Genomic DNA, 250,227 nt, shown 5'->3' on the forward strand with positions numbered 1-250,227 from the left:
AAAACACAGCATATTTTCTTTCAGAGCATATTTTTCCTTCATTCCTGGACAAAGTGCAATAATTGTGGTTAAATGAGTAAAATGTGTTAGAATTTAAGGTGTTCATAAAAAACCAATATGGAAACTGTGAAAAAGGAGGTCAAATGTTTTTTTTATTAAAAGCATACTTTTGTTAGCTAAGAATTTAATTCCCAAATGATTTTTTTTAAATCACCCAATTTATTGTAAGAATTATTTGGGACAATATTCAAAAACGCTGTCATAAGCAAATAATAAAAAGCTGGAATTTTGTTAAACTTATTCGATAATATAAATTATGTTTCTTGTTTTGTTTTTATTAAAATGGATGGATTGAAAATTGTGTTTTTTCTTTTTTGTCTTTTTTGTTGTTTGGTTTGTATTATCTTTTATTATTGTTCTTGTCTTAGCCCCTCTTAAAATTGATGTTTTTGAATGTAAACTGTATACCATCTTGTTTTGTAATGTTTTTTTTAAACAAAAAGTTTTTGTAAACTTTAATAAAAAAAATCGCTTTTTATCGCAGACGAAATCGATGCAAGTGAATTGTCACTGCTTTTACATGAAGGTGGTTATGAGGACAATATTTTTCACATAGGTGTGTTTTTTCTGCATATAAATCACAAAAAAATACAAACCAGTTAATGGACTTATTAATGGTACACTTAAGAAAAAAAGATATCAGCTGACATTCTCGCCCAATGAGCATTTAAGCTGTGTCGTCAGCAAGTTGTTTCCCATCGTGCTTTTCATCAACGCAGTCGGGGTAAAGCAACTGCGCTCGTCTGCGGATTTCGGCCAGGCCGCCTCGCCGTCGCGAGAGTTTTTTGGCACACCTCAGCATGACATCAGACCAAGGCGGACGTAACTCGGACACATTTATAACCTGCATGCATCTTGCCCTGATCACCGGTGATCGATTCCGCGCAGAATTTGGCCATCTCGAACAAGCCTATAATAAATACCTAGACGCGGCTTGGCAACTCTGCTCCGCTGCTGCGCGATACGTCAACGGCGTTGCCATATTAGGAAGGGCAAAAGCCCCTCTAAACTCACAGAAGTGAAAGGGATATCTGAGCTTTTCGGGCATTAAAAGCACAATCACGTTTACATTTCTTAACACATTTCAATGGTTTCTCGATATACTGTACTTAGAGTACAAATTTATCATGTCCCCAGGTACTTAATATCTAGTTATACTTTAAAATTGATCGTACTTGTCATAAGGAATTGTGAAATATACACGAATTAAGCATGTTATTCATGAGAATCCACTAGGTGGCACCATATTTGATATGTTGGGGATATATGCAGGTCACGCAACAGAATAAAATAACCACACGTGGAAGTATTGATCGAGAATAAACGTATCATGTTTCTGAGTTTTATTTGAATCATCGAACAAAATTATTTAATTCACATATTTACCAAAAATAAAGATTTTAAACTGGAAATGGCTTTTTCTGTCATCATTTTATACAATTTCAAAAATAAAAGATGTTCTTTTATAAATCCGGTAAAACAATTACACCAGTAAAACATATATGTGAGATAGTAAAACAAATAACACTGTCGTGCATCATGAATAGTATGAAATATGGTAATAAGACCCAATGTATTAATATATAACCGGGTTTAATTTCCCAAGATTTTAAAGTAAACGAGCTGTGTTCTAATCGTGTGCATTTCATCTACCTTAAATTACATCACATTAGCGATATGTACACAATTATTAAGCTAAATGAATACTTGACGAGTGGGTTTTTACTACCGTATGACAAGAAATATTTTTTTTAAGTCTTACCATCTTTAACTGGAGCCCTAACGTTTCTGTTCTCCACGTCTAAATAATTAAGTATTGGAATTAGTTGATAAATGAAACCGTTATTGTGTTTATATCAAGGGGCAATCTTCCGGTCTCTCTCGTGAAACCAACACGGAAGTGACTAAAACTGCAATTCATCTACTGGCCGCTAGAGGCTGGCTCCAAAACAGAGCAGAATCTCATTGAGCCCCATGTTAAAATGGCCAACTTTACAGCACAAAAAAACATGTTTACAGCCTGGTACAAAAATTATTTTGGTCTATATAGGTAATTTTACCCTTCATGACAACTGTGCGGAGGGTGTTTTTTTTTTATAACTCACCCGTTGAACTTATATTAAGCCTTAAAATTCTGCAAAATAGTTGCGTGGTCACTTGAGTGACAAATGGTTTCAGCCAACCGGGCGCCTCAGCTCCAACCACGTCCCGCCTCTTTGCCATTTACGATTATCCGGGAGTGACGCGCGAAGATGCGATGCCAAGATGGCGACGACCGGCTCCGCCTACTTTAGGCTTCATTTTTACTCTTCACAAACCTACGGGTGACGTCACGGACACTACGTCCATATTTTATACAGTCTATGGTTTATATGCAGAAAACAGCAGCTCCATCATTCACTTGTATGTGTTTATAGTCTGTGTTTGCCCTGACCAATATGGCGGCGGCGGCGTTAACATACGATCCAGCGGACTGTGGCGCGTCTAGGTAGTATATGTCTATGCAGCGGACGACCTACGTAGCGCGGCCCATTGAAACACCGGCGGCATCTAGTTATTTATATCTATGCTTTTGCACGTGTTGGTGGTGCGTCGGTGCGCATGCGCTCTGTTTCAGGATCGTGTGTCATGGCGGCGTATGGGGACATACTTAAGAGCGAGTTTCCGCAGATCGACTGTGAAGTCTTCGATTATATCACCGGTACTGTACAATTACACCACACATGCACTAACACTCATTATTCAACCTTATGTGCAGTGTTAATGTAAAGTCGTGCGCGTGTGACAGAGATATTTCACATGAACACTGCTGATGTGATGCGGTAAGCATGCTAACATGAATACAGTTGAATGAGTTTCTGACATTACTATTAATTAACACCAGAGAGAACAACCATATCAGATAATACCAGTATTGCTTGTGAAATAAAGATACAATAAGTTAAAGTTTGACATCGTCTCGTGTTTCCAGTCCAGCAGATGATTTACTGCGACCTCGATGGAACTACACGATGATATCTAACGTTAAACATTACTATATATAGCTGTTATACAGCAGGTCGCGTGCTTGATGAGATCTGTGAGAGATATGACAGTAACGTTATTGATTATTGATGTGACTTTCCGTTAGAAAAAATGACCATGCCCTTTTTGAGGTAAAACTGGAGTAAACCTGCTTTTACAACCTGCATTGTTGATGAATAAAGTACACCCCAGAAATACATGCACCTTTATTACAAGTTGTCTTTAAGATTATGTAATTGTCCTTCCGATTCGACTGACAAGCTCTCGATTGGAGTCAATGGTTATAGATTTAAAATAAATCCTGTAGATATTTCTAAAAAAAGATCTCTAAATATCACATCCCAGATAGCACAGGTACATATGTTAGATGTCTGGAGATCTGGAAAACATCTGCTGTGTAAAAACATGTTAGAAAGAGCTGTTGTACATCCATTCTAAATCCTACACATCTTACAGGCATCTTCTAGAGGTCTTGATCTGACAGCAGACGTCTCAGAGATGTAGGGTGGATGAGCAAACAGCATCTGCCGGATGTCTTGCAGATAGATGTCTGCCAGATGTACGTGTGCTATCAGGGGATACAATGGTGAATTAAATAATGAAACGAGGAGCCACAAACCTGTATATTAAACTTGAAACACACTTGGGTATATTGAAACAGAACAGGTCATTATAAACTAAATTTCACAAAATTGGCTGTAAAGAGGGGCTGCAATCATATGAACCGCTGCCCATTTATGTGAAGGTGATGTTAAATCCCAGGACACACTCCTATCTGCCATGTTAATTAAGCAATGAATGAACAATATGCTCCCTGTTGTAAAAAAGAAAAGTGACATCTAGTGGATAGTAGTAGCAATAACATTCACGTTAATGAATGTTCAGTGCTTGCGGAAATATGAAAGAAAAAAAATCGATTCACAGCTTTTGTGAATCGATATTGAATCGACCGCATTTTATAAAACGATTAATCGATTTGTCGGGGGTTTTTGCCCAGCCCCTAATTGTCCTCATAGATACAAAACAGTTCTACAAATGTTGTGTCTTATTCTGCAGGCGTGTTAGACTGTGGCGGCTCCGATTTTGAGGATGCTGAGGAAGTGTTTGATGCCATCGGTGGCGTTCTTCAAGAGGTCGGTGATAAAAATGAAGATGACATACGGGAGATATGCTTCCAGATGTTCAGCACACTTCATCTGTAAGTCACAATGGTCCAACATGGTGTTTCCCACAGGGTTTTGTGAGACTGTGTCATGCATATTTGTCATCACCTTCGTGCATCCAGACTAGTGTTGCCACATTTTCACACAGAGATCCTGAAAAGTATACAGAAAATGTGTCCACAAATTTGTCCCGGGATTGATCGATTTTGTTCATTCACACTGCCAGGGATTTTCTGGAATCTATGCGTGCGTTCTGTTTCATTCCTCCTGACCTCCAGAGGCAGTGCTGGAGCACTAGTGGATTATCGCAGCGCCAGCTCGATAGGTCGAGACAATATACCAAAAAGGCGACGTAGGCTGAGCTACCAGTATAAAACACACACCTGCTGAGCCCACAGCCTGTTTACGATAGGTCGTTCATCACTCCACACTGTCAGTGCAAGCTGTCACAGCCCGCTCTTGGGAAGTTGGATGGATTGATTTGGTGGTTTTGATATTTTGGTACACTCGTGCTTCTCGGTTCTACCCGGTGGCCAGTGTAACCCAGCATTTACTGTCAGTTTTCCTCGGTTTACCTTTTATTCGTGTTCCATTATACATTTCTGCGGACTGGAGTACATCGTGTTTCTCGGTGCTGTCCGGAGGCTAGTATTTCGCCACGATTGATACATTAGTGGTTCCCCGCTAACCTTATCACATCAGTAGCGATCTTTATTTGTGAACAAATCGTGCTTCTCGGTGCTATCCGAAGGCTATTAACAGTTATTTGGCCACGATTGATACATTAGCGGTTCCCCGCTAACTTTATCGCTTACGTGGGTGCTATCCGGAGGCAACGCTGATACATTGATTGCTTCTTGCTACCAGGCAGTTTGTGCTCCTTGGTGCTATCCGATGGCCTGTTGTGCAGGATACATTTTTTAAGTAAGGGATAATGTCCAGTAGGGCTGGGCGATATGGCAAAAAAATATTTATTTCGATATATATGTAATTAAAAAACTGTATTTAAAATATTTTAAATACAGTTTATTAACAAAAGTTAACCTTTAACCAGTTAAAATTCAATTAAATGAATGCACTGTTGCAACACAGAGGATATTAGGCCATAAACAACATGTACCAGTTCATTCAGTCTCATTTTGACTCAATTGACTCGTTAAGTAAAGGGAGTGTTCATTCAGTACATTCAACCAATGAAAGGGCTCCGTTACTGTGTCCATTCGAACGCTATTGGCTCAGCACCTGCAAACATACATAACGCTGCAGTAATGTCTTGCTCAAGTAGTGGGATTCATTCAATGTATTCAGTGAACCTTAAAGACATCTCACATAAACTGTAGTACATTTCTTTAATCATGCAAGCATCTTACATACAAGGGTCAATATTTTAATGTGCACACAAACTCACTTCATTACATCTCTGATCTGTACAGGGCAGCGCTGGTTTGTTTCATATGCACCAGCTCATGTTAGCAGATATGTTAAGGATGGATATAAAAACGTTTGTGCTTGAGTTTCGAAGTAACTCGCTTGCAATTGCGCCTCAAGTTTGTTTTGTTTAACCGGCGATTGTGGAAAAAAATAAGACACTTGATAAACCGCGTGATGACAACTCGAGGTTAGTTTCACCTTTGTTTCCGCTTCCAGTAATGTTTTCCTCCTCGTGTCGAGTTTTCTTTGCCAAGTGCAGTATGAAATGGACTTTGTACTTTGACGCGCATGATAAAAGCTCCACGCTGACTGACTATTTCTGCATTCTGTTAGACTGTAAATGAATCCATATCGAGTCAAAATGCCAATAGCTTATCATCGTTTTTGATATACATTCTATCGCGATTCGATATGATATTGTTTATCGGCACAGCCCTAATGTCCAGGCAGCCAGCTGTTATCGCAGAAATAAGCCCCGACAGTGTGATCAGGATCAGGTCTTCTATCTCACTGAAGGGGTTTATTTTGCGATAACAGCCGGCTGTTTGTACATTATCCCGCTTATTACACGGCTACTTGCCACATGAGAAACAAACTGGACATAAAATGTGAATTAGACATATTTTATTAGCTCATTTTTACCGAATGCAGACCTTCCGTGAGGAAAAGCCGTTTAGTTTTGGTTTTAAAGTAATAAACGACATTCAAACGTCACGAACAGGCAAATTGGTTGAATCATTTGTAAATATAATGTCATATATGTTATTAAAAGACATATTTATAATTCATTTTTGTGTAATATTAAACTGCCCCTCTCAAAATGATTTGCAGTATCCGGGTTACAGTGTGTTATTAGTTTTGAGCGGTTGTTATTTGAAAAGAACAACCCTTGGAATGTCACGACTGGCCAATCAGAATCAAGCATTCAAATGAGCCGTGTAATAAATCTGGTTATTTTCCTTCGTTCCTGCTTGGTAATGGCTCATAGTTCCATTGCCACTGGTTTTCCCTTAACATGCAATTTACAGTATGTCCCAATAGTCTTTTGCCTGACGACAGACACGAGGTTTGTCCATCCTGTTTGGAAATTCAGCATCTGAGAGATGCTTTCACGGACCCGTGCCTACACTGCAGTCTTTTATCCATGTCAGAGAGACGGCTTCGTCTCGCCGTGTTGGACCCTAAGTCTATAGCGAGACTCGGAGCAGCAGAGTCGCATCAGTCCATAAGACATGGTGCATCTGTGGCTGCCGCTGCCCCCCCCCATCTAAGAAGAAGTCAGCGTCACATAACGTACAGGGTGATGATGCTTATCTTTCTAAAACGGTTGCTACCCTTTCGTCTGAAATGACAAGAGATAAAACACCTTTGCTCCAGCCAGCTGTGCCTTCCTCACCTGTAGATATTACACAGGAGGAGGATGAGGGGGTTCCACTAAGGCAAAGTGTGAATAACCTTTCACAGGGTTTTTCCTGGCTCAAACTGAGGCGGGGTGGTGCAACGTGCATGTAGGCCTACCGTCCCTTTAAGTGGCGTAAAGAAACACTTATATTAAAGTTCTAAAAATTTGATGAAAATGACAACTAAGAAGTCACTAATAAATAACTAATAAAACATAAAATGTATTCACCTGAACAGAAAAGTTGAAAATTTGAATACAAGCTTTTTATCCTTTTCAACCAACTTTTCAGCCCATAATTAACTAAATGAGCAAAGTTCATTCACATCCTACGTTCTCTTGTGGTTCACTGAGCTTTGAATGAATCGCTGACAAACATTCTGTTTAAACGAATCGGTTCAAAGGAGTCATTTATTTGTGAGTCGTTCTGATCGCAATGTGCGTTCATACTGGCGAACTCGCTGTGTACAGAATAACGCTGATTCAACGAGCCAACTTCACAGCTAAACATTATAATGATGTACAGCACGTTAATTTAAGAAACCATTTCAATAAATTGAACATAAAATACATGAACAGCCGTCAAACACAGCTAATACAGCTCCTAAGCTCTTCTACTGAACTCTTCAGCGCCTCACTGTGCTGATAACCAAACAGCGCCTCCGTTGTGGCGTAATGCCGCAACTGCAGTTACAAATTACAGTTTGTTTAATGCTCGCAGTGTTTTTTTGTGAAGACACTCGACATAATTTTGCCAAGGTGGCACGAAATTTGACTGAGACGGCCGCCTCCAATTTCTCTGTGCAGGAAAAACCTTGCTTTCAGTTTCTCTGCCCCTTCAAATCAGGCTGATTTTGATGTTGGGTTGCACGGTGTACCGGTGCTACGGTAGCATTGCGATGCTAAAGCTTCAAAGTACCCGCGATGCCTCTCTATTTTTGAAACGGTAGTATCGTAGTACCGTAGTTAATGTTGCATATGCGCATTCATATTTATTTGAACACTTACATCTGCCTTTTTGCGGTGTTTATCTCCTAAATACCCCTTACCCCTACTTACCCCTTACCCCATAATACCCCTTAATACCTTACCCCTACTTGCTCCCCGGGCGCGGCAGTGATAGCTGCCCACTGCTCCGGGTCTACGTGTGTTCACCACTTGCTGTGCGTATGTTCACTACTCTCTGGATGGGTTAAATGCAGAGGTCACATTTCGGATATGGGTCACCATATCTGACTAATAGGTCACTTCACTTCACTTTCACTTCACTAAATGAATGTGTGTTTTGAATGTCTCGGACGAGTTAATGATTCAAATTGGCGATTTGAACGAGTTGGTTAAATGATTCACTAACTCAGTGGAAAATTGACGCCACCTACTGGCCGTTTTACTTCTGCGTTTAAAGTAAGCCTAATATTTCCCTTTATAAAGACTGCTGTATCAATTAAATTTGTCCAACATTTGAATTAGTTCCTAAGTGAAAAATGATCTTTAAAGTGTACTTTAGTATTTACTACAGTAAACTACTAAAACTCATAGATACTAGTGTTTTTGAGTCTTACCATAGTAAATATTTAAGTATACTACAGTATTTATAGTATTTACAAATGACTAAATGTAAATGTATTTGCTACAATTTATCCAATTACTACAGTTAATACAACAACATATTCTAGTGCAAAGTATAATACAGTTTACTATAGTAAATACAAAATGTTTAATCTAAATCTGTGTTTTTTGTATAGATTTGAATTATATGGCACAGCATCGTGATACTACTTGGTATCGAGATACTTCAGCTGGTATAGTATCGTAAGACATGTTTATGGTACCGTGACAACCCTACTCTCTACAAGTGCATCTGACTCTTTTTTTCCAGATCATCTGGATGTTTTAGCTGCTGCTGCACAATCTTCCCCCCACGAGAATAAGGCTTCTTTGGCAGCAGGGGGTTCTAGTGGGGATTCGGTTCATTCGGGACAAACTCCAATGTCCTCCAATGATGATACATTGGCTGTGCTTCAGATGGCGGTTGCTCGCTTGGGACTCGCCAGTGCAGCCAACTCAGTCCAATGTCTTTTTCAGACAGTCTTCAGCTGGCTCTAACTTTGTCATGCCACCGTGCAAAAATTTTGCTGCAGAATTTTCAAACTCTTTTACAGGGTCATAAATAAACGACAGCCAAAGACTGCCTGTATGTTGGCATCTATGGCAGATACCAATACCATTGGGGCTGGCCGTGCTCCAGAGATAGAGCAACCGGTTGCCGCCCTAGTGGTGTCACCTGATGAGGCCCTGCGAGGCAATGTGCGTTGCCCTAGCACTCAGTGTGGTCGCACAGACTCGTACGAGTCTACTGCATATATCACTCATGCAGAGAACACAATTTTCCCGTCCTGCGCCGCATTGTTTAAATAGCAAATGCCTTTGCGCTCATTTGTGCGCCCATGGGCGTGTTGGTCTAAAAAAGAGGTGTGCTCAGGTGCAGTGTTGGTGCATTGCTATTTTGAGGAACTGAAAATAGACTGAATATTGCGCCATTGACTTTAGACCAGGTTTGAGTTGGTCTATGTCGCAATATTCTTTTAGTTATTTAAAGAGTGCATTAGGAAAATGCGCCTATAGGTGGGTGCACAACGCTCGTACATTCTGCTTATTACACACAGAGGGACGCGCAGCAGCAATAATGCCAAATATTACAAATAAATGGATTACAATGTAAAAAAATTTATTGTGGACATAAAGATAAAAATCCGGCTTGTCCTGTAGACGGTCTGCTTGCGCGCTTTAACTTCTCGCATGAGCAGACGCGTTTCCTTTCTGGAGAAGTGTCTGCTCTTCCGAATTCTGCCGTGTAAATAGTGAATCCGCCACGGCGCGAGTGCAACTGGCTCTTAAAGGGCATGGGAGATGAAACTGATTGGTTTACTGCATGTTTGTTATACACAGTGATTCGCACATTTGAAATAATTGTCATCATTGTCCACACCTGTGTGGCCCAATTGTTTAACACTTATCAATATAATCCGTTAACGACTTAAGTGTCATGAATTTAAATTAGGATCTTCATTAATCACTACACATCACCAACCAATCTCAAACCCAAATTAAAATGGGATGGTGTTCTGCAGTTTCAACGCCGGCCCCCAAAGTTTTCAAGAGTTGTTCCCACAGTGATAATGGATCCGGTTCGTTCAGAGGCTCTCTCTCAGGAAATGTGTTCTCTGTTGGAGAAGAGAGCCATAGAAAAGCCTAACCCCCGGTTTCAAAAGAACAGGTTTTATTTGACTTACTTCCTAGTTTCAAAGAAGGACTGTGGTTGTTCGTCTCAACATGTTTCTGTAAACACTTCCTTTCCGAATATTACGTGCAGCCGATGTTCTTCGGTCCGTCCAGAAGGGAGATTGGTTTACAAGCATTGATTTGAGAGATGCTTACTTTCATGTTCCCATTGCTGTGCACCACAGAAAATACCTTCAATTCAGTTTCAAGGGTCAGGCCTTCCAATTCATGGTACTTCCATTCGGCCTGTATCTGACCCCTCGTGTCCTCACCAGGTGTGTGTGACTGTGCACAAGCACAAAACAACAAGCGGTCCTCAACACCAGACTGCTTTTGAGGCATGTTCGAAGGCTGGGTCTTGCTTTGAGTGGCAAAGAGTGTTCTGAGTCCAGTGCAGGAATTACTTATATTGGAATGACACTGAACTCTCGGGCAATGTTCGCCACCCTCTCACAGGCTCGATCGGATGGTATTCTGCTGATCCTTGCTCGTTTCCGGCTTGGAGCGAGTTTTCCATACAGGACGCTGTTACAACCCTTAGGTATGCTGGCTTCTGCCACTTCGGTGATTCCACTGGGCCTGCTCCACCTCAGGCCTCTTCACCGGTAGAACAACAGTTTGCAGTTGAACCCTGCGAGGCATCTTCATCAGTGGATTGTTGTTTCACAGGGTTGTATAAAGGGATTAGTGCAGTGGAATCGTCGGGTGGTTCTGATGACAGGGTTTCCTCTAGGGATCATTCCTTCTCGTCGCCAGAAGGTCACGACCGACGCTTCTCTCCTCGGGTGGGGGGCATCATGGAATCACAGATGTGTTTGTGGTCGTTGGTCCCCAGCTCAGTCCAGGGACCACATCAATCTCCTGGAGTTGCGTGCAGTTTTCCTGGCCCTGCAGTATTTCTTGCTGGTTCTGGCAGGCCGTCATGTCTTCATTCAGTCCGACAACACCTCCACAGTGTTTCACTGGAACCACTAGGGTGAAATGAGGTCCCTCAAGTCCCTGCATCTCACCCGCAGGATACTCACTTGGTCTCTGCCTCGACTAGCTTCGTTGAGGGCAGTTCACCTCCCGGGACCAAGCAATCAGGTTGCGGACGCTCTTTCGCGGGACCTTTATACACCCAGGGGAATGGAGGCTTCACCCCAATGTGGTGCAGATGATATGGCAGCAGTTTGGTGAAGCAGAGGTGGATCTTTTCGCGACGCCAGTCGAATACTCACTGTCACTTGTGGTTTGCGAGGGCAGAGACATCCAGTCCGTTGGGGCAGGATGCTCTGTCCCATGACTGGGCGGATTGTCTGCTTTATGCGTTCCCTCTCCTTCCGCTTTTGTTGGAAATGTTGCACAGAATCGCACAGGGCAACCGCAGAGTATTTCTTTTGGCACCTCGGTGGCCGGCCAGGCCGTGGTTTCCCACACTTCTGTCACTGTTGGTGGACAGGCCATGGCAGCTTTCGCTTTGGAAGGATCTGTTATCACATATGGACGGTGATGTTTGGCAGCCGGATCCAGCCCGTCTACAGCTTTGGGTTTGGCTGCGGGGTCCGATGGTCTCTTAGCCACCTGTGAACCGGCGGTTGTTTGCACCAGAGCTAGTGTCAGAGGCGCATCCACACACCTACTCTATTCCGCATGTTAGAATGTTTTCTCATCTTGGTGCAGAGAGCCCGTATTGGATCCTGCATGTTGTGATGTTCCAAAAGTTCTTCGTTTTTTGCAGCACAGGCAAATCTGCCTCCACTTTAAAGGTTTAGGTTGCAGCCATTTCGGCAAATCACATACCAGTTAATGGTTCTTACCTTGGTTCTCATTCTCTTGTGTGCAGTTTTTTAAAAGGTGCGAGACTGTTGAGACCAGCTCGTCACCCTCATTTACCTGGTTGGGATTTTCCACTTGTTGTTGATTTTGATTGTCGTCCACCATTTGAGCCTTTGCAGGCGGCTGACTTGAAATTGTTATCTTTGAAGACTGCTTTTTTGTTGGCACTTGCTTCTGCTAAGCATGTTGGGTGAGTTGCATGCTTTATCTGTTAGCAAGTTATGCATCTGTTGGTTGCCAGATGATTCTGATGTTGTGCTCTGGCCAAACCTATCCTTTCTACCTAAAGTCCTGCTCCCACTATTTATAAACCATCTGTTTGGCAGCTTTCCGGTCTGCGCAGCAAGACTTTTCAGAGGATCACCTCTTGTATCCTGTGCGAGCCCTTCGTTGCTATGTGGCTGCTACTGCTCCACTGCGCACGGATCAGCTTTTTGTAAGTTATGGTGGTGCATGGAAGGGGAATGCTCTGTCGAAGCAGAGATTGTCAAACTGGATTGTGGAGGTTATTACTTTGGCGTATAAGCTTCCCAGAAGCCTCTGCCTGAAGGTGTCTCTTGTCATTCCACTAGGGCTGTAACTGCATCTTGGGCTGCTTTTAGAGGAGTCTCTATGGCAGATATCTGTGAGGCGGCTACCTGGGCTTCTCCGTGTACTTTTGCCTTCTTCTACATGAATGTTTCTACCCCTCATGCGGTCAGTTCTGCAGGAGCACCCTTGAGTCTTTTAGGTGAGTTACATTCCTCATGACTATGTTGGTAGGAGTCATCTACTAGGGCTTAAGCACCGCCTCTGGCGGTCAGGAGGAGTGAAACTGAATGCTAGTTACGCATGTAACTGTGGTTCTGTGAGTTCCGGATGACCGCCAGAGATCTTTGTCACTCGGAATGAGTGAGAAAGGCATTCTGAGGCTGTTGGCTGAGCAGGTGTTTGTTTTATACTGGTAGCTCAGCCTACGTCACCAGGTGATCTTTGGTATATTGTCTTGACCTATCGAGCTGGCGCTGCGATAATCCACTAGTGCTTAAGCGTAACTGTAAAGACACGTGACGTAATATACTGCAATGTAATGTTATGTGCATTTTTTTTTTTGTCGTGAAAATAGGGCTGATCATGGTGAAAGATATTTCCTTGCGGTGTTATTAGGTCGCTAAATTCAGAAGAAATCTCATTAAAGCTACAAAACGCATTGGATCCTTCTTTTCTGTTGTTCTTCATTCGTGACAGGAGTTACAGCAGCAGGTTTCAGAATTCTGCCCCTTTAAGAGCTCCTGCACGGCTCGGCGCAGTTCTGACATGTTCCCCAACTCTTTAAGTCTTTTTTTGAATTTTAGAAGTCTTTGCTTACGATGATACTCAACAAATGTGCTTTATGGCATAGTCTTGTGTGTTTTTGTTTTTCAAGCACGTAAGAAAACTTGATACTGGTGTGCTGTCTGACAGAGATTCCCCGCAGAAGAAGCTCAATGTAGAAGGAAGCCGCGCTGCACAGCTAGAACCCGTTTATCGAAGTAGTTTAAAAATCGTTTAAAAGTATCGAAGTATCTTTTAACAAAATCAGTCGAAACTAATACAAGAGAGATTGTGACATTTTTCTTAATTTGCTATACTGACACAATTAAAAAAGTTTCTACTCCAAGGTAGGCTGAAACGATTCCTCGAGTAACTCGAATACAGAAAATCATCGAGGCAATTTTTGTTGCCTTGAAGCTTTGTTCAATCCATTTAACTACAGTACACATGGAGCACTGCGTTTCCCCACGGACCGTTATTACTGACGCACAGCCCGCTAAACTCTACACTGCGTTCCAAATTATTATGCAAATTGGATTTAAGTGTCGTATAGGGATGGGCGATATGGCCCTAAAACTCTATCACGATAATTCTTGGTATTTCTTGCGATAACGATAAAAATGACGATATATCCATAACGCCATCGACCGCTGTTTTTTGCGTCAAGTGATAGTAGCTGCATGTAGTCTAGACCCTCAGAAAAACAAATATTATCAAAAAGTAAAACTTACCCCAAATCAAACAGCTCCTAAAATATACCTACAGTATTTTTGTAAATATAAAATATAATAGTGAGATTCGACTTCAAAAGGTTGTAGTAAAGAAAAGTTGACTATCTGTCTATGAACTAAAGCTCAATAAACACATCATGTCATACCTAAAACTGTATATATTCTATGGTTGGGTGGAAACGATCGATCGCATCACGCTGTCAATCACTCTCTCTTGAACTGTGTGAACCTTCTCTTCTCACAGCAACATACACTGAATCTGTCTATGACTCGCGCTACAGAAAGAGAACAGAAAAATGCGGATAAAAGAAATCTAATTAAATAATCCATGCTTTTATACGCTCATAAATGTATTTAAAATAACGTAATACAAACTCGCATGTGTACTGTATGTAAACAGGCAGCAGTGCTGTGCGCGCTGTGTCGCTATGAAAGCACATGTGGGCGCGAGCTGTGCACGGGACGCTCCGTTCATCCTGTATATAACAGGCAAGAAATCATATTAAACAATTTGCGCACGCGCGCATAACATCTAACGAATGTTTAAATAAATACTTTTAGCCAAACTAAATGTTGTGGTGTAACGCATTATGACTATCAACGAATACTTAACAAACAAATGAAATAAAACGAAAGTGAAACTAAACATTAACTCGGATGCATCTACAGTGCCAAACTAGATTTAGAGCTCGTCTTTTAGTGCAAACTCTTTCTCAGCTTCACTTCCGCCCTCCACTATACCCGTTTTCGCTTCACATATGAGCTGTGAATGGGTCTCACAAAGAAATACGTCATCAACTAGAATTTATCGTTTATATCGCGGGAAGACTAATTCCTATCGTGTGGGGAATTTCTACAGGTATATCGCAAACGATATAATATCGCCCATCCCTAGTCGTAAACATTTAATTTTATATTGTTCAATTAAACTTATGGATGGTATTGTGTCTCAGTGCTCTTTGGATCACTGAAATCAATCTCAGACACCTGTGATAAGTAGTTTGCCAGGTGAGCCCAATTAAAGGAAAACTACTTAAGAAGGACGTTCCACATTATTAAGCAGGCCACAGGTTTCAAGCAATATGGGAAAGAAAAAGGATCTGTCTGCTGCCGAAAAGCGTCAAATAGTGCAATGTCTTGGACAAGGTATGAAAACATTAGATATTTCACGAAAACTTAAGCGAGATCATCGTACTGTGAAGAGATTTGTGGCTGATTCAGAGCACAGAAGGGTTCGTGCAGATAAAGGCAGAATGAGGAAGGTTTCTTCCAGACAAATTCATCGGATTAAGAGAGCAGCTGCAAAAATGCCATTGCAAAGCAGCAAACAGGTATTTGAAGCTGCTGGTGCCTCGGGAGTCCCGAAAACCTCAAGGTGTAGGATCCTCCAGATGCTTGCAGTTGTGCATAAACCTACTATTCGGCCACCCCTAACCAATGCTCACAAGCAGAAACGGTTGCAGTGGGCCCACACATACATGAAGACTAATTTTCAAACAGTCTTGTTTACTGATGAGTGCCGTGCAACCCTGGATGGTCCAGATGGATGGAGTAGTGGATGGTTGGTGGATGGCCACCATGTCCCAACAAGGCTGCGACGTCAGCAAGGAGGTGGCGGAGTCATGTTTTGGGCTGGAATCATGGGGAGACAGCTGGTGGGCCCCTTTAGGGTCCCTGAAGGTGTGAAAATGAACTCTGCAAGGTATGTAGAGTTTCTGACTGAGCACTTTCTTCCATGGTACAAAAAGAAGAACCATGCCTTCCGTAGCAAAATCATCTTCATGCATGACAATGCACCATCTCATGCTGCAAAGAATACCTCTGTGTCATTGGCTGCTATGGGCATAAAAGGAGAGAAACTCATGGTGTGGCCACCATCCTCCCCTGACCTCAACCCTATTGAGAACCTTTGGAGCATCCTCAAGCGAAAGATCTATGATGGTGGGAGGCAGTTAGCATCAAAACAGCAGCTCTGGGAGGCTATTCTGACATCCTGCAAAGAAATTCAATCAGAAACTATCCAAAAACTCACAAGTTCAATGGATGCAAGAATTGTGAAGGTGATATCAAAGAAGGGGTCCTATGTTAACATGTAACTTGCCCTGTTAGGATGTTTTTGATTGAAATAGCTTTTGATTTCAGTAAATATGACCTCCTAATGCTGCAAATTCAACAAATGACCATTTTCAGTTTTTTACAACCTATGAAATGTTTTCAAACTCTGTTGTGCATAATAATTTGGAACAGTGCATTTTGAGTTTTTCATTTTTTAAATAAATACTGTTGTCAGTGGGAGGTTTGTTCAATAAAATTCCAAATGTACCCTAACTGTTGATTACTTGAAAATTATACTGACTGTCATTTGCATCGACAAATTAGGAAAACCAGAGAAAGATATCATTTGCATAATAATTTGGAACGCAGTGTATTCATGTTACAGGGCTCTCAAGTCTCATGCATTCACCGTCAGACACGCATTTGAGTCTGTTCACACGTGTTTCTCATGCTGATACATAATTGAGAGCTTATTGAAATGGTGAACTGCTATTTTACTTGGTTTTAGTCTATTTTGCGAGTGAAACTTGTTTTCCGGCTGCATTGAGTCCATCAAACTAGATGCGGACTAGTGGACGCCGAATCCTGTTATTTACGCATGTCATCTGTCTGTTCTGCGTGTCTGAGTGAATGAACTGCACAGTTTAACGTGCTACACGCGTGATGCTCATGAATTTGTCTGCGTCTGTGCTTTATGAGGACATGAACTTCATCTCCAGAGTTGCTCTGAGGGTTTATTTCAGAACATTTTACTGAGTGAAGCTAACACACTAAAAAATAAGCATCTTCCGACAACCTGCCAAAATAAAAGTCATAGCCTATATATTACTATTTAATAGTAAAAAAAAGAAACTAAAACTACTTTATATAAACTAAATGCATCATGGATAAGCTGAAGTTAGTTGTTTACCTTTGAAATGATTCTTTCTATTTTTATTCATGTTTCTTATTTATACATTTGTATTCATTTGCATTTTGAATGTAATATGGCAGTGGAATGTACTAAATGGGTTTAGTTTTCACAGATATTAATGTATGCAATTTCAGCAATAAAAACTTTAATTGTTCTAAAAAGGAAACAAATTAGTTGTTTTACTCATTTTTAGAGACCTGTCTTATTTTCTCTTGTATATTTAGAGTTGCTCTTTAATAAAGAAAAACTGCTTATTATCCGAATACCCGATTAATCGATGGAAAATCAGTAGATTACTCGATTAGTAAAAGAACTGATAGCTGCAGCCCTACTCAGAGGTTAAACCATATCTGGATTAATGTCAGATTATTTATGGTTGGTCATTATGTTTTTTTCTTCACAGGACAAAATGTAACGCTGGTCAGCAGCAGGTGTTGTTGGAGGCTCCAGTACAGCTATCCCAAGTGTCTGCAGATGCAGGTGAGATGACTTCAAATACATAGATAGACAGACTTGAAATATACTTAAATACACTATTAATCTAGGAATAGATGGCACTAAACGTTCTGGCCACTAGACTTTAGTAATTATCCATTTACATTTGTGGATGGGAACAAAACTGCGAAATCAATGTGAGTGCTTCTCTGTGGTAAAGGAAAAAGAAACAGAGAGGGAAATGCCTGGGGGTTCGCAACAGACTGTAGCTATAGCTTCTATTATTTGATTGATTTGAGTTTATTGCCTCACATCAATCAAAACTTAATCATTTTGTATGCGTTTTCCTAAGCATTAAGTTTTTAATTATTTTTGCAAATTTTTGGTTGATTATTTTGGCTAAACCAGTCTAACTAAATGAGCAAAGATTATCATTTACGGTCCTCTGCTTTTCACTGAGCTTCAAATGGTTCCCTAACCTCTGGCTGGTTTACTTAGTGACAAAGTTATTTAGTTGGAAATTTCTTAAAGCGGCCGTAACACACGCAGTTTCGGCCAATCTCATATTAATCTTGAGTACCTATAGAGTAGTATTGCATACTTTGTATCTTCAAAGAGTATTTAGTTTGATCACATTTATAAAAGATAGATACAGCTGTAGGATTATTTCCGAAAGCATGCGGGGGGGGGGGGGGGGGGGGGGGGTACGCTGAACTAAAGCACATTGCCAACAAAACACAGACATCAGTTTCACTCACCGCATGCGGTTCATGTCCGGCATCTTTTAGCGCTGGGACGGCTCCATATATCAGGTTCAAACCATCTCCAAATCCAGCGTTATATCCAGCGTTTATAGAACATTCATCACCCAAATGCAGTGAACAAACAGACACCTGAACTTCACCAACGTATGCTCTCTCGCTCTCTTCTGTGAACAGCTGGATAAAGGAGGACGAGGTCACTTGACACGTCTCACCACAAAATTTCAAATGCTATTATATTATTAATGATAATCTTAAAACTATAAATTACCTTATTAGTAAGTTTATTTATTTTTATTTAGCCTTGTTGTGCAAGCATAGAACGCAAACATTCGCGCGCTGAAAATGCAAATGTTTGTTTTTTTCAGTGCGACAAATTTTTCATTATTTGCAAAGCGGAGGAACGGTTTGGAATTTCTTGTAGTTGTTATTTCATGTGGAAAGACTAGTAGAGCGCGCCGACCCGCCACCAGTGCAGGCTGTGTGTGATAGTCAACTGCGCTCTGCCAAACTGCATCGCACGTGTGCTACACTATTACATTTATTCGTAGCACAGACTGATTTTTTGCTAGCATGTGCGACATACAGGCACTGTACAGCCCTGGATGAAATTTTGTAGCCTAGTTGCTAGCATGTTTCAACTATAGGTTAAGAATAATTGTGCAAGACTCAAGCAACGCTTCAGACTGAATCCTCCATTTCTCTCTTTTTCTTCATCAGCCGCACCTGCTGAGGATGTTCATGGTATATGGATGATAAAGAGGAACCAGAATTCAGTAAGGCCATTTACACACATCCACACACATCTATACATGACAACAAATGAAATCCACCATGCACACAAATGGATTTCCAACATTTCTCTAATGCCACAAATAAATGCTTTCAATAGCACTTGTGTGTTTTAGCACTGTATGTTCTTCCAAACCTGTATGACATTTTCTCCGGCATAACACCATGGAAGACGATTTCATATCTGGATGGCAGAAGTTTTGATTGACTTTAACGTTAGTATTAATCCTATTGTCTGCTGGTCATTTTAAACATACTTTGATCAGCTGTGGTGAAGAAAAATACATTCGAATCATTTTTTACAATCAAATAAATGTGGTTATCACACAATGCTTCAAGGTTCATTGAAATGAACACATTTCGCGATTACAAAGCAAGTCATTAGAAACACAGACTTAGAAAATGAATTGTAATCAAAGTCAACTCACAGTTTAAAAACAACTGTAGTTGACCGTTGTGCTGTACAAAACCATATGCTAAAGCAATAACAAAGACTGCAAGCAGTGAAAAGAGGAGTATATCAAAACACCAATAGGTAATGGGGTCTTAGAAGTCTAGAAACAGTTACATGCCCTAAAGAAAAGATATGCTGATACTAATCTGAAGAATATTCATGTATAATACAGATGAAGAAAGAAGTGTCCAGGACTGATATTCTCATCCTCAGTAACGTTTTTTAAAGACTGGTTAAACGCACACAAAGATATTTACATTAAGTTTGATTTTATGTGAAGAAACACATCTACTAGTACCTTTTGAAATGGCTAACAAGTTAACACATTACTTTTAATTACAGTTAAAGTTTTGAAATTAATGCCTTTAAACATGTCGTGTCTTGTTTTAAATGAATATAAAGGAAATTTGTTGATACAAGTGTTTTTTAAGAAAATCATGTTTGACATCTTGAAACCAAGATTCCGTGAGAATCACCCAGAAAGGATAAAAGGCTCTTAGCTTTAGACAAAAATATTAGCCCCCTTGGTAAATATGAGCAAAAAATGATGTAAACATAAATCTGAAATGTTTCTACTTTTGATCTTTAATTAAGAAAACTTCACAAAAATCCCATGTTTCATTGAAGTAAACAACTGAAAGTGGGGGAACATCACATGATGAAATCAATGTTTTTCTCTAATGCACACTGGCCACAATTATTAGGCCCCCAGAAATTCTTCAGAGTAAAATAGATCTCAAGTCTATTCCCATTGATACTTACATTGTCTTAGCACACCAAGGTGACTAGAATGATGTTGTCCAGGCATGACTTGTTTTTGCACAGGAGAATAAACCTTTAGTAACACAAAGCCCAAACCCCCTCAATCATTCATCACGACGGGTCAAACCAAAGAACATCGTTCTGATGTGCAGCAAAGGATTATAGAGCTACACAAAATGCAAACGTGGCTTTAAGCAAATAGTTAGAAAAATACAAATTCTCATTTTCAGCATCAGGGCAATGATCGAGAAGTTTTAATGGACGAGATGTTTCAAATCTGCCTGAAAGAGAATGGGTGTCTATATTGTCTTAATGCACAGCGAGGAGAAAGACTCTTCAAGGATCACAGATAAGGAAATGCAGAGATCAGTTGAATTTTGGGGTCAGGAAGGATTTTAAAAAGTAAAGGAAAACTGCACAGGTTGTTTGGGACACTGGTCAAGAAACAAACATTCTGCTCTCATGCAAAAGCAAACTCCACCATAATCTGCCATACTGGAACTTCAACCAGGACTGGGTTCTATGGCCATATCAAAAGAGTTTTTTTGGCAGCAAGAACACAAAATGGGTTTGCTGCACACAGGGATCAAAAAAATGCCCCATGTCCACAGTTTATCATACTGCCAGATCTTTATTGTTGTGGACCTACTCTTACACCAGAGGTTCTGGACATCTTGTTGAGACATTCACCAGGTTTACACGGACAACAATATTCACACGATTAAGACAATACTCCGATTAACAATGGAGCATGTAAACAGAGCTTTTTGATAATCCGTCTAAAGTCATAATCGTAGTAAACACAAATCGGCCTATTTGAGTGGCATTATGGAAGTGCAGTATAGACACGTACACATCTTAATCGCATTATTACCGGCGTGTAGGACTTTTCTCGGCACTTTGTGACAGGACACACAAACGGCGGTGGTCAACCGTTTGACGGCAAACAAAAGAGCATGGCTTCAAAGCTTGTTTTCCGAGCAGGAAACGAGGATAATATTTACAATTCGTAAAGAAATTGATATTATGAAGTGCCTTGATGGCCGTAAGAGCAGGAATGGCGTTCTGGAGGGAACGCTGGATAGTGTCGTGTGGGGACCTGAAATGACGAATGCCGTATAAGGACTTATACCACGGGGCTGTTGAATGCGTCAATCTGATTGGTTGACAAACGTTCTATGGGTATGCATTAACTTTCAGTTAAATGCACACCTATGAAGGTGTTCCAGGTCTGCTGACCGCATTACAGTTCCATATCACTTCGCCAAGTTTAAACCTGCTCTTGATGAGTTTCGTTTCAATAAACAAAGCATTTCAAAAACAAGAAATACATGTACTGAAATCGAATAAACTAAAGAAAAACAAAATGCATTAATAAACACTGATAGCCTACTGGCTGGTTTTCCTCTTCAAGCTGCTTATGACTGATAACAAATATATTTGGATTGACCTACTCTTTCAAAAGTTTGCGTCATTTTTTTACTGCTGTGATACAAACAATACGAGGAATAAATAATATTATTATCACTGGCTTCTATCACTGGCAGTACAATGATGTACTGTCACATTACTGCAAACACACAGGTGTGCGCGCGGTCTCTCTCTCTCTCACACACACCACGTAGCAGCGGCTCAAGCTTCCGAGTCATGGCCGCATTACCACCTGTAGTGTGCATTAACTTTCGAATAATTGAACGGCCTTCGTCAATTATTCCTTACTTACGTCTGACAACAGAACAGATAATATGTGAAAATAGCATTCAGTTGTGTTAAAACGCAATATAATGTGATAGATCAGAGAGTAGAAGCGAAACAGATTTCAAGTGCCAAGACTAGACCAAACGCATGTGATGACGTCACAAATATGCTAATTAGTGTGTGACGTCATTGGCGCCACAGTCTCTCAAAATCCCTCATACATCAGATGGGGTTTTAAAGTTTCACAATGACAAGGTAGAGCCAGTTGCACTAAACATGATGTTAAAAAGTAATTAATTTATTGACTATATGCTGCATTTAATGGGGAACAGCAGTATTTTTGCCGACAGGGCTGAGAGCGCGCTAACATTAGTAGCCTATTAACGTTAGCTTAAGAAGTTATAACACGGTGACAAAAATACACGCAGAAATGTTTACATGTTATTATTGTAACTATGGATAGGCATTTGTGACAATTGTGTGTGTGCGTGCGAGATCCGCCTCCGAAATAGAAATGATGACAGACGATAGAATACAGATGACAGAGACAGCACGAACGGCTAATGTTAACAGGGTTTTTCCTGGCTCAAAATGAGGCGGAGGTGGTGTCATCCTGATCTTGTACACACACACGCAGGCCTACCGTACCTTTAAGTGGCTTAACCAAAGTGACTTTGAGTTTGACATATTAAAAGTTCTAATAAAATTAGATAAAAATGACAATTATTAAGTTATATAAAACATTACTTTTATTCAACCAAACAGAAATGTTTTTTATCAAATAAAGCTTTTTTATCATTTTCAACTAACTTTTCAGCCCATAATAGCCAACTGAATTAACCAGTCTTTCAAAATGAGCAAAGCTCATTCACATCTTGCATTCTCTGTGGTTCACTTTAAATGATTCAAGGATCTCTTATATTCGCTAGTGACTGAAAAGTTCAATAGTTTAAATGAATCGGTTCAAATGAGTCATTCGTGTGCGAGTCGTTCTGAACGCAATGTGCGTTCATACTGGCGAACTCGCTGTGTACAGTATACGCTGATTCAACGATCCAACTGAACAGCTAAAGACATTACAATGATGTACGTCATGTTAATTTAAGACATTTCAAGAAATTAAACGTACTTGGATGCAAAACAAACAACCGTGAAACACAGGCTGGCTCTTGTTCTGCAACTATTTTTAGCGCCTCAGTGTGCTGATAACGAAACAGCGAGTCCACTGTGGTGTAATGTCGCAACTGCAGTTACAAATGACAGTCTGATAAATGCACGCAGCATTTCTTGTGAAGACTCACAACATGATTTTGGCGAGAGCCTGAGGCGGCACGACATTTGACGGAGGCGGCCGCCTCCAATTTCTCTATGCAGGAAAAACCCTGGTTAATGACATTCGTTTTAATGTAAACAAACACGCATGTGAACACGACAGTATATATTGTAAAATATTACAATGGATCCGTCGTTCTGCAAGTTTGGTGCCAAGAATGTTTTAAATAATAAAAATTTTAGAAATTACCTACTTATAATTTTGTTTAAATCATACACTGGAGTTTAATATTTATTAATGTAGTTAATATTTATGTGTTTTATTTAAAAGTACAATACAGTTTAGTGGTTCAAGCAACGTGTTTATTGTTGTAATACACTTCATTGCTAATTTACTTTGTGTGTGTTTTTTTTATTTGAAATAAACCATTAAAAAAACTATCGGTAATTTATTGTTATCGGTAGGTACTGACTACCTTAGTTATCATTATCGGCAAAATCCAATATCGGTCGACCTCTAATGTATTCTTCAACCTCATCAGACATTATAAGAGAAGACTCGGAGCGGTTTTTCTGATTGAAGGGGGGCTAATAATTGTGGCCAGTGTGTATTAGAGAAAAACATGTATTTCATCATGTGATTTCCCCCCAAAATACTTTCAGTTGTTTTACTTCAATGAAACGTTGGATATTTGTGATGTTGTTAAATAAAAGATCAAAAGGAGAAATATTTACCAAGGGGGCTAATATTTTTGTCCCCAACTGTAGCAATCATAATTTGAAAATCTAGATTTAACAACAGAATCTGTCAAAAATGACAGGGGCCAAAATGGGGTCTTGCGGAACTCCAAACTTCAAGGCACAGGTAGAAGAAGAAAAACCGTCAAGGCAAACTGAGAAAGTTCCATCAAAGACATCACTGAGTGCGTTTACATGCACAGAATAAGCTGATATAAATTGGATTATAAAATAAACCTGTTTACATGCGTATCAGCTTTTTTTTATATTTACTGTTACTTCCATTTGAGACTTTTAACATTACATTGTCCGACATGCACACATGAACAAAACTGAGAGAGCGCTAAAGGCTTTTACATGCAACACGAAACAGGCAAAAAACTACCTGTGCTGATCGGTTTTTGCTTAAACTGTTTATGATCTTTTCCCATTTGTGTGGCACACCACTAATGGTTTAACCACCATTACCAGATAATAACATAATGAAAACATTTTTTATATATTGTTTTACCTTTCAGCTCATAAAAATGCATTGTCATTTAGTCTATTCCAATACAACATAATTAAGGCACAAATAAAATGTTAAATAACATAAAACAATTTAAATGGCAATTTCCATTTAAGGTTAACTTTCCCTTTAAATTTTGGGCCAGACCAGACATGGATTTATAATAAGAGAATATTAAAGGAATAAAATAAGTTTCTCTTTTATAATGTATTGTTAAAGGAACATTCGCCCAAAAATGAAAATTCTGTCATCATTTAGAATTAGAATTTTTAAGTTTTACTTGATTAATGTTGCATATAGGAATGTATAGTCCTGTGTTTCTCTCTCCTTTATCTTACATGTGTGCTTTCACTGTGCGTGCGCGTCCGTGTGTCTGCGCAGACATGCTTTATAAATGTCTTTGTTCTGTTTAGGATTTAGGAAAGCAAACAGTTGTGGGGCACTTTTGACTACCATTGTATTTTTGTCTGATCAAAGAATAGAAGCGTCAAAGAACCTTTACCTAAAAGTATGACCCAGAATGCAGCACTGTAAAAAGTGCTATATAAATAATCTAATTTAATTCATCTCTACTTTTATATCCCACAGAAAAAAATCAAACATACATGTTTTGTCGTTTTTTAGTCATCCTATCCCTGTTTTCTTTTAAAATATTCTTCTAGACTGTGGATGCCAAGAAACTGGAGAAAGCAGAAGCCAAACTAAAGGCCAAACATGAGCGCAGAAATGAGAAAGACTCGCAGAAAACCTCCTCTCCGCTGTGAGTACTGATGTCTGCACTGTGATTGGTCTGATTTAACCCCTCTCTTCAGGTCAAAAATAGGGATGCACCGAAATGAAAATTCTTGGCCGAAGCCGAATAAAGACCGAAAATCAAATAGCGGACATGGTTTTTGCATTTCTTCTATTTATTTACACATTTTTCTCACTTTTGCATAAACTGAATGGTCAAAATGTGCTTTTTATATTTTGTCTTGCTTTTCAATATAATACAATATAACTTCGAATAAAATTGAGCAAAACAAGTCAATTAAAACAAAAGAATAGAGACCTCTCCTTTGTTGGGTAGCCCATATTGGGCCTGAAGCTGACTGCTGAAAGAATGTACCGTAAGCTCTGGAAGCCCACAACAAAACACTTCATTAAAATGTGCCGTTCAGCGTCATAAATCCAAAATAGGAATGAACGAAAACTGTTGGATTATAATAGTCCATGCAAGAAATGCTGCCTGACAGTCGTTTCGGTTCACATCTCTCCTCCACAAAAGCTGGCTGTTCTCTCAGAAGGTTCACTCGTGGCAGGGATGCACACAACATACTTTGACAAAATGTAGCGATGCACCGAATGTTCGGCAACAGAATAAGTGAAATCTGGGCGAAGAAACTTCCTGAACATATGACGTCTGATGTGATCAAGCAGTAACTAGTGCGGAGAGAGAGACGAGCACGCTTTGTTGATGCAGCGAACATGTCGGCAGTGTGTGGAAGGACTTCAAGTGTAAATGATCAAATGAAAGCATCTTTAGCAAGGAGCTGTAGGCGTACAGAGTACATTACATTCTGTCAGCAGTCAGTTATATAAAGCCTAATATAAAGTTAGGCCATTGAATAAGGGAGAGGGCTCAATTCAAGACAAAATAAAAGGGCACATTCTGACCATTCCGTTTATGCAATAGTGGAAAAAATTGGCCAATCAGAATCAAGCAGCAGAACACAGAGCGTTTTATAAATATAGTTATAGTTATAGTTACAGTTAACGGTATAGTTATAATGTGAACGGCCCTTAATGTTAGCTGGCGCTGTACTGTGTTTAAGATCTGTGTTTAAGCCTGTTGGTAAAGAGGCTTAAACCGATTATTAGCGGCTGTTTTATCAAATAAAATCCCTTTTGCAATTTCCACTAATTATGATCAACTGATATTAGCCACTGGCTTAATGTCTTGATATTTTCTGTTTCTGTGTATGTTTTTAAGGGTTTTGGAGGAGGCTTCGGCCAGTCAGGCCAGTAGTAAGAAGGAAAGTCGCGCCGACTCCTCTGGGAAGAACCGTAGTTATGACATTCGCATTGAGAATTTTGATGTGTCTTTTGGGGAGAGGTAAGAAACTTTTTGTGATCATCAAGAACATCAAAATTCATCTAACATGCCACAAAAGTAGTAATGTAGACACGTTTCCAAAGCCAGCCAGGCGGAATTGTGAAAAGCGCTATAGAAATCAATGTGATTGATCATGAATATGTGTGTAATACTCCTGTCCACTTATGATAAAACACAGTGAGACTGGTTTGAGACGGAAACACTTTCAGGATATGTGCATAGGGTTGGGTACCAGTACCTCTCGATCTCAAGACTATAGAAACAACTACAGCATTACTACCAGTTTATTCTATTTCCTCATCACATACAGAATCACTCATTCATGCAGTGTGAGAATGGTCTACTTGCACGTAGCCTCGTGACGTACTTCCCACTTGAAATCGTATGGCTCACTGGGTTCAGGTTATATGTATTTACAATGGGCCGTTGCTCCCTGTGAAACCTGAACAGTTCAAAGTAAGATTTTTATCAGCGACATAAGAAGAATCTTCCAAAGATCTGAGAAAGCAGTGGCTGGTGAAGGATAGCGCTTCACTGTTTCTCCTCACACGCAGCTCCCTTACAGACATTTCGCCAGTGAACACACATCACAGAAGGCTGAAGGAGACTAACAGGGAATCATAGCAGCACTGTTTGGATTAAACCACTACAGACTTCAAATACATGCGTGAGAGACCACGGACCTGACCAACACCCTTTTATTCATTGTTTGGGTCACTATGTTGTGTCGTTTTTTATTGACAAATGTAATGCAATAAGTAAATGCAAAATTTAGATTCAAAAAACATTTTTTTTGTCAGTAGCTATAGGCTTATAACATATAACATTTAAGGATGAATGCTCAGTAGCTCCACACTGCAGAATGTGACATCCAGGGGGCAAGGTTGGATCCAGATCCAGTCTCCTCCCATTGCGTTGTGATTGGTTGACAGATTTCTGCCACACTCGTGTTGTTGCTCTACCATTTCTGCATTGAGTCGTAACTACAGTTATTCTTTTGATGGAAAACAAACTTGCTGAAGACAAACGTTATTTAGTAACTGTAGCAAAGTTCAATGTAGGGAAGGAAGGAGGCGGGAACCAGCGAACATTCAAACACTTTAATCAAAAATAAATAAACAATAAACAGCAGTAAAAACAGGCCGGCAGCCCCTCACGGACGACTGCCGGCCACACGAACATAAACAAAACGTAACATTTCCGGGCACGGTCCTCTCTCGTCGGCAGTCCCGTCGATCGTCCTCTTATGCTCCCGAGCTCCCCCGTGAGGCATGCGGGACCGATGCGCGTACAGCTGATACTCATTATCACTCACGCCACCGGCCCCGCCTTCCTGCCCCACGGCTCTCGTCCCGCCTTCCTCGCTACATACCCCCATCGCCCCTCACAGGCCGGGGGGTACCACCGCGCCTGTGCTTACTCCCCCCGGGGGGCCCCCCCTTGAGAGCCCCAGCGCCTGGGGGTACGCACCGACGAGACGAGGGAACGGATCATTAGTTGAAAATGATATAAAAACTTTATTTGATAAAAAAAATTCTGTTTGGTTGAATAAAAGTAATGTTTCATATAACTTAATGTAATACAGTTCAAAGTAGGGAAGGAAGGAGGCGGGAAACGGCGAACATTCAAAAACTTTAATAAAATAAACAAACAATAACACGGAAATAAAAGGCCGGCAGCCACCTCACGGTCGACTGCCGGCCACAAGAACATAAATACAAACTTAACACATGTCCGGGCCCGGTCCTCTCTCGTCGTACACTCCTGTCGCCCGTCCCTTTATGCTTCCGATCTCCTCCGTGAGAGATGCGTGAGAGATGAGAGAGGCCCCGCGTCGTTCCCCCACGGCTCTCGTCCCGCCTCCCTCTTCACACTTAATAATTGTCATTTTCATCTAATTTTATTAGAACTTTTAATGTCAATGTCACTTTGGTTAATCCACTTAAAGGTATGGTAGGCCTACTTGTGTGTGTGTGTGTACAAGATCAGGATGGCACCACCTCAGCCTCATTTTGAGCCAGGAAAAACCCTGTTTATTAACGGTTTTACTTGCGCTTTGCGTGAGGTAAAATGTGCTCTCTCTCGCTAACGTACCTGCTCTCACACAGCACCGATGCGACCTCAGGTAGCGAAATTTGGCACAGATTGATTTAATGGGAATTAGGGCTGGGCGATATATATCACGATTCACACTAATTATACATGTCTAAAGCGGTTCTGTGTTTTCTGCACAGCTCTTCCGTGAACTACGGCTCTTTGATCAGTAGGAAGTACTGCTCGATCTAAACTCACTACGAGATTGAGTCGTTTAGCAACACTCGTCAAACATCATCATTATAAATATATTTTATTATCATGAAAATACCAAAAGAGATTTGAAGAACAGCGATAGAATATCACCATTGGCATTTCCTGGAACTGTGTATGAGTAAATCGTTCTTCTTCTGTGTCACATATTCTGAGTTTCTGCGTGAGGGCGCCCTCTGGCTTTCGGATGTTGCGACATTTAACCGTAATTCATTGAGGAAACTGAGCATAAGAATTGCACAATATATCGCCCAGCCCTAGTGTGAATCGACACTCTGTAGTACTGACGTAATTCGTGCAGGTGTTTACCAGGGTCTCAGCACAGAAGCTCTGTGTGTGTACAGCTTTCTGTCTGTTTATCCCCCAGTGTTTCCATAAGAATTTTGTGGAACTGTGGCACTGGATGACGTCTCCTGCTAAATAACATTGTGACGTCATAGTGTACGTTTTTATACTGCAACTATGGAGGACTAAACCTGCAAAAATTATAAATAAATAAATGTATAAATAAATAAATATATAAACGAATAAATGTAATAATATGAAAATAAATAAAGGAATGAATGGTTTGATAAAACAAAATAATTCGTTTTAGCTATTATTGATCTTAGCTTTAACTTTTCTTTAAATTTTTTAAATTGATTTATTGTTTTTTGTCCCCATTTTTTAATTTATTTTTATTATTATTATTATTTATTTTTAGATTATTTTATTTATCATTTCCTTTTATTTTTACATTTATTTATTTATACGTTTATTTATTTTTATATTTATTTATTATCGCATGTATTTATTTCCACTTTTATTTATTTATTCTTGAATTTATTCTTACTTTTCTGTGTCTTGTATGATAATTAGATGGGTTGGTCTTGCCTACTATTGGTTCAGCGTAGATTGAAGCGTTTGTCTGATCGATTACTCTTGACTTGTTTTGGACTAACGTCACGTCACTCACTGATCGTTTGCTTCGTGTATAACGTTAATTGCGTGCGCACAATTAGCTAGAGAGTTACAGCATTTAGCCAATGAAGTCGATAACCATGCATCAAATGACTATGTGTCATTCAGATTAGATGCACTTATTGATGATTTATTACAGATTGACGGCGAGATAAATGACAAAGTTCTCCCTCGGTTGTTAGCCTCTTTGCAGCACATTCAAAGTCTGTGCGAGTCAGAGGGTGCTATGCTGGTGTTACAGTTCAACTGGTGAAAATCATAAAGCACAAAATGTAATAAGGTTTAACTACACAGATGAGCTTGTAAACCGAAGTCGCAAGCTAACGCTTTGTCAAAGTGATAGTTATAAGCAGCCTTTCGGTTAGAAAAAGCGTAAAGATTTAATGTAACATGATGTAACATAATGTAAATGAATTGAGACATAGTGAACTTAAGTCACAAGTTAACACGGTAGTAATGAGCATCGTTCTTTCACTACAGGGGCCATCAAATGGAAACCATTCCTTCTAAAAAGACGTGGTTACTAAACGGTACTCGTAAACTACATTCCATAAGAGATAAATAACACAGAGGTCACAAGTTAAAACGGGCATATTCCCTTGATTCATCCAGCTGCATATTGTTGTGTGACATCTTGATATTATTGCAAAGATCCGCAGCAGCTAGCATTGCGAAATAGCTTAGTGTGATTGTTACCGTAGTGACACGCTGCCTCGCTTTATTGTATGGGTACGAATCCCGTGTCAAATCGCTTTATTTATTTTTTCACCTCGCTTCAGCCGTTACGGGCGATCATACCAATAATTTGCAATCTTAACAAGAATGTCAAAATCATGTAACAAGAAAGTCTGTGTTTATTAGACATCTTAATATCAAGTCGTCTTGTGCTTTCAGAATCGACGAATCTGCTGAGGTCGTTCATGCACCTCTTTGGCAGAGGACCTGTAACCGGAACTTGGTCACCACCTTAGCACCCCCTGACTCGCACAGATTTTGAAGAACTTTGTCATTTATCTCTCCGTCAATCTGTAATAAATCCTCAATAAATGCATCTAATCTGAATGACACATAGTCATTTGATGCATGGTTATCGACTTCATTGGCTAAATGCTGTAACTCTCTAGCTAATTGTGCGCCCGCCATAAACGTTATACACGAAGCAAACGATCAGTGAGTGACGTGACGTTAGTCCAAAACAAGTCAAGAGTAATCGATCAAACGCTTCAATCTACGCTGAACCAATAGTAGGCAAGACCAACCCATCTAATTATCATACAAGACACAGAAAGGTAAGAATAAATTCAAGAATAAATAAATAAAAGTGGAAATAAATACATGCTATAATAAATAAATATAAAAATAAATAAACATATAAATAAATAAATGTAAAAATAAAAGGAAATGATAAATAAAATAATCTAAAAATAAATAATAATAATAATTAAAAATAATTAAAAATGGACACAAAAAATAATAAATCAATTTAAAAAATGAAAAGAAAAGTTAAAGCTAAGATCAATAATAGCTAAAAACGAATTATTTTGTTTTATCAAACCATTCATTCCTTTATTTATTTTCATATTATTACATTTATTCGTTTATATATTTATTTATTTATACATTTATTTATTTATAATTTTTGCAGGTTTAGTCCTCCATATGCAACTTCCATTCTACTCGCTGTATTTTAATACAGTCCTCTGACAAAATCGGCACACACCTTAAAGGCGGGGTGTCCGATTTCTCTTAGCTGTTGTTGATGTTCAAATCACCAAAACAAACCCACCCCTACCCCCATCTGTCGCATTCGTCAGCGCTCGGCTCGGCTAATGTCCGTCCTGTGCACCTTACTGCTGATTGGCTACAAGGATGTTTTGGTACTCGGCCTGACTCAGTTGTCTAAAGCGTAATTTGGAAATCGGTTACCCCGCCTTTAAAGAGTAGCGATTTTGGCTATATTTGGTTATATATATGTGCTTATTAAGAGACAAACTGTGTTCATGTTTATATATAGGGCCCAATGGTTTCCAAAACCCAAACAATACTTAAGTACAACTACCAAAATGTGTACTTAAGTACAGTACTCAAGTCAATTCACTATGTTACTGTCCACCTTTGCACAGATGTATTTTTAAACAGCATTACTCACGTGTAGATTAGTATGCTGTTTGTTTTTTCCTAAAGCAGCGTGTTCTTGTGTGCAGATGTTTGCTGCAGGGTGCTGAGCTGTCTTTGGCCAGCGGCAGGCGCTACGGTCTCGTGGGCCGTAACGGGCTCGGTAAGACCACTCTGTTGAAGATGTTGGCTAGCCGGAGTCTGCACGTCCCCTCGCATATTTCTATTCTGCATGTGGAGCAGGAAGTGGCTGGCGACGACACCACAGCTCTACAGAGCGTTCTAGAGAGTGACGTGGTCCGAGAGGAGTTGCTTAAGGAAGAGCGCTTACTCAATGCTCACATCGCCAATGGAACGTAAGTCATCATATATATACTGTTTATAAATCATAATTGGATCTGTGGTCAGGCATGGTTAAAGCTGCGTTATGTAAGACTTGTTCATTGTTCAGGAACTACATCTAAAACGTCTGTTCTTATTTGACCCAATTGACTCAATTTCAGTTCGAATTGAAATGTATTTTGGTGCTAGGACCTCACTGGAATTTGCTCTATCGAGTATTTTTCTTCTTGAGAATGAATGTCATTTCTGAAAGCCTGAACGATCTCATAGAACGCTGCACATCTGATAGGTGCCTTGATAGCGCCACCCTACAAAATTTCAATGAAGCGCCCCTTCAAATTTTGTAAGGTTCACGGATCAGCCCAACACCAAAGAAGATTTGGAGCCATGCCCTAAACCAATCTAGAAGTCGTCATTTTGAGTCTCCTCTGCCTCTTTTGCCATGTTTAGGCATCATACTTGTAGGGCTGGACGATCAAATGATCCTGATATTTATCGGTACACTTTTATCAATAACGATAGAAAAATGTTCAATGCAACGCTGGAAAGTTGACATATAGAAATGAATTTAGGTTGCATAAACAACCCATGCGCAGTCACTGCATAAACAGCCTTTCAAAAACAGTGCGAGCATTTTTTACAACTAGTCCACGTTTGCGACCTGCACATGTGGAAGACCTGTCTAAAGCAGATGTATGTAACCAGCCCCAGATCGACATCTTTTTCTGTTAGTCAGTCTCATCTAAAGCCTTGGTGTTTCTAAATTGCACCAGAGCGTTTTAAAAGGCGAGGGGACTCAGAACTAAATCAAGTGTTCAGGACAAAGGGCGAAGACACATGCTGCAGTAATGTCAAATATGTAAAAAATAGAGTGTTTTTTTTTTACAATCAGGGATGAAAACATTTTATAGACTGTTAAAACAGAAACACACGCCTGGCCCGAAGGTAACTTCCGGTCTGTGTTTGGTTATAATATAACAAGGCCTGTGAAACGATTAATCATGATTAATCACATCCAGAATAAGAGTTTGTTTCTGTGTACTGTGCATATTGATTTTGTATTTCTAAACACATACTGTACGTGTGGGTCAAAGATGTTAAGATGTCCCCATCAAAAGAAATTGACAAAAGTGATTTTATGCCCATAGAAAGCACATTAAATGCAAGTAAAATGTCTACTTTATGGTTTCAACTAAGTTTTTGGAGAATAAAATGTCAAAATATGGTTGAAATAATGTTACATTGTCATTCAGTGTAACACAATATTTATGTACAAATTCAAACAACATGCTGATTCTGACTTGAAATATTTCAAAGAATAAGGGAGCATATTACATTTTATTGTGGTTTAAATGAGTAAAAAATCTTCTTGTCAAATGGGCAAAACCTATAGGATAGTGGCAAATAAAATTTAAAAAAATTACAGCTAATTAGCATTTAGGGTGAAAGTAATTTCTTTAATATGTCATAAATAGATTTTCGATGTAAATATGCCTGACAAGATTGTTACAATGAATGACATTTTAGTGGGCGTCTTCTGGAAATCAGGGAAATATGTATGATATTTATTTTTTACTCACAAAAACAAAAATGCAATTGAATTAAACAGAAAACTTTTTAATTATATTTAGACATATATTATGTATGTTAACTTTTATTCTGGATGCGATTAATCGTTTGACAGCCCTACATATAACAGTATGTTTTATATTTAATTTATAATAATATGAATTCATCTTATTGTATATTAATTCTATTAAATTGCGTTAAAACTACTCAAGTTATAGATTCTTTGCGGAGGTCTACCGGAAGTTAAGTTTGGGCCACATGACGTTTGTTTATGTTTTTGTCGCTGAAACAGTCTAAAGTGCACCCAAAATACAGAATTAAGACTTTGTAAAAGGCCAAATATGTAATCTTTAATTGAAGAACCAAATCTTTTGAATTGATTTCCTTATTTGGTCTGCATTTTAGCGCCGATGGTTTAGAAAGTGTTCGTCTCTCTGAGATTTATGCCCGACTTGAAGAAATAGAAGCAGATAAAGCACCAGCCAGGTGAGTCACATGTTATTGAACACATTGTAAATATTTTTCAGACCACCTTGTCTCAAGTCGTCTTGTATTGGTAGTTTCCATCAGCTGTTGTGGACTCGCCAAACTGTAACATTGTTAATATTGTGTTTGAAGTTCGGTCATTTAAGTATAGTCAAATCATCCTAAATTATAAGCAATGTTTTTTACTCTTTCAGGGCATCTGTCATTCTAGCTGGTTTAGGCTTTTCACCCAAAATGCAAAAGCAAACAACCAAGTGAGTATGAAAGGGCTTAAAGTGATAGTTCACCCAAAAATGAAATCATTTACTCTTGTCATTTCGAACCTGCATGACTTTCTTTCTTCCGCACAACACAAAAGAAGATGTTTTGACAATGAATCTCAGTGCTTTGTTGTGTTATTGTTGGTAGGGGTTGACCATGTTCGCGTGGCTCCATCAGATCATTAGCGTATGAGGGTGTGGTCACATTAGAGATAATGAGCCTGTCTTTATTTTCATGCCTATTACAGAATCACAGAATATTTGTTTGAATTGGATCATTTACAACTAGACACTTTGTAAGGATCTATCTTATGTGTCTGCTGAAAGCGCACCCTGTTTATTTTCTTTATTTTACACAAATAAGAGTAGACCTTTCACAGTTTAGAACGATGTATTACTCTTATTTTTATGACCAGAATAACGGGGGTATTTTAAGTCTCTTTCCTCAGTGATAAGAGAAAAAGTAGTGGCATTGACCGCTGAGAGTTAACAATATACAAACGTTTGAACAAAATGATGGACTGTTAAACGCATATCTTTAAGATTGAATTACAGCCGTGAGATTTAAAATAATAATAAAAATACAAATTCAAACCTGAAGTGCTTCTGGACTTCTGGATTACCAACTTCCTGAGAGACAGACAACAGCTAGTGAGGCTGGAGAATTTCACATCCAGCATCTGCACCATCAGCACTGGTGCTCCACAGGGCTGTGTTCTTACCCCCTTACTCTTCTCCCCATACACCAGCGTCTGCATTTGAAGGAGCTCTCTGACAAGCTCCTGAAGTTTGCAGATGTCAGTGGCCTTATCCAGGTTGGGGATGAATATGCATACAGAAGAGAGGTTCAACAGCTGGCTGGCTGAAACAACCTTGATCTCGAAACTGTGGATATGACAGTGGACTTCAAGAGAAACGTCCATCAGTCCCTCCCCTCAGTTTCAGTTTATTTATAAAGCACAATAAGACAACCGTGCTTGACCATTGTGCTGGACAATATCTTTTAAAACAGGAAAAAAATCAAAGTACTGTACATAAAGACAGTAGGACAATACAGACAAATGATCATGATGAGAAAACCCCTTTTGGCTCACACAGCCTTCTGAAAGAGATATGCTTTTCTTTAAAAAGTGATTCAGCCCGGTCCCAGTTTTTCTTCGACCAATAAGAGTTTTTGATTCAATGACCTAAGACATTTAGCTGGGGTGTGTAAAACCTAAAAGGTCCAAAATATATAAAGGTGCCATTCCATTTAAAACCTTTAAAACGTAAATGAGGTGCAGAACTTTAATCGAATAAGATTGATCTGTGGGCAGAGCTGACAGTGATGTCGCAGAAATCTGTCAGGACAAAAACTTGGCTTAACAGGGAAACGCTAATCGCTCTGAACATGTTGGAACACACCTCTCATGAAGGTGTTACTGTATATGTGTAAGGGATAATGTACAGTCAGTCAGTTAGTTGTTATCGCATGAATAAACCCTGATAGTGTGATCAGGAACCGACGCGATGTGTGGAGGCTCTTGTATCACACTGAAGGGGGTATATTCTGCGATAACAGCCAGCTGTCTGGACCATACCTGCAAACTCGCCACTTTTCGGTGAAATTCGCCGTTATGAATCCAAATATGCCATTCTGGTAAATCGTTTAGATCCAAAGAGTTTTTACCCAGAGTGGGGGGGTGATTTATAAAACGTAAGTCCTCCGGTGCCATATTGTGAACATTCAATGAACAGATACAGGCAACATCATAGCATGAGATGCAGATGCGGCAGGAAAAGCGCGTTCTAAATGTCATGTTTGCCCCTGTGAAAAGCATTGCTGAAAGGGGCGAACGCATAGTGTCGTCCTGGATGAAGAGAAAATGGCGTTGATATTTGTTATTCAGCTCTCCCATGTGATGTTATGAGAGACTGTTGCCAATCTCCCTTTGGAATATCCACTTCTAGAGCTCTGCCCTTCTAAGTGAGTAAGGCACTTGGGTGCCATTGTATTCGTCCAAAGTTTAGCAAAAACTGTAGTTTACAGATGATATTTAATATTTATTTTAGAGAACGATCAATTTGCTTCATAATACATTAATATGTCGTCAGGCGTCGCGCGGATTACTTTTGTATTGCTTATATCTGCTTTTTGAATTTTCTTTTTTATGGAAGCTCTTAATAACTCTTTGTTTTCTTTTTGAGGTCTAATAACTTGCATGAATCAGGTCCTGCACTTTATCTCTCTTAATAACTCTTTTAACATCAGTCCGGCACATTATTTTCTCAATCCTAAAACCAAAACCCCATACGCGCAAGCACTTTGCTTCCAATGACGAGTGCAATGTACTTATTATTTATGAAAATCTCAAATTCAACCAAAATCCATATTTTCCACTTCTTTTTCCTGTAGCTCAAATTTAGACCATGCCCATTCCGACTCATTATGCCAGTAACCTTGGTCTTATTTGCGAATAAGCTTCACCTTGGTAATACATCATGTGATTAGCTGCTGCTCCATAGGTGTCTTGTGGTGCACTTGAAAAACAACCCCTCGTATGGCTGTCACCTTTTTCACCTCTTCCGAATTTGCAGGTCTGCTGTACATTATCCCGCTTAGGACATGGCAACTTGCCTCATAAGTAAATTATTGATCAAGAAATATTTATTTGATACACATTAGCTTCTTTTTACCAAATGCAGACCTTCCGCGAGGAAAACTCGTTTACTTTTTGGTTACTTTTAGGGTAAGACACGACGTTCAAATGCCAGGAACAGCCAATTTGGTCATATGTTATTGAAACACATATTTGAATTGAATTTTTATTTATATTAAACTGCCATGATTTGCAGCATTGGGGTTACCATGTGGTGTTAGTTTTGAGCGGTTGTTATCTGGGAATATCGCACCTTGGAATGTCGCAATTGGCCAATCAGAATCAGAAAGTATTCCAGAGTGCCGTGTAATAAATATAAATCATATGTTGAGTTATATGAAGTGACATCCTGCTGCATTGTTTATTAATGTTTGTCTTTTGCTATAGGGAGTTTTCTGGAGGATGGAGGATGAGGGTAGCGCTAGCACAAGCTCTCTTTGCACGGTGCGTTTAACCCTAATGAATAATGATCTTTTAAAATTACTATAATGCTTCTAAACAAGAAATCAATATACTTTAAATTTTTGAAAATAAAATTATGAATTTGTAAAATGTAAAAGTGTAGTTATGACAGTTTTTCAACTCTTATATTCAGTTTTTTGATTCTGTAATTTTAATTGAAATGTCAGATTAATTTGTGGTGGTGCTTTATTTAATATTTTCTGACTTTCTGTTACAGGCCTGATCTTTTGCTGCTTGATGGTGAGTTACAAAAACACAAGCAATATTTGTCCACTGTGTTCTTTAAAAAAATCGTTATTATAATTCACATCTCTGTTTATTTCCATCAGAGCCCACAAACATGCTGGATGTCCGAGCCATTTTGTGGCTGGAAAACTATTTACAAGTGGGTTTCTGCTGTTTGGTAGTGTTAAGTGAGGTTGCAAAAATCAAAGTGCATTTTTTCCCGATTAAAGTCACATTTTAAATGAGAGTATTTTTTGCAGGTTTGTTGTGGTGGTTTGCACAGCATTAAAGAAAGACCAAACATTGATACAATATACATTTTACACCATTTGTTATTTACCTTTACTTTGTTATGCATGTAAATCTTTGCACGCAAATCTAGTTTATGCTGAATCAAAAAAATGCACTGTGAGAAGCAACAAGCATTTATTTTAGATCCAAAATCAGTTTTACAGTATTTTATTTCATAGTAAAAAGAAATAAGTTAATCGTTTGCAGTTGAAAAAATTACATGCGTTTAAAACTTGAATTCAGTTGAGAAATTATTTGTTCAACCCTGTTGTTAAGTATATAGAAATAGTGTTTGCTTTTATGGCTAAAATGATGTTGTGATCCTTTGCCGTAGACGTGGGTCTCCACCATCCTTGTGGTGTCTCATGATCGTAACTTCCTGAACGCCGTTGTGACGGACATCACACACCTGCACTCCCAGCGGTTGGAGAGTTACCGTGGTGATTATGAAAACTTCATCAAAACAAAGGAGGACCGGCTGAAGAACCAGCAAAGAGAATATGAGGCGCAGTTACAGTACAGAGAACACATACAGGTAAAGCAGAAACAGCACAGAGAACACATACAGGTAAAGCAGAAACAGCACAGAGAACACGTACAGGTAAAGCAGAAACAGCACAGAGAACAAATACAGGTAAAGCAGAAACAGCACAGAGAACACGTACAGGTAAAGCAGAAACAGCACAGAGAACACGTACAGGTAGAGCAGAAACAGTACAGAGAACACGTACAGGTAGAGCAGAAACAGCACAGAGAACACATACAGGTAGAGCAGAAACAGCACAGAGAACACATACAGGTGAAAAAGCATCTGCAGAAATTCATAACATGTAAAGTCAGTATTATAAATGTTATTTCAGTGTGCTGAAAAGCAGAAAAGACTCTGGTTAACATAACTATTTCTCTCAGGTTTTTATTGATCGCTTCCGGTATAACGCCAACAGAGCCACTCAGGTGCAGAGTAAACTCAAGCTGTTGGAGAAACTGTAAGTGTTACGTCACTCGCTGATCTCTCATTGGTCAGACACACTCATGCTGGATTCTCACACTCTGTATGTGTTACAGCCCTGAACTGAAGCCCATTGAGAAGGAGACTGAAGTCATATTGCGGTCAGTTTTTCATTTACTTCTACAGTGTTTAGCATGAATGAGTACGCCCCCTTAAAAAATAAGATTTTTATCCAGTTGTAAGTGAATATGAGATTGCATATTGATGCATTGAAAACAGCTTTATTACACATCTATTTTTATTAACATTTTATTTTTAATAACATGATTCAGCCAACTGTTCCATGCTGAACATCTCTTTTCATAAAACGCTCTTGACGAGGTGTGAACTTCCGTGGACGGCCTGGACGTCTCGGCAAGCTTCCCACAAGCGCGACAGCATTTCAACTTCTTACCGATGCTTTAGTAATTTACCTTCCTGGGCAAAGACATTTTCTTCTTCTCAGGTCTTGTGACATTTCTTTTCCATGTGTTTTGCCATTTTGTCAGCATTATATGGGAGTGCATTTTTTCTTAATTGTCAATGGGGTGTATGCACACGGAGCGATGGCGTATTTCTGTGAAGGTATTTTGGTGCGACTGTGAGAGTTTCAATTGTGAGAAAATATTTGACAAGCGTTCAACTCTCACTGCGTGAATTCACATAAACTGGTCTGTGAATGCTTGTTTTTGGTGCAGATGTGTGAATGGGTTTTGCACCATATTTACTGCACGAGCATCTCAGTTTGTGATTTGTAGAACTGGATTTGTGCACTTGCACTGAAGGATTCAAGAAGGCCTAACTGTTGTGTTGTGTTTGTGGGAGAGAAAAAAATCTACAAGTTTGCAACTTCAAATGTACTGACACACACGTGTGGCCGACCTCTACAACTACAAGTTTCACTCTCACAGGCGCTCGGTTGTTTTGCACCAAAAACACCTTCACATATTTCTGTCATACATCGACAACCAAAAAGAAGTGCTTCGGGCTCTCCTTTTCAAGCTACGTTCACAAATATGATTATAGCTAAGTAAACGTTAGCACTTACTCCAGGCGTAATCACAGAGGCACACAGCAATGTTCGCTGGAATTCAAACGTTCTCGCACTAAACACATCATTGTTACTTGGTGAAAAATGACCTCAGCTCTATGAGAGCGGACGAGGCTTAGCTGGCTGAGATTTTAGCGGAAGCACGTCATCGCCCCGTATGCATGCACCCCGTTACTCAGTGGCCACCTGTCTGCTGGTCAGTTCCTGTCAACACATTCACGTAGGGGTGTACTCATTTTGGTCCTGATCAATCTCATTTAAAAGCAGATATTTCATTTTGTGGGATGCCACAGAAAAAACACCATCTGGCTTTAAAATGAATACTTTTGAAGAAATCTGACGGGGTGTACTCGTTTATGCTGAGCACGTTATGTGTTATGTTGAAACGTTAGCAGGCTCTCGCTCACACGTGTGCTTTTCCCACAGGTTTCCGGATAACTTTGAGAAGCTATCTCCGCCTATCTTGCAGCTGGATGAGGTGGAGTTCGGCTACACGGCCGACATGAGGCTCTTCACGCAGCTCAACGTGTCAGTTGATCTAGAGTCTCGCATCTGCATCGTACGTGTCTTTCATAGTACATCACATGTGTACTCTTGTCATCGTAGCGTTCCTTCACTTTATGCTCATAGCTCGTTTTAAATATGAGCAGTTGTTATCCATAGAGCAACATATAACGCAAGGGGGAAATGAATAATGTTGACAATCCAGTGTACAGGCAGACGTCTTGAAAGGAATCTGTCACCTCAGCGGAGGTATGATGCGTAGCACAATACAAGCATATCACCATTTTTAATGACGGTTATTTTCATCAGAATTTGGTAACAATATGATCTGTTTGTTGTACATTGAATAACCAGTGTTAAAACAACTGTGAAAACTGAATAAATAATTGTGTTTTTGATATTCGAAGAACACAACAACATAATCAATGAACTGTTTTGGATTACAAAACTATTGCTTCAGATCATATTTCAGATTTACAGTAAGAAATAGATAAATAAATCTGAATATATGCATAAACATTAGTAAAGGGTTTCAATTCAATACAGTTGAAAAAATGTCCTGGCCTACGGAATCATTTGAAAAGATGTCCAGCTTCACGTATCTCAAGGACGATTCGGGTTGTGAGACCCGTGAGAACCAGTGAGATTCATCCTTGAGATACAGTACGTGAAGCCGGCGTGCCACCATTATGCATGGTTTCTTTTCTATGCACGTTCATATCTAGTTTAAAAACTTTGATTTTATTGGTATTGAAAAGCAATTGTATGTTTATAACGTGGTGAACAGTTTCAGCACAGCGGAACAGAATATCATTTGCTGTCATAGGTCAGACTGAATGAAAGGTTTCCAGCACCAGAGTGGTTAGGATGTCTTGTTTAATGTCTTGTGTAGGTTGGTGAGAATGGAGCTGGTAAATCCACCATACTGAAGCTGCTAATGGGAGAACTGATGCCCATCAACGGTACCAGATACGCCCACAGGTAAGATTCCTTGTGATGCATGGGACGTTATAAATCCAGCCTGCCTTTCTGTCTGACACCTTTTGTCTGTTTACGCAGAAACTTAAAGATCGGCTACTTCAGTCAACATCACGTAGATCAGCTGGACCTCAATGTCTGTTCCATCGAGCTGCTACTTAAGAGATTTCCTGGTACGCCTCAAACAGACACTCAGTCCGACCCAATAGCATCATAGCACAACATTTTACCATCATAATCCTTCCTTTTATCCTGCTTTGAATTTTCTGTTTCATGTCATAAGTAGTCATAACCGAGCATTCATTAGTTGTGTTCCAAATGACATGCTATACGCTATGCACTCCACCATCTAGTGTATGAATGTAAGAAGGGTAGTATCGTCCCAAATGGAATACTAAAGGGTTTAATACTAACCGGAGTATATGCGGTTTCCCAGACGAGGACAAATGATGTCAGTCACACAACACGATGTGTGTCAATAAAATCAATTTGTACATTTAATGTGTTTTGAATCTGTTTTGCCCAGCATGACTTCAGTCACCATCAGATTTAAGCATAATCCCTCCGCAGGAAAACTTTGCTTGAGCAGCGTCTGATAGCCCCGCCTCCCTTCTGTTATGCGAGCGAAAGTGCGAGCGTGTAGTACGAGAAGTTTCACACTTCATATTTTCGGTTGAGTGCATCATCTGGGTACAGAGTTCTTTTTTGACAATTTTCAATGTGAACGCACTACTGACACTTTTTATACTATAAAATGGCGTAGTATAGTGCATAAGTGGGCGATTTGGGATGCACCCGTTTACTTTTGTGTGTATCAGGTCATATAGAGGAAGAGTACCGTCACCAGCTGGGCCGATATGGCATCACAGGAGAGCTGGCCACGCGGCCGGTGGCGAGTCTTTCAGGAGGACAGAAAAGCCGTGTGGCCTTTGCACAGATGACCATGCCGTGGTAATGTGTTCATGCGTTTCTCCTCGTCTCACATGACCCAGCACTTCATTTTCGCCATTTATCTGCCTGACCCTTACGCTGTCAATTTGACCCTGAATTCTCATTGACAGTCCCAACTTCTACATTCTGGATGAACCGACAAATCATCTGGACATGGAGTCGATCGAGGCCCTTTCAAAAGCCCTCAACACGTTCAAAGTAAGAGTGGGATCTGCTTGCTCCTGCAGAGTTTCCACAGATCATGAAATGCTATTCTATGATTAAGTCATAAGGACATGTTGTGCGGTCAGTAAACTTGGAGCTACTTGACAGCTATTATTAGTCATGGAATTAATAGGCGTAAACTGATGTCAGCTAGAACACTCTGTGATAAGACAATGTCTGTGTCTCTGTCAGGGCGGTGTGGTTCTGGTGTCCCATGATGAGCGACTGATCAGGCTGGTCTGCAAAGAGCTTTGGGTATGCGAAGGGGGACGAGTCAATCGTGTGGATGGAGGCTTCGATGAGTACAAGGACATCTTGCAGGAACAGTTTCGACGGGAGGGATACTTGTGATTGATACCTGTCATCTGTTTCATTACAAACACCAAAACTGCCATCTTACCAGAGAGCTTCTGCAGTCGCAAGGGCCAGTAGGCTGTTTGGATGTTCTTACTCGAGGCCATTTCACTTCAAACTTCCCAATTCACGTACCTCGCATACTCTTGTGCAAGCCAACAAATTGAAGATCAAATAAAGGCAAAGCGGACATATGTACAAATTAATGTTGTACTTGGCACCACTTTTAAAAGATCGCTCAAAATGCAACAATAAAATGATAACTGTCCAACCATTTTAAATGTTCTTGTTGTATTTGTTTCTTCAAAGAAACACAAATGATGTTGCTGTTTTTTACTGCATAATCAAATTAAAGTGATTTAGTTGCTCACAACAATACACTTCTGAATGATGTCCTACATGACAGCGAATCGATGGTCACTGCCCATGGATGGAGGACCACTCACTGTCCTTCAGGGTTTTGCTATGACCCTAACACGAAACATCTTGCATATGTGTCATGTGACTGGTAAGCTATCGGATGCCTGAAGGTGCGGTTTCAAAAGCCAAAACGTCCGACCAAACATCTACAGTAGTGCTTTTTATCTCTTTAGAGCCTGTGAATGACATGACATTGGCGTCTTGAAGTTGCGAGTTGAATTGAAATGCGCAGCATGTCTACTAGATATTCTATACTCATGCCCACACCTTTAGAACAGCAGCGTTTATCTCTGACCCTAATCAAACACACCTGACACACCATCTATTTAATGTCTTCACGATTAGAAACATCACGGCAGGTGTGTGTTTGGTGCTAAACTCTGCAAGACAGTGGCCATCCAGTATCAAGAGACACTGGCGGTCTGAACGGGGCGTTATGGTTCCTCGTTTGCGAGTGGCAAATCTCGCCGATCAGTCTGTGCAGCACTGCGTAAGGTTGAACTCACCTAATATCCATGGCCATGTCCCAAATGGTGCTCTTCATGTGGACTTGCGGTCTCGTGACCATAAATTGCGCATGCTCACCAAGTCTTCTAGTCCATAGTAGAGTGTCCCATTTGTTATTAAAGCAATAAGCCCCAAGAAGCAGTGGGTTACAGTGCATTTTATAATAGCTAAAGGCGTTGTGGCACGACGCGAAGCCAAATCTCCACGATGCAAAAATCTTAAAAAAAAGACACTGTTTCAGTGACAGAGTACTGCATTTGCGTGTGGACGAACGGCCAAACCGCATAGAAAAAACTGCAGTTTTGAAAATACCCGTGTTCGTGTGGACAGGGCCTAATTCTCTAGTTGCTGGGTTCATCCTTCTTCACTTGCATGTGGTTACTGCCAACAACTCTGCTTTATCAACTTAACAAGACAACATTAAGATCACTTTCTTAAGCTGGTTTAAATCATAATACAATGAAAAAATAACTTGTAGAATTTACTTAATAAAATCCTCGTAACAATTTGCACGATTATTTTTTATAAAATCCTCGTAACCATTTGCACGAATATTTTTAATAAAATCCTCGTAACAATTTGCACGAATATTTTTAATAGAATCCTCGTAAATCTCTGCACGAATATTTTTAATAAAATTCTCGTAACAATTTGCACGAATATTTTTAATAGAATCCTCGTAAATATCTGCACGAATATTTTTAATAAAATCCTCGTAACAATTTGCACGAATATTTTTAATAAAATCCTTGTAACAATTTACACGAATATTTTTAATAAAATCCTCGTAACAATTTGCACGAATATTTTTAATAAAATCCACGTAACAATTTGCATGAATATTTTTAATAAAATCCTCGTAACAATTTGCACAAATATTTTTAATAAAATCCTCGTAACAATTTGCACGAATATTTTTAATAAAATCCTCGTAACAGTTTGCATGAATATTTTTAATAAAATCCACGTAACAATTTGCACAAATATTTTTAATAGAATCCTCGTAACAATTTGCACAAATATTTTTAAGTAAAATGTGCTGTATAATTCAAGTACAACTTACTAACCACAATACACCTCTTTTACAATATGGCGGTGGCGACCGGAAGTAGGGAAATACTTTTGTCCTACTGCTGTCATAGCCATTCATTCAGCTTGTTTTCTCACAGGCATTCATTTTATTTACCAAAAACAAAAGTAGCATATGTTGTCCGATTTATTCATGGTTTACTGGGAGATGTAAAAATAGGGAAAACAAACATTACAAAAACATTGTTTTTTGAGCGATTTATTTATAATCAAGGTCTGATATATGTTAGACAAATCAGCATAAAGAGAGCGTTGCATGCCTAACTTCTTCTGGTCTCCGCAACTGTTCTGTTTAGTGAATGGAGCTAGAGCATTGACCGGACAAGCGTTTACCCTAGTTCCGGTTTGTACACGTCACGCTATGAAATAGGTATATAAAGTAAATTCTACTTATTAAATACATTTAGTATTTGTTAAAATATTAAGTAAATGTTACTTAAAGGAAACAAAAAAATGTTGAACAAAAACATGTCTAACGCAAACATCACGGCTCACTTACTTTCATATTGAAATAGACTATTTTTACAACATAGATGGTCAGGTGAGAAGAGACTGGTGCTCTCTGTGCTGGCATTAGCACAGTTACTGCACTATAGACTGATTTTACACCGCCGCCATGTTGAGGTGGGAAGAAAACCGGAAGGACATATCAACTGCAATGGTTTGGACAACCAACCTGGGGCCCGTTTCAATAAGGAGGTTCAACCAACTCTAGGTTAAACCTTGAACTCAGAGTTGGTTTACTGAGAAATGAGAAACTTTTGAGTTTTTGGTTTCAGAACAGCTGATTTGAGTTAGTTCAATTTACTCTGGGTAGGCTTACCCTGGGTTAAGCGCGTGCACCACGACTATAAAAACAAGCCATCTCTTAAACTATGTTTGATTTACGCTACCGTTGCTCTAAATCCTGTTTGGTAAAGTCACGTTACTTATGGCCATGAGATAATGTAAAGTGTCTAATATCATTGATGCATTCGCTGGACGAATACATATAAGTATTGTTATACTTTATTACTAATCAGACACTGTAAAATATGTATATTTAATAACGATTATTACATGTATTTACCTTTGAGCTAAACTAATTCCTTGACTGAAATTGATGTTTTAAATAACTAATTTCATGGATGTGATCTTGATAGCTCACCAAATATGATTCTCCACCAGATCTAAGCTCATCATTATTTTAACATGCAGCTAAAACCGCTACATATTTTGGTGGAGAATGCGGGCGCAGTTTTAAACCTTGTGTTGTGAGCAGAACTCAGTGACTATTCATGTGTGTTTCTATGGGTGTTTATTGAAACCCGAATACTCTTTTAAATGGCACTTTATGTATGAATGAAGGTGTGGACCCGCCCACCTATCCTTGGCAGACTCTTGAGCTTCTCGCAGAGAAAACCTCAGCCTCTGTCAAAGATTTAGTGACAATATAAAGACGAAGAAATCTCTTTATAGCGCACTATACTATTATTTTACCGCCATAAATTGAGCGAAGAAATCCTGTTTTAGCCTGAAGAAGATAGAGCGAGCGATGTTCCTCCCTCGTCTTACTAAGGCCTTATTGTTAATGCATAGCTAGGTGTTACTGATGTGTATTTCAGTGCTATTCAACTAAGCTATTGCGCTCCCTGGGGTGAACAAATCAGTGTAGCTGACTGATAATGTTCCGCCCATTCGTTCGCTTACCCAGTGGATTTAATATAGTAAATAACTCCGGGTCAGTTTACTATTTAAGGGGAAGTTTAAAAATATTAATCAAGTGTTTAATGTTCCCGACTAAGTACACAAATATCTTTCAGCGAAGAAATCCCGTTAGTCAGTTATAGTGTAGTATTGTCTATTGTGTGTTTACTGTGTGTGTAGGTTGAAAATCCATGTACCCGTGTTCAGTAAACTGACACGAGCCATTAGACCCGCGATCAAATTACACTCGTCGCCATAGCAATAGCATAGTTGGGGTCCCCATACATGGATTTGCCTAAATCCGCCCCTGCCCGGGACCAACAGTGGCACACGGCAACTGCGCTGAGAGCAGTTGGTCGGACGACCTAAACCGGCGAAGGGACCACGATCCAAACCAGAGCTATGTAGCGGTTTTAGCTGCATGTTAAAATAATGATGAGTTAAGCTCACCAAATATGGTTCTCCACCAGATCTATTAAGATCACATCCATGAAATTAGTTATTTAAAACATCAATTTCAGTCAAGGAATTAGTTTAGCTCAAAGGAAAATACGTATAATAATCGTGATCAAATATACATATTTTAGTCTCTGATTAGTAATATAAAGCATAATAATACTTGTATGCATTCGTCCAGCGAATGCATCAATGATATTATATATTTTACATTATCTCATGGCCATAAGTAACGTGACTTTACCAAACAGGATTTAGTGCAAAGTTAGCGTAAATCAAACACAGTTTAAGTGACCAAGTATATGAGCTGAACACAGAAAACCCATCACAAATGAATATACTGTATATGGTTGTTTATTAAACTCTACATGGTAAACATAATGACGATAGCATAAACACAAACAAAACAATGAAACACAAACGTGCTAGGGAGGAGAGAGAGAGAGATGGCAGTGATTTCAGAACACAAATAAAAATCATCTTTAACAAAGAGGTACAAACTTAAACGCAGCTATTCTATATATAGAATCGGATACTTGCAAGCTCTGTGCTGGACCAATATCCGTATGCGCGTGTAGAGATGGAATTGTTCAAAAGGTTTCAGAATGCAGTCCAGCTGGAAAGTTCCGGGCCTCGTCACCAGCCGCATGGCTCATCAAGGTGTGCGAGGCAGCAGAAGTCCATTGTTCCGTCTTCCCCCAGTGGGAAGAAAAGGGCAGTCTCCGAAGAGACGCCACGAACCAGTTTCTGATGAGGGCAGGTATAGAGCAAAAAGCATCTCGACATACAGGCAGAGAATGTTCCCAATGTGGTCGGGCCTTGTCTCAACTTGGGTACCTTTCATCTTTTCCATCCTGCTTGGACATCAAGGGAGAACATGCCACAAAATGCCTCAGTTTTCACAGGTTGACTTTGAATGTTCTTTCACCTTTTCCCACAGAGGAGCATATCGTGTTCCTTTGTGATGACACTAGATGTCTGGAACAGGTGTTAATGCTCAACTGGCTTATGATTCGCTATGTTTCTTGCCAAGTGATAGCGTGTGAAACTTAGCTTATCCTACTTTGAGTCTATGCAGGTAAGAAATTGTCTGATGGAGTTTTTGTGAGCTGCTGCGATTTGAAGGATAGCTGTCACTTGTGCTGTGATGTTTGGGACCCCAGCTTGAAGTGTTGCCGTGAGACAGGCTTGTCGTTTTCCACAAAACACCTGCCTTGGGCGTGCAGTGCCTCACCATTGTATCGTGGGATCTGTGGTGAGGAGGCATTGACTTTTAGAAACATCACAGGTTGGTGGCAGGTCTCTGTGATTACCTTCTGTATTCTGATGTGAATGGAACATCGCTGGGTGGCTTGTGCAGCACAGGACAGCTCTTGTCATCTGGGTGCTCAGGCTGTGGTAAGAGCCGTGTTCTGCTGGTGCTTGGCTATCCCCCTTTTGTTTTGGTCACGCTGTCAGTGTAGATGGAACTCCATTCAGCGAAGGTAAATCAGGCATTTGGTTAAGCGCAGGTGCCATTGGGTGTGTACATGGTGCCGTCTTGAGCGCTCATTTACATGAGTGGGCAGTTCTTTTTAACAGTTCACAAACCTTGTAGGTGGTGTTCTGTGTAGCCCGGGATCAGTGTTGTGCTGTATCTGTAATACATTACAGATTACTTGTTACTGTTATTTAAAAGTAATCCCTTACCTTACAATATTACTGTCTCAGAATTGTAATACGATACATGACTCCTGTATTACTTTTGAGTTACTTTCACCAAAATAACTACAGAAGTAGAACTTAACATTTTAAAATGACAAAATGTCTTTGTATTTTTGTATTTTCAAAATACAAAATACTTTTTGCCAATCAACTTCTTTATTAGACTGCTGATTTCTTGAATTAACTAGACTATACAAAAATAAATTCTAAAAATACTAAGATTAAATGCATTTAAATACAAAATACATTTAATTTTTTTCAAAGGTATTTAAATACAAAAAAGTCCCATCCCATCACTGAACTAGATTATATAGAATTCTAGCTAGTCATCATGTAAATGTTAGCTTACCTTGTCATTGCTGCTGGTCACAGGGATCTTGCTAACTAGCTTCCTGAAAGCAGCCCAATGAATTTGGAACAACTAGAGGGTGAGTAATCCATAACAGAATTTTCATTTTTGGGTGGAGTGTCCCTTTAAAAAAGATCCCATGTGTGCTCGAGGCCACGCACGGAAATGGACGAGAAACGTGTTTTCTCTTCGTAAGACATGCAAAAACTTGCTTAAGAAATAAGCATCATTAAATTTATTGCATATGTATAATGTGTACAAGCACGTCAATGTTTTAGTTGTTCTAGACTGTGTATAGCTGCTCAAACGTGATATTTGGCAGCCGGAAGAATCAACTGTTGTACACTCATGCGTGATTTCTTTCATTGTGCAACGTGACATGCACCTTACGAAACATTGGTAAAAACATCATTCGGATGCATTGTCTATTACCACCGCTATATTTTCCTCTTTGTTTGAGCTGAGCTCCCGCGTCCCTCCCTGTACTGTAGCCTGCCTGTCAGATGCTCATTCCCCACACTTTTGAGAACGGGCCGGTCCTGGAGTTGCCAGGTATTCATCTGAGTATGAATACACATTAAGAATCTCATCAATTAACATTTGTCCATAGAATATAAATAAACATTTTGGCGGCCGCAGTACATTATGAAAGTAGCCCCAAAACCCGTGGCTCCATAATTTTCCCCGCAACTGCATTTTCAAAATAGCCCAATTGTGCGGGAAAACCGCGACCCTGGCAACACTGGCACAGGGCTTACAGCGAACCGGGCGGGGCCAATAGCCTCGGACCTCGAGCTCAGAGGCTGACATCATGCCGCGTTACAATACAAAATACAAAGTTCCACCAGCCAGAGGGAGATGAATGACACCACACGCATCTATTCACGAACAGGAAATAGAACTTACTTGCAGGATTTTTGATTTCTTAATGTCTCACGGGCGAAAAGTTTGTTGTAACGCAAGCGTTACTGAACATGTACTGAGAAAAATATTACTGAAAATTGATTAGTAAGGCCTTACACTACTGCGTTACAGCAAAAAGTAATACGTTACTGTAATGCATTACTTTTGTAACGCATTACTCCCAACACTGCCCGGGATGCAGCTAGCTTGGGATGTAATGTCATGTGGTTCTGTGAGCGGGGCCATGTAGTTGACATTAGTTCTGCATCATCGTCTTTTGTGAAGAGCAGCTCTAGCACTTGCAGTTGATGGCAGGTGCAGGGCATTGTCCATCTCCTTAGAGTGGTAATCCGCTGTCATGCTCTTCATGAAGGCATTGTTCAAAGTCTTTGGAAAATGTACTCACTTGTACAGTATGCACACTGCAAAAGATGACTTATTCAGTAAAAAGGGGGTGTGGCTTCTAGAGTGGGCCATGCTCCACGTATTCCATTGAATATGTGTGTGTTGAGCTGAACAGTGACCCCTTTTGGTGAGCGCAGGTGCTACAGTCTCATTTATTCACCAGAGTTCAAAGCTCTGGGCTGGTCTAGTCTAGCAGAAAGTTCTCGCACTTGACAGGGCCCCAATGGGGCTGTGAGGTTCGCGAGAACCAGGTAGTATCAGGTTCTGCATTGGTTATTCCATTTCAAGTTCAATGCATGGGTGTCCTGGGCCGTTGCTGTGGTTGACAGGCATGAGTCCAACGGAACTGCGTGCACTTGACAGCAGAGGAAATGTCTGATGCTGGTGTTGTTGTGGAAAGCGTGTGAACAGTGCAAAGCTGATGTCTGAGTCATCTGCCTATAGTTCCTGTATGGTGTCTATGATGTAACAGCAGGAAACGTCTGGGTCGTCGGCAGGTTCGACCTTGAGACTAAGTTCTCGTGACCAGCTGAGATGTCATACCTGACCTTTGTGACCTGGCAATGCATTTCAGACGAGTTGGCTGGCTGGAAAGTGGATGTTCCCGTACTTGAGCCCAATTCTATTGTAATGCTTAAAGTGTTTTAGGGGCTCAAAACAATTCAGCAGGTCTGCGCTGGTGAAGAGAGGGCATGTGTCCAACTATGATATGTACATGGAGTGTACATGCTTGTGGAGCATGTACACTATATACGCCGGCAGCGTGTAAGACACGGGTTGACACTGGTTCCACGTGGAGGTTGTAAAACCTCGTGAAGGTACTACAACCCACAGCACTACATATGTCTGCCAGAGAGGCGCCCTGAGACATTGCCCACGAGGAGGCCATGGCATCCACAAGCCAGTGGGCAAGTCTCTCTGTTTGGAGACAGCCCTCCCCTGGTGCTGTCCCCCATAACAGACAAAGAGCTGCTCAGAGTTTCTAAGGCTCTGCGTGTGGTCCAAGTAGAGGCGCAGTGCGCATACTGGACACAACACGTTGGAGGTTGGGTCTTCCTCCCCAGAGGGGAGCGTCTGCAGGTTCACCACCTGGTCCCAGAAGGGAGTGGTGGGAACCTTGGGCACGTAACCGGGCCCGAATTCTAGGCACCCATGGGACACGGAGATTGCCTGGAGGTCCCCCACCCTCTTGATAGAAGCGAGCGCCATCAAGAGTGCCGTCTTCATCGTGAGATGAGGAAGACTGGTGTCTCTGAGGGGCTTGAAAGGGGCAGTACCAAGGCCCTGCAAGACCACATTAAGGTCTCAAGAGGGTACAGAGCACAGTCGAGGAGCAGCCCTGCTTCCTTAGGCCGGGTATTAGCTGAGTTATCTAGCGTATAGCTTGAACCGGACCTAGTGCCCCACACGAAGTAACCCCCCCAGCAGGGTGGTTCCGTCTGATGTATCCTCATGATCTGGTTCCCATCTAGGTAACCCATGATCTCCCCTAGGTGGACCTCCACCTCTCGGTAGTCCCTTCAGTCCACACATTCCTCCAATGAGTTCTCCCCTGCCGGCGAGACCATGTTGGTGTCTCCACTAAACTCCTCCCTACGGTAGGAAGTGGTCTCCATAGCTCGTTTCCTCAGTGAGGAAATAGCACTTCCCCAGTGGCCCCCAGTGGATGGCGGGCCTTGAACTGTCAAATTAAGTCAGGGTCCAATATGTCCTTGGCAGGAACCCAGGAGCGCTCCTCGGGGCCATAGCCTTTCCAATCCACCAGATACTGCAAGGATCGCTGCACCCGGCGGGAGTCCAGAATCCGGCGGACGGTGTAAGCAGGCTGGCCCCCGATGATACGAGGGGGAGGTCTGCCTGCCGGGACAAAAGGAGAAAAAACAACATGTTTAAGTAATGAAACATGAAAAGTTTCTTAAGGGATCTGGGTAAGTGCAGGCGATAGGTAACAGGGTTTACTCTCCTGGCTATTTTTAAAGTGGCCGATGAACTTCTGAGACAACTTACGGGACTCCACCCGTAGAAGTAAGTTCTTCATAGAGAGTCAAACTCTCTGGCCAGGGTGCAGGGTGGGACCGGGTCGGCGACGTTGATTGGCTTGCCGTTGGTATTGCTGAGAGGAGTGTAGAAGGTTGAGATGAACCTTCCTCCAGGTAAGTCAGCAGCGTCTGATGAACTTCAGAACTGAAGGTACTCCGACTTCAGCTTCCTGGTCAGGGAACAAAGGGGGGGCATAGCCAAACTGACACTCATACGGGGACATTCCAGTGGAAGAGGAGCGTAGGGTGTTGTGCGCATACTCTGCCCAAGCGATGAAGGATGACCAGGTGGAAGGGTTGCTCGAAGCCATGCATCTTAGTGTGGTCTCCAGCTCCTGGTTCATTCTCTCAGTTTGTTCGTTGGACTCGGGGTGGTAACCTGATGACAGGCTGGCTGTGGTCCCTAGGAGTTGGCAAAAAGCCTTCCAGAACCTCGAGGCGAACTGGGGGCCTCTGTCAGAAACCATGTCCTGGGGAATGCCAAAGACTCAGAACACATGATTGATGACCAGTTCAGCCGTCTCCTTAGCCGTGGGTAACTTCGGCAAGGGAATGAACCTGGCAGCCTTTGAAAACCTGTCGATGACAACTAGAACCACTGTGTTGCCTAGGGATGGGTGAAGACCAGTAATAAAGTCCAACGAGATGTGGGACCAGGGCCGGCAGGGAATGGGCAGAGGATGGAATAACCCTTGAGGACGGAGGTAAGAGAGTTTCCCCTGATTGCAGGCTGGACAGGCCCATACGAAGGTGCTGACATCCTCCTTAACCGTGGGCCACCAGAACCGTCTTTGGATGAACTCCAGGGTGCGACCAGTGCCCGGGTGGCATGTGAGGTGTGTCCCCACAAAAGGACCTGAGACCGTACTGCCTTGGGGACAAACAGACGACTGGCCAGCCCCCCTCCCGGACCCGGTTCCGCGGCTTGAGCTCGACGGTGTCCTCGATCTTCCAAGAGACCGGAGCCACGATCTTGGTACTAGGGATTATGGGCATGTCCGTATCCTCCCGAGCAGTGGGGGCATATACTCGGGATAAGGCATCAGGCTTGAGGTTTTTTGAGCCGGGCCGATAAGTGAGAACAAACTGGAACCGGTTAAATAACAGAGACCATCAAGCTTGTCTGGAGTTCAACCACTTGGCCTGCTGGATGTACCCCAGATTTTTATGGTCCGAGAGAACTTGAAATGGCTGAGCCCCCCCCAAGCCAATGTCGCCATTCCTCCAACGCCAACTTGACTGCAAGAAGCTCACGGTCCCCCACGTCATAGTTCCTCTCGGTAGGTGTGAGTCGGTGCGAGAGGTAGGCGTGTTGAAAGCCGTTTTCCATTTGTCACCTTGCCTGACCCGTACGAGATGGTATGCGTTCCGCAGGTCAAGTTTGGTGAAGAAGGAGGCTCCTTGCAGTAGCTCGAATGCTGTGGCCATGAGAGGCAGGGGGTACCGGTTACGAACCATGATAGCATTGAGTCTTCGGTAATCGATACACGGGCGTAGCCCCCATCCTTCTTGGCCACGAAGAAAAACCCTGCTCCCGCGGTGGAGGTGGAAGGACAAATAAGACCCGCTGCCAGAGCGTCCTTGATATAGGAGTCCATGGCGCCTCGTTCGGGGGGAGACAAAGAGAAAATACGGCCTCTGGGGGGGACATGTACCCGGAAGCAGTTCGATGGAGCAGTCATAAGATCTGTGGGGTGGTAAAGTGGTGGCCTTCGGTTTGCTGAAGGCCATTTTGAGGTCATGGTAACACTGGGGAACTCGGGACAGGTCGATGGGTTCTGAAGTCTCGGGAGAAGGGCCAGGGGAACTCGAGAAGATACAGGTGGCCTGGCACGTCGGGCCCCATTGCCTAATCGACCCCGCGGACCAGTCGATGTGAGGGTTGTGGTTGTGGAGCCAGGGGTATCCTAGGATGAGGCGGAACTCGGAACAATGAATGAGGTGAAAGCTTAACACTTCCTGGTTTTGGGAAACTGCAAGTCATAGAGGGGCAGTGGCTTGGGTAACTAACCCTGGTCCCAGAGGTCTCCCATCCAACACCGTGACCCTCAATGGAGTGGCTAGAGAGTCCGAGGGGACGCCGTTCTCCTTCGCCCAGGTACAGTCCATGAAATTTCCTGCGGCCCCAGAATCTGCCAAGGCTCGAAGGGGTAGCTCTCGACAGTCCTAGGAAAAGGTGACTGCTATGAGCAAACGGGAATCGGACGGATGGGAGGAGTTTATGTTCCCTGTTACAGTCCTCCCAGGCCTGCACGGGACGGGAAGTTTCCCTGGAGCTCGGGGCAGGCAGAGCGGAGATGGCCCCGTTTGCCACAGTATAGGCAGCAGTGTTCTCTCATCCGGCGATCCCCTTCTGTCTGGGGGATGCGGGTGCCCCTTATCTGCATGGGCTCTGTTACACTTTCTTTGCTTTTACAAAAAACGTGTTATGAAAAGTGTTGTGTTCAGCAGACTACTCTGATTAAAAACAGCTAATATAGATTATAACAAATACTTTACCTTGTTTCTGTGATGTTGCTGCTGATCTCACTTGTTGCATTATATATACTGCAGTTTTTATCTGTAAAAAAATTCAGTCGATAAAAATAAAATGAAATTAATAACACCAGACATTATTTGTTTACTTATATATATATATACGTATATGGCAGTCATAATAATACAATTATTTGTCGTTAGACAATATACAATATCGAATAATAATACACAGTGTCTATTATTGAATAGTAATACTGATTTCAATCGTTTAAACTTGTTGCAACATTCCCTATTTCTAACTAGTGTTTCTCAACCAGGGGTGTGCTGACCCCCAGTGGTCCTTGGCGTAATTGCAAGTTGTCCGAATAACAATTAAAAATGTTTTATTATAACCTTAAGCTATCATACACTGGTTAATTGATCATTAATATTAAAGGACTGGGCAGTGCAATATATGTATCACTTTCAGTTGGAATTTCTCCCTTTTATTTCACGAGCATTTACAATAAATCAATCGTCTTCGCGACGATTCGCCAAAATAAAAGTCCTTTTAATTTGAACACCCAAATGAAAAATATTTTAGTATGCTATAATATTTACAATAGTAAATTATAGTTAATTGTACTATTTTGTAGTATTTGTAAATACTATACTTTAACATTTACTATAGTAAAGCTCTAAAACAATTTAATATGAAGGAATTTCACTACAGTTTGCTATAGTAAATACTGAAGTATACTGCAGTATTTTTGCATGTGGGGAAATATGTATTAGCTAGTAGCAGAGTTATTGCAAGGTATTTTCAGTGCATATAATCCATATATCCTTTGTTTATACCTCGTGGTCCAGGGTTGCTTAGCGACGACAGACGCCAGGAGAGCGCAAACAGGAGAATGCAGTGTGGCTTGCGTTTTCCCGCGGCTTTAGACGTGAAATGAGAATCGCTCCTTGGTCTGTTTGAATAGGTTTGAGCGGGACAGACAGTTGGGCTTGTATGGTCAAATTTCTTTGATCTAGTGAGCATTCTGGCTACTGCATTTTGAACCAGCTGGAGTTTATTCAGAAGCGTCGTAGAAGATCCTCCAAACAATGAATTACAATAATCAATTCGTGAGGTCATAAATACATGAAAAAGTTTCTCCGCCTCTAAAGCAGAACGCATTGGCTGCAGTTTAGAGATGTTTCTAAGATGGAAGAATGCTGTATGACACACATTTGCGATGTGACTATAAAATGACAGATTGCAACAACCGAACAACTATCAAAGGAAATGTTGAACACTACTTTTTTATATTTACTGGCATTTGTTGTAATAATTAATTCCTCTGTCTTGTAAGAATTTAACAAAATAAAGTTGTTGGCCATCCAGTTTTTGATGTCATTAACACAGTCTGTTAACATCCAGTCACAAACTGGTCTGTATCACAGTAGGATATCAATGGAAATTTACTTTATGTTTCCTGATAATGTCTCCTAAGGGAAGCATGTAAAGTGAAAAAAGGATGGGCCATAAAACTGATCCCTGTGGCATTCCGACCCGAGATTTATGTGACATTACATCATTTACATAAACAAAGTGGTAGTGATTGGAAAAATAGCGCTTAAACCAGGCTAATGCCTGACCACCAATGCCAACATAGTTTTCTAGTCTATCCATTAGAATGGCGTGGTCTACAATATCGAAAGCGCCACTCAGGCCCAGTAGGACTAAAAGAGATGGCGCCACGATCAGATGCTGCGAGAAGAACATTTGTCACTTGAAGTAGTGCTGTGGTTGGGCCAAAATCCTGACTGAAATTTTTCGTATAAGCTATTTTCCTGCCGGAATGTGAATAGCTGGGTTGAGACTACTTTTTCAAGTATTTTAGATTAAAAAGGGAGGTTTGAGATTGGTTTTAAAGTTAGCTAAATCTACCAGATCGAGTTGTGGCTGTTTTATAAGGGGCCTGATGACTGCTAGCTTGAAACCATTTCAAGCGAATCGGTGTGTCAATCAATGGTAATAGTAGTAGTGCAGAGGTCAAAGTAGTAGGGCTCAGGACATGTAAAAACATTAAACACATAACCACAGCACCTTACCATGCAGCTTCTAATGGACTGGTTGAAAGGGCAGTGCAAACGCTCAGAAGTCTGTTGAAGAACTTCTGAACTTCACAACTGCCCCACGGCGTAATGGTTAGAGAGTCGGACTCGTGACCAGAAATGGTGACTGCATTCCTGTACCTTAGTTTTAATGAAGCAAGCGTAGTGCAACTGAGCTTTAGAAAATATGAAAAAAACGACAAAATATTTCGTATTTTTTTGTTAAGCTGGAAGTCATTTCAAGCAAAGTGGTATGGTGTAGAACACAGATTGGAAATTAGTAGAACTGAGTAGAAGTGATGAAATGATGCAACCATGAAACCAACCTGGAAAGTTGAATCAAGTGAATTTTTTACCACTTTAAAACTAAAAATCCTATTAAACCAGATGATGTGCACATGAAGTGACAATAACTTTTTTTTAACATTAAATGTTTACATTTTCTACATAAAGACAACTGGCAGCCATCTTGCAGCAGGGACATTTATGTTAATAAAGAAGGCACGTGTGAAAGTATAAAATTCATACCAACCAGGTAACAACATTGATAGCAAAAGATTACGTGTGCCACGACACAATCCTTGTGAATTTACTGATGCCATTTCTATCAAGTACATAATATTTAATATAAATATTTTTGAAATTACACGATTGTTTTACTTACCGACATAGCAATAATACTTAATTCACCTCACTTTTTTTTCCTGTTAGTATGTTTTTTTTATTTTTATTAACTGAACATTAGAAATTTTACAAACAAAAGTGGCCAGGCACAAACGAGCAAATGTCGAAATAGACATCAGACAAGCATTACAAAACAAAATAAAAATTTCCATATACCTTTGAAAAATCTGCAATTATTAACAGAATAACACAATACAAGAGAAAAAATAATTAAATAAAAATAAAATAAAAAATAACACACACTAGGGGTTCTCCGCAAGTTCCAAATCCTCCACTAAGTTACACAAACAAATAGCATTTCTCTCCTTCATAAACTTGAGTGACAAGAAATACAAACATAAATCTTTGTGAAATATGTAAAAATTGGGAATTGACTTCAGAAATTTACATTTATGTAAAAAGAATTTCCCAAGAATAAGACTTGTGTTAACTGCTAAATCATGTGTTTTATCCCTCAAAAACAAATCAAACAAAACATGTTTCTTTGTTAACTCAGGAAGATTGTCAAATTTTGGAAATAACCAGTAATGCAAATCCTCCCAAATACGCCCTTTTCACATGACGTCACGCATCTTCCGTTCTGCCGCGAAGCAGTGTATCATTACTTCCGCTAGCACTCCAGTTCATAAGGTGGCGGTAATGCTGATTTGCACAAATAAGCTGATTTGCTAACCGCCAGTAAAACTCAAGAAGAAGAAGTTACTTCCGCTAGCGCCTCAGACTGGAGTTTACCAAGTGGCTTGCACATCTGCCACAAATACGTCTAGATGATGTACAACGTCTTGCAGACAAATTTTCGCTAACGACAAGATCAAAGCAAGAGAAAGGACACAAATTCTTCGTTGAACAGTACCTGTTTGATTATGAAGGTAAGTGTTTTGTTTTCTTTTTGTGTTAGCGAAGGTGCTAGGATAAGTACTTGAATACGTGTTCTGTCAGTTTTTCTTCTCACTGTTGTTAAAGTCCAGCGCGACGGCAAAACGGAAGTTCTTCTTCTTCTTGTTTGTTGCAAGACGGATGTTATGATACACTGCTTCGCAAAAAGGCGGAAGTTAAGTGACGTCATTGTGAAAAGGGCGTATTCACCTCACGTTCTGGATGCTTCTGCTTCCTTTTCGTTTTATTTCAGGTAACACAAACAATAATGTGTATTGTCGCCACCTACTGTATTGGCGTCTTACTGCTTCAATGTTAATGAGAATGTGACGTATTGACATGGGCGTGGCTTATGGCATCACACTTGGATGTGGGGCGGGTTGGACAGAATCTCACGGCTGGCTCAGATGTATTTGTAGCGGTTAAACATGAGATATAATTCATTTTGGGTATTTCTAACAGGGAATCTTTGGTCTTATAAATCTATTATTTGTTTCTGAGCAAATCGTTTTAACTGATACCAAAGTTAAGTTTGACTTTCTATTTTTGATTTAATGTTGTACCGGAGCGCTGCCTGCTGGAGTAACCTAACCTTACTTTTGAATAAATGATTTGCTTGGTATATTCCCTGTTGTACAAACTTCTTACACTTTATATTAAACCACTGTGCTTTGCATCATAAACTGCTTATCAGAGTGAAGGGCAAAAAAACAAAAATGTTCCATACTGATAAATAATGACCCAGCAGCTGATTGTGACATTTCTTACATTTACATTGAGTCATTTAGCAGACGCTTTTATCCAAAGCGACTCACAGAGAGTTCAGGGTTTGCAATAAGCGATATGTCATACAGGAGTAATAATACAACAGGTGCTTATACAAAGATACTAGTTTGAACAAAAGCCAGAACAACACCTGTTGAGAGAAAGAGAGGCTTAGTGTTTTTTCTGTCGAGTGTTCACAGAAGAGATGGGTTTGAAGTAGTTTTATGAATGTTGTGAGAGATGTGGTTGATCGGACCGAGTTATTAGAGGGATTTATGCTTGTGATGGCCCTTAGAATTATAAAGTGAGTTAAAATCAATGTGAAAGCAGATGATACAAACGGATTATTTAAGATTTAATATTAGTTAGTTCATTATCCAAAAACAAACAATTGTATTTTAAGAAATGTTTCTTAAACCTGCTTCCTGTTTCCTGCATCGCTGCCGGCAGCTTGTTTGTATCAGTGCGCTTACCACTTCGCTCTAATATTAGTGTATTTTATTATCGTTAATTATTATTGTCGTTGCTAACTTATCCTGATATCTCAATAACCCTGTTCCTGTTATTTACTTGGAAGAGTCTAAACCAAATGTGATAGTTAACTTAACGCCGTTAGCATAGCAATAGCGTGTTAGCTTGCTTTCTGTTCACACTGTGGAATATCATCTTGCCTCTGGTTTGTCTTGTGTGCTAACTCTTTCTCTTTTTAAGCGAGTATACTATGATCCATCGAGCAACCTTGGTAAGTTGGAATTGCACTTCAAATCCGGTGAGTTATGGCTTCTATTCCTATTATTGTTACTTGCACCTCATGTCATATGTTTAGCTTAGCCTTCTCTGTCAGCTGCGAGGGCTTTATATGCGATAAATGCAGGGAAATAGTAAGGCTGACAGAGAAGATCTTAGAATTAGAGTCTCGCATCCAATCCTTATCTGAGGATAGTAAGAGTCTAACGACGATAGAAAACACTTTGGATGCGAGCAACATTAGCGCACACAGCTCGGTTCCGGTTGAAAATCCCCCGCAGCTGGGAAACTTCGTGACTGTGAGACGGCGTAGTCGCAGCACAAAACATCACTTGACCGTTCCGATTACAGTCTCGAACAGGTTTGCCCCGCTCAGTGACGCACCGACTGAGAAACCTGCTGAAAGTGCCCTAGTTATCGGTGATTCTATTGTTCGGAACGTTAACATAGAGGCACCAGCCACCATAGTCCAATGTTTACCGGGAGCCAGAGCGCCTGACATCAAGTCAAATTTAAATGTGCTGGCTAAGGCTAATCGTAAATTCAGTAAGATTGTCATTCACGTCGGCACAAATGATGTTCGACTCCGTCAATCGGAGATCACAAAAGATAACATTAAAGAGGTGTGTGAGCTCGCAAGCATGATGTCAGACACTGTAATATTCTCTGGCCCCCTCAATGCTTATCGTGGTGATGAGATTTATAGCAGATTATCATCACTAAATGGCTGGTTGTCTGAGTGGTGCCTGCAGAATGATATAGTTTTTATAAATAACTGGAAGAGTTTTGAGGGCAGACCTGACCTGTTGAAACGAGATGGTCTCCATCCCTCCTGGGCTGGGACTTCCATCCTGTCTAGAAATATGGCAAAAAGTCTTAATGCTAATGCTAAAACTTGACTCGCTGGGGCCCAGGTCAGGGAGCAGACAGTATGGCTTAACCAACTGTCTGCTTGCCGTCTCACGTCGCAGAATACACAAAATGTACAACATGTAGTAATCCGTTCTCCCAAACATCACAAAATAGAGACTGTGTCTGTCCCCCGGATTAGCAAACATAAAATAATGCGTAAACCTCTTGAAAGTAATTTAATAAACGTTAAACAAACTAAACATGAACAAAATACAGATAATCAACTGTTACGACTCGGATTGCTAAATATTAGATCTCTCTCTAATAAAGCACTTTTTGTTAACGATATGATAACAGATCATAAAATAGACATGCTCTGTTTGACAGAAACATGGCTAAAACCAGATGATTATATTGCTTTAAATGAATCTGTCCCCCAAGATTATTATTATAAACACGAGCCTCGTCTAAAAGGCAGAGGGGGAGGTGTCGCAGCACTTTACAATAACTCTCTTAGCATTTCCCAGAAGTCGAACTCTAAATATAATTCTTTTGAAGTCATGGTTCTTCATGTTTCAACACCTAATACTAAAGATAAAACACTTTTTAAATTGATTCTAGCTATTGTATATAGGCCTCCAGGGCACCACACAGATTTTATTAAAGAATTTGGTGGGTTCTTATCAGAACTAGTACTGGCCGCAGATAGACTCCTTGTCGTTGGTGACTTTAACATCCACGTAGATAACGTTACAGATGCCTTAGGAATGGCTTTCAAAGACACTCTTAACTCCATGGGCATTAGTCAACATGTGTCAGGACCCACTCACCTTCGTAATCATACTTTAGATTTAATACTGTCTTACGGTATAAATGTGGACGACGTTAAAATCCTTCAGCAGAGTGAAGACATTTCGGATCATTATCTGGTATTATGTTTGCTTCACTGGCCTACGGCTGCAAATAAAACTCATTGTTACAAATATGGTAGAACAATAACTTCAACTACCAAAGATGCGTTTCTCGATAATCTGCCCGAATTGTCTCAAATCATGAGAAATAACGTTGAAGATCTTGACATTACCACTGAAAATTTTAATTCCACCTTCTCGGTAACGCTAGACAAAGTTGCTCCACTACGTTTAAAGAAGATTAAAAATGGCAGCCCCACACCGTGGTATAATGAACACACTCAGGCTCTAAAGAAAGCGGCCCGAAAAATGGAGCGCAACTTTAAGAAAACTAAATTAGAGGTATTTCGTACAGCATGGAAGGATAGTATTCGAAAATACAGGAAAGCCCTAATAACTTCTAGATCCGCCTACTTTTCATCACTAATAGAAGAAAACCAGCACAACCCTAGGTTTTTATTTAACACGGTGGCTAAATTAACAAAAAATAAATCGTCAGTGACTTCTGATCCTGTATATCAGCATAGCAGTGATGAATTTATGAACTACTTCACATATAAAATCCAAGATATTAGAGAAAAAATTATAACAATGCAATCAGAAGTGAAACCCGCTGAACAAACTAACTACAGCGCCCTTAAGGAGAAAATGCAATTATTTTATACCGTAGATCAAGATGAGCTGTCTAAAATTATTAGATCATCTAAATCAACAACATGCATACTAGACCCTATACCTACAAATCTACTGAAAGAGATGCTCCCAGAAATTATAGATCCTCTTCTTGGTATTATTAACTCATCTCTGACATTAGGACATGTGCCTAAAGCATATAAGGTGGCTGTTATAAGGCCCCTTGTCAAAAAACCCCAACTCGACCCTAGAGAACTAAGGAACTACAGGCCTATATCGAATCTACCTTTCATATCTAAAGTTCTGGAAAAAGTAGTTTCAACTCAATTATGCTCCTTCCTCCAAAGGAATGACATCAATGAAGAATTCCAGTCTGGATTTAGAGCATGTCACAGTACAGAGACTGCTTTGATCAGAGTTACAAATGATCTGCTATTGGCGTCTGACCGAGGTTGTATCTCGTTATTGGTGCTGCTAGACCTTAGTGCTGCATTCGATACCATTGACCACAGCACACTCCTACATAGACTCGAAAATTATGTTGGCATTAAGGGAATAGCTTTGAAATGGTTTAAATCTTATTTATCCGACCGTTTTCAATTTGTAGCAATAAACAATGAGGTGTCACGCAAATCGCAAGTCCAGTACGGTGTACCACAGGGCTCAGTCTTAGGGCCTCTGCTCTTCGCATTATACATGCTACCTCTAGGAGATATAATAAAGCGACACGGAGTTAGCTTTCACTGTTATGCTGATGATACTCAACTTTATATTTCCTCGAAGCCTCATGAAACACAGCAGTTCCATCGAATAATGGAATGCATAGTCGATATAAAAAACTGGATGAGTAACAACTTTTTATTACTGAACTCGGACAAAACGGAAGTGTTACTTATTGGACCGAAAACTGCTATAAGTAACAACCAAGAATACTGTTTAACTATTGACGGATGTTCCATAAAACCCTCGTCGTCAGCAAAGAATCTTGGCGTTCTATTCGATAGTAATCTGTCATTTGAGAGCCACGTCGCCAACACCTGTAAAATTGCGTTTTTCCATCTTAAGAATATATCTAAACTACGTCATATGCTGTCAATCTCAGATGCAGAGAAGTTAATTCATGCATTCATGACATCAAGACTAGATTACTGTAATGCACTGTTAGGTGGTTGCCCTGCAGGCTTATTACAAAAACTCCAATTGGTCCAAAACGCGGCAGCTCGAGTTCTTACACGTACAAAAAAGTATGAACATATTAGCCCGGTTCTGTCAACCTTGCACTGGTTACCTATAAAGCATCGCGTTAACTTTAAAATCTTGCTTATTACCTATAAAGCCTTACATGGTTTAGCTCCTCAGTACTTGAATGAACTCCTTTTGTATTACAGTCCTTCACGTGCATTACGCTCTCAGGCGTCCTGTCAGTTGGTAATACCTAGAATTTCAAAATCAAGTGCAGGTGGTAGATCCTTTTCCTATCTAGCGCCTAAACTTTGGAATAGTCTTCCCTGCACTGTCCGGGAGGCAGACACACTCTGTCAGTTTAAATCTAGACTAAAGACGCATCTTTTTAATCTTGCATACACTACTCTTCCATAATATAAATCTTCAGAGGGTTTAGGCTGCATTAGTTAGATCAACCGGAACCAAAAACACAACTGATGTACTTGTTGCATCAAAGAGTACAGAACAGTACTCTACTCTCAGCCAGTCTTGTCTCATTGTTCCAAGGTTACCACAGCGAGCAGGATGCAGTTCATGGCCTGACCTGATGGTAGAGCGGAGAATGGGAAGTGGGGACCTGACAAGAGCTGAGATGATAGAGCTGGATAAAGAAGGACGCGGTCTCTTGACATGTCTTCACCACAAAATTTCAAATGCTATTAGATTATTAATGATAATCTTAAAATATAATTTATTTTATTATTAAGTTTATTTATTTTATTTAGCCTTGTTGTGCAAGCTCTCTGGAGCTTGTGCAGAGGCAGCAGCTTTTGCCAGAGGGGAACTGGAATCCCCTGGTTGGGCCTGGGTTCTCCTGAGGTTTTTTTTCTCGATTAGAGTTTTGGGTTCCTCGCCACCGTTTGCATACTGTTTTTGCACTATCTGCCTGACCGGGGGGGCTGCTTTAGAATCTTAAAGTTTTACTTAATTAATATTGCATATAGGAATTTATTATCTGTTATATTTGACCTGTGCTTCTCTCTCCTTTATCCTAAATGTGTGCTCTCACTGAGCGTGTGTGTGTGTGCGTACTTGTCTGTGTACGTACGTGTGTGTGTGTTGTGTGTGTGTGCGTGCGCATCCGTGTGTGTGTGTGTCTCTGTGTCTGTGTGTGTGTGTGTGTGTTGTGTGTGTGGAGTGTTTTGTGTGTGGGTGTGTCTGTCTTCTGTGTTTCAACCTTTTCTTGTTTTTGCAGGTACAACTTTGATTGTTTTGCTTGTAGTCAATGTGTCTCATGTGCAGCTGCTTTGTAACAATGAAAATTGTAAAAGCGCTATATAAATAAAGTTGAGTTGAGTTGAGTTAAGAGTGTTTCTTTCGGCTACTGATCCTGTGTTTTACGTGCAATGCTTTTATATGTGGACTAAAGTGCTTCTATGAAACCGTGACTAGTAAAATTGTGACAAAAAAAGTGTAAAACAAAATTGTTAAAGCTAACCATACCTTTATATATACAGTAGGACCATTTCTTAATTTTTAGTGTACTGAAATATTTGGCCATTTTGTTTAAAAAAACAAAGATTTTAAAGTTGTAAAAGAAAAGACTTTATGTTCTGTCACATGTGTTTTGACTATACTTTTAACTGAACATTAACAGCAGCAGCAGCAGTTTCATGAGGTTCATTTGCTGTAACAGACAATTTTTTCCAGTGTGTCAACAGGAATGATGCCAGCCACGACATGTGTTTATTTTAGGAAGGGAATGAATAGTGCAGTATAGACTTGTGAGCGGCTGCTTTCTTGATGCTATGCAGAAGTCCTGTCGATTCTGGGAAAAGAAGAAAAACAACATTGGATTTTTCTGTGACCACAAATGCTGAAGAACAGCAGAATCATGGACGAACAGATCTATGCGAAAATAACTGAGAACTTTGCCAGGGAGTCGCACGTGCAGTGAGAAGCACTGTTAAAACCCACGCACCCCTCGCAGAATGAACTGTAAATGTACTCTTGTGTTGTTTATTGTCATTGTGGCTCAGGAACGCTGTGTTAAATGAAGGCTCTGTTCACATTGTGCCTTGACATTTTTGGGTGAACTGTCACTCTAATGTGAAATATTGATTTCTTTAGTCGACAGTATCATGATAAATGATAAGAGAAGACTCCGGGTGAATAGTAACGTTAAAAAGCATTATTGTGCTGAGAAATAAAGAGAATGTGGGGAAGATCTTTTCAGGAATAAGCCAAGCCCTTCAGTGCAGTGGGAGTTGTGCGATACACACACACACAAACCAGCATTCAAACCCCTCGACTGACGGAGAAAAGACAGAGGTTAGTGTCTGGCCATTTCCAACTCTTTAACTTTAAATGTTACACTTTTATTTTTCTGACTTCTTGTAATACTTGTATTATAAGAAACACTATAATGCATCTACTTTACAAAGAAGTGGCAGTTAGTAGCTAGTACTAGTTCACGAGCATTGATTTTTATTAAAGCACCGTATACAAGTTTATATTCAGTTTTATGGGTTTGTTCATAGATTACTGTTGGGGTTGAAATATCTTACATATGTGTAAACAAACATAGTTCTGTTCAAAAGCACACCATGGAGTTCATATACTGTAGTAATACAATTAAAGACCCTATAAGGTCAAGTTTACATTTTGAAAATCTTTCTTACTGATGTGGAATTTCCTCTGTGGTTGAGGGACATAGCTCTGCCGGCCTCCGCTTTCTGCTGATATACTGCTCGAGCATTAAAAATAATCACAAAAACTATAGTATTGCTGAAAAACTCGGACATATCTTCCACATATGCACTGTAAAAAATGATTTGAGGCTTTAGTTAACTCCGCTCTTTTTTAAGTCAGTTTAACTAAAATGTTGAGTGTAAGATATCAAGTTTATTTGTTAGATTTGTAGAATAACTAATCTTAAAAAGGGTCACTTGGCCAAACCCTTCAGCGTGAATATTTTCATTATATATGTTCGGTTTAAAAATAAAACTGATGGGGCATTTAAATAGCTGTTAAATACATGTCGTAGATGTTTGCGCTTGTCTTAATATTATTGATGTTGTTTTGTAGTAAAACATTATATAGTGTTTTGCAAAGTCACCGTTTGTTTGCGTTGGTAAACCTGGATCATGTTCTATGCATTCTGTTTAACGCCTTAGCTTAAGCCCGGACTGAAACCCTTAGTTAAATTAGGATATTTAAGCTATTTTTATAAAAATGCCCTAGTAAAAAACATTACATGTGTGCATCTTGATACAAAACAATGGCGCTGACATACTTTAAGATGTTTTAAGGTGAGTTATTTTCAGTTAAGACTGCTCAAACATTCATTTTAGTCTGGGATTAGCCTTAAACCTTGTCTGTGAAACCGGGCAATAAAGTTGCACGCACAATGTTTGTTGTGTAGTTCTGTGGAGAATCAAGTTCATTCCGTTGTGAATCCCTTTCAGTACTTTGTGTTATAATATTCCTAAATTATGCTATATGATGATCACTGAGTAAATGAACTTTGATATATATGTTTTGGGAGACTCCATTACTCAATCCACTAAGTACAGTTAATTTATTGGGCTTTATTATTTTACCAAGCACATCATTTTATGTTTTACAGTTCACTTAAAGGCGCAGTTCTTAATTAACAGCGGCCACTAGTGTTGTATTATAGATTTGCCACGAATCGCTCAGTCCAAACACGACGGTGGCCACCACAGTACAAAAAGATGTCGTTCTCATGTTGACACAGGGAAGAGATTTTGCGAGCATTAGAAAGACTGTAGAAAGAGCGATGTCTTATTTATTATATAAAATAAAAGGTTTGTGGATTTTAAGTTTAAAAAGAAGGATAAAAGTCAGGCAGGAGCTGGACCTGTGTTAATATTAATACTATAAAGACTCTCCAGCAGAGACACATTAGGAGCCGCGGTACTGAGGCTTTTAGCAGAGATATTCACAGATATCTATGGAGATACTTTCCAGCAGAGAGAAGTTGGAGAGAAAGATCGTGTAAAGATCACCTCCGAGGAGGATGCTTTGATTCGATCAGTATGTGAGTAACACATTAACATACCAAGATATGTTGTTGTTGTAATATTAGCTGTGTGCGCGCTGGAGCTGAAACTGGAGAGCGAGCGAGAGCGCGTTTTATTCTTTTACTCAATGATGAATAAACTTTCAGTTGATCTGCGGGTCACATGCGTTCTGCACCGGAGAGCACGATCTGTGCGGATCACGGATCATCCCGTGATCCGTTTCACCACGATACCGCAGCGGAGAGGAAGAGGAAACGCGTGTTGTAGAGTTGTTTGTCCGTTTAGGGCTGCTGTAGGAAACATGGCGGCGAATTCAATGTCTGTAGGCCCGCTCTGTATGTAGATATACACATCTTATTCTAAGGTATTACAAACATAATGGTTCATTACGTAAGGTCTTTATACACCTCTGAAGAAATAGTTTTGTATATTATATTTCATTTCCGTCAACGCCGTATTGTTCCTTTAACTACAATTCCTGTATGCTCAGTAATAAATAGTGTTAGTTTCATTTATTTAACTACATGCCATGTATGTTGGGTTAACTTAACACTCATGTGTTCCAAACTTAACGGAGTCAAAGCAACAAGATGACCTGTGCAACAAAACATTTTTCACAGTGTGTGTATAAACGTAACTTTGCACCGATTTTCTACTAAAGTGTTATTAGATGAACTGTCACATCAGGTAAACAGTGATGGTCTGAGGTACTTTCACACATACTGTTCTCTATCCTATACTGTTAACATATGTACCCTTGAAAACAATGTTTTAATCCGATGCATGTTGCACAGTCCAGTCTTCATCTTACATTTACATATTTGGCAGACGCTTTTATCCGAAGCGAATTATCCTATACATTTATACATAGGTATGTGCAATCCAACCCACAACCTTGCGTTGTTAACGCAATGCTCTTACCACTGAGCTACAGGAAAGCTGTGAAATCTTCCTTTAACCACAGTCATTATTTTCAGTATGAATAAGTCTGATTGACGTGTTTTTGCTCTTGAATCTTTTGCTTGAAAAAAAAAGCATGGCCAAGCTACTGCAAACATATGCTTGGCAAATCTGTGGCCCTAGTGTGTCGAACCTACTGTTTCTTGCAAAAGAATATTCTAAATAAATATTTACTTATTTATTTAATCTTCCAAGCATTGCATTTTATCAGTAATGCTGCCTTTTGAGGAACACATTGGAGTCAGTTAATAATATCTAACTAATGTTTTTCATCTGTACAGCAACAAAACAAAACATGTCGTCTCACACATTTTACACAAATGTGTCCAAATGACAACACTTTTACTGCAATAATAAAAGCCGCATCCACATACAGATACACTTTAATGCAACTGCAGTATTTCACTTTTTACAAACTAAATGTTTTTTATTTTTGAATGTAGATTCTTTTGTGATGTATGCAGAAAAGAGCATTCTTCAAATCTCTTCAAATGTTCTTCTTATTTTAATCTGTACCCCCCAGCAAAAATGTACAGAAACATGTGCGCGGAACTTTACACAATTGTTTTGCCTCTTTGTTTCAGGGTGGACGGGTCCGAATTTCTCACCTGTGATGATGATGAGTAGTAGAGCCACTATGAATCCTCGGACCTGGATCTTTTGTGCACTTGTCAGTGTCCTCACATGTCACCAAAGCACAAATGCATACAGAGAGACCCGAAGACGGAGGGTTGCAGAGGATGAATGGGAAGCGGCCCCTAAAAAATGCTCGTACACTTTCTTGGTCCCAGAGCAGAAAATTACAGGACCCATCTGTGCCAGCCAGGGACCTTCTCTCCCAGACAAAGAGCGTGTTACGCAGATGGACATCGCTGACGTCCGGGAGCTCCTGACCAAGCAGAGGCGTGAAATAGACACGCTCCGGTTAGTTGTGGACGTGGACGGAAACATGGTCAATGAAATGAAACTTCTGCGCAAAGAGTCACGCAACATGAACTCCCGCGTTACCCAACTGTACATGCAGTTATTGCATGAAATCATTCGCAAGCGTGATAATTCATTAGAGATTGCGATGCTGGAGGGCCGAATCCTCAACGCCACGGCCGAAGCTTTGCGACTTTCTGCCCACTACAGACAGCTGGAAGCACGCTTCTCTGCGCTGGCTGCTCTGGTCAACAACCAGTCAGTGCTGATCGGGGCTTTGGAGGAGAGATGCCTGCAGGTTTATGGAAATCACAGAAAAGAGCCACTGCCTCCACCTCTTGTACAGGTAGTGCCGGAGAATATCCCCGTGTATGTGCCTCGTTTTTCCAATGAGATTCAGAGGGCTCACAGTTGGGCCTTTTCAGGAGACAGAAGTTCCAGGACAGCACCTACAGAAAGCGCCGTAGAGCCGCAGCGTCCGCCACAGGGCAACTTCACCTTGGAGGGTAACAATCTGCTGACTGAACCTGCCTGCCTGTCAGGCACAAAGCATGCCACCTTGCTTATACCTTTCAATTACACAAATGTAAAGAACTAGTGTAGCTTTATATTGCACAACAGTCTACTTCAGATATTCTGCTAATTAGAAGTAATTTTGCAGCTACATGTGAAACTTTAGACTGTTAGGTTAGAGGAGTAGAGGCCTTGTCAGGCATGGGTATACTTCAAAACATTACCATCTGTGAGAAGATGAATAAAACAGGGGTCCAAGCCAATTTCAAACTAACCACTGGGGACAATCCGGTTATGATTATAGTTGGCTTTAGTTATGGAAGAATGTAGTACAATGTCTATAGTGGAGTGTCGAAATAAGGTGCTAGTCTCCTGTTTCTTCACTAGATGCACCTGTCATTTGTCAACGCCTCTGTGTTTTCTGAGGTCCCTTTCGGGACTGTTTGCAGGCGATGCTGGCAGGACATGCCACGAGCGGCATTTATCTTCTGAAGCCTGATGGAAGCGAGACACCCGTACAGGCCTGGTGTGAGCATGATGTGGACAGAGGAGGCTGGACTGTAATCCAGAGGAGGAAAGATGGATCGGTCAATTTCTTCAGAAACTGGGATAGCTATAAGGTAGCCATGCTTGAAGCAGTGATTTTGGTTAATCAATCTGTGAAGGGTTTCAGACGTACCGTATCTCTGCTGTTTTCCACTCCAGAATGGCTTTGGTAATGTGGAAGGTGAACACTGGCTGGGTCTGGAAAGCATTTACAATCTGGGTAGACAGGAAGACTACAAGTTACTGCTGGAACTGGAGGACTGGATGAATAAGAAGGTTTATGCGGCGTATAGCAGCTTTCACCTGGAGCCAGAGAGCCAATCCTACCGCCTTCGTCTGGGTACCTACCAGGGCAATGCTGGAGACTCCTTAACCAGTCACAACGGCAAACAGTTCACCACGCTGGACCACGACAGAGACGCTTTCTCAGGTGTCCAATCATACCATTTTGGGTTACTTATTAGTGGGCTTCGAACAAGGTTAGGATCGGGGTTTTTCAGTAGTTTTGTGCACACTTGAAAAACCATGACTAAGGACCAAGAAAAACATGACTAAGGAAGCAGAGCCATGACAACGGCTCCTATGTTGGCTGTTTTTGTCATCTTGGTTGTGTTTTTGGGGTATAATATAACATGTATCAATTAATCGATTTTTAAAAGCAATATTTTTTCACATATTTTACCTTTATTGTTCACCACTGGGTCCCTCCTCCTGAAACGGGTTGTTTTGTTCCTTGTTCAATGAAGCCCCTCCCTCCAAAATACGTAATGGACTCAGATTGGTTAGCTGGCCCAGTGTGTTGTGATTAGAGGCGTGGAAATGTCCCCGCAGTAACAGACCGGTGTAAATTCACGAACGTGTCATAAGGGTATGTTCACATATGCCATGTTTTGGTTCGATTGGAACGAACTCTGGTGCGATTGCTCTGTTAGTGCGGTTTATTTGTGTAAGTGTGAAAGCTGCCCCCCCAACCCTGGTGCGCACCAAACAAGCGGCCTGAGACCGCTTATACCCTCATATGCGCAGTCATACACTGAGCATGTATAACACAGCATTGTTTTGGATATCCGGTAAGTTCCTTTTTAAAATATAAATCATAAAAGCTGTCCAATCACGTTGCGACTTTACACGTAAGCTGATAGGTTCGAAATATTTAAAATGCCAGTGTGAACGCTAAGCGAACCAGGACTAAATTTATTTTTATATTTTCTGGTCCAGACCAAAAGAACCAAACGAACTGAACTACAAGTATGAACACGCCCTAAGTTTATGCCGTGAACCTCGCATACTAAGAATTAAGCGTTAGACAACGTGATGAATTCTTATTGCAACCGTTGTAAACACGACAGCTTAATTCTTAGATCAGATGGCTTCGTGTTGTTTCCAGGCGGACCGTTAAAGAACGCCAATCATATGACGACTTCGAACTTGCTGAAGTGTTTCCAGAAATGTGTGTCTTATGCATCAGACGTTTAGCCAACGGTCCGTGGGCGTGACGTCTGAGTCTGAGACTAGTATAAACATAACAATGGCCTCAATTTCATCTCTTCAGTTCAACACACAAATCAATCAGAAGTGTGCATGTGTACACGTCAATCCTTATTAGAGGGTTTTTTTCCTACTATGGCGATGTCCTGTGTTTCTCCTACTATGGCAAGGAATGAAACACAGAACGGTTGCGCGTTACAAAATAACAATAGCGTAAGTTCTGCCCTAGTTCAGACCTAAGATGGATAATAAAACAAGCAGATGGACCAGAATACACTTGCGTGTTCCCTGGGGCGGAGGTTATTCAAATTCCTGGACATTGTTACGTATGGATTACCGGAAAACGAAAGCTGTAGTTCGTTTCTGCCGTTTGCTGTAGTCCTTAAAACGTGATTTCTGTTAAAGATAATATCTCCATTTGCAGCACACTTTGAGCGTTGTAACTTTGTAGACTTTTATTTATACCCAGACAGCAACATTATACAATTTCAAAAGGCTCTCGTGATTTTGCCAAGGGGTTGTTGTCCTTAGGGCAACATCATGTTGACCCTGGGACAACATTTAAATCAACCAATCAGATTTCAGAAATAAGATTGCAGTTTATTTTAAATTTAATCTTACAGCCAGGATTAGGTGCTTCTAGACCATTGTTTTTCACTCATCATTTCCCTCTGATTTTAGGGGTAAGTTATGGTTAGGGTTGGGCTTTGGTGTGGGTTTAGGTTTTATTTATAAAAATGTTGTCCTTAGGTCAACAAAATATGTTGTCCTGACTCTGAGGACATCAACCACTTGGCAAAATAAAGTCGAGCATTTCAAAAACCTATGCACTTGTACTTCCTCTGCATGTACAAATGAAATCATATTATATGAGATCAAACCAATAGAATTCAATAAATATTCCATGAGTTTGCAGGTAAATGATGTTTCATAAGAGTCTCTTTATGTGGGTGTATGTAGGTGGCGGGGATCTGGTGGGGCTTGAAAACACACGTCTCTACAGATGGGGGCCCAGCAAAAAACGTTTGGGAAACATTGCCTTATCATAACATCTACACAGTAATGCACACTCAGGGCGCATTAGTGCAGAGCAGCAAGCGAAGCACCCTGGTGTCATGAAATTTTAGTGTGCCCTGCAGTACGTATCACCAGCTGTGCTTCGCTAACATAAGTGTGGGCAGATTGAGAATCCTACTCATGTTCACATGAACTTTCAGGGCCTGAGCTTAATGTATGTTATTGTCTCTTTCAGGTAACTGCGCTCATTTCCACAAGGGTGGCTGGTGGTACAACGCCTGCGGTCAAAGCAATCTGAATGGCGTGTGGTACTCGGGAGGAGTTTATCGCAGCAAGTTTCAGGACGGCATATTTTGGGCGGATTATGGGGGTGGTTTTTACTCAATGAAGTCTGTGCGAATGATGATCAGGCCAATTGACTGAAGAGTCTCGTCGATCTGATAAAGATCATCATACAGCCATAATTAATACGTCTGTTTAGGTCTGCGGAGGGTGGGGTAAGATAAGCCATTGTTTACATATGTGGTCCTCAAGATGAAAGACAATTATTACAATTATTGAATCTAATTTCAGGATGTTTCCTATCAATCTAAGTTATGAGAACACACGTATGACATATGGTTTTAAAAATATGGCTTCTTTTAAAAAAGGGCTCCTGTGGCTCAGTTTGCCCCATGATAGGGGAAAGTTGATCCGCGTAAGGGGGTAAGTTGAACCATATAGAGATATACTGAGCATGCAACTGAATTTGAATAAAGACCGTGTTTTTAAAGATTCTCCTTCTAAAAAAGTAATTCAATCATTATTTTCCCTTACAACTACTAATAGTTATGTTTTTAAGCTAACTTAAACAAAACATTTGCAATATCTTTAATTTGCAATATCTTTCGGTTTGCATTTCTGAAATAACTTAAAAGTTTCAAACAAGCAAAGTTGCAACCTTCGAAAAACAGACTAAACAGAAAGTTTGTTGATTAAAAATAAATGAATTTCTGCTCTCACCATGTCTGTTTTTGTAGATTCTTGGCATTATACAGTGCTTTTTAACGCCAAACATAAATTATACAGGTTTAAAATTTTGAAATTAACTTAAGTGTCGACACTGGCTCAAGTTTACTCACAGCATGTGGCTCACTTTGCCCCACAGCTGCCACTTTGGAAAAAAACTAGCTTCTAGCTACTATTTAGCCAAATTATTTGCATGGTTTTATATGTTGGTAAATCATAAATGTTTTTAGACCTGGATACATTTGCTTTGATGTACAAGCCACTACAGCTGATATGCCAAAATTTTACTTTGACAAGCCAAAAACAGCTTTTCAAGTCAATTTATGTTGTCCAATTCTCCCATGTGCTTCACATTTTCACATTCTGGCAGAAATCATGAGTGATTCCAAAATGTGTGGTCAAATGACAACAAAAATGTTAAGTCGCTGAGATACAGTGTCATGACGCACACAGACGGGCAGACTCAAATGCGGGGGTAACAAAGCTTTTATTGGTTACAGTGAGGCAAGAGCAAAGCAAATAGTTCAAGGCACCAATGGCAGCAAAATAGTCCTCTGGAATTAATCGACCCGTCAGATTCCAGTAGAGAGAAGTTGCACCCGTCAGGGCGAAGCTGCCGAACGGGCGAGATGGCGAGAGCTCAGACGCCGTGAGAATCGAGGTACGGGCGGCCAATGACTGCCGCGGGGCAGAGAGCAGAATAACACAAACAGGGGCAAAACGAGAAGCAAAAAACAAACAGGCTTTGAGGAGCAAAAACTCTTAATAGCTAGACAGGACTAGGACTAGGAAACAAGGCTTCTACAGTACTAGACGCGCTAGCACTGGGCAGTCAGAGCTGGCGAAGAAACAAGCACGGTCTGACACAGGACAGGAGAACAAAGGGAAATAAATAGGAAAGCTACCTAAGGATGAGTGACAACAGGCGGGAGAGATAATAGATATTACGGGCGCTAATCAACGGGAAGACTCTACAGGTGAAAGAGTGCGAAGACGGTGAGTGGAGGATACCAAAAGGGAGACACGGGGCGGCATGAGTGACGCAGACACCGAGCACATGGCGAGCTGTCAAAACAGAGGCGGCACGAGCTCGACACACAACAGAACACACGCAGGCAGGACACGGGTGCTTCATCAACTTACCCACTGGCTCATCTTACCCCACTCTCCCCTATATAAAGAGAAAAACATATCTGTGATGCCTGCAGGAAGCGTCCTGTATATATGCCACCGGGCAAATAAAGCACCTTAAAGGCACAGGCACATGATCAAATGTTCATTTTGGTTTAGGTAAAAAGAGTCTACTTGTGGCATTATCTTCGCAAAAGCATCTTGACTTTTTGTTTTTCACAAGTGTCTGGAACATTAGTGCTGTAGACCTAAAAACTAAGCATACAACCCCTGAAATATACGTGCTTCTTACCAATATAAATATATATTTATTTCAAAGTGATTTGATTATAAAATATTTTCTATAGTTGTTCAAATGCAATGAGTTAGCATACTGTTGCTGTTAGCATTGTGCCATAGTCTTTATATTTCTTTAACACTGCAATCCTGGAAAAGTTCAAGTCTCAATAAAAACTTAGTTTTTCCAGTCTGAAGTCTCCTGTCTAAAGGCATGAGAGTTTATTTTGGTGGTTTTGCTGCTACGAGGAACAGTATTAGAAAACAACAGAGCCACTGAGAGTCACAGGGACAGACAATGAGAAACATATTGCTGAAATCCAGACGGGCGGTAAGAGAAACCACTGGAGTGGAAACATCTGTGGGTTTTTTTCTCTCTTCTCCATCAGTGTGGTCGACTTTCAGGTAGAAATGGAAATTATATAGAAATTAGTCATTTAGCAAAAACAAATGTTTTGATTCATTGAGCGTAAGGAACATTTATAATATTACATAAGATTTAGGCTGATAAGAGCATAAATATCAAATTACATGACAAATGATCCCGCAACCACCTGGGACATTTTTGATGAGGGGTTTGAGAATGTGAAAGAACATAAATATATCATAGGGTCTAAAGTGCACAGTTCACCCAAAAATGAAAATTCTGTCATCATTTAGTCACTCTCTTGTCATGTCAAACCTGTATGACTTTCTTTCTTCAGCAGAACACAAAAGAAGATATTTTGAAGAATGTTGTTAACTGGACCCCATTCACTTGCATTGGTTTTGTGTCATACAATAGAAGTGAATGGGGTCCAGTGCTGTTCGGTTACCAACTTTCTTCAAAATACATCTTTTTTGTGTTCTGCGGATGAAGGAAAGTCATTAAGGTTTAAAAAAAGACACACATACTGAGAGTAGAATACCATTCTATACCATTTAATGTAACAAGTTGGCCTACATCCGTTTTTGTTATGGAAAGTGTTCCCGGTTCTGGTTGATCCAACTAATGCAGAACCTAGTGTGAAGAGTGGAATCATGTGTAAGGGATGTTATACAGATGAGAGTTTTTATCTATATTTAAACTGATAGAGTGATGTCTGCCTCTCGTACATTAGAAGGAAGACTGTTCCAAAGTTTAGGCGCTAGGTAGGAAAATCATCTGCCTACCGCGCTTGATTTTAAAATTCTAGGTATTATCAACTGGACAGAATTCTGAGACCACAATGAACGTCAAGGACTGAAATTGCGTAAGGTGATCTTCTGTCCGGTTCGTGATCGTGGGTCTCAAATGCTGACAGGTACGGTCTTCAGTGGTGTAGTCTACATGATACACAGGTGTACGCCGTATACCCACTAGGAAATGTAAAAAAATCAACGTATCAACCTCGTTGCATTACAAAACTTTCAAACGTCTAGTCTTTCATTAATAATTAATTCCGTCTGTGTTGCGACTGGAGGACTTTAGGTCCTTTGGGACTTCCGTGGCCTGACCTGGATCTGACGTTGTCACGAAAAGCAGGAAAGAACCCAATCGCAGGTATAACAGGAGAAAACAGCAACAATAGGCTCAGGCAATACAGGGACCATCAGGACACTGAACGCAGCACAAGGCACATACAATGACCGAACACAGGACAATGAAACATGAGGGCATTAAATAGGTAAGACAAACGAAGGATAACGAGCGAGGGCAGGTGGGAATAATGAAACACATTAGACACGGCAGGAAAGCAATACAAGAAATGAGAGGGGCGGGGCCAATGACAAGACACTGGAGAGAATGCATATTATTGTCAAAAGGACAATAATATGTTTCTCTCCACACATAACCAAAGACTTTGTCATGGCTCTGCCTCAGGTCCAGGAAATCCAAGACTAAAAGAAGCAGAACCATGACAGACGTGCAGTTGTTTGGCGGTCATTTTCGGCGCAAGTTTGAAATAAACTAAGCGGGTTTGAAATGTAAACAGCTAAAAAGATGAAACGATGAAACAAAAGCAAAACCAAATTACAATATTTCAGTGTTTTCGTGAGGCAGCCCCTGAAGCTACTGCCACTGTGTCAGATGACTCGCAACAAGTTATAGAACATGAGCCAAATGACGCTCATGTTGTCCCGTGCGATACAGAGCCCGATGCTATCATAATTTTGCCAGGTAAATAACTTACGTAGCATGCATTATCATAGAAATAAATATTATTTAGAAGTTGCTAACCTTACTAACGTTGGTGTTGTGGATTTTAGATACTCTATGTGTGTACATCTGTACCAGTTTTTTCTATCCCTGTGGGGACTTAAACTTGAATGCGCACAGAGTAGACAAGCTGAGTCAACATGGGCACTAGTCTGCACTCAAGGTACAGTTCCACAAAAAATGTGGAACACATTGCAAAAGAGATTGTGGTCTCATCTTCAAGCAAGTTGTCAGTTCTCATTGACGAGGCTACATCTCTCAGCCACAAATCTGCCATGATTGTAAATGTGAAAGCATCAGTAGATGGAGCTACTCCTGAATTTGTGTTCCTGTAGCTGGTTGAGCTTGAGAGCCATAGAGCAGCAGATATTGAAGAAGCTTTACTTAACTGTATGGACACTGCAGGCTTCAGTGCAGAGTGGCTTCAAAAGAACTGGATCTCATTTGTTTCTGATGGAGCCAGTGTCATGTTAGGCAAGAACTCTGGTGTGGCAACGAGACTGACTGCAAGGTACCCTAACTTCTTCACATGGCATTGCATGAATCACCGTTTGGAACTGGCTGTAGTTGATGCTGTGAATGTGGTTCAGGCAGTCAACCACTTCAAAGCATTCTTGGAGAAGATCCACAATCTCTACAGCCAGTCCAGTAAAAATTCACGAGAGGTTTTGGAAGCAGCACAGGAAGTGGGCTCACAAGTCCTGAAAATTGGGAGAGTTTTAAATACACGATGGGTGGCAAGAAGCTTCCATTCGGTAAAGGCTGTGTGGAGGTCGTATGAAGCACTTAACAGACACAAACAAGAAACGGCAAAGAAAGACAAACTTATAGAGGTCTGGCATGCCGTATGCAAAGCCTGTGTGACCTTGGATTTATGTACAATGTAGGGCTGCAACAAAAGATTATTTTGATAATTGATTAATCCAACAATTATTCAACTAATCATCGATTATTTTGCAGATTAATCAGTAGGTTTTGATCGATTATTCAGTTTTTGCAATTCATTAAAATATTTAGTTTGACCTATTTAAACTATAAATAAAACAAGGACATTATTTTGGCTTTTGAAAATAGCTGAGTGAACTTCGAGCCAGCTTCGAAATTTCCTTCAGGTTTCTGTCTTCCGTCAATAGTCATCAATAGTCAAACTGCTGCTACTGTGTTTTAAATAAGGCAGGGCATTGACACATTTCACAGTTTGATTTCTAAGCTTGCAATTTTTTTTCCAAAATTCAGTTTGAATCAATATCAATTTATTTGGATATATAAAGTAGGTTCTTAGAGTACATACTGATTAAAAATGTATAGCTTGAATGCACTGTAAGTCGCTTTGGATACAAGTGTCTACTAAATGCATAAATGTAAATGTAAAAAAAGTTTTTTCTTAAGGAAAAACGCAACTAATGATGTAAAAACTATACAGGGAACCAAGTCAGTACAACACCATACCATTAAACGTTAAAATGATAAAAAGTATTTGTATACAACTCCATATAATGTAGATTTTAAAATAATGATGTTCTAATAATAACTAATGATTCTAAAGACTGATCAATTACATGATTTATTTGAGATAAATATAGGCTACCCCAGCTGGAAAAAACAATAGAAATCCAATAGAACCCATCAAAGAAATTCGAATGGTTTCCATTGAAATAATATTATAAACCATAAACATTTTTCATTAAAATGATTACAAAACTCTGTTTTGTAGTTTGATTTGGGCATTATTCCGACCAATAGAATTCATCACGTACCAATAAACATTAGACCATAATATTATAGTTTCCATTAAAACCAATTCAATTACCATAATCCATGACTTTTTCTATGGTATTTTGGGCAGGGTTTTATAGTTTATTCAGCCGGGATGTTTAATCCTCTTATGCAGGTACAGATGGAGCATTTTAAACGAGACACTTCAGCTTCTAAGAGAACATGTTTTTGGGGGGGTCAAGAAAGAGTTTGCAGTGTATGTCCTCCTAACTCACTGCAAAACGCTCGCTCTGTGACTCTGGATGCATTTTAAATTCACAGTAAGGATGCACTCCTTTCACATTACATTACACATGTGCCATTCAATTAACCGACTGAAGGTGGGTTCATGTGTTTATATGCTAGGCGAAATAGGCGTAAAATGCAAAAATCTCAGAGTTCCCCCTGGATTACGCTCCAGAGCTCCTCGAGGACCCCGCCTGTGTGGTTTCCCCTGGCTCCTCATGTATGGCGGCCCCAGACTCTACTGCGGTGGCTGTCATGGCCTTGGCGCTGGCTTGCGCCTGGGCGGCTACCACATCCCTGGACTTTCCCCAAGTAAAGTTTGGGGGGGGCAGGGTTGGGACGAAGTGGCCGTCCTGGCTTTCCCCAACACGGCCAAGAGGACCGGCTACCACAAGCGCCCTTGGTACATCGCGGTCGTGTTAAGCCTCTCCAGTCTCCTTGCCACGGCCGCGGCGATCGTTCCCAGTTCTTCGTCTCCCAGCTCCAACGTCACGGCCACGACGGCCGTTCCCAGTTCTTCGTCTCCCAGCTCCAACATTACGGCCATGACGACCGACCCAAGCTCCTCGTCTCCTCGCCCCAGCGTCACGGCCATGACGGCCACCAGGCCTCCCGAGCGGTCGACACACTCATGGCCTCTCTAATCCCCGGTGACGGGAGTAGCGCCCTGGAGGCTTCCGTCTTGTCCAGTTTGTCCATGTTCCCCAGTCAGCCTCCAGGATGCCCACCCCCCCTCCTGAAGTTGTTACATCATAGACGCGAGGACGTGCCTTCTGGGAGGGGGGAGTTCTGTCACGGTTCCCTCTGTTTCGCCTCGTGTTTTCACGCTCAGACTTCATTCCCCACGATCCTCCACACTCCCTCACCTGTTTCGTGTCTGTAATCATCACACCTGCCCGTCATCTGCCTCATCATGGACTTGTATATATTCACACTCTGTGCTCCCCTTCATTGTCTAGTCTCAATTGTAATGTTAATGTAATGCCATCTGTTATGTTTCTTCGTCTGTCTTACACAAACTCTACGAATTAAAAGTGTTTTGCATGTGGATCTACTCTCGTCTGCATTCCTTGGTAACGTACCGTTACAATTATTTGTCGACAATTTTTTTATTGTCGACGTTATCGATAATGTCGACTAATCGTTGCAGCCCTAGTACGATGCATTGTCTGAACTTGCAAACCTGCGGCAACTCCGGTCCCATTCAATCTCACTCTTGAGAGCAGATCAGCTTCTAAAGCACACTATCAGGGTGCTGGCATCATTCAAAGACACTCCAGGACAGAAATTAGAAGAGGCACTGGCTTTGGGAAATTTTGGATCAGTTCCCCTAGTCAAATTCAAAGCTCACACCAATCAATGCAAAGCAGTTCCTACAAAGTCTGATCAAGAACATGGAAAAGCGCCTCTCATTTGAAGGTGAAATGCTTCATGATCTCAGCGTTCTGGATACACAACTGGCCATCAACACCTGGCATACGGCATGGTAAGGCACAAGTGAAAAGACTGTGCAGGAGGTTCAATCTTTGTGAAGAGCAAGCAATTAATGGTATGAGAGATTTCCTTGAACACCCAGACAGTGAGCCTGAAAGCCTAAAACCACTTATACAATGCATCCAGACCATCCCTTGCAGGAGTGCAGAGTGTGAAAGGGGCTTCAGTCCCATGAACAATATATGCACAGATAAAAGATCTACACTGTTGTTGTCCAACGTAAGTAATTTGATGATGATCAGCATCAATGGCCCCTGTAAGACTTTTTGAGCTAAGGAAGTATGTTACAACATGGTTGAGAAGCCATCATTCTGCCACACAAGCAAGGAGGCAATGCACACCTCAGATGCCTGAGTACGAACATATTTGGAAAGCTTTGTAACCTACCTGGCTAGCCACCTCCCCCATCCCATGGTGACTTATGACTCCACCTGGGGCCAGCAACATTTGTTTTATTTTTATGGGTATACAAAGTCAAATCTGTATATAATTTTGTTGTGTAATGTCACAGAAAAGGATTTAGATTCATGTGTCAGCTTGTAAAAAAACATAACTTTTATTACGTTTGTATTATAATTTGAATGCATAATTTTTATTTCTCATTTCGTCCTACCCCACCCCAAAGACGGGGGTTGCTGAGGTTTGATAGAACTGTACAAAGGTTTATACATTTATTGTTCATTGTTAATACTCATATGGATACTGCTACTAAGCTTGAGCTGATAAGTCTGGTTGCTTATAATAAACTGACAAATTGATTACACATTTTGTGTTTCTAGACTGTAGACCAGTGGTCACCAACCCTGTTCCTGGAGATCGACCGTCCTGCAGACTGCAGCTCCAACCCTGCTTCAGCACACCTGTCTGTCATTTTCAGGCAAACCTGAACACCTTAATTAGATAGTTCAGGTGTGTTTGATTGGGGTTAGAGCTGAAATCTTCAGGAAGGTCGATCTCCAGGAGCAGGGTTGGTGACCACTGCTGTAGACTGTATGCATTAGTAAGTGTGATGATGTGGAATTCACTACATTACCCATACTGCTTGGCGTAAGGGGGTGTTACGTCACATACGGAAGTGGTGTGGGATGTGTGCCGTTAGCCGAGTGTATGTGACATGTGAGCCTAACTCGGGCTGTGTTTTAATTACATATAACGGTGTGAAGTTATATGACATGGTGTCAGAAGTGCGTCGTACTCGCTAACTCAAGTACCAGAAGATGTCGATGTTTCAAGCTCCGGAGAAGTTTGACTTTAGTCAGCCCGCCACATGGCCCACGTGGATACAGCGTTTCAAGCGATTTAGGATTGCTACAAAGCTGGATAAAGAGGACGAAGAGGTCCAAGTAAATTCACTGATGTATGCTATGGGGAAAGAGGCAGAGACTAAATTCGCATCATTTCGTTTCGGGAATCCGGAGGACTCGGGAAGATACGAAGAGGTAGTGGAAAAGTTTAATGGACATTTTGTGCCACGAAGGAATGTCATACATGAGCGTGCATGTTTTCATCAACGTTCACAACAGATGGGTGAAAAGGTTGAAGCTTTCGTGAGAGGTTTGTACGAATTGTCAGAAAATTGAGAGTTTGGAACACAGAAGGATGAACAGATCCGAGACAGATTGGTGATCGGAATAAATGATAGTGGAGTGTCACAAAGACTACAGATGGAAAGTGATCTGACCCTGGGAAAGGCAGTGCAGATAGCAAGACAAACGGAACTTGTTAAAACTCAAAATTCTGAAGAAACGACGTCCGCAGAAGTGGCGGAGTTGTACCAGAGGTCGCACACAACAAAAAACTACAATACCGGTAAGAAAAGAAACACAAAGACACAGCAAGGACAGAGAGACAAAGAAGAAAAGATGTGTTCACGTTGTAATAAGCGTCATAGACCACGTGAATGTCCCGCTTACAATAAACAGTGTCGCAAATGCAACAAACTAGGACATTTTGCTACAGCGTGTTTTAGCAAAGCTGTTAGAGCAGTGGATGTTAAAAAAGGAGCAGAGGAAGAAAATGAGACATACTTTTTGGACAGTATCGAGAAAAGAGCATCAGAATCAGACTGGTTAGTGAGTCTTCCTGTATGTGGAAAAGCAGTGACTTTTAAAATAGACACAGGAGCGGATATTACGATCATGTCCAATGACACATATGAGAGTCTCCCACAACAGCCGTCGCTGATGAAGACTTGTATAAAGCTAAACAGTCCGGGTGGTTATGTCAAAACGCTGGGAAAATTCTATGCAGAGACTGCGAGAAAAACTGCGTGTCATCAATTCTGGATTTACGTTGTGGATGGACGTTATGCTAACAATCTATTAAGTAGAAGTGCAGCTTGTGCCATGGGACTGGTGGCCAGAGCGGATTACATTCAAGAGGATGTGTTTGGGGAAATTGGCTGTCTGAGATGCGTGCCAGTAAAGATTGAGCTGAAACTGGACGCACAGCCATACATTCTGACAACTCCCCGCAGGGTACCTTTTCCATAGATGAAGAAAGTTGACGAGGAACTACAGCGGATGCAAACAATGCAGATTATACGAGAGGTGACACAGCCCACTGATTGGTGTGCTCCGATGGTCCCTGTAGTAAAGAAAAACGGAAAAGTACGAATTTGTGTAGATCTTAAACATCTCAACAAAGCGGTAAAAAGAGAAAAATTCATGCTGCCGACTTTGGAGGACATTTCTACGAAACTGGCAGGAGCCACAGTGTTTTCAACTCTCGACGCATCATCAGGTTTCTGGCAAATTCCGCTGGACTCAAAAAGTTCAATGTTCACAACTTTCATCACTCCGAAAGGCAGATTTTGCTTCCAGAGGCTTCCTTTTGGGATCACATCAGCACCTGAGATCTTCCAGAGAGAGATGACAAAGCTACTGGATGGACACGAGGGCTGTGTTGTAGTTATGGATGACATCTTGGTATGCGGTAAAGACAAAGAGAGTCATGATAAGAATCTGGAGAAAGTAATGCAGACGATAAAAAAGTCAGGTCTAAAACTAAACAAAGACAAATGTCATTTCGGAAAGAAGGAACTTCGCTTCTTTGGACATATCATCAGCAGTGATGGGGTTAAACCTGACCCTGACAAAGTGAAAGCGATCACAGATCTACCATGTCCCAAAGATGTCTCACAGCTTAGACAAGTGCTGGGAATGGTGAATTATCTCAGAAAGTTTGTGCCTAAAATGTCTACAACATTGCACCCACTAAATGAACTGTTAAAGAAAGAGTCAGCGTGGGTGTGGGATGCGCTACAACAACAAGCTTTCGACGACGTAAAGGCTATGCTTTCGTCAGCTCCAGTTTTAGCCTTCTACAACATTGGAAAACCTACCATTGTATCTGCGGACGCGAGCAGCTTTGGGCTAGGCGCTACTTTGCTACAGCACCACGGTAACACGACACTTCCTGTTGCTTTTTGTTCTAGAACACTGTCATCAGCTGAGTTGAAATATTCCCAGATCGAGAAGGAATGTCTGGCTGCAGTTTGGGCATGCGAGAGACTTGCCTGTTATCTGCTGGGTCTTGGTGAGTTTACACTGCAAACAGACCACAAACCGTTGGTACCTCTGATTAACACTTATGATTTGGACAAAACTCCTGTGCGTTGTCAACGTCTACTGATGCGTTTGATGCGGTTCAACATTAAAGCTGTATATGTGCCGGGAAAATCGCTGGTAGTGGCAGATACACTGTCCCGTAATCCACTGGAAGGATTACAATTCTCTAACACAGAAGAGGCAGTACAAGCTTATGTAGAAGCAGTGATAAGAACAAGACCAGTGTCTGAACCTAAGCTAAACGAAATTCGTGAGTTCACTTTAGCAGATCCTGTGATACAGAAAGTGAAGCAGTTCATAAAAGGAGTCTGGCCGCATCACATGTCACAGGAATGTAAGGATTATTATACAGAACGAGCGTCACTCTCATGGGCTGAGGGATTGCTTCTAAGAGGTGACAGAATTGTAATTCCAACAGCACTACGACAAGGAATTCTTGACAAATTGCATGATGGGCACCAAGGACTAAACAAATGCAGGGAACGTGCTAAAATGTCAGTGTGGTGGCCTGGAATTGCAGCAGACCTTAATGCCAAAGTTTCACAGTGTGTTTTTTGTCAAGTGCATAAGCCCACACAAAGAAAGGAACCTCTTATCACAACTTCTCTTCCCCCTGGTCCATGGCAAACCGTCGGGGCGGACCTGTGCGAGAATGGAGGTAAAAACTATCTAGTAGTAGTGGATTTGTATTCTAGAGACATTGAAATTGCTCGTTTACATATCACTAGTAGTCGCAGCGTAATCTCTGCGCTAAAAGGAATGTTTGTGAGATGGGGAATTCCGAGAGAATTGCATTCAGATAATGCTACCCAGTTCAGTAGTCTGGACTTCACAGATTTTTGTAAAACTTGGGGTGTTTATCATGTGACCAGCAGCCCTCACTACCCACAATCGAATGGTGCTGTTGAGAGAGCCGTGGGCACAGCGAAACACATTCTGCGTCAGCCAGATCCTCACTTGGCTCTTTTGAGTTACAGAGCTACTCCACTTGCAGCTACGGGAGTAAGCCCTGCACAGCTAATGCTGGGACGGCAGATTCGTACTACATTGCCTGTTCTGAAGAAAACTTTGCAACAACATCACATCAGCAGAAAACAAGTGGCTGAAAAAGACAAACGTGCGAAAGAGGGTTACAAGCGTTTCTATGACAAAAGACATTCTGTTTCTACACTTACTCCTTTACAACCTGGAGATAAAGTTCGCCTAAAATTGGATGGAGAGAAAACGTGGTGCACATCTGGTACAGTTGTGAGGACTGCTAAAGAGCCACGTTCATATTTTGTACAGACCGGGAATGGAGCTGTTCTCAGAAGAAACAGACGTCACTTACAGAGAGTGGTATCTTCAGAGACTGATTCTGTAAGAATTGACATGAACAGTTATTTGCAACTGTCACAACCAAGGCAAGAACCAAGGCATGATCAGGAAAGTTCAGAACCTGTCAGACACTCAGAGCAAGTTACATTGGACTCTGTTCCTGTTGCTAGGACAACCTCTAGTGGCAGAGTAATTAAAATTCCAGTTCGGTATAGAGACTAAGAGTGGGTCACTTTCCTAAGAGAGAAAGAAAAGGAATGAGGAAAGTAAAGTCATACTTAGATGTCATTTACTAAAGTGTTATTTACTGAAATGCTTAAATGTTATTGGTATGATACCTGGAGAAAATTGGTGAAATGGTTGTTGTTCAGAAAACAGTATTTTCATAAATGTTGTGTTTTGCAGGTGATATTAAGGTAGAGCTTAATTGTATTTAGTTGGAAATGTTATTCTGATTGAAGTATATATTGCTGTCGGTACAGTGTATATGCAAGAAACTACTAGAGGGGTTAACAGTGTTTAATATTACATTGGTTATGTTATTATTATGGGTTAACTGTGTTACCTGTAAAAGGGGGAGATGTGATGATGTGGAGTTCACTACATTACCCATACTGCTTGGCGTAAGGGGGTGTTACGTCACATACGGAAGTGGTGTGGGATGTGTGCCGTTAGCCGAGTGTATGTGACATGTGAGCCTAACTCGGGCTGTGTTTTAATAAAGTTATTATTTACATATAACGGTGTGAAGTTATATGACAGTAAGTATGGAGGTGCTCATGGGGTGTCTCTCTGGGACAGGTCAGTATGAGGATCCGAGGGAAGAATCAGAGTATACCCACTACAAAAAATAGACTACACCACTGACGGTCATATATCATAAAAATGTTTTTCGCTCTGTACACTGTGGTAGTCTATGTGAGACCAATTTTCTTTAATTGCACTTATGCTTTTTGTTGTCCTTATGTTGTTCCAATTGCTTCCATTGTTTCCCTCATCTTTAAGTCACTTTGGATAAAAGCGTCTGCTAAATGACTAAATGTAAATATCATTATACACCATACAACTATATACAAACTATATGCAAACCTTGCCATCATATCCAGGAAATAAGTCCGTAAATTTGAGTCAAATCCCAGGCTTCACTTATCCCGTGTGAATGGCCACATGAAATACAGATGTGGGGAGGTCATTTCTAAACCGCGCGAGGTCCCCAGATAATAGTAATCCCATGCAAATAGGGCTTTACGTGTAATTCACATTCCTCACGTCTGTGTGTAGCATGCTATATATGCCACGTAACACAGCCCTGCAGACGCTCGGTAACTAACACTTCCAGCGTCCAGATGCATAAATTAAAAAACCACACATTAGCATAAATTGCACACAGTGAGCCAGTGTGAGCTGAGGCTTTCCACAAACTCCTCTGCCATCTTTCCTCAAGGAAAACCCTTCTTTCACCACTGGCATGTGCAGTAGTTTGAGTGAGTTACAGAGGTTGAACATTGAAGGGCAGTCACACACGCTTGGCCATGTGATGGGTGTCTCTCCCTCGTTTATTAGTCTTACATCAGGGGACCACACTTGCATCCTGCCAGGCTTACCGGCCTGAAAAGGAGAACCAGAAGATCCTTTTGACTCCGTTTAGCGGGCAGATGCTTGAAATGAAACTGATAACCTCAAGCAGACATTGTTTAAATGCACTCTTGACGTCTGGTCATAAAGTATTTTATTCCTAATAATGTAGACAGAGAAATAAGAAACATGTATCAAAAGGTTTGGTTCAACCTTAAATAAACATCGTCATCTTTTTGTCAATGAACATGTATGACTTTCTTGCTTGTGCAGAACACAAAAGAAGATATTTTGAATATAAGACTGTCATGAAACATGGAGAAAGCAAGAGTCATTCCTAGCCTCTTTTGCAGATCTAGGATGTAATGTTGTTTATTTAAAGGCCTATGCGGAAAATGATAGCTATATTGTTTTTTTTTTTTATTTATGGGTTACTTTTTGCCAGTTTCCATGTATATAATAAAGGATCACCTAATGAACTATTACATCCAATTTGTTTCCGTAATTTTAATAGTACATAAGAAAATGAATTTTGTGGGTTTGTAGCTCTCTTTTTGGAAACACGAAACATCTCTACAGCCGAGCTAAAACTGAAATACAAATACGATGTATTTTTATAATGTTTGTGTAAATGGGGAAGATCTAATAATGTGTGCGTTTATGTTCCAGCAGTCCTGCAAAGATGTGTCACGTACTGCCATCTAGTGTTTGACATGTGCATTGACTATGGAGCGTAACTGCTTAAAGAATGGAAATGAAAACCAAATACATCATACCTCATCCACCATATGAAGAGGTACACATGAAAGCATCTACACTGTGTTTTCCTTTTGAATATTTTCAGTAAACTTGTTGTGTGAGGCATACAGCATCATGTACAGATCTGTAAAATGACTTGAATGGGTTCATTGTGGCAAAAGTGTGAACAACAAATGGTCATTCTATAAAAACCCCAAAAGTAATCTTAGAATACCTGGTTTTGGAGTGTATGGTACATTTAGAAATACATTTTCGTACACATATCATACGTTTTACTTTAAATTCTTGTTGAAATGTGCAAACATAATGTTTGTGTAACACTTGACACAGGCTTGTTCATTTAGAGTCAAGTTTATTTTTTACCTCATTTGAAAGTCGCTTTGGATAAAAGCGTCTGCTAAATGACTAAATGTTCATTTAAATGTATTTTTAGTGCTTTTTACGATTGCATTGTATTAAAGAAGAAACTCGTTGAACAAAGATGGAATACAGATGTAGCCCTAATGAATAATAATGAAAAAGAAAAAAGTCAAATACAAACACATGTACAGAAACATATAGGCATTATATTAATCTACATACAAAACAGATACAATCATTCGTAGTTTCATTATGCATGCACATCAAAGTTTAAGTGAATTAATGATATTATCTATTTAGTTTGTTGCTGGAATTTTGACCAGATTGTTATAATTATAGCTTTATTTTGTATATGTATCAAATTTGTATAAAATGCCTATTGACAATCTGTATAAATAAATGTCTGTAAATGTAACCAATATTTTGGGACATACCTACTATTCTTCCCTCTATATGCTTGTCTATGACATCACACTATGCAAATTATAGATTGGGTAAAACCACTCCTTTTTTACTTTTTTGAGATTTCATTTCCCAACAGGACTTGGCACCTGCACACAGTGACAAAGCTACCAGTACCTGGTTTAAGGACCATGGTATCCCTGTTCTTAATTGGCCAGTAAACTCGCCTGACCTTAACCTCATAGAAAATCTATGGGGTATTGTGAAGAGGAAGATGCGATATGCCAGACCCAACAATGCAGAAGAGCTGAAGGCCACTATCAGAGCAACCTGGCCTCTCATAACACCTGAGCAGTGCCACAGACTGATCGACTCCATGCCACGCCGCATTGCTGCAGTAATTCAGGCAAAAGGAGCCCCAACTAAGTATTGAGTGCTGTACATGCTCATACTTTTCATGTTCATACTTTTCAGTTGGCCAAGATTTCTAAAAATCCTTTCTTTGTATTGGTCTTAAGTAATATTCTAATTTTCTGAGATACTGAATTTGGGATTTTCATTAGTTGTCAGTTATAATCATCAAATTAAAAGAAATAAACATTTGAAATATATCAGTCTGTGTGTAAATCAACTTTTTGATGATATTCTAATTATATGACCAGCACCTGTATATACAGTACTTAATATAAATACATACAGTTTAACAATAACAGCTTACATTATTTTATTTAAAGATTATTTCATTTTAAAAGGTTAAATAATAAAGTTAATAATCAAATTAGCTGTGAATGCTGAATTGCGATGGGTGAGATTGGAAATGTAATTGTGATATTGCTGTGATAATATATTATACGTAATCTGTGCTTCCGCGCCAACTTGACGCTCATCAAAAACGCACACATGCGCAGACAACCCCTAAAGCTTAGTAACATTGCCTTCAAATGAACTAACCCTGGAACATAACCTGCTCCGGAGCAGGTTATCTTCAGAGAGGAAGTCGCTGTAAACCTGTAGCCCAAGTTGTTTATAAGCAATGGAAATCATTGTATTGGAGCCCCATATGTATGCACTGTTCCCTATCAAAAGCTACACTCGATGCTGTGTTTCAAAACGCTATGGGAACATTCTTTGTTCGACCGGTTGTGAAGCACGTGTGCCAAACACGCCAAAAATTGGCTTAAATAACCTTGGTGGGTGACGTCACGCACCTGAGGTCTATAAATACGAGTGAAACGGACACATCCTCAGGTTCTTTTGTCTTCAAGGACCGCTTTGTGTGTGTGTTGTGCTTTCTGTTGTAGAGAAGAAGTCTTCTCTCCTAGCTAGTTGTGTCTTAGAGAACGTTTAGCTAAATGAAACTTTATGGCTGAGTCGTAAAAGAGATGCGTCCCTCCATGTGAGAGACTACTCTCTTAGTTCGACTCCCATGACTTCTGCTTTGAGTGCTTGGGGCTCAGCACGCTGCTCTCGGGCCCGAGGGACAGTGTGAACATTGTGAAGTGTTTAACTTCGTGCTCGGCTCACGTTTTTTAAACAGGACCGAGCCGCCTCTCCCTTGTTGGCTCGTTGCGTTGCGATGTGTCTGACGTACGTGAGACGGGTTCACCCTCTCTCACACACTTGCCGCATCACACCAATGGAAGCGAAGCTGCACGGACCTATGGTGATGAAGCCTGCCAAACTGGGCGGAGCTTATGGCTACATAAGCAGACACATCGCCGCAGTGTCCTCAGATCTCTTCTCCTTCAGCGACGACTCTACCTTCGCTACTCGAGACTGATTGCTTTGCCAGCGGATTGGACCTCTCTGCTCAGTGTTTTCGCTGTCTCCAGCAGCGCCTGTCGCCATCCGGCGTTCTAAAACACCGGATGTGTCTGACGTACTTGAGACGGGTTCGCTCTCTCTCACATGCTCGCCGCATCGCACCAATGGAAGCGAAGCTGCACGGACCTATAGCGATGAAGCCCACCAAACTGGGCGGCAAACTCCTCACAAGATGTGTGAAAGAAGCAACGGGGTAGAGTATCTAAGCGCTCGGGGAAGAGCGGGCTCACGCCCCCACGGCGTGCCTCGCCTTCTCCACAGAAGGAGATTTCACCGGTCCGTTTCTCCCAGCCTGACCAGCATCCCTTGGCCACCGCCAGTGATATGGTCTCATTTGGCGGAAGCGAATTCGAGGAGGACGACAGCATGTCGTTAGCGGCTTCAGACACGGAGGAGCTGTCGGGCTCAGTGTTTGACCCCGCCCCCCTGCCGTCTGCACAGCACAGCGAGCCCAAGCCTGGGGTGGATTCCAAGCTTTTTCGGGGCCTCACAAAGGCTGTGGAGGAGCTGGGTTTGTAGTGGTCTTCGCCAGAGGAATCCACTCGCAGCCGCCTGGATGAGTGGTTCTTGCCAGGGCGCCCCCAGGCCCCTCGTCCGCGAACTTCACCATTCTTCCCGGAAGTTCACGAAGAACTTACCAGGTCATGGCACGCCCCCTACTCGGCCCATCTACGACCTTTTTCTTCCTCCGCTCTCACCTCGGTCGACAGCGTAAAGGATAAGGGTTACAAGAGACTGTACACTCCAGTTCGTTCACAGGCCCCCGCAGTTTCGCAGGGTGACCCCCACCCGAGTGCAGAACGCAGATGCACACGTTCTACGCACCGAGGTGAGAAATTTACTGGAAAAAGGAGCCAAAGAACTGGTTTCTCCAGATCAAATCGAGTCGGGCTTCTACAACTGCTACTTCGTCGTACCCAAAAAGGATGGTGGTCTCCGCCCCATCCTCGATCTCAGACATCTGAACCGCGCCCTTATGAAACAGGGTTTCAGAATGATTACCCTGAAATAGATCCTCTCACAAATACGCGTACTTTCACATGTAGATAGCCCCCCATCACAGACGATTCTTGAGATTCGCCTGCGAAGGGGTTGCTATCAATACACGGTCCTTCCATTCGGGCTGTCCCTGGCTCCTTGCACTTTTACCAAGTGCATGGACGTGGCTCTGTCCCCTCTCAGGCAGAAGGGAATCGGCGTTCTGAACTACCTCGACGACAGGCTTGTTCTAGCGCAGTCAGAGGACGAGCTATGGTACCACAGGTCCCTCCTCCTCAGCCATTTAGAATGCCTGGGATCAATCTTGCAAAGAGCACTCTGTCTCCCAGCAAACGGGTTTCGTTCCGGGGAGCGATTTTCGATCCGACCCGAATGGCGGCCAGAATTGCACCAGAATGCGCACTGGCTATTCGGCAGCTCGTGGCCTCTTTCAAATTGGGAACGTCATGCCCCCTCAAGCCGTTTCAGAGGATGCTGGATCTCATGGCCTCCACATCTCAGGTACTGCAGTTCGCCACCCTTTGCATGCGGCCACTTCAGTACTGGCTGAAACCGAGAGTTCCGCCACACTACATGTGGATCGAGTCTCCTTAAATACCCTGTCTCCCTGGAAGGATCCCCTTTGGCTGGAGCAGGGTGTTCCCCTGGGCACAACGTGCAGATGAAAGGTGGTCACTACAGATGCCTCCTACGCAGGTTGGGGGGCTCTGTGTGATGGCATGCCGGCCTTCGGCCACTGGTCGGATCAGGAAAGAAGCCTGCACATCAACTGCCTCGACATGCAGGCAGTGTTTCTGGCCCTTCACAGTTTCTGGCCGGTCTTACGGGATCGCCACGCCTTAGTCCGGTCGGACAGTATGACAGTGGTGTCCTACATTAATCGCCAGGGAGGCCTCTCTTCGAGGCGCTTTTTTTTCCCTGGTACTTTGTCTCTTCGAATGGGCCCAGCTCAATCTGCGTTCACTGAGAGCGACACACGTGCCGGGCAGACTGAACCAAGGAGCGGACATGTTATCTCGGAGCAATGTCCTTTCGGAATAATGTACGCTCACCCCCTGTCGGTTCAGAAAATATGTGAGGTCTTCGACAAGGCAGAAGTCGATCTTTTTGCCTCAGAAGATAACGCTCATTTTTAATCTTGCATACACTACACTTCCATAATATAAATCCTCTGAGGGTTTAGGCTGCATTAGTTAGATCAACCGGAACCAAAAACACAACTGATGTACTTGTTGCATCAAAGAGTACAGAACAGTACTCTACTCTCAGCCAGTCTTGTCTCATTGTTCCAAGGTTACCACAGCGAGCAGGATGCAGTTCATGGCCTGACCTGATGGTAGAGCGGAGAATGGGAAGCGGCGACCTGACAAGAGCTGAGATGATAGAGCTGGATAAAGAAGGACGCGGTCACCTGACACGTCTTCATGGCCTGACCTGATGGTAGAGCGGAGAATGGGAAGCGGCGACCTGACAAGAGCTGAGATGATAGAGCTGGATAAAGAAGGACGCGGTCACTTGACACGTCTTCACTACAAAATTTCAAATGCTATTAGATTATTAATGATAATCTTAAACTATAATTTATTTTATTATTAAGTTTATTTATTTTATTTAGCCTTGTTGTGCAAGCTCTCTGGAGCTTGTGCAGAGGCAGCAGCTGTTGCCAGAGGGGAACTGGAATTCAATTTTCAATTTTTCAATTTCAAGGTACTTTATTGGCATGATTGCGTGTTCTTACAATATTGCCAAAGCATTGAACATGTAACAAAAGACATACATTAAGACATACATTAAGTACAAACATGAGATAAAAAAATTAAACTAAGGTGCTGAGTAAGGCATAAATGTAGAATGAAATATAAAATAGAGTATATGTAAGTAAACAAATTAAATATGGAAATAAAATCTCAATATCAAAAGTAGATTTCAGGCAGAAACATGAGAATGTAATAAATAATAATTCTCTGTTGGGCCTGGGTTTTGGGTTCCTCGCCACCGTTTGCACTATTTGCCTGGCTGGGGGGCTGCTTTATTTATTTATTTTAAAGTTTTACTTAATTAATATTACATATAGGAATTTATAGTCTGTTTAATATTTGACCTGTGTTTCTCTCTCCCTTATCTTAAATGTGTGCTTTAAATGTTTTGCTTATAGTCAATATGTTTTATGTAGAGCTGCTTTGTAACAATGAAAATTGTAAAAAGCTCTATATAAAGTTGACTTGACTTGACTTAAGATGATTGACAAAAATCTTGTCCTGATCACAAAGTTAAGGGACACCACCTTTGCTTTGCGGCGCAAAGAGGTCGTCTGTAATGAGCTACCAGTTAATGAAATCCTGGAACGATGGCCTGCTCTTAAATTATATATATACACACATATACACTGTATTATATGCACTTTTTTTTACAGATCTGTGCTGAGTTTCACAGAGTGACAAATGTCAACCTAAAGAATCGTTTCTTTGCTCAACTGGACCAACATACTTCAGAGCCTGTTTCGGAAAAAAGTTTCTCGGACAGGAAAAGTGTCTGAAGTCCTGGATCGGGTCTTCAGGACTTATGACCTCCAGGTCAGTTGGTTACAATTCTTGATGCCTGTTAAAGGTGCTTTAGGTGCTTAATTATCTTTGGTTGAACTCTCGTGGTTGCTTCATGAATAGTGTCGTGAGGCTATACTGATTAGCATCCATACTGAATAAATTTTTTTCTCACACTTAAAGGATCAAGTTGATGTCCATGTTAGACGTGCTGCTGTACTCTGGGCTCTCCCTCCGTATTTGTTTGAGAGTGATGTCAGCTTTTTCAAGAAGTGGGACGTAAGTGTGTATATTCAGAATTCATGTGGCATTTAATAAGAGAATGCAATTTGTACAAAATTTAAATAAATACATTTTTAATGAGTAATTGTTAAATTAAGAATGAAATTAAGTAGTTTGCAGAAATATGTGACCTTGCCTGTAAAATTCAGGCTAAATTACCATAATCTGATTATGAGACTACAAAATAAGAAATTATTCTGTAATTTAAAGCAGACATAGCATTTATCAGATTTATAAAAGACAGATACAGCTGTACGCTTCTGAAAACAGTCAAGCTCTTCGAGGCGTGCCGCGGGTGGACGTAAAGTGCCCCACACAATACATCATAACATTAACGATGGATAACTTATTTCACTTTGTTTTTGTTGATATAATATGTGGGTCTACATAATTCCGCGGTATTGTAATTACAGCACTAAAATGTGTTTTGTTCAAATGTCTGTGTATAAAAGCAACTTTTCACCTGGACACAATACATTTTATTTTTAAGAAACGTATAGAATAGGTATGTCAGGTAAAAATAAAGCCTTTACATTGTAATATTCTTTCAAAAATGTAGCTTTGTAATGTGTGTATTGTAAACATCAAACATTGAATTACATGATTTAATTAATTTTGTGTAAACACAGCTCATACCTTAGAAATGTTATCACAGAAAATGTTTCCTAGTGTCATCAGTTTCATAGTGTTAGCTGGGATTATTTCATCCAACTTTATTGTTCCTGCCACTCATTCTAGTACTTGTGGCAGGTTATGAATTCATTAGAATTGCAGAAACCGAGTTGTTTAAAAAATCAAAAACAAAACAAAATGCACATTCAAAAATGTCTATAGTTTATTAACACAATTGCTGTCACATCTGAACACACCTATGATCTGATTGTGATTAATGGATATGCACTGTAAAAAGAATTGAGCCAACGTAAAAAAGTATTATTGTGTTTATCAGTATATTCTCATAATGTATACGATTATGGTGGATGCTGATGTCTTAAATAGTCTTAAATGTCTCAAAGGTGGTAGTTTAAAGCTATGATTTAATGCACGCTCACCTTGAACAGACGAACGCGTTCTTCTTTTATGGCTGGCAGGCTGGCTGGCTTGTGTCAAGAGGACATACCGCCACCTACTGTCCCTGTGTGTTTGTATATCCGATCTTATGTTTTACGTGTCATATTTTACTGTTATATGGAAAATGTGTGCGCTTCGCTGTTGCGAAAGAGAACAGGTTTAGGTCACAACCATTTGACATCACGGATTCTGACGCAAAAAATGGCGGCCTCCAAGTAAAAATATGTTTTCAAAGTTTATGAATACTGTGACTGTTACACAGTTTTTTTATTTCACAATATAAAGTCAATGCCATTGTTCATATATTAAGCCATACATCGCTCTATACCCAGGGATCCTTTTAAATTTGAATGTGTTAGGGTTAAATGCAAGTTAAATGATGGCTTGATTGCAGTAGAGAATTGCACATTGTCATACTATTTCCAGTTTTTTTTTTTTTTTTGTATATTAAACCTCTTACTGATTTTTCATATTTTAGTCATTGTGATGTTAAATGCTTGTTGAAGGACTGAATGTTTGCATAGGATACTTGCACATTGATGTGGCTGATTTACATGATCAGATTTACTGATTTACATTGCAGTACACAAATTTCTGCTTTATTTTGTGTACATAACAAAACACTGTAATTATCACATTTCAAAATGTAAGTTGTCATGAATTACAGACAGAACCCAGGCGCAGACAACAAGGGGTTAACGGAAAAACTTATTTACAAAACACAAACAAACTAACTAAAACAAGACTTAAAACAAAACACTTCCCACAAGGGGGCAAAACAGATGGAGAACAAAACTAAAATATACCAATCAACCAACACAGCAGGCATGACAGTACTAGGGTGCTCGGCCGTAGACTATTTCATAAGGACAAGGTTTACAAAACGAACAGGCACCGGACAGAGGGAACTGGGCTTAATGAAGGGGAACACTAACAAGGGATAATTACACGGGGCTAGTGACGGGCAGGTGACGGGAATCAAACACTAAAGGAGAGATAACGGAAACAAGGGGGCGAGGCCAAAGCACGAGACAGGATGACACGTGACACAATGTCATAACAACAGCCACCTGTCTCCACACAACACACACACACAAGACATGGTACTGTCATGACCCTGTCCACAAAACTAGAAAACTCCAGACAAGAAGGACAGGACCATGACAGTAAGTGTTCTTAAATACATTTCAATGTGTTACTGTTAAATGTTTTAATTAATCATTTTAGATAACTTTAAAAAATAGTGATCCTGATTTTGAATGATGTCAAGATGCAATATGGAATGTTTACACATGGTACATTCATGTGTCTGAGTATTCTACTTTGTATTTGTTTACATTGAAGTTCTTGAAATATTTGTAATATCTCTTAGAATTTTATATTTGGTTAATAAACAAGTTACTTGCTCTCAAGTCTCTGCAGTTATTTTGCCTTATTCAAAATTAGTGTATTTACCTATTTAAAATGTTAAATTATAGGAGGATTATAATTCTAGGAAAGTGTAGGAGTCTCCAATTAATGTTAAAAAATTAAGTTAACCTAAAATAAACAATTTGATAGTGAGAATGCAAATATTTCATTTTATAAGTAATACAAATGTTCAAGTTCTCTGTAACCAATATAAATCTGTACCGTGAACTCAAAATACACAGTTAAAATAACATAACCTTATATAGTAGCATACACATACACACACAAAAAAATATTTAACTTAAAAAAATTAAGTTGCAATCAGTTTCAACAATTTTGTTGAGTTAAACGAACTTGTCGGGTTTTACAGTGTGGAACCGGCTCTTAAGAGACTCTGATTGGTTTACTGCATGTTTGGTCGAAAGAACACCCATTAAACATTAAGAGAATCGGGACAACCCATTTAGACCATGCGCTGGGGCGTGCCAATTGTTTTCCTGTCGTTAAACTAGCAAAAGTGCACCTGCGCCGTGTGCTTTAGACCATGCGATTAGATCTTTGAAATAGGGACCTATGTTTATCCCACTTGTGTGATTTTGTTCTAGAAAAATAAGCGTTGATGCTTTATAATGATGACAATCTAATAAAATAATAATAATAATACATCACACGGACATGAGGTGTACCTGTGATTAGAATGACCCAAAAATGTGCGATATTCATTATAAACAAATCAACACACCATTGAATCAAACAGTTGTAAACCATATCAAAAACGAAAACCACACGCAAAAAACATGATTACACTTTTACTTTTATGAAACCATGGTGGTTCATTCCGTAAGGGATGATCATAACAACATTTATAAATATTCTATCATGCACATATATAGACTATGTATAAATATTTCTAAAATGAATGTGATAGTAAATCATATAGCCTGAGGAGACAGAATCTGCTGTAAATCCTCACACCCAAGAGTCACGCCATTCTCATGCTTACACAAAAACACTTACCAATACACACTTTCTGTTTGTTTGTTTGTTTGTGTGTATTTTTTTAAGCTAAAGCTTTGGTATTGCTGGTGAGATGAAGTACAAAGGAGGAAATGCAGGACGGTGGTTCATTCAACCACAGAACAGGACATTCTTCTGGGTTCTGTGGAAGGAATGTGTGGTGCAGGTCTGCACAGATGAAGCACACAACAAGTCCAAACAATCTCATGAGCAGCACACTCACAAACAACACTGAATGAATAAATCACACAGTCTCTCTAGCACCAAAGCTACACACAATACAATACGTGTTTCTTCAACTCTCTTCTGTCATTTAAACTAAACAAAAGTACAGTAAACATCAAATGAAAACAGACATTAGCACTCGTAAACATGTTTCCAAATTTTTTTAATTTATACATTTTTTCCTTCCAAACAAAACCTTCACATGTTGAGTAAAAAGTCAACATCACTGGCATACATAATGCATGCTATATCATGACAATAGATTTGAACCCATAGATTTGAATAGATGCATTTTTCATTTTTATTTTATATTGAGAGACATACATAACGATTGAAAATGACTCTAATAAAGCAGGAATCCAAAACTATAACATATTACCAAATCACAAAGCAATATAAAAGATTTCAGAGTGAAGAATAATCACACGACACATTAAACTATAGGTTGCACACAAGCTGCTAGATTGCTTTTGTCTTCGGGTGTTTTACAGTATGTGGACACCACTAATCTTCAAACACGATCCGTTCCCGGCCGTCCCGCCGTGCGGGGAGGTGGGTACGATTTACCAGTGGCTTTACTTCCACAGTTACAGCAGAGCATGCTGCCGCCAATGAGCGTGAGAGCCGAAGCACCCCAGGCCACATAGAGCGCCTTACCAAACTCATACCTGTCAACACCAAATATCAAATCATCAATGAACAGGGTGAGAGCCGTTTCCAAAGCAATAGCACACTGTTTACGAGAGGGTACGACTGTACTTATTGTTTTGATGTTGAGTAACAATGGTTACAGCAATAGTTACATCATTTAGCATAATTCAATGACGTCCAGAGAGAAAGTCACACTTCGTAATAAATGCCAATAATGAATAAATAAATTAAAAATGAATGAGTTTGTTTTGAAAAACACTGCTAACCAAACAACATTGGACGTCCATTGGATGAACATTTCTCAAAACATCTTCCACAGAAGAAAGTGTCATTGAACAACATGTCATGACAGAACTGTCTCCGTTTAGCTGCTAAAGCTCACCTTGAATTTGTGGGAGTGAATGGATCAAAGAACTTGCGTCTTATTTTGTCTCCATACCAGCTTGTGGCAGCAAGAGCAAGAACCCTTGTAGAGAAAAAGAAGAGCCTCGCATGATGCACACTGATGGGCAATAATATCAACCTTTATTCGTTACTTTTAATGCTATTTTTAATACATTCACTGCCTGTTCATTTATATTTTCTCTTCAGTGTTCAGAGATTGATTTTTGTAAAATGACAAAAGAGTGTTAGTAATAATAGAAATGAACAGCAACATATCTGCAACGATGAAGAGGACGCCTCCGGCCAGGGCAACTTTGCTCTTTTGTTGCTTGTCGTCTGCCAGGCATGTGGTGCACTTCATACCAACGGCAGCAACCATCAGAGCGACAGCACCCAGTAAGATGGAGGTGATCATGAGACCTCGAGTACTCTGAATTTCCCCTGGGACCACAGAAAACATTCTTCAGTCTTTCTTTAATGCTTTAACATCACATTTTGGCACGTTTCTCAGTCCCACATCACATAAGCCATTCTCTGAATTCTCAAACTGTTATGCCCAGTGTTGGGTGTAACTAGTTACTAAGTAATTAGTTATTGTAATTTAATTACTTTTCCCTTGAAAAAGTAAAGTAATGGATTACTCTTATTTTTCCTGTAATTTATTACAGTTACTTTTGATGTAATTAAACTAAATACTGTGTGTAATATATGTGTGTGCAATAGTGGAATTGACATCAAAATTCAAAGTCTAATTTTAAAATCTGTGCTTTAATGTAAAATTCTCACATTTGTAATACTTTGTTCAGTTAATAAGAGTACTTTATGTAGTTTAATATGATTGATTTGAATGAATTAAAAGAGCCCTTTCATGCCTATCCTTGAATCACTTAATATAGGATATAGAAAGTAATTAGTAATAAGTAACTAAATACTTTTTGGAGAGAGTCATTTGTACAGTAATCTAATTACACTATTGACTATGTAATTAGTAACTAGTAATTAATTACTTTTTGAGAGTAACTTACCCAACACTGGTTATGCCGAGAGTACAAAAGAAAATACCTGCCATAGCTTTTGGTCATGGTCTTTTTTTTGGCCACCACATACAGTATGTGTGAACACAAACAGCATGCAGAACAAACATAATCTTCATCAACAACCATGACATGAAAATATTATATTAAGAAATAGTTCCGCTGATTTTGATGAATAAATAGTGGCAACCACACTGTAAAAATTGAACAGTTGGATGAACTTAAAAAAATGAATACAAATGGTAAAACCGAAAAATGTTAAGTTGGACCAATTTAAATTTCCCAGGTAAAAAAAACTGTAAAAAATTATGACTGGGATCAAGTTAAAAAAAAATATTCCAAATGGTAAAACCTAAAAATGTAAAGTTGGTTCAATTTAGCATTAATAATGATAATAAAAAAGACATGATTATAATTCAGCATCTGTCAGACTTTGTTGGACTTCAATTAAAGTCTATCGTTAAAATGTTGAAGTTCTTTATGCCAGTGTTTGCTCAGTAATTCAAAGTATTTGTCGGACTTGTCTGAACACGCGCACGAAGCTGTCAGCGTCAGAAGTGGAGTTTCAAAGGAAGATTTCTTTCACAGTCAAACTTAAGACTGAACTTAAGAATTTCGCGTAAGAGGAGGTACGGTCCATACCTGGTAGCTGTAACAGCGAGTCGTAGACTTTGCATTGCATTTGTCCGGTGCTCTGGTGCACACAGGCCTGCCAGAGACCCTCATACATGGCCTGAGCTGTGATGATGTTATCACTGGCGTATGAAGACATCTTCCACTCGGCCATGGATGTAGAAGCTATTAGACCAATAAGTCCCAAAAAAGCCAAAGTGTAGCCGAGAAGTTGGAGCCCTGCGTTCGCCATTCGTTCAGCAATTTCAAAACAAAATACTAGGCAGAAGAAGAGTGAGATGTGTCAGATGTTCTCTGTCAGCTCAGCTATGATCCTCTCAGCAGACGGCAGACACGAGAACGTGTGAGGGGAGCGCATCTTTCGTGCGGCAGCAGCTAAACTGAAGGATTCAGATGACAGTGTGTGGCGCCTCCTTGTGTTCAAATCCCTCTTCATTTACAAGCGTCCGTAGCTGAACAGTTGATGTTGGCCTCTCATTTGTGTGAATTGCTATGAATGCAGCGACATTAAACTATTAACCGATTAACGCTCTGTACACAAGTAGGATCTCCGGTTAGGCCTATATGTTTATTCTAATCTAGTATATACTGCAGTAGTGTGACGTGTGTTTGCTACTACATATTTTAGGTATTTAAATGACGTTTAAATAAGTGTTAACGTCATAAAAGTTCAAACTTGTTATAATATTATTGCTATTAGCCTACTGTTGTTTTGTAGTGAAACAATAGAGTGTTCACCGTTCAAGTGATTTGTGTTTTCTTTGGTAAACCTGAATACTGTTCGATGCATTCTGTCTACCTACAAAATCATTAAATCGCTTGTCTACAATGCAGGTTGTTGAGTGTTTTCGTGGATGAAGAATATAGTTTAATGTCTGACACAGAGTCAGTTGGGAATTATTTTTGATACACTCTGTTGTAACATGCTAAAGTCTGCTGAGCACCAAGATAAGTGAAGTTAGTTTTATTTGTTTAACTACATGTTTTGCAACAAGAACGTGTAATGAGTTAAAGCCGTACCGCATAAACAGAATTTACAGCGTAAATTGTAGCAATAATGTAGGCTACCTCGGTCTACATATCTGTAGGTAAAGGGGAACAACATGCAACGTTTGGGGAATAAAGGGGTGACAGATTATACTATATACTATAAGTATTTGTGTAAGACGCAAGACAGTCCATTGCACGGTGCTCTTATTTAGCGCAGGGCAGTTTCAGGAACGCCATGTTTTGCTCTATGTATACTGTTCACTTTGAGGAAATAGATGAGCTTGATACAGCTACACTCCCACAACATCCAACACGTAATTGGCTGCTGGATATTGAAGGGTAATCCAAACACTAAAATCTTACAGATACACAAACCACCTGGATGATAAGGTGTAATGCGGACAGAGCCTATGAAATAATACACTGTTCGAAATTAAGAGCAAAATTAACGTTTATACGGCCATTAATCTGTTGAATAAAAAACAAACAAATAAACAAACAAACAAATAATTAAAAGTAATTGACTAGTAGCTATGCTGTGTTCTCAACAAACGCGAATTAAGCGTTTGGCGCGAGTAAATTACATACAAAGTCAATGCAAAGACGCGCATAGCGAAAAGCGAAAATAACGAACTTTTCCCGCGAGGAATAAAGAGCGTGCAACGTGCTTGCTCTCGTTTGGTGTGAACACAGAAGATGTTTCTAGCAGGTGCGTTTTGAAGCCTGCAGGCGAGCGTCAGAGAGTCACGAGCCCAGAGCCCGTGATCACGTGATTCCCGCCGCATCTGACGGAGAGCAGACTGAAGGAGAGAGTCTCATTTCCTCACCAGATCTGAAGATTATCTGATAGATTTACTTCGCAGACAGCAGAAACGCCCTCTTTAATGGCATGAGCCGCTTGCGTGTCGTGTGATGTGTAACGTCTGAAAATGATGCGCTTTATCGTGGACTGTCTGCGGCCGGCGAGAACGCGCGCTGCAGCAGCGCAGAGGTACACGCGACCGCGCGTGATCTTCATCACCCTACAGCGTCATTTTCTGTCAACGCATTTTATCCTCGCATTTACAACTACCACAGTTTCTTCGTTTGCAATGACAAGCCGTCATTTACTGAAATAATGCCATTAAACGGAGTATGATTTATCATCCCCATCATCAGTATTTCACCTCACGTATTTCTGCACTTATTTGTGTATATACACTATTCGCGAATGTGCAGACTATCAGTGGCCAGTGTAATGAAATGATACATTTTGTTTCTTTAGCGACTCCGTGGAGCTCCAGGCTCAGGTGAAGGACTCTTCTGACAACATTGAAATCAAGGTACTTGTTTTCTATTGTGTTCATTTAGGCAAACATGGCTTACAAGCCATTAAGAAGGTTGCATCCCCATGTTAGACTTTGTAAATTGTATAGATGCTGTTTCTATTCATTTTAATGTTACAAAAAAAAAAACAGATTCAAAAACTGCATATTTAGACATCTTAAGTCTTGAGCAGTGGTGTAGTTGGGGCCATAGGCACACATACGCCGTATGCTTACTTTTTTCCACAGCGCTGTTTGCGTATAATGACTTCTGAAGATCTATATGAGCGTATACCCACTTGTTCTCCTGCTTAACGTCTCCAAGATGCTTTTGTGGTTGCTTTCCCTTTAACTGTATCGCGTTCACAATTCGTTCATACAATTGGTGCATTTCTTAAGAAAATACACAGTCTGTCTTGCGGCCCCGCCTCCGACAACCACGTCAAGCGCATCATCTTCAGTGTTGGCAACGCGCCAGCGAGGAGTTCGTCCCGTCAGTGACTGAAAGAGTCCCTCTGAAGTGAAGCCGTCAGGTAATATTGATAAAACTGCTCACTTTTAGTCAGAGCTGGTTTAAAGGGCGCTCACCGGCAGTGGCTCCTCTCATCTGTTCCGGTGTTGTGCCGAATTTTGACTCCCCGCCAGATTACGACTCCTCTCATTGATTTTGATGGGGGATTAGCTAATCCTTACCCCTCCCCCACATCTAATCCTAACACCTAGGGGCGCTTTCCCGGACAGGGTTTAAACCTAGTCCCAGACTAATTCAAATGTTAGTGCCGTCTTGATCGAAAACAACTTGCACTTGCATATCTTACAATACATCAGTGCGATTGTTTTGTCTCAAGATGCACACAGTAATGTAAAGTATGTTTTTAAAAACGCCTTAAATATCCTTATTTAGCTAAAGCCTAGTCTTGGTTTAGGCTAATCCCTGTCCGGGAAACCGCCCCATAATGTTAGTGGGGAATGGGGGAGTCATAATTTGGCAGGAGTCATTTTTCGGCACAACACCGGGCCTCCGGCTCGAGAGAGATTGACACTGAAGTCACAGGTTCTCTTGCGCTGATTTATCTCTTTATGATGCATCGCGAATCTTTGACATGTCTTTTAATACTAGCGTTCATTAATGACACGCGATTAAATGAAACAAAGCACTTCCGTAGCCCTACTGTTTCAAACCGCACAAGTCAAGAGTCCTTACATTTCCTCTGTATCCTCATTCCCTTTACAGTCGTTTTGAACCTCCTCGTTACGTTTATTCTACATTTAAAATAATGTAGTCTGTTTTTTACCACAATGTTAACTTCATACATGAATATCTTCCCCTTAAATTATTAACAAGTATTGACACAGAGATGGCAGTATTCTGTAAAATCTTGCATACAGTATGTTTTTACGTAATCTTGTATATGGGATGTGTTAAAAAGATGTGATGCTTTGTAAAAAATATTGTATTGTGGTCAACCGTACTGCCATAGACCTGTTTTTTCCAACCTTTTTTCACCAATTAATTTTTTTCCAATTCTATAACTTCATATTCAAAGCATAAGTGAAGAATTATGCATAAATATTTAATTGAAATATGTTACTAGAAAAACAAACAAACAAACACACTGTCCCCTGTCATTTGGCCATTTGAGGTCGTGTTATGGTTGTGTAGTATAGTACACCACTTTTTTTGTTAGGACTAGACCACTGGTCTTGAGTTATAAACATGCAGGCTTTAAAAAAGAAGACAAAAAAGTGCTTTTCTCATGTTTTTACTCTCACCATTGGCAAAGTCGTTTTTCACCCTCTGTAATTTGGCTTCACATTTTAGGAGAAAAATGGTCATTTTGAATTTGACCCCCCTCAAACAGGGGCAGTGCCAGGACGTTTTTCTTGGGGGTGCTAAGGTGGGGCTTATCAGTTTAGAGGGTGGGCTAGTAAAATGATTAAATTAATAAATGCCTTAACTAGACAACATGCAATTTTCCCATTTTGCCATAGACCACGACGTGTTCCCATAAAGTGCAGATTAATCAATACGTTGAATATATTCACAATTGGCCAGAACTTCATATACTCTGTTGTAGTTTTACAATTCTGTAACTATAATGTAAAGTCAGATAGCACCCGTGCTCACGTACAAAAACAACATTACATCTGATTTGCCACGGCGGCATAACGATCCGGTTTACCTGCTCTTGAGCTGCTCTCTGCAGTAAAATGGAGAGCTTTTCTTCCAGCTCAATGCGATTTGTTTAAGGCCTAAGTACTATTTTATTGTGTTCGCTGCTATCCAAAAGTCCTTGCCTTGCCTTGTCGTGTTTTGGATTACTCTTAGCCTTTGCCCTGTGGATATGGTTGTTTGTGTTTGGACTGACCACCTGCGTTTGGATTTATGGCTGTCGTTTGGATTTTGTTTTTGGATTACCCCCTAATAAACTGCATTTGGATCCTAATCCATGTGTCTTCGTGCAGTTTGTGACACAAATATTCCACACCATATTCGCGCTCTAAACGCGCCAAATGCGCATCTTTAAAAGTGCACAGAAAGTGAGCATATTCGCACTCTAAAAGCGCCGCATGCGCATCTTTAAAAGTAGGGCCTACACAGACAGTGAGCATATTCGCGCTCTAAACGTGCCACATGCGCATCTTTAAAAGTGCACAGAAAGTGAGCATATTCGCACTCTAAACGCGCCGCATGCGCATCTTTAAAAGTGCACAGAAAGTGAGCATATTTGCTCTCTAAAAGCGCCGCATGCGCATCTTTAAAAGTAGGGCCTACACAGACAGTGAGCATATTCGCGCTCTAAACGTGCCACATGCGCATCTTTAAAAGTGCACAGAAAGTGAGCATATTCGCACTCTAAACGCGCCGCATGCGCATCTTTAAAAGTGCACAGAAAGTGAGCATATTTGCTCTCTAAAAGCGCCGCATGCGCATCTTTAAAAGTAGGGCCTACACAGACAGTGAGCATATTCGCGCTCTAAACGTGCCACATGCGCATCTTTAAAAGTGCACAGAAAGTGAGCATATTCGCACTCTAAACGCGCCGCATGCGCATCTTTAAAAGTGCACAGAAAGTGAGCATATTTGCTCTCTAAAAGCGCCGCATGCGCATCTTTAAAAGTAGGGCCTACACAGACAGTGAGCATATTCGCGCTCTAAACGTGCCACATGCGCATCTTTAAAAGTGCACAGAAAGTGAGCATATTCGCACTCTAAACGCGCCGCATGCGCATCTTTAAAAGTGCACAGAAAGTGAGCATATTTGCTCTCTAAAAGCGCCGCATGCGCATCTTTAAAAGTAGGGCCTACACAGACAGTGAGCATATTCGCGCTCTAAACGTGCCACATGCGCATCTTTAAAAGTGCACAGAAAGTGAGCATATTCGCACTCTAAACGCGCCGCATGCGCATCTTTAAAAGTGCACAGAAAGTGAGCATATTTGCTCTCTAAAAGCGCCGCATGCGCATCTTTAAAAGTAGGGCCTACACAGAAAGTGAGCATATTCGCGCTCTAAACGCACCGCATGCGCATCTTTAAAAGTACACAGAAAGCGAGCATATTGGCGCTCTAAACGCGCCGCATGCGCATCTTTAAAAGTAGGGCCTACACAGAAAGCGAGCATATTAGCGCTCTAAACGCACCGCATGCGCATCTTTAAAAGTAGGGCCTACATAGAAAGCGAGCATATTCGCGCTCTAAACGCGTCACATGCGCATCTTTAAAAAGGCGAGCATATTCGCGCGCCTCTACAGCAGATCTTTGAAAGTACAATGAACGCGAGATTATCCACGCAAGCGCCGCCACTCACGGTCTCCTTGAACGCAGATGCTGGTTACACATTAATAATACATGAAACCATGCAGTGTGGCTGTTTTGTATGAAGTTGATGAGTTTTGCAGCCGAATCTACTGATATCTCGGAGGACAATATCCGATATCCATTTGAAGTCTCTGATTGTGGTTGTAAAGCATTTGTTCATGATTTTCCATAGTCGGGTAAGTGCCGGTTTCAGAGCTGTCACGGCCGTATGTCACGGGAGTAACATTGTTTTTTCCTTATGAATGCAAAAACATTTATTAAAACAAAATCAATATTTCATGTTATATAAAGAGCCATCCCTTCTCCATTTGTTGCGTGTTATTGCTTTTGGTTTGTGCATTTTAATTCACAGAATTTCAACAAAGCTTCCTGTCTCCCAAAAACGTGTATCTTTTTTTGTCACGTCCATAACGCATTATTTTTTCCTTTTTTTAAACAGAAAACTCGTGCATATACTGATTTTTTTCTGATGTCTGCACTCTATTTTTAAGGCTGTAGAAAAATATAAACAGATGGTTCAATATATTGGTAACAAATTAATTTTCTTTATTAATTTAAACTTCAAGTTTTGACTGCAATTGTCACATCCATAACGCTGGAATTACCCTATTAGTTTTGAGCGGTTGTCATCTGGGAATAACGAACCTGCAAATGTCACGACTGGCCAATGAGAATCAAGCATTCCAACGAGTTGTGTAATAAATAATGTCACCCGAGGGCAGCGCAATACACATGAATTTATTTCACTTTCTCGATGAAACCGGTGCGAATTGGACACACCCTTGGCTGTTACAGCATGAATCTCACTTTTGTTGGGCAGAGAATGTCTTGAGTCTCGTCTGGGTACCTCCACCCTCATCTGGCATTGCATTTATGCATTGCCTTTTGGCAGACACTTTTATCCAAAGTGACTTACATTGCATTATACTATACATTTTGATTCGGAGTATGCGCAATCCCTGGGATCGAACCCATGACTCTGGTGTTTCTAGTGCCATGGTCTAACCACTGAGCCACAGGGCACTATAAGTTTTTTCGCATGGAGACGGAATATATGTCTGTGCTTCCCCTTCTACCTGAGGCTTCTCTCCACCGATTATATCAGATAAGCAGCTCAAGCGCGAAAGCTGATGTCCGTCGTGTGGGACAAGAATATTTTCGTCTCGTTTTTATTAGTTGACGAAAATGTCAGTATATTTTTATTACAGTTTTCGTTGTCATGCATTCATTTAGAGTTATTTTCTCGTTTTCGTCAGTGAAAACATGACGTTGACGAATAACTTTCGTCATAGTTTTCGTCAATGAAATTAACACTGTTAATATAACTTACCATCGCAATTTCTACACTGCTGATTTGAATGTGTGGCAAAAAAACTACAAAAAGGCCACAAAAAAATGTAAAAATAAAAGAAATGAATCCTAACATTTTGGGGAAAATCTGGATGATGATCTGATAATCATTAACGACAATTCTCATGGTGATTTTCATTGTCAGGAGCTGAAGGATGCAGTGCAGATGGAGGAGGAAACCCTTCAGAGGGTCAAGACTTTGCGCTGTGAGACACAAGAGGCCGTGGAGAGGCAGGAGGAGAGGAAGTCACAACTGAGAGATCAGTTGAAGATTATGGAGAATCTTGAGAAGCAAGAAAGAGAAGTGGTAAGCTTGAGATGTTGCAGTAACATTTTTAAATTGTCCTCTTAATTTTGAAGGAAGTACTATCTTAAATGCGACTTTGGTCATGGGTGCAAATAGCACAAACAGGTGTCTTAAACAATGCTTTAATTTCAATTCTGTATAAGGATGCCATGTGCACCAGAGCTTTACTACAGTATGTAGTACCTGAGGAAGATCTGAAGCTTTTGTCACTATAAGCTCTGTGGTTGTTGTGACAATGTTACAGTTGTTAACACATCTTGTTCATGTCTTTTTTTCAGTTTTTCTCATTTTCTCCTGTAAAGCTGCTTTGGAACAATGCACATTGTGAAAAGCGCTATATAAATAAAATTGAATTGAATTGAATTGATAGGTCATCACGACTGCCACGAGGCAGTCCGGATGTTGTGTGCAGTGAATAGGCGGCTACAGGTACACCTGTAGGACTGTGTCATAGATTGAGCTGACCCCCATCATAGGTAGGTCTGTGTGGTGTGGAGGACATGCTCAAAAAGGAAGGCAGAGGGTTTACAGATTTGATCAAACTTAAAAATATAAGCTGTTTGTGTTTCATCACTTATTCATTAATTACTTCCTGTTGTTTTTTATGGGATCGAAAGTGGGTCTTCAGGACCAAGTTTGGGGACCACTGTTTTAAAACCTTTCAGTCTTGCAGAGACATGCCTGCTGTTACTGCTGTATTTGTCATTGTCAGAGCTGTGTGTTTTGTGTTGTCTTGTGTGTTTGCAGTTGCAGTCATTGCAGGAGGAGCAGCAGGAGTTGGAACAGACGATACAGCAGTATGACGTGAAGTTGCGAGCAGTGAGTGACAGTGTCCTGCAGCTCCAGATGGAAGTGGACTGTGCCAAAGCACATTCAGAAAACATTCATGTGCGGATTGCTCCACTGCAGGACTCATTTGACGAGATCTTACAGGTCACAATTAAGTCAACTTATTCTCTTTTTTTGTTGATATTTTCGTATATTTTAATCCCACGGGCATGGCAGCTTTAATCATGGTATATGGAGTTCAACCACGAATAATGTTCAAGCAAAAAACTAAGATTTATTATTAGGTGTCAGAATCGTAGGTGATCTTGATCTCAGTTTCAGACAGAAGAATCGTGATTCTCAATTTCTCCAGAATCGTGCAGCTCTAACTGTCATAAAAGTAATACAGGGTTATTAATACATGTCTCATGACACAAAACAATACATTTGTAAAACGATGGATATTTTCTTTATTCTTTTTATTGATATACTGTAAGTTTTACAGAATATAGAATATAGAATTACACCCCAACCCTTACTTCCTGCCTCAACAGAACCCCCCCAGCAAACAGTTACTGTACCAGTATTAATAATCAAAAACAATTACATACAGAGTCACTTTCACATATATAAGCATCCATATACCCACATTCAGTACATATACAGATGCACACCATATACTCAACTCAACTTTATTTATATAGCGCTTTTTACAATTTTCATTGTTACAAAGCAGCTGTACATGAAACATATTGACTATAAGCAAGACACACACACGGACGTGCACGCACACACAGACACACACACACACACACACACACACAAACACACACACACACACACACACACACACAAACACACACACACACACACAGACACACACACACACACACACACACACACACACAAACACACACACACACACACACACACGCACGCACAGTGAAAGCACACATTTAAGATAAAGGAGAGAGAAGCACAGGTCAAATATTAAACAGACTATAAATTCCTATATGCAATATTAATTAAGTAAAACTTAAAAATCTAATTCTGAACCAGCCCCCCCGGCCAGGCAAATAGTGCAAAACAGTATGCAAACGGTGGCGAGGAACCCAAAACTCTAATCGAGAAAAAAAACCTCAGGAGAACCCAGGCCCAACCAGGTGATTCCAATTCCCCTCTGGCAAAAGCTGCTGCCTCTGCACAAGCTCGACAGTGCTTGCACAACAAGGCTAAATAAAAATAAATAAACTTACTAATAAGGTAAATTATAGATTTAAGATTATCATTAATAATCTAATAGCATTTGAAATTTTGTAGTGAAGACGTGTCAAGTGACCGCGTCCTTCTTTATCCAGCTCTATCATCTCAGCTCTTGTCAGGTCCCCACTTCCCATTCTCCGCTCTACCATCAGGTCAGGACATGAACTGCATCCTGCTCGCTGTGGTAACCTTGGAACAATGAGACAAGACTGGCTGAGAGTAGAGCACTGTTCTGCACTCTTTGATGCAACAAGTACATCAGTTGTGTTTTTGGTTCCGGTTGATCTAACTAATGCAGCCTAAACCCTCAGAGGATTTATATTATGGAAGAGTAGTGTATGCAAGATTAAAAAGATGCGTCTTTAGTCTAGATTTAAACTGACAGAGTGTGTCTGCCTCCCGGACAGTGCAGGGAAGACTGTTCCAAAGTTTAGGCGCTAGATAGGAAAAGGATCTACCACCTGCACTTGATTTTGAAATTCTAGGTATTACCAACTGACAGGACGCCTGAGAGCGTAATGCACGTGAAGGACTGTAATACAAGAGGAGTTCACTCAAGTACTGAGGAGCTAAACCATGTAGGGCATTATGTTCATACTTTTTTGTATGTGTAAGAACTCGAGCTGCCGCGTTTTGGACCAGTTGGAGTTTTTGTAATAAGCCTGCAGGGCAACCACCTAACAGTGCATTACAGTAGTCTAGTCTTGATGTCATGAATGCATGAATTAACTTCTCTGCATCTGACATTGACAGCATATGACGTAGTTTAAATATATTCTTAAAATGGAAAAAAGCAATTTTACAGGTGTTGGCGACGTGGCTCTCAAATGACAGATTACTATCGAATAGAACACCAAGATTCTTTGCTGACGACGAGGGTTTTATGGAACATCCGTCAATATGGTTGTTACGTATGGCGGTTTTCGGTCCAATAAGTAACTCTTCTGTTTTGTCCGACTTCAGTAATAAAAAGTTATTACTCATCCAGTTTTTTATATCGACTATGCATTCCATTATTCGATGGAACTGCTGTGTTTCCTGAGGCTTCGCGGAAATATAAAGTTGAGTATCATCCTCACAACAGTGAAAGCTAACTCTGTGTCGCTTTATTACATCTCCTAGAGGTAGCATGTATAATGCAAAGAGCAGAGGCCCTAAGACTGAGCCCTGTGGTACACCGTACTGGACTTGAGATTTGCGTGACACTTCATTGTTTATTGCTACAAATTGAAAACGGTCGGATAAATAAGATTTAAACCATTTCAAAGCTATTCCTTTAATGCCGACGTAATTTTTGAGTCTATGTAGGAGTTGTGAAATGGCGTCGAATGCAGCACTAAGGTCTAGCAGCACCAATAACGAGATACAACCTCGGTCAGACGCCAATAGCAGATCATTTGTAACTCTGATCAAAGCAGTCTCTGTACTGTGACATGCTCTAAATCCAGACTGGAATTCTTCATTGAGTTGAAACAACTTTTTCCAGAACTTTAGATATGAAAGGTAGATTCGATATAGGCCTGTAGTTCCCTAGTTCTCTAGGGTCGAGTTGGGGTTTTTTGACAAGGGGCCTTATAACAGCCACCTTATATGCTTTAGGCACATGTCCTAATGTCAGAGATGAGTTAATAATACTAAGAAGAGGATCTATAATTTCTGGGAGCATCTCTTTCAGTAGATTTGTAGGTATAGGGTCTAGCATGCATGTTGTTGATTTAGATGATCTAATGATTTTAGACAGTTCATCGTGCTCTATGGTATAAAATAATTGCATTTTCTCCTTAGGGGCGCTGTAGTTAGTTTGTTCAGCGGGTTTCACCTCTGATTGCTCTGATTGCATTGTTATAATTCTTTCTCTAATATCTTGGATTTTATATGTGAAGTAGTTCATAAATTCATCACTGCTATGCTGATATACAGGATCAAAAGTCACTGATGATTTATTTTTTTGTTAATTTAGCCACTGTGTTAAATAAAAACCTTGGTTTGTGGTGATTTTCTTCTATTAGTGATGAAAAGTAGGCGGATCTAGAAGTTTTTAGGGCTTTCCTGTATTTTCGAATACTATCCTTCCATGCTGTACGAAATACCTCTAATTTAGTTTTATTAAAGTTGCGCTCCATTTTTTGTCCGCTTTCTTTAGAGCCTGAGTGTGTTCATTATACCACGGTGTTGGGCTGCCATTTTTAATCTTCTTTAAACGTAGTGGAGCAACTTTGTCTAGCGTTACCGAGAAGGTGGAATTAAAATTTTCATCTGAGTTATCTACATGGATGTTAAAGTCACCAACGACAAGGACTCTATCTGTGGCCAGTACTAGTTCTGATAAGAACCCACCAAATTCTTTAATAAAATCTGTGTGGTGCCCTGGAGGCCTATATGCAACAGCCAGAATAAATTTTAAAAATGTTTTATCCTTAGTATTAGGTGTTGAAACATGAAGTACCATGACTTCAAAAGAATTGTATTTAGAGTTAGACTTCTGGGAAATGCTAAAAGAGTTATTGTAAAGTGCTGCGACACCTCCCCCTCTGCCTTTTAGACGAGGCTCATGTTTATAATAATAATCTTGGGGGACAGATTCATTTAAAGTAATATAATCATCTGGTTTTAGGCATGTTTCTGTCAAACAGAGCATGTCTATTTTATGATCTGTTATCATATCGTTAACAAAAAGTGCATTATCCCTAGCCAGATCTAATATTTAGCAATCCGAGTCGTAACAGTTGATTATCTGTATTTTGTTCATGTTTAGTTTGTTTAACGTTTATTAAATTACTTTCAAGAGGTTTATGTATTATTTTATGTTTGCTAATCCGGGGGACAGACACAGTCTCTATTTTGTGATGTTTGGGAGAAGGGATTATTACATGTTGTACATTTTGTGTATTCTGCGACGTGAGATGGCAAGCAGTTGGTTAAGCCATTCTGTCTGCTCCCTGACCTGGGCCCCAGCGAGTCAAGCTTTAGCATTATTAAGACTTTGTGCCATATTTCTAGACAGGATGGAAGCCCCAGCCCAGGAGGGATGGAGACCTTCTTGTTTCAACAGGTCAGGTCTGCCCTCAAAACTCTTCCTGTTATTTATAAAAACTATATCATTCTGCAGGCACCACTCAGACAACCAGCCATTTAGTGATGATAATCTGCTCTATATCTCATCACCGCGATAAGCAGTGAGGGGGCCAGAGAATATTACAGTGTCTGACATCATGCTTGCGAGCTCACACACCTCTTTAATGTTATCTTTTGTGATCTCCGATTGACGGAGTCGAACATCATTTGTGCCGACGTGAATGACAATCTTACTGAATTTACGATTAGCCTTAGCCAGCACATTTAAATTTGACTTGATGTGAGAAGCTCTGGCTCCCGGTAAACATTGGACTATGGTGGCTGGTGCCTCTATGTTAACGTTCCGAACAATAGAATCACCGATAACTAGGGCACTTTCAGCAGGTTTCTCAGTCGGTGCGTCACTGAGCGGGGCAAACCTGTTCGAGACTGTAATCGGAACGGTCGAGTGATGTTTTGTCCTGCGACTACGCCGTCTCACAGTCACGAAGTTTCCCAGCTGCGGGGGATTTTCAACCGGAACTGAGCTGTGAGCGCTAACGTTGCTCGCATCAAAGTGTTTTCTATGGTCATTACACTCTTACTATCCTCAGATAAAGATTGGATGCGAGAGTTTAATTCTAGGATCTTCTCTGTCAGCCTTACTATTTCCCTGCATTTATCGCATATAAAACCCTCGCAGCTGACAGAGAAGGCTAAGCTAAACATATGACATGAGGTGCAAGTAACAATAATAGGAATAGAAGCCATAACTCACCGGGTTTGAAGTGCAATTCCGACTTACCAAGGTTGCTCGATGAATCAGAGTGTATGCGCTTAAAAAGAGAAACAGTTAGCACACAAGACAAACTAGAGGCAAGATGATATTCCACAGTGTAAACAGAAAGCAAGCTAATACGCTAATGTATTGCTAACGGCGTTAAGTTAACTATCACTTTTGGTTTAGAATCTTCAAGTAAATAACAAGAACAGGGTTATTGAGATATCAGGATAAGTTAGCAACGACAATGATAAGTAACGATAATAAAATACACTAATATTAAAACGAAGTGCACGTGCAGGTATACAAACAAACCGCCGGCAGCGATGCAGACAGGAACCGGAAGGCAGAATATATACAACATATAGAAACCCAAACAATAAGATCATGTTCAATAGCATGCATTAATAAGAAAAGAAAAAAGTATGTGCAGTGCTAGACTGCACTCATAGCAACATCCATGTTTTCAAGGTAAGTCAGAAATGGTTGCCACATATAACATTTTTGAGCACAAAAGAGAATTTTCTCTATTGTCAAATGACGAGCAAGATCTCCAATCCATAACTTGAACGCTAAAAAAGATTCATATTTTGGGCTAATTTAGTCATGTTTGGATGTAAACAAAATGATCGCTGTTGTCACTCAAAATGGCCGCACACTGGCTCAACAAATCTCAATTTATTTTTTTGCTCGTTTCGTTTCATTTTTGATCATCAAGAAAACCCAGTTCTTGTCAAATTGAGCTTTCCTGTGGCTCAGTGGTTAGAGCAAGGCGCTAGCAACGCCAATGTCATGGGTTTGATCCCAGGGGATTGCACATACTTAGATACTAGGGATGTAACGATTCACTCAGCTCACGATGCGATGCGAGTCACGATTCTGATCTCACGATGCGATTTAGTCACGATTTACTCACGATTTATTTTGAAAAAATGAGTTGAAACAAATTAGAAATGAACAACTTCCCTTGCATTATTTCTTAAATGCTTCACGTTTCTTTGTATGATAAAATAATGTTTTATTTCAAATAACAAAACTAAACTGCAATTTTATAACAAATTAATAATAGAAAAAGTCTCTTTAATATAAACAAACTAATACTGTCTGTGCTTTTCTTGGATTTTTTTGCATTTAAGAAATATCAGCATCCACGTTTAGATTTGCAGTGAAAATAGCGGCCCCTGCTGTTCAAAAAATGTATCGCGATTCAGTTCAAGCCTCAACCGATTTGAATCGTTGCTCATTACAACCGATTTTCAACCGGCTCACGGTGAATCGTTACATCCCTATTAGATACAAATGTATAGTACAATGCAATGTGAGTCGCTTTGGATAAAAGTGTCTGCCAAATGCATAAATGTAATATCAAATGTCTTTGAATAACTTATGTTTGAATAGTAGAGACATTAGTAACTATCCAAACCCTACGTCTTCAGCCTTGTTTCTGAAGGCCCTCTGTCCTTGCAAATTTGAGATCTAACCTGCTCCCATAGACCAACATAAGCAAAAGTTATGTAGCCCAAACTTAACTTCAGGCAGACCTCCGCAATAATCTGTAACTGTTCAGTAGTTTTAATGAAATTTTATACAATTAATATAGGCTACAATAAAATATGAATTTAAGATCATATTAATATTAATCAGATATCAAATAAATTAAAGAGTTCAAATGCAAAGCCACCTCCGTCAAAAATGAGATTACGATGTTGAGTGAATGCTCTTCACACGTTACTCAAACAACTTCAAACCCCGCTCAATACCACACTCTGACCGCTCTGAAATATCTGTTATTGCTGAAAGTAAATGTATGAGCCTGATTAAAAATGCTCATTTAAACGAAAAGTCGTATTACTAGCCACTTGCCAGACCGATAACCAAACTCAGACCGGAAGTTAACTTCGGTGCGTGCATCCGATGAAACCATCGATACACACGTCTGTAATACTGAAGTGATCCTGAACACCTTGATCAGCTGCTTCAGCAGTGTTTGATTAGAGTTGGAGCTGAATCCGGCCGGTCAGTGAGACTCCAGGAGCGGGGTTGAACACCTCTGATCCAAACGGTGAATAAAGGGAAATGGAAATCCAGTACTTCTCAAAATATTAGTTCTGCATCAGGGTTTGTGCTGTTAATGCAGTCTATAATGTCAACATTAATCAAACAAGACCGCTCACTGCTGTTGAATGGACTGTAGTGGCTTCAGTAAAGATACAAAACACAAAGGCCGTGAAAACAACAATAACTCCTGAGGCGTCCCGAGGAGAGCTAGGAGTGTGGATGTGGATGCAAACAGGTCAAATGTATGCTCAATTGTTTTTATCATTTTTGTTTCGCTTAGGTTAAAAAGAAGCTCGATGAGTTGATTGCTGGTTTCATGACAGATGAACGTTCAGTGACTGAGATACCAGAGAAAGCGACATGTGAAAACGTGGAGAACGACTTTGATCGTAATCACCAAGAAGAGATCAGGTCCGAGCAGGAAGTAGAGGAAGTGAAACTGGAGAGATCTGTGGATACACAATGTTCAGCTGACAACTTGGTACGTCTGTTAGCATTCGTGATCGCATCACGTGATTGATATTATGTGCTTATAATCTGCTATCGCTTACAGAAAAGCAGCGGCTCGTCGTCTTTTACGGAGATCACATTGACTGAAGTCAAGGAAGAAGATGTGATGTTCAGATCAGCCACTTCACAGGTAAAGGATGCACATACAGCACACACTAAGAAATGCCGGATCATACCTCTTCGTTTACAACCCAACGGTTGGTTTAGTCCCATTTGGACCCAACCGTTGTAAATGTGCTCTGTCTTAAAAAAACGGAGCACGTGCTCTCAACGAGTGAATGGACTAATACATCACGTCTTTAAAACGTGCACATTGTTTTATAAGTGAAAGTACACAGGACAAATGCATCACATCTTTAAAAACCAAAAACATTGTTTTCCGTCGTGCCCCAGTATTGTTCTCAAGTTTAAGTTCTAACCGTTTTATCAGTGTATTTATTTACATTGATAATCGCAGAAAAGTTCACCTGTTTGTGAATTGTCTTGATGTTGAAAATGTTTAAAAGCAGAAGTGACCCGACTTGCTCCACAAGTGCACGTGCCAATTATTTAATTCCATTCAAACATATTTGTAAATATATATTTTACAATCTCATTTTATTTCTTTGTGAATTCCATTGCTTTTTGTGGTTCGCTTTTTGTGCATTTGTGGATGTAAAAATGTTTGTGAAACTTTCTACATTTATTTGCGGCTTACCGTATATTTATTTACTCCCCCGTTGTTTTGCACATGAAGCACAGAAAGCCCAGAAAGCACGCTTTCATTCACTTCAGTGAGTAGCACAGAATAGTCATTAGCGTTTTGTTGTCTTCGCAGCCTGACTAAGCTGTAATTGCCAAAGACATTTTTTTGTGTAATTGTTTGTTGGTGTTAGACTCGTCATGGATGTTGACTTTTTACTCTTTTGGAACAGTTGGAATCTTTTGATATGGAGGAGGAAGATTTTGAGATGGTTCAGCACAGCCAGACCACAAACAGACAGTTTGATTTCTTTCGTCCAAACCCCTTCACTGATGGTGAGCGTGCTGCTTTAACCGCAAGATTGTGTTTGGATTGCACACTTCACGATCGAGGAGTCAACCTGTTTGTTTTTCCTTCTTCTCAGGTGATGTTTTTGGAGATGACCATTTTCCAAAGGCTGATGTGACAGGTTGGTAACTTTGAAATGCTCTGTTTAAAACCTTTGCTTATTTTTATTTTTATTGAGTCCACATTCTTTGTTACCACATGCATCGAAACTTAAACTTTGATCTGTGGTAGAAATCATGTTCAGCCAGCGCAAGCATTTTTGATCACTTGACCCCCAAATGTCAAAAGAGAGAACAGAGCCTCTGCTTTAAAAAAAATTATACTATCTTCAGGAACTTTTCTTCAAACATACATTTTACTTTTACATTTAGTCATTAAGTAGATGCTTTATCCAAAATGAGGCAAACAATGGAAGCAATCACATCAGCAAAAAGTGCAGAATATACAAGTGCATCAAAACTGGACTCAGTTTGCTAAAGCACAGTATACTTGTCTAGTTTTTTTAAATGGACAAAAAAGCTGAATAAATGTTTTTTGTCAAAGACTTCATCCAGATCAGATTAAGAACGATGATGAAAACAGACAAGAGCAGTTGCTTGTTTTTGGATCTGTAAATGCTGTATTCTTTCAAAACATGTTTAACAGCACCCCCTACTGTATAACAATGAAAACGGGGACTCATCAAGTCTTGCGATACACGAGGGAAACACTGAGGGGAACCGGTGTGTGTAAAAGATGAAACATCTGGTCAAATCACTTTTTTTTCAAATATGCTGTATGACAAACAATGTGAATGTGAGTATTTTGAGCGAGTGGGTCAGGTAGCCCAAACCATAGATGTGTATGGATGGCGCATAGACTCAGCGCTGAAACGATCGTAGCACTGCTGCTTTTGTGACTCGAGCACGTGCTAGTAGCTATGCAAAGACTGAATGGGAATTCAGTGGTGTTATTTAAACACTATTGCATTCTCCACCACAAAAAAAGCAAGAGTTATCAGGAGCTTTGCCACATTCTCCACCATTCTCTATGTAAAACAAGTATCAGCCCAAACTGGGATGAATTTATAATTGGTTATGATCAACTATACTGTATCTGAATCAAAGAAATCAAGATTTGGGGGGATAATTTAGCATTAAAAGCTTACAGCGAGAATAGTCATGCTCAGGGACTACAAACAACTTGACATGTGGCTAGCTTGCTTGATGGGTGAGGGTCTTATAGTTCTATTCAAGAAATATAACTAGTGATTGTGTGTTTGATCTGTCTCATGCACTACAGCTGCGTGACTGGAACTGTCGAATGCTGCAGCTACGTACATTTGAAGAGTTTGGTTCCAAAATGAGAACTCTGTTTTTAAGATTTTTCAAAAATCATGTTTTTTTATTGTGCATTCCAATGAATATCAATCAAACTGCAGTTGGTTTGTTTTGATTTAAGCCATAATAACTCAAAAAATACAGCAAACTAACACAATAAAAACATGATAACATAAAAAAACATGAATTTTGAAAATGTTTAAAAACGGAGTCATCTCATTTTGGTACCAAACTCTTCACTTGTTGATTTTCCTTTAATTGACCCAAAGGTTCTATTAATAATTATTCATTCTTTTTATTTAGTTATTTATTTACTTGCATTCCAGTTATAGGATTTGAGTGAACAGTGTTCTTTGGTATGTAATCGTTGTCAAGTCTAGTCAGTGTAGTTTTTGTCGAGTGTTGTAATAGTCTAGTTTAGTTAGTCTGTGTTCCTGTTTTGCCTATAATTATTATTTATGCCCTGTGTCCTTATTGTTTTACCCCCTCGTGGGTCTTTGTTTTGTATTTTGTTAATTATTATTAAATCTTTGTTAAACCCCTTCACCGCTGCTGCTTGGGTTCTCCCCCCCATATCCCTGACACTTACCTCATCATCAGCAGTTCATAATCAGACAGGTTACATCACAGTTTGTAAACTAGCTGTGTGCAAGGACAAACTGTGACTGCGAAGATCCTTTCTGCATCCATAGAGAAGGAGGGCTGTACTGTATACACTACCGCTGAAAGGCTTTAGAAAACGTACTCACTTACTACTCATTTTTTCCACATTTTAGAAAGATAGTAAACTCATGAAAAATGTGTAATAACAGGAACTACTGATAATTATGTTGCGACTTAACAATCTAAGCTAAGTTATATTTTTGTCACCTTTTGACTAGAATTTGCAGAAATGTTCTCTGGGCATTTTATCAAGCAACAATATGAAACATTATGAAGTAACTTTGATATTTCCATCTAGACTGTGCTCTTGTTGGCTGCTCTTCAGTCAAAGTCATGCATCCCAAAGAGAGTTCTATTAATGTTTAGTTTGTAATGACATTTAGATTTTTGACTACGAAACTCATTTCAGACATTTAAGCATTTACCTTAAGACCAAAACCTTAAGCTAATGAGAAACATTTGTTCTAAACGTATTCTAAAACCTTTGACCGGTAGTACAGCTACAAAAAATAAAGACACCACTCCAGTTTTAAATTTAATCAGCATTTCTTCATGTATTGTGTCAATTCCAGTCCAGTATCTCTTGAATTTTAAACCTCAGGGGTGATCTAAAGTCACCCAACAACAATGTGAAAGACAGAAAAAATATTCATTTTTGAACTGGTCCAAAAATGTCATGATCCTGTCCTTCTTGTCAGGAGTTTTCTAGTTCTGTGGACAGGGTCTTGACAGTACCATGTCTTTTGTGCTTGTTGTGTTTCGTGTGGAAGCACGTGGCCCTTGGTGTCACTTTGCGCCATGTGCTCTCCTGTCGCGTGTCTTGGCCCCGCCCCCTCGTTTCCCTTAGCGTTCATTCCCCTCACCTGCCCAGTGTCAATATTCCCTCGTTAGTTTTCCCCATTTAAGGCCCTCGTGTTCTCTGTCCCGGGCCGGTTCGTTTTGCAATGTGTGCAGAGTCTTGTGTAAAGTTTGTGTGGAATTATTCCGCAGCGTCAAGTTTACCCTGTTCCGGTCTTGCCCGTCTGTGAAGTGGACTAATTATTCTTGCTGTTCTTATTTCATTGGTTTTGCCCTCTCGTGGGAAGTGTTTTGCTTTGAGTGTTGTATTGTTTGCTGTTTGTCCCATCGTGGATTTTTGTTTTAAATAAAGTCTTTGTTGCTACCTGCTGTCTGCATCTGGGTTCTTCCTGTCAGATTCATGACACAAAAATACATTAGAATTGTGTTGTTTAAACATGAATAAGAAAATGGAAACTTTTTGCAATTTTGACCCTTTTTGTTTCAATTTTGGGGAGAAAATGTTGTCACTAGTTTACAGAATGAAACAAAAATGATCATTTTACTTTAACACATGACAAGAAATAGTAAATAAACCTAAACATAATTTTGGTCTCTTCATTTATCCTGCAGCTGTTTACATTTATAAGCAATACACCAGTAATATTTGTGCATGTTTTTATGGAAAAAAATGATGTAATAACCTGGATTTATGATGTGTCTTGTCATGCTGTCAGTCTTTCACATTGTTGTTGGATGACTTTGTGTCACTCCTGAGGTTTGATTTTGTTGGACTGGAATGGCCACAATACATCTAGAAATGCTGATTAAATGAAAATTTGCAATGGTCTCTTAATTTGTTTTGCGGCTGTATATATACAGATGATAAAACTGGAAGTGAGGGAATCAGTAACAAATAATAAACTAAAAAAAATGAACACTGAAACAAAAGGAAATTGTAGAAATGAATTGAGTTAGCTACTCCCCAGCAGTGAAATGCATTTAGTTTAATCCATTGTGAGTCAGTCATTACTAATTTTAACGTTTTTTTCTTTTCACAGAACGTTTGCCAAGGGACCCATTCAAAGGCACAGATCCTTTTGCCTCCGACACGCTCTTTGTTGACATATCAGAGGTAAAGGGTTGTCAGGATAGCTTCATCACTGCAGAACAGAGTCTTCCCGAAACAGTGCACTGTCCTCTCCAGTCCGTTGGTAAAGACAGAGATTATGGTACCTTCAATACTTCGGTCAACCTACCACTAGATGCTCAGTCCCGATGTTCCACTGAAAGGCTTGTTCGCCATGTGTCCGTGCCCACTGAAAGTAAAAGTCTGAGGTCTCGCAGTAATACCTGTCCTGAGGTTGGAACAAACACAAGCCCAGGTCAAACTCTTGATGCAGTGCAAGCAAATCAGTCAGTTGAAGCTGTTAGCCCACCGCTTGATGAAGACCATGTCTACAGTCACAGTTCTTCAGAGTTTGATTCCTTTGAGGCTGACTGCAGTACATTTGGTGCAGTTGAAGAGGAGGACGACAGGGTCCAGCCGGGATCTCTGTGTGGTCTGCAGAAGATCATCGCAGGCTCCTATACTGACTTTCCTCTTAGTCCATGTGACCCTGATACACATCCAGACATAAGAGACACTGACAAGACATTTGGATGTCCGTATATGATCACTGTTGAAAAAAGTGCTGATTGCTGCCATTCTGAACTTGAAAATGGTGAGAAGGAGCTTAATAATCCAGGTGGCTCACATGATATAAAGAGTGAAACCTCTGCCCATTGCTCTGCTTTAGAAGCATATGACTACAAATATGGAGATATGTTCTTTTTCACAGTGCGATTAGATCCTGGTAGCCCTGAGTTACATAATCCCGATCTAGTTTGTCCAGAGTACGATGATGTAAAGAAATGTGGTTCTCTGAATCAGATGTCTTGGAATGAAAATTCTTTGAGCCCTGAATTCAATGACACAGATGAATTTAAATGTTGTGCCCCTAAGCCTGAAAACACCAACCAAGTAGAGACGGAGATTGCGACAGACAGTCTTTGTGCTAATGACAGTGAATCATGTGGGGATTCACATATTCCACGTCTAACGCTTGATGATTCAAATGCTTGCGAAAGCTTGCTTAATTCAGAGGCTAATGATCCAAATGTAGCAATACACATTCTCGATTCATCCGTCCAGGATACGGAATGTGGTTCACCTTTAAAATCTATAATTCAAGACTTCTTTGCATCTGCTGACCAGCATTGTGCTCATGAGAACCTTGAGTCCAGTCATTCACCACAGCTTGACTCCCATTGCTGTGAAAGGTTAACCGTCAGCAAATCTGAGCTCCAGTATTTTGACCCATTCAGTCCCATATCCACTGAGTCAGCTGACTGTGTATCTGAATTTGAAGAAATGTACACCATAAACTGTCATGATGCTTCGAGACTTGATTCTGGGTACCATGAGGTCGATACACCTACAGCTGTTCATCAAGACCCTGTTGACACTAGCAGATATAGTTTCGCTCTTCGAGACCCATGTTTGGAAACGAGTAAAGAGAGCAACTGGGAATTCCACAATGCCGATCCATTTAGTCCAAAATCTATTGACACAGGGATATTTGACTCTGAAATTGAGAACTACGAGTCCGATTATGTGACGAGTTACTGTCAATCCTTTAGTCCTCAGAAAGTTTACATAGATCTGAGCAATTCTGATGAGAAGGTGATGTCTTTCTTCAACACTGTATCCTGTGATGTGCTGAGTGATCATCACAGTGGCTCTGAATCTGATGATTGCTACACCTTCGGTCCTTTTCCACATAAGAGAGGAAACAGTAATGATGAAAGTAATGCGAAAAATGTAAGGCCTGAATTAAGCCGAGACAAATCTCCAGCTTGTGGAGAAACCAAACCTATCTTAATGGCATCAAACGCTTATTCAAACTCTGTGTGGAAAACCTCTGAACCCAACCCTGAGATGTGTATTACAACTGCTGTTGACTCCTCGGTGTCCAAACAAGCTGAAGATGTTACGAATCACACTGTCAATGTTTCAAAAGTGTCTGACCTTGCTGATATTGACTATTTTTGTTCTGAGCTCAGTAAAATGGTGTCCTCGTGTTCCTCTGATTCTGTACAGCAAAGTGTAACAGAAATGTTATTTGGCTCTGATCCAAACACTTCTAGCTTTTACCCCTGGGATTTTGAAAAGCAGCAGCACAATTCTTAGTTTTCCCCATGTGCTTTGATTCATCAGTTTTGTCTGTTGGCTACATTAACATCTGGATTTTCCGTTATTGTATCAAGTCACTCCAAGACGCATGAAGTGTTTCGGTGTAAAAGCGTCCCGTGTAAATTGGACTGCAGTTTAGCAGTCTCCCTAATGTAACTCACTGTAGATCTATGACTAATTTACGGTGGTGTTCCCTTCCTTATTTTTACTAAATGTGTGTTGTAGCCAAATACTCACTGCTGATATGTAGCAAAATAAATAAATATATAACATTTCAATTCCTCTGACTTGTGGAGTCTTGCCTGTCCTTACTAAAAGGTAAAATAGTACATTTTATTGTGTATACTTAAGTTAAATCATATTTTAAGTTTTCTTTATGGATAGTAATATCAATGAACCACAGTATTATACTTATACTATACTAGTAAGTGCAAAATTTCAATACCGCTAGTGTAACAGTTCACAGATGACAGACGATGCCACAGGGGTAAAGTGTAGGTAAAAAGATTTAAGCAAACAAAACAGGAACAAAAAAAGGTAATCCACAAAAATATAATCCAGAAGGTAAAAAGGTGCAAAAACTAAGGAAATCCTCAAAAGTAATACATTGCCTGAATAATACACAAAACACTACAAAAACATCCACGGAACGCGAAACCACGAGTCAAACCCCATCCACGGGAACCGGGTATGATACTAGCAATAAGAAAATTACAACTAGACCAGACAACAAACACTGGGTAAAGGGAGAACATATAGTGTCCGGTTGATGAGGTGCAGGTGAAAGTCATTAGAATTCGGGTGAGCGGGAACGTGTGGGTGTAGCGGGGTGAGAGCGCTGATGCAGGGGGCGTGGTCGACTGTGAAGACGTGACAGTCACAGCTAGCGACTAAATTAGCCCTCTTTTGAGTTTATAAAAGGGTCACTACTAGTTTTTAATTTGTACCTCAACTATACTGCAATTGAACTTGTAGATATACGTATTATATATTAGCACATTTGTTGTTTATAAAAATACACCTTTAAAACTTTACTCTCAGTTTATTTCAACTATTCTTGTAATTGTACTTTTATTAACTTAACATAATAGTTATAGATTACTATTTAAATATTATTTTTGAAGACTTGAAAATATACCTTTAACCTAAATATACCTAAATATAATCTGTACTGATTACTCAAAATCATTTGCTTAGATTAACATAAGTGTTCACTTTTTGAGGAAAATATAAAGAAACATATTGATTTGATCATAAAAATCAATCATATTTTGATTTGATATTAAACAGATTTTTAAGATAATCAAAAAAAAAGAAAATTTCTATTCTATTCATTTCAAATGTTTTTCTAGTAACTTTCATAATTTTCCATCGTTGCAAAGCATTTTTACAGTGGATACATATTAATACAAAAAGTTGTGAGAGAAATTTGAATAAATAGAAACATTCCCAGTAAGACAAAGTAACAACTAAAGTTCAATTCAATTTATTTATATAGCGCTTTTCACAATGTGCATTGTTCCAAAGCAGCTTTACAGGAGCAAATAAGAAAAACACAGAAAGGTAAAACACAGCACAGTGCATGGTGTTTATAGACCAAGCAAGATCATTATAATAAATAATATCTAATAAATAAATGCAGTCTCCCGGTGAGCAAGCCAACACTGCACTGCTGTGGCAAGGAACCCAAACTCCAATGATGAATAAATGGAGAAAAAGAAACCTCGGGAGAAACCAGGCTCAGCGGGAGGGCCAGATCTCCTCTGACGTGTCATAGCTGCACTCAGTGACCCCGACCAAAGCCAGCGATCAAACGTCCACGAAGAACATGGAGAGCCCACCAGCCGCGACCCAGGAAGCCCCACCCGCTGAAACCATGCAGGTCCAACCAGGTCCCATCCGCGATCAACAACAGACAACAGAGGAATAACCTGGGAAAATTAGTAATGGCATAATGTAACTTTATTCCACAACAAGCCCCCCCCCCACTCCCCACAAACACCCACCCAGCAACCTCCAATCAAAGTCACAGAGTGCAGCTATAACTTCAAACTGCTGTCATGTGATGTAAGTTTAGCATTAAATACCAAGTATTGTAAATTTAGCATTAATGTGACAAGTAGTCCGTCTTTGCTCTTGGGTGGTGATGGAATTGCCTTGGATGGAGCTGGATGGTCAGTCAGTCCGCAGGCTCTTGCAGGAGGATGGCACAGGGTTTTCCGATGTAGCTGGCGTAATCTCTAGTTGGGGATGGGCATATGACGTTCATCTGGGCCTGGCGGAATCTCTCCTACCTCGGGATGGTCATCCCGAGGCGGGGGCATAAAGAGAATAATTAGTGTAGCTGCTGTTCATTAGCTATGTGTTAGTGAATGCTTGGCTGAAAAGATGTGTCTTTAATCTAGATTTAAATTGGGAGAGTGTGTCTGACCCTCGAATGGTGTTATCAAAAGTCCGGAGTTTTGAAATCTTAGAGAGCGTGATGGGTTGTAGTGTGGTAGAAGCTCTGTTATGTAGGTAGGGGCTAAACCGTTTAAGGCTTTATAAGTAATTAAAAGAACTTTAAAGTCAATACGATACTTAATGGGTAACCAGTGAAGGGTTGATAACATTTGGGTTATGTGATGGTATTTATTCAATCTGTTAATATGTATATTCTACTATTTACTACCCTGTACAATGTCTCTTATATGTTATTACCCCCCATTTTCTGTAAAATAGTCTTTATTTTATATATGCACAATTTAGAATCTTTTAGACTGTAAATCGTATTATATTGTATTGTCATTGTGTTGAATGTCTGTACTAGAAGCTTCCAACACCAAAGAAAATTCCTTGTGTGTGCAAGCACACTTGGCAATAAAGCTCTTCTGATTCTCTTTCTGATTCTGATTTTCTGGACCTGGTTAGAACTCTGGCAGCTGCATTCTGAACTAACTGTAGTTTGTTTATTGATGCTGCAGGACAACCACTAAGCAGTGCATTACAGTAGTCAAGTCTTGAGGTCACAAATGCATGAAGAAGCTTCTCTGCATCAGCCACACATAAAATATTTCAAAATTTGGCAACATTTCTAAGGTGGAAGAAGGCTGTTTTTGTGACATTTGAGATGTGATTTTTAAATGACAGGTTGCTGTCTAATATAACGCCGAGGTGTTTAACTGTATTTGTTGGAGTAACAGTGCAGCCTTCAATTTGCAGGTCATAATCCGAAATATTCTGCTCACGTGTCTTTGGTCCGATAAGTAATATTTCGGTTTTGTTAGAGTTTAAAAGAAGGAAATTAGTAGTCATCCAATGTTTTATATCTTCGATGCACTCTGCCAATTTGGATAGCTGAAGAAATCATCTGGTCTTGATGAGATATATAGCTGAGTATCATCTGCATAACAGTGGAAGCTAATTCCATGTTTTCTAATAATGTTTCCAAGGGGCAGCATGTATATGGAGAATAGCAGGGGTCCTAAAACCGATCCCTGAGGTAATCCATAATTTACTTGCGTTAGATTTGATGATTCCCCATTTAAATGGACAAATTGATGTCTGTCTGATAAGTAAGATCTGAACCATTGTAGTGCCTGTCCCTGAATACCGGTATAATTGTGTAAGCGATCTAGAAGTATTTTATGGTCTACAGTATCGAATGCAGCACTAAGGTCAAGCAGGACTAGGAGTGAGATGATACCTTTATCTGATGCTATAAGCAGGTCGTTTGTCATTTTTATGAGCGCAGTGTCATGGTTCTGCCTCTTCTTGTCCTGTTTTTCTTGGTCTTGTGGCAGAATCATGGCAGAGCCTCTTCTTTTGTGTGGAGAGAAACATATTATTGTCAGCCACCACACAATGTGCGTTCTCTCCGGTCTCGTATTTGGCACCCGCCCCTCTCGTTTCCTCGTTTAACTTCCCGCCTGTGTCTCATTACCCACACCTGCCCATTGTTATCTTCTTTGTTAGTTCCCTTATTTAATGCCCTTGTGTCTGCTGTCCTGTGCTCGTTCGTTTTGTACAATTTGCGTTTGTACCACGTGCTTGTTTTGATGCCAAGCCTTGTTATCTTGCCTTGGGCATTACCTGTGAACTTCTCGTAGCCTTGTCTGTATTACCCTGTCTTGTTGTAGTGTTTATTTAGTTTTATCCCAGTCATGTTAAATTTATTTAATTCCTTGTCCTCCTGTTTTTGCCCCCACGTGGGTAGTGCTTTGTTTGGTTGTTTTATCATTAGTCCTGAGTAACCCCTTACTCGCCGCCTGCATCTGGGTTCTTCCCGTGAGATTCGTGACATAACGAACGAGCCACATTAGAACTCAGCAGGCAGTATGGAGGCAGAGCGATCCCGCCAGGCTCACCTCCTTTGCAGTCTTCGCCAGGGGAACTCCAACCTGATGGATTACGTCGACAGGTTCCTGGAGGCTGCAGAGGAGGTGGTCTTTGGGGAGGCGGAGGTGGCGGCGTTGTTTAACCGCGGCCTCAGGGACCCTCTATTGCCGGTGGAGATGAGGATGCTGAGACCGCTGGACTTCGATGGCGTGATTAGGTTCGCCATGAACTGACCGGAGCCCAGGGTCTCAGTCCATCCGAGTCATCCATCTTCGTTGGCCGCGATCCCTGACGGTCGCGCCCTGCAGACCGGGTTCGTGGGCACCGCTGCACGGTGAAAAAATCTTCCTGTTTTATAGGTGAAAAACACTGTAGCTTTTCTTTTGGGGCGATGGTTGACACTAATTCATCGGACACAATTGTTTTATTATTCGGGGGACAGACACAGTCTCTGTGCATTTGGAAGCAGTAACATTTTTAACAGTTGAGTGAGAGGAACACAGACTATGTTTAAAGTTTTTACTAGTCAAATGGTGCGTAGTGTCTTTGAGATGTTGTCAGACAGAAGATCTGCTCCGATGCTGCTGGGGTGCAGGCCATCCGGGCGGAAAAGCCTAGGTCGAAAAGAGCAGCTTCTGTTCAATACACCATGACACTAACCATTGATTAAGCGCAAATAGTCTACTGAACTTTTCATTCCCTCGTCGGTAGGTAGGAAGCGGCCCTGATACGATGATCCTCGCCGTGGGCGATGCGTTGCGTACCATATCGATCAGACTCCTGAAGTCCCTCTTCAGGATCTCCGACTGCCGCATCCTGACGTCGTTCACCCCCACTCCAACGTTAGTGTCGTCCTTCAGGATCACAGGTACCTGCGCAGAGACATCAAGAACACGGGCGCCAGGAACACAATGAGTGCACACCTTACCTTGAGTGGAGGAAGCGCGTACGTTCCGGACGATTGAGTCTCCGATGACCACAGCGTTGCATTCTGTCTCGCAGAGGCCGGCAAAGCGGTTCCTGTCGGGATCTCGAAGACCGGTGGCGGCAGTATGGGAGAGGTCATCGCTCCGGTCCTGGTTTGCGCCTTTCGCTGCGGTTGTGCCGGTGCAGGAGTGAAGTTCATTTGGGCTCGTCGTGTTCTCGAAGCCTGGGCTCTGTGCAGAGAAACATGCGGAGTTGAAGTGGTAGGAGTATTACAATCACATCGAAAACTTACCACGGCGTTGTGAGCGTCAGCCCGGGATGTTTCCAGCACTGTTTTACGTTCTCGCAACCATCCCTGCTTCTCTAGTAGATCCTGGATCTGCTTTTCCACAGCCTCCAGTTCCGATTGAAGTGCGAAGAATGTTTCCTAATCTGCACTCAGAGGTATACACACTTCTGAAACATTAGCCATTTAGTGATGTAATAATGAGAACAGTGAGTTAAGCAGTAAGGGCAATATTCAGTAAGTAAAGGCAGGTAATGCTAACAGCCTGAGGGCTAATAGCAAATGATCCTATAAAACTAATTTATCTGTGCGTTTTATGATGATTTTGGTATGGGATACACTTAAGAATAAGTTTTACCGTCGGTGAAATATCAATTCAAAACATAAATCTTAAGATATAACAAGAATAAACGATATATTAAAAATAAGTTTGAAGGAGCTCCGGCTCAAACCACGCGCTCTCAGCAAACAGGAAGTGACGGAGTCAGTGAAAGCATTCATTTGTGTCGGAGCCGATACAATAGCTTTGTGGTTAGTGCTTCAACATATGACGCTGTTGCACTCCGGGGGACCCGAGAAACGACAGCACAACCTGATCATTAGGTTCCTAAGGGGCGCGAGAGGGTTACCACCTCATCCGCGTTCCGTACCCTCTTGTGACCTTGATGTGGTCCTGGCAGGCCTCAAGAGGCCCCCCTTCGAGCCCCTCGGAGATGCCGTTCTTTCTCACCTCACGATGAAGACGGCTCTCCTGATGGCGCTCACCTCCAAGAGGGTAGGGGACCTACAAGCATTCTCCGTGTCCACAGATTGCCTAGAACTCGGGTCCGGTGATTCTCACGTTATCCTGAGACGCCGGCCTGGCTATGTGCCCAAAGTTCCCCCTAGAGACCAGGTGGTAAACTTACAGGCGCATCCGTGTTGTGTCCAGTACGTGCATTGCCCCATATCCGGGGGCGGAGTCCGGCATGCAAATTTCATTCGCCAATTTTATTGACCTTTCCTAATTAGTCAGAAGTTGATAGGTTCTCAAGGCGAACCCCATCTGTCGGTTCGACACAACGTCTCGTTCCCTCCATCAGGGAACTGAGATTACATCCGTAACCAAGACGTTTTTTGCAGCAAAAAAACATTAAATGGGATTGGTGATTGGATAAAAAAATCTAAACCTGACTTGCTCTGCTAGAAATCTTATGATGGGTGGTAGATCTTCCATCAGCACATTGGTTCAAAACAAACTTCAAAATCAACAGAGAATGACTCATTGAGCACAAAATCAAGATCCTGCCACAGTCATCCCAGTCCCCTGATCTGAACTCTATAGAGAATGAGTGAGATAGACTGAAGAACAGGGAGCACCAACATTTGAAGGATCTGGAGAAATTCTGTATAGAGGAATAGTCCAAGATCACTTGTCATGTATTCTTCAACCTCATCAGACATTATAAGAGAATATTCGGAGTGGTTTTTCTGATTGAAGGGGGGCTAATAATTGTGGCCAGTGTGTATTAGAGAAAAAAAATGTATTTCATCGTGTGATTTCCCCCCAAAATACTTTCAGTTGTTTTACGTCAATAAAACATTGGATATAACTAAAATGTCAAAAGGAGAAACAATGCAGATTTATTTTCACAGCATTGTCATATTCAAGGTGGCTAATATGTTTGTCCCCAAGTGGATTTATGCAAGCAAAATCTCACAAAAGCTCACAAGAGCACTTTTCTGTCTACAAAACCTGCATATAAAGGCACCCAGAGAGAGACGAGGCCAATGCAGGATGACACTGAGATTGATCTCTAGATAGGAGTTGATGAAGTGTCATGAGAAACCTTGAGATTTAATGATAATACAACCGGTATATTTCAAATATCATTCTTTTAAACTACATATATTGAGTTATTTATGGCCAGAAGGAAAGTAAAACATTTGTGAACATGAAATTGCAGAAATGAAAGTGTGGGAACAAAAGATGCATTCTATGTAAAAGCGAATGCTCACCCAGACCTGCCTGAAACGCCTCGTGTAACCACACCCCCACAAATCTACGTCATTTCGTGGTATGACTTGACTAAGACCGCCCACATGTAAATGCAAGATAGGTGGGCGTACCTGTAAATCTCATTGTATCATCGCCACCGCAGCCATGTCGCGGAGACGCTGTGTGTTTCGTTGTGAAAAGAAAGACTCTTTGTTTGCCCTTCCAAAAGATGAGACAACTGAAAACAAATGGTTACATTTTATTTACAACACTGTTCCAGAACAGTACAATCCAAACATTCAAGTGTGTGCAGCGCATTTCACAGATGATCGCTTCATGAACCTGGGAGAGATCAAGGCTGGCTGTGCACGAAAGCTTTGCTTAAAAAGTGGGGCTGTTCCAACCATTACAACTTCACAAGGACAATCGGGCGCTTCAGATTCACAGCCTGTAAATATATTTTCATTGTAAAAGACTTTGTTACGGACTAACGCAAGTTGAGTTTGTCGTGTGTTTGTGATCTGCATATGCAGCGTGCGCAACGTGAAAAAAGACAACATAAGTCCTAATAATCAGTAATAATGTTCCCACTAGAGGCAACAATGTGGTGTTTATAATGGGGTTCATTGTCTTGCCGTAACACTGGTTGATCACTAACGGCAAATCTTTATAACCTCGTATATAAAAGGTAAAACAGTTAGCTATAGTTTTTAACTATTTAACATCTTTTTTTTTTTTTAAACCTTACCAATCCTTTACATCCTGCTCAAGTTGCGCTGGCAAAGTTGATGTATCGGCTTGATCATCTTCATTTTCCGGATCAGATTCGGGCTCGAATTGATAAGGAAGTACCGGTGACATTTTATCACCTGTCAGTACAATTGAAGAGGAACCTGATGTTCCAAATATGGTCAGAGGCGTCACATTTCCCTCACACGCTTGCAGTATTCCACCAATCACTACGCACTGGTGAACTGGCCAATCACAGCACACCTCGCTTTACAGAGCCATGAGCTTTGTTGAACATCTGCGCGTTTCAGAGAGGCGGAGCAAAGAGGCGATACAAACATTCACGGTGTGTGGAAAATACCTTAAATTGTGTATACACAGTGCATTACATCTAAAACAAACCATAATATTCCTTTTAGCCCTGTCATTTGCCCCCTTTAACATTTCTACACATATGTCAATAAGGCTAATAGGAACCTGACATATCCTAAAAAGGGCTTACAGTGAACGTCTCTTCACCTGGCAGAACACTTTCAGTCGCTATAATGTTGGGCTAGATATTGTGCTTCTTATCTATGCCAAAGCAGGCCTGCAGTTTTTCCTCTGCCACCTCCTCCAGGTCCTCACCCTTCCTTCCTGACCCAAGAAAAGGATTAATTCCAGTCATGAAAATTCACCCTCGTGCCATTTACTCTTAACCCTTGTTCACACTTGACTTCTTTTTTGACAAGAAAAAGTTGACAGTGGTGCTTTTTTAGTAAAAAACAAACAAACGCTTGCAGCGTTGTGGTACAAATGCAATGTTCAAAGACAGCATTTGTGCATGGAGGCAGTTTAGAGAGACGGGCTTCATAGGCAGCGTAACGGAAGTCTATTTGAATTATAAAGAGAGAGCGTCTTTGCTATAACCAATCACATATTTATCAACTACAATACTAATTTCTCACTAGAAATGCAATCAGAAGTTATTGAAAGTGAAAATTAAACTTACATTTATACAAAACTATGCTCCATGGGCGTTTCCACCGCCATTTAATTTTTTTGAGCCAGAGCCTTCTCGACCAATCACGTTCCGCGCATGTTGTTATGGAAACGACAGGTCTCTGTCATTGGTTAGCTGTGAAAAAGCATTTGAACTTTGTTCAACCTCAAAAGACGCTATGAGCTGCAGAACACGTTGGCGCCTGCGTTTAAAAAAGCCCACAGAACGTTTTTTGAAAACACTGTTAACGCCATAGGATTACAATGTCAAACAGACGCTAGCAGCTTCAAAAAAGAAGTCAAGTGTGAACATGGCCTTAGGCTTCTCTTTCTTCTCTGGACTGTGTGGGATTGAGAGTTTGTCACTCTCGGATGGCGTTTCCACAGCTCCAGTCACTACTGCAGCATCTCATTCTGTCCTTTCCAGGACGCAAGGTTATGTTTAGAACTGAGACCCCTTTTATACATCATAGCTCTGAGGTAACGGTGCAGAAAAACCTTTATGTAAATCCTCGCTCTGCTTTATAATGTGCTTGTTTAGCTTGCCCCTTGTTATCTTCACAGTCTATGTAAATCTGTTTAGGAATGTTCAGAAACCTGGATGACCTCCACTGGTGTGCAGCAGCAGCAACAACAATAGCCTTCATTCTTGTGAGCACGGGGATTGCAAAAACACGGAAGAGAAGAGAAGTAACCCTGCCTTTAAGACATGTGACAGGGGTGAACATATGTTTCCTTTTTTTCTTACATTTATTAGTTGTCAAAAGTAACATGTTAACACATTCATTTTTTCAGATTAAAAATATTCAACGCAATTAACGCAGCATCCATTTTGCTAGCGTAACATGATATGATCACGCTCTTATTCTTGCAAAGGCTTCAAACCATCTAAGCAGGTTTGGAAACGGTATATATTAGACAGACAGCTTCCAGCTGTGCAGTGCGGCTATACGGAGAGCTTCTGCTCTCTGTGGATCTCTGTCAGACAGCGCTCCAGAATTACGTTTTCTTTTGTTCTTGAATGAACGAAAACAAAGAGAACAAACGGATGGTCTACTACTTCCGCCGAGATTTGTGAGTGTGCATCGGATGGACGCTCCTCTATCCCCTGACGCCACGGGAGCTGAGCAACGCTCCCATTTCAAAAGTGAATCAAATAAAAATTGCTGAAAACTTTAAGGGGGATATCCGTTTTTCACATGTACCCTAAGTATCGATTAATGAATTTCTCATGACTAAATTATGTTTTTATTAACGCTGATGTACAGGCTGCCCATAGCACAGGTACGTCTGTAAAACATCTGCTAAAGATCAGGAGATCTGGAAAACATCTGCTGCGTAAGAACTTCTGATAAACATCTGAGAAAGAGCCGTTTTACATCCATTCTAAATCATAAACATCTTACAAACATCTCCTAGATGTCTATATGATGTCTGACAGCAGACGTCTCAGAGTAGGGCAGATGAGCCAACTATGTCTTGCAGATGTAAATGTAGACATCCAATAGACATCTGCCAGATGTTTGTGTGCTATCAGGGTGTTGTTAATACGTCATAGGTCAATGAGCATACGGGTCACATGACAATAAAACATGACGGGTGCAGTGTGTCCAAAATGTATCTAATTCTGTGTGTGTGTTTGAGAACTTTCAAATGAGCTAAGAATGGCACAGATATGAAATTATAATGTTGAATAATTGGTTAAAGTTCACTTAAATGAAAAGTTTTTATAGGCTAATAAATGTTAGAATTGTTAGTTCTCAATCATACTTCAATGCTGAATGGTAAGGGTGCTCCGGTCAGGATTATTCATTAGAACCAGTATCGGCGATTACCAATCAAAGGATCTATATGAAGCCTTCTATTTATCACGTAGAATGATTTATTTTACAATTTTAAAGAACAGTGCATATTACCTTATGAATTAAGAGATGAAAAGGAATCATAAATTGACAACTTGCGAACAACATATTCCTCTCCCTTTTTAGAAAGTAAACATAAATGATAGCAGCCATAGGAACAGAGCTTTGCTGTTTAATAATTATGAAAAAACAACAGAACGTGAACGCATTTGTGATGATTGACACACTAGTAACCATAACAATGTTCTGGCGTCTCGCAGCTGTGAGAATATAACCCGTTTGTTATCTGTTATTTTTTAGAGATTCGCTTTGTCCATCAATTAAACTAAAGTACCTCTGACAGATGTGCTGTGTTTTGTTGGAGAGCGCTCTTTTGCAGTTTTGCCATGGTCATTTATTTTTAACCACTTTTATGTTTGTTGTTTGGTATTAGATTATAAAGCTCGACACTTTAGGTGTTAAAAATGGTCAGTTACAGATATAAGAGATTTTTGGGTCTTATAAAATATAAATTACTTGTATTTTTAGGTTTGCTTTGGGCGTGTCTTTGTTTGCTGTTTTTTTCTATGAAGATCTGGCAACACTGTCAGTTTAGCGAAGGGCTCGTGAGAGCGGCTATCATCCCAGCTAACAATTTTTGGTTACCAGAACGTTCTCCTAAAGATAGTTTTTGGTTCTACAGGAAAGTTTTCTTTACGTTAATAGAACGTTAGTTTTTGGTTCCCATAACGTTCTGGGAACCAAAAACTAACCCCTAATGTTATAGAAACCATGAAACTAACGTTTTATTTCCGTTAAAGATAACCAAAAAACAAACCTTAAAACAACTTTCTGGGAACCATAAACGTCTCGGTTACGACTGTAACCTCCACTGTAAAAAAATTTAAGCCTTCAACAACAACAAAAATCTTAGTACTAATTTCCCCTCGCTTTTTCTTGTTCACTCAACTTTTTGAAATAGAAGTTGTACTGACTTAAAATAATGAATTGGAGATACAAAAAATAATTCATTGGGATTATTAGTTGTACTAATTTAAAACAAGTACTGTAATTGGAGATACAAAAAATAATTAATTGAGGTAATTTAGGATTATTAGTCTTCTTGAGAGATACTAAAACATTATGCTTAAATCATTAGTTGTCACAACATAGTCAAGTTTACATAATTAACAACATAACAAATTACTTTTGTTGGCTGAACATAAATAAAGAATATAAATTGGTTATTTAAAAATAAACAAATATTTTTGTCATTTACTACAATTTGAGTAAACTTTGATCAAACAACTGCTTGAACAGTTCGAGTTACGTTGGGTCTGCACTTACACCTCAACATTGAACACACAAACCTCAACCATGGTAACAATCAAAAACCATCATTCATTAAAAAAAACTCTGTTAAAAACTCAAACATAAATTATTCCAGCAAGAACTAAAACACTAATCTTTAAAAGAAAAGCAAATAAGAAACACCGAATTGAACATGCTGCAGTGCATCTTGGGAACTTTCAAACTCTTGTTTGTTCATTGTACATTGACGTAACTCATTTTTTTACATTTATAGAGGTCTTTTTGAGTGAACTTGCAAAGAATTTTTCACACAACTCATATTTTTAAGTTAATGAAGAAAATGTTTGGTTACAATGAATGAACTTATTAAAGAAGTTCTGTGAACTTTTTTGTGGACTTTTGCTCAACCAACACAACAAAATGAGTTGTTTGAACTTCTTTTGAGTTGGGTTTTTTACAGTGTCCGTTCCCTGATGGTGGGAACGAGACGTTGTGTTGAGAGACAGACTGGGGTTTGATCTTGAGAACCTATCATCTCCGAGAGGAATTTAAAACGGCAATGAACTTGGCGAATGGCACACACACGCCAGTCCCCGCACCGTGCATACGGGTATAACACCCGTTTCACACTGCACGCGTAAGCAGAGCGTAGGCGGAGCGGTAGCAGCGCGTGCGGTATGAAACGGGTGTAAAAGGGAGATGGCGGCGGCCATTCACTCATCTTTTGGGCTGAGGAACCTGAGAGGTACTGTATCTCCTGGTCAGGGAACGGAGGTTACAGTCGTAACCGAGACGATATCTGTGATGCAGGTTTTTATTCATAAGATAATGGCATTAAAGAAATATTAAAATAGAATGTCTTTATGTTGTTTCTAGATTAATTTGGAGATTAAACATGAAAGTATTCGAATCTAAATGTATATTTTAGAACATTGATGTCATGTGAAATTTATTGAGATTTCCCCAAAAATATGCAAGTAATTAGTTATTTATTTAATTGATTGACAGCACTAATATTTTGTAGCTTTCAAAAAGTTTCCGTTAGATTCAACGTTCCAATAGTATACTTATCTGGCAGCAAAGTTCAACATTGTTCACGTTTGTGCATTAGTTAGCTTAATAGTCACATGTTTATTTCCAGGATCACGCCACATTGAATCTCTGGACTGTTACACGTGATGCTGCAGTCACCATGAGGTATGTATGGTAGAGCCTCAGCCTTAAGTCTACTTTCCCAGGAGACTTAAAGAACAATGTGTTGATTGTTTCACTACATGGCTGCAATAACATTGTGCAATGGTGTGTTTTTTAAGGGAAACACATTCACTGGTTTATTTCGATAAGTGATTTTCAGTTATTATTAACAGACTGTTTGTGTTACACTGTGTAGAAGCAATTTATTTGACCCTTTACAAATAATACAAAATCATTGTCCTTTTGAACTTCAATGGAAGAATTGAAGACCTACTGTTGCATGGGTTAGATGTACCTACTGTATGTATGTTTAAGGCATAGCAATTTGATTTCATCGCTTTATTTGGTGAGCGGTTTGACAAATGCGTTATGTCATGAAAACAACATGAAGAATGCTGTTGTAAGAGGTACTGGATGAATCTTAGCCAACAGTCTCTCATAGGATTGTGGTGTTGAATGAAAGTGTACAATAAAGTTGTTTGTCCGCTGATTTCAACTCATGCATGTGCTCACAATCACATATGTTGTGTACTCCATTGCATCACAGTTTAACTGTTTGAAAGCCTCAAATGGTGAAAAGTAAATCCGATTTGAAGGCATGACAGCTTTCAGCATAATGGGACTGTTGTGTAGCACAGGTTGCCATTGGCTGTAACAGAGATTAAAGTTAGCTGGTGTATAAAACCCCACGAACACTGATAGCTCTGCCCAAAAACTGACAAGAAGCACTTGTGTCCCCGAGTTTTGCTGCCCAGGGGAACAATCATGGTCAGCCGGTGAGTGACTCATTTTTTCCCCTCAGACAATTGGCCAAAAGACATTTCTTGTTTTTAAACATTCCATTTGCAAAAACTTCTGTTGCTCTATTGAGTTGTATTGTAAACGCTTTTTTCTTCAGCTTCGAACACCCCGCCGGAGGCTATAAAAGGATCTTTGAGACCGTGGAGGAGCTGAACGAACCCCTGCCAGCAACGGTCACTGGTAAGGTTTGATCACGTGTTTTGATATGGTCAGAAATGAAGCTTGAGATGAGTGTCACCCACACAGACAACACACGGGCTAACATCCATAAGGCCTTGAGAGACGGAACATTTTTCTTTCAGGTCGCATTCCCTCGTTTATAAAAGGGAGTCTCCTGCGTCTGGGTCCCGGTTTGTTTGAGGTGGACTCTGAGCCTTTCTATCATCTTTTCGATGGCCAGGCCCTCATGCACAAGTTTGATTTCAGCAACGGACAGGTCACATACGTCCGCAAGTATGTCAGATAACCTTGCGTCACTTTTCCATTCAGCATGTAGATAAATCATCATCGGTGACATTTGTTTTGTTACAGGTATGTCAAGACAGACGCTTACGTGCGAGCTATGACAGAGAAACGTGTGGTAATTACTGAGTTCGGCACCTGTGCCTACCCAGATCCCTGCAAGAATATCTTCTCCAGGTCCCCTGACTGCATTTACACAAACAGTTGTCGAAAACTGTGACGTTTAGCATGAACACCAGGTTTTATTGTATTAATCTGTCTCGCCGTTTGTGATGTTTGTTGAATTCAACAGGTTCTTCTCGTACTTCAAGGGTGTTGAGGTCACAGACAACTGTCTGGTCAACGTTTACCCTATCGGAGAGGATTTTTATGCAGTCACAGAAACCAATTACATCACCAAAGTAAACGTGAACACTTTGGAAACCTTGAAAAAGGTAATATGAGTATTGATCGTCTCGCGTCGTGTAACCCTAACAAGCTGTATGTGAAGGAATATTGCTGTCTTACACCAAAAGGTCGACATGTGTGACTATGTCAATATAAATGGAATAACAGCCCACCCCCATATTGAAAGAGATGGCACAGTGTACAACATTGGAAACTGCATGGGGAAAGGAGCCACGCTTGCCTATAATATCGTAAAAATCCCGCCAATCCAGAAAGGTAAGTGATCACGCAATGGTGTAATGACATTTACAGGTCTGGTCATCTTTTGAACTAAAGCAACACTTCATTTGGATTAACTGAATCTTTCAGACAAATCTGACCCGATTGAAAAATCGAAGGTGGTTGTGCAGTTCCCAAGTTCTGAACGGTTTAAGCCGTCCTATGTGCATAGGTAAGCAGCACTGAATTGATCAAAACACTTGTAAGGTCAACGGATATCCTACTGGTATCCTGAGAGTAGAGTCCCCCTGATTTCCAATTCACCTTCATGTTTGGCAAACTTTACAGACATTGCAGTCTTCGTGTTATTGTTATACTGTACATACAGTAAAAAACAAGGACTAATGCCTACCCTGACTTAATGATTAGATTTTACATGTCTTTGTAATTTCAGCTCTTATAAACTGAACATGAATGCATTTTGAGGACAACTTAACCGAGTTTGCAGTAAAATTCTGACACCGAAGGGTGTTGTTGGGAACTTTATAATCTTTTGACTGAAACTGCTTTTGGTAACACGTCTGTGACCGGTCTCTTCTTCTCCGTCTAGTTTTGGGATGACAGAGAACTACTTTGTCTTCCTGGAGACACCTGTTAAAATCAACCTCTTAAAATTCTTGAGTGCCTGGAGTATTCGAGGATCCAACTATATGGACTGCTTTGATTCTGATGAGGACAAAGGGGTATGTCATTCTTTCACTTTACAGTGAAGAACTTTGAATCCATAAAAAAGTAACTGATTACGTTGTGGAAAGTAACTAAAAGTACTTTTGTGTTACTTTTTCTTGCTTCTTTTCAGTGTTTAACACTGTAATGCATTCAACAATATATCCTATAGCCTAACATACTGTACACTTTCATTTTCTTTGAAATAACACATTTCAGATATTTCTTAACCATTGGCTGTGTATTCCATGCAATTTATGATTTTTAAAGCCAAATTATAAGCACAACTAAACACATTTAATAAAGTTACATTTGAGGGAATAGGGTAAAGTAGGGTTTTGTAAAAAAGAATATAGCCTATATCTTTGGAGAAATGTATTCATAGGGTTGACCTACAGTATTACTTTGGGGTGGCACAGAAAACATGTACAAACAAACACAGCACTTATCTATCCATCTTTTTTGTTGTTGATAAAATATAATGTACAATTGCTAATTTGACATTTCTCAAATGATTAAAAACGGTCATTAACTCACCCTTCAGAATTCATTTCTGAACGAGCAACACAATTGATTTCTCCCTGTGTATTAGCAACAAAGCATAAGCATAACTCGTAAAAAAAGTAACTCAAATATTGATGTGGAGTTATTTTACTTGTTACTTCATGAAGTAATCGGATTACTTCTGACACCTTACCCCTAACACTGTTTATACGTCATTCTTCACTGCCCTGATGTGTCGGATGTGTGTGTGAAACTGTCTGTTGACACTTGAACTGTTCCGTCAATTCAGACGTGGATTCATATCGCAAGGAAGCATCCAGGAGAGTACATTGACTATAAATTCAGAACCTCAGCGATGGGTCTTTTTCATCACATCAACTGCTACGAGGACTCGGGCTTCATCGTTTTTGACCTGTGCGCATGGAAAGGGTAATTGAAGCGAAATGATCGACTGACAGAAAGCATTACACAAAAGCCTCACGTCGCTTCGAAAGACAAACGCCTCTCATCATTCAAAAGCATTACTTATAAGTATACATTCAATTGAACCGTTATACCACTGTTATTATTTGTCTGTAACAACAACTGCTTTTCAGTCGTCTGCTGCTTTTTTTTCAACAGCTTTGAATTTGTCTACAATTATTTGTGGCTGGCAAACCTCCGTGCCAACTGGGAAGAAGTGAAGAGGAATGCCATGATCGCCCCTCAACCGGAAGTGAGGCGATACGTCATTCCTCTGGACCCCTACAGGGTAAATATGTATCTATAAATACTGTCCGCTGCCGCCAAATGATTGTTCTGTTTGTTTAACAACGACTAAACGAATAAAGATGTCTAAATTTACATTTGTACAGATCTAATCTGCACCAACGAGCTTGCATTCTTCTAGCGCTAACATGATCAGTAACATCAGACACCTCCACATGTCTGGATCAGCATGGATGTTGCTCTAGAACTGATCTGCACATTTTTTTCAAGCATTGAAGCTGATGTTTTGAATACAATGTTCTTGCATTTTTCACAGGAGGAGCAGGGCAAAAACCTCATCTCTTTACCCTACACCACCGCTACTGCCACAATGCGCGCCGACGGGACCATTTGGCTCGAGCCAGAGGTGCTTTTCTCTGGTCCTCGCCAAGGTAGAAACTAGGCACTGAGCAACATGGTTATTGATGACAGACATAACAAAAACTTCACGCACACCTTTATAAAACACGCAATTTGTTTTACATTTCAAAGCTTTCGAGTTTCCTCAGATCAACTACAAAATGAACAACGGAAGGAATTACACATACGCCTATGGACTGGGCCTCAACCACTTTATCCCTGATAGGGTATGAACCGTCTCAGATCTTCTTAAAATTGCTGAAAAGGAATGTGCTCTGTAGACCGTCTGATGATTTCTAGATTTGCAAGCTGAACGTGAAGACCAAGGAGACGTGGGTGTGGCAGGAGCCAGACTCATACCCCTCCGAGCCGCTGTTCGTCCAGACGCCTGACGCGGTGGATGAGGACGATGGTGGGTGAGGTTGAAGTCATATTATGTCTTATGTCCAGCATGCGTTCTGTCATGCCTGTGTTTTTCTACAGGTGTCATACTGACGGTTGTGGTGGCGCCTGGAGCGCAGAGACCAACATATTGCCTAATCCTAAATGCCAAGGACCTGTCCGAGGTCGCAAGGGCAGAAGTTGACGTCATCTCACCAGTTACTTTTCACGGAATGTACAAACCGTAAAGTGGCCAGACCCACTAAGCACAGTGTTCCCAAGCCGGAAACGTTTTAATGCAGCATAATGACATTGTAAAGAGAATAAAATGATCATGTTGACCAGCTTTATCATTTTCTTTCTGGAAACGCAACATTAACGCAGCATCTTACTGTACATGAGGCATGAGATATGAACTCTTCAGTGCTCTAAAGTGCACACTTTATCTACATTAGGATATTTTCTCTGGAAACGAAGAACCTGCTCGGAAAAATATGATTTCGATATAAAGGCTCAAATAGTGTGTAAGCGATTTATAGTGTGTACACAGTCCAATATATACCAGCAGATCAAGTTTCAGAGACAGACTCTTCTACTTCTCTTGAGCCCAGGGTTATTATAAAGCACAGCGTTAAGTTTGTGGGGGGGGGGTTGGGGGTTGTACTGTTAATGTTGAAATGTATATGCAAATAAAATGTGTACTTCACCCAGATTTGTGCTCTGTGTTTTAACATGCAATAGCCAGATCTAACGAACCAAATCTGAGTCCTTGGTGGACGGCCATATCTTCTGTCTACAGAAATAGACAGGCAGGGTGACTCTGTGACGGTTGGCCACTGCTTTGGTCTGTCTGGAAGGCCTCCTCAGCCTTCTTGCAGGTGTGACGTCAGCGTTGGATGACGGCTAAAGTAGATTGGAGCATAGCGTTGGGTTCCTGTCGGGCAGTTAAAAGTTTCATCGTCTCGTTATGTTCGTTTAGAAGTTAGCCTGGGCGTGTGACCCTACTGAAGGACTTTATGGCACAACGCAGCTGTCACAAACAACTTCTGGCACTTCCACCTCTTGACCAAGACAAAAAAGATTGACGTTTTTCTTCTTTAAACCAAACGTTTAGGTCTTTAGCCGACGTAGTTTAAATGCTGTCTGGCTAGTGCCCTTCTCGTAACGTTTACGCATTAGGTCCATATGCTGACTGAGAGTAGGCGGTCTCTTGTGGCTGTTCATCAAACGCTGTTCTTTATTGTGAAATGAACACGAACAGAGATTTAATGACACAAACTTGACATAGTAATCATTCATGTGAATGAAAAAAACCCTCAAACAAGAGTTCACAGAAATAAATCTACTAAAGCAGTGCGAACGCCACTCTCTCGTTGCCAGGCTAACATGTAAATACAGTAGAAATGACACTATAGGGCCACATCGTGGTGAAACTGGATGAGTACTACCTTACATGCATAACAACTTGTGTTATATTTATTTAAAGGTTACATATGTTTTGCTGGCACAGGGGCCAAAATGGCTCATTTGGTCGCAAAGGTTGCCGACCCGTGTACTAGACACAGTAGAACCTTGCAGACAGGTGTGTTGAGGCAGGTTGGAGCTAAACTCTGCAGGACCGAGTCTGGGGACCCCTGATATAACGTATACAGAAATATCTGTTAAATGCAGACCTTAAACACCCTCTGCAAATAATGTGAGATGTGCATCATAGACACTTGTGTGCAGTTTATTAAACGTTTGTCTATTAAATATATCCATAAACACTCTATGACTTCCTTTGTTCTTTCCACCCTGATCGAATCATTTTAGGAAAATGTTGTACTACTATGTAGAATATATGCAATTAATAATTTCAGGGGTTTTCAAACTTTTTTCTCAGCTGAACCCCTTTGACTCAAGTTATTAACTTAATGTACTCCCTGAGATTTTAAGTAAATATTTCAATAATTTAATAGCGCATGTACATTTAACTTTAAAAACATGTCTTCGTTTATCATTACTATATCTATCAGTAGTATTTCATATAATTATTGATATAATGTAACCTGTAACAATTATTTGCAGTTCGTATATACACTGGTAGATAGATACAAACTCACGAGCCACCAGGGGTTCACGAAACCCTCCATTATTGAACCTGACCTGTGCCATTGTTTCATGTGAGTTTCAACAATTGGACAAAAACGTTTTTCTTGATTGACAGAATGTAATTTATTCCAAAACAGTGTTCTATGTCGGAAAGTAATAAAAACAAATCAGCTCAACAAACTTTTGATTAAAACCTTTTGATTAGACATGATTTGATACGCTTGGCAAAAGTAATGCATTTAATGGAAGAAGACATTATAGCAACTGTACTATCTGATGTAGTCCTATACAAAAAAGGTTCAGATCAAAGCAGGAGTACTATTTGAAGGACAATGTGTACCACATACAAATAAAATAAAGGAATCAATTAGCAATGTATACATTCAAAGTGTAAATATTAAAAACAAATTTCAAAATGTCCATCCAGTGATGTACGGCAAGACAGTAAGAGCACAGCACAAAACGTATAAGCAGTCATTACACGTTGAAATGATAAGTTCTATCTGCATTCTGAGCAGTTTTGAGATATTGAGCTTCAACTTTTTGCATTCCATATAGCAAAATAAAAGTCCCTTTCAAACATGAAAAATATACGTGACCTGTAAAAACCCAGCTCAAGTCATTTTTTGTGATTTACTGTTTTCTAAATAAAACATTGTTAACATATAATCTTGATATCTTTGACATTTAGGGATGTAACAGTATTATGGATTTTGTGTAATCGCAAAAGCAAACTTGTCTCAATTTTACAGTGGTCACATGACTGTATGAAACGATAGGTCTTCTGGGCCTAACATAGAGAACATTAGAAAAAAATGATAGATGTTGCCTTTGTAAAGGTCCATCTGGTGCAATGGTTTTATTTGATAAAAGGCCCATCTCATACTAGAACTCATACCTCTAAGATACCTCTGTGATTAGAGGATAACGCAAAGAGGATGCTTACGGCACGTTTCCAAGTCATCATGTGTCATTTTAAATATTGCAAAATATCCTCATCTCCTAACTAGATTTTGACACTTTAGACTGAATTTCACAGGGTCACATATTCTAAACGAACGATATCAAACTCCTCTCAGATTTGTGAATGGGGATTTTTGGAACCTTCTCATTCTAAAAAAATCACTTTCTGTTTAGAATTATAAGGCTTCTATCACAAACATGTACATTTTCATTTAGTCATTTAGCAGACGCTTTTATCCAAAGCGACTCACAGAGAGTTCAGGGAGCAATGAGCCACATGTCATACACGAGAAATAATACAATAGGTGCTAATACAAAGTTACTAGTTTCAACAAAAGCCAGAACACTACCTGTTGAGAGGAAGAGAGAGGGTTAGTTTATTTTTCTTTCTCATTTGTCTGTCAAGTATTGACAGAAGAGATGGGTTCTGAAGTAGTTTTTTGAATGTTGTGAGAGATGTGGTTGACCGGATCGAATTAGGAAGAACGTTCCACCAGGAAGGATCAGCAGAAACACATTACATTTCATTTGCTTTAAAACATAAAATTAGTGCTATAGGAGTACGACTAGATATAGAACCTTTTAGTTTTCTAAAAAAAGTCCCAAAAACCATCACACAATGTAAATACGTTGTCAGACAATATGTGAATAACTTAGAAAAATGTCAGATAGAACCTTATCATTCCAAGGTGACGATTTATTCAGGTAGTGTTAGAAGGTTGTTTATTCACATACAGTAGCAGATACGTCACAAAAGGTCATAACAGAAAAAAACTAGAAGGGATATAATATTCTTTTGTCGTTGTCAGTGTTTGTTTTGCCCATCTTTGCCATCTTTTAACAGGAATAAACCAAGTACCATTATCATAATTACTCTTTTATTCCCATCATCAGTAAACCAGGAGAAATATTGTATAAATATGGCAAAGAGCTGTTGTGTGTTCTTTTGCAATGAGTCAAAACTCATTAGACAATACAAAATACAACTCTAAATGAACAGACTGCATTTGCTTTGTATGTGTGTTTCAAAGAGAGTGCAAACAACCTCTTAGCAGTTACATTTGTATTATATCAAAATGTATGTGTACAGCATTTGCATTTCCTCTTAAATGTAGTGCAGAATATATTTCCAATAAAAAACACATGAATGCTCTGCAGTTAGTCAGCTAAAAAACAAACCCAAAAACGAAGGTAAAAAGTATCATTTTAATTGAAGTATAAAATTGCAGGTTACTTTACGTTCCTTCGTTATGAGTATTACGTAATGACAGCTAAACCTAAAAATCATTATTGTAAGCTTGCAGTGAATTGGTACATGCTCACTAATGTTTGTTCATTTGTAACCAATAAAGTCACGGATTGCCGTTCTATCGACGAGGATCTACAAGGTAAAGCGGGTTGGTGGAGGTGTAGTACAAGGCAGGCTGCTGGACGAACAGGGTTGGCTTTGGAACCATAACTTTCTCGTGGATGTACGCTCCTGTCAGAGATGCGCCGCTGACCTGCTCCACGTCTGAAGCCTGAAAGATGGCGGAGGCGCTTGAGGTGTTTTCTGTTTCTTGCAAGTGCACGATGTTAACTGTCTCGGATGTGTTGACATTTCTGTGTGGGACAGATGGCACCACTTTAGTGGTTACTGAGCTGGACACGTTAATATCAGTCTCCATTGTGGAGCCTGAGCAGATCTCAGCCAAAGTCTTGAACTTCAGGCCAAGGTCATCCAGAAAGGCAAGGTTGTCGTCATTCATGACACTGCAGATGTCCTCCAGTGATCCCATGCAAGATTCCTGATCCTCGTAGTCGTAGACCAACAGCTGGTCGCCTGTATCGTGCTCCTTAGCCACACATCTTGCCTTCTGCCATAACACAAAGGACGTTTAAACATTTATAAACCTTTGCAAACAATGACTCAAAGATTCCAGCTACAGGATTTTTTTTGGAGTGGTGATTGGCTCTGGAACTGTAGCGTACTGATCTACGTCATCCGCTTCTCTGCATTTATTCACGAGGAAATCAAAAATTTGTTAAATCCAATCAGTGCACTGCAATATACAGTACATACCAGATAAATGCGGTGTCATTATGCTTGAGAACATATCACTTCAGTCTTTGTTGTTGTTCATTAGGGGCAGTTGTGGGGGCAGTTGTGGCCTAATGGTTAGAGAGTCGGACTCATGACCAGAAGGTTGCCGGTTCGATTCCCAGGGCCGGCGGGTAACAACTGAGGTGCCCTTGAGCAAGGCACCTTACCCCTACTTGCTCCCCGGGCGCTGCAGTGATAGCTGCCCACTGCTCCGGGGGTACGTGTGTTCACTACTCTCTGGATGGGTTAAATGCAGAGGTCACATTTCGTTGCCTTGTACATGTGCAATGACAATAAAAAATTGAATCTAAATCTTAAGAAACTGATCTGAATGGGGACAACCCCAAAGGGATTTGTTTCCTTGGTGCGGCAACTAAAAAAAAAGCAACTTGCTATCCTAACCACAGGCACTACTCTTCAGCACCATGGTAAACCCACGAATTTACACATGCCCATCTAAATTTCAAAATAATACATTAAACACTTACAGATCTCCCTCTATATTAATATTGAGCAAAAACACATGAAACGACACCCAATTTGAACATTTGTCCTATCCTTTAACAGTCAGAAGCAAAGCATGCTGGGAACTAGAAATCTGCTTCAACACATTCCGTAAATGTGTCTATATCTGTGTGTACATGAATTCATATTTATATGGGGTCATCTATGTGCAATATATACTAAATAAAGGATCAAATGTTATAAATATTAGATTTGTTTTCGTCTTCATTTCTAAATATATTTATATGTATCAATATATAGACATATATTGTCCACGCATTTATTGCTGTATATTGAAAAATATAAGTACTAGATTCCAATATTTGGAAATTTATAAGCCTATGTAATATATTGCATTATATTTCACAGTATATTGGAGATGGCCCTACTGCAGAACACGAGATCCGGGGGCAAGGTTGGATCCAGATCCAACTCCTCCCACTTTATATAGTTATTCGCAATTTGGAGTTGCAACCTGTGGTTGTTAACGTTTGCACTTACAATGTAAATCTACATTTGATTAATAATGTAGATGAAATAGATTCATAATTAAGTGTACGCCTGTAAGTAATGATCACAGTTAAATATATGCTAACCCCAACCCAAACCCTCACCCTAAACCTAAAACTAAAAATGTGTTAATAATACGTTAATAATAAACAAGTTTTTTCCGTCAAAATAAAAACTTTAGTTACGACTCAATGCTGAAATGAAAGAGCAACAACACGAGTGTGACGTGTGTTGTGGAAAAACTGCTGCAAAACTTGACCAATCAAATGCAGTGGGAGGAGACTGGATCCAAGGCCGACCAATCAAAATGCAGTGGGAGGAGAATGGATCTCGTGGGCCAGAGTTGAAAACCACTGCTCTAACTATTGCCTGCTCCCTGATTTAAGCTTTTCTTTCTACTGATTAAGCTGACTGTGTGTTTGGGTCTGACCAACTGACAACATTCAACTTCAGTGTCTGTTTGATGTCTTACAGACAGCTTTAGGGTGATTGGATCTTATTAGAGAACTACAGTGAAATGACATCAGTCATGAACAGTTTCAGTCTAACAATTCATTGTCTTGCAATTCACCAGCCAATCAGCATCAGTGAAAATGAACAGAATTTAAGATCACTTGTAACCAAAGTTAAAGCATCCTTCTTCCCCCAATACATTGAGCCTTCTTTGAGATGTTAGAGCTCTAACACAACGATCTAGCCTCAACAAAAACACAGCATATAAAACAGTTTTTCACAACGTACCGAGATCAAGCGATCAATTTTTATAAGGAAAAGCCACTAAAGTGAGCACCATCCACAATAAATCTTCAGATGCAGAACTTCCAGCTGAAACCCACGTTTAAAATGACCGCCAGATGAAGTGATACCTCAGCCGTGATTGCGAAATAGCATTGGCTCTCATGTATCTCGTGACCGATTGCGTCATTACATCAGCTTTGAATGTGAAGTGTCATCGGCTCTTGTGACCGATAGCGTCATGACGTCTGAACGAGATCTGACTGCATGCGTTGCATTCACGGATATTTTTGTATAAAGTCAATCTTACGGCTTTAAGTTTCATCCTCAAGACGTCAGTGTTGTTCGTAATAAGATGATTGTACAAACGACCTTTGGGGTTATTACTTGGAGAACAGTCTCCTCACTTTTTAGTTGAGTTTCCAATAGCTTTGAAAATATGGTCTCAAATCTTCTAGGTTGTACAGACGTTTTAGAGGAGATCACAACAAGAGTCCATATACTAGCTTTAGCTGCATATATAAGTGATACTCACATTAGAATAGTAGCTGGCCAAGAAAGCGTCAGACAGGGCAAGCCCTTCATAGATGCTGTGCTCTTTGAACCTGGCATTCATGTGTTCATCTCTTCTGTGAGTGTACACGAGCTCCTCATCAACCTGACGTGTGTGGTGATGATACGCATTACCATGCCGGTCATATTGATAGAAGGAGGACCAGTCCACTACTGCAGCATCCACAGCATCACCCATCTTCTGTGTTCCGCCTACAGCTGCCGCATTACTGCTCTTGTGTTCATCCATTGTTTTTGACATTTGCAGGAGAGCCATTTCCTGTGAGCGCATTTCATTAAAATCAGCTTTTCACACATTTGCGTGCTGTATGCAAGGTCCAAAATGAACAGTCAGCAAGCGCCTAATGGAAGTCAGTGAATGTCTTTTCTGTAAAGCTGTGGTCTGTAATGTTTTTGTGCTAAAATGAATGATGAGCAGAGCTGCTTTTACTTTGTAAAAAGTGTGCTACAGACATAAATATGAATTGCAACTGTCTCATAGCAACACGTACCTTGTCGTCTCCCTGTCCTTCAGTGTTGTATACAATAAGGTGCTGTTTAGCATCAAACGGGATGGTCTTGAAATCCGCTGCAGCTGCTGCGCCACCGCAGATGCAGAAAAGCAGCAGAAGAGGAACCACTGCAAGCACAATTAATGTGATTATCAGCGACTCCAAACAACAAAGTCCAGTTAGTCACTGCATCATGGCCAAATACTTCAGTTTAAATGAAATGCGATGGCATAACATTGTGATATGGCAAAACACGTCAGCTTGTCATCTATTGGGACATCCTTCAACGGCGGGACAGGGGCGTGAGGGAACGGTGCGAGGCCGGTGACGCGAGTGATAATGAGTGTCAGCTGCGCGTTACGCCGGTCTCGCATCTCTCACGGAAGAGCTCCGGAAGCATAAAAGGACGAGCGACAGGAGTGTACGACGAGAGAGGACCAGGCCTGGACATTGTGGTAGGTTTTATTTATGTTTGTGTGGCCAGCAGTTGACCGTGAGGGAGCCTTTTCAATCAAAGGTTTGATTTAATGTTCGCCCGTTCCCGCCTCCTTCTTCCTTACTTTGAACTGTATTACAGACGTGATTCGTCAATTGTTTTTCCTTAAAAAAAACACACCAGTTATGTCTAAAATATTTTCACTCTTGTGTTTGGACCTATTGTGACTACATTTACTTTTTCATGTCAAATACATTGTCTTTATCATTATTATCTTGCTAAAATTAGGACGAGTTCAGGGGTTTCTGATGAGTTCTCTGCTGTCGGTCTGACAGCTATCATGAAAGCACTACCGCTATCAGAGCGACGGTTAATGATTAACTCGGAGTTATAGAGTAACTCGGAGGACTGTAAGCACGGATACTGTGCGATGGGACCACACGTTGACAAAGCATTGACCAGATGGTATGCACTGCATCGACGCTATCACACTTACACCGACACGCAGCTACATCAGAGGCGTCTGTGGAAACCTTTAATGTGTCTTTACACCAGGGACGGGCAGTTCTGGTCCTGGAGAGTTTAGCCTTGAAGTTTCCGTCCTGTTCTCTGCAGGACAACGACTTGCCAAGCACCAGAAAGGCCCGTCCCTGCTTTACACAGAACGTGACTTACAGAGGAGGAGCAGAAGTCCCAGCAGCATTAGAAGAACACCAGCTGCTACAAATCTAGAGTCCCGTCGTCTTGGCAGGCAAACTTTAGAAGCGTCACATGCACAAACGTCCACCTGAAGCACCTGCTGATCGCCACAGAACTTGCCCTGCTGATCCCGCACCACCACAGGCAGACGGTACACCCCTGGCCAGAGTGTCGCATGAGATCTGAATATTGCAGTAGTGTCTGAGAACAAGACGCCGTATAAAATCATCAAGCACAAGATATCAACTCTTGCATACATGAATGAACCTGCTTCAGTACTACAACTACCTTTAATAGCTAACAAAATATTTGATGGACTGATAAAGTGCAGGATATGTTTATACATTTGTAGTGTTGCAGTGTCCATGAATCGCTACACGCGTGTACTGATGTCAGTTAACCTGCGGTACGAATAGTCTCTGCATAATTGGGATACCAGAAGACCTTTTCGCATGGAAGACATTACACTGCAACGTAAAAGAGAGCGGCCCCCACCAGGTTTCGCCAGGCAGACGAACAGCGCTAGCCATCACGAATCAGCATGAAACATGACGCTGCTCTTTGAATCAGAAATCAAACTACAGTTGCTTTCATTACCGTTGACACGCTGGACACTCCACGACCCCGGCGAGGTCACTGTGAAATCGAAGGGTTCTGCGTTGGGGTAATGATCTCTGTCCTCAGCTGTGACGTGAACTGCATGCTCTCCATAGCAGAGTGTTTGAGAAGGGCTGCTCAGGATGGGACAGTGGTCGTTAAAATCCTCCACCTGAATGGCAATCGTACCTGTGGCTGTTTTAGCTGGGAGATCTGAAACAAGAGTGTGGACCGTTGATAACAATTTCCTTAGTGATTTTGTGGCTGGACCAACCCTTCCCATAACTCTTGATTAATAAGCTCTCAGGCCGTCATGTAAACAACAGTTATTAACTGAAATGATGGACTGCTTTGAAATGTGACATATGCGTTTTAAGCCAGGAGGTAAGTCAATGCTGTTTCAAAGGGCCCCTAATGCAGAAAATGCATTCTTGAATGTTGTTTAAACATATCTATGTGTCCACCCTAGAATGAAACAAATCCACCCATTCATTTTTTTAAAATCCCCAATAAACCTCAACAGTCCTCTTGAACGAGCTGTTGGCATTCTCTCAGTAAACTTAAGTCACATTGATTGAGCCCCGCCCATGACTGCTGACGGACTCTGCTGTCTCCGCCCTCATCAGGTTGTGCACTGTCAGGCAGTGTTTCTCATTCGCTTTATGTGTTTTAAGATTTACAAAAATTAAATAAAAACGAAACCGGAAGAGTGCTTCTGGGCCAGTGTTGACATTTTGCAACGAGGTCCATAGTATGTGTGGGAGCAGTATGAATACATTTCGGACATACTGCACCCGCAACGTTATTATTGTCATGTGACCCGTATGCTCTTTGACCTATGACTTACTAACAACAGCGACAAAAATATCGTACGTAGGCATAAAGGGTGGGAATCGTTTGGTCTCTCACGATTCGATTCAGAATCCATTCTCGATGTTCTAATTAACATATTTGTGACGCCACCCCGCACATCGCATTTGCACTCATGAGTCAGAGTAATGCTGGCACTTTTGATGCAGTCTCTGAACTCTTAAATACTGTGTTTTAATGCCCAATAAAGCCATTTCGGTTTTATATTTCGGTTGTCAGACATTAAAACAAGTATGAAATAGTAATTAAACGTGACTCATTAATACTACATGTTAACCGTCAGTAACTTCCAGGAATGCCATGAACACATCGTCTGATAAAATCATTATACACCTACATTAAGGAGCAGTGGTTTGGGCAGTATTGCTGTATTTGTCTAATGCAGCGTGCCCAGCGCCTCCATCTGCTTAACAAACCATACATATTTACAGAAAGATGTTCATGTTCTTAGGTCTAAACAGTCAGTAAAAGGTTTTGGGAAAGGCTATTTGCACTCATTTATTGACAAGTCAGCTGCGGTGCGGTGAATTAAATGCGCTGCTTTCTCTCATTGCATAGAGAAGAGATAGAGAACGACCATCCCAAAATATACTTTATCTTGCATCTTTTCTCCAGATGTTTTTGATTTGCGGACGTAGATGGTTCTGAATTGATTCACAAATGTGATTAAAGAATAATCTAATGGTTTGAGCCTAAATATTGAGTAAATCTCTTTTATTTTGGGGTGTATGCTCATGTTCATATCAAAATCATCTTTTAGAGTGAAAATATCGCTTTTTCATGAATCTGTGAATGTCGACAGAAGCCACTGGTTCACATACCTTTGGTGATGCAGATTATCTTGACGTAATAAGTGCCATTGATCAGAAACTTGGACTCATAGTCTGGTATTTTATTAAGCCTTATATCAGCCGTCTTCTCATCAATAAGCAGCCAGTTGTCAACGTCGTATTTTTTCGCATACCTTAAAAAATAAATGGAAAAGTGTGACTGTTGTATTTCTAGAGGAGAATGTTATTGCTCAGATGATGCTCTTTCATAGCTCAGGAGATCTGATGGAGTTCTCAGTTGTGTTTTAGTTCAACTGTTTAGGAGACATAAATCAGAAACAAGTGAGAATAATTGTGTAAACACATGAAGAGTCTGGTAGTGTACATGAATGTAGATTGTAGAGGTCAAATCATCTGGAGTTGGATAAATGTGATGAGAAATGTTTGAGTTGATATTGAGATCTTCAATAATATTGACTTTTGATTGCAGACTTGACCAATCTGAGCTCAGTTTGACACACTGTTGACATCTCTTCTCAAACTCTAATGACAGACACGTTTGTGACATTTATGACTCTTTTTCTCAGGAGAAATTAAGTGTGAGTGTCCGTGTGCTCTCCAGTTTTTCTCATTGAAGTCTAGCAAAAACAACAGAGATGTTTAATAAATCTCATTTGTTATATTACTTTTCAATGGGAATGAACTCTCACCTTACATCAGTAGCAGTTAACAGCGTGTCACTGTCGATGGCCGCATAGTTGGTGATGATTTTTCTGATGTCAATGGAGGTACTGTCTTCAGACAGTGAGATGACTTTGACAGCGGGTTTGAAGCGTGGCCCCTCAGACTGGTTGACCACATTGACTTTAATGCGGTACGTTTTGCTCTGTGTAATGACCACTGATGAGTGGTACACCGCCTTGTTGGAGATGGACACCTGCAGGTTAATTTCCTTCAGCTCTTCATAGTCCAGTTCCTTACAAAGCAAACAAATCAAATGAAGGATCGTAGCACACGTGCTCTTCTTTACATTTAAGGACTTGTGTATCCACCAGAGCATTTGTTTTTCTGAGGCCAGCATATATTTAAATAGTGCGTAATAGGACTGCTACATCTTAAATCGTTGTGGTGGAAATGTGGCAGAGGAAAAATAACATTGAACTTGGCGAATGGCATACGCATGCGAGTCTCCACCCCGTACATACAGGTATTAATGAAGATGGCGTGCCCATTCATTTAGCTTTTGTTCTTCAGAATTGTGCGAGGCATATGTTTATGCAGTCGGGTGCCTTAGTGCACAGCTGGCCGTGGGACAAGCGAAAGTACACCTTACCCCAGTGAGCCTCCTGACACAGGTTCTGAGCAGGGGCAGGGAAGAGGAGCATGCTAGTGCTGCTAGTTGACCCCTATCGGACCAACCAGACTTGTCATGGTCATCAGGTTCCTGTGAGGCTCAAGGAGGATTTTCACCATGCTCCGTACCCCTTGGATCAGCAATAGGCACTCTCTGTGTCCAATGAGTGTCTCGAGTTTGGGCCGGGTGGGTGCTCTTGAGACCCCAGCCTGGCTACGTGCCCAAAGTTCCCATCTTCCTAGACCAGGTGGTGAATCTGCAGGCACTCCCTTCTAGGGAGGAACCTCTATGTTGCTATGTCCAGTGCGTGCCCTGCACCTCTACTTGGACCGCATAAAGAGCTCAGGAGTTCTAAGCGGCTCTTTGTCTGCTTGGAGGACAGCAAAATGGGAGAGCTGTCTCCTCAGAGACTTGCGCAGCGGATCGTGGATGCCATCACCTTGGCATACCGATTCCAAGATCTCCCGTGCCCACTCGCAGTGAGAGCTTACTGCACCGGGTGTAGCCTCCTCATGGACAGTGAATCAGGGCACCTCTCTAGCAGACATGTTAGGCTGCGTCCAATACGTACGAGAGGTTCCACAACCTTTGTGTAGAGCCAGTGTCAGTTTGTGTCTTGCTACAACAGGTAAGACTGGCGGCCGGCTGGGTGTACGCATGCTTTAGCGTCTGGAGTTTAGGCATTCCTTCCATCACTAAGCACTTTCTCTGGTAACAAGCAGGGCGGAGCGGCCCAATTACCAAGCCGGGTATTGGTAGAGTTATCCCTGGTCTAGTTGAACCCCTATACCTGAGCTAGTGCGCCATACGTAGTGACTCCCACCTCTCGGGTGGTCCCGTTTGATGTAATTTCCACTCTACGGTTTTCATGTTGGTGAACCTGTTTTTTCCTCTCAGTGGACATCTTCACCTTTGTCTGTGCTCCTCTCAGATGGGGTTCTGCACGCCTTGTTCCCATGAGTTCTACCCACTGGTGAGACCATGCAGGTATATCCCCATGGATACCTTCATGTAGTAGGTTGTGGTCTCTGTGGTGAGCTTCCCTAACAGAGGGAGTATCGCTTTCCATTGTTCCTTATAGTGCCAAGCGGCTATCTCGGCATTAGAGAAGGAAGGCCACCGCCTATGACGGCGACGGTAAGAGCCTCTCATCTTTCGACATGCTCAAGGTGATGCCTTACTACACACACTGGACGATTACGATATAGCAGAGCACTCACTTATGACACACTCAGGCCAGTCAGTGTCACTCTGCTAGAGGTCGTGATGCAGCTCAGTGCTGTGACATTTTGTATAGGCACCCTATTCTGTCTTGACACAACATCGAGAGACCGACAGAAAGGGAAAGTCTCGGTTAGGACTGTAACCTCTGTTCCCAAATAAAGAAAATGAGACGTTGTGTCCCTTATGCCACAATGCTTTGCCGAAAATTTTTGGCCGAAGGCCGAATAATACCGAACACCGAACATGTTTTTTTGCATTTCTTCTATTTATTAAGCTATTTTTTTCACTATTGCACAAACTGAATAGTCAAAATGTGCTTTTTATAATTTGTCTTGCTTTTCAATAAAATACAATACAACTTAATATAAAATTGAGCAAAACAAAAGTAAATTCAAACAAAATATTGAGCCCTCTCCCTTCATGAATAGCCTATATTAATTAGGCCGGTAACTGACTGCTAAAAGAATGTAATGTAAGTTACTCTGTACCCCTACAACAAAACACTTCATTAAAAACTGTCATTCCACATTAGGCCTATAAACTAAAAATACGAATAAACTATTGGACTGTTGGATTATGATAGGCTACATTGCAAAATGATTTGAGAAAAAAAAACATCCAATGCAAGCAATTCTGACTGATGCTGACTGACAACCATTTCAGTTCACGTCTCTCCTCCAAACTCCGCCCACAAAAGCTGACTGTTCTCTCAGAAGGTGCACAGAACATACTTTAACCAGTTGTTTAGTACAGGGAACTGTGTGCACGCGACCACTGTATGATGTCAAAGGATGTCGCGAGCGGCGGGGCTACTGTCAGAAAGCCCGCTTCCGTCTGAAGTAAAGTTACCGACCGGTAAACACGCTTTCATTCGGACATTTACTTCCGTGCGGCAAGTCCCGTGCTGTGTCTTTCTCTGACACTTTAAAATGCTCCACACACACACACACACACACAAACACACACACACCACACACACACGCGCCGCACGCACGCACACCACACACACAACGCACGCATGCACGCACACCACACACACACACACTGCCAAAATGTTTGCGGCAGTAATAAAGCGCACGCGTGTCTCTCTCTCTCTCTCTGTGCTAGTTGTTGCTTGATCGTATCACGAGTCATGTTCGGTAAAATTTATTCGGCCACTTCACACATTCGGCCGAACACCGAACTTGCGTTTTTTGCTATTTTCGGCCAAACATTTTCGGTGGCCGAACATTCGGTGCATCCCTAACCAAAAGGATTATAAAGCATAACTGACACATGTAAGTATACTGCCTAAAGGTTGAACATACCTTATTGAGCATGAGAATGCCTTCATTGGTGTTGATGTCAGTGCTTATAGAGAAATAACCGGCTTCATTTCCGGACACAATGCTGAAGACAGCCAACCAGTTGTCAGTATGAATGAGATCAGCATCAATGGCCTGAATTCTCACAACTTCCACACTCTTTGTGTTTTCTTCCACACTGCACTCATACTGAAAACAAAGCGAATGATAACGCATAGTGAGGTAAATAGGATTATTGATTTGATCTGTTCGAATGCTTTCACGTAAGCAATGAATAAGACTCAGTGTGTTTAGTTAGATTTGTGAAAAGTTTGATGTTTAGGGTTAGTTATCACACAAAAACATCTTACAACGCTTTTCTCCAAAGTGGGAATGTTGTCATTCTCATCAAGAATGCTGATTACAACTTCCCCCATTCCCGTGTTTCCGTTTGGAGCGCCATTCATATCTGTCCCTTTCACAGTCAATGTGTATGTGTGGTGTGTCTGCGATGGGAAAAGCACAAACATCAGTCTCATCTTCAAGTAACATTACCAGCATTATTATTAGGGTTTTATACTGTGTACACTTTTCTAAATACAACACATTTTATTTTATTTAACCTACTGTATATATTTTACTTACATTTATTAAAAACAGTGTTAATCATAGTTGGTGGTGGTTTTACACCCATTTCATATTTTGCCTTAGGAGGCGCAGTGCTTACAATCACGTTCTCCGCTTCCCTACACTGTTCATTCAGCAAAAACCCATAAAATTGACCAATAATGTAATTTGACACACCCAGAGCTTACTAGCACTACAAACAGAACTACAAACTTACTACCGTCTTGATAAATCCCTTCAAATAAACAAACATATGATTCTCACACCTGAGCAGAGCAGAGTGTCCATCTACTGATGTAGCAACAAAAAGATAAAAATGACTCTTGAATGGAGTCTACACGTTAAACACTAAAACCAGAATCTATGAGAATTGTCAATAAACAATTAAAAGAGAAAACTAACAATATTGTTTCACATTCAGCATAGCAATGTTTGTTAGTGCGTGCGTACCTCTCTGTCCAGAGTTTTGAGCATGACGTATATCCCGCCAGACTCTTGATCAATGTAGAACATGTTAGCAGGCCTCTGTTCAACGATACTGTAGGCGATTTTTGAATGTAATGTGCCTTTCTCATCTTCATCAGTTGCTGTGATGCTCATCACAAACGTGTCTGTACAATGACACAAGTGCAGAGATGGAGATACACAACTGTGAGTGGTACATGTATATTTATTGTTTACAGAATGAAGAGTAATGGATGACATCAGCTAAAATAGGTCAATTCTGGGTGGTTTCTTTCCACCAAGCGCTTTTCATTCAGTACAGTACAGTACATTACACAATTATTTGCGTTTCCATAGAGTTGTAAATGGGCGAACCGTACCGTACCACTTTTTTGGGACCCTTCCATTGGGGTACCTAGCACAATAGTCCGGTACGAGAAGGGTGGAGCTCACATGTGTATGCGTGTGCACGAGTAAGACGATTGGTTAAGCAGGTCAGAGCTCGAAAAAAAAATGGCTGCTGAGAAACCGGTTGGAGCACAATTTTGTATCAATTTAAGTTTAATAGTTTACTTTCAAAAACATTTGATTGCATTTCTTGCGAGAAATTAGTATAGTAGTTTTAAAATAAATTATTGGCTATAGCCAAGGCCTTTGAAATTCCCTTAAAAATGAAATCACCTTTTTTATTTTTAGTGCTGGGCAGCGATCAAAATGTTTAATCGCATGGCTTTTCTGTGATTAACATTAAGCATAAAATTCAATAATGAATTTAAAAGTACTGCTATATGAACAAAAGTGCAATAAGATTTGGTTTGCAAACACTTTAAAGCCCACAATAGCCAACTAAATTAACAAAGCTCATTAACATCCTGCGTTCTCATGTGGTTCACTGAGCTTTAAATGATTCACTGATCTTTTATATTCACTAGTGACTGAAAAGTCAACAGTTTAAACGAATTGGTTCAAATTAGTCATTTCTGATCGCAATGTGCGTTCATTCATACTGACGCACTCGTTGTGTACATTAAAACGCTGATTCAACGAACCATCTGCACAGCTCAAAACATTACAATGATGTACGCCACGTTAATTTAAAGGGGTGCTGCAACGATGTGTCATGCATTCTGACTTCTTTACAATGTTAAACGTGCGGTCTTCTCATGCTTAACATGGTCAACTTGTCCAAACACGAGTTGGGCGTATGACGTAGTATTTCTGTGCTCGATACACTCCCCCAGCGATCGGACAGGTTTCGGAAAGTTTTTTTCGAACATATAAAACTGTTTCGTAACAATTTTTCTGAGTCCCTTATTGGACAATTCTCCCGGAAAAGCAGGAGAAGGAGCATGCGCATACGTCACTTTCACGTGTGCAGGAGAGAGAGAGAGAGAGAGAGAGAGAGAAGTTCAGGTGTCTGTTTGTTCACGGCATTTGGGTGATGAATGTTATATAAACGGTGGATATAACGCTGTATTTGGAGATGGTTTGAATCTGATATATGGAGCCGTCCCAGCGCTAAAAGATGCCGGACATGAACCGCATGCGGTGAGTGAAAATGACATCTGTGTTTTGTTGGCAATGTGCTTTAGTTCAGCGTACCCCTCCNAATAAAACATTATAAAAATATCATAACATAATAAAAACCATGATTTTTGAATAGTTTAAAAACAGAGTTATCTCGTTTTGGAAGCACTGTAGGTCTACACATCCAACACATCCATTGTGTAAAGTATCTTATTCAGGGCAGCACTAAACTTCAATTTTCATGATTCCTCTATTTGGCATATTCTGCAAGGTGTATATGTCATCTAGAGGTCTGTATATACATTAGAAATCAGTTATCATCATTACACACGTGTCTTTGTGTTTGTGGAGATATCGGAGGCTCGGCCATCTGCAGGACTACAGCCGAAAATACGACAGAAGAGAGAATGGATTGTTCCACCCCGCAAACTGAAGGAGAATGTCAATTACATGGATTTGGAATACATTGCCAAAGTAAGATCTTCACGACACTTTACTTGTGCCGGCCTTCTGTCTGCAGTGATGAGAGCCGTACCATTTTAATGCAAAATGATGTTGTGATGATTGAACAGAAGCATGAAAATAAATGGGCTAAACAGCTTTTGTTAATGCCAGGATTAAACGGTGGAGTTGTGTTGGCCTATTTTGATAACAGATGCATTTTAGGATCTGCCCACCTACACTGTGATTCCTGGCTACGCCAGTGCTTTATGTGACGGGTGTAATGGCTGGAATACACTACAAGACTTTTAAAATCTGAACAGATTGTTTTAAACTAGACATCACACACTTGCAGACTTTTTGAAAGTTTCAGATAGAAACACACTAACTGAGGAAATCTGCAGACTGGCGCAGACTTTCTGCAACAAGTCCAGACTGAAAATCTTGTAGTGTATTTAAGCCTTAAGAATGAGTGTGTGTGTGTGTGTGTGTGTGTGTGTGTGTGGGTGCTGTGTGTGTGTTGTGGTGTGTGGCGCGTGCGTGTGTGTGGTGTGTGTGTGTGTGTGTGTGTGTGTGTGTGTTTGTGAAGATAGCTTGATCTCATTGTGCTGTGTCTATCACACTGGAAATCAGCCATTGCTTCCTTGATCTTTGAAATGAATTGAAATAAAACCTCGATACATGACATGGCCTCATTCTGCAGACTGTGAGAGGACAAGATCTAAATGTTTGTGGAATGAGATGTTCCTTTATAATGAATGTTTTCAGATCCGCTCCGATGAGGAGACCAGGACCACTATAAGGTACTCTCTGACTGGACCCGGGGCTGATCAACCCCCCTTCAGATTGTTCTCGGTGGGAAGTGAAAACGGCTTGGTGAAGATCCACGGAGTGTTAGACAGAGAGAAAATGCCCACCTACCACGTGAGCATCTGTTACGCCCTGCCATAAACATTTACAGCATGGCTGTCAGTCCTCCCCTGACTAATCTATGATATCGAGTTGGTGTGAAGAACTCAAGGTCCAACACGTTAAAAACAGGTTTTGAAATGAAATGAATAGCTTCAAACAGAGCACGCTTAACATCATGCAGGCACTGTTGGTGTCTGTAGAGCTTATACACTCAGTGACTACACGTGTACCCCCGCTTATACATCAGAACTGGGTCAAAAATCCAATGTAAATGACGTACGACGGGCTGGCTTGAGGATGATTTTCAGACAAATTCCTTGGAGTGGCACACATAAAAGAGCTGCCAATAACCTGCCAGTCACAGTATAGACTGTTTCAAACTCGATTAATCTCCTGATAATGTTGATCATGTATATGAAAAAGTGCAGAATAAGATCAAATCATGGAATTAATTCGAGCGAGAGCAAAAAGTTTTGCAAAGAAGCGCAATGTTTCTCGGGTAACGCAAAAGCTTTAAAATTCCCTTATTTATGAAATAAATAAAAAATGATAGACAATGATGCTTTATTTATTTAACAAAAATATAATTTGATGTTTTTAGTAGTCTAGTCTAAAAATCAGGGGACCCCCAAGTTGAATATTTCATGCCATATGGGAGGTCTGGGACCCCCCAGCCTCCCCCCTCAATTCGAAGACTGGTTTTTTAGCAAATACTGTGGAGAAGAGCATCACAGCCAACCTGAGGATCGGGTGTGTCTCCTCATGACCACAGCATATCCATCTTTAAATAGACATTCCATGGAGCACACATCATCTCACGCCATTCCAGTAACAAGTTCAGTCCCCGTGAATGACCTCCACAATCCCCAGATCTCAGTCCACCTTGTGATGTGGTGGAACGGGACATTCGCATCCTCTATGTGGAGATGACACATCTGCAGCAACTGTGCGATGTTGTCATGTTAGCATCGAGACTCTTCTCATGGCACCTCTCGTCTCGGGACAAAGAAACATGAGGAGTTTTTAGGGAGGCGTACTCAATGAAGTGGTCACTGAGCGTATAAAGGCTATGAAGGGGGATTGGTGCAAGAGGAAATAAACCTTTAGAAAATGGCATGGCAGGAAGGCCAGCAGTAATGAAGAATTTGAATGTGAAATGTTTGATGCCTTTCCTGTATTCCAGCTTCGAGGAGTGGCCAAGTTTTTGAACGGCAGTTATGCTGAGAAAGATATTGACCTGAGGATAGTGGTGCTTGATGAGAATGATTGTGCTCCTGTGTTTACTACTCAGACGAGTGGAGCCGTTCATGAGCGGACTGCAAGAGGTACTGGCAATATTCATCGTAACGCCTGCTAGAGAAATGACAGAAACAAATGTGTCTAGACCAGATTTACATTATATGCACAAAGAAGCAAAAAATGTTTTTGACAAATTGATCTGATTAGAATTATGACAGATGCTATAAGGTTGAAGTATCTCTGTCTCTTTTCACGTTCATGCATTTTACTGCTGCTGCTTTTTCTCGTTTTCCTTGTCAAATGTGTTGCTGTATTATGATCGAGCTGCGTATAAAACTTCATGGCTCTGCGGCTCACGTTTCATTGTTTTTAAATACGAGCGAGAGTTTTGTGGCAGTTTATAATACAGATGCGGTGTGGTGTTGTTTGCCTGTCGAATTAGCGCTTTACATCTTTAACAACTGTCAACAGCTTTAAACAGCTGACCAAATTCAGAAATATATGAAAACACGCTATTCCCTTCACGCGCACTCTGAACTCATTGAGAGAGAGAGAGAGACTCGCGCCTAGTCTGAAATTACAGCCTGAAAGACAAACATACTTTATGATCCACCTGTTTCTTAAGATAATGTAGAGGTAAACACTGCTGCTTGTTGAGTGGACTTTTGTCTTGTAGATATTAAATGAGAGTTCACTTTAAAATACAAATGTCATGATAATTCACTCACCCACACGTCATACAAGCCATCCATGTTTTTATTTCTTCTGTGGAAAACAAAGTGAGGCTTTTGAGAAAAGCTGTCCAGGGTTCTTATCCATATAGTCAAGTCAAGTCAACTTTATTTATATAGCGCTTTTACAATTTTATTGTTATAAAGCAGCTGTACATCAAACATATTGACTATATGCAAAACATTAAAGTTATACAAGTCAAAACAAAATAGGTGAACACACACAGAATACAGACACGCACACAGGTTCATACTGTCAGGCCGGGGCTAGCAGACTCTCAAAACCCCAGAGTCTCGTGCAGGCCGAGAACGATCAGTGCTCAAAAGGTTCCAGAACAAAAAACTTCCAAAAATGATAAAGCCAATATCCAAAACAAAACAGTCCAAAATCCAAAAGGGGAAGACAAAACAAGGTTTACCAGAGGCTGGTCAAGTTGTGAATACAGGCAAGCAAACTGATAGGTAGTGATGTTACGTTCTGAGCCGAGGCCTCGGAGCGTGTGTCGAGAAATCCTGGAAGCTTTCAGTGAAGCGCGTATCCAGGCTTGTATCATTATTTATTTATTCAATTATTTATTAGATATTATTTATTACAATGATCTTGCTTGGTCTATAAACACCATGCACTGTGCTGTGTTTTACCTTTCTGTGTTTTTCTTATTTTCTCCTGTAAAGCTGCTTTGGAACAATGCACATTGTGAAAAGCGCTATATAAATAAAATTGAATTGAATTGAATTGTATCGCTTTAGACCAATGACGTCATAGATGACGTCTGAAGCCTCGCTTCTGCCTGAGTGGTTCAGTAAGCGGTTCGAATCTTGCCGCGACATTTTGACAGCTATATAAACCAAGTACCACAATCACATTCACTGCCCTCTGCCCAGTTAAACCCAGACACGTTCCAGTTTTACAGTAATAATATTGCCTATTATGACCAAATAATTGATTTACACACATTTATTTAGTTAATTACACATTTATGTTATACAACTTACCTGTAGCTCAGTGGTAAGAGCATTTGCGTTAACAACGCAATGTTGTGGGTTCCATCCCAGGGGATTGCACATACCTATGTATAAATGTATAGGATAATGCAATGTAAGTCGCTTTGGATGAAAGCGTCTGCCAAATGCATAAATGTAAATACAATAATTATATTATATAGCACCAGAAAATACACATTATATTCATATAAATAGATGAGTCTATGTGGAAATTGATTATTTCCCTTCACCGTTATTTCTAAGCCTTAACTGGCACAAAATACAGTGTATCACAGACCACATCAGGCAGATCTGTAATGTATCTGCCTGTTTTAAACTCTTTGGCCACCAGATGGTATTGTGAGCAAATGAAGCCTCGAGAAATGAACCCTTTTGTGAACCACTTGGCTGAAAAGCTTCAATGCTTCATGAGGCTTCATCTCGCCATCACTACTGATAGGGTAATCAGGTATATTCAGGTTCATAGCACGAACAGGTACAAAAACCCCATCCACAGGGTCCAAAACACTGGTAAACAGAATGCAGGCGACGTTAAGACCAGACAATGTGAAAGGAAAACCGACAAGCTAAAATAGTGTCCGGGTAATCAGGTGCAGGTGGCGAAGAAATCAAAGATGGCTGACGGAGTGTGGTGCATGATGGGGAGTGTAGTCCGTTAAAAGTCCGGTGACAGGGATCAGTTAAACCGTGGTGTGAGCGCTGATGTAGGGGGTTTAGCCAGTCGAGGAGCTGAAGACGTTACACATACACACCCACATTCATAAAACACAACTTCACACGCACAGAGCACAATATACACACTCACTGACACACGCAAGCCGCACACACACGCGCACACACAAATATTATACGGACTATAAATTCCTATATGTAATAATAAATAAATTAAGCAGAATGTTACATTTTAAAGTTATATTAATAAATATGAAAACTTATTAATTTTACAGTTGATGTCAACAGACCCCCGGTCAGGCAAACAGTGCAAAACAGTATGCAAACGGTGGCGAGGAACCTAAAACTCCAATCGAGAAAAAAGCCCTCAGGAGAACTCAGGCCCCTCTGGCAAAAACTGCAGCATCTCTACAAGCTCGACAGTGCTTGCACAACTAGGCTAAATAAAAAGAAAATAAACATAGTAAAATGTAGATAATAGGTTTAATATTATCATTAATAATCTAGTAGCAGTTGACATTTTTGTAGTGAGGACTTGACGAGTCGCCGCTTCCCATTCTCTGCTCTACCATCAGGTCAGGCCATGAACTGCATCCTGCTCGCTGTGGTAACCTTGGAACAATGAGACAAGACTGAGAGTAGAGTACTGTTCTGTACTCTTTGATGCAACAAGTACATCAGTTGTGTTTTTGGTTCCGGTTGATCTAACTAATGCAGCCTAAACCCTCAAAAGATTTATATTATGGAAGAGTAGTGAATGCAAGATTAAAAAGATGCGTCTTTAGTCTAGATTTAAACTGACAGAGTGTGTCTGCCTCCCGGACAGTGCAAGGAAGACTATTCCAAAGTTTAGGCACTAGATAGGAAAAGGATCTACCACCTGCACTTGATTTTGAAATTCTAGGTATTACCAACTGACAGGACGCCTGAGAGCGTAATGCACGTGAAGGACTGTAATACAAGAGGAGTTCACTCAAGTGGTGATGGGAAGTTCGGATCATTTTACTGACTCGGACCTTTGAGTCTCGTTCAGCAAAATGAACGAATCTTTTTTCGTGTCATATCATTCATTTCGTTCATTTTAGCAAAATATAATTAAAATGTTACATGTTACTTTCCTAACACATCTACTACTTATGCAAACGTTGATCACATTACAAACAATACAAAACTATAATGTTATAAGAAACAGAAAAGATGAATTCATTGTTTACCTGGGTCTTTAGTCTATGATTAGTTCACCTCCTGAGTCTTCGGGTTTGAGTGGTTCGTTCATCACGTGACAGCTTCGTAAGCTAAAACAATGCAGTCTGAGCCGGAAAGAGAATTGATTAGTTCACCTCCCGAGTCTTCGGGTTTGAGTCGTTCCTTCTTTTGTCACGTGACGTGACAGCTTTGGACAGAGAAATTAGTTAATTTACTAATTCCAGTACAGGACCCATAGAATGTTGCGCAATGCGCATACTAAACGAATCACTCCCCGAGTCACATTAAAGATTCTTTCAAAATGAACGAATCGTTCAAGAACGACCCATCACTACTCTCAAGTACTGAGGAGCTAAACCATGTAGGGCTTTATAGGTAATAAGCAAGATTTTAAAAGATTTTTAACCTGGGATTCGATAGGATGCACACATTTCGGTTCTGTTTATCGATTCCTGACTTTTTCAGTCACTCGCGTACGGTAGTGAGCGTTTTCCAGTTGTATCTGTCTGCCAGGAGGACCTTATCTCATTACGCACATGCGCAGTTCATTACAATCGGCACTACCCAGCAAACACAGAACGTTAGTATTTGGTTCCCAATTGGTTATTTTTGGGGAACCAAAAAATAATGTTCTAAGAACGTTCTTTTCAGGTTTTCATTTTTGCAACCAGAAAATAACGTTCCCAGAACGTTGCACGCTGGTTTTTTAAAAATAACCAGAAAGTAACGTTCCTTGATGGTTATTTTTTGGTTATTTTTTTGCAACCAGAAAATATCTAGAAAATAACGTTCCCTGATGGTTGTTTTTTTGCAACTAGAAAATAACCAGAAAGTAACGTTCCCTGATGGTTATTTATTGGTTATTTTTTGCAACCAGAAAATAACGTTCCCTGATGGTTATTTTTTTGCAGCTAGAAAATAACCAGAAAGTAATGTTCCCTGATGGTTCTCTTTTGGTTCTTTTTTAATGGTCAAAATGGTCAAAACTGGTAAACGTCAGTGAGATGTGCAATACAGAAATTAAGATCACATTAACACATGTTATAATGACCAAATGAAATTAGTAAATGTGCCCTTTAATGGCTGAAAATAATAAACTAGTTAAGCTAAATGAAAATGCAATCATATATATCATGTGTATTTCTTTAGTGTGGTTGTCTGTTACTGTATGTGTGTGCGCTCGAGCATGTACATTCTCCGCTCTCATTTAAAAATTAACGGTCGTTTTGCTTTACCTCACTCACTAACACATTAGTTTAGCGGTTTATTTATTTTAAATGTTTTATTTAAAAACGTACGTAACGTAGGGTTAGGGAGAGTAAACTTATATTTTCGTGATTTTCGATTAGTTTCATGGTTTTTATAACGTTAGGGGAACGTTTCCCTAACGTTAGTTTTTGTTTCCCAGAAAGTCTTTTTAAGGTTTATTTTTGGTTATCTTTACGGAAATAAAACGTTAGTTTCATGGTTTCTATAACGTTAGGGGAACGTTCCCTAACGTTAGTTTGTGGTTCCCAGAACGTTATGGGAACCAAAACTAACATTCTTTTTCCGTAAATAAAACTTTCCTGGAGAACCAAAAACAAACTTTAGAAAATAACATTCTAGGAACCAAAAACTAACGTTAGGGAAACGTTCTGGGAACCAAAAATTGTTAGCTGGGATGACTGTCCACAGCAAACGTTCAAAAGTTTGATTATGATTGCATTGCTACATGCAATACATGTGGTAAAGATATTTTGTGCAAGGGAGGAAGTACCTCTAATATGATGAAACATTTGCTTCAACACGGCATTCATCTAAAGCAGTGGTCACCAACCCTGTTCCTGGAGATCAACCGTCCTGCAGACTGCAGCTCCAGCCCTGCTGCAGCACACCTGTCTGTAATTATCAAGCAAACCGAACACCTTGATTAGATAGTTCAAGTGTGTTTGATTGGGGTTAGAGCTGAAATCTTCAGGACAGTCGATCTCCAGGAGCAAGGTTGGTGACCACTGATCTAAAGGAATGCACCGTGTTTACGTCTCCCAGCATCGAGTCCCCCTGCTGCAACGCACCAGTAACAGCAAATATTAGCAGCAATAGCAGCGTCTCACACTCAGGTACTAACTGAGTTTCATGGCTGTTCAGGTGAATATTGTTTTGTTTTGCATCCTAGTACGTTCAATTTCTTAAAAGGTTTCTTAAAGCGGCCGTAACACACGTGGTTTCTGCCAATCTCATATTAATCTTGAGTAGCTATAGAGTAGTATTGCATACTTCGTATCTTCAAAGAGTATTTAGTTTGATCACATTTATAAAAAATAGATACAGCTGTAGGATTATTTCCGAAAGCATGCGGGGGGGGGGGGGTTTGGTCAGATGCAGAGAAGTTAATTCATGCATTCATGACATCAAGACTAGATTACTGTAATGCACTGTTAGGTGGTTGCCCTGCAGGCTTATTACAAAAACTCCAATTGGTCCAAAACGCGGCAGCTCGAGTTCTTACACGTACAAAAAAGTATGAACATATTAGCCCGGTTCTGTCAACCTTGCACTGGTTACCTATAAAGCATCGCGTTAACTTTAAAATCTTGCTTATTACCTATAAAGCCTTACATGGTTTAGCTCCTCAGTACTTGAATGAACTCCTTTTGTATTACAGTCCTTCACGTGCATTACGCTCTCAGGCGTCCTGTCAGTTGGTAATACCTAGAATTTCAAAATCAAGTGCAGGTGGTAGATCCTTTTCCTATCTAGCGCCTAAACTTTGGAATAGTCTTCCCTGCACTGTCCGGGAGGCAGACACACTCTGTCAGTTTAAATCTAGACTAAAGACGCATCTTTTTAATCTTGCATACACTACTCTTCCATAATATAAATCTTCTGAGGGTTTAGGCTGCATTAGTTAGATCAACCGGAACCAAAAACACAACTGATGTACTTGTTGCATCAAAGAGTACAGAACAGTACTCTACTCTCAGTCTTGTCTCATTGTTCCAAGGTTACCACAGCGAGCAGGATGCAGTTCATGGCCTGACCTGATGGTAGAGCAGAGAATGGGAAGCGGCGACTCGTCAAGTCCTCACTACAAAAATGTCAACTGCTACTAGATTATTAATGATAATATTAAACCTATTATCTACATTTTACTATGTTTATTTTCTTTTTATTTAGCCTAGTTGTGCAAGCACTGTCGAGCTTGTAGAGATGCTGCAGTTTTTGCCAGAGGGGCCTGAGTTCTCCTGAGGGCTTTTTTCTCGATTGGAGTTTTAGGTTCCTCGCCACCGTTTGCATACTGTTTTGCACTGTTTGCCTGACCGGGGGTCTGTTGACATCAACTGTAAAATTAATAAGTTTTCATATTTATTAATATAACTTTAAAATGTAACATTCTGCTTAATTTATTTATTATTACATATAGGAATTTATAGTCCGTATAATATTTGTGTGTGCGCGTGTGTGTGCGGCTTGCGTGTGTCAGTGAGTGTGTATATTGTGCTCTGTGCGTGTGAAGTTGTGTTTTATGAATGTGGGTGTGTATGTGTAACGTCTTCAGCTCCTCGACTGGCTAAACCCCCTACATCAGCGCTCACACCACGGTTTAACTGATCCCTGTCACCGGACTTTTAACGGACTACACTCCCCATCATGCACCACACTCCGTCAGCCATCTTTGATTTCTTCGCCACCTGCACCTGATTACCCGGACACTATTTTAGCTTGTCGGTTTTCCTTTCACATTGTCTGGTCTTAACGTCGCCTGCATTCTGTTTACCAGTGTTTTGGACCCTGTGGATGGGGTTTTTGTACCTGTTCGTGCTATGAACCTGAATATACCTGATTACCCTATCAGTAGTGATGGCGAGATGAAGCCTCATGAAGCATTGAAGCTTTTCAGCCAAGTGGTTCACAAAAGGGTTCATTTCTCGAGGCTTCATTTGCTCACAATACCATCTGGTGGCCAAAGAGTTTAAAACAGGCAGATACATTACAGATCTGCCTGATGTGGTCTGTGATACACTGTATTTTGTGCCAGTTAAGGCTTAGAAATAACGGTGAAGGGAAATAATCAATTTCCACATAGACTCATCTATTTATATGAATATAATGTGTATTTTCTGGTGCTATATAATATAATTATTGTATTTACATTTATGCATTTGGCAGACGCTTTCATCCAAAGCGACTTACATTGCATTATCCTATACATTTATACATAGGTATGTGCAATCCCCTGGGATGGAACCCACAACATTGCGTTGTTAACGCAAATGCTCTTACCACTGAGCTACAGGTAAGTTGTATAACATAAATGTGTAATTAACTAAATAAATGTGTGTAAATCAATTATTTGGTCATAATAGGCAATATTATTACTGTAAAACTGGAACGTGTCTGGGTTTAACTGGGCAGAGGGCAGTGAATGTGATTGTGGTACTTGGTTTATATAGCTGTCAAAATGTCGCGGCAAGATTCGAACCGCTTACTGAACCACTCAGGCAGAAGCGAGGCTTCAGACGTCATCTATGACGTCATTGGTCTAAAGCGATACAATTCAATTCAATTCAATTTTATTTATATAGCGCTTTTCACAATGTGCATTGTTCCAAAGCAGCTTTACAGGAGAAAATAAGAAAAACACAGAAAGGTAAAACACAGCACAGTGCATGGTGTTTATAGACCAAGCAAGATCATTGTAATAAATAATATCTAATAAATAAATGAATAAATAAATAATGATACAAGCCTGGATACGCGCTTCACTGAAAGCTTCCAGGATTTCTCGACACACGCTCCGAGGCCTCGGCTCAGAACGTAACATCACTACCTATCAGTTTGCTTGCCTGTATTCACAACTTGACCAGCCTCTGGTAAACCTTGTTTTGTCTTCCCCTTTTGGATTTTGGACTGTTTTGTTTTGGATATTGGCTTTATCATTTTTGGAAGTTTTTTGTTCTGGAACCTTTTGAGCACTGATCGTTCTCGGCCTGCACGAGACTCTGGGGTTTTGAGAGTCTGCTAGCCCCGGCCTGACAGTATGAACCTGTGTGCGTGTCTGTATTCTGTGTGTGTTCACCTATTTTGTTTTGACTTGTATAACTTTAATGTTTTGCATATAGTCAATATGTTTGATGTACAGCTGCTTTATAACAATAAAATTGTAAAAGCGCTATATAAATAAAGTTGACTTGACTTGACTATATGGATAAGAACCCTGGACAGCTTTTCTCAAAAGCCTCACTTTGTTTTCCACAGAAGAAATAAAAACATGGATGGCTTGTATGACGTGTGGGTGAGTGAATTATCATGACATTTGTATTTTAAAGTGAACTCTCATTTAATATCTACAAGACAAAAGTCCACTCAACAAGCAGCAGTGTTTACCTCTACATTATCTTAAGAAACAGGTGGATCATAAAGTATGTTTGTCTTTCAGGCTGTAATTTCAGACTAGGCGCGAGTCTCTCTCTCTCTCTCAATGAGTTCAGAGTGCGCGTGAAGGGAATAGCGTGTTTTCATATATTTCTGAATTTGGTCAGCTGTTTAAAGCTGTTGACAGTTGTTAAAGATGTAAAGCGCTAATTCGACAGGCAAACAACACCACACCGCATCTGTATTATAAACTGCCACAAAACTCTCGCTCGTATTTAAAAACAATGAAACGTGAGCCGCAGAGCCATGAAGTTTTATACGCAGCTCGATCATAATACAGCAACACATTTGACAAGGAAAACGAGAAAAAGCAGCAGCAGTAAAATGCATGAACGTGAAAAGAGACAGAGATACTTCAACCTTATAGCATCTGTCATAATTCTAATCAGATCAATTTGTCAAAAACATTTTTTGCTTCTTTGTGCATATAATGTAAATCTGGTCTAGACACATTTGTTTCTGTCATTTCTCTAGCAGGCGTTACGATGAATATTGCCAGTACCTCTTGCAGTCCGCTCATGAACGGCTCCACTCGTCTGAGTAGTAAACACAGGAGCACAATCATTCTCATCAAGCACCACTATCCTCAGGTCAATATCTTTCTCAGCATAACTGCCGTTCAAAAACTTGGCCACTCCTCGAAGCTGGAATACAGGAAAGGCATCAAACATTTCACATTCAAATTCTTCATTACTGCTGGCCTTCCTGCCATGCCATTTTCTAAAGGTTTATTTCCTCTTGCACCAATCCCCCTTCATAGCCTTTATACGCTCAGTGACCACTTCATTGAGTACGCCTCCCTAAAAACTCCTCATGTTTCTTTGTCCCGAGACGAGAGGTGCCATGAGAAGAGTCTCGATGCTAACATGACAACATCGCACAGTTGCTGCAGATGTGTCATCTCCACATAGAGGATGCGAATGTCCCGTTCCACCACATCACAAGGTGGACTGAGATCTGGGGATTGTGGAGGTCATTCACGGGGACTGAACTTGTTACTGGAATGGCGTGAGATGATGTGTGCTCCATGGAATGTCTATTTAAAGATGGATATGCTGTGGTCATGAGGAGACACACCCGATCCTCAGGTTGGCTGTGATGCTCTTCTCCACAGTATTTGCTAAAAAACCAGTCTTCGAATTGAGGGGGGAGGCTGGGGGGTCCCAGACCTCCCATATGGCATGAAATATTCAACTTGGGGGTCCCCTGATTTTTAGACTAGACTACTAAAAACATCAAATTATATTTTTGTTAAATAAATAAAGCATCATTGTCTATCATTTTTTATTTATTTCATAAATAAGGGAATTTTAAAGCTTTTGCGTTACCCGAGAAACATTGCGCTTCTTTGCAAAACTTTTTGCTCTCGCTCGAATTAATTCCATGATTTGATCTTATTCTGCACTTTTTCATATACATGATCAACATTATCAGGAGATTAATCGAGTTTGAAACAGTCTATACTGTGACTGGCAGGTTATTGGCAGCTCTTTTATGTGTGCCACTCCAAGGAATTTGTCTGAAAATCATCCTCAAGCCAGCCCGTCGTACGTCATTTACATTGGATTTTTGACCCAGTTCTGATGTATAAGCGGGGGTACACGTGTAGTCACTGAGTGTATAAGCTCTACAGACACCAACAGTGCCTGCATGATGTTAAGCGTGCTCTGTTTGAAGCTATTCATTTCATTTCAAAACCTGTTTTTAACGTGTTGGACCTTGAGTTCTTCACACCAACTCGATATCATAGATTAGTCAGGGGAGGACTGACAGCCATGCTGTAAATGTTTATGGCAGGGCGTAACAGATGCTCACGTGGTAGGTGGGCATTTTCTCTCTGTCTAACACTCCGTGGATCTTCACCAAGCCGTTTTCACTTCCCACCGAGAACAATCTGAAGGGGGGTTGATCAGCCCCGGGTCCAGTCAGAGAGTACCTTATAGTGGTCCTGGTCTCCTCATCGGAGCGGATCTGAAAACATTCATTATAAAGGAACATCTCATTCCACAAACATTTAGATCTTGTCCTCTCACAGTCTGCAGAATGAGGCCATGTCATGTATCGAGGTTTTATTTCAATTCATTTCAAAGATCAAGGAAGCAATGGCTGATTTCCAGTGTGATAGACACAGCACAATGAGATCAAGCTATCTTCACAAACACACACACACACACACACACACACACACACACACACACACACACACACACACACACACACACACACACACACACACACACACTCATTCTTAAGGCTTAAATACACTACAAGATTTTCAGTCTGGACTTGTTGCAGAAAGTCTGCGCCAGTCTGCAGATTTCCTCAGTTAGTGTGTTTCTATCTGAAACTTTCAAAAAGTCTGCAAGTGTGTGATGTCTAGTTTAAAACAATCTGTTCAGATTTTAAAAGTCTTGTAGTGTATTCCAGCCATTACACCCGTCACATAAAGCACTGGCGTAGCCAGGAATCACAGTGTAGGTGGGCAGATCCTAAAATGCATCTGTTATCAAAATAGGCCAACACAACTCCACCGTTTAATCCTGGCATTAACAAAAGCTGTTTAGCCCATTTATTTTCATGCTTCTGTTCAATCATCACAACATCATTTTGCATTAAAATGGTACGGCTCTCATCACTGCAGACAGAAGGCCGGCACAAGTAAAGTGTCGTGAAGATCTTACTTTGGCAATGTATTCCAAATCCATGTAATTGACATTCTCCTTCAGTTTGCGGGGTGGAACAATCCATTCTCTCTTCTGTCGTATTTTCGGCTGTAGTCCTGCAGATGGCCGAGCCTCCGATATCTCCACAAACACAAAGACACGTGTGTAATGATGATAACTGATTTCTAATGTATATACAGACCTCTAGATGACATATACACCTTGCAGAATATGCCAAATAGAGGAATCATGAAAATTGAAGTTTAGTGCTGCCCTGAATAAGATACTTTACACAATGGATGTGTTGGATGTGTAGACCTACAGTGCTTCCAAAACGAGATAACTCTGTTTTTAAACTATTCAAAAATCATGGTTTTTATTATGTTATGATATTTTTATAATGTTTTATTGTGTTAGTTTGCTGTATTTTTTAAGTTATTGTGGCTTAAATCAAAACAAAACAACTGCAGTTTGATTGATATGAATTGGAATGCACAATAAAAAACGGAGTTATCTCATTTTGGAACCAAACTCTTCAGTCCACAACACACAATAATAACTGAATTTAGCAAGTTACCAAATTGAAAAGTTGATTCTTAATACTGTGCAATGTTAACTGGACTTCGTTTTAAGACAAGCTGATGTCCAAAGGTAGGCCTATTATTCTTTATTGTTTACTAAAGGTAAAATATGTGTGAAATAGCTTATTCAGGGCAACACTAGCTAATTTGAATATTTACATAATCATTAAGACTGTAAGGCCAGTGTAAACTTCTGACCCCACTGAGCATTACTTCATGTCTTCATCCAGTCAGGAATTTCAAGTGAAGCTCACGCGCCCCTCCCTGACCATCACACATCTGTGGTCTGTGTGTGAATGACCACCATTGCTCTCACACGAACACTGAAAGTTACGCACGTACTGTAATATGCCAGGAAACTGTGCCGATTAACACGACAAACTCGTTTTGTTCTGAGACACACACCACACGTCATAAATGAACTTTTATCCTCAAACAAACACGAGCGCGCGCTGCTAAAGTAGTGTAAAAGGCGTATTCTTATTAAAAGTTTAGACGCTACGCATAGAAACGCGACGTTGACATGTTATTGGTGAGGGCGGTTATGTTGTTTTACTCACCGCTAAGAACAGCAGCATTGATATAAGTTTGATGTTCGCCATTATTATCCACTGCTGCCGGACGCCGCTCCGTTACTCGCGCACTGAGGAAAGTTCAGCGCTTCGGCGCGCGCGGGCGGGCGGAGCCAATTGTATAAATTGTCTCAACAACGCGCCCTATGCTATGCGTCCCACCCCGACGCGACGCGATCACAAACGAGCAATTGCTTTGGTGATGTTATATTTGAGTTGGTAGTATAAATACAGCGGATCATTATTTCTCCAGAGCTGCTCTCATTGGCACGTTTCCTTTCAGACAACAATCGACGGAAAAGCAATCTGGGGTTGCAGAACAGCCCATCTGAAGCAAACCGGTGCGGTTGTGGTTCATTTGAAATATTTCATTAACGTTCAACGGTTGTCATGGTTCACGCACAGCAGTAAAAACAGCACTCGATATTTTACAACAACCTTACAATTCCTTAAACATGTTTTGCTCATATTTCAAAAGCGTGTGGTGTTGTCTACGATTATTAAAACGATACACAAAGTTCGAGTGTTAAATGTAGTCTAGCTACACAATTGAGAATAATGTGGAAACATGAATTCATGGACACTTCACTGTACACACAGACACGTTATCACATTACTGCCTGCTTATAAACTGTGAAAATGTTACTTTTATTGTTAATTATTTCCTAATTTTATACTTGTTAATTCTCTTTTTATTTATTACACATACTTTTTTCTTGCTGTACTGATATATATATATATATATATATATATATATATATATTTGTATTTTGCTTGCTGGTTTACTGTATAATTGTTTTTACTCCTTCCACCTTGTTTTTTTCTCGTGAGAAATAAACAAAGTAAGAATTTCATTGTTGTACACATGACAAGATCTTGAATGGAAAAACATGACGTGAACCCCATATGCACTTAAAATGTCCATATCTGAATGCAAGTGTACAACTAAGAGGAAGTTGTTTAAACATTAAAGAAAGGTTACATTTTAGACATTACACTGATGGGTGTGGGGGGGGGGGGTGTTCATACATTTTTTTACTTTATTTTATTATTTATTTAATTACTTTTTTAAATGTCTGTGTAGGCTATGTTGTTCCTGTTAAAACAATAAACATTCAGTCAAAAGAAAAGACATTATACTGACTAAACGTAGCTGTGCAACTACATGTCAACATTAACTCTCAGTAATTTGTATCTACATGTCAATTTATGGCTGGACTTTTAAAATCTGAACAGATGTTAATAGACATCACACACTTGCAGACTTTTTGAACGTTTCAGATAGAAACACACTAACTGATGAAATCTGCAGACTGGCACAGACTTTCTGCAACAAGTCCAGACTGAAAATCTGAGCAAAAGTCTTGTCGTGTATTTCAGCCTCAACTCTCACTGGAGTATTAGTGGGCTGGTAGGTTAAGGTTAGGGGCGGGTTGGCTTAGAAGAATAGTTAACATGTCTATACATGTTAACTATTCGCAGTTGCGACATTGCTTATAGTCAGTAGAAGGGCTTTTGGGGGACAATAAAGTGTGTTAGCAGACATTAGCCAGACAGTCTACTAATAATCTACCGAAGTTGCAAAGTTCTTTCTAATTTGTAAAACACCTAAAGTGTTACCTGAAGAAATGTTTTCAGCATTTACACATTTTCTGTTATCAGCTCACTTTTCATATAACCGCCACTCACATGAATAAACAGTATTCGTGCAGAACTATAACAACACAAAAGCACTTTTCATAATTTCAAACATGACAAATGTGAAATCAATATAGCTACAGTAAGTCTACACATGAAACATCTGCTCCACCTGTAAACTGCCTATACAAAAGTCTTCTGTCTGCGTGGACAAAAGATGCACACGTTTTATAAAGCGACACACTGAGAAAAAAATCCCTAATTCCTTCCGATTAAGATTCACTCAGATGTCAAAGCACACACGGCATGCTTTGTAGTATTAACTGTTTGGGCAAAAGGTCACAGGCATGTCTACAACGACGTCATGTATTGCAGATTTTCATGAAAACTTTGCCCTTGCGATTCTCATAAATGCATGGCCATGTGTTTCACATCTTCAAACCGCACAAGTGAATGATTAACTGTAATAAACTGATAAGAGCTTCAGCATTGAATGCGAGCACTGTTTTATGATAATCCCTGCCCAGCCTTCTTTCTTCTGTTACACCAGTGTCACGGTGAATGCACAGCTATCAGACTCTGTTCTAATCCTGCTGAGCCAAACACAGGTCATTGAGGAGTCAATGCCTCAGACTGGATGAAATGATGTGTTGTGTCATTAACATGAGGTGTCAGGGTGGAGACGCTTACTAATGCTTGACATTCAGGGTCTCCAATGAACCGACCACGACAAGATCTCAACAATCTCTGACACTACCCGAGAGTCAATCACGCGTACAGAATGTGGCTAAAACCCTCTCGCAGTTGAATAAATGAAGACCGCTACTGTATTTTTAACGGAATAACATTTCTGTAACATTGTGCCAATACATATTTATGTATCTACTCCCAACTGAACTCTGAATGTTGAAATAAATCGCAGCATTGTGAGAGACTGAAAGAATGATAAGATGTGGTGTGCGTGTTATGTCAACGAGGTGTGGCCCACTAGTCCAGCAAAAGATCAATGATGCCTCTGCTTTTGAAGGATGTATCATACAGTTTTCTTGCAGAAGGCACAGATGAGCCTCTGTAGCGCTCGCTGTTGAATCAGGATGAAATGATCACGAGTCTGGACATCGCTCTCCTCTGAGCAACCACCTCCAGCGTTACCAGATCCTCTCCGATGACAGAACTTGCCTTCTCGATGAGTTGACATCCCCAGCTCCCCGTTTTAATAACCAACCTCGAGTTGAGTTACTCTGAGATGAGAAACGTTGAGTTTTTGGTTTCAGAACAGCTAAATACAGTCAGAAAAGCCATGATCAATGGAGCGCCGATATTACGATTCACCATGGCAACAGCACCAAAAATGGCACACTTTCCTCACCGCTCGGCATACATAAATGTGCCAATAAATTAGTAAAAGAATGCAAAAGACAGAAATACATTTTTTTAGTTTTTCAAACAAAATATGTATTTCCTCATTTATTAATCACGTGACGAGTGCAAAGTCAGGTCATGGTCTGTAGAACACGGTGTCTCGTGCCAGAGTCAGACTGATGGCTGGTTCGAGTCCTGCGTGGAGCAGACTTGAGTAGGACTGGCCACACTTCTACATTTACTGTACAAAAATCTACTCAGGTCCCAAAGTCCCTCCCTGAAATGAATGTACCTCCTCTTCATGTACAGGATCCTATAAAAGCACACATGACATTTAAACGCTCAAATACACGACAAGACTTTTGCTCAGGTTTTCAGTCTGGACTTGTTGCAGAAAGTCTTCAGATTTCATCAGCTAGTGTGTTTCTATGTGAAACTTTCAAAAAGTCTGCAAGTGTGTGATGTCTAGTTTAAAACAATCCGTTCAGATTTTAAGTGTCTTGTAGTGTATTCCAGCCATAAGTCGCTTAGATGGTCTGTCTTACAGTTGAGTATTTAACCTGATATCTTTCCTGACTCCATGTTTTAAATATTTCATAATTATGATATCATTTTTCTTTACTAGTTTAAAAAGTAGACCACTCTGCTCTATACTCTCCTACTGCGTTTGGTTGATTGACAGTCACCGATGGCTTGCTCGCTAGGAACTATTGTCACCTGCCAAAACAAATAACCCATTCCTGCTCATCCCCTTCTCTGTCGCTATACTTTGGGGGAAAAGAGTAAAACTACATAGAAACGTAAAAAAGCATGTTCTACATTAAAATGTGCCAGGACTCAAGCACGACTACTGAACACTGACCGTACCAGTTAGGTTTAATCATATTTCAACAAGTCATACATGGCATTATCAACAAAACGTCCCACCCTCAGAAAAGAACAGACATCAAAACAATACATCATTAATCAACGGGACGACACTTTGAGCTACTGTTCAACACCTGGACTTCAAATATTTAAACATTTACACATCATAGCATAGTTTTGAAACTGACGTTTAAAACCATCGCCTCCCCACCGCTCCCGCAGCACTATTGCTTCTCTGACATTATCAGACCGGAGAGGAAAAAGAACAATCAACTGATGAAACACATTCTGCTTCTTGTGAACATTGTCTGTTATTTTTACTTGGAAGGTGGCAGTTTAAGGCATTGCTGCTATTAAATCGGTCGATCTCAATGCAGGTGATGGTAGCATATTGTAAAAGTACTATACGCTCTGTAACTTCATGTTGTAAAGTGATTGGGCTTGGTAGGCGATTTACATTTGGATCATCTGTGCTGAGAATGAAGGCAGTCTTTGTTCAGTTCAGTCTACATGAGCGGGGAAGATGAAACTCTTCATTGGTGATGTACAAGGAGTTCCAGAGAGCAGTAGTCCTTCATCAGGTTCACGTGACGGGGAGCAAAACACTTTTTCACTTATGTCATTTACTGCTGATAGTTGCTATACTGACCCTGTGAGGAAACACACCCCACACACACCACACACACACACACACACACACACACACGCACACACGCGCACACACGCGCACACACGCGCACCCGTTGTAACTAAGTCAGTAAAAGGAAAATCAACAATTGTTACACTACATCATCCGTAGTTAATGTGATGTTAACTACTCTTTTACGGCACCAGACTACACACAACAACCCCAAAAAACACTTTTTTTTAAAGCAAAGGTTATACTGAAACATTTCAACATAAAGAGATCACAGTTCATACAACCTCTGGCAAAAATTATGGAATCAACACACTTACATGATGTTCATCGAGCTTTTTTTACCTTATAGCAGACAGAAAAAAAAAAAAGAAAAAAAAAAATCACAGATATGACAAAAAGATTTTGTTAAATAGCTTAACATTCTGGCTTCATTAAAGTCCAGGTAAAGAGAATTCTGAGAATTGTTTCTAAACACATAATAGATGTTAGAAATGCATTGCTGAAAGACTCAGAAGTATGTAGTACTGAATTGTGGAGTTAAACCATTAAACACTTTCACCAATTCTCTTTTCAGGATTTTTTGGGCAGGGCTAAAACGGGGGAGGAGAATAACGCGAACGGAAGGAGGATCACTCGCGACGTGCTTTAGTGAATGATGTTTAATTCAATTTCAAGATGAGCGCGAGCAGATAATCCACCCGGCTGGTTCACCATCAGACAAAGCTGTTTTAGGCCATGCCCATGTTCACACTTGACCTCTCTTTGAAGCTGCTAGCATCTGTTTTACATTATAATCCTATGGATTAAACCGTGTTTTTAAAAAAGTCCTGAGCACTTTTTAAAACGCCAGTGTCTTTTTCTGCAAACGCCCTGTCAAGCACCTTTTTCACAGCTAACCAATGACAGAGACCTGTCGTTTCCATAACAACATGCGCGGAACGTGATTGGTCGAGAAGGTTCTGGCTCAAAAAAATTAAATGGCGGTGGAAACGCCCATGGAGCATAGTTTTGTATAAATGTAAGTTTAATTTTACTTTCAATAACTTCTGATTGCATTTCTAGTGAGAAATTAGTATTGTAGTTGATAAATATGTGATTGGTTATAGCAAAGACGCTCTCTCTTTATAATTCAAATAGACTTCCGTTACGCTGCCTATGAAGCCCGTCTCTCTAAACTGCCTCCATGCACAAATGCTGTCTTTGAACATTGCCGGCTGCTATTTGTAACAACAACGCGCTCTTGGTTCGGGCTAATACCGGGCTCGGGGCCTTCTCGCCGGACGGGGGGGGAGTAACGTTACTCCGAGTTTGGAAGAAACTGCCGGGCTCTGAGCCCTCTCCTCTGACAGCACGCATACCTCTAAACCTGCTCATGAATTATCTATTGATGAATATTGTGCGTGTTTGAATTCAAATCCTCCCATAAAACATTCACATAATTCACATATAGCCTACTGGGCTGGGGACTCGGGTTGAGCGCTGCGAGTGGGCGTGGCTTCAGCACCAACAGCGGACACGCCCCCAGCGTTTGAGAGCAGAGAAATCCTGCTTATTTTTCCAACTTTTTGATCACTTATTTTATTTACTTGGATGTTTTTTTTCTCCATTCAAATTTGGCTGGGTGGTTAATAACACACTTTTCTGTTGCGTGACAAACTCAGAACACATATTTTAATGTCACTTTACTCATGCTATTAATAAAAAAAGTAAGTGATTTTGTTGAAGGCATGTTTAAAGTCCATGTTTTACAGATCAAGTAAAGGAAAAAATTATGGAATCAGCTTTACTTCTCGTTTCTAAAACACATACTAGGACAAGTCTAAAAATGCTAATTAGTCATCAGTTAAAAGGGAGTGCTTACACACCTTACTGAGCTGTTGGACGTGGCTAATTGAAAGGAAACATGGCTCCAACAAAAGAGTTGTCAGTTGAAACAGCGGAAAGTATTATAAATCTCATTCAACAAGGAATTTCAACACGGAGTGTGGCCAGAGAAGTTGGTTGCTCTCAATCAGCTGTGTCTAAAATTTGGTGCAAGTATAAACCTGAATGGGAAGGTTATAAAAGGAAAACATACAGGCAGATCAAGGAAGACGTCAAAGCGTCAGGACAGAAAACTCAAAGCAATATGCCTTGAAAACTGAAAATGCACAACAAAACAAATGAAAAACAAATGGGCGGAAACAGGAGTCAATGTTTGTGACAGAACTGTAAGAAACTGGCTGAATGAAACGGGATTTAAATATAAAAAAGCCAAACAAAAACCAGCACTAACACCAAAACCGAAGAAAACAAAGTTACAGTGGGCTAAGGAGAAGCAATCATGGAGTGTGGAGGATTGGATGAAAGTGATATTCAGTGATGAATCACGAATCTGCATTGGCCAAGGGATGACGCTGGAACTGTTGTCTGGTGCCGTTCTAATGAAACATATAAAGATGACTGCCTGGAGAAAACCATTTATGATATGGTGCATGTCAGGTAAAGGACGAGGGGAGATGGCAGTCATTACCTCAACAGTCAATGCACAGGTGTACATTGAAATTTTGGACACTTTTCTCATCCCATCCATGGAAGAGAAATTTGGTGATGATGATGTCATTTTTCAGGATGACAATGCATCTTGCCACAGAGCAAAGAGTGTTAAAGCTTTTCTTCAGGAAAGGCAAATCAACTCAATGACACGGCCAGCAAACAGTCCGGATCTCAATCCGATTGAAAATGTATGGTGGAAATGAAAAACACTTGTCCATGAAAAGGCTCCATCCTGCAAAGCTGATCTGTCAGCTGCTATTCGAGAACGTTGGAACCAGATTGACGGGGAATATTGTTTTCATTAGTGAAGTCCATGCCTCAAAGAATTCAGGCAGTCATAAAAGCCAGAGGAGGAGCAACTAAGTACTAATTGCATTTACTTTTGCTGATGATTCCATACTTTTTTCCTCTACTTGATCTGTAAAAACATATGCCATTAATACAAAAAATGTAAGTGATTTTGTTGAAGGCATGTTTAATGAAGCCAGAATGTTAAGCTATTTAACAAAATCTTTTTTGTGTCATATCTGTGATGTTTTTCTGTTTGCTAGAAAGTAAAAAAGCTGGACGAACATCATCTAAGTGTGTTGATTCCATAATTTTGCCAGAGGTTGTATGTGTATACACAAAAGGGCGCGATCATGAGATGATGTTTGTCACCTGGTCAAATGCATATGGACGCTGTGGCTGTCCCTGCGGTGGTCCGGGCTGTGGTGGTCTGTAGGCCGCATACTGCTGCCCTTGACCCTGGGGGTAGTTTGGGTACTGACCTGGAGTGCTCTGAGACGGACCTGTGAAGTTCACATTCACAACACTTTCAATTTGATTGATCTGTCGAGTTCTGGAGCAGGAAAGAAAGGCAAATGTATATATTTGAATTATTTTATTCTATCGAGTTAAATCAGGGCTTGACAGTAGCGTTTCTCCAAGTCAAGTAAATATTTTGAATGGGCAAGAAACTATTTTACTTACGCGACCAGACCTTTATGATCAGAATCTGATTTTACTTCACCTCTGGAAACAGCAGCAAAGCTCATCGTTTTAATTTCCTAAAATGCCTCCCCTGTCTGACCAAGCACCAGCTTAAAATGCAAAAAGTAAAGATTGACTTAAACTTGACATTGTGTCATTCTTAATACAAGTGCTTCTCTAGCAGCCCATATAGCCCAGCAAAAGACAACATTAACATTAGATTTTTTTAGATTTAGATTCAATTTATTGTCATTGCACATGTACAAGGCAACGAAATGTGACCTCTGCATTTAACCCATCCAGAGAGTAGTGAACACACGTACCCCCGGAGCAGTTAATGACTGTAAACAAGATTTTGAAAAAAGTCGAGTGTCGGATGGTCCGTCTTCACAGTGTCTGCAAGATTGATACTCAAAATCTTTTGCAATAGTCGTTTCTTTTCCAATTTGGTCTAGAGCTAAAAGCAAAACACGAGTCTTTGTCCATACACACACCCAAACATGTTTGTTCGACCACTACTGCTGCAGATGCACAAATGTAAGTACAGATAAATGAATTTCTCGTGAATCAATGATGTTTGTACTGACGCCTAGATACAGCTTGAGGGAAATACGTCCAGATTTCTGTCAAGTTCATCAGAAGCCAGACATCACTGTGTGCTTTCAACGCCATATTCCCTCTGTGCTCCGGTCTCGACTCTGGACCGCACCCTCTCGCAACGCAACCACTCAAAGCTCAGGGCACCACAGTTAATTATTACATTTAAACTATTTTTTAGATCCTCGGGTACTCGTGCCCATCCCTAATATGAGCTAAATACTGATAATGAATGACATGGTGTCATAATAGACAATTACATTAAAAAGGTAAGCTACAATTACATTTTAGCTGGACGACTAGTAGTTTTACTAGGAAAACCATTAGCCACAGTGGCGGCCTGGTACAGGCCTAATAATGTTCAATCCTTGGCCATGTTTAAAAACCAAATATTATTCCCGAGTAATCTACGATTATTGTCTAGCTCGTTGACAAAATGTTAAATGCTCTCTCTCATTTGCAAGTCACTTTTGGATACTTTACCATCCGCACCCGCTTTCATCATTACGATGCAACTCCTTTGAAGTAAACATAAACCAAGCGACCTCTCTCAGCACAACGGAATGCTTTTAAATCACCCTTGCGTACTTTATTATCATAAAGCCGATCGTTACATTATGTTTGACACACCGAATATTTGGAGTAGTTTACGGCCCCTTTCCAAACCAAACCGCACGCAAGACCACCTCTTCCAAGCCCGAGCGAGGTTGCGAGCGTCAATCAAAGCAGGCTTTAGGTGTCAAAAGCGCCCGGACGCGGTACGATTAGGACAGTGCGAGTACGTCCTTAATGTCAAGCCCTGGTTAAATGCGTTCGTATGTCGAGGTGTTGACGATGATGTGTGCGGGTACCGTAACCCTGCTGCTGTGGGGGGTAACCCTGCTGTCCAGCGTACTGCTGTTGTGGAGGGTAACCCTGCTGCTGGGGTGGACCCTGCTGATACGCCTCCTGCTGCTGCCCATACTGTGAGTTTCCTACAGACACAACCAGAGCAAGCCATGCGTCACATTTGCTGAAAGTCCACCAGGTCTACTGGGACATACACAGAGTGTCGTGCCAAGATTCATTGACCAATGACATTTCTGAATCTGACCTACTTGATTTGTGACAGGTTTAAACGACAGGAACACTATTTAGTTTTGTGTCAAAAGATCTGCGTTAGGGTAAATGTTGCATACCTTCTGGTGCCCCCTGTCCTCCATGGCTGTATTGCTCTGCGTAGTATTCCTCCTGACCCGAGTACTGCTGTGGAGGTCCTAAAAACACAGTTACACCTTTAGACACAGCAGCATGGCGATGACCCGAGTTACTCTTGAGCATTCTTCAGCGTACCTTGATGTGGGGGTCTGTAGGGCGGCATGGGCCTCTGCCCAATAACATGATTGCCTTGACCCATCATGCTCAAGGGGTTCTGCTGGCCCTGGTAATGTTGCCCACCTCCACCAGCGGCAGGCATGTTGTACTGCTGGGAGGGCGCCTGCTGGTGCATCATGGGCCCTAAAAAAACAACAGTCATTTTTATTATAGGTTTCATGTAGTTTTCAGATAAATGAGACCGAATGGTGGTCAATCAAAGTAGAATACCTGGAGTGGGCTGCATGTTTATGTTGGGACGTGGGCCGTAACTGCCCATGGACTGGCCCTGGCTAATATTCATCTGGCCCTGTGACGGTATGCCCTGCGAGGTGGGCGCAGCGTGGTTATACGCCCCCATGGAGCCGTGGCTGCTAGGTGGCATGTTCATGGAGCCACTGGGTATGCTGGGTGACTGGTTGGACCCGGGTCCCTGCATGGACATTTGGTTGGGACCTACAGAGAGCATATCACATGATTACAAGCAGGATGGCCTTCGAGCTCCACGTGAATCGCGTTTAAAACGCGATTTGCAGCCCGCAGCACAGAGCAGTCACGTGACGAAAGCGAAACATTTGTTGGAAACATGATGCTGGCTCAACATCGTCATGTCTGTCAGCCATCGGCGATGGCATCGTCTATCGGACCAACCCTATAGTCAAGTTGAGTCGGATTTATTTTAATAGTGCTTTATTTGTATTGTATCAAAGCAGCTGTACCCCCCCTCAAAAAACAAAAGAAAAACACCTGTTAGCCAAACATTGAATAAATAAAGATATAACCTTAAAAAGTAGTAGTATAACTTATAAGGGAAAGCTTTCCGCAACATCTTGCGAGACACAGGCAAATTATTTTGGCATTTAAAAACGCACTTTGGCGTTTTTAAGACGTGGGACAGACTTGTGCTCTAACTTCCTGTTGCGTGCACTCATTCTCAATTGACCAAGACCAGTCGGGCGTATTTGTACACTGCCAACATTTCCTTCATAGTCCAACAGCTTATGGTTGTCTGCGTATTAAAAACTATTCAACTGGATACAGGGCCGGGAACCAGTGCGAGTTAGAAGATGCATGGCCCCGAGTCTGTCTTTATATCAAATCTTGCACATGATATTGCTACTACAGTGAATCATTGGTCAAACCCACAAACAGAATTTCAAGGTGCAAAATCAATCCCTACCATGTAGTAGAGGACTGTAGCGGAGGGCTGTAGCGGTTATGAATGACGGGGACTAAAGGTAAAACACAGCAAACTTGAAGCAGGACTGCAGGCGAGTCACCCCGAAACTCATTACAAAGGCAAACACAAACATTTTAATATAATGTTACTTTATCTGCTAACGTGAGCTGCTGCATAATGGGATGGTGAAATGCAGCAGAAAGTAAGCCAAAAAAACAGCGCTATCCGGTTCCTATTGGAGAAGTGATGAAGTGAGTCGTACTGCACATTTAAATATTGAATGACATGCTAAAGATCGAACCAAGTATGTTACATGTTTACATTAGGGCTGGGCAATGTGTTTAAATAGTTTTTATCGATAATCGACTTTAAAATCATCGCGATATCTGATAATATCGGGTGTGTTTAGGGTTGCAAAGGGGTGGAAAATTCCCAGTAAATTTCCAGAAACTTTCGATGTGAACTTCATCTGGGGAATTTGGGAAATATTCCAAGTTTGAAATTTACCAGGAATTTACGGGAATCATTTAGAAATTTTAGAATTTTCTTTAAACTGTATCATATAAAAACATAAATATAAACATTTTGTTTGGTCATAATCTGACATGCATGCAAACTAATAGACTTTTTTCACGTTTTTTGACTGATTTAATTATAAGTAGAACTTTAATTATGGAAAAACTAAAAATATTTTGTTGTGGTAAACATAAAAATGGCACAATTTTCTTGTGGTAAATATATTTTAGGTGGTAATGAATATTTTACAATTCATGCAAATGAATAGACATAGGCTAGATGAATAAATACTCCCCAATCAGCATGCTTGCTAAAACAAACTATAACCTAGTATATACAATACTGGTCAAACGTTTGGATACATTAAATTTTTAAGTGATCATCATTCAAGCCTGCATTTTATTGTTTAAAAATACAAATAGTAATAACAAATACCTTTTATTATTTAAAGAAAAAATGATCACACATTATAAAAACATACGAAGCAGCACAAAATTGATGAAATCAGCACCATGTGTCACTGAAGACTGGCAAAAAAGGGTGTGGAAAATTCACCTTTGCATCACAGAAATACATTATATTTTAAATGTTTAAAACAGAAAACTATTATGTTTTACAATATTACTAATAATATTAGGTTTTGTTCTGTATTTTTATCAAATAAAAGCAGGCTTGATGAATAAGAGACTTCTTTCAAAATCAGTTAGAACAGTAATGTGTCCAAACCTCTGACCAGTAGCCTACTGTACTTCTGTATGATGACAGAAAACTGGCTAGCACAATGTAGAAGAAAGATAATGCATCACAGCTTGTGTTAGCTAGCCTCATCAATTGTCAATGAAATAGTGCTGGCTTACATTTAGCATATCTGATTTACTGGCTGGCTACTGAATAAACACATTTTGGTATTTGCTAGTTAAACTTTAATACCATAGATAAAATATATTTAACCAAGTAATATCAAAACTTCTTTGAATGGATGTCATCTTCGAACTCAAATGTAGAACTGTGGCTTCAATATTCCTGTGGTAGTCAGAGTCTGGAAGATTTCCCACCCAGGTGACTAAGGGATTGTTTGTGGGAGATGGTCTCTTTTAGACCGTTTTTATCATCTCACCTAAATATCTGCTCAGTCAGTGTATTTGTTTTTACAATGGATTAATTTGCACAATAGCTTACATCGTTTTAAACATACATTTGTGTAATATTTATGGACATTTTTTTACGTTATTTTGTGTGCAGGATTCAAGAAATTATCCGTTTTATGGAAGAATGCACAGTGCATGTGGGGGGGGGGGTCTCAAAAGCCCTGCAGTACGCAGTGTGCAGTGGGGATGTGATTGATAATTGTGCAGGGTAGAAATTCAACTGAAATTGCATTAAATCTGGTTGTTTTAACCAAGATTAATCTGCAAGATTTTTATTCTACTACATTTAAGTTCCCTGTTATAAGGTAACCTGCAATTATGTAAATTCCCTGTTTATTCCCATATATTCCCGTTAATTCCCATATTTTCCCGTCAATTCCCATGGAAAGTTTCCAGCCTTGAAAATTCCCGGAATTTTGCAACCCTACGTGTGTTTGACTTCATGCAACATTGCGCAGACGATCAATCTGCGGATACGGACCGGGAGGGAATTCGTTTAGGACCCACCAAGTGCCAAACAAACACACACCTGTGCACACACACACACGCACGCACACACCAGTGTTGCAGTGACTTCTTTCATCAGGTAAAGCGCGTAGATAAACCATAAAGCTTTCATGCAATAGCTAAAAATGTCGCAGGTGTCCTGAAATGTCATCCTACCCGTCAGATTATCCTACCAGGCATGCGCACATCAATGTTACGTCATTATTTTGCGCTATAAAATCATTCTACCTGTTTATTTTATACTGCTACAGGAATATGATAATGTATTTTCGTTGTTAAATCATTCTACATATTATTTAATACCTATAGTACAATTTGATTGGGTGTTGCGCTGTATATTAATCCTACATGTTTCTTTTATGCTGGTAGGATAATCTGACAGGGTATTTATGCTGTAAATTCATTTAATGCGTTTATTGTAAGATGGTAGGACTATCTGTAGGGCTGAAACGATTCCTCGAGTAACTCGAATACAAAAAATCATCGAGGCAAGCTTTGTTCAATCCATTTAACTACAGTCCACACGGAGCACTGCGTTTCCCCACGGACCGTTATTACTAACGCACAGCCCGCTAAACTCTATTCATGTTACAGGCTCTCAAGTAGGGATGGGCGATATGGCCCTAAAACTCTATAACGATAATTCCTGGTATTTCTTGCGACAACGATAAAAATGACGATATATCCATAACGCCATCCACCGCTGTTTTTTGCGTCAAGTGATAGTAGCTGCATGTAGTCTAGACCCTCAGAAGAACAAATATTATCAAAACGTAAAACTTACCCCAAATCAAACAGCTCCTAAAATATACCTACAGTATTTTTGTAAATATAAAATATAATAGTGAGATTCGACTTCAAAAGGTTGTAGTAAAGAAAAGTTAAATGAACTAAAGCTCAATAAACACATCATGTCATACCTAAAACTGTATATATTCTATTGTTGGGCGGAAACGATCGATCGCATCACACTGTCAATCACTCTCTCTTGAACTGTGTGAACCTTCTCTTCTCACAGCAACATACACTGAATCTGTCTATGACTCGCGCTACAGAAAGAGAACAGAAAAATGCGGATAAAAGAAATCTAATTAAATAATCCATGCTTTTATACGCTTATAAACGTATTTAAAATAACGTAATACAAACTCGCATGTGTACTGTATGTAAACAGGCAGCAGTGCTGTGCGTGCTGTGTCGCTATGAGAGCACATGTGGGCGCGAGCTGCGCACGGGACGCTCCGTTCATCCTGCATATAACAGGCAAGAAATCATATTAAACAATTTGCGCACGCGCGCATAACATCTAACGAATGTTTAAATAAATACTTTTAGCCAAACTAAATGTTGTGGTGTAACGTATTATGACTATCAACGAATACTTAACAAACGAATGAAATAAAACGAAAGTGAAACTAAACATTAACTCGGATGCATCTACAGTGCCAACCTAAACGAGATTTAGAGCTTTTAGTGCAAACTCTTTCTCAGCTTCACGTCCGCCCTCCGCTATGCCCGTTTTCACTTCACATATGAGCTGTGAATGGGTCTCACAAAGAAATACGTCATCAACTAGAATTTATCGTTTATATCGCGGGAAGACTAATTTCTATCGTGTGGGGAATTTCTACCGGTATATCGCAAATGATATACACTGCGTTCCAAATTATTATGCAAATTGGATTTAAGTGTCGTAAACATTTAATTTTATATTGTTCAATTAAACTTATGGATGGTATTGTGTCTCAGTGCTCTTTGGATCACTGAAATCAATCTCAGACACCTGTGATAAGTAGTTTGCCAGGTGAGCCCAATTAAAGGAAAACTACTTAAGAAGGACGTTCCACATTATTAAGCAGGCCACAGGTTTCAAGCAATATGGGAAAGAAAAAGGATCTGTCTGCTGCCGAAAAGCGTCAAATAGTGCAATGTCTTGGACAAGGTATGAAAACATTAGATATTTCACGAAAACTTAAGCGAGATCATCGTACTGTGAAGAGATTTGTGGCTGATTCAGAGCACAGAAGGGTTCGTGCAGATAAAGGCAGAATGAGGAAGGTTTCTTCCAGACAAATTCATCGGATTAAGAGAGCAGCTGCAAAAATGCCATTGCAAAGCAGCAAACAGGTATTTGAAGCTGCTGGTGCCTCGGGAGTCCCGAAAACCTCAAGGTGTAGGATCCTCCAGATGCTTGCAGTTGTGCATAAACCTACTATTCGGCCACCCCTAACCAATGCTCACAAGCAGAAACGGTTGCAGTGGGCCCACACATACATGAAGACTAATTTTCAAACAGTCTTGTTTACTGATGAGTGCCGTGCAACCCTGGATGGTCCAGATGGATGGAGTAGTGGATGGTTGGTGGATGGCCACCATGTCCCAACAACGCTGCGACGTCAGCAAGGAGGTGGCGGAGTCATGTTTTGGGCTGGAATCATGGGGAGACAGCTGGTGGGCCCCTTTAGGGTCCCTGAAGGTGTGAAAATGAACTCTGCAAGGTATGTAGAGTTTCTGACTGAGCACTTTCTTCCATGGTACAAAAAGAAGAACCATGCCTTCCGTAGCAAAATCATCTTCATGCATGACAATGCACCATCTCATGCTGCAAAGAATACCTCTGTGTCATTGGCTGCTATGGGCATAAAAGGAGAGAAACTCATGGTGTGGCCACCATCCTCCCCTGACCTCAACCCTATTGAGAACCTTTGGAGCATCCTCAAGCGAAAGATCTATGATGGTGGGAGGCAGTTAGCATCAAAACAGCAGCTCTGGGAGGCTATTCTGACATCCTGCAAAGAAATTCAATCAGAAACTATCCAAAAACTCACAAGTTCAATGGATGCAAGAATTGTGAAGGTGATATCAAAGAAGGGGTCCTATGTTAACATGTAACTTGCCCTGTTAGGATGTTTTTGATTGAAATAGCTTTTGATTTCAGTAAATATGACCTCCTAATGCTGCAAATTCAACAAATGACCATTTTCAGTTTTTTACAACCTATGAAATGTTTTCAAACTCTGTTGTGCATAATAATTTGGAACAGTGCATTTTGAGTTTTTCATTTTTTAAATAAATACTGTTGTCAGTGGGAGGTTTGTTCAATAAAATTCCAAATGTACCCTAACTGTTGATTACTTGAAAATTATACTGACTGTCATTTGCATCGACAAATTAGGAAAACCAGAGAAAGATATCATTTGCATAATAATTTGGAACGCAGTGTAATATCGCCCATCCCTAGTCTATGGTTTTGTTTAAAATGTATTTTGCTAGAGACTGTGAGTTAACGTTACTCGCTGAGTCTAGCTTAGCTTATTAGAAGCAGTCTGAATATGTTGCGTCTTCACATGAAATAACTCTGATTTAACTGTATACTGTCGGATTGATGCAACACACTATGTGTTAAACATGTAACATATCATCTCTTCTCGTTGTGTTGTAACTATTATTTACTATGGGGAGCAAAATGATCCCCGGGACTTCAGAAGGAGTGGGTGCTTTTAAGCGCTTCATTGTGCGTCCGGGATGCGCATAACGAAGCGAATGCATTAAGCGTATCATTCTGAGTTCAGGGTACGCGGGCTCGCTGTACAATAAACAGAGACAGATAGTTGTATTTTACTTTTACTCAATTACATTATGAGACTGAAAATAGAGTCAGCTATTACTTGGAGGAAAAAAATACGAGCATATATCATGCTCTAGTATTTCATAAACACATTTTTAAATGTTTTTACATTTACATTTAGTTACTTAGCAGATGCTTTTATCCAAAGCGACCTACAGATGAGGTAAACAATGGAAGCAATTGGAACAACATAAGGACAACAAAAAGCATAAGTGCAATAAAAAAAAATTTTTTTACCTTTAATACAGTACTTAAGTACATAAAAAATCAGTCTTATTACTTTTAAAATTAAAAGTACTTAATTAAAAGAAGATGGTGATTTTAATGTAAACACGGATTCAAATGTTAAAACAACAATATTTATTTATAAAATGTAGTGGAGTAAAAAGTATGATTTGCTTTATAATGTAAGAAAATACTAGAACTTATTGTTTATTTGCAAAGTTTGCCAAAGGATTAATAAAGTAATCCAAAAAATCTTTATTAGATTAATAAAAAAATAGTAATCGTTAGATTAGTCGACTAATCGAATAATAATAATAATCGTTAGATTAGTCGACAATTAAAATAATCGTTAGTTGCAGCCCTAAATTACACCAATTAAATTAGTTAAACCAGTTAGATTTTAGTAGACTAAATATAATGTGATTTAGTCAACTAAAATATTTTTAATATTTCCTTGACTAAAACTAAAATGATGGGGATGACTAAAATATGACAAACACATTTTTTTCGTCAAAAGTCTAAGCCTAAAACTAAATCAAAATTTGCAGTCAAAATTAACACTGCCATACAACACGAGTCAGTGTTTCCCACAGGATTTTGAGACTGTGGCACTGATGATGTCACACACTAATTAGCATATTTGTGACATCACGCGCATTTGGTCTAGTCTTGGCACACGAAATCTGTTTCGCTTCTACTCTCTGATATATCACATTATATTGTATTTTATTTTAACACAACTGAATGCTATTTTCACATATTATCTGTTCTGTTGTCAGACATAAAACGAGTATAAAATAGTGACTAAACCCGACCCAATAATACCTCATGTTTAATCCAACCAGCTGTTACTTTTACTGCTGCTAAAATCCTGATTTATAAACGCGACATCGCCTGACAAAATCACCATACATTTACATTGAAGAGCGGACATACGAGGTGATTTTGGCTATATTAGCCTACTTGTTTGTCTCATGCAGCACACAGACTTTACAGCTATTGCTCTTCTCATCAATGTGTTGTTATGTTATGAGCGCTTTTTTATTTTAAATGCGAGTGACGGTTTTATTGTAGATCACGTCGGCGCATATTCAGAAACATTGGAGAATACACTGTTGCGGTTACACAGAGTTACAACTCCAGAACGCACCGCACCATAAGGAGGGCGAGAGCTCACGCACACACACTCAGACAAGCACATAGAGAAAGGGTGTGTGGGAAAAATCTTTCTCTAAGTCATGATAAACTCGATCAGCCATCTTCTCTGGCAATAACATCTGTTACTGTTGACGTTTAGGCGGAAAGGCAAGAACACGTAGGAATTCATTGAAAACACCACCATGTTTTAATTCGTTCACTGTCATGTGTGAGAGAGGCGCTGTCGAGACACTGCACGCAACATGACAGAGAGGGAGGCGCTGAGCACTCGCAACTCTTCAATAAATTAAGCTGTTTTAAATAGTAAAATAAAAATGTTAATAGGAATCATGAAAAATCTATTCATGGCGGCCAGTGTTGATAGTGTTGCTGGCCGCGACGAATAAATCGATACGGGAAACAGACAAATGGAAACACAATGATATGTTAATTGTTATGAGCAAAGCTACTTCATTATTTGTGATGCGTTAAAATAGGGCTGTGCCAATAAACGATATCATATCGAATCGCGATAGAATGTATTTCAAAAACGATGATAAGCTATTGTCATTTTGACTCGATATGGATTAATTTTAGTCGTAACAGAACGCAGAAATAAACGCAACAACAGTCAGTCAGCGTGCAGCTTTTATCATGCGTGTCAAAGTACAAAGTCCATTTCATACTGCACTTGGCAAAGAAAACTCGACATGAGGAGGAAAACATGACTGGAAGCGGAAACAAAGGTGAAACTAACCTCGAGATGTCATCACGCGGTTTATCAAGTGTCTTATTTTTTTCGCAATCGCCGGTTAAACAAAACAAACTTGATGCGCAATTGCAAGCAAGTTACTTCGAAACTCAAGCACAAACGTTTTTATATCCATCCTTAACATATCTGCTAACATGAGCTGGTGCATATGAAACAAACCAGCGCTGCCCTGTACAGATCAGAGATGTAATGAAGTGAGTTTGTGTGCACATTAAAATATTGACCCTTGTATGTAAGATGCTTGCATGATTAAAGAAATGTACTACAGTTTATGTGAGATGTCTTTAAGGTTCACTGAATACATTGAATGAATCCCACTACTGGAGCAAGACATTATTGCAGCGTTATGTATGTGCGCAGGTGCTGAGCCAATAGCGTTCGAATGTACGCAGTAAAGGAGCCCTTTCATTGGTTGAATGTACTGAATGAACACTCCCTTTACTTAACGAGTCAATTGAGTCAAAATGAGACTGAATGAACAGGTACATGTTGTTTATGGCCTAGTATCCTCTGTGTTGCAACAGTGCATTAATTTAATTGAATTTTAACTGGTTAAAGGTTAACTTTTGTTAATAAACTGTATTTAAAATAGATTCTTTTAATACAGTTTTTTAATTAAATATATATCGAAATAAATATCGTTATCGATCAATATAGAAAAAAACTATCGAGTTTACTTTTTTGCCATATCGCCCAGCCCTACGTTAAACAGCAAAAATGAATTGCGGTTGTTTACGCCCTAGTCTTTATTTCTTCCGTTCGTTCTCTAAATGAACGGCATTAGAGGTTTAGTGTTTGGCTTACCCGGTATCTGCCCATTCATCTGGTTCTGCATGTGTGGGACGGACGGGCCATCAGAGGGCATACTGTGACCGTGAGGTGGCTGCGGGGGGGCTCCGCTCTGACTCATGGGCATGTTCTGAGTGGGCGGCTGGAAAGGAGAGAAATCAAGAGACTACATTTAGCTCCTCTTTCATTTGGAAAGCAAAGCACAGAGGGTTTCATTTCTGTTATTTTGACTTTCCAGATCAATCACGAGCAACCTTCCCCACAAGTATCTCATCGGTTGTTTATGAACAACATGAAAGGTATATTAGACAGGTCATTTGTATGTATGTGCATGCAAACACTCACAGCGGGCAGAAGAGACTGCATGTTCTGATTGGAGTCTGCTATCGTGGCCAGATACACTAGATTTCTGTGAAGCATCTGTTGGTAGCTGTCAGAGCACAGGAAAGAAAAGTGACTGAGTTTAGCTACTCTTCACGCAATATAAACACCTCATTAAGACCAAAAGAATGTTTCTGCATCCTACACGCATGTGACATCCACATGTGTCAACGTTAGGATGTGTGGAGGAAGCACAGACAACAGTGAATGATGAACTTACTGTGAGCATTCGGCTGTTTTTCCTTTACTCTGAAAGTCCATGATGCATTGAATCAGTTGATTGTTTTCATCCAGCAACTGAACACAATAAAAAGACCAAGTTATTTTCAAGTGAAACGGAGACCTGACGGCTATCAGAAGACATGCATAAGGAGAACTCTCTGAACATCTGAGCATCGTAACAGCCAAACACAAAAGAAAACGAACACTGTGTAGCCCATATCCTCGCTATATTACACAATTGCCTGTTTCACAGACAAGGCTTAAAACTAGTGCCAGACTAAAATGAAAGTTAGAGCGGTCTTAACTGAAAATAACTTGCCCTGACATATCTTAAAATAAAACAATGGCAATGACATGTCGCAATATGCACACCAGTAATATTTCATCCCAAGGCATTTTAATAAAAGCGGCTTAAATATCCTAATTTAACTAAGGCATAGTCCTGGCTTAAGCTAAGCCTTGTTTGTGAACCCGGGCAAATTTAAAATGTTTTTTTTTTTTTTTAAGTTGTTTCACTGTAATTTTTACTGTTTCTTTATGACGTTCAACATGCTGAATACTGAATATTTTTCTATTTATACATTTCCGTATTATTACTCGTACGCAGAAATTTCAAGATTCTGGCATAACACGGAGCTCAAAACAACAGTTTAACACAACGGTTTCTAAAAATGAGTCGTCCAAGACTTCAGAAGTGTAAGTTACTTTTGATGGTTTTTGTCATTTGTGACTAATACTGTCCTCACCAACCAAGTTCCAGACGTAGTCACCCATCATCCCTTCGTCTCACCTTCCCTGTGCTACAGACATTTCTAGAATTTTCTGACAGTGACGATCGTAAAATAATTTTTAAAATATGTGAAAATTCTTAGTTTTTGATTATTTGCATACCGATATATCGCGATTAATAGCTCTAGTCAATTTTGAGCTAAACATTATACAGTAAAACATTGATGCTACAGGGAAATAAATATTACCACAATAATTCGCACCACAGAACTGTACAAGAAGTATAAAAGGGTCGCGCGAAACAACGTGTTCTACTGTTTTTCACTATGCGTGCTGTACGAGTAGCACTGTCCTAACGTTACACTCTCGTATAGGCTAACGTTACATGGACACAGACAGCACACCCACACATAGGCTATAGCCATTTTTATTCTCTCTTCTAAATATGTGTGTGTGTTTCGTTTTACCTCTTTTTTGCACTGGATGCTGTGGACGTGTATTTGACATTAAAACTCATTGTGATGTGAAAGAGACGCGAGTAACGTTAGTCGGTGACGGTTCAGCTGGCTGAACGTGATTTGAATCAAATCCGAAACAAACAATATCGACGATGTGAAGTGTACGGTAAGGTGTTTGTTGACAGCGCTGTGTTATGTTAAATATCGCGATAAAACCAAGGGGGTCGTGTAACTTAGCGGCTAACAAAGAGAGCGCACGGCCGAAGCGCTTTAAACCGTGAGATGCAGTATAAAATCAGCTTTACCTCACGTGTGTATGCGTGTTCATTCTCTAGCACACGTTAAACATCATGATATAGACGAAATGTAAATGATTATTACGCTTGTTTAAAGCGTTAGTGGCAGAGGTGTCACGGCTAACCTCTTAGCCGAAGCCGCTACAGCAAACACATCTGACGTCACGATTCATTCAGATATAGAAATGACTCATTTGAAATTACCTTCTGTATTCCCGCGGGCGTTATGTCGCCCTTGGCGCGTTGCCGGTGCGGAGCGAAAGCCACAGACATATTGCAGAAAATTTAACGTAGCGCCGGAGAAAAACACTAAAATAAACCGCGAAACAAACGCGCCGTGCTGAAACAACAGACTGAACCACTGACGACAAAACAGAGGGGAGAACCGTTGATAAATTAGAATAAACCACCGAGGACAGTATAGAGGGGGGTGGGCCGGCCGCTGAAACTCAACAGAAAAGGCTTGTTCGACTTCTTACGACGCCGCTCAGTCCGATCGGTGTGTGTGGCATATATTTCAATACTTGTGTATATTTCAGGAGTCTCCAACCCCGCTCCTGGAGAGCTACCGTCCTGAAAAGTTCAGGGCTGCGTTCAGCCCCGACAAAACGTTGCAAAACGTTTTTTAAACGGAAATGGTGGTGCGGTTGAACACCCTGTTGTGATGACGCAAGAGTTGAACTATGGCAGCTGAGAAGGCCATTCTTTGCATTTTCAGAGCCTCATGAAATCGGAATAAATACGCGTTTAATACTGCAAAATACATCTCTTCTAATATCTTCAATTGTTGCGTGTACCGAGCTGCGGTTGACACATTTAAACGACTTTACTTGGACCCATTGTGCGAGCTGTCTCTTTAACACCGCGTGGGTTATACACATGTTGACGCTGATTGGGCCGACATTCTTGACACACCCACCAAACAAGAGAGCTACCCGTCCGTCCCGGAAACACGATTTGTTCCGCGCATGCGCGAAACTGACGTCACTTCCTGTCTGAAATAAATCGAAACACTTTACGGCAGTTTCGGGTATGTAGGCTATGTGGCTACCCGATCCGTCCCGGAAACACGATTTGTTCCGCGCATGTGCGAAACTGACGTCACTTCCTGTCTGAAATAAATCGAAACACTTTACGGCAGTTTCGGGTATGTAGGCTATACACTGCTGTTGTTTTACACTCGGAGTTTAATATATATATATTTTATACATTTTGTATTACATTTATTAATAAATTTATCTGTACAAGTTTCTTTTTTCTTAATTTGTTTCTTACAATGCTTTGAGATATTTCCTGGCTTGTTAAATTGTTGCTGAATTATAATGCATGTTTGTTTTAAGGTGGTCATAAAAAATAACTACCCGATCCATTTCGGTTAAAATTTGGTTAATATGTGGCACAAATTAACTTCATTGAATTAAATAAATGGTCAAATTAAACTGAATTGTTTAAATTTGCTAGACACAATTTGGAAAATACAGATGTGCATACAGATGTGTTTTCTTTCTATTCATTTTCTAAAGATAGGTTCTACATAACTGTTCTAGATATTTAACTGCATTTAAGAAACACACAGAATACAGTTATATATATATTCTTTCAATTTATTTATACATTTGTTCCATTCCTCACTCACACACGCTCGCTCGCTCACTCACTCACGTGCACACTCTCACTCACACACGCACACTCTCTCTCACGCTCTCTCTCTCGCACGCACGCACACTCACTCACTCACACACGCGCACACACACACACACATACACACACGCACAGGCTTTGGTTGACTATCCCCGTGGGGACAGTCCATAGGCGTAATGTTTTTATACTGTACAAACTGTATATTCTATCCCCTATCCCTAACCCTATCCCTAAACCTAAAGATCATAGAACACTTTTTGCATTTTTAGATTTGTAAAAAATATTGTTCTGTACAATTTATAAGCTTTTGTGCCCATGAGGACCTCAATTTTGGTCCCCACGGTGACACGAGTCCCCATGTGTTGGTGTGTATTCAGGTTTAGGTCCCCACCGGGATATACAAACATGAACACACACACACACACACACACACACTCACACTCACACACTACATTTCTCTTTGTAGAACATAGCATTGACCTTTAGGCCTTGGTCATCAACACAGTATGACAAAAATATGTCCATGTCTTCTTGGTAATGAAATATAAACAAAAAGGCATCCTTCGCCTCAGAGAATTGACCCCCCTAGAGGTTCTTGATGGCATTTTGTTGATCACCCCTGTTCATCTTTAAAAAGGCAGGCTTTGTCACCTCCCACGGAATAAGTGTCTGTGATTCTGTACCCAGTACCACGCTGTATTTAGGTCTCGGACAATGGTTGGCTGCTGCACCTATTGAAGTAAATGAAGTTTATGCTTCATTCTAATTGGTTGACTAATTAAATGGCCTATAGTCATTTATTCCTTACATAGTAAAATGGCACAACAGTTATACTATTTATTCAGCAATCATGCAAATGCTTCATGTAAAACCACTACTGTATAATCATTAACCTTATCAATGTCCTTGTCATCCACAACTCTTCTGCTGGGTGACAGTTTGGTGGTGGTGAATTTCGACAACCTAAACACAAGCTCAACAATCCCATGAAGGAGTTGGGATGCTACTTCGGTCCAGTATGCAAACCTCTGTCCATGCCTTTGAAAATATATGTAAATGTATATGAACTCTATGTAATAGCTTTAGCTAACTTAATACAGCCAAGATACTGAAATTATATCTGTAGAATTTTTAACATATCGTTATTGGCATCAGCCATTAAAAAAAACATTGACCACTAATAAATATAACTTGTCAATCAAAAAGGTATACAAAAACAAGAGAAGGCAAAAGTTCTTAGCTATAGATACTTGTACAGAAAAAAAACAGGAAAAATTAGAAAAGTAAAGTACCACCTCTGTAGTATATTACCCATTCTTTCACATCATGGATTAATGTAGACCAGTAGTAACCAGCAACAACCCTGTTTTGAGTGCCTCTGATGCCACAGTGATTGCCAGTTCCAGGGTTATCGTGGCACTCCGCAAGAACAGACCTCTTCTCTTCCTCGGACAGGGCAACTAGCCACATGTACTGTTTAATTGGGCCGGTGTAGAAGAGTCTGTCGCCTGTTTGAAGAAGAAAAAAAGCATAAAAAAGTTGCAGTTAAAAGAAATATCATATTATCTGATATCTGACTAAAATTAAACTCCATAAAGGTCAATAAAAACATCACATAAATTTAACCAATTTTATATATAAATTGATTTTATAATTATAAATGCAATGATTGCAATGGAAATTGTATTGGTTGTAATGGAAACTATAATGGTCTCTGTGGGTCTTTACTGTGTGTTGGGATCTGCTGGTGTAATGTCATCTTGCAGATGGTAACCAATAACACAATTCAATCCTACAGGAATAATGCCCAAAATCACACTACAAAGAAAGAAATTTGTAATGGTTTTAATGGTAAAAGCTAATGGTTCATAGTAGTATTTTAATGTAAACCATTAGCATCCCTGTGAACCCTGCTGAAAAAAACCATAGAAACCATTAAGGAAGTTGTAATGGTTTTAATGGTTTTATAGGGATTTGTATTGGTTTTAATGGATAATAATAAACTGTATTGGCTCTGTTGGTCTCTATTGGTAATTTGCTTTTTTTCTATATCGTTTTCTTATTCTATACGGGAATTTAACAAGTACAGTTAATGTAGCTCGATATTTTAAACATAACTTTGTAAATTAAGCACATGACCCAGGTTGTAACAGATTGTCAGTTCTCCTTTTAATTATAAAATCGCTTAACGCAACTTAATTACCTTTGATGATAAAATTCGAAGACGCCCGGTTCACCTTCCGACGCTCTGTAGGACAGTCGGGAATTTCTCCTTTTAAGAGAAATTTTTGAAGTCTTTCATAAAATGCAAAGGAATCCATACCGCTGTCACACACATTGAAAGGGATTATTTATGCTGTGACCATCTGTGTCTCCATCTTCATTGATCTTGTCTATATTGGCTGGTTGGTTCTTGTCACATGATCTGCGGTGCGCGTGCAGCTTTCTGAAAAGTTGAAATATGTTGATCTCGATGCGGCGCTGACGCGCCTAGAGCGGCGAGATCGACGTGTGTCGCAACTCTGTTTTTCAAGGGCTCTGTTTTGAGCCCTCTCAGGTTGAGCATGTTTAAAAAAAATATGAAACATTTATAGGCTGTTTTTGTTCATAAATGCACTGGGAGTGTAGAATAAAAACGTAACTCAAAAAACGCCCTCACTGATGATTTTGATATGAGGATTTTGACATTTCACATCTGTCAAACACTCCGTCATCAAGTGGTCATTTGGGGTGTCACACGCTTCATATGAGTTCAACCGATGACTCAGAATGTTGGGTTAAATTGATTTGGTTTTCGACCATATGTGTTTCCTCAAATCTACCTCTTTCAAATGCTAACGCAGACCTTCAAAGGCTTAAAGAGTACATTCCTCAATATTTTTAAGGGCTTATTTTGGTTTATGGAGTGTCCGACAACAAGTTTATGTACATACATGATGTAAAAATACTATTATTTCGTAATAATAAGCAGTTTTTATTACCTTACTTCTTGACTGACTCTCAAATGATTCGTTCCGCGATTCATCTGTGTAATCTCCGCCTTTCCGCCAGCGTAGTCTGATCTGATTGGTCAGATAGTGTAGTCTGCTGTGATTGGTCAGATGGTCTAGTCTGCTGTGATTGGTCAAATGGTCTAGTCTGCTGTGATTGGTCAGATGGTCTAGTCTGCTGTGATTGGTCAAATGGTCTAGTCCTCTGTGATTGGTCAAACGCGTTCAGCATGTGTCGCAAATGGACCGCCTATCATTACTGCTGTATTACGGTTTGCAGGTGGTTGGATATTAACAGTGTATAGAGAGAGATGGCGTCGATTTTACCTTACCAGTTCGAGCCCGAGTCTGACGAATCATTCTTTAATCCTTATACAGATGCCAGTAAGAAAAAGGACAGTTTTAGACACTTCTCTTGTAACAGTTAGTTATCACGGCATACAGTGTACGGTGTTCGTATCTTCAGATGTTATTATAACTATAGTACACCACGCAGTTCTTGAAATAAAGACTTTGGGAGTTAATATGGTTGAACACTTACATTAGCGCAACGAGTTTATAGCTAACGTTAGGTAAACAAACAGTAACAACCCCAAAAATAACGGTAACGTTAGCTAAACACAGACATGAGATAACGTCACACAAATTTAATTTAAAGTAAAGACAAAAATAAAGAGTCACACTTACAGGTTGTGATTCGGTGGAGCTTACAGGTCCAAATACAGTTGGTATTGCAACATCTTTTAAGGAAAGACGTTTAATGTATCCTGCAGTAAAGGCGACAAGATTGATGAAGCAATCTTCGGTAAAATGACGCGCGCAAAGTAAAACGTTCGGTTTATACTCCTTTGGTGTCGTTTGAAAAATAAATAGTAACCATTTTTTCCTCAGAAGTTCTTCCTTTGGTAGTGAAAATAAGACTGACTTAGTTTCAATACATAGAACACAGCTTCTCTTAGACATGATGCACACGTCACGAACGAGCTAGTACAGTGTTTGGGGAGGAGAGAGTTAAGTTTTTGCAGTCAGTAGGCGGGGATTTTTCTAGTGACGTAGGTACATTGTGGTTAAAGATTCGGACAGGTCATGGCTTGTTCGCGTGATTCAGAGTCGATTACCTTTTTTATAAGCTAATAACTTTGTTATTCGTTCACCTTCGGATTTACAACTTGGCAGATTGCTTACATTCAAACACGGCAAAATTAAACACTTCATGAAATGTATTTTTTATGATCTCGAGGAATGTACTCTTTAAGAAATGTAAACGTTATTTGTGTTTTATGAGGCACCCGTGATTCTCTTCATGTAGCGTGTGTCTATAGGTGGCAGTATTGCGCTCATAGGTCGGATTATCGGACACACGAGGAAGACGTCACATCAGCTTCCGGTCTGATCGTCATGGCGGCTCACGCGAGTGAACTCGAGATAGCCAAGAAGAATTTAACCGATGCTGTAGGAGATAATGTTAAACAGTGAGTCATTCACATAATTCTCATTTCAAACGAAGGACCTCTAACACGCAGCAGCAGTCATCTTTCACACATGCTTAGTAACAGATTTGTAATGACAGAAGAGTTTCACATGTACATTTGTTCAAACTTTCTCAAACACACAACTCGTGCAGAGTTGATGCGAGTCATTTTAGCACTAGCTGGGATTTCTTTTGAATAAACTGTTGGTCTTTTCACAGTTAACCCGGCTAAAGGAGGAACTTCTCGTTGACTCACACAATGTCTCGTGTGCCACTGTGCGTGTAATGTACAGATTGTAAACACTTCCGGTTGCTGTTTGTTTGTTATTAGTAGAGTAGTGCTAGTATTTATTGTGAAAAGACCCGACTATGTATGATCAACGACACTGCACGTGAGGTAAAAACAATAGAAGCGTCAGAGAAATCCTGCTGGATGACATGGTTACAATGGGACTTGTATTGGTTTTAGTGTCGACTCGGTGTCTATTTTTTGTCACGTCTCTATGTGAAAACCATTAGATTTGTTTATGTATGTCTTGTAGTTACTGGGCCAATTTAAAGCTCTGGTTTAAGCAGAAAATAAGCAAAGAAGAGTTTGACATCGAAGCGCGGCGACTCTTGGCTCAGGATAACGGTAAAAGCCCTTCTTCAGTCGTTTATTTGATCTGTGCTCCTGTGTAGATGAATGTGAATGTTTGTCGTCCACAGTTCATGTTCACAACGACTTTCTGCTGGCCATCCTCACACGCTGTCAGATCATCGTGTCCACAGCAGGTAGACTCGGTGTTTTCACACAGATTTAAACCTAGTTAGTTACACGTGTCTGCCCCTTCACGTCTTGTGTGTTGTTGTTGTGTGTTGGTACAGAAGGGCCGGGCGCATTACAGTGGTCGGGCGGATCTGCATCCAAACCAGGCAAACCTAACCGAGGAAAGAAAAGATTCCCGTCCGTTCGGCAGAAGTTTGACGTTAGTTTCTCTGGCCGCCGCACGTGAACTTACTCACTGATTCATATATGCGTGCGGAGTACATCCCTCGCAGTACCAAACCAAGAAAGAAAGAAAGAAAGAAAGAAATCATTTCTCTTCTCCTCAGCATCGGTTTCAACCTCAAAACCCTCTGGGCGCCGCTCAGCAGTTCAGTCCTCGCGAGGCGGGCGCAGACGATGAGACGGAGGTGAGACTGAGCGCTCAGACGCTTTTACTGCCCACCAAATGCCAGATTGAAGCTCGAATGATGGTGAGCGCCTTTGAGATGGGCCTGGACAACGTGACGGAGGACGCCGTCAGCTCCCTGCTCTATGCTTTAGAGGTGAGCTTTATTCAACTAATAAAAAATAAGTGTGTTACACTAAAAGAGACGCTAGATACGCGCTAGTCTCGCGTGTAATCGGACTTGAGTGTCCTGTGAACACTTTCCACGCGTCTGCAGCACGCACGTATTTTGACACGACGCACATAAGTTCACGTGATGCGCCAAACACATATTTTGCATTCCTGCGCTCCCGAAAGATAATAATAAATATATATATAATTGAATGCTAAAGATATGCCTGTGTGACATGAATCAGTTCTAAATATCCAGTTGGTTGTATGTTGTTCAAACGTTTGTGTAACTGAAACAGGAAGTTCTTCTGGACCAGCGCTGAAGAGGTCTATAATTATTACAAGTAATAATCATTATGACATGTATACAGAACACACAAACAACTCAATATAATGCCAAATACTACCCGAACACTACTAACAGGTGTCAGTGTAACGTCCAAAACAGCAGAGGTGAACACTCCTTTACCTTCCCATAAATGCATCATTCAGATTTTAGATTGTTGCACGTTTTCTTTGCTCTTTTAAAGATCCATTTGAAAGATATCATCACCGCTGTGGTTTCGCGGAGGAAAGCCTACCGTCTGCGGGACGGACACTTTCAGTATGCCTTTGGAAGTGACGTCACACCCCGACCGTACCTGAAGAACAGTCTGGCAGCTTACCACAGCGTCACTGAATGGTGAGGTTTGCAGGGCTGATGGGATTGATGAGTTTTGAGCGAGTGGATTCTGATTGGCTGCTGCTCTCTGTTCCAGCCCCCCCGCGAGCGCCTCACTTCCCGTCGGCCCCCCTCCTCAAGTGTCACCGGATGAAGCAGAGCAGCAGGCCGCTCTTCTGCTGGCCTGTTCCAGTGATGTCATCCCACCCCCTCTTCCCCCCATCAGCATCTTCGATATCCTGGAAGCTCTGCAGGTGTGGGCATGTGTCTTCGTGATGTGATGATGGGTTTTTATTTGAGGCTTGCCCCTGAAACAGAGCACACTCTTTTCTGTAGTGGAGCGATCTCATCACTGTCATGATAGTGAGTGACTTATGTTCAGGGCTGGACTGGAAAGAAAATTTGGCCCTGGCATTTTTTGGCCCGCATCGGCCCTCCACCGTATTTATAATACGTCCGTCTGAGCGGCCAACGCGTCCGTTCCGGCCCCATACGTTAGCGGCCCACCGGGATGTCCGCCCCTGCTTATGTTAGTTAGTAGTCTAAACGTAACTATAACTATATATCCGCATCCACACCAGCGGACGATACCGATAACTTTGTCTATTTTAAGCTCGCACGCAGCATGGTTCCCAATCAGTAAAATGAATGTACTGTACATGACCTGCTGCTAATGCTTTCGTTTTCATTCCCGAGCCTCTTTTCTCCAAAGTATGGCAGGCCGGATGCTCTCTCCGAAGCATGAAGATGCGCTCGTGTCCGGGATGTAAAGAATTTATTTTGCCAGCTTGCTCAGACTTATTACAGACTGTTACATCAGCTCGAAAGAAAACCGTTCCGAAAGTGATCGATATCGTTCTCTTTATCGTTATAGTTGTGATGTGAACCCAGCTATTTTTAAAACTTGGTTTTGTATGGTTATCGTTATAATGTCAACACCCCTTAAAAATCGGACGTATCTGGTATGTTTTGTGAAAGGATTCTGATGTCTCTCTTCAGGTTCATCGCAGGATAATGCCGTCACACACCATGTATGCACTGAACATGGAGAGGATTCTCGCAAGGCTTTGGCATCCCAGCCGTGAGGAGCTGGAACAGGATCACATCCATCGGCAGCATCTTGCCACCAAAGATGGCCTGCTGGTTAACTGACAGATGCATTTCGATGACAGCACATCATGTCATGCGTGTCAGACAGGACGGTGAAATCTGCAACACACTCGCTGCGGAAAAACAGCTTTCTGTGTAAATATTCTCTGTCGGAGATCTGTTGCGTGATTCTTTTTACTTTACAAAAGGACTCTGCTATGCTAACGTGTTTAGAGAGCCTTTTTTTGTTGGATGTTTCATAAATGTTTGTGTATACATGTAGCTCACTGAAGCTTTGTGCCCGTGTACAGTCGATATTTTTGTAGAAATGTTTGTACATCACTAAAATGTGGTTTCTGCTGCCTTAAGACACTCAAGATTGAATAAAATGAACTGGAATAAAAATCACGTCAAATCTTGTACATTCAAGAGCTGAAAACTCTCCTCTCAGTTTATGAGCATTGTTTATGCCTATCACATTTAGGCTACACTTTTATAAACTCACTGTGTGCTCACAGAATGTCAATGTTTTAATAATTCATGAAAAACAAATCACGTTATGGGGATAAACGATGGAGCGATAGTGTTTTTTATTGCTGAGAATGGGAACATGCAGAAAAAAAACATACAGCACAATATCACCAGCAAAACCTTTAAAAGAAACCACAATAAAGAGAGAAAAGAGGGCCATTACATAAACATGATTACCCGAGTCCAGAATCAAAGCAAATTGTAACAGACCGTCCTTATAGACCACTTTGGATGATGTAATCAACACTGGTCCAGAAGAACTTCCTGTTTCACTACACAAATGTGCAACATAAAACCAACAAATTACTATAATCAATTTAAAGTGTTAGCCAAATATCTTTAAGATTGAATTATTTATATATGTAAGATTTAAAATAATAATAAATGAATAAAAACTGAAACCGGAAGTGCTTCTGAAGCAGTGTTTACATCTTGTGAAGTGGTCAATAGCTTTCTTATTAGCAGATCACGTTCAAATAATGTTGCAATTCTTATAAAAACAGAGAAGGCACGTTTGCATTTATGAATGTGAAATTTGCTGAGGAAACGATTAAATAAATAGCAAAAAATATTTGCTTTTGTCAAAATACTTAAACATAGTATTATTCTTATTTTTCATGCCTATTGAGAGGCACCGACGTCTTTCCAAAGCCTCTGAGTGTTTTGACATGACCCGAAACAAGTGTGCCAATGTTTTAACAGGGTTCAAGCAAAAATAACGGCTAATATCAGATTCAGCTGTCGACTTTTGAATACATTTAACAGGGTCAAATCTGTGGATAAGTTATTTGTGAGAAAGAAATCACGCTGTAAAGATCACATGTTCCCCATTTAAGGTTATCAAAGAAATTATTTCATAAAGCAATTACAGGTGGGAAAGAAGTCTTTTTTTATAGTTTCTTGACTTGGAAAACATATCTGACCAGAGCACAGATCAGATCAGAGTATCAGAGAAAAAAGATTCAGCAAACTGGGACGTGACTGCTGTTTTTTAAAGGATTATCATTGCTCGACCAAAAACCAATACTAAACCATTTGTCATAATACAATAATTTGTTCTTGAAAACAATGTTCTTAATGTTCCACATAAAACACATGTGGTGAGAAAATTGTTTATAAATGAAAGCCCATACTAAGAAAGCCTGACAATGAAAGTTGGAAGTACAGACGTGCTCAAATTTGTTGGTACCCTTCCACAAGAAAAGAAGAATGCTCAATTTTCTCAGAAATAACTTGAAACTGACTAAAGTAATTGGCATCCACCATTGTTTATTCCATATTTAATAGAAATCAGACTTTGATTTTGATTTTTTATTCAACATAATATTGTCAATAATAAAACAAATGAAAATGTCATGGACAAAAATGATGGGACCCCTAACCTAATATTTTGTTGCACAACCTTTAGAGGCGATCGCTGCAAGCAAAGGTTTTCTGTAGCTCTCAATGAGACGTCTGCACTGTTAACAGGTAGTTTGGCCCACTCGTCCTGAGCAAACTGCCTCAGGTTTGATGGGTGCCTTCTCCAGACTGCAAGTTTCAGCTCTTTCCATAGATGTTCCATAGGATTCAGATCAGGACTCACAGAACGCCACTTCAGAATAGTCACATGTTTTGTTCTTATCCATTCTTGGCTGATTTTAGCTGTGTGTTTTGGGTCATTATCTATTATGAGACAGATTTTTCTGACACTGGGCAGTACGTTTCGCTCCAGAATGCCTTGATAGTCTTGAGAGTTCATTGCGCCCTGCACAGATTCCCCAAAGCAGCCCCAAAACATAACCGGCGTTCACTTCTTTGAAAGCTTGATTTTTTCCCTCTGTGAACATAGAGCTGATGTGACTTGCCAAACAGCTCCAGTTTTGACTCATCTGTCTAAAGGTCAATATGAGTTTTAGCAAATTCCAGTCTGGCTTTTTTGTGTTTTTCTTTCAAAAGTGGAGTCCTCCTGGGTCTTCTTCCATGCTCAAAAAGCGACGGGTGGTGCGATCAGAAACCTCAGAGTTCAGCTTGTATCTCTTTGGCAGTTATCCTTCGGTTCAATATGGGGTCAGTTTTCCTCTTGCGGACGCCGTGCCCAAGGAGGTTGGCTACAATTCCATGGACCTTAAACTTCTTAATAATATTTGCAACTGTTGTCACAGGAACATCGAGCTGCTTGGAGATGGTCTTGTAGCCTTTACCTTTACCATGCTTGTCTATTATTTTCTTTCTGAGCTCCTCAGTAAACTCTATCCTTTGCTTTCTCTGGTCCATGTTCAGTGTGGTGCACACAATGATACCAAACAGCACAGTGACTACTTTTCTCCATTTAAATAGGCTGAATGACTGATTACAAGATTGGATACATGTGTGATACTATTAAAAGAAACTAATTAGTTAGGAATATCACTATAATCCAATGATATATTATCTTTTCTAAGGGGTAGCAACAAATGTGTCCAGGCCATTTTAGAATATCTTTGTAGAGTAAGCAATAATTCATCTCTTCCACAGCTTCATTGCTTTATTCTATGACATACCAAAGGCATGCAAGTATACATGATACAATAGCTTTTAATTTCATCACTCTTCAGGAGGTTTATCTATTTCAATGAGCTGTAAGGGTACCAACAAATTTGAGCACGTCTGTATGTCATAATTAAGATGATTACATTAAGAGAAAAAATGCATACTGTACGACCAAGTTGTGAAAAAAATGCATTGTATTATTGAAGGAATCAAAATCAATGAAATTGTCTCAGAGTTTTTTTGCATACTTAAGATTATATAAGAGCTTTTCACACTTGAAATGGTTAACCCCGGATTATTCTAAACCCCGGGTAAACTGAATCCTGGGTTATCTGTTTCACGTTTCACACTGCTTATAATTTACCAGGGGTTAAGAGATAACCCTGGGTATTCATAACCGGATGTTTCACACTGTCCATCACTAAACCCTGGGTTAACATTCTTATCTGCATATTTGCGGTGTCAACTGTCATGATTGGATAAATACTGCAGCGTCAAACTGACTGAATAAAAATACTGCGTGGTTGCTTTAAATAACTGATTTACATTTATGTGTTTAAAAATATTTAAGTATCTTCAACATACTTAACATGAACTTTATTAACACGTTTGCATGCACTGTATGGAAATCATGAAAGCGGAGCGAAGTTTTTCTTGCACATCTGCATTCATTACACAATGATCGCAATCAATCAATAATGACATCTTTTCACGAATGTACAATTACAATATTTTAAGAAACCAGTCGTTTTATGGCTCTAAAAAACTGAACAGATTTTATCTTTAAAAATAAAACAATATTTTTGCAGCAAGCAATGGTCATTGATGCCTAGTATTCCTAAAAATCATTCAATGTCTGCATATCTTAATACCTTTTTTATGTTTCTTAAATTTTTAATTAGAATGATCATACCCAAATCATTAAAATGCTCGACAATATTTATTGCCTTTCCTTTAACTCAAATATCAGGGCCTGTATTCTTAAAGCTTCTTAGAATCCTCTTAGCTTAAAAACTTCTACGTAGGAGTCTTAGTTTAAGAAAGATTCAGGACCAATCTGAGAGCTAATCTGAGCAAGGAAAAGACAAAAACTTTGATCTTACTGAGGAGACAGGGCTGACTCTGTTATGTGTGACATTGTCTTTTGGAGACTAAGTCTACGTATAAGCCATCCGTTTTAAATTACAGCTGTAATTGTTCCTGTTCTACCACACACACACACACACACACACACACTATATATATATATATACTGTATATATGTATATATATATATATATATATATATATGTATAACAATATTCTTTATTTCTATTTAACATGCTGAGAATGTCATACTAAATGTATTTGATTTGAAAATGAACAGCAACACAACACAATAAGGTTCTGTAAGTGCTGTAATTGTTTGTGTGATCACTTTGCTTACGGAACGTTGGCACAAAACCAAATCATCTCTGCTGCATATAGTTACATTTTCCCAGATGACGAATATGTTACTCTAGTTGTTACTCTAGTGATTACTTCTATTTCTGGTGCTATGCCATTTCTGGGCTGTGTCGAGATGTTAGCGTGTCTCTAATATGATCAGTCTCTGCACATCTAATGTTTGTGTTTTATTAACTTACTGTCATGCATTGTGTTCACTCATCTCTTTTCCCTCTTTGCATTTTGTCTATTTTCTCTGCTGCTAAAGAAACTCTTAAGTCTCTTAAAAGTCCTCCTCACTACTCCTAACAATTTTGGACCTTAAGAGCTCTTTTAAGGGTTAAGATGCTTTATGAATGACTTTTTTCTTTACTGGGATCTTTTCTGTCATTTAAGGGGAAACGCCCACATTTCTAAGAATTTTCTTAGAATTTCCTCACTAGGAGCAACTCTTTGCACTAAGATTTAAAAAGCTTTCCTGTAGCTCAGTGGTTAGAGCATGGCGCTAGCAACGCCAAGGTCTTGGGTTCCATCCCAGGGATTGCACATACTCAGAAACAAATGTATAGTATAATGCAATGTAAGTCATCCAAAGCGTCTGTCTAAATGTTAATGTAGGATTTTTCATGAATAATTAACCATTCTGAAACTTTCTCTAAAACAGCAGAATGTTTAGTGGCAGCTTGTTCTTTTGTTCATTTGTACACTGTTATCTTCATTTTAAATATGATTCCATCCATGTTAATGCATGAGTAGAAAAATGAAACAACGCTGGAGTGCTGATGGCAACGTGCTTCACTTTTTGCCCTGATCCAGAATTATAATCTTTGGTGGAGCCTTGTGCGACCGAGTGTGGTGTTTTGCCTTTGTGAATGAATGGCTCGACCGCAATTGTGAGAGAGCGTGGGAACGCTAAGAGTAACTTTTCTTTTATGTCTCTGATTATTTTCTTTCTTAAATTTTGTGTAAATACGTTTGTTTGTTTTTTCCCTTTTTTTGTTGGAAGCAGTAGAGAGAGGGTGCCATTTTCTTTGAACCTGAATTTTGAACATGGTTTATGTTGGTAAGGGAGAAACGTTGTTTATTTCTTCTCTTTTGTACAGGTTATTTAAATCTGTTCTGGGTAGTTAGAGCGTTTCGTTTTTTACGCTGGCCTTGCCCTCTCCTGAAGATTTGCTTCTTTTTTTACTCTTTCGTTACAAAATAAAAATAAGTTATTTGCACAGTCTTGTGTTTGTTGCTTTTCTGGATCAGGGGATTGATGTGACCGTCAGACCCCCATATTTTTTCTTATACAAAATTGGTTACCGCCTCGTTCATCCCTATTGAGGTTTGTTACAGCGCCAACAACACCTCCCTTGTCAAGTCTAGATTGAATTTGTTCTACAAAAAACAATTAGCTGTCTCTGTTGAATGATGAGCTCTAAATTCAAACTGCATAGGGTGTAACGGAAAATGGCCCGTATTCAAATACTCTATTAATTGATTATAAACTACCTTTTCAGTTACTTTGGAAACAGGAAGAATACAGATAGGTGTATAATTGGTTACTTGCATAGGATCACCGGTCTTTAATATAGGTTAATTAAATTGGAGGTAATAGTACCGCTGACTTCCAAGCATTCGGGAAATATCTTTTTTTATGGATAAATTTGAACATCTGCATATTTTTTAATTAATACCGAATCACAATCATAAACATCTTTAGACCTAGAATTCTTAAGCTTACCTTAAAGGCATGGTGGGTGATCCTGTCAAGAACATTTTTTTGTCATGTTGGTTGGAAATCTCTTTACATCCTGATAGCAATTGAGAAGTATAGTGGTCAAATAATATTTTTATAATTATATATCGTCTGTGAAAGGAGTAGAACCAAAAAATGTACGCCCAATCAAAACGTTTTGGCCGAACGCTGTGTACATTTTCAGCCAACGTATTTTGCATCCCACTGCGCACCCTGTTCACGCAGACATCATACGTCATCAGCGTGCTCACGTCCGCGGACAATCAGCAACAATCAAACTTTCCTGCGGAACCAACAACAAGAAAATCTACAAAACGAAAGTCAGTTTTTGAAAAAGCAGTGAGGAAAAACATCTGGATCATGAAAGAGGAAAAACTGCAATTAACATCGGTTCAGCTTTTACACGATGGAGACAGCTCTGGCAGGCAAAGGGTCTGAAAGATGATACCATGGTTGCCCTCTTTCTTTTGGACCGGTATGTACATGCTTCCAGAAGAATTGAATGGATTTAGTCTGTAATTAGTTACGTGGATTTATGAAATACATTCATGTGTTTGGAGAAGGCGTGGCTTTGGACGGCGAATCGCATAGAGGGTGGGATTATAATTTGTTGTGGGGGAAGACATGGTTGTGGGGGAAGAACCCAGATGCAGGCAGCACCTAAGGGGTTAACACAAAATATTTATTAAATTATAAAACAAAAACCCACGATGGGGGAACAAACACTAACAAAGAGACTTCTCAAAAAAAGACAAACAAAAACTTCCCTCAAGGTGGCAAAACGAGAACTAACCTCCTAAGACCCGAGCTTTGGTTTGGCTTCCATTTTAGCCTGAGTACACTGGGGGGAGTGTGGGCTGTGTGTGGGCATGCTGTGGGTACAATGGGGGAAGTGTGGGAATGCTGTGGGTGCACTGTGGGAATGCTGAGGGTACACTGGGGGAGGTGTGGGAATGCTGTGGGTACACTGGGGGAAGTGTGGGAATGCTGTGGGTGCACTGTGGGAATGCTGAGGGTACACTGGGGGAAGTGTGGGCATGCTGTAGGTACACTGGGAATGCTTTGGGTACACTGGGGGAAGTGTGGGAATGCTATGGGTACACTAGGGGAAGTGTGGGCATGCTGTAGGTACACTGGGGGTAGTGTGGGCTAGATGTGGGTACATTGGGGGAAGTGTAGGCTGTGTCTGGGCATGCTGTGGGTACACTGGGGGACGTGTGGGAATGCTGTGGGTACACTGGGGGAAGTGTGGGAATGCTATGGGTACACTAGGGGAAGTGTGGGCATGCTGTAGGTACACTGGGGGTAGTGTGGGATAGATGTGGGTACACTGGGGTAAGTGTGGGTACACTGGGGGAAGTGTGAGCATGCTGTGGGTACACTGGGGGAAGTGTGGGCATGCTGTGGGTACACTGGGGGAAGTGTGGGCTGTGTGTGGGCATGCTGTGGGTACACTGGGGTAAGTGTGGGTACACTGGGGGACGTGTGGGCATGCTGTGGGTACACTGGGGTAAGTGTGGGCATGATGTGGGTATACTGGGTGAAGTGTGGGCTGGGTTGTGGGTACACTGGGGGCAGGGTGGCTGTGTGTGCGCATGCTGTGGGTACACTGGGGGAAGTGTGGGCATGCTGTGGGTACACCGGGGTACGTGTGGGTACACTGGGGGAAGTGTGGGCTGTGTGTGGGCATGCTGTGGGCACACTGGGGTAAGTGTGGGCATGATGTGGGTACACTGGGGGAAGTGTGGGTACACTGGGGGCAGGGTGGGCTGTGTGTGTGCATGCTGTGGGTACACTTGGGTAAGTGTGGGAATGCTGTGGGTACACTGGGGGAAGTGTGGGCTGGGTGTGGGTACACTGGGGGAAGTGTGGGCTGGGTGTGCGCATGCTGTGGGTACCCTTGAGTAAGTGTGGGAATGCTGTGGGTACACCGTTTTCAAACAAATTCTTCCTAAACTACGTTTTCACAGTTATTTAAAAACAGTTTTTTTTTTAATACATTTTTACATTTTCAACTTAGCAAAGTCCCATTGTCCACATGTGTGGACATCAAGTTTAGAGGCATAGTACATCTTTACTTTTGCAAAAATGTGTCAAGTTTGCATGCCATATTAATCATACAACACTACTATGCATAACTTAACAAGAAGCAACAATGACATTTTATTACATTTTTTTCCTTTTGGACGTTTTGGCCTGCCATAGATGCCTTTATTTTTTCAGATGTGTTCGACGCCATCTTGAAATTTTTATGTAAAGTGTTTTTCTCTTCTGACACCACCAGATGGCAGTGTAAAGGTCCATGTTTGTGAATAATAGGTTCCAGTTACTCAGAATTAAGTATTATTGTGCACACAACCAAAAATGTGATGTCCACACATGTGGACGCCAGGTCGTAGGAGGCTAAAGTAATAAACAAACCAAACTCACATTAAGGGCCAACGCAGGGCAGAAACAATATAATTTAGACGGAGACTCACACGAACGAGGTACAAGTGACAATGAACAGACACGGGACAGAAAGAACAGGGACTCTAAATAGGGGAACACTAACGAGGGATGATAACACAGGGAGGGTGATGGGCAGGTGACTGGGATCAAACACTAAGGGGAAGTTAACGAGGGAACGAGGGGGCGGGACCGGAGAGAACGCATATTATGTCCTGACAGACAATAATATGCTTCTCTCCACACGAAACGTGTGGGTCTGTCATGATTCTGCCTCGAGGCTCAAAAAGCATGACAAGAGAGGGCGGAATCATGACAAGCACCTTTCCAGATCAACCACCCCACCTTTAAACTTTAGGTATGCAAGCCTCAGATACCAGTACAATCTTTACTTGTACTAAAACCCTGTGCTCACTCTTGAACTGAGTCTATAAAAAAGGATTGTACATGCTAGCAATTTTTGATCCTTATCTACAATTAAATTTCCCTTTGCTTGTAATTCAATACTTTTATCTACCTTATTACAGTTTTTCTTCTGTATTTTAATAAATATTCTCACAGACATTTCTACTGTTTCCCCTAGCATCATTTATAAGATTAATAAAAAATGTTGCTTTTGGTTTTCTTAATTCCTTTACAACTTTATTACGAAGCCATTGAAATGTTCTCCTATCATGAGCTAACCCCGACAAACGGGCTATTTTTAAAGCATAATCATTCTGTTTCATTAACTTCTATACAAGGCAAATTCTGTTTCTTCCTAGTGCACGTAATCTTCTTGCTACATTCACATTTAACCGTATTAATAGTGGCCATTAAAGACTCAAAAGCAACGTCCAAATGATTTGTTAACAAAATCTCATTCCAATCTAACTTTTTACATTTCTCTTCAAATTCCTTCTCAAGTTTTTTCTCTGTATAATATTTGACACATTCTGTTCTTCCGTTGATACAAAAACTCGTTGATATGTTTTGTAAATTTTCCTACTTCTAATGTAAGATTAACACAACACACAATTTCCACACAAGAAGGCATTAGATAACGAAGTTAAGGGGTTTTCACACCTGTAGATCAATTGCTTTGTTCTGAAACCGGGGGTTGCAATTTCATCTGGGTACGGTTCGCATTCACAAGGCAATATTTGCAAACGGACCGAACCAAGTCACGTGCGAGTAAACTCTCCTTTAATTGGTCAATGTGCAACTGTTTATCTTCCGGGATTATGCTCAAAATTGTCATCCGTCAGGATGGACAGACAGCAGTTTTGCAGGATTATTGTGGCTTTTTTTGGCAACTGCTGTTATATTTAGGACTGCCCCCTTATAGTCGACTATTCGTTATTCGATTAGAAGGCGTTGTCGCAGCTTATCATTTCAAACGTGTATGCACCAGTCACTTTATATAGCCATTAGCTCTAATTTACCGTTAAAGCACGGTATTATAAGCACATTTAAATGTTTATTTGTTCAAGGGTGGAAGAGTACCATGGGGGCTAAAAAAGGAGGAATGCAAACCTACATTTGCCAGATCTGCTATTAAGCGCATGCGCTCCATGCATGTCCTCGCCATCAGTGCGCTTCTTAAAGCAGTCGCATCAGCTTCATTGTGTGCGGGACACAGAGCTCAGTTTTCTCGACAATGTGAACAAACTCTGGTTTCTGCAACATTCCAAAACGCTAAATGTGGCTTCATCCATTAAGATGAAATTCAGTATACCTTAATAAAGCGTATTATGTAAAGAAATGCCGAAGAGCCTATGTGAACGGAAAGCGCATCAAAAAAGGATGACAGGATTTTCTAATCCACAAAGCCAAAGCGCTTTGCATTTACTGTATGTTCTGGGCTTCTGCCTTTCTTTAAATAATATGCAGGGTTTTTCCTGCATAGAGAAATTGGAGGCGGCCGCCTCCGTCAAATGTCGTGCCGCCTCAGGCTCTCGCCAAAATTATGTTGTGAGTCTTCACAAGAAATGCTGCGTGCATTTATCAGACTGTCATTTGTAACTGCAGTTGCGGCATTACGCCACAGCGGAGGCGCTGTTTCGTTATCAGCACACTGAGGCGCTAAAAAGAGTTACAGAACAAGAGCTGGCTGTTTGTTTTGCATCCAAGTACGTTTAATTTCTTGAAATGTCTTAAATTAACATGACGTACATCATTGTAATGTCTTTATTTAATGTCGTTGAATCAGCGTATACTGTACACAGCGAGTTCTCCAGTATGAACGCACATTGCGTTCAGAACGACTCGCACACGAATGACTCATTTGAACCGATTCATTTAAACTATTGAACTTTTCAGTCACTAGCGAATATAAGAGATCCTTGAATCATTTAAAGTGAACCACAGAGAATGCAAGATGTGAATGAGCTTTGCTCATTTTGAAAGACTGGTTAATTCAGTTGGCTATTATGGGCTGAAAAGTTAGTTGAAAATGATAAAAAAGCTTTATTTGATAAAAAAACATTTCTGTTTGGTTGAATAAAAGTAATGTTTTATATAACTTAATAATTGTCATTTTTATCTAATTTTATTAGAACTTTTAATTTGTCAAACTCAAAGTCACTTTGGTTAAGCCACTTAAAGGTACGGTAGACCTGCGTGTGTGTGTACAAGATCATTTCAGGATGACACCACCTCCGCCTCATTTTGAGCCAGGAAAAACCCTGAGTATTATATTATACTGTTTGGTGTATACCGAAAATTTAGTGATAATGTCGCAGGGACAATGTTGACAGTTTATTACTGTAAAAACAGCTGGTAAGGTCTAACAGTGAAAATGTGTCAACTACCACGGTGTTCTTCTGTATATCTATTATTGACAATAAAGAAAATAATAATAATAAAAATGTCGAGAAACATGAGGGCTACCCTTAATAATTCACTTGTTAAACTCAATTATGTATTACATTTAATGTGACACAATACTTCACCATGTGTTTATTCGTATATACCCATTATTTGCATTAGTGTTGTTTAATCATATATATTGTCAGTAGGGCAGATAAGGAAGGGACTCAAGCGCAATGTTTGAAAGCAGTAAATGTTAACAGCGTGCGTTTGATATAATAACACAACAACACAGGGTTATGTGTGGCTTCTCAGCATAGGCGTAATTTGAGGGTGGATGGGTGGGTCATGTCCCCACCACTTTTTGCCAAAGTCAGTTTTGTCCCCACCACTCATGTAAGAAATAAAAAATACGGAGCGTCTATTTACCCTGCAAGTAGCCCGCTTTGTAAGCAGAGGCTATTTATACTAACTCCGCCCATCAGTTTCAGATTGGAATAGACAAACTGTAAGAAAGGCAGAAGAAGATTAATTGCTTCGGTAGCGTAGAGCGCAAAGCAAGTGTTACCTGCTTCATGTCGTCGTGGGTTCGCGACTGCTGTTTGCTGAACTTTTTCCCTATCACATATCAGATTGTAAAGGTATTTATTTTTAATAAAATGATGAAAATATTTTTAAATGGCTGTTCAAGTCATACATGTACCAAACATTTTGCGCTTAATTGCACTTTGGTGCTATATATTCGTCCTTATTGTTCTCGACATGCGGTTGCTATCGCCTATTGCAAGATTAATTACATTTTGATACTTGATAGAAAACTCCAATAAATGTAAAAAGTCACAACTTTGTAGTTTCATGAGTTCAAAACAAAATTTAGAAAGTTTGTTGTATATTTGTAGCCTATCAGGCAATTTCCCCTGTATACTTGAATGCTTGTCCTTATTAGCAGGGGGTTGTCAAACACCAAATTTTTAACATGGGGAAAACACACATTCGTTTCAGTAGTTTTTGTTTCATCACGAATTAATACGTTTAATTACGTACGGCAACAGGGTCCGTGTATCATCTGATCATTTGATTATTCCATTCAATAACAAACGGAAAAAGAAAAAAAACAGTCGATATTTCGTTTTTCTGTATGCACAAAAATAAAAAACGATGTTTTTCTTCTTATTTCAGCTTGAAACGGGAAATCCAATAAATAAATAAACCAAAACGAAATAACGACCCTAATTACAGTTTTTCTCATTTTTGGGTGATTTTGCACGGATTTCTGCGCGCGCAGGCGCACTGTGTGAGCGCGGCAGCGCGCCTAGAGCTCTTCACGAATCTCGCGATCGATCAGTTATCATTTACAATGGCTTCACTCGAGCTGTACATGTTTCATATTCATCAAATGTTTATTAATAATATGACCATATCACGAAATGTCGGAAAAGAGGCCATGCTCTCTGGGGAACACTGCAACATTATTATGGTCCCTCCGTGAGGTACAGGCTCTGGCATGTTACCTAAAAGCAGTAGCCTAATGCAAAAAAATCTGCATAATGGAAATGATTGCCTACGTAGACATAGGCACATGACCACAATCATTTGGCAGTTTACTTGGTTAATTTAGCTAAAACTGATGTAATGTAATAGTGCAAATGACTAGCCTACACAAAAACCACACAGTTTCAACACAAACTGAACATCTTTTATGAATTACTCTATAGCAGGACAGTAGTTTTATCTGGGGGAACCTAATGAACTCGGTTGAGTGAGGTAAAGTAATTTATGGATTTACACCTTTGCTGCTGCAAGCCAGCTGTGGCTACTTAATCGTTTACTTAAATGTCACATATTAAAAGCAATAATGCTAACAAACTTCGACTGTAAGCTCTGGAAAGTATTGTATGTGAACGTTAGGCATTGTTCAATATATATATTTGAAATATTTTCCACCGTCATGTCCTCCTCTCTCAGTGTGACTCTTTTAGTGGGAGTGAAAAGTACAAACAAAGCATATGCAAATGCATCCATTTCCATTTCGAGCTTCGCAAGTTCGCATGCACTTGATCCCGGTAAGCCGCTGTACATTGCGCATGCGCAAAGCGTGCGCGCGCGGAAGACCCTGGGAATTCACCCAAAAATGAAAAAACTATAATTAGGGTCGTTGTTTCGTTTTGGTTTATTTATTTATTGGATTTCCCTTTTAAAGCTGAAATAAGAAGAAAAACATCGTTTTTTTTTGTGCATACAGAAAAACGGAAAAACGAAATATCGACAGTTTTTTTCTTTTTCCGTTTGTTATATTGAATGGAATAATCAAATGATCAGATGATACACGGACCCAACAGCCATCCTTACATATAATAAAGTAAAACATGCTTTAAATTATATATTGATGAAAACATGATATAGTTTAAAAACAAATGGAAGCAGATATGTGATGTGAAAATTTAGAATAGTGAGATCAGCGGATTCGAACCTGCTTCACGTCAGTGTCAATATTACTTGTCACGCGTCTATCGCACTAACGTTACGCCACTGAAGCCATATAAAGCGGTGCAGTTTTAATACTGTTTTCTGGAGGAGTCACCTACATGTTTCGCGCTTGTGACGTCCAAGAATATTCCCAACGAGTTATTGCAGAAACAATTTATTAAAGTATTGTTTGTGTCGTCTTTGTCCCCACCACTTTTCAAAACAAAGTTACGCCACTGCTTCTCAGTGTGTGAGTGAAAGTGTTAGACCTGAACACGTTCACATATAGTGAAGTAAAATGGCAAACGGTGGCCTACTTTAAAAGTTGCTCAGTTTCATTGTGAGATGTTTAGTTCTCAGTATGACTGTTGAACTTTCTCCTACAGCGGTTCGGCGTGTCAGCTGTTTATATGTAAACCATTGATTGATTTCTGAGAGAAACCCTGTGTTCACGATTTACACACCACATATAAACCCATGACACAATAAAAAAGAATCGTGTCAACAGGCTAATTTGATAAACAAAAATGCAGTACAATAGCGATATTATATAGTATATTAATATCATTTTCTAACCTTTTCCAGCAGCTGCCTGCTTGAAAACAGGAGGCGTGTTCTATCTATTCTATGACATCATCAAAGCACCAGAGGAACGCGCTTCTCTCTCGCGGTGCCTTCAGTGGTTTTGAAGATCGCGCGACGTCGTGTTTGCTGGCTCATACACACGCAGGTAACGTTAAACACACGCGCAGCTTTTTTGTCAAGTGAATTATTGTTATTGATATACAGTCTTTCTCTTACAATCGTTAACTTTGCTTGGCAATTAAACATACAGTCATACTGATCGTTTTCTGTGTAATAGTTTGTATTCTTATTAGTGGTGGGCAGAGCGAGGCTTCGTGAAAAATCACTGAAACAGTTGAATCAAATGAGCCGTATCGTGTCGAGGCTTCGAACCATTCCGACACCCGTCTCCACGGTGACACCTAGTGGCCATTTGCGCGTGTTGCTCGAAGACGCTTATATAACAACGATTTAGACTCTAAATAATAGAATTAACTAAGTAATGTAAGCGTCCTAGAGCAACACGCACAAATGACTAGTGATTTACACAGTGGGGTGGGGGAGTGGTTAGTGATGTTGACTGGCGTGCTGTCGTCGAGTCTTCGAATCCTGGTTGAAGCGTCTTCACATCATTCTAGGATTTATTACAATAGTGTTTCTTTATTATGTTTTTTTTTTATTTCGAGTTTTTAGTGTCCTTAAGAACAGCAGATGTTTTGGCTACACCTATGCCCATCCAATAAATGAAGGAGGTAGGAGTGCATGTGTTTCAACATCGATAAGTGGTACGATTTGCCATCACACACCTCACAAGGCTGTTCTCAAAATGGTCCCATAGGCTATAACTGACCATTGACTTTTTACTGCACTCGTCTTATTTGTTGGATAATTTGGCATTTGACATACATTATTTATTTACATCAATAACACAACATATGGCTCTATTTGTTTAGTAAAATCTAATTTCACATTAAGTGATACTTATCCCGAGATGATGACTGTCCATAGATCACTACAAACATGGTTATTTTTGTATTTACAGTTAAATCAGTTATAGACACTGGTTTGTGAGTTAACTTTCAGATCAACACCCCCTAGTGGCGAAGTGTCGTCGAGTTTTGAAACAATAAAGTAAGGAAGCCTCGTTTGCTAAAAATCACGTGACTTAGCCAGTTTGACACGCACTTCGAAGCACTGAATCGATACGGGTTTCGAAGCTTCATGAAGCCTGTTTGGAAAGCGCCCATCACTAATTCTTATAGCTTAAAAGGCAGTGAGCAAACCCTCCCACGATGTGTTGTCGATCATTGACAATATAGTTTATTTCATTATGTTTTTAAATGACTTATGGTTGTGTTTGCATTCGACTGTAGAAAACGTAGCTTTGTTTTCTTGATGTAAAACAACTCACTTCGTGAAGTAATGTGTTTGTAATGTGTGTGCAAGAGAAATGAGCGGTTCTGCTTATATTGGAGTGGATGTGGGTACGGGCAGTGTACGGGCGGCTCTGGTCACACGGGACGGTCACGTCACACACACGTCAGAGGAAAGCCTTCACGTGTGGGAACCGTGTGCGGATCATTACGAGCAGTCATCCGCAGACATCTGGAGCAAATGCTGCACGGCTGTGAAGGTCACTCACAACTTCAAACTAAACACTTCTCTAAAACCGCATCGCTGGACTGCCTGCTTGTCCAAACCATGAAACATGTTTGTGTGGTGGTACACAAACCATTTCTCCATTAAACAGACTGTATGCATGTTGTTGTTGTTTTTTCAGAAAGTAACTCGGGGCATTGATGTGGACTCTGTAAGAGGAATTGGATTTGATGCCACGTGCTCTTTAGTGGCTCTGGACCGAGACTTTCAGCCTGTGGCTGTCAATCAAACTGGTGACGAGGCCATTTTTGTTGTAGACTGCAGTCCAGACGTTCCCTGTAACACTAATGTCTGATCGAGTTTCAGTTTTGCAGGAATCAGAGAAAGGAATGTGGTGATGTGGATGGATCATCGGGCTGCCGAACAAGCCTCTCGAATCACAGCCACGAAACATGAAGTCCTTCAGAGAGTTGGAGGGGTGATGTCACCGGAAATGCAGCCACCCAAATTACTGTGGCTCAAAGAGGTGGGACGCGTCACCGAGAGGTACTGCAGACTGTGTGCGTCCCCTGTGTGATCCTGTCTTTTCTTTTGGACTAGAATCTGAGGGAAACGTGCTGGAAGGAAACGGCACATTTCTTCGATCTTCCAGACTTTCTGTCATGGAAAGCCACGGGGTCCTTAGCAAGGTGAGGAGGTTTGTCTTTTCACAAAACCTGTCAAGAAGTTCTCCAAATTGTACATTTGTTGAACTGCCTATTTGAATTTGTGCCGATTGAAATCATTGTTTCCATGTTTCATGGGTGACTCTTTTGTGAGGTTACGTGCGATTCGCTCTCATCCGGATTGTTAAATGAATACCATTGTGCAGTAAAGCCCCCGGCTCACCCTGATCTCCTGATGCAGGTCTTTGTGTACTGTAGTGTGTAAATGGACCTATTCCCCGTCAGACGGCTGGAACGACACCTTCTGGACTGCCGCTGGACTGGAGGACCTGGTGGAGAACAATTATTCCAGAATAGGTAAGCTAAGAAAACGGGCAAACGTGAGGTGGGTTGACACAGAATATGGACTGGAGCATTCCCGTTTGGAAAAGGTCAGAGATGTAGCCATGTCTTATTCTAGTGTGTTCAACTCGCTGACTCAACAAACGGCCACCAACAGTCTAGCGGTCCGTAATGGCTTAGAACTTAATAGTGGACCTTTGTAAGATCGAAAGCCTCCGGCCACATTTAGCATGGGCTCATTCATATCATAAGTCGTGTGGCTCAGTAAGTGATCCTTTGCCTGCTTGAACTGATGCTCGTGCTGATTCATTTAAAGGGGCGGAGACAGGTCGTCCAGGCAGTCTGATAGGACGTCTCACCGCCGAGTCTGCCGCAGATTTAGGTTTGAAACCGGGCACGGCAGTCGGGGCTTCGCTCATAGATGCTCACGCAGGAGGTTTAGGTACACCGCACACCATTCCCAGAGTTTGTTGACGAGTCTGCGTGCCTTCACTTCATTATCTCTCGTTTAGGGGTGATGGGATCCGACGTGAGCGGTCACCACCTGCCGTGTGAAAACCAGCCGATCACATCCCGTATGGCTGTTATATGTGGCACGTCCTCATGTCACATGGCTGTAAGCTTGACTGCGGTGTGATGAGAGAGAAGGTGTGCAGACGTGTGAAAGTGTGATTGTGAAGCGCTGTGTTTTGTAGGTTAGCGAGCGGGCGCTGTTTGTTCCAGGGGTCTGGGGTCCGTATCTGTCTGCCATGGTGCCGGATCTGTGGCTGAATGAGGGAGGTCAGAGCGCCACTGGGCGACTGGTTAGTCCAATGATGTCAAAAAATCATATCTCTCTCCAGAAACATGTTTGTCTCTAATGCAGTAATTACAGCGATGCCGTGATTGCCATCCCACAATTCCTTGCCTCAAACATCCCCCTTACAGAAAGGAGGTGTATACTGTATACAAGTGTGCTATTAGGATAGACTTCTTTTGAAGCAAAAGCTTTCATGCAAGCATGTGAACCTATGGCATGATGTAGTGCGTGCGATGGTTTCCTAACAATGGGTTATTTGACGAGCAGGTGGAGCATGTGGTGAAAGGACACGTGGCGTACACGCAGTTAAAAGCACTGGCTGACAAGAGGTTTGCAGTTTGTCATGTGAAATCTCAGTGATTCTGCTGCGTGTGGTCTCTCAACACTTCTCCGTCTCCGCAGCGGGAAGAACGTTTACTCCTGTCTGAATGTCCGTCTGGAGAACATGACCAGAGGTCCAACACACCTGGAGCAGCTGACCGCCGGCCTGCACGTCTGGCCTGATTTCCATGGCAACCGCTCACCACTGGCCGACCAGACGTCCAGGGGCACGGTGATGGCCGCTGTGTTCTTATCATAACAAATCCTTTTCTCTTCTGTTTGGTTTCACATAGGCTCTCAGTTGTGGCTTTGCAGGACTATCCTGATGAAAGTTGTTTGAAAATAAGTTTTTTTTGGGGTTCAGGTTGTCGGACTCACTCTGTCACAGACTTTGGATGACTTGGCCCTGCTGTACCTAGCCACACTGCAGGCTATCGCTGTAAGACAAACTAGATATCTGATCAGATGTTTGTCTACGACAACGCTGCCAACGTTTTCATCGTTTGTCTCTCTCTCTGTTGCATGAAGCTTGGCACAAGACACATTATAGATGCCATGAGAGAGGCAGGACATGATATCACGACCCTGTTCCTCTGCGGGGGGCTGAGCAAGAACACGCTGCTCGTGCAGTTACATGCCAACGTCACGGGTATGACACTTACACCCCTTCATTTGTGCTGGGAGCGTCGCTAACACAAACCAGATTCAGCAGTTTCTCTTCTGAAGAACGTAAAGAAAACACTTCACAAATGTGCTGTCACACATACGAATACATGAATGAATGTGGCATTGCCTTCCAGCAAGCACACTTTTCAAACATTTCACCAAAAATCCTAAAACGATGAAACTATAAAGACAGATGAAAAGAGAAGACATTAGGGCGAATGATGTGATTTATGTTCACGTGTGAGGTAGATCTGTGTTGTTGACAACATACAAACAAACATTTTTACACATTTTTAAATGCCCACTGTGTGTTTGTGTTGATTTGAGATGATGATGATGATGTTCTGTACAGGTTTGCCTGTTGTTTTGTCAGAAGAAAGGGAGCCTGTGCTGGTCGGAGCTGCAGTTTTAGGAGCCTGTGCATCATCTGACTACAGCTCCATTCAGGTACACTACATACCGCCCTGCATCTCACAGGTTTTTATCATCATTGATTCATGAGGTCATCAGTCATACTTTCAGGAAATACTATCTGGTGCTTTTCTAGGAAGCAATGAGGAACATGAGCAGAATAGGGCATGTTGTCAGACCTAATCCTGAGCTAGAAAGGTAAGAATCAAATCATTCTGGTGTTTGAATCACAGCTCATTTGAATGAACTTCAGCAAAGGGGATTTGGCACATGTCAAACAAATCCTTCATTCTCCTGGGCTTCTTAAATGTAATGATGATGGAGAAATTTTTAAGGTTGTAGGATACATAAGAAACACTTAGACACCTCACTGTCCGCTGGATCGTAAATCAACGGGGCGGCTATTACAGTTCTGGCAATTTACTGTTTACAATGCACGGCTGTATCCATATCACACAAATGTTTGACTGCTATGACTGTTTTACCGAATCAATAAAAAACATCTTTTATCCTTGAAATTGTCTAAAATGATGATAGAAAAAACGAAAAATAAACATTAACTTGTACCTTTGTAACGATCTGCTTTATCAAGTGTTACACCAGTTCAAATGGGGTCAGATGAGACTGTGTGAGATTAGATCAGTTAAAAGGATGAGAAAGAAAAGTGATATAAATGATATGAGTATTTACAATATTCACATTAGACTGAAACAACACACTAAAACTAAGACGGTTAAAAGCATGGATAATATTAAGACCACACCGTAAAACAATCTTAAAAGTCCAAGTGTGTTAAAAATCCAATAAGGTGATAATCCACAATCCTTGAAATGTGTCTGGAATGGCAAGTGCTCAATAGAGAACCCTTCAGACTCCAGCAATCATTGGTTTGAGCTAAGCTAAGCTAACCACTTGTGCCATGATGCCTCCTTTAGAATCGCTCCAGACAAACCAGGTCAAATTAAAGCCATGCACTCATAAAACATTAAGAGGAATAAAATGTCTAAGACAACATGTGAAATATATTATAGTATAAAATACAGAAATCCATAAGATACATTGAGCAGTTAAAACATGTGTCATGTGTGACAGTGTCACATAGTCGCCGCCAGCCTACCGCTCCGGGGAAGGAACTTGTCCCTTTGAAGGTAGTGTCAGCATCCTGTCCGTCCTGTGGGTGTCCTCCTGAAGGTGTGCGCTAAATGTTATGGCCCTCTCATCCATACTGGATTCCACCTCTCTTTCATATTTCCACAGATTCCTCTGGCAGAGAGCCTAGTTTTACCGTATTTCTTACAAACACATTTTAACGCACACCTTCAAGAGGACACCCACAGGATAGACAATGCCACCATATACAGCTGCTCTCACGAGCCCAAACAATAGCATTAAAGCGCTGTCATGTTTTAGCATTCTTCACCTCAGCAAAGTCTCCGAGAAGCTCACATCTTCACTCATTATACCTGTAAAAGACCGGTTGCCACCAGTGCTGTATAATATAATTCATGTAATAATAATTATTATTTATTTTCGTAAAAGCCGTTTATAAGTTATAAGCGTCTCATCTGAATATGAAGATATTTTAGTAGCAAAACTTGAGAGCATGTAGATTTTAATTTGTGAACTTGTAAAGTAAGTATTTGTACCTGTACACTAAAATGTACACTCACAGCCCCAATGTGAAAACTTGTCAAATAAAAAACTGAAGTTGAATGTTGAGATTTGCACTCGTGGACAAAACTCACAAATCTGTCTTCTAAATTTGAAGTTGCAGAAAAATAGTCACAAACATGTAAACTGGCATTTACTAAAATACATTGGCAGATACAAATGCATAGCACATATTTACACGTTTTCCTAGATTCAGATTTGAATTGCAACCACAAATAGGCATCTACAACCTCTCAAACCTGTCACTGCAGTTTCAAACCACTGTAGCATTCTTGGCTTCTCTATGTTGTTTTACGTGCTTCGATCTGTTGGGTGACCTCCTGCGGCGCCGCGCAGACCAATCGGCGCGTGACATCATAGTACCGCGAGAGTGATGCGACAGTAGACGTCTCTGTATGCTTTCAAATAGCTCTCGCAGTGCTGTGATGTTGTGCGCTGCCTCATACAAAAATGCGCAGTACAAAACGCCTACCTTCGAGCAGACAGTGTTAATGGATTGAACAAAACAGTGACCATAGATGTAAAGAAACGAAGTTGCTTGTCAGGTTCAGAACAAGCAAGCATATTTTTTAAAATAAGCCCCAAAACCCGCAACCCGCAACAAGTGATTTTTTAACGCGACTTGACAGAAAAAGAAGCCCAAGGTCGCGTATTATAAGCGGACTTGGCAACTATGACTTGAAAGCTCAGAGGCGAGAGAAAGAACGGCATTTGATGACGTCACGCGGCTGAGCTACACCGCCCCCTAATGGCGGGAAAAAACACAATGAAATGAGTTTTTAAATCACTAATACAGTATTTACTTTAAGATGAAACTCTAAATCAATAAATACATTTTCCTTAACAAAAATACTACTTACAGCCACTTTTTTTTACTATAAATTAACTTTTCTATTTTATTCTCTTTTATATTTACGGCAGTATATCTTTGTTCTATGTTTGTCCTTTATTATCTATTTATTGCTTTTCTACCCCATCTGCAAAATATAATTTTTTTACAGGTACATACTGTATGACAATAAAGATCTTGAATCTGATAAGGGTGATGTATAAATTAGCAACCTAATTAACAACCTAACCAAGTTCGCTGACGATAATGATCAAAATTAAAAACAGAAAAACCGGTCATTGTGTAAGGCTCCTATATCAGAATGATCAGAATCAGTTCTTGTATAACACTGAAGGGGTTTATTCTGCGATAACAACCGACTGGATGCATTATCCTGCGGCTAGTAATTATCACATGAGAAAATAATTGTACACTAAATATTGATTAAATATGTTTAAGCTCATCTGTTAAAAATCCAAACCTTCCATGAGAAAAGAAACTTCCAGGTAAACCCACAACCCCAATACTGTATATGGTGGCATTGCTCAGTCCTGCATACAATTTCTGTTCATTTTCCCTTTATTGAAAATAACAAAAAAATATAAAAAAGTAGAAACAGCTTAAAAGTGCAATAATGGTCAATAATACATTGCTCACTGAATTTAATTTACATTTATATTATACTACTAGGAACGTGTTTTTTAAAATATTAATATAATATTGGTAACATTATAACTAAAGCAATAATAATTCTCAAGGGTTAGGCTATAGAATCATAATGTTGAACTGTGTAAATGTACATTTTTATATAGTATATCAATGAACATTATAGTATACATAATGGAAAATGTAGTCATCCTGTCATTATATTTTTAAACCAACCATAGTACACAACGGATTATCAATAGTATACAGAATGATATCATTAAAATACATTACGGAATGATATTATGATAGTATAATTCATGGAATAGTTATACATGATAGCATACATAAGTGTGATGGTTTCGCTTTAGTTGAAAACTGTTTTATTTAAACTATTATTTGCTAGATCCTTTCATTGTGGTTTTTCCTGCCATTAGGGGGCGGTGTGGCTCAGCCGCGTGACGTCATCAAATGCCGTTCTAAGCATTCAGAAGACAGATTTGTGAGTTTTGTCCACGAGTGCTAATCTCAACATTCAACTTCAGTTTTTTATTTTACAAGTTTTCACATTGGGGCTGTGAGTGTACATTTTAGTGTACAGGTACAACTACTTACTTTACAAGTTCACAAATTAAAATCTACACGCTCTCAAGTTTTGCTACTGAAATATCTTCATAGAGGAACTTTAATTTCTGTCAGTACCTCAAAATAAGGTTGTAATTGCTGTCAGATGACATTTTGACTGTAGGTTAATAATAGTGGTGGATTCATTTTGTGACAGAGTGCTAAAGATCACCATTTTACAACGGATAGTTTCACAAACTTTCATCAGAGACGGCTGGGATTCACTGATAATCCGCTGTTACTGGTGAATGGGGCTGAATCGACTAATCCTCCTCCTGTCCCGCCAACATTGTTGGCAGCATAGACATATATATATATATATATATATAACTAGACGCCGCCAGGGCCGCTTTGCTCCGCTGCTGTGATACGTCAATGGCGCCGCCATATTGGTGAGGGCAACAATGGGAGAGCTGCGCTTTTTCGGCATTAAAAGCACAATCACGTTTACATTTCTTAACATATTTAACATATCAATGGTTTATGATATACGTATAGAGTACAACTTTACCAAGTTTCTAGTTGCTTCGTGTCTCGATTATAGCTACTTTAAAATGAATGGTTGTCATAAGGAAATGTGAAATCCATTATTTGTGGCTGTTATTCGTGAGAATCCACTAGATGGCACCATGTTCAGTGATATGTTGTAGACAAGACAAGCAACAGAATAAATAACCACATTATAGTAGTCGAGAATAAAACAGACATGTAGCCTAGAGATTGTTTCTGAGATTTATTTCAGTCATCGAACAAAACACCCAAGGTAATATAGTTTAATGTATGTGTTATATTAAAAAGTTTCACTGTGGAAATGGCTTTTTCTGTAGTCATTTTTGACGATAAAAAAATAAAAGATGTTCTTTTATTTATCCGGTAAACCCGTTACAGCAGTAAAACATGATGTATGTGATAGGTAAGGGATAATGTCCAGGCAGCCGGTTGTTATCGCAGAAATGAGACCGTGTGATCAGGACGTGAAGCGAAGGGTCTTCTATCTCACTGAAGGGGCTTATTTCTGTGATAACAGCCGGCTGCCTGAACATTATCCCGCTTATTACACGACTACTTGCCACATGAGAAAAAAATGGACATAAAATGTGAATTAGAAATATTTTATTAGCTCATTTTTACCGAATGCAGACCTTCCGCGAGGAAAAGCCGTTTAGTTTCGGTTTTAAAGTAAGAAACGACGTTCAAACGTCACGAACAGGCAAATTGTTTGAATCATTTGTAAATTTAATGTCATATATGTTATTAAAAGACATATTTATAATTCATTTTTGTGTAATATTAAACTGCCCCTCTCAAAATGATTTGCAGCATCCGGGTTACAGGATGTTACTAGTTTTGAGCGGTTGTTATTTGAAAAGAACAACCCTTGGAATTTCACGACTGGCCAATCAGAATCAAGCATTCAAATGAGCCGTGTAATAAAGTAAATCAAATAACACTGCCGTGTATTGTAAGTATGAAATAGCAGTATCATATAAATAGGCTTGTCAAGCAATTAGTAAAGATGAATTGTTTAGATTTTTCCCAGGATTTTAAAGTGAACGAGCTGTGTTCTGATAATGTGCATTTAATCTGCCTTAAATTATTTAACAATAGCGATGTGTACACAATTATTAAGCCTAAACGATTGCTTGACAAGCCTGAGTTTTAACAGCTCCATATGACAATAAATACATTTTCAAGTCTAACCATCTTTAACTGGAGTCAAAACGTTTCTGTACTCAACGTAAATAGAGAAGTATTGAAATTAGTTGAGAAATGAAAACGATGTTGTGTTTTTATCCAGACAACTGCAGCTCCACCATTCACTCGTATGTCTTTATAGTCGGCTTTTGCCCTCACCAATATGGCGGCGGCGTTGACGTACAATCCAGCGGACAATGAGGCGTCTAGTTAATATATAAAGTATATGTCTATGGTTGGCAGTACAACAGCTTTCCCTCAAGTGGGTGTGGCTTCATCACTGACAGTGGACACCGCCCCAGCGTTTGAGAGCAGAAAATACTGCTTGTTTTTTCAAGATTTTGATAACTTACGTTATTTACCTGCCGGCTTGTTTATCGTAGAAATTTGGCTGGGTGGTAAAGAACACATTTTTCTATGATGTGACAAACTCAAAACACATTTAATATTGTTTTTCACAGACTTTTTAAATTGCATTGACGACATCAATCAATGTTATTGTTATGTTACCCCGATTTTAATATTTATTTCAAAACATTGCATTTCTTTGAGCCAATCATTCTGTAAGATGCTGGATTCTATAATAATACCTTTTGTTTGGGGATATAATGCACATTGTATATCTAAAGCACATTTCCGCAAGTAATTAACAGGAGGTCTTGGTCTGTCCTTTCCTGGTCTTTTGGCAGGAATCGACTCCTTTTTGACTGCATAATTTGTATGTTGTCATAGGCTATAACTGGTTAAATAGTAGTTGTAATTGGTGCAAAGCAGCGAATACCATTTAAAAAGCAATCATGTTTAAGGTAAACGTCACCCCTCCGCTCCATGCCTGACAGTACAGGTTAACATCCCATCCAAAACACTGCAGTAATCAGAGAAAGAACGACACCTCTCTTATAAAAGGGCATAGAATATTTCCCGCTCGTTCTTCGCCTTTAATCCAATCACAGTGGATGCTCAAATTCTTCTTCTTAAAAACTCTTATATTTCTTATGTCCCTCCTCTAGTCTGGACTTCTCTGAACAACTGTTGAAACTGTATAAGTGGTTTTGAATAAGCGTCTGCTGCTATGCTTAAATGCGAGTCTGTGCGCATGACTGCACGAGCTGTTGTTTGGACACACATCGAAATCGTGTTTGTGAAAGCATTTAAGACCCTGTTTTGAATGACAGTAAATGAAGTTGAAGAGTCGATTCTATCGACTCCAACAATGTGAGTCGGGAATCAGAGTCGACTCCAAAAAAACCTGTAATCGAACACCCCTACCTGGGAAAAAGATCTGATGGAAATATAAAACTGACTTGAAGGAGACCATTGATTTTTTAACTTTGGGTACCCTGGATATGCGTTTTTTAGGAGTCCTGTAGGATTGGTAAGACTTTAGGTAACATGTAGGATTGCTAACACTTAAGGTAGTGGTTCTCAACTCTGGCCCGCGAGATCCATTTTCCTGCCGAGTTTAGCCACAACTCTGATATAAAACACCTGAACAAGCTAATCAGCGTCTTTAGGAATAGATGCGTTCAACTTAATGCGGCGCTGCGCAAATCTATCAAAGTATGACATTTAAGTACCGCGATAGCGATTCAAGAGCAGATTGCTCCGTACGCATTTGAATCGCTCCCGCGGTACTTTAATGCGATATGCCAAACAATCTGCGCAGCCCAACATTAAGTTGAACGCGTCTGTTCCTGAAGTCACTGATGATTAGCCTCTTCAGGTGTTTTATCAGAGTTGGGGCTAAACTCGGCAGGAAAATGGATCTCGCGGGCCAGAGTTGAGAACCACTGACGTAAGGTAACGTGTAGGATTGGTAGTGAAATTGTATTACATGTAGTAACTAATATTTGTCTCTATAAAGCTTTTACAGAAAGAAGTATGAAGTGTTTCTGATGCTTTACCATCACCAGAAGGAATACATCAAACTGATGAATGATGGAGACCACTGCAACTCGCCGTACGGCCACTGATGCTGCCCTGGAGTCATGTGTATCATTCATCTCCTCATATCGTTGTATCTCCTCATATGAATTCAGATGTTTGATTGATTAACATTACTCCAATCAATCAAATCATTACGTGTGTGTTATGAATAAACAGGCAATGTGTTTTAAAAATGGAGCTCCTGATATCTGCTCATGTCACAAATATGTGATGCAGGGGTGGTGACCCCAGTCCTGGAGAGTTTTCCTTCAGCCCTAATCAAACACACCCGAACAAGCTTAACCCCACATTGAATTGTTATTTTCCACAGATCAGGCCTATATCATTCAAAGTGGCAAAGTATGTTGCAACCTGCATTAGAGTACAGTGGCCCTGCTGAAACACACATCAGTCAGTGTGCAGTAGATAGACAGACCAGCCTGCATTTAATAGTGATTCTTTACATGAGCGTACCTTTATTATTCAAAGTGAAGCACATGATGAAGAGAAACAATCTGTGAAATAAGAGAAATCACTTTGACGCACATGAATGGTGTCTTCTCTGGTATCGTCGGACTATTTTTGTAAGTTTGTACTTATGTCACTTTCTGTGATTTCATTAACCTACAGTAGTGGTTCTCAAACTTTTCAGATCAAGTACCACCTTTAAAAAAAATGAGTTGTTCCAAGTAGCACCCAATGACCGCCATAGAAAACACATGAATAAACACTCAGATTAATAGCAGAGCTGTGGATCTTAACTTGCCTCATGATTAGATTCACCTCCAATTCTAATGTATTATTAATAATTCAAACACTAAAGAACATGTTTTACAGCACGAGCACACAATACATCATCGCATTCTCCCTGCATAACTGTTCATTTTCACTAGAAGTTTGTGTTGTTTACTTGACGCACATACGTGCCGATTGCCAACAAAACAGACATTTGACTCAGTTTCACTCACCATATGCGGTTCATGACTGGCATCATTTAGCGCTGGGACCACTTCATCTATCAGTTTCAAACCATCTCCAAATCCAGCGTAATAGCCATCGTTTATATAACATTCATCACCAAATGCAGTGAACTAACAAACACAGCTGAACTTCAGTACAACGAATGAAACGCATTGATGGGCGTGCTCTCGCTGGTTGATGCACTGGCATGCTTTTCCAGGAAAATTATCCAATAAGGGACTAAGAAAGGTTGTTACGTAAGGGAATTTCATGTTGGGAAAAAACTTTCAGAAACCTATACGAACCCGGGGGGGTTTGAGCACAGAAATACTATGCGATACGTCCAACTTGTTTTTTTACAAGTTGATGTTAAGCATGAGAAGACAGCACATTTAACAGTCTAAGGGCTTGTCCACACCGGGATGATAATCGTGCGTGTTTATCATTGACGTTTAACGCCTCGTGACTAAACAAAGGGCGCCAATGTGAGTGTGCAGACTGACGCGAAAAACGCCAGGCGTAAAAGCAGCATTCTTTTTAAAACTCCTTCGGGCTCGTTTTTTTGGTTTGACACGCCGCGTTAAAAACTGGCCGTCCAATGAGATTGGCGCTTTTGTTCACGTGCCCAGAGCTGCTGAAGTTACAGTAAAACACCACTTGGTGGCGCTCAAGCATACATTGCCGAGCACACATTGACGAAGAGGAAGCAAGAAGAATTCTTCTTCTGTGTGACAAGTGAGTGTCAGAAGCATAAAGTTGTGCAGCGCCACCTTGTGTACCGGGGTGTTTCTGTTTTTCATTAAGCGCCATCTTTGTCAAGGAGTGAATTTGCACATTCCCTCAGCTCATCGCCAGTGAAAATCGTTAGGGTATGTATGCCGAAAAATGTCTCGAAAAAAGGTACGTCCCGGTCTGTACGTACCTTTAATAAGTCAGAATGCATGTTGCACCACCCCTTTAACAACAGCTTTAAACAGCGGTCCAAGTTCAGAAATACATAATAGAAATACAGAAATATGCTTTGGATAAAAGCGTCTGCTTCATCACTAAATGTAAAATGTAAACAAGAAGCCTAATTTACATGCAGCTCATCGGAAGAGAAAGAGTGAGAGACTCACAAGCGTCTGTCTGCTCCGGCTCTGTGTTTGAGTTACATCCACCAATGATAATAATACCATGGTCTGTTTGAAACTGGATTCTGATTTGCTTGAAGGTGTGCATTTAAACCGGGGTTGTTGAATGCTTCAATCTGATTGACAGATGTTCTATGGGTATGCATTAACTTTCAGTAAATCATTAATAAACACTGATAGCCTACTGGCTGGTTTTCCTCTTCAAGCTGCTTATGACTGATAACAAATATATTTGGATTGACCTAATCTTTCAAAAGTTTGCGTCATTTTTTTACAGCTGTGATGCAAACAATACGAGGAATAAATAATATTATTATCACTGGCTTTACTGTCACATTACTGCAAACACACAGGTGTGCGCGTGGTCTCTCTCTCTCTCACACACACCACGTAGCAGCGGCTCAAGCTTCCGAGTCCATTTGCCCTGACGGAAATGAGATGCACAAGAAAGTAGTCCTACCATCAACTGCATTTTAAAGACGATAACATGACAAATGTTGAAATTAAACATTTGAACAATGTCCAGTGGTGTGGTCCTCTTCGCGTCGTGGCCGCATTACCACCTCAGGGTGTGCATTAACTTTAGAACAATTGAACGTCCTGTCATCAATTATTCCTTCCTTAATGCACGGCTGGGCATGACGCCCCTGCATATAATAGTAAACGCTCAGTAAACTTTTTCATATGCTTTACAATAAGTTATGAACCGAATGTTAGAAAATGACAAATGAGGCATCAATGGAATCTGCACGGACCAGGAGAAATGATAACCGTCAGAAAGTGAATTTCAGACAAAGCGTTCAAGATTTATAAGCAATTATATAAAAAGCATTATATCTCATGAATGCTAAGTGGCGCTGTCTTCACAGGTATGTTCAGGACAATACTTCAATTATGTGTACCAAATTTTGGCCGCTGGCGAAAGGGCTAGCTAATGCTAAAGATTAGACATGTTTTTACTTACATTTTATGCCACAATCTGTACAAATAAAAAAGCATTTGTCCCCAGTGTTTATCTAATCATTGGCATTAGCTAGCGCTTTCACCAAATGTCCAAATGACTTCAACATAGAGTAGTTGCGCATGTAGTCAATACTATGCACGAGCGATCTGCTTTGACTAGGGGTTTACTTCCCCTCGCAAGTGTTAATTTACGTGCACAGTTTTTGTGTTCAAGTTTGAGATTTGCAATTTCTGCGCGAGCGCAAATGTCAGAAATAGGCTTCCACGACTGGCCTATGAAAATGCAACATCAAACGATGAACTCTTATTGGTTGGACCTGTCAAACCCACGATCTCAGGTAACCAGTTTCGTTTATTAACTTAAAGCGACAACGAGCAACTTCTGCTCACTGTTGCCCCAGTGGTTGATAAGCGGAATTGTCTGTTTACAGTGTCGTAAAAACTTTGCAAAGATTTCCCGCTGGCAGCTCAATACGCGTGAGTTTATTTACAAAGCCGGCGGACCCAGATACGCTATGAAAACAGCGCATAGCATGTATATATATATAACGACAACATTAGCCTACTCAACGACTGAACTGTTCAACATTTACGCGGTTTACTGGTCTGAACTAAAGAATCTGCTACTTTTTACCACAACACGTTTATTGTGGTTTTTTTAGTCTTCATTTACAAGCACTACACACATTCATGACGAGACACGACAACATGCTAGCTATTGACACCGGCAACCATATATTATCTCTCAGCTAGTGTGAACCGGTGGTGCGCCAATGACACAGACTAATAACAAATACTTTCAAAAGTACAGGACAGTAACAAAAAATGTACAAATAATACTTACAAATCCAGGAGCAGTACCGCTAGGTCTCCATCCGTTTTGCAACCCGTTGCCTCTTGCTGCTCACGCCACCGAGTGTAAGCCCGTCCGATATTGATTCGTGACCGGCCTCGTGTCCGATCACTCTCTCGCTTTCTTTTCTTTGCTTCCTCTGACAAAACCCTCTTTGGTTTTTTGGCTGGCTCTGCCATGGTGATGTTTTGGTTCGTTTCGTCTTACTGTTAGCTCTGCTGTTGGCTAACTTCTCCCAGGCTACGAGTAAAACGTGACGTATGCCGTAAAGCAGGGGATAGGCGGGGCTTGTACCGGCCCGAACACTAAAGTTACAAGTGCAATTTCAGCCGATAGGAGGCTGCTCAGGTAGCAACGGCAGTAAAATTCGTCCAGTTAAAAGTTGACCTACCACTAAAATAATTTTAGAGACATTATTTTAAGGTCAAAAAGTTGCTCGTTGTCGCTTTAAAGAGGAACTGGTTTTATCCCCAAGCTGCAGAACATGAAAGTCTTCCATTGCTCCTGATACTGAATGATGTTTGTTCCAACCTGTAAACAGATATTCTCTTTTGTAAATGTACACACATACATATTATTATTACAATAATTATTTATCATTAAAACTGTATTGTCAAAAATGATGTACAGTCATGTGGAAAAAAGTACAAGCACATGTTGATACCACAAATTCATAGGTCTTTACATCTTAGCCTGATGACCTGTAGGGGTCACACTTTTCCTATTGACTTTAATTGTAAACATTAGTACACAGTGTTCATTTCATGTGTCATATGATAGATTATATTAATTTATTATTATGTACACGTTTCATTACGTATTTGTCTAAATATAAAAAATGAAACATTGTTGGTCCTTTTTCACACGACTGTATAACAGGAAGTTTCAGACATTAATCTCTTACCTGCAAATTTGTCAGTTAAGGCTTCAGGCTCCCACTTCTGAAGATTTCCTTCGCATATAATCTCTAAAAGATAGATCAATATATTGAAAGCTTGTCAATGAAGGCCATTGCTGCAAGTCTAGAAAACAAAAATGCCACTGAGGCAAGCCCCCTCGTGTTTTGTGGTCAATGAACGCCAAAATAATGTATTTTCTGTTATTTGCTTTACACGTATGATAAAGGTAATAAATGTAACGAAATAAAATGAACACACTCGTCATTTGAATTCCGGTGTTGTGTAATATTCAGTTCCCATGAAAAACTGTTCCAATGGGCGGGGTCAGTGTTAATATTCATTGGTCGTTCCGCGGTGGGCGTGGTCTTTGAGCAGAAGCGACTGGAATGGAGTGTGTTGTCTGCTCTCTTCCCTAGTTTGAATTGTGAATTATTTCGTTAAGGTAATAAAACGAATGGTCATATGCCCCGTTTAGATGGACAACTGTTTATTTTATTCACATAATATGGTTAAAATGCTTAGTTTTGCATGTGGATTTATAAAATCGCTTTCTCATGGCCATATGGCAATGTTTTTACTGTGTAGCTTAAGTGGATGACACTAGTCGATAAGCCTACTAAATTGAATCGAACACATTTCTCTTGTTTTGTTTGTTTTTGGCATTTATTTTCAAGCTAATCTGGGTCGCAGTTACACACACACACACACACACACACACACACACAGTCATCTTTTCCTATTTCCAAAGCAGCTTTACATGACAAAAAAAGCTAGGTGTGAATTAAGATGAGAGTACATTCACACCACAGCAAGAACGAGTGCGTCTGTCGGTCACAGGGATTGGCATCATCTCTCCAATGAGTCTGTTAGACTGGAGCTGGAAATGATATGATGATCCTGAGGTAAGGTGGAAGGGCAGACAAAGAGTAGTTAACTGCAGTTCATGAATTTCTAACAGCACATAATCATTACTGTTATTTGAATTTAATATTTTACTATTAAACTGTAGACACTTAGACATGCATTCTGTAAATTCTGGCTAAAGAGATGTATTTCATTTAGATTTAGGTGATTACTAGTCAAATGGTATGTAGAAATCCTATTCCAAAATTAAACAGGACCTTGGCATCTAGGACAAACAAAAACATCCTTTAAATTGAGTCGGTTCACACATTCCCAGTGAAACCACCCATTACAGCAGTCGCACTGAATCTAAACAAGACAATGACATTACACCATGTTTTAAAGCAACGCCCAAAGAGTAATTGCTGATTAACAGACCCAAGAGTTCTGTGTAATCTTGTGTGAAAGGATATTTGTCCCCACATGTCAAGCATAAGTCTGACAGGTCATCTGTGGAAATAAAAGCATCAACATTATGCAATTAATATTGATGAAACAAACGTGTCAGTTGAACTTTTTTCATATTGTATATATGTTATGTGTGCCTGCGTATATACAAACCACTATCGTGTAGCAGACACGGGCCCATTTCTCTATGTCAATATTGGCTGCTGTGCTTCAAAACAATTTGGGTTAATTATGTTTATTTATTTAACTTTGTCATTTCTTGTGATTGTGCATCCAGAGAGAACATGAATTTTGGCAACGCCTACAACGTGTAATGCTTTGTTGCATGTGTTTATGAATAAAATGGGAAAAGTTGACTCTCTCTGTGTGTGTGTGTGTGTGTGTGTGTGTGCGTGCGTGCGTGCGTGCGTGCGTGCGTGTGTGTGTGTGTGTGTGTGTAAGTACTAGAAGGAAAGCCTTTTATGGGCAATAATTTCAATATGTCCGTTTTGTCATTTGTGCTCTCAGAAATGGTCTTTTAGCTCACAGGGAAAACACCAATAAACACCTTTCGCCTGCTCATTGTTCTTTTGAATTGTTGTAAGGTTCTTAACAAAAATACTGACAAGAGTCAACACAAAACAACACCAGAGAACACAAATCTTTATTTGAACATGCATGGAACCACACCTGAGATTAGTTGCAGTCAATGAAAGTTATGAAAAAAAAAAAACCCCAACTAGGACCCAGTTTAGCTTGAAAATAAATGCCAAAAACAAACAAAACAAGAGAAATGTGTTCGATGGACACTCCGTTCCAGTCGCTTGTGCGCAGTTCAAAAGGCCACGCCCACCGCGGAACGAGAAATGAATATTCACACTAACCCCACCCACAGGAACAGTTTTTCCACGGGAACTGAATGTTACACAACACCGGTGCCTTTGACTGAGTGGCGCTGCAGCGGTTGGAGTCCTGACGCTTCCGCTGGGTCCTAAATCCCGAATTCTCCGCCAAATATCTAAAATATGATTTCCACATACGTTTATGACTTACCTAAAAGTTTCGTACAAAGAAAGACAAAGCGAGGGGGTGTCCCAAACAATTATTTTTTATCTACGTTTGAAATAAGATGGTTATAAAAAGCAAGTGTTGGCGTCGACAGTCATGCAGATTATAAAAACTGTCTACAGAGATGTACGTTTGTTTTGCTATGAAAAACATGTATATATGCAGACACATGCACGCACTTTTTATTTAATTAAAGTATTATTAATATTAACTGACCTCTCGTCTGTCAGCAGTTGCGCCGGTGTTCTGCCAATTTATGCTACCCATAAATTTGTACTACCCTCGTGTTGTGATTGGGTTGGGGGAGGGGTTATTTAGGTATAAGGGTTTGGTTGGGGGAGGGGTTAGTCCTGTTTTGTATGGAGGTAGCAAAATTTGATAGGGATGCATAAATTGGCAGAACACCGGTCGACCGACTGAAATTTAAAATAACCGCGCACGCAGCTCAATTTTAACCGAGCTGACTGGGTTGTTACAGAAATGACCCAATGAACGTCAGAAATAGCCCAACAAAACGACCCAATATCTCTAACCTAACTATTGGGTTACCAGAATAACCTAACGTTTTTTAGAGTGTTGACGCTAGACACTACTTCCGCATTTGTCTAGGACACTGTTGTCATGCGGTTTCTACGTCAGTAAAGGCGGTAACAAAGGGGAACGCGGATATGACGCCATTGACAGGCGACGGCACAACCCCTGTGTCACTGTTTAGAATGGCCATTTTCTCACGATTTACAAGTAGTTGGAAACATTTGTGATATTGTAAATACTCTGGCCTAGTGGTTTTTTGGATATTTTACCGCAAAATTGTTACAAACTGCACCTTTAAACAGCACTGGAGTCGGTGTGTCCAGACGTGTAAGTGTGAATGACTGATTGGGCCAATAATGATGAAGGCATTCTGTCTGTCAACACCTTTCAGGTCATTAGAGCTCTCCTAAACAGCAGTAAAAGTTTTTAGTTTAGAGTTTCCACTTAAAACCTATTCACAATGCTGCTGAGAGCAACTCTTACTAAGGAACAGAAAGAAATGTTAAAGAGAGACATGCGGCTACAAGTGATAGTTCACCTCAAAATGAAAATTCTGTCTTCATTGTCTTACATTTTAAAGATACTCGGAGAAAGGTTGTTTTACATTTCACATGGGATTTTCTAGTGACTGCAGGACATCAGGAAGCAATCTTGATTTAAAGGGACAGTTCACCCCAAAATGAAAATTCTGTCGTCATTTACTCACCCACTTGCCATGTCAAATCTGTATGACTTTAACCTGTAGAACACAAAAGAAGACATGCTTCACGTTCATTTTCTTTCTATGTTTGCTGCCGCTAGAGGGCAACAGTTCACAGAGGGAGTGATCTGGGTGTGTGGTGTACAAAGTGATTTTCCCTCCCTCTTGAGATGTTGAAGGTTGTGTGGGGGGGCACCAAGGATCCTCTCAGCAGTCCTGCTTGTCTATAGTAGTCTTTTGATGACAAAAACCAGACACTTACGCATGAACACAGGACAGACTCAAGAACTGCAGCAGGTTGAACTTCCTCAGCTGGCTTATCTATGTGAGTGTCCCATTTCAGGTCCTGTAAGATGGTGGTGCCCACGCAGCTGAATGACTCCGCTGCGGCCACAGTGCTGTTCATGATGGTGTCTGGAGTGTGTTGAGCTCCAGGTTGTTGTGATTGCACCAGACGGCCAGCTCTTTAATCTAGCTGAATGTGTGAAGTGCAGATCAGACCAGATCAGAGCGGGTGTGAGGTGTGAGTCTGGTCTTTTCAAATCGCCAGTTGTTGATTCTCCACAGATGGGGGGCGGGGGGCTCATGGCCGAAAAATGTCTCAGATGGCAGCAGGATAAGCAGACATGACTGGAGTGCTTGATGACTTTAGCAGCTCTGGGGTAGATGAAGAGAATTCAGGAATGCTAATAAAGAGTCTGAAATGTGTGCTTGTTATCTCTTCACAATGCTGGGTTATTTTCAAGACAAACCTAACAGTTGGGTTAAATTGAACTAAAAAGTGTTTGACCCTACAATGGGCAAAAAACAACCAGCATTTATTTACCCAAACATATCCAGGCGGTGTAAATAGTCAAAATAAATATCAAATATGTTTAAACCTAAAGTCTAATATGTGATCTGGTTTTTAAAAAGCCTGTTTGAACAATCATCCCCCTTTAAAATGATGACTTACATGAGCACAATTTCCTGGCTCACGGGGGTCATCCACCATCTGAAGTGGACATACACAAAACTAAAATATTTGTATTAACTCCTTTTGTTAGAAGAGTTGAGATACATTAACTGAAAAACTCTCTTCAACGTGAAGCTCATGTTCAACATGTTGCTTTAGTTTATTTCATGCAATCAGTAAAAACACGAGCGCAGCACAGTAACATCTCAAGAAATACAAGACAGGTTTGTTTTTATGAGCTCATTGTATAATAAAATGAACGACGCACCTACACAACTTACAAAACATTTCCCCTGAACAACTTTTGTCAACAGAAGCAGCGGGGCTAAGAGAGAAAAAATATCGGTAACACTTTATGTAGAATGCATTATAAAGGGTTATTAAAGGGAATGATGCATTATAATCGTTCATAAAATATGAAATGTTGTTGTAAAGAATAATAACCCAGTAAAAAATGCAAAGTGTTACAATGAATTGATGAGTCTTACAATTATTCATGAGACATGACAATGCATTACAAGTTGTAATTACTACATTAAAACCCCTTTTATGAAGCAATACATCCGTTGAAATATGGAAACACTGGCTTGAGGTGGTTTTCACAGGAGTATTTATTGGGAAGCATTGGTCCACGGCGGGACGCTCTGCAGCATGAATTTTTCCAGCGGTCTGTATTTATTATGGATGTATGACTTTAAATGTCTCTGTAAAGAAACGGATTGGCTGTAGCTCCTGTCACACTGAGCGCAGTGGTACGGCTTCAGGACGCTATGCACTACCTCGTGGGTCTTCAGATCGGCTGCCCCTTTGAAACTCTTTCCACACTGAGAACAGACGAACGGCCTCTCGCTGGAGTGACATCTCCTGTGGCTATACATGTAAAACCTCCGGCTGAAAGTCTTCCCACACTCTGGACACGCAAAAGGTTTTTCTCCCGTGTGAATGGTTATGTGTTCCGTCACGCTCTTTTTAGATCTGAAGCCCTTTCCGCAGTGCTGGCAGGTGAACGGCTTCACCTCCGAGTGAACGTTGGCGTGTAACTTTAAGCTGGTTTTATAGGCGAAGCTCTTTCCGCAGTGCTGGCAGGTGAACGGTTTCTCTCCGCTGTGCATTCTCATGTGATTGCTGAGGCTTCCTTTAGATGTCAAGGTCTTCCCACACTGACGGCAGCTGAAGCCCGAACACTTCTTGCCTCCAGTTCTTGGAGCTCTTTCACGTGAACGTGAAGATTCTTCTCCACGTGTGAAATCCTCTTCATTTCCTTCTTTTTCTTCCGTCAGATCTAAAATGAACACATCAATTGTCAAAAACACATACGAACAATAAAGGTGAACTACAAGTGACCGATTAACAGAACAAATTTAGATTTGGTTAAGCTCAGTTTGGTAGAATGCAGTGATCGACAAATGTTTCTTTATGTCACTGTTGTTTTACAGCAACTCATGTATATACTGTATGTATTTGATCAACTCATGAGTATTAGAGTCTTGATAGATTTTACGTGTTGTCTTTCTCAATTTTTAAGTTTCCCTCTCTGTTTAAAGGAGAATGGACACCAACCTCTTTGTTCCTCGGCGCTGTCATTGTCCGCTCTGCATGGTTCTTCATCACACGTGTTGTTGCTCATGTTTTACTTTCAATGATTGAAGTCCTCACAGCTCAACCCAGGGAACACGTCTTCTCACTGTGCTAAAACTGCCAGCATTTATTGATGGATGTGAATGTGGGAGGGGCTTCACTGAAGGCTTAAATGTTGATGTGGGAGTGGCTTTAATGGGCTCAGTGGCTATTGACTTGGTCGTTGTCGTGTCATAGCTGGGGGCAAAGCATTCCTTAACCCCTTAGTTTGTTAAATGAGCATAATTAAGTTGTTTTAAAAAACTCACTTTACAAAAAAAACATTACTGTGTGCATCTTGAGACAAAACAATTGCAGTGATATGTTTTAAGATATGTCAGTGCAAGTTGTTTTCAATCAAAACACCAGTAGTAAATATGATACACTGAATGTAAAAACGTGATTTATGACCTGTAATTTATGACCCCCTGCCAGGTGTACGGTTATGACCCCTTTGACCCTACATCCTGTGTACATTTATGACCTCTTTGACCCTACATCCTGTGTACATTTATGACCTCTTTGTTGTTAATAATAATTCCAGACCTCGTTGATTCACACTCCCCCAGGGTTTGCAGAAGAGATAAGGATTTGGTTTTCAGAGTGCTTGGTCTTTGAACATGTCTGTGAATGAAGCAATACAAGATGACTTAAAGAAATAAGAAGCACTGATGTAAAATAAAATACATAAATAGCGATTAAATGAAATAAGATAAAATGGTATTTTGAAGTCAGGTTTAATGTGTTCAAAAGAACTGGCCTGAGTTGAAGTGTGGTGCATGCAGTCAGTTGTTAAAATGTAAATGAAGTTCCAGCTATGTTGGGGGATCCTCTGTCCCCCTTCCTACCCACACACCCCTCCACCCCCAAACCAAGACGGTGCTTTCACCCTGCTGTCATGATGTGCTGTGGGTGATTTGTAAATTAGAGAGAGATAAATGTAATGTTTTTGCGTGTGACGTTTCTTCCAAGAGCGTCTTGGTTTTGACTTTTATCTGCCAAATGTTCGAGACTGGGTCTGTCTTCTTATCAATGTGTCTCAAACAAAGTTCATGTTTGTGTGTTTTTATGACCTGGTAATTAATGTTTGTGGGTTTATGACCTGTTGCTGTGTCCCCACTGCCTAGTATCTACCCCCCACTCCACCTGGCAAAAGGTGTTTCCAGCCGGGCTGCCTGTCCCCCAAGACAGTGTGAAACCTGTCTGCTGGGGTTGTGTTTATCATTTAGAGAGATGAATTAAATGTTTATGTGTGTGATGTTTTCTTTTAACAGTGGGTTGGTTCCAGGTTATGACCTTTATCTGGCAAATGATGAAAGTGTTTGAGACTTTGGGGGTCTGTCTTCTTCTCAATGTGCCATAAACTAGCTTTTAATGAAAGGAAATGCCCCGAAATGTTCTTCCTGGTCATGGGAGAGTGGGTCTGAATGTGAGTTTTTGTTAGACTAAGCAAGGCAATGTGCTCTGACAAAGGTTCAGTGTCCAAGGGTTAAGTCAAAGATTCATTTAACAAGTATGTGTTTTTCATCCTGTCTGATTTTCTTTTGCCTGTGGAAGATGCCGGGAGTGTCTGCTAGGCATATAGTGCAAGTATACTACTGGTCCGCATTCTTAACAACGGTCGTCAATTAGCTTTTGATCAAAGCACATGCCCAACATGTTCTCTCTGCCTGTGCCATGAAGGCAATCCACATGTGTTAGCACCTCTAAACTGTCAGTTTAACACAACAATAGACTTTAGCAGTTAAGTCAAGGACTCGAACATTTCACAATGTTATGCGGTTCCATCCTGTCTGACTTTCTTCTGCCGGGGAAGATGCCAGTGTGCCTATCAACTATGGGGTGGAAGAAATTCTATAATTTAGGCAGATACTCTTTTGATCCTCACGTTAAAAACCAAACATGCCAAAATCTGGTTTAGGGTTAAACGCTTAAACCTGAAATTTGGAAAACTTGTAAATATCTTCATCTCCAATTTGTTTTATTTAATAAATGTTTAGTTTGAGATGATATTTCAAGATCTAAAAGAAGGATAGTGCTATCCCCTAGTTTAGTTCTAACCCTAGGTTAAAATACAATTGTTTAGCCTTCTTTTCAAAATTCAAGATTGATAACCTTATTCTTTAAAAAAATAAAAAATATAAAAGTCAAATAACTTCTTCGCATCCTGTTGAGTACAGACTGTGTCACAATGTTTTTTTTTATGTAGCTTCTGTTAAATGTTGTTAAAATTAAAATAATGACATCTGACGTATCAATATGGTAAACATGCAATGCCCAAACGTGAGACATCATTGATGAGTTACTCAAAAGAGTAACAACTGTTTTAAATGTTCTACTAAGATTTACTTAAAAGTGAGAGCAGCACATGTGGTGTGTAAGGGCAGCAGGCCCGGCTCCAGATATGAGATGAAAGGTGGGCCAAGTGATTTTCCAGGTGGGCAGAGGGGGGGTTATACAGTATATATTTTTTGCTCCAAACTATTTACTATAAACAAACTATTTACAAAAGAACTATTTAGCTTTTTGAATTATTCTTACGTCTAGTAATAAATATTGTATAACATTTTTATTTTTAAATTCTTATGTATATACATATATTTTTTACATTTTACAACTTAGTAACTTTAGATTTGATGAAAACATAAAAGATCTATTCATTTTACTATAATATTCCCAGCATTATAACTTAAATTTTAGAGAATTCTGTCACAAACTCATCCATGTCCAGTTCATTTGTTATTGCTCTGTCATGAGATAACAGTTTTTTCCTCTCATGAAGCATAGTTCTCTCTAAATGATAAACACAACCCCAGCAGACAGGTTTCACACTGTCTTGGGGGACAGGCAGCCCGGCTGGAAACACCTTTTGCCAGGTGGAGTGGGGGGTAGATACTAGGCAGTGGGGACACAGCAACAGGTCATAAACCCACAAACATTAATTACCAGGTCATAAAAACACACAAACATGAACTTTGTTTGAGACACATTGATAAGAAGACAGACCCAGTCTCGAACATTTGGCAGATAAAAGTCAAAACCAAGACGCTCTTGGAAGAAACGTCACACGCAAAAACATTACATTTATCTCTCTCTAATTTACAAATCACCCACAGCACATCATGACAGCAGGGTGAAAGCACCGTCTTGGTTTGGGGGTGGAGGGGTGTGTGGGTAGGAAGGGGGACAGAGGATCCCCCAACATAGATGGAACTTCATTTACATTTTAACAACTGACTGCATGCACCACACTTCAACTCAGGCCAGTTCTTTTGAACACATTAAACCTGACTTCAAAATACCATTTTATCTTATTTCATTTAATCGCTATTTATGTATTTTATTTTACATCAGTGCTTCTTATTTCTTTAAGTCATCTTGTATTGCTTCATTCACAGACATGTTCAAAGACCAAGCACTCTGAAAACCAAATCCTTATCTCTTCTGCAAACCCTGGGGGAGTGTGAATCAACGAGGTCTGGAATTATTATTAACAACAAAGAGGTCATAAATGTACACAGGATGTAGGGTCAAAGAGGTCATAAATGTACACAGGATGTAGGGTCAAAGGGGTCATAACCGTACACTGGCAGGGGGTCATAAATCACGTTTTTACATTCAGTGTATCATATTTACTACTGACACTCACATTTAGAGAAAAAATTATAACAATGCAACCAGAAGTGAAACCCGCTGAACAAACTAACTACAGCGCCCTTAAAGTGGCAGTCTGCAAGTTTTTTGGAGTAAAAATGAGCTAAAACCAATTATTGAGCAAGTGCATGAAAGAACGGTGTTTAAAACTGTGTCACTACCCTCGCTGGATTCACCGCTTGTAATAATGGTTTGTAATTTGCCCTGTCGAGTCGACTTTTCCGGAGATCCTTATATGGTGTCTTTCGTCTGTGCGTCTTTGCGTCACATTCGTACACAGAAGGAAGAGGATCCGGCTGCTAGCCCGCGCGTGTATGCTGCGAGTGACAGGCGATTTGTAGCGTGTACTCACAACTGTTGGGTAGGATTTCATACAACGTTTAGTATATTTATGGCGGCGTTTAGTACTTTTACTTTTAAACGCCAAGCAGTGTTGACATCTGGGGATTCATCATTTGTGAAAAACAAGAAAGAACGAACTGAAGACGGTTTACAAAGAAACAGGGAATGTGATCGGACTCGTGCGAAAACAAGAGTTAATATCGGCAAGGCATTTCAAAGGTGGCGGGAACTCCGTGATCTGAACGGATGCAGACATCGCTTTATTTCTTCTGAACAGGTAAGTTAAGACATTTCAATAGATAACACAAAAAGCGTAGCGCACTTGTTGTGTTAACACAGACGGGTACACTTTCATCGGTTGTTCTTTCTCTCTTTATGTTCTTTATGATAAATGTAATTTAAGACCTATTCGCCCGGGATTAGTATTATCTAGGGACCTCGTGTGATTCAGGAATGACCTCCCCACATCTGTATTTCATTAGCACGGACAAGTGAAGCCTGTGATTTCACTCAAATTTACGGACTTATATCCCGGATATGATGGCAAGGCTTTGCATGTAGTATATATAGTTGTATGGTGTATAATGATTTATGACCGTGCCTGTCAGCATTTGAGACCCGCGTTTGGGGATCTTCTGTCCGGTTTGCGTTACGGGAGTTTCCATGAGAAATAACAAAATGACGAAATAAAATCAAAACACTTCAACACAGCCTCCATTTGCGCTATTTGTGTCTGTTTATGTTCTTATTTGTTTCGTGTTATATCATCTGCCATGTTATCTGTGTTTATTATGCGCTACTGATGTACAGTGAAGATTCTCACCGCTGCACTGTCACGGGCCACGACTCAAAACATCAGACTCATCCGCGCAGTTGAGCAGCGCCGAATCACAACTCACGTAAAGAAATATCTCCGCACATCACCTGCAGTAGCAATTACAAACTGAGATGGCGACAAAGAGGCCAATCCTACGGACTGCCGCTTTAAGGAGAAAATGCAATTATTTTATACCGTAGATCAAGATGAGCTGTCTAAAATTATTAGATCATCTAAATCAACAACATGCATACTAGACCCTATACCTACAAATCTACTGAAAG

At 40.3% G+C, this 250,227-nt stretch overlaps 10 protein-coding genes across 19 annotated transcripts; 6 read left to right on the forward strand and 4 right to left on the reverse strand.

Annotated features, from left to right (window-relative positions):
• The first annotated feature begins 2,604 nt into the window (after window positions 1-2,604).
• abcf3 (ATP-binding cassette, sub-family F (GCN20), member 3) lies at window positions 2,605-43,722 on the forward strand. Of its 2 annotated transcripts, none has more exons than XM_057334801.1 (21): window positions 2,605-2,761; window positions 4,141-4,282; window positions 17,573-17,649; window positions 19,086-19,141; window positions 25,252-25,349; window positions 26,562-26,684; window positions 32,156-32,422; window positions 34,383-34,463; window positions 34,658-34,717; window positions 37,750-37,806; window positions 38,042-38,064; window positions 38,154-38,209; window positions 38,675-39,139; window positions 39,250-39,326; window positions 39,406-39,450; window positions 40,806-40,938; window positions 41,776-41,864; window positions 41,943-42,034; window positions 42,680-42,812; window positions 42,923-43,010; window positions 43,209-43,722. In XM_057334801.1, exons 1-21 carry the CDS (start codon window positions 2,662-2,664, stop codon window positions 43,365-43,367), a joined length of 2,421 nt encoding a protein of 806 aa, XP_057190784.1. In that variant the 5' UTR covers window positions 2,605-2,661; the 3' UTR covers window positions 43,368-43,722. The 2 variants fall into 2 exon arrangements, with proteins under 2 accessions (XP_057190784.1, XP_057190785.1); XM_057334802.1 differs by having other exon boundaries at window positions 2,610-2,761; window positions 38,675-38,875; window positions 43,209-43,720.
• A 22,481-nt stretch (window positions 43,723-66,203) lies between these two features.
• angptl1b (angiopoietin-like 1b) lies at window positions 66,204-76,168 on the forward strand. Its single transcript, XM_057334107.1, has 5 exons — window positions 66,204-66,451; window positions 69,711-70,556; window positions 70,990-71,183; window positions 71,269-71,539; window positions 73,850-76,168. Exons 2-5 carry the CDS (start codon window positions 69,740-69,742, stop codon window positions 74,035-74,037), a joined length of 1,470 nt encoding a protein of 489 aa, XP_057190090.1. The 5' UTR covers window positions 66,204-66,451; window positions 69,711-69,739; the 3' UTR covers window positions 74,038-76,168.
• A 23,031-nt stretch (window positions 76,169-99,199) lies between these two features.
• On the reverse strand, window positions 99,200-102,330 carry cldn1 (claudin 1). The gene is made up of 4 exons (XM_057334121.1): window positions 101,765-102,330; window positions 100,365-100,529; window positions 100,087-100,171; window positions 99,200-99,721 (listed from the first exon to the last, which is right to left on the reverse strand). The coding sequence occupies exons 1-4, from the start codon at window positions 101,985-101,987 to the stop codon at window positions 99,565-99,567; spliced, it is 630 nt and encodes a 209-aa protein (XP_057190104.1). The 5' UTR covers window positions 101,988-102,330; the 3' UTR covers window positions 99,200-99,564.
• Window positions 102,331-103,254: 924 nt separating this feature from the next.
• si:ch73-140j24.4 (uncharacterized) lies at window positions 103,255-125,272 on the forward strand. Its single transcript, XM_057334119.1, has 9 exons — window positions 103,255-103,736; window positions 104,010-104,067; window positions 109,366-109,527; window positions 110,275-110,460; window positions 117,732-117,932; window positions 118,005-118,091; window positions 118,876-118,978; window positions 119,068-119,112; window positions 122,812-125,272. Exons 1-9 carry the CDS (start codon window positions 103,675-103,677, stop codon window positions 124,980-124,982), a joined length of 3,075 nt encoding a protein of 1,024 aa, XP_057190102.1. The 5' UTR covers window positions 103,255-103,674; the 3' UTR covers window positions 124,983-125,272.
• Window positions 125,273-139,261: 13,989 nt separating this feature from the next.
• Window positions 139,262-143,480, forward strand: rpe65a (retinoid isomerohydrolase RPE65 a). Its single transcript, XM_057334424.1, has 14 exons — window positions 139,262-139,325; window positions 139,448-139,530; window positions 139,653-139,803; window positions 139,882-139,989; window positions 140,105-140,246; window positions 140,328-140,475; window positions 140,569-140,650; window positions 141,029-141,161; window positions 141,938-142,077; window positions 142,270-142,399; window positions 142,673-142,787; window positions 142,888-142,982; window positions 143,056-143,167; window positions 143,239-143,480. Exons 1-14 carry the CDS (start codon window positions 139,315-139,317, stop codon window positions 143,382-143,384), a joined length of 1,596 nt encoding a protein of 531 aa, XP_057190407.1. The 5' UTR covers window positions 139,262-139,314; the 3' UTR covers window positions 143,385-143,480.
• Window positions 143,481-145,332: 1,852 nt separating this feature from the next.
• On the reverse strand, window positions 145,333-176,685 carry dsg2l (desmoglein 2 like). 2 transcript variants are annotated; one of them, XM_057333789.1, is made up of 14 exons: window positions 176,346-176,683; window positions 175,223-175,345; window positions 174,357-174,512; window positions 173,044-173,185; window positions 159,397-159,557; window positions 158,691-158,825; window positions 158,344-158,529; window positions 155,169-155,434; window positions 154,510-154,652; window positions 152,819-153,031; window positions 152,198-152,422; window positions 151,087-151,214; window positions 150,558-150,854; window positions 145,333-148,046 (listed from the first exon to the last, which is right to left on the reverse strand). In XM_057333789.1, the coding sequence occupies exons 1-14, from the start codon at window positions 176,385-176,387 to the stop codon at window positions 147,558-147,560; spliced, it is 2,706 nt and encodes a 901-aa protein (XP_057189772.1). In that variant the 5' UTR covers window positions 176,388-176,683; the 3' UTR covers window positions 145,333-147,557. The 2 variants fall into 2 exon arrangements, with proteins under 2 accessions (XP_057189772.1, XP_057189773.1); XM_057333790.1 differs by lacking the exon at window positions 152,198-152,422 and having other exon boundaries at window positions 176,346-176,685.
• A 3,510-nt stretch (window positions 176,686-180,195) lies between these two features.
• On the reverse strand, window positions 180,196-198,917 carry ss18 (SS18 subunit of BAF chromatin remodeling complex). 4 transcript variants are annotated; one of them, XM_057333800.1, is made up of 10 exons: window positions 198,514-198,904; window positions 196,825-196,901; window positions 196,569-196,653; window positions 196,239-196,365; window positions 186,553-186,777; window positions 186,301-186,465; window positions 186,147-186,224; window positions 185,820-185,942; window positions 184,060-184,190; window positions 180,196-180,874 (listed from the first exon to the last, which is right to left on the reverse strand). In XM_057333800.1, the coding sequence occupies exons 1-10, from the start codon at window positions 198,580-198,582 to the stop codon at window positions 180,848-180,850; spliced, it is 1,107 nt and encodes a 368-aa protein (XP_057189783.1). In that variant the 5' UTR covers window positions 198,583-198,904; the 3' UTR covers window positions 180,196-180,847. The 4 variants fall into 4 exon arrangements, with proteins under 4 accessions (XP_057189783.1, XP_057189785.1, XP_057189786.1 ...); XM_057333802.1 differs by lacking the exon at window positions 198,514-198,904 and adding an exon at window positions 198,319-198,425; XM_057333803.1 differs by lacking the exon at window positions 198,514-198,904 and adding an exon at window positions 198,023-198,132.
• A 5,311-nt stretch (window positions 198,918-204,228) lies between these two features.
• On the forward strand, window positions 204,229-207,894 carry tada1 (transcriptional adaptor 1). Its single transcript, XM_057333804.1, has 8 exons — window positions 204,229-204,412; window positions 204,954-205,045; window positions 205,120-205,185; window positions 205,279-205,379; window positions 205,507-205,722; window positions 206,267-206,418; window positions 206,495-206,651; window positions 207,397-207,894. Exons 1-8 carry the CDS (start codon window positions 204,339-204,341, stop codon window positions 207,547-207,549), a joined length of 1,011 nt encoding a protein of 336 aa, XP_057189787.1. The 5' UTR covers window positions 204,229-204,338; the 3' UTR covers window positions 207,550-207,894.
• A 14,106-nt stretch (window positions 207,895-222,000) lies between these two features.
• Window positions 222,001-234,352, forward strand: fggy (FGGY carbohydrate kinase domain containing). Of its 5 annotated transcripts, none has more exons than XR_008962966.1 (17): window positions 222,001-222,131; window positions 223,414-223,598; window positions 223,746-223,857; window positions 223,939-224,090; window positions 224,165-224,253; window positions 224,471-224,586; window positions 224,888-225,013; window positions 225,084-225,187; window positions 225,267-225,374; window positions 225,638-225,699; window positions 225,773-225,923; window positions 226,056-226,130; window positions 226,220-226,340; window positions 226,710-226,804; window positions 226,880-226,966; window positions 230,351-230,415; window positions 234,097-234,145. XR_008962966.1 is itself a non-coding variant. In XM_057333796.1 (17 exons), exons 1-16 carry the CDS (start codon window positions 222,029-222,031, stop codon window positions 230,373-230,375), a joined length of 1,686 nt encoding a protein of 561 aa, XP_057189779.1. In that variant the 5' UTR covers window positions 222,001-222,028; the 3' UTR covers window positions 230,376-230,415; window positions 234,097-234,211. The 5 variants fall into 5 exon arrangements, 4 of the variants coding, with proteins under 4 accessions (XP_057189779.1, XP_057189778.1, XP_057189780.1 ...); XM_057333796.1 differs by having other exon boundaries at window positions 226,905-226,966; window positions 234,097-234,211; XM_057333795.1 differs by lacking the exon at window positions 230,351-230,415 and having other exon boundaries at window positions 226,905-226,966; window positions 234,097-234,352.
• A 9,772-nt stretch (window positions 234,353-244,124) lies between these two features.
• On the reverse strand, window positions 244,125-245,181 carry znfl2a (zinc finger-like gene 2a). Its single transcript, XM_057334710.1, has 2 exons — window positions 245,074-245,181; window positions 244,125-244,795 (listed from the first exon to the last, which is right to left on the reverse strand). Exons 1-2 carry the CDS (start codon window positions 245,138-245,140, stop codon window positions 244,125-244,127), a joined length of 738 nt encoding a protein of 245 aa, XP_057190693.1. The 5' UTR covers window positions 245,141-245,181.
• Window positions 245,182-250,227: the final 5,046 nt, after the last annotated feature.

This window comes from Triplophysa rosa, linkage group LG5 (genome assembly GCF_024868665.1).
Source record: "Triplophysa rosa linkage group LG5, Trosa_1v2, whole genome shotgun sequence".
Taxonomy (NCBI): Eukaryota; Metazoa; Chordata; class Actinopteri; order Cypriniformes; family Nemacheilidae; genus Triplophysa; species Triplophysa rosa.

Excerpts from the sequence above, each read along its gene's own strand:
- abcf3 (XM_057334801.1), top strand. The coding sequence starts at position 2,662 with ATGCGCTCTGTTTCAGGATCGTGTGTCATGGCGGCGTATGGGGACATA. Across the intron at positions 4,283-17,572 it reads ATGTTCAGCACACTTCATCT|GACAAAATGTAACGCTGGTC; the intron begins GTAAGTCACAAT and ends TTTTCTTCACAG. Across the intron at positions 34,464-34,657 it reads GCAGATAAAGCACCAGCCAG|GGCATCTGTCATTCTAGCTG; the intron begins GTGAGTCACATG and ends TTACTCTTTCAG.
- angptl1b (XM_057334107.1), top strand. The coding sequence starts at position 69,740 with ATGATGATGAGTAGTAGAGCCACTATGAATCCTCGGACCTGGATCTTT. Across the intron at positions 70,557-70,989 it reads GGGCAACTTCACCTTGGAGG|GTCCCTTTCGGGACTGTTTG; the intron begins GTAACAATCTGC and ends GTGTTTTCTGAG. Across the intron at positions 71,184-71,268 it reads GAAACTGGGATAGCTATAAG|AATGGCTTTGGTAATGTGGA; the intron begins GTAGCCATGCTT and ends TTTCCACTCCAG.
- cldn1 (XM_057334121.1), bottom strand. The coding sequence starts at position 101,987 with ATGGCGAACGCAGGGCTCCAACTTCTCGGCTACACTTTGGCTTTTTTG. Across the intron at positions 100,530-101,764 it reads CTCGCTGTTACAGCTACCAG|GGGAAATTCAGAGTACTCGA; the intron begins GTATGGACCGTA and ends CTGTGGTCCCAG. Across the intron at positions 99,722-100,086 it reads TTCACTCCCACAAATTCAAG|GTATGAGTTTGGTAAGGCGC; the intron begins GTGAGCTTTAGC and ends TGGTGTTGACAG.
- si:ch73-140j24.4 (XM_057334119.1), top strand. The coding sequence starts at position 103,675 with ATGATGCGCTTTATCGTGGACTGTCTGCGGCCGGCGAGAACGCGCGCT. Across the intron at positions 103,737-104,009 it reads CGCGCTGCAGCAGCGCAGAG|CGACTCCGTGGAGCTCCAGG; the intron begins GTACACGCGACC and ends TTGTTTCTTTAG. Across the intron at positions 117,933-118,004 it reads AATGTTCAGCTGACAACTTG|AAAAGCAGCGGCTCGTCGTC; the intron begins GTACGTCTGTTA and ends TATCGCTTACAG.
- rpe65a (XM_057334424.1), top strand. Across the intron at positions 142,078-142,269 it reads GACCTGTGCGCATGGAAAGG|CTTTGAATTTGTCTACAATT; the intron begins GTAATTGAAGCG and ends TTTTTTCAACAG. Across the intron at positions 142,983-143,055 it reads ACCACTTTATCCCTGATAGG|ATTTGCAAGCTGAACGTGAA; the intron begins GTATGAACCGTC and ends GATGATTTCTAG.
- dsg2l (XM_057333789.1), bottom strand. The coding sequence starts at position 176,387 with ATGGCGAACATCAAACTTATATCAATGCTGCTGTTCTTAGCG. Across the intron at positions 173,186-174,356 it reads AGAAAATGCCCACCTACCAC|CTTCGAGGAGTGGCCAAGTT; the intron begins GTGAGCATCTGT and ends CCTGTATTCCAG. Across the intron at positions 158,530-158,690 it reads CCACTTTGGAGAAAAGCGTT|TATGAGTGCAGTGTGGAAGA; the intron begins GTAAGATGTTTT and ends CTTTGTTTTCAG.
- ss18 (XM_057333800.1), bottom strand. The coding sequence starts at position 198,582 with ATGTCTGTGGCTTTCGCTCCGCACCGGCAACGCGCCAAGGGCGACATA. Across the intron at positions 196,902-198,513 it reads CGCCCGCGGGAATACAGAAG|TTGCTGGATGAAAACAATCA; the intron begins GTAATTTCAAAT and ends TATTGTGTTCAG. Across the intron at positions 180,875-184,059 it reads GTCCATATGCATTTGACCAG|GGTCAGTATAGCAACTATCA; the intron begins GTGACAAACATC and ends GTTTCCTCACAG.
- tada1 (XM_057333804.1), top strand. The coding sequence starts at position 204,339 with ATGGCGGCTCACGCGAGTGAACTCGAGATAGCCAAGAAGAATTTAACC. Across the intron at positions 205,046-205,119 it reads ACTCTTGGCTCAGGATAACG|TTCATGTTCACAACGACTTT; the intron begins GTAAAAGCCCTT and ends TGTCGTCCACAG. Across the intron at positions 206,652-207,396 it reads ATATCCTGGAAGCTCTGCAG|GTTCATCGCAGGATAATGCC; the intron begins GTGTGGGCATGT and ends GTCTCTCTTCAG.
- fggy (XM_057333795.1), top strand. The coding sequence starts at position 222,029 with ATGACATCATCAAAGCACCAGAGGAACGCGCTTCTCTCTCGCGGTGCC. Across the intron at positions 223,599-223,745 it reads AATGCTGCACGGCTGTGAAG|AAAGTAACTCGGGGCATTGA; the intron begins GTCACTCACAAC and ends TTGTTTTTTCAG. Across the intron at positions 225,014-225,083 it reads TGCTCACGCAGGAGGTTTAG|GGGTGATGGGATCCGACGTG; the intron begins GTACACCGCACA and ends TCTCTCGTTTAG.
- znfl2a (XM_057334710.1), bottom strand. The coding sequence starts at position 245,140 with ATGAGCAACAACACGTGTGATGAAGAACCATGCAGAGCGGACAATGAC. Across the intron at positions 244,796-245,073 it reads CAGCGCCGAGGAACAAAGAG|ATCTGACGGAAGAAAAAGAA; the intron begins GTTGGTGTCCAT and ends TGTTCATTTTAG.